This window comes from Pelophylax lessonae, assembly GCF_965119305.1.
Source record: "Pelophylax lessonae genome assembly, chromosome: 4".
NCBI lineage: Eukaryota > Metazoa > Chordata > Amphibia > Anura > Ranidae > Pelophylax > Pelophylax lessonae.
The window spans coordinates 447,376,979-447,665,336 of NC_138771.1; the positions used below are offsets into that span (position 1 = coordinate 447,376,979).

A 288,358-nucleotide genomic window follows, 5' to 3' on the forward strand; every position below is an offset into this window, starting at 1 on the left:
CACTAATTCTAGGCCTAACTTTTCCTCTAAAACTAACATTAGCCTTAACCCTGGCCCCAACACTCTCCCATACCGGTAATCCTAGCCAACACCAATATTTGAGCTAATCTGAGGTCTAACTGAGCATAAACCATATTCCTAACACAAACCATTGCACTAACTTTAGCCCTATCCCTAATTGTAGGCCTACTTTTTCCTCTAACACTAACAGTAGCCCTAGCCCCAACACTAACCCATACTGGTAATCCTAGCCAACACGTACCTTTGAGCTAACCTGAGCTCTAACCTAACATAAACCATAGCACTAACTTTAGCCCTATCACTAATTGTAGGCCTATTTTTTCCTTTAACACTTAACAGTAGTCTTAGCCCTAGCCCCAACACTAACCCATTCCAGTTATCCTAGCCAACACGTACCTTTGAGCTAACCTGAACTCTAAACTAACATAAACCATATTCCTAACACAAACCATAGCACTAACTTTAGACCTAACCCTAAAGATGGGCATACACTGTTAGAACTTCTAGCACCACCAGACTGAACAAACTTCAATTAAAAAATCTGAGAAATCGGCCACCTTTTTCTGCCCAATCAGTGATTGCGGCCAATTGGATGCAGTCATTGTGCAGGTAATCTGACAGAGATGGGTGCCAGCTGTAAAAATACAATAGCCAGGATCAATCCATGCTGTTTAGTGTGGATGTGGGAATTGTGTGATTGGCCTTAACTCCAGTTTTCTACACTGGCAATAGCATAGACTCTTGCTTATTAATGGTCCCATCCTGGTGGGGGGGGGGGGGGGAGTAAAACTGCTGCAGAACATGGATCTCAACACAAAGAAAGGTAGAATATCTATAGTCTTTTGAAGGATGGTACACAAAAAAGTCCATAGATCTACTGCCTGTTGTCATTAACAGATCAATTTGCTCTTCCGTTATTGAGATAGAAACAAATAGTTGGCATTATCTTTAAAATTAACTGTGCAGAGCCTCATATCCTAGGTTCTGGTTCTCTACTATGACAGATGGATGGTATCCTGAGCCAACTGCAAGCCTATTTTGTCACAAACAACCTTTCTTTTATGTTCCTCTGTCAACAACATAACTTCTGAAGAAAGTGTTAAAATGTAAAAGAGTTAAATGTGAAAAGTCAACTGCAGGTAATAATTTGAAATTATTTTGAAAATTTCCCCTACATCACAAGCAATGTGGGAAAAATAATACTGTAGAAAAATATATAACAGTATAAACTAGTTATACAATCCATCCATTCATTGAATAGTCTGATGATACATAACTGTAATCAAAGCTCCATTTTAATGATATCCACCCCCCCCCCCCCCAGAGTACATTATTTTCGCTAGGTCAATTAATTTCATTTGCTGCATGCTATCCAGGTACTAATGGTAGTTGCCACAATTGTTTACGACTGTTGGTGGTAAATGAGACCTGTGTAGCAAATTATATTAAATGATGGGTGCTACAAAGCCTGTGATGAATCATAAGCTAATGGTGGTGATTTTCAGTCGGAGAGTGCCAAAGCTATTTATTTTTTTAAATAGAAAGGATATGGAATGGAAGACATAAATATGCATGTACAGTATATGTGCCATTTTTGAGTAAGAGAACACTGTGGCCAGATCCTTTATAAGAAGGAATTTTTCTAAAATGTTGATGCCTAGGTAAGCTGCCAAACACGGTCCACCCAACCATTAAAAAGTTATAGAAGGCCATGTGTGCCTTTTCTAATTTCAAGGCCACTTGATGTTTGTGAGGAGAACACCTCAAGTGCCAGACGCCATTGAATGTGAGCATTTGCCCACTCATGTCAGTTACGACGACAAACTGCATTCAGGTCGAGACCCCGATGAGGATGACGAGCATGCAGATGAGCTTCCCTGAGATGGTTTTTGATAGTTTGTGCAGAAATTCTTTGGTTATGCAAACCGATTTTTGCTGCAACTGTCTAGGTGGCTGGTCCCAGACAATCTTGGAGGTGAAGATGCTATATGTGGAGGTTCTGGGCTAGTGTGGTTACACGTGGTCTCTGCAGTTGTGAGGCCGTTTGGATGTACTGCCAAATTCTCTGAAACACCTTTGGAGATGGCTTATAATAGAGAAATGAACATTCAATTCACAGGCAACAGCTCTGGTGGATATTCCTGCAGTCAGCATGACAATTGCACGCTCCCTCAAAACTTGCGACATCTGTGGCATTGTGCTGTGTGATAAAACTGCACATTTTAGAGTGGCCTTTTATTGTGGCCAGCCTAAGGCAAACCTGGGCAATAATCATGCTGTCTAATCAGCATCTTGATATGCCACACCTGTGAGGTGGATGGTTTATCTCGGCAAAGAAGAAGTGCTCACTAACACAGATTTAGGCAGATTTGTGAACAATATTTGAGAGAAATAGGCCTTTTGTGTACATAGAAAGTCTTAGATCTTTGAGTTCAGCTCATGAAAAGTGGGGGCAAAAACAAAAGTGTTGCATTTATAATTTTGTTCAGTGTATGTTTAAGTCGTGGTATTGGATTGTTTCATTGAATATCTCTTCTGGGTTGGTTGTCCTAGCGATATTTGTTAGCTGCAGAAAAAAACGCCTGAAGCTAAACGGCAGCTGTAAAATTGTCCAGTGTGCATGAGGCCTAAGTCAAAATTAACATCCATCTTTAATCTAAAATAAGCCATACTTTAGCCTCACCCATTTTATATCATTGGACCGATCAGGTCCACCTGTCTGTTTTTCAGGCGGACCTGATCAGGCCACCCATTCTCCTCTATGGGGAGACAAATGTCAGCAGACATGTGCTGGCATCTGATCTGACAAGATCTGCTGAAAAAAGACGGATGGCAATACATCGGTACTGTGACAGGTTCCTGTCTGTACAGTGAGCGGAGATGGACCTATCATCCGCCTGCTCAGCGGGGATCAACCGAGCAATCTCCGCTGAGCTAGTGGAGTCCGTCCAAACGGATCGGCCCCATGTTTGGGGCTTGGTGTAAAACTGTTGCTTTTTTTCTCCCCTTCCAATTGTGTGCATCTGAAAACATTGCACTGGCACAATTCCGGTCTGTGTGACACCCAATTTAACACAAGATCCGCTAAACATATCAGTCATAGCTGCTCTGTCCTATGTGGTGCATATAACTTCCACAGAGCCAGTCACATCTGGTTGAGAAAGAGTTAGCTGCAAAGCCTACTCCCTCCCTAGGTACAATGAATCCTGGGACTCCGGAATTCCTCTGAAGCATTTTATACATTCTGTGCTGTCTAGTCATGACTCTAGGCACATTTACCAGCATGTTTCATCCGATTGAGAAAAGGTTTTCTGCAGTGTACCCAACCCCCCTCTTACCCTCTGCTCACACTAAGATGTTGGATTCACAAACTCTTTTGCAGCTGACAGTATGTTGTAAGCTGTTGTTTCTCTCTATATGCATGAATGCATTATTTCTCACTGAGTAAAACTGATTCACTGTATTCAATATTGTATTAAATGATAATGTGTTGTGTATGATCCCCTTTTACAGTAGCAGTAAAGAAACTAGTCATTAGTATAGCCTGTGGTCACCTTGCAGTTGATCTTTCTGTCATTGCTGATTTGTCAGGGTTGTCTCATTGAGGAGGTAGCCATCTTGGTAGAGGCAGGATTTTACTTCCTCATGAAGCCTTCAGCAAAGAGAATAGCGGTAGTAGTGTGGCATCTTCAAATTTCAGACCAAATCTCCTGAGATTAGCAGTCAGAGGCAGCAGTGTCTGAGCACTCACACTGCAGATATACTGCTATAAGGCCGTGGCCACAGGAGTGCGTAGGCACACACGTACCTGAAAAGTGCACTGTTATTTTTCAGGAAGAATTCAAAAGGTCAGTTTCAACTTCACGTTACTGCTTAGGCACGGTATAAAAGAGAAGTATGGACATTCGTTTTTTTGCACATTTTTACTTACCTAGGTGGATGCAGCATCGGTCGGATGCTGCATCTGTCCCCCCGCCTGCTCTAACATTGAGGACCGAGCAATCAAACACCGCATATTGCTCTGTTCTTAGCGCTCCCTGAGCAGAGAGCTGGTGACTATCAATCTCTGGCTCTCTGCCCCCCCCCCCCCCCCCCCGTGCTCACTGGAGTCCTAGGCTGTGAAGGGGGCAGAAAGCGGCTGGCTCAGACTTTCAGCCACTCATTGAGAGGCTGAGCCGGGTGCCGATCCAGGCATGTGGGGTGATCCCAACTTCATTGTTGGTATCTTGCCCAAGCCTGGACCAGCTCTGTGATATCAGCGACAGCAGGCTTCAGCCCGCTGTCTGCTGAAAACGGGTCACAGGAGTGCAGAACAAACTGCACTCCTGTGATCCACAGGAAGTACAGCCAAACAAGCTTTGGCTTTACTTATCCTTTAATGTTTCTAGGTGTTGCCTAAAACATAGAAAATGTTAATTTAAAGTCCAGGTCCACTTTAGGGGTTTTAACTACTTCCTACTCTATTCAAAATAAATAAATTTTGAGCTTTAGATATACTTTAAGTAACTTACCATAAACCCCCAACTGTTACGCCAGCAAAAGCTGTTTAAACTGTTCATTATAAAAATGTCTTGCCAGTTATTTGCAGTGAAAAAGAAAGTTCAAGTTCCCCTTTACCCAGTAAGCTGGTGCTCTATAGCGACAAGCTCTTTACAGGTTCACTAAAAGCTAATTAAATGTGGGCAGAACAGCTGCATGGTGGCACGCTCATCCCTAATAACCATATCACAGCAGCAGGAGATTAGCTGTTATCCTTATCAGGCACATAGCGGCAGCTTCTGCTGCTAATTGGAATACCTTTGTTATTGCATGCAAAAACTCCATCTTTATCTTCAAGCAGATAATGCTGGTCTCATCTCATTTTCTATGTTTAGATTTCATCGATGCATATCTTCAGAGACGCGATTTAGCTACAAAAAGGACAAAATTCCAGTAACTTGATGAAAACTGGAGATTCGTATCTGAGATATGCATTTTCTTACTGTTACTAACAATAATTTATGGCAGCAGGGAATTTCAAGTGTATGTACAGCTTAACTACAAAATGTTTTATTTGCTCCCTTTTGATATGCTATTAGTACAAACAAGTATCCTTTGATCCTGCCAGAAATCTTGTGAGCATATAAACTCCTGTGTTCTTTGCCTGTTCTGCACCCCTATCAGATTGTTTGCTGTGCATTAAGGCAGTTAGCTTTCTGATTTCAGGGAGAATACAGTATCCTTCACTAAAAGGCTGAGTTGCCAAATATTGAGAGTTTGTAAATATTCCTCATTCAAGCTTCATTGGGACTCGTGAAGAAAGACGACTGTAGTGATAACTATGTAGAAAATAAAACATAAAACATGGTTATATAATGCATGTATGCAAACATGCCATGACTTGGGTGAAATACATGTACAATATTTACAAAAGTTTTGGGACACCTTCCACACACACAAACTTTAATGGCATGCCAGTCTTAAGCCCCGTACACACGTACCGATCGTCGGCATACAAATGTTCCTCTTTTCTCCCCGGGATGTCGGTGTCTGTTGAAAAGTGCAAAGACAGCACAAGGACAGCACAAGAATTTTGTCTGCAGACTTCAGCTGACTGCAGAAGTGATGTCATGTAATGGTTAACTTTCCCTGTGTTTTTAATTTTCTGAGCATGCCCAGTCTTGCAAATCTGCGGTCTGTCGGCCGAATTCTGTACTGACAGGCGAACAATCGTCCGTTCTGGTGTCCGCAGACAAAAATTTTCATGTTTGCACGAAAGACTTTTGTCCACGGATTGTGCGCAGACATCTGTCGGAGGCACCATACTAACACGCCTACAATCGGCAGATCTTTCGTCCGCCGACGTTTGTATGCCGACGATCGGTACGTGTGTACGGGCCTTAAGTCCGTAGTGTTCAATATTGAGTTGGCCCACCCTTTACAGCTATAACAGCTTCAACTCTTCTGGGAAAGCTGTCCACAAGGTTTAGGAGTGTGTCTATGGGAATGTTTGACCATTCTTCCAGAATCGCATTTGTGAGGTCAGGCACTGATGTAGACTAGAAGGCCTGGCTTGCAGTCTCCACCATAATTCATCCCAACGTTGTTCTATTGGGTTGAGGTCAGGATTCTGTGCAGGCCCAGTCAAGTTCCTCCAACCCAAACTCGCTCATTCATGTCCTTTATGGACCTTGCTTTGTGCAATGGTGCACAGTCATGTTGGAACGGGAAGGGGCCATTCCCAAACTGTTCCCACAAAATGGGGAGCATGAAATTGTCTTGGTATGCTGACGCTTTAAGAGTTCCCTTCACTTCAACTAAGGGGCCAAGGCCAACTAAGGGGCCAAGCCCAACCCCTGAAAAACAACCCCACACCATAATCCCCACTATACCAAATGATTTGGACCAGTGCACAAAGCAAGGTCCATAAAGACATGGGTGAGCAAGTTTGGGGTGGAGGAACTTGACTGGCCTGCACAGAGTCCTGACCTCAACCCAACAGAACACATTTGAGATGAGATAGAGCGGAGACTGCGAGCCAGGCCTTTTCTCCAACATCAGCGCCTGACCTAAAAAATGTGCTTTTGGAAGAATGGTCAAACATTCCCATAGACACACTCCTAAATCTCGTGGACAGCCTTCCCAGAGGAGTTGAAGCTGGTATAGCTGCAAAGGGTGGGCAAATTCAATATTGAACCCTACGGACAAAGACTGGGATGCCTTTAAAGTTCATGTGCATGAAAAGGCAGGGGTCCCAATACTTTTGGTAATATAAAGAATATGGGCTGCACCTTCATGCCTATAAACAGCTGACGCCTCATAAAATTCCCTGGGAGGGCACTGGAACATCAAGAGGGACCAATCACATAAGGCAGCATAAGAAGACAATTCTTAATGCAAAAATGCATAGATATAATATACCAGCATAACTATCTTTAAATGCATAACCTATAGCCACATTTACTTACATATTTGTTTAAGGTGAAAGGTCCAGGGGATGTGGTTTTTGTGTTTTATTTAGAACTGGGATAGGAGAAGGGATGAGTGGGATACTCCAATATTAACTATGCACAAATCCTGAGGACAACTGACTGTAGAGTGTGGCAAGGCCGCTGCTTAACCTTGCCACTGAAGTGAAAATAGATTTTTTTTTCCCATCAAAATAGTTTATTCAAATTCAAGAAAAAATGGGTTTACAAACTTTGCTCTAATGAGTGTATGAAAATATAACATAAAACATTTTGAATAGTATCTTTAACATGTAATACAATGACAAGCGAGTAAAGGTGTCCAGAGCATGGGACACATATTGTAACCATGTGATCAGTCCCCATCACTTCCGCGTACATCAGTGAAGATTTAAAAGCAGACCAGCAGGGGGGGGCGTGGTCTTGGCATGGCGGCGTGAGGACGCACTGAAGGAGAGCTCCCGCCACTTCGCCCATAAACAACGCTCATACTGACTCTGGGGACCCCACTTTGCTCCTAACGGGATGCCCCCGAAGCGGAGACAGTCCCAGCAACCACAGCGGACACTTTGGGCTCGCTCCCACTCCATCGGAGACTTCTTCTCCGGCAGCCGCTGGTCCGGGCCTACTCCTCCCAAGATGGCGACCGACCTCCAGGTGCCCGCGGTGAGTGCGCTCTCCCCTATCCTCTCCCCGCGCCTAGGCCACAGGGTGGAATCAGTAGAGACCAAAGTGGAGGACATCCTTCCTGTGATTCAGGCTCTTTCTGATCGCTGCAAGCTACGGGACAGGCGCATTTACACTTTACTGGACCAACTTGATGACATGGAGAATCGGACCCGCAGGGGGAACATTCGCATCAAAGGCCTGCCTGAAGCCACCGCTGCGAGGGACATAGTCCCCACTCTTCAGGGAGGTTTCAAGCAGATACTGGGGAGGGATGCCCCGGATCACATTGAAATAGACAGAGCTCACAGGGCGCTGCGCCCCCCTTCTGATGACCCTGATAAACCTCGGGTCATAATCTGCAAGCTCCACAAGTATACAGTGAAGGACCGCATCATGTACCACATGCGTGGGGTCTCTGCCATTGACTTTGATGGGGCGCAGCTGTCCTTGTACCCGGACGTTTCCCGCTGCACACTGATGCAACGTAGGGGCCTGAAACCCCTGCTGGAAACTATTCGGGAAGCCGACCTGACTTATCGCTGGGGCTTTCCGTTCAGCTTATCAGTCACCTCCCGCTCGGATCCCTGAGGACCTGGCGACCTGGAGATCCCGTGTTCTTCTAGCCATTCCTAGAGTTTTGCAAGTTGCCCTATTGTCAGGACCCCTGCGTTGATCCTACCACTGTTGGAGTAGTGTTCCCTGTGGGGCCGTGAAGTGGGGCTCATGCTCTCACCACCTGCGGTCTGCTGTCTACTGCTGAATTATTTCAACCCTTTTCCAGTCTTTTTTGCTGGGCTCCTGTTGGGACTAGTGGACTGGGACCCGTTCTGTGTGTAAGAACATGGCGGAGTACCTTCGCTCCTCCTGCCCTACCATTTCCCCCCCTTTTTTGTTATGCACATGTTTTTAATGTGCTTCTGCACTCAAGGAAGTGCACGTGTGGCCCCACTTTTTCGGGGTCCCAGCCGTTGGCGGACGGGGGCGGGGCCCCCCCCCTCCCCACCCCTCACGGGTGGGGTGGTTGGGGCTCGCCGGGTCGGCCACGGCACCTCTCTGGGGTGGTGGGGGGCCCCCGGCTTAACGGGGACCCTCCTCTTCCAACACTTTGTTCATTTTGTTGTCTTGTTCATGTTCCCTCTCCCCCCCCTCCCCTGCTTTGTTTTTTGAGTTTCTGGGTCACGTGCTGTTGATTTTTGCTTTGCATGGTCTGCTGTCGGGCGGTCGACGGTGCTGCTGGGTCTCTCTCTCACTCCTGTCCCGGGCACGCGGGTCCTTGTTTCTGACATCTTCTGAATGGCTCCTTTGAAGATCCTGACCTATAACGTTCGAGGCCTGGGCTCCCAATTTAAACGAGGTAAGTTGTGGCTTGAGTTGCGTAGTCTGGGTGCACAGGTGGTTTTCTTGCAGGAGAAGCATTTCGCCCCCCAATCCATGCCCAGGTTGCCCACTCACTTATACAGTCAGTGGTTTCATAGTCACTCCCCACAACCGAAGTCTGGGGGAGTCGCTATTGCCCTTCACAGGGATTTCCCCTTTGTTCTGACTGACACCCTCTCTGACGCTCAGGGCAGATATGTCTTCCTGAAGGGGACGCTGCATGGCCGACCATTGACCTTGGCTTCCATTTATGCCCCGAATTCAGGCCAGCTGACCTTCCTTGAGTCTGCCCTGGCTACGTTCCGAGCAGGCCAGCTGATCCTTGGCGGGGATTTAAATTTTTGTATGGACCCTCGTACTGACACGTCCTCAGACGCTCGGCACACTCGTTCGCAGCGCACCGCCGACTCCTCAGGCTGTTGCAGACACACGGCCTGGTGGATTGCTGGCGCCTCCTCCATCCCTCTCGGCAGGACTACAGCTACTGCTCGGCGACTCATGACTCATACTCGCGCATTGACATGCTTCTCATTGACCAGTCCCGACTGGACTCTCTGACGGGTGTGGACATCTCAGTCCGCACTCTCTCGGACCATGCCTCGGTGACAGTACAGGTGGACTTCCAGAGAATGGACGTGGCGACTGAATGAGAACCTCCTTGATGATGCAGTGGTAACTAAAACTGTGACTGACATGATTTCTAACTATTTCCGCAAGAACGATAGCGAGGACATTGCCCCGTCTGCGATTTGAGAGGGACATAAGGCGGTTGTACGCAGTGAACTGATTTCGCAGGGGGCACGCTTGAGGAAGGACCGCCTGGCGGACCTTAATCGGCTTCTTGCGCAAATTCGTGAGACTGAGTTATCACACAAGCGTTCCCGGGTGCCGGGGGCCCTACAGAAACTGCAGGGCCTGCGGGAGGAGCTGTCCGCTCTCCTGGAGGCTCAGATACATGGTCGGCTCCGGTATATCTCCCACAAATTCTACGAGTACGGCAACAAGTGCGGACGCTTGCTGGCCAGAGCTGGCAGCGAGCCTCGACTCGCATCCCCAAGTTACAGACCCCCCAGGGCCCGATCACCCAGATTCCCTCCCAGATAGCGGACGCTTTCTGGGAGTATTACTCTCGGCTCTATAACCTTTCGCCCTCCCTTTCGGACTCTGCCGCGGCAGCCAAAAGCGACCGGATTAAGCAATACCTGGAAGAGGCTGATGTCCCCCACTTGACCACCCGCTCGGTTTCGACCCTCTTCGGAACAAGAGTTGGAACTGGCCCTCAAGGCTCTGCCGAAAGGCAAGAGCCCAGGTCCCGATGGTTACACCAACGCGTACTATCTTAAGTTCCGCTCCTCACTAATTTCCCCGATGTGTAAGTACTTCAACGCATTGGCGTTAGGCTCCCTGACCACCAGAGATGCCCTTCTCGCTCATATCACTGTTCTCCATAAAGACGGCAGGGACCCCACGTTGCCCAGTAGCTACCGGCCGATATCGTTACTCAATACGGACGTCAAGATCCTGGCCAGGATTCTAGCCGACCGTCTTAAGCCTCTGCTGCTCTCGGTTATCCACCCCAACCAGACTGGGTTTATTGCGGGACGGGAAGCTCAGGACAATGCCAGCAGAGTGCTCCAAATAATTCATTGGGTCGGGTCCCACCCTCACCATCCACCCTGTCTCTTGCTGTCCACGAACGCTGAAAAGGCGTTTGATAGGGTGTATTGGCTTTACATGCGCCTTGTCTTGGAACACCTGGGTCTGGGTCCCCAAATGACTGGCTGGGTGGCGGCGCTTTACACCTCGCCCGAAGCCAGTGTGAAGGCAGGGGGATACCTTTCCTTGCCCTTCCCGATCCGCAGTGGTACGTGCCAGGGCTCCCCCCTTTCGCCGTTACTTTTCGCCTTGACCCTGGAGCCCTTTTTGGCGAGAGTCAGGGCGAACCCAGACATTGGGGGGGGGTCACGGTGGGTCCCACGGAACACAAATTATCGGCCTATGCGGACGATGTCCTTTTTTACGTAACCAGACCTCAGACGTCTCTTCCTGTTCTCATGTCCGAGCTCAGGTCCTTTCATACACTTTCTAACTTCAAGATTAACTTTGACAAGTCAGAGATCTTGCCCCCTCTCAGTTCCTCAAGACATGGCCATGACTTTGCAGTCCTCCCTGCCGTTCACATGGTGCCACTCCAAACTCAAGTATGTGGGGGTTTACCTCCCTGACTGCTCCACGGACGTGTTCGGACTTAACTACATACCCCTACTGAACGTGATCCGCAGATCTGACAGATTGGACCAAATTAACCCTGACCTGGATTGAACATCATGCCATGGATTCTATTCTACTTACAGATGCTACCTGTGCACCTACCCAGATCTTGCTTCTCGAGCCTCAACAGTCTGTTCATCCGTTTTGTGTGGAGTGGTAAACCTTCCCGCCTGGCTTTTCCCCTCATGCAACGTTCCAAGCGGGCGGGTGGCCTGGGGATCCCTGTGATCCGGAGATACTATGCCGCTATCGCTTTACAGCGAATCCTGGACTGGCACCACCATGCCCGGGACAAGCTTTGGGTTCCTATGGAAAAATACATGGCGGGCAGGAACCTAGCCCATGCTCCTTGGCTTCCCAAGGACCACAGAGGCCTCTCCACACGGATTTCTCCAGCCACGACCCACACCCTGCAGGTCTGGGACGAAGTTAATGTTAAATTGCAGCTGTCGGTGGCGATCTCCCCACTGGCGCCGCTCGGGGGTTTCCCGTGGTTCCTTCCAGGGGAGGATGTTTCCTTCTTTGGAACGTGGGCGTACGGTGGGGAGACGCGCTGTGGACGCTTTGTGCAGGAGGGGAGGATGTTGCCACTCTCGGAGCTCAGGGATTGTTACGGGAGATACCCGATAGACTTGTGGCGTTATCGCCAGTTGTCTCACTTCCTTCTTCCTAAGATGGAGGTGATCCGCTCCCCAACGCTGATGTCCCCTTATGAGAAGCTATGCATCTCCAAGGACCCAATCCAACATTCCATTATGCTGCTGTACCAACTTCTTTGCCCTTCGGAACTGGAATCTAAGCCCTTATTTGTGCAGGAGAGGGAGAGAGAGCTGCAATGCACCTTTTCTGAGCAACAGCTGACCCATATGTACCAACTGACCCACTGTAGTACGGTGGATACTAAGATGCAGGAAAACAGCTATAAATTGCTGACAAGGTGGTACAGGGTGCCCTCCCGGCTCGCACGGATCTTCCCGGGTGCCTCGGACCGCTGCTGGAGGGGCTGTGGGGACATCTTCCTCCACATTTGGTGGGGGTGCCCGCTCCTGCGGCCGTTCTAGGCGGACATCCGAGTACAGATCCTGGCGATCCTAGACGTGGATATCCCTGATGATCCACGACATTTCCTCCTGCACATGCCGCCCATCCCTCTTAGTAGATATAGGAAAAGTGTTCTGCCGCACTTGTTAAATGCCGCTCGCCGCCTGGTCCCGGTATTCTGGAAGCAGACGAGGGTGCCTGATAGGGCGGCATGGATCACGTTGCTAAACAATATTATGGCGGCCGAGGAGTGGATGGCCCGGTGTAAGGACCGTTATGACAAATTCTACATGAAATGGGCAGTGTGGATAGACTATACGGCCTCGGACGCGGGCGGTTCTACGTCCGTGTCGGCGCCTGACCCTGTGGCATGATGGACTTTTGCAGCGGTCCCGTACTGACCCTGACAGCATTGAGATACTGCTTTGTTGTTGTTATATCCCTCATATTATGATATTGCATTATGACCTCTGGACTCACCTCCTATCCCTCCCCCTTACTTCCCCTCTGTACTTCTTCCCAGCTCCCCCCCAGCCCTCTCTTCCTCCTTTCCCTCCTTCCCCGATCTTCACCCCCTTCTCTCACCTATGACCTTTGCTTCCTGTCATTGCCTGACCTGCCTTGGTGTGCAGAGAGCTTACAATGATGATAGATGTGTTCAATTGTTATTTGCAAGGGTCACCACCTTTATTCAGGTTCACTAGCTGCTTTGCACACGGTTCTTTTGACTCTAGATTCCCAAGGCTTCCTCACTTTACTGTTGTAGTGTTCAGTGCCTTAGAAGGGTTTCCTCCCTTGTGTATGTTGTTGTACCTGATATTTTTTCTTTTCTGTATGTGTTTATGTTTGCATTTTGAAACTTAAAATAAAGATTATATAATAAAAAAAGCAGACCAGCATAACCAAGTAGCATTAAATTTGTGTATTCTATCCTGGGATGTAAGAATCAGTTCTTCCATTTCTTCCGTTTTGGTAATTCTGGAGAACCATTCCGCCGGAGTTGGAACATGCGTGGATCTCCAATGTATGGGAATGCACATCCTGGCAGCGTTAACCTTATGCATAGCTAAGGATTTGAGGTAGTGGCATTTGGGCAGGGAAGTATGGTGAAGCAGGTATTGGGCAGGCGTAAAGTCCAAAGTGTAGGAGGTGACTCAGCAAATGATCTCGTGGACTATTTTCCAGAGAGGCTGGAGGAGACAACAGCCCCACCATATGTGCAGTAGAAACCCGTCTCCTTGGTTGCACCGCCAACAGAGTTTAGAGCAGCTGGGATAAAATCTGTGGAGGAGGGTAGGGGTTCTATACCATCTGCTTCGCAACTTGTATGCGTTTTCTTGTACAGAAGTGTTAAGGGAGCACTTGTGGATGCACTCATTGACGGTTTCCCATTCCTCATCAGTGAGGGAAATCTGTAGGTCGGATTCCCAGGCCTTGCGGGCCGTATCCTCGGGGTGCTGTGACTCCACCAAGAGGATCGCGTATATATACGAGATAGTATGAGATTGTGGAGGACGTCTGGTGCATAAGGCCTCAAAGGGGGGAAGGTCTCTAGACCATTGGCCTGACATAGGTGAGGAGGTAAGGAAGTGTTGTATCTGTCTATAGGTCCAGGATGGGAAAGAGCGCGTGAGAGATCTGGCCGCTAGTTGCGGCAAGGAGAGAAGCCTCCCCCTCTGTAGGAAGGAGCGTACTTCTAGATTTTCAGTCAAAAATTCTTCCCGTAGGAAAGAGTTAGACAAACCTGGAGCAAAGGCAGGATTGTTGCGGACAGGGGTCCATATAGTGAAGATAGAGAGGCTTTCCGGCAGGCCACCCGGAAACAGGTCAAGGTGGCGTTAACGAGAGGGTGAGTCCAGGTCTGGGGGGGGGGGGGGGCGATGCTGCGGCATAAGCCAGGGCAGGGCACCAAGGAAGGTGTTAGACATATGTGCTTCCAGCATCACACACGCCTTAGAGCCAGAATGCAGCCTCCAGTCCACTATCCTTGCCATATGGCAAGCCAAGTAGTATCCGTATAAATCTGGTAGTCCGGTCCCCCCTTTAAGCTGCAGGAGAGTGAGTTTTGAAAACCCTAGGCGGGGTTGGGACTGCTTCCAGACGAAGCCCGAGCAGGCCTTCTTATATTCAGAGAAAAAGGAGCCCGGTAGGGAGATCGGGATCGTTTGCAGGAGGTACAATACCCTCGGTAGCACGTTCATCTTCATGAGCACGATGCGGTCGAACCAGGACAAGGAAAGTCCCATCCACTTCTGCAGGTCAGCTTGGATGGCAGTCAGGAGTGGCTTGAAGTTAAGGTCGAACAGTCTATGTAAATGTCGGGGAATTTGGATACCTAGGTAGGTAAGGGCTTCAGTCTTCCAGTTAAAAGGAAAGTTCGTTTTACAGGCTGCCTGGACCTCGGGAGGTAGTGTGATGTTAAGTGCCTGGGACTTCGTATAGTTAATCTTTAAATTGGATAACAAATTAAAGCGTTCAAGGTCACTAAACAGGTTTGGCAGGGTAATGTGTGGGTGGGATAGGAACAACAGGAGTTCGTCGGCGAAGGCCACCACCTTATATTCTCTCCCACGTATGGTGATGCCCCTAATGTTTGTATTTGATCGGAGTCTGTTAAGTAGCGGTTCGAGGGTCAGGATGTAGATAAGGGGCGAAAGGGGGCAGCCCTGTCGTGTCCCATTCCCAATGCCGAAGGCGTCCGACAGATGGCCATTCACCCTCACACGGGCAGAAGGATTAGAATATAACGCTAGAATGCTGGTGAGCTTGCGAGGGGGCAGACCCAAAGCCTGCAATACCTCGGTCATGTAGCGCCAGTCCACCCTGTCGAAAGCCTTCTCGGCATCTAGAGAAGGGAAGAAACCCTGCCTCCCCGTAACAGTTAGAGCATGGTGGATGTTAAGGGCCTTAATCATGTTGTCCCGGGCCTCTCTCCCAGGGACAAAGCCTACTTGGTCCAGGCACACCAGGGAGGGGATAAGGGGGAGGAGTCTGTTCGCTATAATTTTCGCGTACAGTTTGACGTCGACGTTGAGCAGAAATATCAGCCTATAATTTTCGGCTCACATAATGTCTTTGCCCTCTTTTGGGATTACCGTGACATGGGCCTCTAAGAAGCTAGCGGGTAGGGATGGGGAAGACGGGATAGCGTTCATCACCCCGAGCAGCCTCGGCGACAGTAGGGTTTGAAAGCATTTGTAGTATTGGAGCGTCAGCCCATCCGGGCCGTTACATTTACCTGGTTTTGAGTGCTTAATCGCCTGGGCTATTTCCTCCTCAGTGAAGGGCATGTCCAGGTCTCTAGCTTGTGAAGCCGAGACGGCCGAGGGGCTAAAACGCCCTAAGAATTGTCGTATTCGAGTGGTGTGGTCTAGCTTGTGGCTTGCGTCAGGTCCGGTGGGGCGGATGTTATACAATTCACGATAGTATGTTTCGAAGCGGCGTGCGATCTCATCGTTTCTGGAGAGCAATGTGTCGTCGTGGTTCCGCAGTCGATGTATTTGGTTTGGAGTTCGGGCGACCACTTTTGTTCCCCTGCTCATAGAACAGTTTTTGACCGAGTAGGAGTCTCCGCCTGGTGAGCTTGCCCAGTTCTTCTAGGAGTGTGGAGCGTACCTGAACAAGGTCCGAAAGGGTCGCTGCTGCTAAGGAACGCTTATGGGATGGTTCGAGATGTCTAAGTTGGGCCATAAGGGCGTCAACTCGTTGCTGTCGTTCCCGTTTCACCCGTGTGGCCATTTCGATGAGGGATCCCCGGATAACACATTTATGTGCTTCCCATATAGTGATGGGGTTCATGCCCGGCGTGGCATTTTCCCGGAAAAAGTTGGAGAGGACAACCCCAAGCTTCTTCACGTCCATTGGGTCTTTTAAAAGGGAGGAATTCAACCTCCAGGTTTTAGGCGAGTGAAAATAGATTAATTGTTCCTGCTTTAATATACTATTCAGGATTAATAACTTGGCACCCCCTTTACTTTTACTGCCTGTGTGCTGACTCCCGTCCACTGTCTCTAGCCACTGGAGTGGTCCCCTTCCTGGGCAGACCCTTTGGCAAGCTCCCCCGTACTCATGGACACTGTTTTTCCAGAGTTGCTCTGCCTTCACCTCCTCAGTCAACTTCCACTGGACCTCTGAGTTCAGCCACACTTTGTTGGTCCACTAGGCCGACTGCCTGTGACCACCTTCCACACCTTCAGAAGAGGAGACAGCCGTCACCCTCCTTCTGGGACTTGGTTTCCCGCCCAAAGACCCCTTGTCACATGTGCTCCTGGCTTTTATACCCTATCCCAGGATGCACCTCTCTCTGTGCAAACCCACTGAGACAAAAGCCTGTGCGTCATTAGCAGATTTCCTCCACTGTCCAACGATCCTCCTTATTGGATACAGTGGGGACACTCCCTCAGCCCACATGAATCGCACATCGAGCACACCCAGCAGGCCTAACTACTGATCAGGCTCCCCTTATAAGCAGCAACTACGTTTTACCTGCCTAGCACCTACCTAGGAGGGTGCTACACAAGAAGAAGAGGTGAAGTCCAGAATCAGCATGGTATAAACTGCCGCACAGTTAGGGAAGAGTGAGAGACAGCACTGGGAGTCAACCAGGGTCTGCTGCATGTATGTGTGCTAACTCCTTAAGGGTCCAATCAGCAGACTCTGACTTTCACAGTTAATTTCTCTACCTATAACTTAGAAAGTGGTGAGCATTGGAGGAGAGAGCAGGGTGACCAGGGAGATGAGTGTTGCTGCACCCTCAGTGTCCATTGAAAATTGAGGAGATTGGTTCCCCTGTATGTTGCCCCCGCCACTCCTATCCAGTTCACTTGTGTTCTGCTGTCTCTGGGCCCCTGTGTGCTCCCCTGCCCCCCCCCCTCACTGTGCTCCCTTCCCTCTCCTGCCGGCTGCTGCAGGGGATGTCTCACAATAGAGAACCAGGAAGGGGGTCGGTAAATATGTAATTTACCAGCTCCTTCCTTTTCTGAATGGTCAGAGTCCTAGTCAGTGACATTGTAAAAAAATAAAATAAAATGGTAAAAAATAATACAATTATAGTTCCAAAAAATAAAAACTACTGACACCAGTGGGTGAACTTCCAGGATCGCAAAGGTCACACTTGCGATCGGGCCCTAGCATTCCACCACCATGGGGAGGCCCCAAGATGGCAGGAAGGGGGCCCACTGCAGAATTTGTGAAAGGGTCCCGCTGCAGGACCATAATAAAGGGCCCCGCAACTAGAGAAAAGGGCCCCAGGATCAGTGGGAAGAGCCCTAAGCTTGAAGAAGGGCCCCCAGCCAGGGGTCTGGGGGGTCCTTCGTGGTTTCTTGCACTGGAGCCCTGAAGGTTCTAGTTATGCCTCTTCTGAAGGGTGGTTAAAAGAAAAAAGAACATTTGCCCCAAGCCCACTACAAAAACATAGACAGAGCTCCAGTAAATTTTGGAGTTGTTGATAATTTTGTACTAGGATCACAAGTTTGACCCAACAGAATTACAAATCCTTAGGCATGAAAGGTGTAGCAAATAAATCCTAAAATATCAGTGATATCACCACATCAGTGCTCAAACTCATTTCCGCATATGTTTGTATTTTGTATCTGTAAAGGCCAATGTAAGTGATAATGTAGGAGTTTATTACCTTAATAAAATCTAATTTATATTCCCTGTACAGCTTTGTTTTTCTGCTTGAAAAATATTCAGGCGTCATTTTAACCTATAGACAGTGTATGTAGCATGCTGATTAATAACCCTGCTTTCTATGCATAGATTATCAGCATTTTCCACACCTGATGGAGCCCGTTTGGGTGCATGTGACATTTTCACACTGAGCCCAGATAAACATCAGCTGTACTAGTAAAGGGAGCTGAATACATTGCGGATCTGTACATCTGTAAGCAACAGGCATCATTCATCAAAGTGTAAAAAGTGTAACATAGACCCAGTTCATCCTTATTCTTATTCTGTTGAATATCGTTGCCTTTGTTATGTGTGAAAATGAATTACACAATGGTCTTTAGAAAATATTGCAAGAATTGTTTTACACAGGAGAGGGGTAATCAGTAAATTGTAATCACTTTATCTTTTCATCTTTGTAATCATCCTATCCGAAGCTTCATTCAAATGGATGTAGCGGACCCCCAGAACCCCCTAGGGCCTAGTGATGACCTTCAGAGGCAGAGAGGGGCTACATACCTTCTGTGGGTGTGGATTGTCAGGCATGGTGGGTAGTGATGCAGGTAAAATAAATGCTGGGCGCCAGTCACTTTTATGCTGAAGTAAAAGAATAGTTTATTTCTTCTCAACAGGACAAGAATAAACAGGGGGAGAGAGGGGTAGGGTCCAGGACACCCTTCAAGAACAGTCTATTAGGCAGACTCCCATTGCAAAAGACAGGTATTCAGACAGCAGTACAGGATAGCAGACCTTAAGAATTATTAGGTATCCATGAGCTTCAGATTGATCTGGGAGACATCTTCTCTCCACTAGACACAATCCCTTTTTGGTGGTCTGTACTGCCTGGACAGCTATCCTCCATAAGATACAAGCAGGTTACTCACACAGGTTACTGGATGTCTGTGGATGATCTTTCCCTTGTGGGTCGCTGGCTCTCCTCAGCAGAATCCCAGGTATCTGACCAGGCCTCAGGCTTCAGGCCTAGTCAGCAGCAACAGCAGCACACACCCTCCCCCAAGGGGGGTCCGGGCGGGAAGAGACCGAACATTGGACCTCCCATCCTTTAAATAAGATCCCCCACAATGCCGTAGTGACAGTGTGATTGGCTGAGGGACACATGGACATTAACAGTTTGTTTAACTGTAATTCTCACTCTAGTGCCAGAGGCTACAGTGCCACCTACTGACGGAAGGGAGAAACACAGTCAAACAGATTAAGAAGGGAAATCCAATTAACCACAGAATAATTACAGCCAAGCTAGTTAAGGCTCAGCAAACTAAATTTAACAGCAACCTTGCATATAGACAAGGGTGCTACACACTCCCCCTGCCAAGGAGACTACGTCCTTGGAGTCTGCCGAGACAGAGACTCTCAAGCCTGAGAGTGGATGTCCTGGGAAAAATGGATGGGTAAGGGTAAAAAAGGAAAAGGATAAACTTTGGTGTACAAATACGTGTGGCATTCCACACGAAGCAAAAATATGAAACAATATGCACATTACAATACTTCCTAACTGACTAACTGACTGTCAGTACATCCTACAGTGTTATAAGGCAAAACCCATACTCACCAAAGGCACTGTCTCACCTCAGCCGAGAGAGAACGCTGTGGGTATGAAAAATTAGCAACATACTTATAATATCAATTACTATACTATAGACATATATACATCTAAAATGTTGTTTAACCTCAGCCGAGGGAAACAAGATTTTAATAAGCAAACACATATTATCACATCCTAATACTCTACTCAATTTACCATGAATATATATACAAATATTTGCATGTCAGAGAGAAGGTGCCTATCTCCAGGGGTAAGAGAAGAGATAAGAAAACCCCCCAAATAAGGGCACATCCCCTGAAACATACCAATACATCAGAGAAAATATTTTATCACTTTAAACTATTTTACTAACAGTATAGAATTTTACTGCTCACTAGGATAGACACTCTCACGCCATCTAGTGGAGAAAAACAGAAAACACTTTGCATCATCAAGAAAAAAACTTTTCAGTCCATGAGTTCCAAATATGCAGGTGAAAAAGACTTGCCGGTTTCCTATAGCACAGCCTACCTGACTAACTAACTTATATTACAAGGTCTCTGTGACCCCAGAGTCCCAATAGTCTGCACAGTCACCTTGCTAGCGAAGATCAGTTCTTGCTGGTTCTGTTACACCAAAGTCTAGCTGGCACTTTACTTATTGCTTCCTTTTCAAAAATAGAAAAACACACTCCTTTCTAGGAAAGTTCGAGTTCAGTAGTTGTACCAAACTGATGATAGTGTTGCAAACAGGCAACACCAATAACTGAAAGATAGCATCAGCCATTTTCTCCAGGAGGCTGAGGCTATTTTTCTTCACACCTGGATGTAAAGCATGCTGGCCATTCAAAAGCATAAGCCAGCAGGTATTTAACTTGAGCTTGTTTGCATGGCTACTTCCAGGAGCAACACAGCCACACAAAAATTTGCAGAGGGCTATCATCATCATGAACTTTGCTGATTCACTTTTCCAGAGCAAACAAAGTCCCACTGCGCATGTAATTTCATCTCACCTCTTTCATAGCAAGACACACTGACAATAAAGAGCGACAGGTCAGCATGTCACTTTTCAGGGCACCTCCTGTAGCTGCTGGCAATTCAGAGCACAGCCCAGCAGTAACATAGCACAGACAGGAGTGTCCCCAAAACAACTTTCAAAAGAGGAACAGCTTCTGGTGAGACAGATACAGCTTCAAACTTGACGTCACATAGCTGTATTCCATAGGATTTCGACACAGAAATTCAAGCTTTATACATCACCAGTAGTATCGTGGATCAGGCAGTTGAATAGGCTTCCCAGAAGATCCAATGGTGGTGATGTAATGCCTTGCATCAGCTTGATTGGGCCTCCTTATAATGACACAATCCGGGTATATATGACGACCATAGTCCCAGGTTTTCAGAACTTTAGTGTACTGTTCTGCTTGTCTGGGTGATAACTCAGAGATTTTTCGGTATACAGGAATTCTCAGGTAATCTCTGATTGCACTGTCAATCCATTGAGCCCGCTTGTCTTGAATTTCAGCTACAAGAGACTCTGGCACATAAGGATACAAATAGCCATATTCCTCAGCTATTTTCTTCATCACAATTCGCTGAAACTTAGACAACTTTGACAAGATTCTAGGGTCTCCATAGCCAAGCAACACAGGCGTATCCGGAGCACACTTGACAGGATACCCTGCAACTGTATCTGGTCTTGGAGGGACACTTGCAGGACCAGATTCATGACTTGCAGGCAAAGGCAAGGTAGGCCTAATACTGGAGGTAATATTGGGTGAATGGACATCCTCCATTGTAGGCTCAACTTGCGGTTCAGTCTCACTATCAGACCAATTTTCACAAAATGACACAGTGTCAGAAACCAGTTCTGAGATTCGGTCAGACATTATATCAGAGTCTGACTCTGCGGAGAACTCTTCAGCTGGGAGCAGGTTAGGCCGGGAAATTATAGCAACAGATTCTCCTGACTCTGCTCCCAAGGAAGACACTGGCCTCACAGTCCCAACAGGTACGCCACCCTCACCCACATCAGGCTTACCAGGATCAGGCGATTTCTTTTCCGGTGATCCCATCATTAAAGCAAGTAGGCGACCTCGACCGCGGCCACGGCGGGAGGTCACTGGGATGTCCGGCATTGCAGCGGTCACTGTAGCTGAAGAAGTAGAAGGAACAGGAGCTTCAGCAGGTAGAGCAACAGTAGTAGTGATCACTGGAGCCGGTCCGGAATCAGCAGTTGCAACACATTTGAGCCAGTCCACTTGCAGCACCCCGGGTGATAAGGCCGGTGAGACTACTTCCAGGAGCGATTCCCCGCAACTTCCGCAGGTGATCCAGGGCTGAATACTAGTAGCCAGTCCAGAACATTTCACACATGTCAGCCCGATCGCTTCGTAGCCTCCAGCCGCGTACAGCACCAGGTTCCCTTTAGGTGTGTACCGCACCCCGGTGTCAGTGATGACTTCCTTCAGCCCAGCGGGGCTAGAACCGATGCCTGGCACAAACACTCTCAGGCCAGAAGAAGGAATTCCAAAGTGCGCCATCTTCACACTCTTCCAACACGTGCAGCCAGGTAACTGCGCACACAAACGCGGTTTAATCTCCTCCGCGTGGGAACAGCGACCCCTCCCCCTGCCAAGGGATTGGTCCAGCCGTTCAGCAATATCTTCAGCGCCCGCCTCTTTTCCTTTGCGGCGCCAAAAATCTTCTGGAGTCTGCCTTAACCCCTTCAGCCCTGGCGTAAAGTGACAAAAGACCAGGCTGACACTCTCCCCAGAGCAAAGAGACAGTTAGGTTCTTCCCACGTTGTTAAAAGGACAAAACACAGTCTTTGAAGTACAAAAGATATTACTTGCCACTCTCCCACGGAGCCAAACGGTGATTCCTGCGCGGTTGCTATAGGCGACCACCACAAAAATACCGCTTCGCCCCACGTTGGGCGCCAGATGTAGCGGACCCCCAGAACCCCCTAGGGCCTAGTGATGACCTTCAGAGGCAGAGAGGGGCTACATACCTCCTGTGGGTGTGGATTGTCAGGCATGGTGGGTAGTGATGCAGGTAAAATAAATGCTGGGCGCCAGTCACTTTTATGCTGAAGTAAAAGAATAGTTTATTTCTTCTCAACAGGACAAGAATAAACAGGGGGAGAGAGGGGTAGGGTCCAGGACACCCTTCAAGAACAGTCTATTAGGCAGACTCCCATTGCAAAAGACAGGTATTCAGACAGCAGTACAGGATAGCAGACCTTAAGAATTATTAGGTATCCATGAGCTTCAGATTGATCTGGGAGACATCTTCTCTCCACTAAACACAATCCCTTTTTGGTGGTCTGTACTGTCTGGACAGCTATCCTCCATAAGATACAAGCAGGTTACTCACACAGGTTACTGGATGTCTGTGGATGATCTTTCCCTTGTGGGTCGCTGGCTCTCCTCAGCAGAATCCCAGGTATCTGACCAGGCCTCAGGCTTCAGGCCTAGTCAGCAGCAACAGCAGCACACACCCTCCCCCAAGGGGGGTCCGGGCGGGAAGAGACCGATCATTGGACCTCCCATCCTTTAAATAAGATCCCCCACAATGCCGTAGTGACAGTGTGATTGGCTGAGGGACACATGGACATTAACAGTTTGTTTAACTGTAATTCTCACTCTAGTGCCAGAGGCTACAGTGCCACCTACTGACGGAAGGGAGAAACACAGTCAAACAGATTAAGAAGGGAAATCCAATTAACCACAGAATAATTACAGCCAAGCTAGTTAAGGCTCAGCAAACTAAATTTAACAGCAACCTTGCATATAGACAAGGGTGCTACATGGACATATGTGTATTTTTTGCATGGATGCAGGTTCTTGCTGGCAGAGCTAATGTGCCTACACGTGATTACTTAGATGAATACAGCATTTAGGCATGTACAATTATTCGAATAACTTTATGTATGTGCTTGCATACCCCTTTACACGCCTTTACTCACATAAAATCAGCAGATATGGAAGTCCCCGGACACAGCTGTGTCCTACTTTTTTTTGTGCGCTGCTAAACATAGGGTTAATTTTTGATTGTAGATGCAACTATGTGTATGACCCTATTGATTCCTATAGTTCTGCATTCAGATGGATACAAATCTACATACATCTAAATACTGTTTTAGATGTCGTTGGGAATAAGCCCCAACTGTAGTTTTGTTTTAAATCTAAAATTGGAGGGTTGTAAAATCAGAAGTTTTTTATAATCTTAATGCAATCTTTCCATTGAGATCATTGTGCAACAGCCCCCCAGCACCCCCTAATATTTACCTGAGCCCCATCTATATGCAGAGATCTTGCAGGTGTGTCTTGGCGGCCCAGGACTCCCCTCCTCATTGGCTGAGACAGCAGTGTGGCACCATTGGCTCCCACTGCCGTCAACCAAAGTCAGTCAGCCAATCAAGAGGAAAGGGGGCGGGGCGGGCCACAGCTCTGTGTATAAATAGACACAGGGAGCTGTGACTCAGCTTGAGTGCCCCCATAGCAAGCTGCTTGCTGTGGGGACACTTGACGGAAGGAAGGGGCCAGGAGCAGGGAAGAGGGACCTGAGAAGAGGCGAATCGGGGCTGCTCTGTGCAAAACCACTGCACAGGGCAGTTAAGTATTATATTTTTATTATTTTTAACTAAAAAACGAGACTTTGCAATCACTTTAAAGTGATGCTAAAGGTTTGTTTTGTTTCTAATAAAAATAACAAACATGTCATACTTACCTCTGTGAAGTGGTTTTGCACAGAGCAGCCCTGATCCTCATTTCTCAAGTCCCTCTTTGCTGCTTCTAGCCCCTCCTTCCTGTGGAGTGCCCCCACAGCAAGCAGCTTGCTATGGGGACACCTGAGCTGAGCTGCAGCTCCCTGTGTCCATTCAGACACGAAGTCATGGTTCGGCCCCGCCCCTTCTCTCTCCTGATTGGCTAACTGACTGATTGACAGCAGCAGGAGCCAGAGGCATGGCTGCTGTGTCTCAGCCAATCAGGAGGGAGAGTCCCGGACAGCCAAGGCATTCGCGTACATCACTGGATAGAGATGGGGTCATGTAAGTATTGGGGGGGGGGGGTGGGGCTGCTTCACACAGAAGGCTTTTTATCTTGATGCATATAATGTATTAAGATAAAAAACCTTCTGCCTTTACAACCCCTTTAAGTAGCTATGTGATCTAGAACCTTACAATGCCTCAGCACATATTTTTGGAAAGATAAGAGAGTGGAGTAAAAATAAGGCCACATTCTCTCAGGTACAATGGGCCATAAACCATGTATTTGTGCACTTGGGAGTTACAGTAGTTGCAGGTGTTGCTGGTGCAGGATTTCAAATTCGGCAAAGTAGGCACCGGCCTATGGGCCCCCTGCCATTTAAGGGCCCTGCGACAACAGGTCAAAATAATACCTAAATTGTTTAAAAAAGATAGAAAAAAAATAAATAAACTTAAAAAAAGAAACTTTACAATAAAGACAAATAGGCCATTCCTGCTGTCTCTTCTATCCAGGTTACTCTTATTTCTGCTGCCTGGGCCCCATGAGTTCTCCCCTGTGTTTACTATGATTCAGTTTGTGAATGAACAGGAAGCTGCGCAGCACAGAACACTTCCCATTCTCTCAATGTCCAGTGCTGCTGAGGCTGCAGAGAACTGGACTGGGGAATCCCTGTCCTCAGCCCCTTTCTCCATCTCAAGAGATACATCAGTAGTCTGCTTAGACACCTAATATTTCACCAAAGGCCACCAAAAGGGCTGCTAAAAAAATTGTTAAAAAATAATAAAAAATAATATTAAATAATAAAATGGTAGAAAATTAATTAAATAAATAAAAATAAAAAAACTACTCACAGCAAGCACTGCTCTACTGTCCCAGTCCTCTGCCCTACTGCCAATGCCCTACTGCCAATGTCAACTGCTCTACTGACACCAACCTCTGCGCTACTGATACATCCACTGCTTTGCTGACACCCTCCACCACCCTACTAAAACTGTCCCCACACTGTCCACTGCTCTACTGACTCACATTGTCTACTTTTAAGGTAGGCTAAGTTTATATTTTTACAGTGATATTTGTTTTATTTAATCTTTCAAAGTTTTCCACACTATTTAGTTAGGCCTTTTCTAGTTATTTAAAAAAAATCCTCAGTGATCTTTGATCTCTTTCATCTTGTTCAGGTAGATCACCTCTTAAAGGTTGCTTACCCCTGCTGCAAGGTATTCAGAAGAATTGGAGGGGTATGTCAAAATGTGGACAGTTTGTCCAAAATCTTTTGAATTACCCTCTTAATATGTAAATAATATATAGATCTGAAATAACTCTTTACCCACTTGGAGTATCTTGGTGCATGTCACGTACCTGATCCGAGGCCCAGATGCAGAGAGGGCTCCCCTTGCGGCTGAGTGCGGCACACCCCTGGGGTTGAGACAGAGGGTGTAACGCCCACAGAAGCACTGGTTGCCGGCAGGGTCCTGATGGTAGACAGGCGGTCTCTAGCAGAGTGCTGGGCAGGAATACACCGGACATTCCAAGGAGGAACCAGGAACAACCAGGCAGTAGGTGTAAGACCGGCCGGGGGTCAAACACAGGGCTCAGCAGGAAGCTGCAACAGGTGCAAGCCAAAGGTATAGCAGGAAGGCCAGGAGCAGACAAGTCCGTGGAAAAGCCAAGATCAGGTACTGGAGGGCAGGTAGACAGGAAGCAAGTCCGTGAGCCAAGCCAAGATCAGATAACGGTAAAGCCAAACTGGAGCAGGGATGGTCAGACGAAGCCGAGGGTCAAAGCCAGGAGAGAGAGCAGACAGGTCAGGAAAAAGCCGGGTCAAACTGGAATCCAGGAAGTAGCAATGCTCAGGAAACAGGAAGAGCTGAAGACAATCCAGCAATCTTATTGGCTTAGCAGAGTCCTTTTATAGGTCAGTGCATTAGTCTATGGCCTGAGTCCATTGCGGCCATGGGAAATCCTGTCAAAGTTGCCAGTTGCAGCACAGCCATTTCACTGACAATGAGTCTATGGCCTGAGTCCATTGCGGCCATTGGAAGTACTGGCGGGGTTGCCAGTTGCAGCATGGCCGTTTCTCTGACAGTGCATGGTGGGAATATCTTGGTGCATGGTGGAAGCAGCAGGAGGTAGTGGGAGGGCCCCAGGTCAACTTTTGCATTGGAGCTATTTTATCACAATTACGTGATAGTTTACATTTCTGTTTTTTTTTTTAGGATGTGTAAAGAGAGATCACACAAACATTTGAAGGTATAACATTTAATTACAAAAGATACATATAACACATGTAATGATGTAATCATAGAGATGCCTTGTTAACCACGGGATCCCTGGTCCCATACGGTGTGGCACAGATGATCAGATCAGATGCTTTCATAATAAGCAGCTCTGAGACAAGACTCCCCAGACAAGTTTTGGCTGTGGTATATACAGACTAATTAGTAAAATTTGCCCGATTATAAACTCTGAACAGCAGCATTGTCTTAGAAGGTGATATCCCATGCCTCGGCCATCCAAACTAGTTTACAATGACCTTCCCATAGTTGCCAACAGTTGCAGATTGTCTGGGACATTCCTGGAAATCAGACATGTCCCGCACAGAGCCTGTCCTCGGCAGAATCCAGAAAATTAGGCTCTGTCACGGACATCGGGAGTTTGTCCATCTGAATAGGCATGCTGCACATTTCTGCCAAATCTCCTCCCCCAGTAGCTTCAGGCATGCATAGAGACTGTGGGAACATCCACTAGGCAGAGCAATTTAAGTGGGCATAGCTGGCGTTAGAGATTGCTCTGGGCATGGAAGCATGCCATTGCCTCAAAGAAGGAGATGTAAGCTGAGTTGATGGCTGGGAACTTGGTAAGCTGCTGGCAGTGATTCATGTCAGGAGGGTTTACGGTTCAGGGAGGTGAGGAAAGGTGTCTAGGAATGTCAGGAAAAGGGAGAGTGTGGGGGGGAGGGGCGGGGAGAGCTGTCTGAGACTGCAGGCAGGCAGTAGGCACTGTGTGCCCTGTGTGCTGCTGCAGCTAGCTTTACCTTCTAATGTTTGTGCATTCCACTGCTGCTGCAGTGCTGGAACTCAGAGCAGGGATCATTGAATAAGGCTACATTCCCGCAGGCAACTAGTGCTGGTATGATGACCTGTGATCAGCTATCCATGGCTTTCTGCTCAGGCAGCAATGATGGGAAGATCCATGCATCGCAGGGATTTAAACAGACTCTTTAGCCACACCCCATTTAAGCCACTCCAAATGTATAGGGTAATTTAAACCATGGCCATTTTTCGCTGCAGCGTGCTTAGCGCCACGCATATTTTTATGGATAAGCCACACCCACAAAATGAATGCCCCCCCCACAGTAATTTGCATATTACTCTGCCTACACTGGCCTTCTGAAAAAAGTTTCCCTATAATTTTTTTTGTTGAGACCAATGCAATACTATAGCATTAGGTCACCTAACATTCCTATAGCATTAGGTGTCAGGGAAATGCCATAGGAGAACTGGCAACATTGCCAGTAATAGCAATGGACACTCCTGACTCAACTGACACACCCCTCTGCTGGCCTGTCAGGGAAATGGCCTATAAAAGGTCGCCATAGGATCAGACTCATTGCTGGATTATCTCTCAGCTTCCTGTGTTCCTTTGCTTCCTGTTTCCTGTTTGGATTTCCTGTTGTGACTTGGCTTGTTCCTGATTCCGTTTGATCTCCTGCTCCTGGTTTGACCCTTGGCTTCTCCCACTGACCTTGCTTCCGTTACCTACCGTGTATGACCCCAGCTTGCTTCAAGACCTCGGCTATTCTGGTTGACTCCTGTGCATGACCTCGGCTTGTACCACGGTTCCCACTGCCTGCTCCAGTCCCCGACCTCGGCCCATTCCTGTCTCCGCTACTAGAGACTATTCCTCGGCACAAGGTAGCCAGGCTGCTTCAGAGCCTTTGAAGACTCATACCCTGCTGTGATTCCAGCCTGTTCCAGTTCGCCCTCGGATTGCTCCTGGTTCTGCCTACCTGCCTGCAGCTGGTAACCCATGCCACTTGGGGCGCCACACCCTCTGTACCATCTCCAGGGGTGTGCCGCACTGAGCCGCAAGGGGAGCCCTCTCAGCACCTCGGTCTCGGATCAGGTAACCCTGACAGTATAATCCAGGCATGTCAGAGGCCGACAGAGATGCTTCCCCACTCGAGGCTCTGTGCCAGCAGGCCACTGCCCTTACCCAGGCAGTACAGCATCTGCAGGAGGGATACTTCCAACTGGAAGGTCGACTGCAACATCTGACAACTTCTCCTGCTCCTGCGGATCCCAGTCCTCCATCCACCAGCACAGTTTCTGCTTCATCCCTCCCAGGACAGCCAGTTTCCTCCCACACTATGATGGTTCCTCCTCCTGAGCCACGGGTGCCAATACCTGAACTCTTCTCCGGTGAACAGAAGAAATTCAGGGCCTTCAGAAACACATAGAATAAAAATGTAGTAGCGCCAAAACACTATAAAAATGTAAAACATTCACATAAAGTCCCAAAAGTCCATAAAGAGTGGAGGAGATAGTGTAGACCAGTTCACAAACTCCAACTGTGCAGAAATGGAAAGCCGACACCCAGACGTGGAATAACACCAGCTGCTTACCAGATAATAGGTAATCATGAGCGATGGATAGGACACAAATACGGCATCAATCAAAGGATCAATCTCGCCTTATGGTCACATCAGCCCCATTCAAATAAACAGCCACAATGTTGGGGTAACGATATGGGTAAGGGTCAAACCACCAGATGGAGTATATGGTCACATCAACTCCAATTTACCTCGATAAAAAAGGCAGGACGATAGTGCAGACCGTATGGATAGTTTATTCATTCATAAAATAAAATAATACTCACATTGAAGTGGATAAGTAAAAGCATTTAAATGAACCGCGGTATAGGATGGCGTGCTGCTCGTGTGTCGGGTCGCCTGACGCGTGTCGTCAAAACCATGACATCATCAGAGGCGGACCCGACTCCAGACGGCAGCACGCTTAAAAGTACCTCAGCCGGAAATGGCGTAGGCGGAAACTAGCCGCCGTTTGCGTTCCACTCGATCACAAAGCGGAACCGGAAGTGACGCGGGCGGAACAATCCGTCCCTGCGTCCTATCAGGCCCCATGTTAAAACCGGAAGAAGCACAGAGGAGACTTAATAGGTCGTAACTATCCGAAAGGAAGTTAGTTGGTCTCCCCCGGCAAAAGCAACTGATTGACTCAGATCGCTATTCAACCGATAATAATAAGATAACATACCAAGAACGAGTGGAATGCAAATAAAACATAATATTCATGCTAAAAAACATAATATCGATGTGATGTTAACTAAGGCTACAAATTTAACCACTTAAGGTCAAAGAGGAGCCCATACACAATTAGACAATTAAAAACAAAAAAACAAAAACAAGACAAGTGTTAATGATGCCACAATTGACGGAAAAATTGTGTACACATCATACACACAAGTCCTCTTGATGATACACTCTAAAACCATTATAGAAACATATTCCATATGACATAAAACATGGAATATGTTTCTATAATGGTTTTAGAGTGTATCATCAAGAGGACTTGTGTGTATGATGTGTACACAATTTTTCCGTCAATTGTGGCATCATTAACACTTGTCTTGTTTTTGTTTTTTTGTTTTTTTGTTTTTAATTGTCTAATTGTGTATGGGCTCCTCTTTGACCTTAAGTGGTTAAATTTGTAGCCTTAGTTAACATCACATCGATATTATGTTTTTTAGCATGAATATTATGTTTTATTTGCATTCCACTCGTTCTTGGTATGTTATCTTATTATTATCGGTTGAATAGCGATCTGAGTCAATCAGTTGCTTTTGCCGGGGGAGACCAACTAACTTCCTTTCGGATAGTTACGACCTATTAAGTCTCCTCTGTGCTTCTTCCGGTTTTAACATGGGGCCTGATAGGACGCAGGGACGGATTGTTCCGCCCGCGTCACTTCCGGTTCCGCTTTGTGATCGAGTGGAACGCAAACGGCGGCTAGTTTCCGCCTACGCCATTTCCGGCTGAGGTACTTTTAAGCGTGCTGCCGTCTGGAGTCGGGTCCGCCTCTGATGATGTCATGGTTTTGACGACACGCGTCAGGCGACCCGACACACGAGCAGCACGCCATCCTATACCGCGGTTCATTTAAATGCTTTTACTTATCCACTTCAATGTGAGTATTATTTTATTTTATGAATGAATAAACTATCCATACGGTCTGCACTATCGTCCTGCCTTTTTTATCGAGGTAAATTGGAGTTGATGTGACCATATACTCCATCTGGTGGTTTGACCCTTACCCATATCGTTACCCCAACATTGTGGCTGTTTATTTGAATGGGGCTGATGTGACCATAAGGCGAGATTGATCCTTTGATTGATGCCGTATTTGTGTCCTATCCATCGCTCATGATTACCTATTATCTGGTAAGCAGCTGGTGTTATTCCACGTCTGGGTGTCGGCTTTCCATTTCTGCACAGTTGGAGTTTGTGAACTGGTCTACACTATCTCCTCCACTCTTTATGGACTTTTCGGACTTCATGTGAATGTTTTACATTTTTATAGTGTTTTGGCGCTACTACATTTTTATTCTATGCCTATTTTAGCCTGTAATCTGCTATTTAGTTGGCTGCCTACACTTATTGCTTTGTTTGGACTTCAATGTTCTTGATCTAGCAGTCTGAGCGCAGATTCTTCTACATTTTTTTCTTCAGAAACACATGCCAACTATACCTGGCCCTCCAGCCTAGGACTTTCACTTCAGAGACTGTAAAGGTTGGGTTTGTGATTTCATTACTGTTGGAGGAGCCCCAAGCCTGAGCCCATGGCCTGCTGGAGCAAAAGGACCCTGCTCTCAATTCTATGGACACCTTCTTTGATCTAATGGCCCAACTTTATGATGATCCTCAGTCTGTGGCTACGGCTGAGGCTACCTTGCATTCCCTCCAGCAGGGAAAACGTCCCGCCGAAGATTACACAGTAGAGTTCCGCAGGTGGCCCACTGATACGTGCTGGAATGAGGCGGCCCTCAGGTACAAATACTATCTGGGATTATCCAAATCTCTTAAGGATGAGCTGGCCAGGGTAGAGACTCCCACTACTCTGGAGGGACTGATTCAACTTACTATCCAGCTCGATAGGCGCATCCGGGAGCGTCGGTCTGAGCGCTCAGACTTCTCTCCCAACTTGGATGTTGCCTAGGGCCCCTTACCACTTCACTCCAACTCCAGCACAAGCACCTTTCCCCGCTACCCATGTGGAGGATGAACCAATGAGCCAATCTTTGTCTCTACTGCGGAGGGTCCGGACACTTCCTACGAAACTGCCCTGTGAGACCCCGTAAGTTCCTCCCACAAAGTTCTTACTTCCAAGTTTCCAGATCTTCTCCATCTCATCTTGTTCTTCCTGTCTCACTACAGGTGGCGAAAGCTCAGGCAGCATTTGACAAACTCAAAGGACTGTTTACCTCTGCACGAGTCTTACAGCACCCAGATCCAGCTTTACCCTTTGTATTAGAGGTAGACGCCTCAGAAATAGCCACAGGAGCCATCTTGTCTCAGCGCCAAGGACCTAAGGCCCTACTCCACCCTATTGCATTTTTCTCTCAAAAGATGAGCCCCTCGGAGAGAAATTACGACAGGGGTGACTGAGAACTGTTGGGCATTAAAACCGCCTTGGAGGAGTGGAGATATTTATTGGAAGGTGCCGCCTTCCAGTTATGAATTATGATCTTCGTGGATCATAAAAATTTTAAATTCCTGAGGGCCACTAAACGTCTGAGACCACGACAGGCCCGGTGGGCTTTATTTTTCTAGAGATTTAATTTCCACATAACTTACCAACCAGGCTCCAAGAAATGGAAAGCAGGCGCCCTCTCCCGAATGTTCCCTTAGTTCGATGTTATTCCCCTCGTGCATGAGAAAACTCCAGAAACCTGCGAGGGGAGCCCCAAAATTTCAACTGCCTTGGGACCTCCACAGAGTTTTATTCCAGCTCTGGGGGTTGCACACAGCCACCTGTAGAAATCAATGACAGGCTGCTGCTGTACACCGGTAATTGCACATCTGAGTGTTTTCATGCTTACAGGGACATGTGTACAGGAACAGATGTACTCCCCTGGGTGCAGACTGTTTGTGGCTAGGGCTGTTCATCACAAAAATGTTATGAAGCAATGGTGTAAGACCTCACTGCTTTGGCCAGCAGAGGAATGACACGCACAGAGCAGATCAGTACAATTTGCCAGCCACAGGCATACCTCCCAACTTTTTGAGATGGGAATGAGGGTCACCCATTAGCAAAAGTATCTAGGAATAGGATACACCCCCCTGCAACGCCCCCCTAACGGAAAATTATTCAAAAATAAATGATTAGTTTGTAGCACCCTCCTAGGTAGGTGTTAGGAAAAAGCATATAGGTGGCCCTGTCTGCATATCAGGGGGGCCTGATAATTTAGTTAGGCTGTCACCTGTTTCCATGTGTGACCTGTTGAGCCTAGAGATTCTCCCCTGTCACGGACCCTACTCTTTCTTTTGTCTTCCCTGCACCCCCAGGACTTTGCCATTTAACCAGCATGGGCTTTTCCTCCCCCCTGACCACTCACTCCATTGCCTGCGCCCCCCCCCCCCCCGTGCTGTCCTTCTCCCCTCCCCAGCCAGGTGCCTGGAAGTCTGCTTCTCCGCCTTCATGCTCACTGTGGACAATGAACACATTCCTTGTGTGGGCTCGAATAGAGGGGGGCAGGGCTGGTTACTGGGGCAACTGGACGCCAGGCTGGGAGTTGCCTGGCCCACCTGCTGGGACACAAGTCCTAAGATATTTAGCTGAGTGAGAGTCTCTCCTGTGGGTTGTTCATCTTTGCTGTTTGGAAGACTGTGTGTCCCTGGGCTGCGGCCGGACAACATAGACTCCCCTATTGGTTCCTGCGGGCCTCTTCAAACCTGCCTGACAACCTGGATTTTGGATTTATCCTGTACCTGCCTGCTGGTGAGTGGATTAACACTGGGCCTACCAGAACTCTGCCTGGACTTTGTCACCTCATTGTTTGCCCTGCTTTGTGTGTGGCCCAATCCCTCGCTGGCCAGGACTTTGCCCATTCTATCGGGAGCCCCCTGTTATGGACTAACCCTGTTATCTGGAACTCTGTCCTACCCACGTTGGGTCTGACCCTGGGCACCTTTGTTTGGCCCCTTTCTTTGTGAGCCTACCCGCTACCTATCAATAAAAGGCTTTGTTGGCACTCCTGCTCTCCGTGTGCGTTCTGTCCCACCTACAATTCCGTCACATCCCCATTGTTTCCAATGAGGGCTTTTATTGGATAGTGGAGGAAACCTGGCCAATAGCACACCAGAGCTTATGGCTATCTCAGTGGGGGAATTTTGCCGCAATGCACCCTGGGATGGGTTATAAGTCTGAGGGGAGCATGTGACAGGGCGTCTTTGGCGGGAAGCAGAGTCCCAGCAGGAGGGTGACGGCTTTCTCTCCTCCTGTCAGCGCTAGTGAGAGTGTCCTGGGCAGTCAGCCTAGATAACAAAGGTTGAGCTTAGCTGCAGAGAGGGATCCAGTGTGCTGTGGACCGAGGGGAGCTGCTGGGCATAAGTTCACAGGAAAAACAGTATTGTGAGTACTCCAAACTGCCCAGGGGCCTGCCTAGGAGAGGGGACCACTCTAGAAGGTCAGAGGAATCTGGGGGCCAGCTAACCAGTAGAGAAGGCTTAGAAAGTGGGGTGTCAGTGTGGGCCCTGAAGTGTTCAGCAGCGCAGCAGTCATACAAGTAGCTACCTCAGCAAGGAGTGCTTAAGGGAGCTCAAAGAGGACTTCTTTATACAGGAAAGCAGTCCAAAGTCGGTTTGGATTCAAGGGGCAGCAAGCCAGCGATACTGGACTGGTAATTGTCTCGGGGCTCACACTTAGAGAACATGCTTAAATGTGCTGTTGTTGCTAGCGGTAACCCAGGCGGACCCATATCCAGCGAAACGGTTGGGAATCCTGCTACAAGTTAAACCCACAAGTGCTTTTTTTTAATTCCTTTATACTGGCTTTTGAAATTTACAACTGCAGCAAATTAGAAATTGGATAAAAGGTTTAGCACTGGGAAACACTTTTTGAAAGATAAAGAGTGCATTTTATATACAACTATATACTGTAGATCAGACCAAAATGAGGGACAAATGCGGAGGGACAGAGGGACTTTGGTCCAAATCAAGGAAAGTCCTTTGAAATCAGGGACATTTGGGAGCTATTCACAAGATTGGTAAATGTACCATATGCTATGTGGCTAATGAAATAAATTTTTTGGTGAGAGTGTGTTTCTTTTTTAGCTGGCTAGTGTCACTTCTTGTGGTTCTTATTGCTGTGGTTACCTTTCAGTAATTTTATGTGCCGTTCACATTTTTAAATCCTCTTCCTAATGTAAAGTAACATAAAATTCAGCATTCTGTCAGGCTATAACATTTTGCCATACATCTGTCAGAGAAGTAAAGCGCATTTGTGTCCAATTACAAACTTACAATGTTGTTGTGTTCACCCAATTCTCCACCTTGTAGCTTCCAAGATGGAATCCAGAGGTCTTTGCCCCAGGGTTTAATAAGCTGAGACCTCCATGAGCTCAGACACAGCACTGTGTATATAAATAGCACTGCCGTGTACAACACTTATTTAAAGATCCCACATTGTCCAGAAAATAACACATTTATTGTTTGTAAATGATGGTTTGCTGAAACCTATTATGTGTTCCATATAAACACCTCCAGGATATATGTTCTTCATTTTATAACAACAGTAAAGTGCATTTCTCTAGCGCTCATCGACAGACGTAGTCCTCGGTGATACACCACCTTCGGGTTATGTTACCTCCGCAGGAGCAGGACTAGACAGGAAATTAAAAAGCTCTGGCCACACCCTAGGGGCAGTCCCAGAGGGTATATCCTCTCTCTCTCTGCCTCAGCAAATCAGTTATTTTCTGTCTAGTTAGGAGTAAGGACCTAGACACCTTGCTGGGATCTTAGGTCCTGGCAAGAATTTTTTCTTAAAGGATTTTTTTAGACAGCTTTTTCTCCAGTGTTCCTGTGAGATCTTCAAGCAAGAAAGCTGAACTGGGCGATGGGCTGGATGTTGAGATCCGGTGGTCAACCCCAGTTCAGCCTACGAGCGCGTGCAGGCCATAGCTCCGCGCTGGGTCGGCCGCGACAAAGTCCCATTAAAAGGACTGAACCCGCGAGTTAAACGTCTCGCTGAAACGCCAAAGACCATGAGTCACGGCGTTCGTATCGGTCGACAGCCCTCCCGCCCCGGTGGAGAGGGGTACTGTCAGGAGTTGGTGCCCGCCTGGTTCCGGTATGGTGAGTAGTATGTTCCCCCTTTCCCTCTGACGGGTTTTGTGGTGAACGCGGGCCCCTCTCGGTATGGTAAGAAAGAGTCCTTTCTATCCTATAACATGTCACAGATCCTCCTACTTTGAGTGTGATTTTTTGTGTACAAAAAGCCAGGAGGCTTGGTTTGGGAGCTAACAATCTATTGTATACATGTTTAAAAGATGTAATCTGTGGCATTCTGGGAATCTTATGGGTTAAGTATAAGCTACCTACCAGTCAGAAGCCACGGACATGTAGACTGCCTTCCAAATCAGATCTCCAGCTATTAGCAGGCCTCCCGAACGGCCATGCGGTCCGCCAGGGGCCGATACCGCCAACCACGCCATATCCCCAGGCAGAGACAGTGGTTGTGTGCAGCACACCGACATTCAGCAGGCCGCCGCCATTTTTTCTTGCAGGATCGCACGAGCCGCCATTTTGGCGTAGCCTCGTGTCTCCAGCATGGGGGCGGCCATGTTTGAGGTGATCCTACACCTCGTGGAGCTTGGGGGAGGCGCCGGAAGGCGTGCAGAGGGGCGGAGCCGCCTCCTTTCTTCCTGGGCAGCCAGCCAAAAGACTTCCTGTTTGTCAAGACAGCGCTGTAAGCTGTTGCAGTTTAACTCTGAGCATCAAGTGGTGAGCCTGGGGGTCTATCTCTCTCTCTCTCGTTCGATAGGGATCCCTAAGCAGGTAACACTAAGGGGCTTTTTTGTGGCGCTGGGGGTCAGAAAAAAAAAAAAAAAAAAGTTTTTTTCTTTACTTTTGAATTATATTATCCAGGAAGTAACTGGAGTTATTATGGACCCTGCCACACATATTCCCCCACCTGTTTCCCTCGAGGGGGCCTTGGGACCCGCCGGTGCACAGAGTATAGAGTCATTTACAGCAATTTTGGAGTCTATGGTGGCTCGGGTGGAGGCGGCCTGTCAGGGACGGGGGTCAAGGAAGCGACCCCCGCCTACCCCTATACCATCTGACACCTCTGACTCAGATTCAGAGATGGTCACGGCAGTTGCAGGTTCCTCTGCAAGGGCTGTTATCCCAGGTAAAGCCCCCTCAGACAGTGAGGAGGACGCTTCTTCTCTTGCTATAATTCAGGAAGAAGCATTGGTGGACGCACTAGTTGTGGCAGTGCAAGAAACCTTAAAACTTGAGGCTTTACCGGCAGAGGCAACTGAAACAGAGAGGCCTTTTGGGACTAATAAGCCCATCAAGACGGCGAAGGCTTTTCCTGTACCTAAATGTTTTGGTAATCAGATTAAAGGAGAATGGGAGCATTCTAAACGTACCTTTACTATTTCCAAGCGTATTGCTAGACGCTATCCGTTTGAGGAATCCATCATTAAGAAATGGACGGTACCACCAGTCGTGGATCCGCCTATTTCCAGGCTGAATAAAGCCACGGTTATTCCAGTGGAGGACACTTCGTCCTTTAAGGATCCGGTGGATCGAAAGATAGAAGCAGAGTCCCGCACTATCTTTTCTCTGATAGGGTCAGCATTTAGACCAGTAATCGTTATTGGTCTAGTTTCCCAGACACTTACGGAATGGGCGAAGATGGTACGCCAAGATCTTAGGGGAAAAGATATTCCCCAGGAGACATCTGATTTGATGGAACAGATCATACAAGGGCTACGGTTTATCTGTGACGCAGCCTTGGACACTACTCCCCTATTAGGGCCACTGGGGGCAAGAGCACTTTTTTGCCACAGGCTGCAAAAGCTAAGGGACCTCGCAACAAGCGAGGACCTTTCTTTACCGCCCATAAAGGGCGCCCGGCTGGTACTAGCGGGAAAGGCAAGACTCCTCCAGGAGGGTTCAAGAAGGGGACCAACCCAGCCAAACCCGAAGCAAAGGAGTACACAGCCTGAAGGTGCGCCCCCACCCGGTTTCAGGGTGGGGGGACGTTTTCACCGGTATTCAGGACATTAGATCGAGCATCAACCACTACTACCGGTGCGATTCTTCCCTTCCAACATTTAAGTACCACAGGAAGCGGTAGTTACCGTTCCCTGAAAAGATCTTTTCCTTTACCTTTTCCTAAGATTAGTCCCGATACCTCACAGGAATCGGATCTGGTTGACCAGATAGGCCAAGTAGCCTCTAGTCGGGTGACTTCGGTCCCTGAGGTTCAACCAGAAAAGATCACTTTTCCTGATAACTATCAGGTATCTGATAAATGTGTGGGAACAGAAAACGACCAGACTTTCTCGGATGGTCGGGGCCAGATAGCTCTAGGGACGCCTGGTTCAGATCCAATCAGCGCCAGTGGTCCTAGAAATTCTAGGCTGGCCTCCTCAAGCCGGCCTGGCCGACTTGGACATGTTAGTCGCAGACGTTCCGTGGGAACTTCGTCTCAGGGAGTGTCTGTGGTCTCAAGGACCAATTTACCTTCATGCTTTACAGTCGCTGGTTTTAATGGCCTGGCCATTGAGACCCAAGTACTGAAGGACAGAGGTTTGTCTACTTCAGTCATTCCTACCCTTATTAAAGCAAGGAAAGCGACTTCCAGCAAAGTCTATTATCACACATGGAAGACTTATATTGCGTGGTGCGAATCTTTAGGATTTCCTCCACGTACCTATTCGGTGACTCGAATATTGGCTTTTTGCAACAAGGGGTTGAGCAGAAGCTAGCCTTGAGCACCATCAAGGGTCAAGTTTCAGCATTAGCAATCTTCTTTCAGAAGCCTTTAGCTACCAAATCCTTGGTGCGGAATTTCATCCAGGGGGTGCGGCACCTGGCTCCTCCAGTCCGCGCGCCCTTACCGCCCTGGGATCTTAATTTGGTTTTGTCGGTTCTACAGAAACCTCCTTTTGAAAACATCAGGGAGATTCCCTTGCTTACTCTATCCCAGAAGGTGGCCTTCTTGGTGGCTATTACTTCTGCTCGCAGGGTGTCAGAACTGGCTGCATTATCATGCCAGTCACCATACCTAGTGATTCATAGGGATAAGGTAGTACTTCATCCTAAGCCATCTTTTCTTCCCAAGGTGGTTTCAGATTTTCATCTGAATGAAGATATTGTACTACCTTCCTTGTGTCCTCAGCCCAAGCATCATCGGGAACATGCGTTGCATTCCTTAGATGTGGTTCGGGCAATCAGGGTATACCTGAAAGCTACGGAATCATTCCGTAAGACGGATTCACTTTTTGTGATCACGGATGGCCCCAGAAAGGGTTTGCCTGCATCTGCCGCGACCATTGCCAAATGGATTAGACAAACGGTGGTACAGGCTTATTCTATTAAGGGTCAGAGTCCTCCGTTCCCTGTTAGGGCGCACTCCACTCGAGCGCTCAGTACTTCCTGGGCCTTTCGCCATCAGGCGTCAGTGGTCCAGGTATGTAAGGCGGCCACCTGGTCGTCGGTACATACCTTTACAAAATTCTATAAAATTGATGTGACGGCATCGGCGGATGCCTCATTTGGCCGCAAGGTTTTGCAGGCCGCAATTTGAGGAGACCGGTGGTCTACCTCGAGGGTTTTTTTCTGTTTGAAAAAAAAAAAAAAAAAATTTTGTTTTCTCTTTTTTTTGGTTGAGTCTCATCATTAAGGATGAGCATTGTAAACTTCTAGTTGGCACCGGTTGGGCCTTCTAGATTGGGATTTGATTTCCATTTTCCCACCCCTCAGTTGTGATACTGCTCTGGGACGTCCCGAAGGTGGTGTATCACCGAGGACTACGTCTGTCGATGAGCGCTAGAGAAAAATGGATTTTTGTAAAATCTTACCGTAAAATCCTTTTCTCTTAGCTCATCGACAGACGTAGTCCCCGCCCCTCTGTTTTGGAGTTGGGTTGGGTTAAATTCTCTAAGCACTGCTTTTTCACATAACTGATTTGCTGAGGCAGAGAGAGAGAGGATATACCCTCTGGGACTGCCCCTAGGGTGTGGCCAGAGCTTTTTAATTTCCTGTCTAGTCCTGCTCCTGCGGAGGTAACATAACCCGAAGGTGGTGTATCACCGAGGACTACGTCTGTCGATGAGCTAAGAGAAAAGGATTTTACGGTAAGATTTTACAAAAATCCATTTTTTTGTTATAATTGATTTTTTTTTCAATTTATTTAAGAAACCAGTAACTTATTATGATATGTATTATCTTGACTTGATTCTTTTTTTTCTGGCGGGAGGGGGGGGATTGTATACTGTAACATCAATGAATGAGGTACTGACACATAGCTAGACCTCAGTGCTCTTCATTAGGGATGATCAAACTTTTCAGAAGTTCGACCAGAACACCCGAAGTTCCCGAAAGTTCGGCCCGGATTTCAGAACCTCATTGAAATCAATGGGACCCGAACTTCGGTAATCAAAAAACACAATTTTGAAGCCCTAACACCCAATAAATGCCCCTAAAAAGTGCCTAGGGTTCTGGGTCATGCCCCAGTGACTATTAATCACACAAAAAAAAGTTCTTAAAAATTGTCATTTTTGATAGAGAGCCAATTATTGAAAAAATTATTGAAAAAAAAAAAGAGATTTCTTTGGATTTAGTGTCGGGGGGGGGGGGGGTCTAAAAAGTGTACCTGTGAAGTTTCAGCTCTGTAGCATGTCCAGAACCAGAAAAAAAAGTTTGTTTGTATTAGAATTAATATAGAACAGGTTAGTAGCTTCGCTACTTTTACACCCAACTTTTTGTTGCAGGCGTTTTATTGGGCTTTTTTGAGGACATGTTTGGAGTCAGGCATGACATCAGAACTTCTGTGTAGGGGTATATATACACACACACATGTATGTATATATACACATACACATAAATATGTGTGAAAGTAGCAGAAACCTATGCTTGCGCTAATGAAATAATTAACAGGCATATGTCTCCGCTCCTATCACACCTATATGTGTGTATGTGTATAAATATATACCCCTATACAGAAGTTCAGATGTTATGCCTGCCTCCAAAGACGCCCAAAAAATGCCCAAAAAAACGCCTGCGCCAAAAAAAAAAAAATGGCAAAACATCTGAAATTCTGTATAGGGGTATATATACACACACACTTATATGTATTTATACACATACACACATATAGGTGTTATAGGAGCGGAGACATATGCCTGTTAATTATTTCATTAGCGCAAGCATAGGTTTCTGCTACTTTCACACCTATATATGTGTATGTGTATATATACATACATGTGTGTGTGTATATATACCCCTACACAGAAGTTCAGATGTCATGCCTGACTCCAAACATGTCCTCAAAAAAGCCCTATAAACACCTGCAACAAAAAACCGGGTGACAGGGGAGAAGCCACCATCCTGTTCTATAAGTGTTCTAAGAGAAACAATCTTTTCTCTATAGCGGTCACCCTAACATGGAAGGGTTTTGTCACCCTGCCATAGCAGTCAGAGTCAGTTAACCCTACACTACACTACGGTCCCCTTACACTTAACACTTTCCCTACAGAAACTAAATTATTAAATCTAACTATAGTGGAAAATGGTACCCTAACTACACTAGATATCCCTTTCCTCACACTAATAATTGCTAAATGACACTTTGAGAGCAGAAGTAACAGAACTGCTTCCACTCTCTTCCACATCCCTGTGTTAAAATGGTAGAGATTTGGCGGAGCTAGCTTATATACTGGGGGGCGTATTCACTAATGATTGGCCTCTGGACCCCCTAGTCACTCCAATCACATTCCTAGCATTCTCCTGCCCCCTCAATTGGCTTTTACTGATGGTTCTGGTCCAATCACGGGCTTTTAAAGCCCAGTTCCTGTCCCATTGCATTTTGGTCGGTTCTGGTTGCCGAATTCCGAACTTTTTCAGCAAAAAGTTCGGAATTCGGCCGAATTTCGAACAGTCAATGTTCGGGTCGAACCGATGGTCAACCCGAACCATTCGATCATCCCTACTCTTCATATTGAAATATAAAGCCTGTACACAACAGCATATAGTCTGCTTGTGTGACAGCCCCCACCTGGGATTGTGAATCGCCAGGGGAAAACATTGAAAATGTAACATAAAAAATATTTAATTAGGACCACCCCCTCATCTACAAAACCATTACTAATATGTAAAGGAAGGAAATACTGTAAATCTATACTTACCTATGTCCACATGACATGACTGCTGAGACGCATAGGTTCTTTTATGACCAACTAATAAACCAATACCTTGCCCCCAAAAAAGACACAGAAGCTGATTATGTTGGAAATAGGGCAAGGCCACAGATTTATTAAACTTTCCAAAAATAACAACTTTCCAAATTTTTACCAAACAACAATGCCAGTCACAGTTATACTGTGAGCACCCATAAAACATAAACTCACATAGACTAAGAGGGCTGTTCTTACCATCAGTGCCAGACAGACATTAGAGTGACCCCAGAACTTAACTTGAGGGCATAGCCCATAAAGCAACATCAATGGCTGGCAAGGTCAAAACAGCCAATAAAGCCGTGACAAAACATCAGAACGGGCGGGAGGGTGTTCTGCTGAATCTCCTGAGAGGAGTCGGATGTGCCCCAGCGTAGCCTTTTCTTAGAGTTCAGGCTCCACCCAGTCACCTTAGGCCTTTGTAGCCAATCCTAAGGGAGCTACTTAATTTCCCTTTTTAGGTTCACACCCACAGTGATGCCATGCTTCCAGCAGTCAAGGCTCTCTTTCCCTAAAGATGGTTCAAGGGGCCTTCATTTTCTTAATTTTTAACATTTTTCATTCCGCTTTTGTGCTGCTTCAGCCCCTGCACTACTACTTTGAAAATTTACACCATTTTATCTTCTAAAATACTGTGCATATACAAGATGAAGCACATGGCATTTGCCCCATCTTGCACATGCACCATACAACTGTTGGGGAAAAAAACGATCGCTCTGGGATCTTGTGAGAGAAAATGAGTGTAATTTAGAACGGTGCATGTGAGAGATGAGGTGCATCACGTCATTTCCTTCATCTCATGCATTCCCAGTATGACAATTTGGTTACAACAATTTCATTAAGGCAATGGTGACCTTGTCTTCCCAGGTGGCAACTGGGTGGCTGGGCTACATCATCACTGCCTTCAGGGAAACCTAAAAAGGTAAGTAAAGTATTTTTTAATGGCAAGAAAGAACACTAAAAAGGCGCTCCAGTGTAAAAAAAAAAAAAACCCCAGAAAACTGTTGTATGTATGGGAAATATAATAGTTGGAGTCTCAAATCTGCTCCTTTGGCTGCTAGCAGACAGCATAGTGGGAGAGAGGCACAGTGACAGCCATCTTGGGACATCAGAGAGGACCACGAATGTTGATGGAATTTGCTGCCTGATTAAAGGGGAAGGACGCTGCAGACAGACTTTTTCACCTAGAGTGTTTCACCCAGTATACAGAGGCAGATTATCTCCCAACACAAGATGTTGGTGAAAGGCCACTGGCCAAAGCCACATTACACTTTGATCAAAAAAGGAAAATGTTGTCTGTGAGTACCACAGAGGCAATGACATTATAGGTGTGTAAAAGTATCAGAGTCAGTGTCATCATCAGTGCTTAAAGGAACATCATCCTAACCCCTCCAATGTAACAGTTGGGCCCCAATGAACTGGCCAGAAGAGGAGAATATATTACAGACTACTTAGAGTTAGAGTGGCATAATTCTCTTTAGTTAGGATTGATAGGAGAAGTTGCACTCTACACCCATTGCTTGCTTTTACAGTATTTTTCTTTCTACTGTTCACCTTTTTGCAATATATAACTTGCTATATTTGAACTGTTGCTGTATCATTACTTTTTCATATCTATTTTACTACTAGGGTACTGCATATACATCTGCAATAAATACAGTATACCCCACCCAGCATGGTGTGTCGGAGTGCATAGTGCTGTTTGCAGAGTCGTGGGCACAGGAACAATACAATACATCCTTCAGTAGTTAGGGCTACATAAAAAGACTAAAAAAAAATGTCTGATAAATGCCAGCAAAAAAAACGCCCAGGTGGAGAGGAGCCACTACCCTGATCTATTAATAATTATAAGAAAAATTATCTTTTTTTTCTGGTTCTGGACATGCTACAGAGATGAAACTTCACAGGTACTTTTTAGACCCCCCAAACACTAAATCCAAAAAATGTCACGCCTGCCTCCAAAAATGCCTGATAAATGCCTTCAACAAAAACGCCCAGGTGGAGAGAAGCCATATGCCTGTGCTACTAAAAATGATAAGAAAATTTATCCTTTTTTTCTGATTCTGGACATGCTACAGAGATGAAACTTCACAGGTACATTTTTTAGACCCCCCAGACACTAAATCCAAAAAATGTCATGCCTGCCTCCAAAAATGCCTGATAAATGCCAGCAAGAAAAACGCCCAGGTGGAGAGAAGCCATATGCCTGTGCTACTAAAAATTATAAGAAAAATTATCTTTTTTTTTCTGGTTCTGGACATGCTCCAAAGATGAAACTTCACAGGTACACTTTTTAGACCCCCCAGACACTAAATCCAAAAAAAGTCATGCCTGCCTCCAAAAATGCCCGATAAATGCCTGCAAGAAAAACGCCCAGGTGGAGAGAAGCCATATGCCTGTGCTACTAAAAATTATAAGAAAAAGTATCTTTTTTTCTGGTTCTGGACATGCTACAGAGCTGAAACTTCACAGGTACACTTTTTAGACCCCCCAGACACTAAATCCAAAAAAAGTCATGCCTGCCTCCAAAAATGCCCGATAAATGCCCGCAAGAAAAATGCCCAGGTGGAGAGAAGCCATATGCCTGTGCTACTAAAAATTATAAGAAAAATTATCTTTTTTTTCTGGTTCTGGACATGCTACAGAGATGAAACTTCACAGGTAAACTTTTTAGACCCCCCAGACACTAAATCCAAAACAAGTCATGCCTGCCTCCAAAAATGCCTGCAAGAAAAACGCCCAGGTGGAGAGAAAATTATATTTTTTTTCTGGTTCTGGACATGCTACAGAGCTGAAACTTCACAGGTACACTTTTTAGACCCACCAGACACTAAATCCAAAGAAATCTCATTTTTTTTTCAATAATTTTTTCAATAATTGTCTCTCTATCAAAAACGACAATTTTTAAGAACTTTTTTTGTGTGATTGAGCATGACCCAGAACCATCATATTCTGATTGGCCAAATACAAAGTCGAACAAAGTCGTCTATCATACAAGTCACGCTGAATACGGGCAAAGTCGCGCTGAAGTCACGCTAAAAGTCGCGCTAACAACTCGCCCCTAAGGCGACTTAGAGGTCGCGGCAGTGTGAACCAGCTCTAAAAGCTTTCCTAGTTTACAGAATTTTTCCTAAAACCTTTTGCACAATAGTGTATGCTACTGCAGGTCCTCAGATCTCGTGCACAACATTATTGAATGTTGTGGCTAACCTACCTCCTAGAGTGCTCTCTTTCAGTGGGCACCGTGGGTCATACCGAATACATTTACCTACACTAGTTGGATGCTAGAGGGTGCTACATTAGCATAATACAGCAAAGGAAGCATACCTGGGCACCAAGTTTGTGACAGTTTCAGAACACTAAAAAAAAAGTTGTTTTTTTCTAATGAAAGAAAAGTAAGAAATACTTGGATGCACTTGGCGTTCTCCCCTTCTTATCCTGAAATAATGTTTTTCTCCTCTGTTGGTCCAAATTTGTTTTGCAGGCAGTTTTTTGTTGGTAAGATTTCCTATAACATACTGTACTGGTGGCCAAAGTTACATATGGCACAACAGCCCCAGATTTGCGGCACTGACCCGCACTTTCAAACTACTCGTGTGTATCCGTGCACACTGTGTGATAACCACTCTTGCTCTACCATCACAGGAGACACTAGTAGTTTGGTCTTATTTCCCCCCTCAGGGCCCACACAGCCAGACATACAGCATTTTCTGCATTCTTCCTCTGGCTCAAAAGATCAGTCTAGGGATTTCTTTTTAGAGTTTCATGGGAATCATGGGATTTCCTGGGACTGTAGAAAGGTACAACTTAAGGACTGCTCAGTTTCTGGCTGCTATGTACAACTTTACTCCCTCAGCCACAGGATGGTTGGACGTCTTCTCACCAACTTCCTTCTAGCTCAGCTCAGTCTCTAGACAAAGTTTCTTTGGTAGGCCCCCCCAGCTAAGCCTAGCCCAGACCTCAATGTCTGTACAAGGGCTCCTGTAGTTTGCGTTGCCCCAGGGGCAAAACCACTGCAAAGTGGTCCTCTCCTGCTGGACTGGTCCCAGGAACTCCCCCCTCTGCTTCCTGGGCTCTCCCTCCACCTTCTGGGCACACCTCCTCAAAAATTGGGTACACTATGCCTCCAGAATATTTTAGAAGACAGGAGGGAGTAGCAGATTAGTAGCCTGAGAAACAGCGAGCAGTCCTAAACAATCAACCCCTGCTCTACTGTTTACAGAGGAGCTAAACTAAATTTACCTAGCAGCCTGCTCTGAACTGAAAAGTGCTACACACTCTTGACCCATTATGTGTGCATTATGTACTTCTTAAGGCAGCGCTTTACCATGCAGGCTAGTGAAGTGCTGGCACCAGCAGAGAGCAATGAAATGCAACTTTCAGAACATTGCACTGCTTGTCGTTAACTTCTTTTGCATGGTAAAACACTTTATTTTACCATGCAGGCTAGTGTGAGCATAGCTTAAAAGTTGTGTCATCACTGAACAAAATTATCAATGCAACACTTTTGTTTTTGCCCCCAGTTTTTATGAGCTGAACTCAAAGATCTAGGACTATTTCTATGTACACAAAAGGCCTATTTATCTTAAATATTGTTCACAAACCTGTCTAAATCTGTGTTAGTGAGCACTTCTCCTTTGCCGAGATAATCCATCCACCTCACAGGTGTGGCATATTAAGATGCTGATTAGACAGCATGATTATTGCACAGGTGTGTCCTAGGCTGGTCACAATAAAAGGCCACTCTAAAATGTGCAGTTTTATCACCCAGCACAATGCTACATAATTACATAGTTACATAGTAGGTGAGGTTGAATAAAGACAATAGTCCATCCAGTTCAACCTGTGTAGGTGCGTGGGGCTGTAATCATCTCACATAGCCCTGAATGTTCTGATCCTTGAGATATACGTCTAAGAGTCTTTTGAAAGCCACCATACTTCCCGCAGAAACCACCTCTTGTGGTAGAGAATTCCACAATCTTGTAGCCCTAACAGTAAAGAACCCCCCACGTTGCCTGAGGTTAAAACGCTTCTCCTCCAATCGCATTGTATGCCCTCTAGTCCTCATGCAATCCCTTCGACTGAACAGCTTTTTTTCTATGCTGAGATCCCCATTGAGATATTTATAAATTGCCATCATGTCCCCCCTCAGGCGTCTCTTCTCCAGGGAGAATAAATCAAGCAATTGCAGACGCTCTTCATAATTAAGGTCCTCCAATCCCCTAATTAATTTAGTTGCCCTTCTCTGGACTCTCTCCAGCTCCAGCACATCCCTCCTGACGACTGGCGACCAGAACTGGACAGAATACTCCAGAAGCGGTCGGACCAGAATTTTATAAAGTGGAAGGATTATAGTCTTATCTCTGGAATACATCCCTTTCTTTATGCGTGCTAATATTCTGCTGGCTTTGGCAGCTGCCGCTTGACATTGCATGCTATTACCTAATCTATCATCAACCAAGACTCCCAGATCCTTCTCCATTTTTGATTCCCCCACATGTATTGTGCTTTTAGGTTTTTAGTCCCCAAGTGCAAAACCTTACACTACACATTAAACCTCATTTGCCATGTCGTTGCCCACTCCGTTATTTTGTCAAGGTCATTATGTAGGATATCTGCTTCATGCTGTGCAGTTATTGCCCTGGCCAATTTTGTGTCATCTGCAAAAACTGATAACGAACTACTGATCCCAACCTCAATGCTGTTTATGAATAAATTGAACAAGGTTGGTCCCAGGACTGAGCCCTGGGGGACCCCGCTTACTACCTCAGACCAGTCTGAGTATGCGCTGTTTATTACCACCCTTTGGACACGCCCTTTTAGCCAGTTCCGTATCCAAGAGCAAACCCTGCTGTCGATACCTGCAGACCTTATTTTATAAATTAAGCGCTTGTGGGGAACTGTATCAAACGCCTTAGCGAAATCCAAGTCGCAAGTTTTGAGAGAGCGTGCAATTGGCAATGTCCACCAGAGCTGTTGCCCATGAATTGAATGTTCGTTTCTCTACCATAAGCCCTCTCCAAAGGCGTTTCAGAGAAATTGGCAGTACATCCAACCGACCTCACAGCCACAGACCATGTGTAACCACACCAGCCCAGGACCTACACATCCAGCATCTTCACCTCCAAGATCGTCTGAGACCAGCCACCCGGACAGCTGCTCCAACAATTGGTTTGCATAACCAAAGAATTTCTGCACAAACTGTCAGAAACCGTCTCAAGGAAGCTCATCTACATGCTCGTTGTCCTCATCGGGGTCTCGACCTGACTGCAGTTCGTTGTCATAACCGACTTGAGTGGGCAAATGCTCACATTCAATGGCGTCTGGCACTTTGGAGAAGTGTTCTCTTCATGGATGAATCCCGGTTTTCTTAGATCTTTGAATTCAGCTCATGAAAAATGGGGGCAAAATCAAGTGTTGCATTTATAATTTTGTTCAGTATAGCTGAAGAAATACACAAACTTTTTTTAAATGAGCAATACCTTCTTGTGGCCAGGTTCACACTGATGCAAATGTGATGTGATCCAAAATTCATAGATTCGCATATCATCTAAAAACACATTGTTTTCTATGAAGGCAGTTTACATCGATGCAGTGCGATTTTGATTTGGCTGAAAAAAGGGTCCTGTGTATTTTTAGTGCGGGTGCAGTGTGAACTTAATCTCCAGCTATACCCAGTCCCCTCAGAAATTGCATTAAATTCACACCTGTCAAAACACAAAATCGCACCGTTAAATCGAGAAATTACATCAATTTGTACCGCATCGGTGTGAACAAGCCTTCGTGTGTTTCTGTCCTTATTGGGATAGATCTTCTAGTGCCTGGTGCGATTCTTATCAAAGCAGCTTTAGGTATATTTTTAAACCATACCCATGTGGTCACACCTACTTTTTGCTGACCACTTTTCGCAGTGGTGCACTACGTGTGTCACATTCTGTTACTTTAAAATTGTCCCTCTTTGTCAAGTTTACATGTTGGAAGGTATGCAGTAACTGGAATAGGAACTGAAAGAGAATCTCCCAAATGGGGCACACAGACCCTTCTTCATCCCTTAACATTACAGTTGAGTCCTGGCTGCCCCCCTGCCGGTCATAAACTTGCCGGTATAGCCTTTTTTGACACTGCTCTCTAATAGTGAAAATTAAAAATCTACAGTGCAGCTACGTAAAAATAATCATATCAATTAAATTAGAAAAAACAGTGTTACATTTTTGTTTTATTTGACAAACTTGCCAGCGTAATTTTTGTTGTGTACAGGGGCGTAACTACAGGGGTTGCAATTGCAACCGGGTCCCAAGCTCCAGAGGACCTGTGCGGCTCCCCTGTACACCTGGATAAGAGAGGCAGCGGGGGCAGCATGTAGAGAAATCCCTTTCCTCCTTTTTCCTCCTGTAGCTGCAGGAGGAAAATGGAGGAGATTGGTTCCTCTGTATGCTCTCACTCAACCCCCCCCCCCCCACTCCTTCTATGCAATTCACATGTGTTCTGCTGTCTCTGGGCCCCTGTGTGCTCCCCTGCCCCCCCCCCCCCTACACTGTACCTCTGGCTTCGTCCCTCCCCTCTCCTGCCGGCAGCTGCAGGGGATGTGTTACAATATTACAATAGAGAACCAGGAAGGGGTCAGAAAATATGTAATTTACCAGCTCCTTCCTTTTCTGAATGGACAGAGTCATAGTCAGTGACATTATAAAAAATTAAATAAAATGATAAAAAAATAATACAGTTAAAATACCAAAAAATAAAAAATACTGACACCAGTGGGTGAACTTCCAGGATCCCAAAGGTCACACTTGCGACCGAGCGCTGGCATTCCCCTAACGAGAATAAAGGGCCCAAGGGTCAGTGGGAAGAGTCCCAGGATTGAAGGTAAGCCCCAGCCTTCATGGTTTCTTGCACCGGGGCCCTGAAGGTTCCAGTTACGCCTCTGGCTGTGTAGCTTGTACACAGATGGTTGGCAAAACATTCCCAGCTAAGCCTGCACATGCGCTTGGCACCCTCCATTCAATCCTATTGAGAGTTGATACTCTGTGTTCGAGGGAGGGGCAAACTCTCCATAGAATTGAATGGAAAGTGCAAAGCACATGTGAGCATGGGCATCCGCAAGGGAGGGCCAGTGCCCCCCCCCCTGGAATGTCAGCTTCCTTCCCCATTATAACTGTTTTGATGCACACTGTCACACACAGTGTTTCTGCCTGTGCGGCGGCCGGTGCGCTGATCACGCCAAGTGATCCGCCGGCTCCCTCCTCTCTCTCTCCCCCAGGGGTGGACTGACCATTCAGGGCCAGTAGGGGGCTCCATGACAGCTTTCACTTCACCCGATCTACCCGTCGTCTAGCTGTGATTGACGGGTATATCGGGTCCGTGCTCCCTGCTAGACTGTAGTGTAACCTCTCGTGATGCGCTCCTCCCCGCCGGCCCATCCTTTCCTCCTGTTCACCCCAGATGCTTGTATTTGTCATCACCTCGGAGGAATAAGAAGAGAGGAGGGTGCAGTGGGGAGGAGCGCAGCATGAGAGGTTTAATGAAAGCCGCTTCCTGCGCTACTCTGCATGGATGAAAGTGCAGCCTGCCTGTATGCTGCTGTGTCCTGTGTCCCTCTATCTGCCCAGCGACCTATGTGCCCAGCTGTGTACTCCCTCTTGCCCTGCTGTGTGTCCCCCATTGCCCAGCTGTGTGCCCCCATTGCCATGCTGTTTGTCCCCATTGCCCTGTGTGCCCCCATTGCCATGCTGTTTGTCCCCATTGCCCTGTGTGCCCCCATTGCCAGCTGTGTACCCCCCATTGCCAGCTGTGTGCCCCTATGCCCTGCTGTTTGCCCCTATGCCCTGCTGTCTGCCCCATGCCCTGCTGTCTGCCCCCATGCCCTGATATTGCCCCATTGCTCTGATGTGTGCCCCCATGCCTTGCTGTGTGACCCCATTGCCTTGATGTAAGCCCCTATGCCGTGATGTGTGCCCCTATGCCATGATGTGTGCCCCCATCCAGTGATGTGTGCCCCAATGCCATGATGTGTACCTCCATGCCGTGATGCGTACCTCCATGCTGTGTGTGCCCCCATTGCCCTGCTGTGTGCCCCCATCACCCTGTGTGCCCCCATACTGTGATGTGTGCCCCTATGCCCTGCTGTGTGACCCCATGCCCTGCTGTCTGCCACAAGCTCTAATGTGTGCCCTCATGCTCTGATGTGTTCCCCATTGCCCTGCTGTGTGCCCCCATTACCCTGCTGTGTTCCCACATGCCTTGCTGTGTGTCCCCCATACCCTGCTGTGTGTCCCCCATACCCTGCTGTTTGCCCCCATGCCCTGCTGTCTGCCCCCATGCCCTGCTGTTTGCCCCCATGCTCTAATGTGTGCCTTCATTCCCTGCTGTGTGCCCCCATGCTCTGATGTGTTCCCCATTGCCCTGCTGTGTGCCACCATGCCCTGCTGTGAGCCCCCATTACCCTGCTATGTTCCTAGATGCCTTGTTATGTGCCCCATTGCTCTGCTCTGTGCCCCCATACCCTTTTGCGTGCCCCGATACCCTGTTGTGTGCTCCCATGCCCTGCTGTGTGCTCCCATGCCCTGCTGTGTGCCCCCATTGCCCTGCTGCATGCCCGATTGCCCTGCTGCGTGCCCCATTGCCCTGCTGTGTGCCCCCATGCCCTGCTGCATGCCCCCATGCCCCGCTGTGTGTACCCATTGCCCCGCTGTGTGTCCCCCATTGCCCCACTGTGTGTCCCCATTGCCCCGCTGTGTGCCTCCATGCCATGCTATGTACTCCCATTGCCCTGGTGTGTGTCCCATTGCCCTGCTGTGTGCTCCCATGCCCTGCTGTGTGCCCCATGATGTGACATATGGTGTGCCCTGCTGTGTGCTCTGTGATGTGTCCCATGACCTACTGTGTGCCCTGTGATATGCCCTACTGTGTGCTCCATGATATGCCCCACGCCGGCTTGAGGATTCCCTGCTGACATCAATCAGGAGGGGCAGAGCTGCAGCCCACGGAAGAGAGGAGCCTGGAGGAGAGAGGCAGCGGGAGTCGGGACACACGTGAGCGGCGGCAGTGAAGAGTAAGTCTGATTGTCAGAAGATGTAGATGTGACATTGGTGGGTTATGCACCAGACCAGAGGCAGCAGGAGAAGTATATTTCCTGCGCTTTATTTGATAATGACTAAGCCCCTCCCCTTCATGCCCCCCCTGAAAAAAGTTTTGCAGATGCCCATGCATGTGAGGGCTTCAAATATCAAAAAATAAAATAAAACCGTGTAAAGTCAGCAGCATGCAAAAAGTGTAAATATACCAACACTAAAATAAATGATGTAAAAAATCTTGCAGCGCTATAAATGGCACGCCCCCTGATGACGTATTCTACTACCAAACCGGTAGGGAGGAGCTGACTTTGCGTCTGGCGTCACATCAGGAAGGTCTGCCGAGGCTAAGGATATATCAGATATCCGCTCTGTTTTGAACTACAGAACACTGCCACGTTATGTTATATATCTGGTGAGTGATTTTATCTTGCGAAATAAACATTATTTTTACAATATACTGCACCATGAGCTTTTTCAATCCATCCAAGTGAGAAGCAAAAAAAAATGTGCTCAGTAGCCAAGTGCATAAAATAAATCTCAGGTGTCACCTGTGCGATGTTCACCTTCACCGAATGGCAGAAATGCGAACTCACCAGAATTAATTGCTGTCTAGATTATAGGACAGCAATTATTCCCTCAGCTGGTGAGATATTTCCTCCCGGATAGTCGATGTCAGATGGATGTGATGGATCTCCCACAATGATAAGATGAGGCCCTCGGGGATGTCTCAGCCAACCAACCAAAGTAAATCATCAAGCACAAAAGAAAATACTCATAGTGTAGTATTTATTAAATCAAAAATATAAACAGTAAAAATAAAATAAGATAAAAAAATGTGACTCATATCAACAAGTAGGCAGATCATCAAACTGTATCAAAGGAAACAATGGAAACTCAGATAATTCTTTCCACAACCATTTAATCATAAGTCTTTCAGTTTACACTCTCTATACAAAGATTATAGCAATGTGATAGGTTGTGTAACCCTAAAATGTCCATTCGCAAATGGCAGCCTCCACAAAGGAATTAGAAGCAAAATCCAGCAGGAGCTACAGAGTATAAAAGAGAAGAGAGATGCCTCTCAGTGTAGCAATATGGTTACATTCAATGAAGGTACAACATTTAGCAACTCAAATGGTTGATGATTAAAAGAGGCACACCTAAGTATGCAGGCATCCGTAGTAAAGCTATCCACACCACCGCCTCTCACCGCTGTCAGTCTGCAATCGTGACCGGGAAGACTACCCTGCAGTAGAGCGATCTGAAAGCGAGGCTTGAAGCTCTCGTGGAGCGCAGCGTGGTAAGGATGACAATGGTGGTGGTGTGGAGGATGGTCTATGTGGACAGCTTTACCCCGGATGCTTGCATACTTCGATGTGCTTGTTTTAATCATCAATCATGTGAGTTGCTAAATATTGTACCTTCATTAAATGTAACCATATTGCTACACTTAGAGGTGCCTCTCTTCTCTTTTATACTCAGTTGTGACATGATGCTTCTTGTATATCATGACCTCGCTTCTTTATCAAGTCAAAATTTATTAAAACATTTTTCTTGTCTTGCAAAACGCCCACAACCAAGTTACTCTCAATCCAATGTTTTACTGTACATTCAGCTTTGAGCCAGGGAATCTCCAAGCCAAAAGTTGAATGGAACTGGAAAAAAAGCCCTATGCTGGAAGTTGTCGCATTCATAACAGCTTCTCCACAAAAAATGCACCTCTCCGAGCACTGACATCTCTATTTATGTCAGTTCAGAACTAGTCTGAATTACCTCCCGTTTCTCAATCTGCAAACTGGCGGCAATTCTTTAAGAACCTGTCGCTGCCATAGTGACAGGTTCTTCAAGTAGGGGAATTTTTTTTATCTGAATTTGTTGCAAGCGTTGGTATTTGTACTGAAACCGGGGCAAATGCCTGATTTAGGCACAGATAGTTTTAAAGAGACCTACTGCCAGAAAATTGTTGTAAATGCTTTATTGAACTTCAAAAAACTCCCTAGATCCCGTCTCAATGTGCCCCATCATTGAAACAGGAAATTTCCCTAGTGGGTACAAATAAAACCTGGAAGAGCTTCTAACCTTTCCACAGTCCAATCAATAAAAAGGTTTGCTTGAAGTTGCACTTATCTCATGCGGACTCTCATCCCCCCGGCAGGTGTTCAAAGCCAAGAGAGTAGGCATGGCAATCCAGATGACTTTTATGCATTAATGTAAAATAGTTTGATTTGATCTGAAAATGAATGAGATGAAAATACCCAGAGCACAAAGCTAGACATTTACATACAAATTATTTATTGTAATTAATATTCAGCCAGCCGATGAGGTGAACCAGGAGACTAGCACTGTTAACAGTAATATTTATTCTCTCATCTATTCAGGTGGCAGATGCATCAAGGAACATTTTAAATACAATTAGGATGACTGTAAGGAGACCAAAGTTAATGTTGTTTTAAAAAAAATATGCAAATTCTGTAATGCAAGCTAGAGAACAGTAAGCCCATTACATTTTTACTTGATCGGTAATAATTTAACAGTAATGAATAGGAATATTTATCTATGCTTCATCTGGTTTTTTTTTTTTTTTTTTTTAGTTAAAGAAGATTTTCAGCTTCTATTATCTGATTTTTAAACCATTCAGGGGTGTCAAAATTTCCTCTGTGTAATGTGCCTGTTCTTTAGCAAATCCTTGTTCCTAAGTAAATAATGTATCAATATCATGTATCGAGAGTAATTCATTAAATTGAAATAGTTTTTTTATATCTTTGTAGTGCCTTCGCTATAAAAAGCTATACATGTGGACTATATTAATGGTAATATATATACAGGCTTAGGTCGTGGAATATGTAAAAAAAACATGCAAGGCCCTCTTTAATTTGTGAACTGAAACTTGCAGACTCTAGCTAAAGCATGGAAGTCCTCAATACCAACCATAGCTTAAGTCAAAATGTCTTCATATTTATTAAATGAAAAAAATTATGGCTATACTGGGGGGCACCATGGATATATTACACAATGTTTGACACCCTGGATAAAATCCCATCTCCAAATTATTTTGATCATTTGCTATTGACTTTATTACCTTCCCATATTACTTATCTATTCTTTTCTCCTCTCCATTTCCAAAGCTTAAAATGACGCATGATACCCATGAGTGACCTGGCCCTGTGTGGTTATACCAGCCCATCCCATGTTTGTATCTGATCAGGCTATCATATTTCCTTTTTTTGCTCACTTTGTTTTTGATCTTTTTCTATAATTTTCACAATTTGATTCTGGGTAGTAATATCCGTGATCTGTAACTGTCAAGTTCTCTAATACCATAGAACTCAGTCTTTTTTTTTTTTTTTGCAACTTGCAAATCTTTAATAAAGATTTATTGAAACAGAAAAAGATGTACAGTTTGCCATAAATATGGCAATATGATAGAATGAGTAACGTTTGGTTTATTTTTTATTGAAATATTTTTTATTAAAAACCTAAAGCAATCAAATACATAAGTGGTGGTTTTGCATGACCACAAGGAGATGAAATGAAAATTGCCCAGAGATAGAATACATTTTTTTTTCTCCAGGACCTGCAGGAAATGCATAGTTTTTTTTTGTTTTGTTTTTTTTTTTAATTATTTCAATAAACTGTATTGAAGTTGTCAATTTATTGGCCAGTTTCAACTTCACAATTGGCTCAACTGGTGGTTGATGGAACTCATGTGTGACAGGTTGCTTAGTTTCTGGTGATTACTTGCATTCATAAATGTGATTGCTGGAAGATGAAAAGTGGTTAAAATTTACTGAAAATGTCTATGTACATGGCCAGCCTAATCTCTTCAGGCTGGACAACAGGGTCAGGGCTTTTATGTTAAAATTATCTTGGTGGCTATATAGTCATCCAAACACGTTTACAGGACTCACCTCTGAAGAGTGTGTGAACCCATGAGATCTCAACTCTGAGCATTTCCACTGCACAGCTGTCAAAATCGTGACTGTGGGTAAACAGATGAAGCACAGTCCTTTGCTTGTTTTGATTGAGCAGAAGGAGAGGGTAGGAGAGACAATAGAGGTTTAATAGACCCCTAATGTCTTCATAAAGAGTACCTGTCACCTGCCCATTACTATAACATAGGCCCCTTGTGATCGCAGAAAAGTAAGCGAAGAAACATGATCTAAGTGGTAAAAATGAAAAATATAATAAAATAATAAAAATTAATCAAAATTCTGAAAAAAAAATCAAAAGCATGTCTATTGCCCTGCATAGAAATCAGAGGGGCCTGCTTGTTAGAGCTTATAATCTAAAAGGGAGAGTCAAGTGGTTCAAAAGGTAATAACTGTGGGGGTTGAGCTGATAGAGAAGTTAGAAATACAGGCATTAGGTGGAGGTGGGATAGGCTTCTCTGAAGAGAGAGGTTTTCAGGGATTGCCTAAAAGTGGGCAGAGTAGGAGATAGCTGGACATATTAGGGTAGGGAGTTCCATAGGAGAGGAGAGGTTCGGGAAAAGTCCTGGAGGCAAGCATGGAAGGAGGGGACAAGGGAGCTAGAAAGCAGGAGGTCTTGGGAGGAACGCAGAGAATGATTTTGTTGGTATTTTGAGACTAGGTTAGTGATGTAGCTGGGGGCAGAGATGTGAATGGCTTTGTACGTTGTTAGTATTTTGAATTTATTTTGTTGGGTGAGTGGCAGCCAATGAAGGTATTGACAGAGAGAGGTAGCAGATACTGAACGGTTGGTAAGGTGGACGAGTCTGGCAGCAGCATTCACGATGGACTGAATAGGGAATATCCTATGTAAAGGTAATTCAAGGAGGAGGGAGTTGCAATAGTCAAGAGAGATGACCAGAGAGTGAATTAAAAGCTTTGTGGTGTCATTGGTTAGGAAAGGGCATTTTTGGAGATGTTGTGGAGGTTGAGGCGGCAAGTTTTAGACAGTGATTGTATGTGGAACCGAAAGGAGAGTTTAGAGTCCAGGATTACACCTAGCACCCTGGCATGGGGGTTTTTTAAGTGAATGGTGATCTCCTGGGCAGGGAGTGAGTTAGTAGGTGGAGGCAATGGAGTACGAAAAGAGAGTTGAAGATAGAGAAGAGTTGACGGGGACTGGATGATAAGTAGTTAATGAGAGCAATAAAATAGGTCTTCCGGGTTATTGGTAGGCAGCTGGAAGGAGAGGTGGTGGAAGACAGGGAGAGAGTGAAGCTAATAAGAAGGTGATCAGAGAGAGGAAAAGGATTGTTGGTGAGGTTTCATGGAGTACATAGGTAGGAGAATTGAAAGTCAAGCGTGTTGACATCAGAGTGAGTAGAAGTATCCATTGCTTCAGGTCAAAAGAGAAGGTTAGACTGAGAATTTAGAAGTAGCAGAAGTGTTAGTGTTAACAGGGATGTTGTCACCGAGAATGATTGTGGGAATTTCAGAAGAGAGAAAGTAGGGTAGCCGGGCAGAGAAGTCATAAAGGAAAGTTGATATCTGTCCAGGGGGCTGGTAGATCACAGTAGGAGAGTGAAGAACCTGAAAGGTGCTATGTGTCTGTAGATTGGGCCTAGGGGAGTGAGTCCAGAGAAGGTTACCATGGGAGAGGGCAGCAGGATAAGCAATGTCAGACTCATGAAGCCAGCTTTCAGTAATAGCAAGTGGGTTAACCTCCCTAGCAGTATTCCCAAGTGTGGCTCGGGGTTAATATAGAGTACCAAAAGTGGTAACCCAGAGCCACACTCGGGATTACCCCACAATAAAACTCACCTTCCCTTGCGATCCCCCGCAGTCCTCTCCAGCCATCCTCCCACTGTCCTTTCCGCTGTGTGCTCAGCAGATGCCGGCACCTGTCTTCCGGTTCCCTTCTCTTCGAGCGTTGCGACGCAGGGAGGTGTAACCGGCGGCAATTTCAAAAAAGTAAATTAAATAAATGACATGATACAAAGTTGTTATCCTAACGGATTACACTGTATCAAGCCATTTCACCTCAGGAATTCACCTGATGACTTTTCCAGTGCCCTGTTTGAACATAAACCAATAATCATATATGATAAACCGCTTGCTCCCATACCCCCGCCATCCTCTGGTAAGAGTCAGTGTGTGGTGGCTGGGAATTCACTTCTATTCGTTTGATACACATGGTGGTGATAGTATGCTGACCCTTCTACCGGCACTCCTTGTGAATTTTAAATGGACTATATTTTATCCTATATGATTATTGGTTTATGTTCAAACAAGCGCTGCTCTATGTATTTTCATCTGTTTTAAACATTCCAGTGTTTTGAGTCAAGCTGCTGTTGTTTTCTCTAAAGGGCATGGGGTGTTTTACGTTTGCGGTTTATTTTACATATATCTCTTTTCCAGTGCCCTGCCTCTGCTTTTCCAGTTCTTTGTGCCTGGAAAATTGAGAACGACCATGGTGTCCATAAGGGTTCTTTTTGCGCAAAAGCGCTTTTAGACAAACTTGAAAACATCGACAGTGAAACTGAGTTACTTGAAGAACTGAGCGATAGCGATTTTGGGGAAAATTTGCCATCAGGTACGGAAAGTGATGATAGCGACGATTCTGCGACTGAGCTCAGCAATGTGCGAACTTGGTGCTCTATTGACTGCGGTACGGATCAGGCAGCACCCCCAAGATTCCCATTTACAGGAGTACCTGGCATGAAAGCTGATGTTAATCATGACAACCCCTTGATATACCTACAATTATTTTTGACCGATGAGGTTATTGAAACATTTGTTACCGAGACCAACCGGTACAAAAACCAACAATGTGCTACACATCTGAGGTTTGCAAGATGCAGAAAGTGGGAACCAGTGACCAAAGATGACCTTTGGAAATTTCTGGACCTAATAATTCTTCAGGGAGTGGTGGGGAAACCCCTGTAGAAGTGGTATTGGACAACCAATACATTACTTGCCATTCCATTCTTTGACACGGTCACGTCAGAATACAGATTTTCCCTCATAATGAAATATCTCCACTTTGAAGAATTTGATGAAACTACTCATCCTGCACCAAAACTAAAAAAAAATTGGGAAGTATATCAAATGTGCCAGAAAGAGACATCCGCATAGATGAAAGTCTACAAGGCCTACAAGGGAAGGCTCAGCTTGGTGCAATACATTGCATCAAAGAGGGCACAATTTGGCGTAAAATCCTACATGCTGTGTGAATCGTCAGCTGGCCACATTTGGAATTCAGTGATATACACTCGAAAAGGAACAAAATTTTATGAAAAATACAGTAATTATGGAATGACAACATCTTCTGTTCTTTCACTAATTGAGCCATTGCTAAATCAGGGCTATTGTGTAACAATGGATAACTTTTATACATCCCCTGAATTCTATGAGGTTCTACTGCACAACAAAACTGATGCCTATGGAACCGTAAGGGCTAACCAACATGCCGCCAATGTTTGGCAAAAAGAAGCTCAAGACAGGAGAAATGGTTGCCTGGCAGAAAGGCAAAATGATGGCACTGCGATGGAAGGACAAGAAAGATGTTTGCCTAATTAGTACAGTGCATAACACCTTCACTGTTATGGTACGCACGAAAGGTGGGAAAGAAGTCATGAAGCCACAACTAGTGATAGACTACAACAACACCATGGTAGGTGTCGACCGAGCCGACCAAGCAATGACATTCTACCCCAGCTATGAGGAAGCAGCAAAAAATACTATAAGAAGGTCTTCAGTCATCTTCTTGAGCAATGCTTGCGGAATGCCTACATTCTGTTAAAAAAAAAAAAGTGACAAGCCTTTGATTCATGCAGACTTTATTTGGAAAGTTGCCGAACAAATCTTTTAGAGTCGCCAAACACAATCAATGGCTGTGAACAGATTTCGACGTTGCGATGTTGGCGTTGTCAACCCTGAACGCCTGACTGGTCGTCACTTCCTGGACTACATCCCACCAACTGAGAAAAAGTCAGCACCTACAAAGGATGTGCGTGGTTTGTAGCTTGAAGAGAAATGACAGTGGAAGGAAATTAAGAAACCAGATTCTATTGTCCCGATTGTGACGTCGGACTTTGTGAAGTCCCATGTTTCAAAATATTTCAGACCCGAGATGTTTACTAAACCTTTATTACAGGGACTAGTAATACTGCACCCCTTGTTTGTTCATATTTCAGTGTTTTTGGTTTGATTATATTATTGAATAAAATGTATTATTATTATATTATAATTTATGATTTCGTGTTTCAAACTTTATCATACCCGGGATGTCTACTAGACTCTTGTTTGGACAGATTTAAATGGGTTATTCCTAAGAATGACAGGCCTAAAATATAAAACAACATATTTCCATGCAAAACAATGTACCGCTTTTAGCAGTAATAAGCAGAGGACAGAAGTGAGGGGGATTTATACAGATTGTGGGTTGGAGAAGAGAGGTGAATGAAACAGAGTTTAAGGAGAAAGGACATAACTGCGAAACTGAGAAGTAGAGAGTACATGTTAGGGCTCTTTCACACGGGCGTTCCTTTTTTTTTTGCCCGATCAGGTCCTTTTTTTTTTTTTTGTAACGGACATGGATGACACTTGTGTCATCCGGTCCGTATGTCCGTTTTTCATCCCATCCGTTTGCGGATGAAAAACTGACATAATGCATGTCTATGTAAATACGGATGTCTGCGGATGACACCACTGACATCCGTTTTTGCTTCAGTTCCGTTTTTTGAAAGGAAGAAAAAATAGGGTTCTCCTCCGTTCAAAAAAACTGAACTGAACTGAACTGAACTGACAAAAAACGGATGTCAGAGGATGATCATCCGATGACATCCGTATTTACATAGAGATACATTATGTCCGTTTTTCATCCGCAAACGGATGGGATGAAAAACGGACATACGGAACGCCCGTGTGAAAGAGCCCTTACAGAGGGGAAGGAAAACTGAATGGGGAAACAAGTTCATCTGCAATCTGTTTGGTGTTTTGCAAAGTAGAGGGCTGTATATATTCACTTCGTGCAATCACTGAAGAGCAAGAGTGGAAGTGCCACTTAGTTAAAGAACACCACTTTATTGAAAGAACCCTAACATGTACCACCCTAGTATGTGTCCCCCATAAAGGTGGTCTATCTTTATTCTGTGATGGTGGGTGTGGGATTTTCCAATTAATAAATCAGGAGTTAATAGGCACATAACTAGCTGAGAAATCTTTTCATACCTCAATCAAACTGCAAGAGGACCAAGGGGGAAAGGCTTTAAAAATTTGTATCAGTCCATAATTCAGGTAAGACACTTAAGTACAAAAGAAACATCACAATAATGTGAACAGGGCTACAGATGAGGAAGACAGCAGCAGAGTTGCATAGTTCACCATAAAGATATTAACCTCCCTGGCGGTATGATTCTTTTGGATTTTAGGTGCTGAAAGCGGTACCATTATTTTGCATGTAATTCTTGTGAATGAGCAGCCCAAACCAACTGTATACATTATATATATATATATATATATATATATATATTTATTATATATATATATATATATATATATATATATATATATATATAATGTATACAGTTGGTTTGGGCTGCTCATTCACAAGAATTACGTATATATATATATATATATATACACATATATATATATATATATATATATATATATATATATATATATATATATATATATGTGTATATATATATATATGTATATATATATATATGTATATTTACATAAAAAGTACAGTAAAACTGCAGGAAAGGGCACTGGGGGGCAATGTAATGTGAAATTTTTTTATTTTGAATGGTATCAGTGTGTTTGGTGTGTTTTTACATTTGAATTTGCCGCCGGTTTCCACCCCCCTGCGAATGTCACGTCGCCGGAGACGGAAGCCGGGGCTCGCAGACGATCGGGAGGAAGCTCCGCCGCCGCATACCGCCCGCATACTTCGCTGGATCCCGGAGAAAAGGTAAGTAAAACCTCTACCAGGATCCAGCGATCTTCCTAGCGCTACCCCGAGTGTGGCTCGGGGTTACCGCTTTTGGCTCTAAAATCTAACCCCGAGTCAGGCTCGGGAATACCGCTAGGAAGGTTAAAAGCAGTCAGTCGGTATTCAGTTGTAGGTGGATTTGAAGCAGCAGAGATGCATTGTTTACCTGTGAAGGGACAGAGAAGAGATGTTCAGATGCACAAGAGCAGAAGCACCACCTAATTAAAGAACGCCACTTTATTTAGAGAACTCCAACGCCCAACATGTCACCCTAGCATGTGTCCCTCTTTGTCAAGTTCAGAAGTTGGGAGGTATGTACACACATTAACCACTTGCCAACCGCCCGCCGCAGATATACTGCAGATATACTGTGGCGGGCTGGCTCGGCTGCATTAATCGCCGTACCTGTACACCGTTCCGCACGCGTGTCCCCATTAGCCAGCCGGGAAACTGATTCCAGGGGTCGGTGGTTGAGATTGCCACTGGGCACCCGCGATCAGGGCCGCCATCAGGGGGGTACAGCCAGTACTCCTGTATGGGGCCCCAGCACATAGGGGGGCCCGGACAGCAGGAAGATCGGTAGGATGACAGCATACCTACCAACCTGGGCAGGACTGTCCCGCTGTACAGAGGCTTTGTCCGGCATAATTCTGGTGATAAATGTTACCTTCTAGCTCAGAAGGACCTGCAGCAGTGGGAACATTTAGAACAGCCAGGGATTGGCTAACAAACCAGCTGGGTGTGCACTATTCAGCCACAATGAGAGACTGCACCTGTCAAATTCATGCTGTGATGTTGGTAATGGGCGGGGCTGCTACTCAGACCCGCCCCCTATGTCAAGCAACACGTGCATAGGGAAGAAGGAGAAGGAAGATATGGCAGCCAGCAACAGAAAGGTAATCATGTGGAAGATGGGGGACCTTTGGGGAAGATAAGGGCAGAGGAGAGGTGTGTGCGTTGCAGAGGTTGTAGCAGCTGGGAAGAGGTGCAGTACAGAGGCATTTATGTACAATCGCTACTATGGACAGCTTGGTATGGCACTGCTCCCGATTTTTAACATTGTCCTCAATGGGAAATCTTGGTCACCTTGGTATAGCACTACTCCCGATTTTTAACATTGGCCTCAATGGAGAATCTTGGTCAACTTGGTATGGCACTGCTCCCTGTCTAACATTTGCATCTATGGGAAATCTTGTTCAGCTTAGTAAGGCACTACTCCCTATCTAGCACTGTCCTGAAGCCTGTGCATAATGCACTCCAGAACCCTGTATTCTGTATCTAGCATTCTCCTGAACGTATTCCTGACCCCTGCACTCTGTACGGGGATGGGGTTGTGAATTTGTGGAGGGATTTGGGGGGTTGCGCTGTGAGGGGTGATTGGGAGGGATTTCTGCTAGGAAGAGGGATTGGGGGAGGGGGTGATAATATAATTTTGATATTTTCAGTGGAGGTGGGGGGCCCTGTCAGGTAGGCTGTATGGGGCCCCAGGATTTCTAGCGGCAGCCCTGCCCGCGATTACTCCCCGTAGAGAGAGAACAGCGGTCTGCTATTGTAGGAATCATTACATAGCGCCTGTGATCCTCCTATTTAGGATCACAGGTCTCTGTGTTGATTCCACAAGCCCATCCCCCTTACAGTTAGAAAACACTCCCTAGGCATACACTTAACAGTAATAACACATAAAATTGATGTGGCATATATATTCTCAAAGTTTAAATGAAGGAAAATATATATTTGCATTTTTTTAGGAGTACACTCCTACATGTACTGCCGCTTTAAATCCATGAATATAGAATCAGGTGTTCAAGATTAGATGCCAATGATTTGAACAACCTTATGGAGTATAGAGGTGAAATTTGTCTTATTTAAACTTCAAATATCGAGGGTCTAGTATTCTCTTTGCTATTACTTGCTTCTGGACCGGAAGGTTTTAACCCCTTAATGACCAGGCCATTTTTTTTATTCGGCACTGCGTTATTTTAACGAAAACTTGCGCGGTCCTGTGACGCTGTACCCAAATACAATTGATGTCTTTTTTCCCCCACAAATAGAGCTTTCTTTTGGTGGTATTTGATCACCTCAGTGGTTTTTAGATTTTGCGCTATAAACAAAAAAAAGAACGTCAATTTTGAAAGAAATGCCATATTTTTTACTTTCTACTATAAAACATTCCCAATAAAAAAAAATTAAAAAATCGATTTTTTTATCAGTTTATGGCGATTTGCATTCTGCTACATATTTTTGGTAAAAAAAAAAATCCCAAAAAACATATTTTAATTGGTTTGCGCAAAACTTATAGTGTTTACAAACTATGGGAAAGATTTTTGGAATTTTTATTTATTTTTTTGTTTTTATTAGTAATGGTGGCGATCAGCGTTTTTTAGCGGGACTGCGACATTGCGGTGGACAGATCGGGCCCCTAACTGATATTTTTGTCATTTTTTGGGGACCAGTGACATTAATACAGTAATCAGTGCTAAATATTATGCACTGTTACTGTATAAATGACACTGGCCGGGAAGGGGTTAACACTAGGGATGATCAAAGGGGTTCATGTGTACCTAAATGTGATTACGAACTGTGTATGGGAAGGGTTCTGTGACAGGCACAGAGAGATCGAAGTTTCAGCTTGGCTGAAACTCCTGATCTCTCCCTGACTGTCTGACAGAAGACTCGCCTGCTTTGTTTACATAAGCAGGTGGGTCTTTTGTCAGTTTATCTGACGATCGCGGGAGGAAGACGGCGATCGCCTGTGTTTAGACACAGTGGGAGTGCAGCTACGGCGGCACGCGCGCCGCCAAAACCTCGTGCGCAAAATCACGTAGTACTATGTGATTTTGCGCAGCCGAGCCTCTCTGCTGCAGTAATACTATGGTGGGCGGTCAGCAAGAGGTTAAAAACGACTTCTCCTTTTCAATCTGCAGCTGTTGTAATTTTCTGAAAATGCAATGCAATATGGCTACCTGGAGCTGTTCTGTACACAGAATGTGTACTGACCACACCCCAGAAAAATAATTTCCTGCTTGTGTGATTGGCTCACCAATTTTCCCAGAAGTCTGCTTTCTGGCATCCCCTGTAACAAAAATGTCATTTTTGGTGAGATACTTCCAATAGGAACACGTCTAAAGGGATGCAGACCCAGCAGCTTTCCTCATTAGAGCCCTCCAGCTGCCACAGCCTATAGATAATTATGAAACCACTCCCATTTGACCCACTCAGCACAGAGGAACAAACAATGATTTCTTCAGAATTACAAATTACAAAAGGTAGGAATCTGCAACAAAGTTTGTTAAAATCCTTGTAATGTACATAAATCACCCAGTGGGGAATGTTTATTTCTCAACAAAAGTGGAGTTACGCTTTAAGTTCTGCCAACAAAACCTAAAGGCTGTTTGTTACTATGGACAACTGCACTAGATTCTGTGTGCACAAGTTTTAGTAAATCTCTCGCAGAGTCTTTCATATAATTAATTTGTTTTCCGAATATAAGTGTATGTAATACCCCCCCCCCCCCTCAAAAAAAAAAAAAAAAAAACTTTCAACTATGTGTGCGTTGTCCATGAATATTCTTGATATTGTAGTCTGCATTCCTTTTCATTGCCTTCTTTAATGTCAGATACCTGGTTGATCCTCTCAGTCCCCCTTTTCCTTTGTTTAAACTGACCACGACAAGCACGGAAAGAGATCGGCATGTCTGTATCTCCCTTAGTCAGTGTGATGGGAGTCACTTTGGTTGGGGGGCCCGTGGAACACAGCTTACCTTAGAGAGGTTGAGACATCCCTCTCTCAGCCCCCTAGGCCCCTATTATGTTTAAGTCACCCTGTGCCTATTAGGGACACAGGGCGACCAAGGAAATAATGAACAGGTACTTATTGGACACTGAGACTATGGTCTGGATTACTTCAAATGGGACAGTAATATTTATCAACCATATTTTTGAAGAAATATATGAAGACTATTCCTTGTCTGTTTGATTCTGAACATGTTCATTGAAAGAGCTAATCGCATTGGCCTCTGTTCCATGCTACAGGCCTAGCTGCCTATTGCCAATAAGAGACTACTTCACAAAGTCAGACTCATAGCAGATGCTAATATCATCAGCTCAACCTCCTCTCTTCCACACATTGTTGAATATGCTGATTTACTCACCTGTTATCTACTGTGGGGATGTGTTTTCACTTATAATAATGTGTATTGTACTTCAGGAGCTAGATGACAGAGGTCTTCTAGTTAATTGGCTCAGGTTGATTGAATCACTGTCATCTACTAGTTACTGGTGGGAAAATAGAATTCTGTTTGTGTTGGTGGCACCTTAGATAATTAGTTCAGGGTTATTATATTTCTGTGTACAATTTCATCTGCATATGACAATGTAATCAGGCACCTGACCTGGTGGGGTAATCTGATCAGGAGGGGGATGTCCATCCTGTATATATTCAGTGTCAATTTGTTCAATAAAGGTCCTAGTTCTAAACAAGCTAAGTTCTATCTAGTTTTGTATAGGGGGGGGGGGGGGGAGGGTGGCTAGAATATCTCATATCTATGTTCAGACTTCAGGAAGGGGTTTTCTGACGGAAGCCCACAAACACTGTGTGGGTTGAGGTTCCTTACAGTCAGGTATTGGTCATGTCCTCTGCCCAGCCCTGCCTTCTTGATTGACAGGGGCTCCAGGCGGAGCTCCGCTGTCAAACCGCATATACAAGGAAAAGGCATATCCTTGGAGAACGTGGTGTACACAGATACATTCACGGTTTGTGTGTGATATAATGTGCCCATCCCCAGCTTAAAAAAGCTTTTAAAAAATGTAAAAAGGATTTTTTTTTTTTTAAAATAAATGCTAAAATGCTCCCTACATATGTATGTAATTTATGCGTCTTCACTTGTACTTTAATGTTAGTTTAATGCTATTTTATAAATAAAACACAACTCTACCTCCCCTCTTTTCTACTCTGTCTTTCCTGTATAGTGTGTACCCTGAACCATGTCTCTGCAGTTGCAATAACGTTTAAATTTCTCGGGTCATAAGAGCTGTCAGCTCACAAAACTTGTTAACTAAGTTACAAGCCTTGGTGCGAATTCATGTCTTCCATACATGGCCTGGTGCGCAGTAATCTTATTCCATGTTCTTTTATGGTCTGTCTATGTTAATTTATTCATTTTTTTTTAATTTCTGTCCTGTTTTACCAATATAATATCCTCAGGTGCATGTGTTGCATTGAAAAAAGTAAGCCACAATACTAATGGCACAGCTGTATGGTCCTGTATTATTGAAGGGTCAATTAAACATTTTAATTAATATGGCTGAACAGTTTAAAACATTTGTTGTTCTAAGGTTTTGTTTCCTTTGCTTTCCTGTAATCAGAATAAAATTTCCTGCTGATTAATGTATTGTATGTCCGAGATTGGGTGGCTGGCTGAAGGACAGTATTGGGGGTTGTTGGAATATTTATTTCAGAGTTTCATCCACTGTTATGATGGGTTGCAGCTTTTTGATTATCATTATTTTATTTCCTAATGTTGGATTGTATGTCATTACTAGAGGTATAGAGCTATATTTTTTCTTTATTTAGATTTTCTTTTTAGGTTTTCAAGATAGTGTTTGTTTGTACTGATGGTTTTGTTCATGTAACCTTTTTATGAAAGGACTGTTAATATTCTGTTATGTTTATTTCTGTCTTCCGGGTTAGAGCATTTGAGATAATATTTTGCGACCGAAGTGTATATGGCTTGTTTGGTGAATGGTGGGGGAAAGCTGGGACTGTGGAGATAGTTGCATAGATCAATGACTTTCCTTGATATTGAGGTGTGCAATTTGTCATCCCCGATTCAAGTTAACGTGTGCTTACATTGTTCCTGTTTACTCTTATTGATGGATCAAATATATTAAGCATTGAGTGAACATTTCTTTGATTTTCTTCCCCATTTATAAGGTAAAGAGACACGCTATTAGGTGGGCAGTGTAGCCTACTGGACTAGATTCATACCAGGATGAAAAGCAAACCCAATCAACAGCCAGGCTTTGCAAACTGAGTCGCTTTAAATTTGAAACTTTCCTGTTAGCTTGGACTTTACCTATAAATATCTTCTGATATTGCAAGGATTTCTCAATCCCCTTATGGTTACCGTGGAAACAATTTGAAATTTAACATTTATACTTATTGGATTTCTTGTGCTTTTTCTTAACCTCTTCATCTTTTGCCTTCTGTGTCCTCCTAGCATCTATCGAACAGTTGAAAAACTCTATGTCTTATGCAGCAGATAGTTGGGTCGTGTACACAGCCATGTTTAATACTTTACAAAGCACTGAGGTGATCTTTAAAGTAACCTTGTAATGTTTGGTATATAGCAATAGCAGGCTTTTCCCGGTTTGTGCTGTTATTTCCTTTAGCAGGCCTGCTAGTCATTTTGTCTTGCATAATGAGAGAATAGACCGTGAATACTAGTTTCAGGCATTTCCCGAAACCTAGGTATTATTTTGAATGCACTGAATGTGGCAAGCACAAGACATTCACTGCAGGTGAATCAATCTCTATAATTTAAACACTTGCACCAGGAACATACACCTGCAGTAGATTTTCAGTGAATGTCACATTCACTACTTTATAAATACACTATATGACCAAAAGTATTGGGACGCCTGCCTTTACACGCACATTAAATTTAATGCCATCCCAGTCTTATATTGAGTTGGCCCACCCTTTGCAGCTATAACAGATTAAACTCTTCTAGGAAGGCTGTCCATAAGCAAGATCCATAAAGACAAGGATGAGCGAGTTTGGTTTGGAGGAACTTAAAAGGCCTGCACAGAGTCCTGACCTCAACCCAATAGACCTTTGGAATGAATTTGAGTGGAGACTGCGAGCCAGGTCTTCTCATCCACATTAGTGCCTGACCTCACAAATGTGCTTCTGGAAGAATGGTCAAACATTCCCATAGACACACTCCTAAACCTTGTGGACAGCCTTCCTAGAAGAGTTGAAGCTGTTATAGCTGCGAAGGGTGGGCCAACTCCATATTGTACTCTAGGGACTAAGACTGGATGCCATTAAAGTTCATATGCGTGTAAAGGCAGGTGTCCCAATATTTTTTTTTTAATATAGTGTATATCTGCAGTGTTCATAAAGCCATTATTTACAGCTCCCTTGGAAATGTATATGATACTCCATGACATTATTAAAAGTGGAATCATACCCTTAGAAAACTGTTGGGAAGTAGACTATTTCCCCTTCTGTACTGCTTGGACATGATTTCATGACTTAAAAAAATCAACCCCACCATTGTAGTGCTTGGTGCTTAGCTTTAATGATCAGATTGTGGAAAAGATCTTCAATTGCTTAGCAATGTTCATCTTGAAAGATAATTTGCAATCACCTCAGGGAAACTGAACATATACAGTATGTGATTCAAAAATCACTTGGTAGAGTACCAATAAATCATACACACACACACACTTAAGAGGATAGAATGAAAAAAAAAAACACATTTTATTAACTGATAACAGATGACAGAGTACAGAAAATAGCAGTCTCTGGTTTCATTATCTATTCCTTAACGAGTCCCTGACTTGCAATCCTCTCATCCTGCAAGCCACTGAATTTTGATGACCATGATGGCATTTCTCCAATAGAACCTCTTGGAAGCACCCGTGCACAAGCTGAATAAATAAACACGGAGTAAGGCCCCGTTCACACTGGGGCGACGCTACTTCCCGGGGCGACCTCCAAGGTCACGGCACGCTGCTCGCACCGCGACCTCGGAGCGGCCGGCACGGACTTCATAACATTGAAGTCTATTCAGGTCGCTCCAGGTCGCCCCAAAGAAGCTCCGGACCCTTTTTCTAAGTCGGAGCGACTGGTGTCGCTCCTATTAGAATGGGTCCATAGCTTCTCAATGCAAGGCGACCTGTCAGGCGACCAGGTCGCCTGACAGGTCGCCCCAGTGTGAACGGGGGCTTAGAGTCCATTCACACTGGCACAACTTGTCAGGCGACTTGGTCAGCCTGACAAGTCGTGCACCGTCGCTCCCACTGTGTAGTACAGGAGCCGTTCTAATAGGAGCGTCACAAGTCGCTCCGACTTAGAAAAAGGGTCCTGTACTACTTCGGGGCGACCTGGAGGCAACTTGCATAGACTTCCATTATGTGAAGTCCGTGCAAGTCGCGCTGCACGCGACTTCACAGGTTGCCCCCGAAGTCGGAGCGACCGAATGTGAACGGGGGCTACCTGCTTCTTGCAGTTTACTAAACAGGTTCAAAGTTAGATGCCGAACGAGTTACAGCTGATACTGTATGCTAACTAATGCATACCTTCAAACTTTCTGAGATGAAAAGAGGGACACACTTTTAAAAACAAATCATGTAAATAAAGGATATACCCCTTCCAGGCCCCCAGTTATGTGGACCACTTTTCATTTATATTGGCTTTTCAAAAATAACAAATGCAATAATTTTGAGGTTTAATTAAATGTTTAGTATAGTTTAGTTTAGTATAACACTTTTGGTAGTTAAACAGTACATTTCTTATAAAGGTTTGGTCATCAGGGTAAAAAAGGGGACGATTGAGGAAGAAAGTGTCACGTACCTGGTAGGTAGAGCCTGAATGTGCGGAGGAAGGCCTCACTTACACCTCTGACTCAGAGCCCCTGATAGAGTAAACAGGAAGCGCAGAGTGCAGAGTCGCATGAGTGCCGGTGGACGTGCAGGCTGCAGGACTGCTGGTAGCGTAGAGCTCCAGACGGAGGCAGGTGTCCTGGGAGTAGTTGGATCAATGCAGCAACTAGGGAGCCTCGAGGAATACTTGAAGGTAAGCAGAGTCAGACAAGCCGGGTCATACACATAGAGGTCAGATCAGGTACAAGTGGAGAGACTGGAGAATGGTCAAAGAACAAGCTGGGGTCGGTGCAGGCAGAGAACTGGAGTGGTCAAAGGCAAGCCGGGTCAAGATCTCAGGAACAACACAGGTAACAGGAAGCAGGACTGGCATGGAACACTGTAGACGAGACAGCAGTGATCCTGGGAGCAGATCTAGCTTAAATAGGCCTCTTGATGCTTAACTGTCATCAGATGCGCAGCACACTCAATTCACATGCTGGGGCTTTCACATTTGCCAATTAACCAATTAGCTTTGCGAAATTAAAGGGACAGGACCTTGCCTGCGGTTGCCAACTTGTCTCCTGGCAGGACCTTCCTGACAGAAAGAGACTGTGATATTTTGTTCCAAAACAGGAATAGTCCTTCAAAATGAGTAACAGTTGGAATTTCTGGTGACACAAGAGCGCTAGTTGATGTAAACCCTCACATATAGCGGTGGGTTTGGTTTTGCCGCTTGACCCTTTGCATTGCCTACTGGGCCTGCCATTCCCTAAGGTTTCTAAGATGGCAACCAAACTGATTTCTTTCCTCCTCTTGGCAGCTAAGAGGGCTATCCCAATGTGTTGGTTACAGCAACCCCACCCTGATAAATCCCTTTTCCTGAAGCTGGTTTCGGAGATTCGGGAGATGGAGTCCTTGATGGCAAAGGTACATGATGAACTTATTAAGTTTAATACTGTCTGGGATGACTGGGACTATGTTTTGAACTCTGCCTGATCTCATGGTTTCTTCTTGGATGTAAGCTTTTTACAATTGCTGCTTTGCTACCTACCCACAGTTGATGCAGTTCTGTACTGTTTGATTTATTATTTATGTAGATGTATTGTTTTTTGCCTCTTTGCTCTTTCATAGGGGGCACCTCTCCCTCTTCTGTTTGTTTTATGCCATTGCATTATTCCTGTTATGTGATTATCTTTTGTGCAAATAAAAAATATAATTTAAAAAAAAAAAAACCCTCACATATACCCATTAAAGTGAACAGCCTCAGATGATACACAGAGATTAAACAAATCTCCCTAAATAAGTGCACAAATTCGAACCTTTCTAACCCATTTAACAAAATCATCAAATCTTCTGTAATGTGCTCCACTTAGGTGTAGAATTTCACTTTGAACTCCACCTTATATCCATAGCTCTCTTTATGTATTATATGTGCAAAAAATAAGGTGAGAGTACATCTAATACCTACAGAAAATTATGGAAATAAGGTGGAGTTGAAAGTGAACCATGCCATTGCCTGGAGAGATTGACATTTAGGAGGTTAAAACAGGCAGTGAGGAAATGTGATATCCCCTCCTCACTGCCTGTCAAATGCCTGTGAAAAGTGACCTGAGCATGGATCACTTTTCAGTGGAGTTCTGCAAATGCATACAATCCTTTTGGTTCACACGGTGTTCTGTAGTTTGGCTGCAGTGCTGGTGTACTCAGTTTTTCTTAGTTGCAGTCCCATAGACTTATTTTTATTTTTTCCTGCTGTTTTTTTTTATAAAGTACATCAAAGTTGCAGCGCTTTTTTGATCATTTTAACCACTTAAGGACAGTTTTACCCCCTTAATGACAAGGCCATTTTTTTGCGAAACGGCACTACGTTAGTTTAACTGACAATCAGTTGTGCAACGCTATAACCAAATAAAATTGATGTCCTTTTTTCCCCACAAATAGAGCTTTCTTTTGGTGGTATTTGATCACCAATATTTTTTACTTTCTGCTGTAAAACATTCCCAATAAAAAAAAATAAAAATGAAAAATCTAATTTTTTCATCATTTTAGGCCAAACTGTATTCTGCTAATTTTTTTTGGTAAAAATGATCCCAATAAGTTTAAGTGTATATTGATTGGTTTGCACAACATTTATAGTGTCTACAGACTAGGGGAAAGATTTATGTCATTTTTATTTTTATTTTTTTACTAGTAATGGGGATGATCAGCGATTTTTAGCGGGACTACAACTTTGTTGGCGGACAGATTGGACACCTGAAACTTTCAGGGAACCTGTGACATTAATACAGTAATCAGTGCTAAAATATGCACTGTTATTGTACTAATGTAATGACACCGGCAGGGAAGGGGTTAACAGCAGGAGCGATCAAAGGGTTAAGTGTGTCCCTATGGGGTGCTTTCTAACTGTGTGGGGGATGGACTCACTAGATGAAAACAGAGATCTGTGTTCCTAAATAGCAGGAACACAAGATCCCTGTGCTCATCTGTGACAGAATGGCGGTCTGCCTTGTTTACTTAGTGAGCGATTGCGGGTTGCCGACGGACATCGCGTCCCCCGTACCTGCTGTTTGGCTTTCCTGCTGGCCAATTGGCACACGCCCCTGTTGTCTATTACATGAAACGACGTACAGGTACGTCGTTTTGCGTAATAGAGCCGATCTGCCGCAGTCAAACTGCGGTGGCTGGTAAGCAAGAGGTTAAATGTACAACCTAATAGAAGTCTATGGGACTGGGGGTAACATGCAGGAAGACTGCAAGTACACCAGCGCTGCAGCCAAACTGGAGCACACTTCATAGGACCAGGTACTGCACAGGCTGCTGAAATATAACTCAGATATGGAAATAGGGGAAGGGAGAGGAATTTGGGAGAGAGCAGTAAGGGAGGGGGAGGAGAGGCCGGTCACTGCTCACTTACTTGAAAAGGTCCCAGGAGGCTCTCTGACTCAGGTAATGCATGGCTTTATGTTTAGGATGTGACTGCCCGCTGTTCTATTCACACGTTCCCGCCCACACAATCCTCATTACAGAAAGAGACATGGGCTTCCTGGAGTGTGGGCGGGAACAGGGAGAGAGGGGCGGGAGGAGGCAGAACTTTTCCAGCCAGCCTCACCATTCATGTGGAGGGGGCTGTGCTATGTATGGAACGCAGACACTCAGCCCTGTGACAGGTGCAGCCAACTTCCCTGACACAGGACACATCGCTGACTTGCAGCACGAGCGTTCCTGCACCCCTCCGACACCGCCTAAACATTAGACTCGGCCAGCTCCGGATGTGCACATGTGCAGTTCCCAGCTGGCGGCACAGCAGCCTTTTTATGGGAATTAGAGCAGCCCAGGGGGAAAATGCATCCTTGCCCCCCAGCCCAGTCCGCTCCTGCTTTAGCCAAATAGAAATCATCCAGTTAGAATTTATATCTACTTGAAAGGGGTTGTAAAGTCAGAAGGTTTTTTTTTATCTTAAAGAGGAAGTAAACCCTCCTCTGACACTTTTACCTATAGGTAAGCCTATGATAATGCTTACCTATAGGTACTGTAAATATCTCCTAAACATGTACCGTTTAGGAGATATTTACCTTACATGCAGCCAGTGACGTCACTGGCGCATTGCGCTCTGAAGGAACGGCCGCTGGTGCCGTTTCTTCAGAGACCCGTGCCGTGACTGTTGGCTCCCGCGCACGTGCACGGGGGGTGACGTCACCGCGGCTCCGGTCAATCAGATGGCCGGATGCCGCGATCCCGGAAGACGGGCGACTGGACATGTTGCCATCATAGAGGTGAGCGGACGGCACGACGGGGGCTTGTTCTAAGGTAAGTATTTCATAATGAGCTAGTATGCGATGCATACTAGCTCATTATGTGTTTATCTTTCAGCTTGTAAAAAAAAAAAAAATTTTAACGGAGTTGACAACCTCTTTAATGCATTCTATGCATCAGGGTAAAAAGCCTTCTGTGTGCAGCAGCTCCCCTCAGCCCCCTTAATACTTATCTGAGCCCACTCTCTATCCAGCAATGTCTATGAGTGCCTCAGCCATCTGGGACTCTCCCACCTGATTGGCTGAGACACAGCAGTGGCACAATTTGCTCCCGCTGTCAAACTCAGCCAATCTAGAGAGAGAGGAGGCAGAGCTGAACGGCAGCTCTGTATCTGAATGGATAGACGGAGCTGCAGCTCGGCTCGGGTGCCCCCATAGCAAGCTGCTTGTTATGGGGTCACTCAACAGGAGGGAGGGGCCAGGAGCTCCAGCCAGGGATCCGAGAAGCACCCCGGCTGCTCTGTGCAAATCCAACTGCACAGAGGTGTTAGGTATATTTGTTATTTTAATAGAAAAATAAACAAGACTTTACAATAACTTTAGTATAAGCTTTTGTGTATTTTGTGTTCTATTTTATAGTGTTCTGCAATAGCAATTAATGTTAGAAATCTCTTCTCCGCAGCTGAGAACAATTCCCTATGAAAAGGAGTCGGGGATTAACTGGTGCTCCCTGCTGGATTTAACTGCATTTGTTTGTAACAGCTTTCTTGTTATTAAGATACCAAAGGAGATGATTGTATAAATCAGATTTCCCTCTACATCTTATAAATATTCCTGAATTATTTTTTTGTCCTGATAGAAAAAATACAAAAGAGTCCGGGTCTATAAAGATACAAAGATTATGAATGGATTTTGTTTTTTCCCTAAAGCTGCTGTCCTTTATCTCTATTCCATCCTAACACACTTCATTTCATTTTTTTTTTTTTTTTTCTCCAGACTCTTCTTCTGGCAGTCCTTCTCTTCCAATCCCTCTAAATAAATGTGACTGCAGGGAGCAGACAGAATTTTTAGCATGACTTTGGAGAGTGTGAAATGAGCTGTGCTGCTTGGGGGGCCCCCGTACAGCCCCTTACTGTGCTCAATCTATAATAACGCCTTCCCTCCAAGGCTTCATTGCTTATTCCATTATTTCCACACCTGTCAACCACTGCAAATCTAGAGGGTGACAATGGAGAGAAGTATTTAAATGTATTCCCTAGAGGATAAAAACCCATGGTGTGGTTGTACTGTGTGCTGGCAGCATCACCAGAAAGTCCACCTCCCTCTCAATTATGTTCTCCCTCTCTAAGCATCTATACATGCATTCGTCTGTTGGAGTGCACTTCTGTTGGACAGCTGGAGCCAAAGTATTCTTCACGGTGGTCAAGGGAGACAAGAATGTGAATTTCTACAGGTAACAGTCAGCATCCTTTTTTTTTTGTTCTCTCTCTATATACTTTTATATAGACAGATCTTTCCAGGAATCCTTAAACTGCAACCTCTTGACACAGCCACATGGAGCAGGGAATGGAGATGCTCTGTGATCAGAGAATACAGTAACCCTCTTAATGCCAATGATTTGTTTTTTGTTTTTTTTTCTTTTTTTCTTTTTATCATTTTCTTATTTCTTTTTGGAGCAAAAAGAGTCACAGATTTTTCTGATATGGGAAGTCTTTACATATGGGCTTACATTTTTGCAAAATGTATTTCCAAGTGTTTGATGGCTATGTGCCTGTGTGTTTCAAGAATCAGATCGCAGAAGGATAATGTGAAAATCTTTTTTTTTTTTTTAACAAGTTGTACATATTCATTCATACTTGTAGCAATGCTGCCCAGTTGTGGGAATGCACATGTCAGGGAACATGCATGTATTGAGGCAGTGGGTAAGTGATTTTTAATTTTTTTAGGCTTAATTAATAACACATTGAAAAGTAAAGAGGCTGTATAGAGATTGCAGTAACTAATAGCAAGCTTTAACACATTGTAAAGTAAAGAGTCTGTATAGAGATTGCAGTAACTAATAGCAAACTATCGGCATTCTTGTAGCTGATCTAAATACTGTAAACTGTAATATGTTTGTTGGGGGGTTATAGCACTTTGTACTGCTTTATTACATAAGACTACATTTATGTATCTGCGTCTGCTAAATTAATTAGGAAACATTTGATTTCAATTGTATGGGTGCATTACTAAAAAATAGATTTTTTCATGTTTTGTTAGTACATATGATAGCACACTATGATTTTTGTACTGCCTTCATTTTCTACCGTAGCAAACAGATGGAAGAGAACAGGTGAGATAGTAAAACTTACATTGGATGCATGTAAAAGAGGTTACCATGAATTAATAGCAGAGTTGTTGAGGTCACTGGTGAAATACATCAGATAAAGCAGGGCCACTCACCTTATTATGAACAGTTTAGTGGCTTTTGATGGCATATGTCATAATAGCATGTAATCCACAGTGCAGTTATTAACTCTTTGTAGACTAGAAAGTCTGTGGATAATTCACATTTGATTTCCATTGCTATAGCATTTCCAGGGTTCTTGCCTGTGGCCAAAGCGGTGTAGCTTCTCAGGCTAAAGAAAACCTGTCATTTTAGGAAGACGTGAAGATCAGGAAAAGTCAAAAGGGCATACTAATTCCAGGTCAGTGATCTAAAGCTAACCTCTAGTCAGCCAATTAAAAATATGTATTGTGCGTTCTCCCCCTCCCTTCCCCCCAGATAGTAAGGGTAAAAATCTTAAAGCAGAACTTTACCCAAAAGGGAAAGTTCCACTTATTTGCCCCCCCCCTCTCCTCTTTAAAATGTTGGTACCTTTTTGTTTTGGAGGTTGGGAGGGAGTGGGTACCTGGTTTTGACAGGTGCCCACTTCCACTTCTGCCTTGATCGCCTAGGGCATCCACGTGGAAGCCCCCCCCCCCCTTTCGCCTACAGTCTTCTGGAATACATCACAGATCCAAGAAGACTGTGGGACCATTAACAAAACGCAACGCCACTCTTGCATGGACAATGGGAAGCCAGCTGTGAAACCGCAAGGGTTCACAGCTTGTTTTTCCTTAGTTAGGATGCTGATGCTAAGGACCCAAAGAACTGGCTCGGGTGAGGACAGTGCTCGACCCCTGGACAGGTAAGTGTCCTTTTATTAATCATCAGCAGCTACAGTATTTGTAGCTGCTGACTTTTAATTTGTTGGGGGGAGACTGAAGCTCCTCTTTAAGATAGTCGAAGCTGGGGTGTAAAGAGTAAGAATACTTACCTTATTCTTCCCCAAGACTTGGCTATTCTACAAACCCGCTGATCTTCTCTGGCCATGCAGCTGTCCATTTGTCAAAGTCATCACATATAATGGAGGATCAGCTCTGTCTGTGAGGATTTTGAGGGCCCACCCAAATTCTGGGAGTAGAGAAGACTGAATGCCAGGTGAGCAAGGAATAAGGTAAGTATCCTTTACTATACCCTCCTTAAAGCCCCATTCACACATCTGCTTTGCGCTCATGCACATTTTTCGCAATTTTATTGTGTGTTTTTCACACGACAGTATAGGGTAGCTAATTAACTTTAATGGGCTACCCTACGTGTGATCAACACACCAAAGAAATGTCCACATTTTTTACTGCATGCTTTGGCACATTTTTCATGTGTTCTGTCACATGACAAAATGGGCGTATGTTAACTGCGTTTGGGGTGCCATTAAAAATAATGGCACAGCAAGTGTGATGCACATTTTTCACGAGTTCTTTGAACAAACATTTCTGCTTGCATTTATGGAACACTCAGGTGTGAAGGGGGCCTTCACTAAACAAGCATTTTAGCCTTACTATCTGGTGAAAGAGGGAGACATACAATACCTTTTTCTAAATGCTGACCAGAGTTCAGATTTGAAGTACTGAAGTCAGTTGCTCAACCTTAGAGCCAGGCAGCTAGCATTTTTAGAAGTTGAGGTCTACAATGGTAGCCATATGTTTCTATCCTGACAATTTATAGTCACAAAGGGGAGGTGGGACATGACCTTCTATTGACATGTCTATTGCGTGTCTGTCATATATGATTGTATGCTCAGCTCATTAGAACATAGGGGTTTATGTGAGTGAAGTAGAAAGGAGGAGGGAGCAGACAACAGCCTGATACTAGGTCATTTCCCGGAGAAACAATAGCGTTTGGAGATGTTTTCAAACCTGTCAAATTGATCTTCTCCCCCAGAGAATAGTCAGCCAGGGGGCATCCATTGTTATCTAATGTAGACAGAAATGTTCCGATTGAACAATGATTACCTTATGTCTATGGCCAGATTTAACATGGCAAATCCATTTATTTGATTAAATCTTAAGAGCTAAACTACTTGAACGCTTTTGATATCATGCTACTTAGCTACTTAACCTCTACTTGGCTGTGATTTCATTAGAAACACACTGAAATCAGTCACCGTGAGGTTTAAGTGGAACTAAAGGCAGGAATATTTGCCTCTGCTCCTCATGCCAATGTCCATGAGAACCGTCACAGGTGCTGGCATCTTCCCCCCAGATTTTTCCAGGTGTCAGTCTTCGCCCTTCTTGATTGGCTGGTGCAGGATGACATTAGTGCTGTATATGCATGGGATTCTGCCTGTTTGGCAATATTTATTTTTAATTTAGTTCTACTTTAAATCATTCTTTAGCATAAGATTAAAATTGCCCATGTAGTTTAACCTTGAGGTTACATTAAAACTTGCATTCTTGCATTTAGCTTTTCTAAACGCAGGAAAAGATATTTGAGAAGTGTAAACACTTTTTATGCTTCTCAGATTACTTTTTCCTGCATTTAGATGTTTCTACTTTAAATGCAGGTTTAGCCGCGCATAGAGTTTCTAATCAGTTCCTGGACACACCATATTCTATTCCCCCAAAACACATGTAAACTGATGGCACTTAAAAGCAGATTAGCACTCAATTTGAACGATATCATTAAAAAAATCATTACATGGGTACTGTATATATTGTATGCATTTCGACATGCCCTTCAAATGCATATAAATGAAGGCTTGACACTGCCAGTGTAAATGAAGCCTAACAAGGGACATAAATGGTGCAAACAATATATACTTTATGTGTCTGCAAAGCACATTTTTTCTGTTCAGCTGCTACAGAGGTAAAGTATGGAGAAGATAATGGATTGTATCCAGCAAGTAAAACATTCTTGCACATCAGCACATATCTAATTTTTCCTAATATTATTATTATTATCATATTTAGTCTTGGTGACAGTTAATTAATAATAGTTAGGTTAAACATATTAAAGCACAACTCAGTGTCCTTGATTCCCCACTTTTCCCCCCTTTCTTGCTGCACCCCAGCATGCTTAAAAAAAAAAAAAAAAAAAATATACAGAAAGTATACATACCTTTTTACAATGGGTCATTCATTTTATTGTGTGACATCACAGGTCCTCTTCTGTCCTCAATGGTGAGCAGGTCCTGGATGCTGCACAATAGAGGTAGCACTGATTGAGAAAATGGACTGAATGATGGTAGGTGTCATTCACCGCAGAACATGGTATGTATTGCAGAAATCTTCAGTACTGCAGGCATATTAACTAGTATTAATTATATATTATATTAACTGAATATTAACTAGTTTAACAAATGCAAAGTTTCAGGGAAAACTACACTTTAATGAATTGTAGTGCATACAAACACAATATAATAACCAAAAAATGTTGCACGTTGGTGGAATGGTGACACACTGCAAAATAATAAATTATCCGTAGAAAAGGCTTTAAAAGTCTTACCTGTTTTGGGTTAAACAGGAGGTCTGGTGCTAGAATTATTGCCCTGAGTGATTCTGATGTTCATGGCGATATGCATATGCCTGCAGGATCACATGTGTATACATTTGCATTTGCACCAGGGGACAGGGACACTCTAAATGTTTTATTATTTATTTATATATTTTTTTATTAAACTTTCTTTTACAGTTTTTTATTATAGAATTTTATTGCTATCACAAGGGATGAATAACATCCCCTGTAATAGCATCTGCCATGACAGGTCCTCTTTCTGGAGCAATCTGGGGTCTACCAACTGAACTTTGATTGACCGCCTTACAATCCAGTAACACCTTGAAAACAACAAAACCGAACCCAGAAGTGATTAAATCCTCCAAAACAACACAGAGGGAACAACGGAAGTTCCTTTCATCCTGTCTACGGCATCTAATGCAATAAAGCCCCGTACACACGTACGGATCGTCGTCATACAAACGTTCGTCTTTTCTCCCCGGGATGTCGGTGTCTGTTGAAAAGTGCAAAGACAGCACAAGGACAGCACAAGAATTTTGTCCGCAGACTTCAGCTGACTGCAGAAGTGATGTCATGTAATGGTTAGCTTTCCCTGTGTTTTTTATTTTCTGAGCATGCCCAGTCTTGCAAATCTGCGGTCTGTCGGCTGATTTCTGTACTGACAGGCGAACAATCGTCCGTTCTGGTGTCCGCAGACAAAAATTTTCATGTTTGCAAGAAAGACTCTTGTCCGCGGATTGTGCGCAGACAGCTGTCGGAGGCACCATACTAACACGCGTACAATCGGCAGATCTTTCGTCCGCCGACGTTTGTATGACGACGATCCGTACGTGTGTACGGGGCTTAAGTTGCATTAGTACCAGGCCTGTTAAAGGCTTCAGGTGGCAGGGGTAGAGGGACTTGTAAAAGTGATTTAGAGGCTGCATAGCCGCTCGGTCACTTTTATTTTGTAGGGAGCTGTTTGCTGAAGAAAATTATATCTGGATAATGGCTGCAGCTATGGTCATGGTCCAGATATCATGGCTCCTGTCTGAGGACGTACAGGTAGGTACATCTTAAAGACGGGAAGTAGATAAAGTGTCTCTATAAGCCAAAAACAGATGAAAGTAAAAATATTTTTTCAAGTTAAGTAGGAGGATGCTGCCCTCTGTCAGCTTTTTATTCCTGTATGTTTTTTTTTTGTTGCAGATATTCCCTCACTTCCTGTCTGATCAAAGGTTGACCACAGAAAGTGAGGAAACATCTCTCTAATAGAGCCCTGGATCACAGAAAAACTTAGCAGGGGTTCTAATCTTTCCGCATTCAATCCAGAATTTTTTTTAAAAAGTTTGGGGTATCAATACACTCCTTTTTTATGAAGTTGAAGTTGGACTTAATATAGGCAAGTAACCCCTGCAATTATAATGAGATCTAAAGGACCCCAAACTAGGGAAAATGGGGATTCATGCTGAGTTCATTGTCATCCCCATTTTTACAAAATTCGGAAGTCAGAGACAAACTGGTCAGATTTGAATCTCTTGACTACACTAGGCATTCCTGCTCACTGCACCTTTCACAGGATACAGACCTGGTGTCATTAAACCCCATTAGCAGGGTCCTTAAAGTGTAGATAAACTGTAACAAAACAATTCTCTTTCTTGCTCCATTTTGGTCTGTTAACCACTTAAGCCCCGGAAGATTTTACCCCCTTCCTGACCAGGGGGTATTTTGCGTTTCGGTACTGCGTGACTTTAACAGCCTATTGCGCGGTCGTGCAACGCTGTACCCATACGAATTTGACGTCCTTTTTTTCCCACAAACAGAGCTTTCTTTTGGTGGTATTTGATAACCTGTGCGATTTTTTGATCATGCGCTATAAACAAAAAAAGAGCGACAATTTTGCAAAAATAACAATATTTTTCACATTTTTTTATATGAAATTCCCCAAAAAAAATGTAAAAATCTAAATTTTTTTACATTTCCGGCCAATTTGTTTCCTGATACATATGTTTGGTAAAAAAAATAGCAAAAAGCGTATTTTGATTGGTTTGCGCAAAAGTTATCGCGTTTACTAACAAAGGGAAAGATTTTTGTCGTTTTTTTTTTTTAACGCGTAATGGCGGCGATCTGCGATTTTTTTTGCGGTACTGCGACATTGCGGCAGACAGATCGGACCCTTGACTGACATTTTTGACACTTTTGGGGTTACCAGTGACATTTCTACAGTAATCAGTGCTATATATATGCACTGTTACTGTAAAATTACACTGGCAGTGAAGGGGTTAACTTTTTTTTGAGAGGGAGGGGCTGTGTGTGTCCCTAGGGGCGTGCTTCTAACTGTGATTGGCTGTGGCTTGAGATGTATGAACAGTGATCAACGGTCCTACATGGTAGAACCGTATGATCATCATTCATACACCGGGGAGAATGACAGGCGGCTTGTTTACATTAGCCGCCTGACTTTCTCCCTCTGCAGCGGCGATTGCGAGTGACCGGCCTACGATCGGGTCCGCCGGTCACACGTGGGGGGGGGGTCCGTGACAACTCGGGAGCGGGAGCGCGCCTCCGGGGGCACGCGCTCGCTCCCTAGACCCTCACAGGCTAGCGACGTAGACCTACGTCACTCTGCCTGTGAGGGGCTGACCGCCGCAGTAAATAGTCGTACGGCGGTCGGCAAGTGGTTAAATATACCATTGAAAGTGCTTTATTATATCTGTTTGACAAGTACAAAAAAAAAGAGCTGTTAAGATTCTGTACTTTGTGCTTTTGGACTGTTATCAGTTTGCATTGCTATCTGCTATTTACATGGAATACAAAACACATCCCCTGTTATGGATGTAGCACCCTACAGGTAGGTGTTAGGTAAATGCATAGAAGGCCTTGTCTACCTAACAGCAGGGCCATGTTTCTTTTGTCAGATAGGTTGTCATGGCTCCCTAGTGTGTCTCCTGAGAAGGGGGAGTCTCCCCATTGACTCTATCGGAGGCTTCTGATAGGGCAGTGGCGGATTCTGCCGCAGAGTATTCTGGGGAAGGGTATAAGTCTGAAGGGAGCGAATGACTTCCAGTGTGCCGAGAACCAGCGGAGAGCGAGAGGGGTCCAGTCCCAGGAAAGCCTACACAGGTTGTGAGTACTGAGGATTGCCCCTGGGGGTCTGCCTGAAGTGTTAGAGGAGACCACTCCGGAAGAGGTTCTGGGATCCAGTGTCAGCTAGCTGTAAAGGGGGTACCTTGGTTGAGGACCCTGAAGTGACAGAGGGGGTGCATAGTCAGTGGACCATGAAGAGCTAAAAGTGTAAAGGGGGCACCTGCAGTTTGGGCCCTGAATTGTACAGAGTACCAGTTGAGAGTTGCAGCCATACAGGAATTCACAACAAGCTACCTCAAGCCAGTGCAAGGCTGGAGGGAGTAGTCAGTGACTTTGCAGTGCAGCAGTGTCAGTAGTTCAATACTCCACAGTCCTGAGTCTTCTGGACTTAAAGTCGAGGATTCAGCACTTCTTTCAAGTTACAGTGTGTTCTAAGCGTCAGTGAGCGTTGACTAGCGTCGGCTGGCGTCAAGGCAGCGTTAACAGACATTTTTCTGGATAAAGTCCCAAGTTGTTCTTAGTTGAGCCTAAATGAGTATCCCACTCATTCCCTTCTCCCGTCCCCTTAACTACAATAAAACAACAAAACAAAGATGCTGGAGTTGTTAATGTCTCAGTTCTCACACCCAGGATCGAAGCTTACATGGGCTGGAGAGGTAACCGGTAACAATAGCAGACCCACATTAGGCCCAATGCCTGGAAAACCTGCTACATGGAGAAGAGATGGCTGTGTTATATAGTCCTCATTAATAATAAATATTTACACGAATGTACAAGAGAATAGCAATCAGTTTGGAACAAAACATACCTAGGCTACATTAGTTCTTCTAAGGAGACAAGGCAGACAATCAATATCATGTTTGATGTCTATCAAATCCTAATTGAATTCTATTCATTAATACATTGGTTGTCTCACTGTAAAATGTGGTAATCTAGAGCAATTAACCAAAAGAACTTTGGGTGCTGCTCCAGGTCTCCATTGCAAGCTCCAGAGGTTCACACACAAGGCAAAGAAAATCCAAACCACTGCACTCCAAGAAAGCTCAAGTTTCAAAGCAGCCTCAGCCCATCCCCATCCAGGCCACACCCCTGATGTGTTTCTCCACGTCCACATAGTTTAGTCATGAAGGTGGGGATCTGCTGTAGCTATGTGAACTTATACATGATAAGCTGCTGCTACAACGAATAGTTAAGTTAACATCAGCTGAGTCTTAACCGCTTCCATACGGAGCCAATTCTGGCATTTCTCTCCTACATGTAAAAATCATAATTTTTTGCTAGAAAATTATTCAAAACCCCCAAACATTATATATTTTTTTAGCAATGACAATAGGGGAACAAAATGGCGGTGGTTTCAATTTTTTTATGTCACATGGTATGCGCACAGCAGTTTTTCAAACATTTTCATGAATTAAAAAAATAACTAAACACTAAAGTTAGCCCAATTTTTTGTATAATGTGAAAGATGATGTTACGCTGAGTCAATAGAGACCTAACATATGCACACTCGTGGAATGGCGCCAAACTTCGATACTTAAAAATCTCCATAGGCTACACATTTTTTACAGGTTACCAGTTGAGGATTACATAGGAGGTCTTGCATTAGAATTATTGCTCTTGCTCTAATGTTATATTGTAATTATAAGGCATTACATTATTGTAGGATATCATTACTAGGGATGCACAGATACCATTTTTTTAACACCGAGTACGAGTACCGATACCTATTGCCTAGGAAAACTGGGTAGAGGGGGTGGTAATAATAATAATACTTAAGTAAAAGTATAAATAAATTGATTGCTATTTATTGAATTAATAAATGCATAAAACCATATCTAACCACCAGTTCTTGAAGTGCAAAGCCCTTAAAGTACAGGCATCTTGAATTGAGATAACATACAGTCTCTGCATAAAATACCAAAATACTACTGTATATACTATGCCAAGCTTGTGTGTATCATACAAACATGGGAAACACTGGGCAAAGGAGAAAACTAAACAAAGTTCTAGCTGATAAAAGTAGTTCACCTTAGGCCCCTTTCACACGACTCGATGGAGCCGTTCTGCTCAGCGGGGGATTGATCCACCGATCCCCGCTGAGCAGACGGATGACAGCTCCGTCTCCGCTCTGTGTGTCGAGACGGAGGTGTCAGATCCCCGCTGTCCTCTATAGAGGAATCGGATGAGAACGGAACGCTTGTCCGTTATCATCCGATCCGCCAGACGGATGGAAAATAGGGTTTCCATCCGTCCGGATTTGACGTAACTGGATCAGATCGGATGTCAGCAGACATATCGCCGCTGACATCTGCTGCCCCATAGAGATGCATGTCAGTTTTTCAGGCAGATCTGAACAGTCCGCATGTGTGAAAGGGGCCTTATTGTCAAGTGGAATTAAGATTGTCTACTCACATGCTGCTTTGTGTGGATAGGATCTCATATGCATGGCTCAACAACAAGCTCCTGGCCAGGGAGAAAGGGAGCAGATGTAAGAGCTGGGTAAAAAACGGAGGAGCAGCTAGATGAGAGGCAGGAGAGAAAGGAGGAGGTGGGGAAGGCACCCAGCAAAGCTGGCATGAGGGAATGGAGGAGGCAAAGGGCAGAAGTGACAGAAGGTGGGAAGGATGAAGGAGGCGGGGACAGCTGAAACGTCATTGGTTGTTATGGACGCAGCGGCCCTGCTCCTTAACAACCGATAACTGCCGGAATTCTTTTGTTACATTCCCCAACATTCCCCTGTTGACAGCTGAAAAAAAACGAAACTGAAGGTATCAGTTTCTAGTATCGGAGCATTTACACGGGTACCGATACCCGTGCAAATACTTAGTATCAGCACTGATACCAGTATTGGTATTGGTGCAATCCTAATCATTACATCAATATACTTTACAATTTGAGCAAGGAAACATAGCTGCATTACCTGACAATGACACCAAACAAATAATTTCAAAACTTAATGTTCTTAGTACTAAGCTATGTCCTCGCATACAACCATGGCTAAAAAAATATCTAAGCCTGTGCAATCATTAAAATGAGAATAATTATTTTGGCATGAGATAGTTTGGATTTATTTACCTTTAATTATGATAGTATTAGTTTATGTTAGCACAGTAGAACACATGATTGCATGGCTGGACCATGTAAACAAGCTGTGGAGCTGCGGATATCAGACAAAGTAAGCAGTATTGTACACACTCATTTTCTTTGTGACAAGGGGAAATATTGATGTAGACGTAGACGTACTGACTAGAGTTCAAAGATCAGCACTGATAGTGCAGTTACCCACAGCATTCAGAAAGCTATTGCTATATAAAAATATTCTCAACTGAGTTTTGACAATATAAACACCACAATGGAAAAATAATGCCTCGAACATCTTGACTTTTTTGTCTTTTGGTACTAAATTTAAAATTTTCACTGATGTGTACTTTTAACCCCTAAAAACGAATCCTTTTTCTGACACTTGCTGCTTAGAAGTAAAAAAAGAAAACTTAGAACTTTCAAACATTATATATATATATATATATATATATATATATTTTTTTTTTTAGCAGAGACCCTAGAGAATAAAATGACGGTCGTTGTAATTTTTTGGGGGAAAAAATACACTTTTATGAATTAAAAAAACAAAACCAGATCAGTAAATTTACAATTTAAAATGGGTGTACCTATGCACACCCTCTAAATGTGTATTAATGTGCAAAATTATATTACAAAGTGGTGCCGTGCTCCAAAATGCTAATGTGCTAGTATTCCTTTAAATCTGTTTGCATAGCAATTTTTAGAATCAGCATATCATATCAAACCATATACTGTATAACATTACCAATACAAAACAAACAATGTATCAGTCCATAAAGTGTCCTTTTGTATGACTCTGCTTGCATATGCTCAATCTTTAAAAAAAAAAAGAAAAATGCTTGTGTTCACATATCCAAATGACTACTTTCTTAATTAGTATTCACCACTATGTGCTCCAATCATCCACATGCATTAGTGATAATCCCCTCATCCGATGTGTCCTCACCTGGGGGATAAGACCAACCAATGGTCTATATGCGCGTTTGTCCCTCTCTGGGGATCTGTTTTATGCTGTTTCACTCCTTTGGTGGCAATCTTGAGTTAAGAATCCTCCTTCTTGTACACTTATCTCCATACGCCCAAATCATAAAGAGAGAAAGCTGGACATAGTGCTTTATCTTTTAAAAACAACCAGTTTATTAAACACTAAATATAAAAACACTCACATTTTCCTAGTGCTTAGAGTGCACCAAACTGTAAAAAGCATTCAGTCCTTATAGTGTGGGTATAAGAAAATCATGGGGATCCCCCTGAGGAAGCGTGACCCTGTGGCGTAACACGTAGGGGAAGGGCCAATCTGTCATCACATTGAGGCACGCATTGTGAGCATACCGTAGATCTCTAGATCCCCCTGATTGGCTTATACCCGCACTGTGAGGACTGAATGCTTTCTACAGTTTGGTGCACTCTAAGTAGTGCAGGTACTTTTTCAAGGTCGCTGATTTTCAAAGTCACATAGATGGGAATGGGTGCCATTGAAATCAATGGGCATGCGACTTTGTGTGTCCAAAGTTGAATGACAGGTCACACTAGTGGAAACGAAGCTTTAGTCTACGTTCCACTACTGCTATTTAGAGTGCAACTCTGATGTGACTTTGATCCAACTTTACACTCTCTGGATCAAAGTCGCATCAAAAGTTGCATCAAAGTAGTACAGGTACCTTTTTAAAGTCAATGATTTTCAAAGTCGCATAAATGGGAATGGGTGCCATTGAAATCAATGGGCTGTGACTTGTCATGTGACTTTGTATGTCCAAAGTCGCATTACAAGTCACACAAGTGGAAACATAGTGTGGTTGCCTGTACTATGATCATTGTAGACTGTGAGCTGAGACCCCAGAGCACTTCCAGCTACACTGACAGTCCCCCCCCCGTGTCCAGCTTCTTTCTCCTATGATAGTCTTCAGTCAAAACCCAGCACAGCTACACTGTACATGTGCATACCCCCCCCCCCATGTCCTGCGTAAATTATTATCTCTTCATTAGGGATGATCGAACTTTTGAAAAGTTTGGTTCGGCCAGAACATCCGAACTTCCCGAAAGTTCGGCCCGGATTTCAGAACCCCATTGAAATCAATGGGACCCGAACTTCGGTAATCAAAAAACACAATTTTTAAGCCCTAAAACCCAATAAATGCCCCTAAAAAGTGCCAAGGGGTTCTGGGTCATGCCCCATTAACTATTAATCACACAAAAAAAAAGTTCTTAGAAAATTGTCATTTTTGATAAAAAAGCCAATTATTGAAAAAAAAAAAAAGAGAGATTTTTTTTGTGTGATTTTGTGTCTGGGGGGTCTAAAAGGTGTACCTGTGAAGTTTCAGCTCTGTAGCATGTCCAGAACCATAAAAAAAGATTGTTTGTATTAGAAAACTTTCAGCACAGGAGGTTGGCTTCGCTGCTGTAACACCTTGCCAGGCATTTTTTTGGGTTCTTTGCAGTCAGGAAAAACATCTGAACTTGTGTATAGTGGTACTGTGCACAAGTTCTGATGTTTTGCCTGCCTCCAAAAACCCCCAAAAAATGCCAGCAAAAACACACCTGGGCATTTTTTTTTTTGACGCTAGCGTTTTTTTTTTTGTCATTTTTTGGGGTTCTTTTGAGGCAGGCAAAACATCAGAACTTGTGTATAGTGGTGTATATACACACATACATATATTTATATACACACCTAGACATATATAGGTGTGATAGTAGCAGAAATATATGCTTGCGCTAATGAAATCATTTACAGTAATATATTTCTGCTACTATCACACCTATATATGGCTAGGTGTCTATATACATATAATTATGTGTGTATATATACCACTATACACAAGTTCAGATGTTTTGCCTGCCTCAAAAGAACCCCAAAAAATGCCAAAAAAAAATGCTAGCGTCAAAAAAAAATGCCCAGGTGTGTTTTTGCTGGCATTTTTTGGGAGTTTTTGGAGGCAGGCAAAACATCAGAACTTGTGCACAGTACCGCTATACACAAGTTCAGATGTTTTTCCTGACTGCAAAGAACCCAAAAAAATGCCTGCTTTGAAACCGGCAAGGTGTGAAAACCGAGGAGAGAAGCTAACCCCCTGAGCTGAAAGTTTTCTAATACAAACAATCCTTTTTTTTTCTGGTTCTGGAAATGCTACAGAGCTGAAACTTCACAAGTACACCTTTTAGACCCCCCAGACACAAAATCACACAAAAAAAAGTTCTTAAAAATTGTTTTTTGATAAAAAAGCCAATTATTGAAAAAAAAAAAAGAGATTTTTTTGATTTTTACTTTGGATTTCGTATCTGGGGGGTCTAAAAAGTGTACATGTGAAGTTTCAGCTCTGTAGCATGTCCAGAACCATAAAAAAAAGATTGTTTGTATTAGAAAACTTTCAGCTCAGGGGGTTGGCTTCGCTGCTGTAACACCTTGCCGGTTTAATAGAAGGCATTTTTTTGGGTTCTTTGCAGTCAGGAAAAACATCTGAACTTGTGTATAGTGGTACTGTGCACAAGTTCTGATGTTTTGCCTGCCTCCAAAAACCCCCAAAAAATGCCAGCAAAAACACACCTGGGCATTTTTTTTTTTGACGCTAGCGTTTTTTTTGGCATTTTTTGGGGTTCTTTTGAGGCAGGCAAAACATCTGAACTTGTGTATAGTGGTATATATACACACATAATTATATGTATATAGACACCTAGCCATATATAGGTGTGATAGTAGCAGAAATATATTACTGTAAATGATTTCATTAGCGCAAGCATATATTTCTGCTACTATCACACCTATATATGTCTAGGGGTATATATACAGACATATATGTGTATATATACCCCCTATACACATGTTCAGATGTCATGTCTGACATCAAACATGTCCTCAAAAAAGCACTGGCAGTGGCAGCCCCTGCAGCATGAAAAATGCTTCGCTGGTGAGAAGCCATATTCCTGTGCCGAAGCAATTCAGAGAAATGATCATTTCTCTATAGCGGTCACCTTGCTATGGAAGGGTTTTGTCACCCTGCCATAGCAGTCACTGCCAGTTAACCCTACACTACACTACGGTCCCCTTACACTTAACACTTTCCCTACAGAAACTAAATTTTTGAAGCTAACTAAAATGTAAAGGAGCACTCTAACTACACTAGATATCCCTTTCCTCACACTAATAAATGCTAAATTACACTTTTAAAGTAAAATTAACAGAACTGCTTCCACTCTCTTCCATGTCCAGTATACCAATGCTAGGAATATGGCAGGGGCGATCTTATATACTGGGGGGCGTATTCACTAATGATTGGTCTAGGGACCCCCTAGTCACTCCAATCACATTCCTAGCATTCTCCTGCCCCCTCAATTGGCTTTTGCTAATGGTTCTGGTCCAATAACAGGCTTTTAAAGCCCATTTCCTGAAGCATTGCATTTTGGTCGGTTCTGAGTGCCGAATTCCGAACTTTTTGGGCAAAAAGTTCTAAATTCGGCCAAACCTTGAACACCCAATGTTCAGGCCGAACCGATGGTGGACCCGAACCGTTCGATCATCCCTACTCATGAATTAGGATGTACATTGCATCCTTACTAATGAGAGAACACTGGGCGGGAACCTATGATCAGCTCCTCCTATTCTGTATACGTTCACTGGCTACACAGGAACAGTGCTCCTCCCTGGAAGTGATGTCACTAGCTTTCAGTAACCACACCCACTTGCTGCTCTTGGACTCGGCAGGAGGAGGGATTAAAGTCATGTGACAGCACTGAATACTGCAAAATAAAGGTAGAAAAACTGGGATTTTTTCATTTTGACACATAAGGCTGAACTCAGCTCGCATTAACCACTTCTGGACCGGAAGGTTTTACCCCGTTAATGACCAGGCCATTTTTTGTGATACTGCACTGTGTTACTTTAACTGACAATTGCATGGTCGCGCGACACTGTTCCCAAAAAAAAATTGATGTCCTTTTTTCCCACAAATAGAGCTTTCTTTTGGTGGTATTTGATCACCTGTTTTTTTTTTTTTGTTTTTTTTTTTTTACACTATAAACAAAAAAACAGAGACAATTCTGAAAAAAAAAAAAAAAAAAAAAAAAAAAACAGTATTTTTCACTTTCTGCTATATAACATTCCCAATTTAAAAAAAAAAAATGTAAAAATCAAATGTTTTCATCATTTTAGGTCAATTTGTATTCTGCTACATATTTTTGGTAAAAAAAATCCCAATAAGTGTATATTGATTGGTTTGCGCAAAAGGTATGGCATCTACAAACTAGGAGAAAGATTTATGTCATTTTTAGTTATTTATTTATTTTTTTTTACTAGTAATGGCGGCGATCAGCTATTTTTAGTGGGACTGCGACATTGCGGCGGACAGATCAGATACCTAACTGACATTTTTGACACTTTTGGGGGTACCAGTGACATTATTACAGTAATCAGTGCTACAAATATGCACTGTTACTGTACTATTGACACTGGCAGGGAAGGGGTTAACACCAGGGGCAATCACCAGGGGCAATCAGAGGGTTAAATGTGTCCCTAGGGGGTGCTTTCTAACTGGGGGGGTGGGCTATCTGCATGAACTCAGAGACCTGTGTTCCTAAATAAGAGGTAGGTGGTCTGAGAGAGTGGTCTGCTGTGTTTTCAACGGCAGACCGCCGTTCTGTCTCCATGAGGAGCGATCATGGGTGCCCAGCGGCAATCACGGCTGCCAGACCTGCTGATCAACTTCCCCTGTGGTGAAAGGGCGCGTGCGCGTCCCCCTCTAGTGGTCCCGTGAAGCGACGTACAGTTACATCGTTTCACGGGACAGAGCCAACCTGCCGCAGTAAAACTGCGGCGGGCGGGCGGTCGTTAAGTGGTTAATGATTGCAGGGGAGAATTTAAGGTATTAGGCTGTACTTCCGCTTTAAGTCTGACAGTAGTTTCAATTGCTTCACAACAAACTGTTAGAAACTGTTGGAGGTCGTTTATTTTGATCTTCTTGGTCATATTTGCTGAAAAGTGTTTACTTGCTTAAAAAATGTATGCAAGGTTAACAGGCTGCCTAGGACATTAGAGGTTAGTCAGATGTGCAAGCATGACCCAACCATCTTTAGGGCAGAAGATTGCTGAAAAGCCGCAGATTGCTACTTAAACTTTCAAGGTCAGTCAGCATAATTATGTCAATGCAGAGACATGGGGAAAGAGGTAAGTGGTTCTTATAAAAAGCATCAGTCCATCACCATAGACACGAGATCCTGTTTCATTTGCAACTCATGTCTATACGGGCTGCTTAACAAACCAGATGCAGAAAAGATGTTCTGGGATTTAATAGTCAGTTAAATTGCACAGAAAATCTTCAAGCATGATGGTCAAATAATGTTATCACTAAGCCTAAAGAAAGTGTTTGTGTAAGTGGCAATTAGCTGAATCTCCAAAATCATCATTTCAATGCACACTTGCGCAGGTGTTTGCAATTGAAAAGAGACCGCATAGTAAGTAAGATCAGTATATCCAGATGGAGTTTTCGTGATCATTTTTGAAGATTTTTTATTTTTTAACACTCTATATCTGTTTTTAATTCCATGAGGTTGTAGCACAATGTAGCAACAATGCTTGGAGGACTAGAACACATCTATCTAAATCTTAATTGAATTGCACCTAGCAAACTAATACAGTAGCAGCCATTACACTCACACAACACACAACATTTTCATTTGGATTTTACAGATTTTTAAAAGGAAAACACAAAATACTTGAAACCGATAATTTATATCAGTGTTTTAAAATGTTTCAATCAAATATTTACAGTATGCACCCACATTACTGGCAATTCTAAACAGAGGGCACAGCAATAGCTTTGAGGCTGCCTCTCTATAATTGAAATTCCACACACAGTCGCACATAGAGAGAGGGGATCACTCCTCTGATCATTCGGCTTGTTGAAATTTGGGCTTCTTATATTATTCTCTTCAAACAATAGGATTTTTTTTAGTAATGTAGTTAAGGTTAGCCTGTTACCCACCTCCCACCCGCTGTATAGTAAAATGACAGCAGGCGGGATCCCCTCTCGTTGTGAAATGACGTCATATGACATCACTCCAGTGTCACCGCTCCCACACTGTGCGGGGATTCCTAGGACGACCCCAATCTGAGAAAAGAGCCGATGACGCGGCTCTTTACCCATGTGTTTGGCTGTGTCCAATAACAGCCGGTCACATGTAAACACAGAAGTGCTGTTTATCGGCTATTCCTCACCTCACACCGACAGAGTGTGAGGCGGGGAGAGCTGTTCAGTGGCATCTCCTCGCAGGGGAGACCTGTATAGGTAATCAGGGCACTGATCATCAGTGCCCCGATGATCAGTTCAGCCCCAGCTGTACTCATCAGTGACACCGCTCAGTGCCCATCAGTGATGCCAGTCAGTGCTGCCTTTCAGTGCTCATCAGTGCCACCCATTAGTGCCTCCCACCAGTGCCTATCAGTGCTACCCATCAGTGCCGCCTATCTGTGCCAACTATCATTGCCCTTAAGTGCCACCTATCAGTGCCCATCAGTGCTGCCTATCAGTGCTCATCAGTGCCGCATATCAGAGCCCATCAGTGCGGCATATTAGTGCTTCCTCACCAGTGCCACCTAATCAGTGCCCTTCAGTGCTGCCTCATCAGTGCCCATAAGTGCCGCCTCATCAGTGCCCATCAGTGCAGGCTACCAGTGCCGTCTCATAAGCGTACATCAGTGAAGAAGAAAAATTACTTATTTCCGAAATTTACTGACAAAAACTAAGAATAACTGTTTTGTTTATCAAAATTTTCGGTCTTTTTTCGTTTTTTTTTTTAGCAATTTTTTTTAGTAAAATAAATTAAATGCCACCAAAAGAAATCACAATTTGTGTAAAAAAAAAAGAAAAAATTTATTTTTGATACAGCCTTCCATGACTGCACATTTGTCATTCAAAGAAGTGTGACAACACTAAAAGCTGAAAATTGGCCTGCACAGGAAGAGGGTGAAAGTGCCCTGTACCGAAGTGGTTCAACATGTGAAGTGAGCTTCACAACAATAGTAAATGTGCTATATTTATAAGCAATGTACAGACAAGAATATTTTAAGAATGAAAATCTTAATAGAAACATCTCCTGTTCTTCCTTTTACTTAAGGGATAATGTGCATGAAGCACTTAGTCCTGTTTTGCTGTGCTGTGGATTCTGATCTTGCAATCTTGCATGATGGTCCACAGCCCTTGCCCCCCCTTCGCCGCAGTTTATCCATGCTGCTCAGTGGGAGACAAATACATAATTAGTTGTAAGAAGTGAGTGACAGGCACACAGAGGAGAGAGAGACTTTCAGCCAATCACAGTGATCACATGACCAGGAAATCCATAGAATGCATCCTGCGTTACAGACTTTTGAAGGATGTCTCCCACCAGCTAGAGAGGGCTAAAGCTGAACTCCACAAATTATTTATATTGCATACTTACATGGGTCCAGCTTGGCACAATGTAAGTATGCACAACTCATAGCTGATAGGCTGCTGGGGAAGCTAGAAATTAATGTAGTAATCCCTACGATTATTATTATACAGGATTTATAGAGTGATAGAAATATTCTTCCAGGTCCTGCTCAGGTTTGATGCAAGTGGCTGCCCTACTACACGCTGACCACAGAGGGTTCCTCACTTGGCGCTCCCCACCATTTATTGAACGCCTTGTATATTTTTTAGTAAATACAATGAGTGACTGATTTAATTCATTCTCCGATTAAATGAGGTGTAGATCTTGACATTGCCAACCCTCCTCTAAACCTAAACCAGACAGAGAACATTTTGAATTCATTGAAAAAATATAACCGCACAGAAAGCAGCTGTTCTCTTCAGTAGTTAAAGCAGAACTTCACACAAAAGGGGCAGTTCTGCTTGTTTGCATCCTCCCCTCCTTCACTGCCACATTTAGCGCTTTTTTGGTGGGGAGTGGGTACCTGGTTTTGACAGGTACCCCCTTCGGGTCATCCAGCCGTGGCAATCTGTGCAGAAGTTCAGCTTCCCCCCCCCCACCCCCACCCTCCGCACAGCCTTCTGGGACACATCACAGGTCTTAGACCACAGGACCATTCAGAAAGGGCAGTTCAGCTCGTGCATGTACAGTAAGAAACTGGCTGTAAAGCCGGAAGGCTTCACTGCTGGTTTCCTTTACCTAAGATCCCAGCGCCTGCACCTGAAGAATCAGCTCGGGTGAGGTCATCGCTGGATCCTTGGTCAACTAAGTGTCCTGAAAGTGCAACATCTAAGTGCAGCTCCATTTATTACTAACAAAACATGTAGATAACAAAATCCAAACTATATTAAATCATCATTGTGATAGCAAAAATTGTCTCTATCAAAATCCTATTCATAGAATTCCATCGTAGTGCAAATATAGTGACAATAAATTATTGTAACCAATGTGTTTGGTGCCCATTACCTTCAGGTCTGACTGCTGAAGAAGCTCATGGAGTGGGCGTAACGCGTACGGGTGGGAGGAGCCGTTACCATTGACGTAATTTCACCATTTTGTATCAGTGTGGTGAGCTTCTGATATGCATTTTTTTAATTATACCTTTTGTGAGTGTTTTTTATCCCAGGTTCTTCTTAATAATTACATTTGTAGCAGAGAGCATCATGGTTTCTCCATTTCTGTTTCATGATATATCATATGAATATCGAGAGTAAGAGATTGAGGACTAAGATTCAGGGGTGCTACCAGAGGGAGTGTTCCAGTATGATCTTAAGTGGAGAACACGAAGGAAGAATTGACTCTGTGGTGGGGTCAGATATTGATCAGATATTGTAGATACAAAACAAAGAAAGGGCGCACCAGCCTAGCGCATTATCCTCAGCGGGTTTATTGATAATAAAAAGATAAAAATCAGCTACTCACAAAAATGCGTGAAAATCAAGCACATCAATTCCATAAAGCAGCCTCATTACAGGAGTCCGATATCTCATGAAAGCAGAGGGCTGATGCGTTTCGAGGCCGTGCCTCTTCCTCAGAGCCTGGAGGCCATGACCAAATCCATTGCTTAAATATGGTATTTTTTTATGTAAAATTCAAAATGAGTTGGGAAGGTGTTGTCGATTGGCTAGTATACCAGTTGAGCCAGTGGACGTATAGGGCTTACTAATTAAAATCTGTTTTGTTTTGGGCAATTATCTCCTCCCACATCTCTAAGGGTCATGTGGAGGCCTGGTTTACCATACCATATTTAAGCCATGGATTTGGTCATGGCCTCCAGGCTCTGAGGAAGAGGCACGGCCTCGAAACGCATCAGCCCTCTGCTTTCATGAGATATCGGACTCCTGTAATGAGGCTGCTTTATGGAATTGATGTGCTTGATTTTCACGCATGTTTGTGAGTAGCTGATTTTTATCTTTTTATTATCAATAAACCCGCTGAGGATAATGCGCTAGGCTGGTGCGCCCTTTCTTTGTTTTGTATCTACAGTGTCTGGTCGACCGCCCTGGTCGTAAGGGGCAGCAAAGCCTAGCCATAACGGATGCCAAGTATGAGTACGAGTTCCGGGATTGAGGCAGCCTGAGGACCAGGTTCTGAGCGCAGGAGTGGGGTGCTGAACAGCACTTATCTCTTATTTTGGATTATTGATCAGATATTGGAGGTGCGCAGAAATTTGGCCTGAAGGTGGTGGTATAGAACAGGTTGGATACAATCATTTATTGTCACAATATTTGCACTATGCTGGAATTCTATGAATGGGACTTTGATAGAGACAATCTCAATGAGGATTTAATATAATTTGGATTTCGTTATCTACATGTTTTGTTATTAATTGATTGCGCTGCACTTTATTATGTGTTTGTGAGTTGGGTAAACACACTCTAAGAGCCGGTTCACACTACCACGACCAGAAAGTCGCCCCGTGACTTGAAGAGACTTGTTTAGAGACTTGGAAGAGACTTGGAAGAGACTTGGAAGAGACTTGGAAGAGACAGGCGACTTTGTCTGTGGGGAATGCCTGGCTAATCTCTTTCTTCTTCCTGGAAAGTCTGATAACAAGTCGCTTCAATTAAGATAAGGAGGCGACTCCCATTGAAGTATATGGGACAGTCGAATCACAGGTACCTCAAAGTAGTACAGGACCCTTTTCTGAAGTCGGAGCGACTTCAGTAGTGCCAATTAAGACGGCACTGATTGATTAACATTGCTTTTGTTATGTCAAGCGACCTGGGGCTACACAAGTCGCCTCACAAGTCGTGCTAGTGTGAATGGGCTCTTAAAGAGTTAGCAGCAGTCAGCCTTGCTTGATTAGGCACAAAATACTATTTAGAACATTCACTAGTTTTTAGAAATTGTTTGTGCTGATTATTTTTTATATACATAGGTAAGTGTCCTTATATTAAAAGTCAGCAGCTACAGTATTTGTAGCTGCCAGCCTTTCATTTTTTTTGGGGGGTAGGACTGAAGCTCCTCTTTAAGTAATACAACAAGGTCCTAGAATGTAATTGAGAAAACAAGCCTGGGAGAGGACACGCATGGCCTACAGGTATGACATTTAAAAGAGTCTCCTTTTTAAAAATTGGCCCAGTGATTTTCAATCTCCTGGGGATGCTTGAACACATACGAACTTTTATTGAAAAGGTGAACTTAACCTTTAAGGTAGACCATGCAATAATAATTAAAAACGTGCTCAATGAAATTGTACTATTTCTTTTTATAGGTACAGTATAATGTGTGGTATAATAGGGGCAGTACAGGTGACTGCCCGGGGTTTCAGACTCCATGGGGACCCATTGGCATTCTGAAAAAATATTAGTCAGTCACTTTCAGCTTTGCAAGGTGGTTAGCGATGGATGCCTTTGTGTTCCTCACAATCTGTTTTCCTGACAGGTGGCCATACTTCCGAGGGTAGTACCTTACACTTTGCGATGCAAGGCAGTTTTTTTTTTTTTTTTTTTGCCTTACTTTTCCTAAATGTTGCAAAAGTTGCATACAAAGGCAACATTTCATTATTTTTAACCACTTGCCGACCGCCGTCAGTATATTTACTGCGGCAGTCAGCCGCTCCTGGGCAAACCGACGTAGTACTACGTCGCTCGCCCAGGAGCATAAAGGGGGCGAGCGCGCGCCGCCGGAGGCCTGCTCCTGCCCCCGCTTGTTCACGGGCATCCCCGCGCGTGTGACCTGCGGCTCCGATGACCGACGGCCACTCGCGATCCCGCTCAGGAGAGTAAGAAAGGCAGACGGCTGATGTAAACCCAGCCGTCTGTCATTCTACCTGATGTAACTGCAGAGACTATACGATCCTGCTATGTAGGATCGTATGTCTCTGTGGTTAGTTACATCACTAGCCACGCCCCCCACAGTTATAAACACGCCCATAGGGATACATTTAACCTACTGATCACCAATAAAGTTAACCCCTTCCCTGCCAGTGTCATTTTGACAGAAACAGTGCATATTTATAGCACTGATTACTGTAGTAATGTCACTGGTACCACCAAAAGTGTCAAAAAGTCAGTCAAGGGTCCGATCTGTCTGTCGCAATGTCGCAGTCCCCCAAAAAAAAACGCAGATCGCCGCCATTAGTAGTTAGAAAAAAAAAACACAATAAAAATGACATAAATCTTTCCTCGTAGTTAGTAAACACAATCATTTTTGCACAAACCAATCAAACTAATTTTTTTACCAAAAATATGTAGCAGAAAACAAATTGGCCTAAAATGTTAAAAAATTTAGATTTTTACATCTTTTTTTTTGGGGGGGGGAATTTCATATAAAAGAAATGTGAAAAATATTGTTATTTTTTCAAAATTGTTGCTCTTTTTTTGTTTATAGCGCAAAAAATAAAAATCGCACAGGTGATCAAATGCCACCAAAAGAAAGCTCTGTTTGTGGGAAAAAAAGACATCAATTTTGTTTAGGTACAGCGTCGCATGACCGCGCAATTGTCCATTAAAGTCACGCAGTGCCGAATTGCATAATAGGGCCTAATCTTTGAGCAGCCAAATCCTCCGGGGCTTAAGTGGTTAAAATGTTACTAAACCCAGGACCCTGCATTTACTATATTTGGTCTCCCACAGTACACAGTAGGCATGTGCAATTAGTTTAGTAACCAATCAAAATTCGGCCGAACTTTGCATCTTTTGGACATTTGGATGCAATTTCAGCTAATACAAAAGAAAATATAACCAAAATAACGAATACATTTGGAATGATTCATTACTTTTTTAAAGGTCTAATAAAACAACAGGTCGACTCAGAGTTAATCTTACAGTCCAATCAGCTAATTCATTTTGTGCTGGAGATCGGATTACTAGCAAAGTGCATTCTTGAGAACTGGGTGAGAAGGGTGTTGTATTGTATTGAGCAGAGGAGATGAGTTTAAGGCCCATTCTGTCGATGGAGCTGTTCTGCTCATCGGGGGATCGATCCGCCGATCTCCGCTGAGCAGACGGATGACAGCTCTGTCTCTGCTCTGTGTGCGGAGACGGAGCTGTCAGAAGATCCCCGCTGTCCTCTATGGGGGAATGAGATGAGAACGGACCGCCTGTCCATTCTCATCCGATCCCATCAGATCCGATCCACTGGACGGATGGAAAATTGTGTTTCCATCCATCCGGATTTTTTACGGACAGGATCAGATCGGATAGCAGCGGATGTCTCCGCTGACATCCGCTGACCCATAGGGATGCATGGAGGATCCGATCAGGTCCACCTAAAAAACTGACAGGCGGATCTGATCGGATCGCTCATGTGAAAGGGGCCTTAAAAGGCAGCAAAAGAGATATTGTCCTTGTGTGCATGTTAATGAATTCAATAAACAAACGACTTTCCGAATTACAAATCGTTATCATGAATAAAAAAATGAATTATCTGAAAATGAAACAAACAATAAAACAAATTGATTCGTTATAACGAATATCTATGCTCTACAGAAATAACAAATGATCCGAAAATGAATTAATGGAACATAATGAATTCAACAGAATAAAATGATGTGTTTTACTAATAGAAACAAAACAAAAATTTCCATCTTGCACAAGTCTAGTACACAAAACATGGAAATGCAATTAATTTAGTAAATCTAAACTGCTAAATACCTTTTCTCATCTGCAGTTAGAGAAGTCTGGTGACTTCTATCAGTGTCCAGCCAAGCATTGGTTAAAGCTTGTGGGAGGAGTTTGCTGACTGTTCTATGAAACTGCAGGACCCCTGGCCCTCTGTCTGGACAGTGCTGATTGGCCCTGTGCTGATCGCATGCACTCTCCCAAGGAAAAAAATTAAAAAAAAAACCTTTTAAGCAATTCACACCAAAATGAGCATGTGCAGCCTGACTCCATAGACTCTGTGTTATCAGGAAATTATCAGGGAACAGTGGAAAAAGGGGAGGATCAGAGAACACAGGATCAAACAGCCTTTTTACACAATGCAGAGGATTAATCCCTTAGGTTAGCTCGTTACATAGTTGGTGAGGTCGAAAAAGAAACCAGTCCATCCAGTTCAACCTATGATGTGTGTGTGTATGTGTGTGTGTGTCCATGTCAATAGTACGTTGTATACCTTTATATGTTGTGATTGCCAAAGTGCCCATCCAATAGTTTTTTGAAACTATTCACAATCTCTGCTGATACCACTACTTGTGGAAGAGAATTTCACATACTTACCGCTCTGACAGTAAAGAACTCTCTACGCAGTTTAAAGCGGAGTTCCGGGCACAGATGTCATTTTTCAATAAACATACCCCCGGGACAGTCAGGGCTAGCACATTCCACAATGGCTAGCCTCTGATCTGTCCCGGTTCGCACTTACCTTTTAGAAGAAATACTTACTTATAAAATTTCTTCCACAGCATTTCCATCTCTCTTGTGGGCAGCTGAAGCCAGCGCGGTCCTCTTCTGTGTCTTCTTCCGCGTCTTCTTGTCCCAGAATGCGCCGCACCGGCCCCTCTCGTCACTTCCGGGCGTCGCCCGGAAATGACGAGCGGGGCCGGTGCCTTCGCATTGATTCCTGGGAGCTGTGACGTTCAGCTCCCAGAAATCATAGCGAGGCAGGAAGTGACGGGGTGAGCCGCGGCTCCGAGGGAGGAAGTACTCTGAGGTGAGTATCTTCAATCTTCAATTGCAAGGTAAGTAAACAAAAAAAAAAAAAATAATTATCCAATTCCTTTTCAGGTGAGGCATACTTAGCGGAGGGGCACAAAAAAAAAATATCGTTTTTGTGCCCGGAACTCCGCTTTAAGGTTAAACGGCTTCCCACAGTGAGCATAACAAGCATGCTTTACTGCATAAACAGACTGATTTTACTGTTGTGGGTTTAGTAACACTTTAACCACCTCTGGACCGGAAGGTTTTCCCCCTTATTGACCAGACCATTTTTTGCTATTCGGGACTGCGTTACTTTAACTAACAATTGCGCAGTTGTGCGACACTGTACCCAAATAAAATTGATGTTATTTTTTTCCCAAAAATAGAGCTTTCTTTTGGTGGTATTTTATCACCTCTGCGATTTTATATTTTTTGCGCTATAAACAAAAAAAAGAGCGACATATCTAAAAAAAAAAAACAATATTTTTCACTTTCTGCTATATAACATTCCCAATAAAAAAAATGTAAACAAATTTTTTCATAATTTTAGGCCATTTCAGGTCTGTTACAAAGTTTTGGTAAAAAAAATCCCAATAAGAGTATATTGATTGGTTTGTGCAAGTTATCGCGTCTACAAACTAGGGGAAAGATGTATGTAATTTTTTTTTTCACTAGTAATGGCGGCGATCAGCGATTTTTAGCGGGACTGCAACATTGGGGCAGACAGATCGGACACCCAACTGACATTTTTTACACTTTTGGGGGAACCAGTGACATTACTACAGCAATCAGAGCTAAAAATATGCACTGCTACTGTACTAATGACACTGACAGGGAAGGGGTTAACACCGGGGGCGATCAAAGGGTTAAATGTGTCCCTAGAGGGTGCTTTCTAACTGTGGGGGGGTGGGCTTATGGAATAAACACAGGAACCTGTGTTCCTTAATAGGAGGAACACAGGAGCCCTGTGTTCATTGCTGACAGAACGGTGTTCTGTCTCCACGGGGAGCAATTGTGGGTGCCCGGTGGCAATCGAGGCCGCTGGCGCCGCAGATCAGCTTCCCCTCAGGAAAATGGGCGCACGTGCCTCCACGAACGCTCCTGCGAAGCAGTGTACGGCTACGTTGTTTCCCGGGAACCTGCCGACCTCCCACCGTATACTTACAGCAGCTGGTCAGCAAGTGGTTAAGTACTGCAGGTGTTGTGCATAAAAAAGCACCAGTGCAGTGCAAAAAAATGCAGACATGATGCAGATTTTTGAACCGTAATGCTCTGCATCTGCCCCCTGCCTTTTATTGTGAACAGAGCACATAGAAAACAGTTGTATTCCATGTGTCCTTGAGGACTCCTGTGTTGTTTTAGTATAGAAAAATTCAGGTCTCAACACAAATGTGGATGAGAACTAAAGGGTTCACACAAATCAAACATTTATTCATAATACATTTGCTCACTCCTTGTACTTGGATTAGGAAAATGCATTTGTCTGTTGACTTTTACGCATGATCCTGTTAAAGCCTATGGGTCCTTTCACATGGGCTTTCCACCTGGCGGACTCCGTTTTGCTCAGCGGGGATCGATCCGCCGATCCCTACTGAGTAGGCGGATGACAGGTCCGTCTTTGCTTACTTTGTAGAGACGGAGCTGTCAGATCCCTGCTCTCCTCTATGAGGGATTGGATGAAAATGGACCGCCTGTCCGTTTTTATCCGATCCGGTCCTCCAGACGGATGGAAAATAGGGTTTCCATCTGAATTTCACGGACAGGATCGGATCAGATAGCAGCGGGTGTTAGTGGACATGCCACCGCTGACATCCGCTGTCCCATAGGGGTGCATGGAGCATCCGATCAGGTCCCTCTGAAAAACTGACAGGCCTGATCAGAAAGCCCGTGTGAAAGGGGCCTATGAGCTGAAAACACCTCAAGGAACAATGAACCCACCGCTGGTGACAATATTGACAGAGCAACCCCATACTGACTGTCCATGAAACCAAACCACATCCTACCAATACCTACTACATCACTTGTATACATTCTCCTGTAAAACACTGCAACTGACAGCGTATGTATAATGTACATTCCAGACATTTAATGACATAAGTAGTCTGGTGTTATGCCCAGTGCCTCTGTAATATTGATTTCTATGAGGACAGGTCATAGAGGTTGCCGTCAAAGGTTTCCAGGTTGTATAATCGCTCCGCTTCTAATGTTGTGTACATCACTTAGCATGACTCAATAAATGGCTTTAATGCAATTGTTACAAAAAGAAACAGGTAAATTCAATTTGTTTGCCTAGTACAAGTCATCTTGCATGAGACGGGTCTTTTTTTTTCCTGTGGTAATCCAGTCAGTGGTTCGTCTAATAGGTTGGGGAAGAGAGATGGAGCAGAAAATGGTAATAGCACCCGGGGGCAGGAATAGATGAGGGTTGGATTAACACTCTCCGCTGGAGTGTATGAAATCGTACTCTGAGATTTGTTTGGCTTTGACAGGTGATGTACAGGAGGTGTCTGTCATACTGATGTTATTCCAGCAGACCGTGATAATGCCTGATAATAACTTAGAAAACCGCACAGGGGTTTTACTGAACAAACCGTAAACTGTTAACTTTCTTAAAGCTGTATTCCACACAAATATAAAAGATACAGATTAACCAACTTCAGTTCCGGAAGGTTTTACCCGTTTCCTGACCAGGCCATTTTTTGTGATATGGCACTGTGCTTTAACCACTTCTGAAATGGAAGGTTTTACCCCCTTTTACCCCCCTTAATTACCAGGCCATTTTTTGAGATACGGCATTGCGTTATTTTAACCTACAATTGCACGGTCGTGTGATGCTGTACCCAAATAAAATTGATGTCTTTTTTTCCCCACAAATAGAGCTTTCTTTTGGTGGTATTTGATCCCCTCTGCAAGTTTTATTTTTTTGCGCTCTAAACAAAGAAATAGCGACAATTCTGAAAAAAAAAAAAAAAAACAATATTTTTTACTTTTTGCTATAGAACATTCCCAATAATAATAAAGAAAAAATTAAAAATCGAATTTTTTCATCATTTTAGGCCAATTTGTATTCTGCCACATATTGTTGGTAAAACAAAATCCCAATAAGTGTGTATTGATTGGTTTGCACAAAAGTAATCGCGTCTGCAAACTATTTATTATTATTTATTATTTATTTATGTTATTTTTATTTATTTATTACTAGTGATCAGTGAGTTTTAGCGAGACTGCGACATTGTGGTGGACAGATTGGACACCTAACATTTTTGACACTTTTGGGGGGACCAGTGACATTACTACAGTAATCAGTGCTAAAAATATGCACTGGTACTCTGCTAATGACACTGGCAGGGAAGGGGATAACACCAGAGGCGATCAAAGGGTTAAATGTGTCCCTAGGGGGTGCTTTCTAACTGTGTGGGGGTTGTATTTACTGAATGAACAAAGGGAACAGTTCTGTCTCCACAGGAAGGGATCACGGATGCCTGGCGGCAATCGCAGCTCCTGGTGGCAATTGCAGCTCCTGGACCCACTAATTGGCTCCTCCTGTGGCCAATTGGCGCGCTAACGGTCGTACAGTTACGTCATTTCACGGGACAGAGCCGACCTGCCGCAGTATATGTACACATTTGTGACAATTGCGTGGTCGTGCAACACTGTACCCAAATAAAACTGATGTATTTTTTTTCCCACAAATAAACCTTTCTTCTGGTGGTATTTGAGCACCTACAGTTTTTATATTTTGCGCTATAAACAAAAAAAAAAATCCCACAATTTTGAAAGAAAAAAAAATCTTTTTTTACTTTTTGCTATAAAACATACCCAATAAAAAAAAATTTAAAAAATCGAATTTCTTCATCAATTTAGGCCAATATGTATTCAGCTACATATTTTTGGTAAAAAAATCCCAATAAGTGTATATTGATTAGTTTGCCCAAAAGTTATAGCATCTACAAACTATGGGATACATTTATGGACTTTTTTTTTTATTGTTTTTACTAGTAATGGCGACGATCAGGGATTTTTAGTGGGACTGCGATATTGCGGTGGAAAAATCTGACACTAAGTGACCTTTTTTGGGGACCAGTGACACCAATACAGTGGTCAGTGCTAAAAAAAAGCACTGGCAGGGAAGGGGTTAACACCAGGGACGATCAAGGGATTATGTGTGCTCCGAGGGAGTGCTTTCTAACTGTGGGGGGAGTGAATGCACTGGAGGAAAAGATAGATTTGTGTTTCTGCTTAGCTGAAGCACAAGATCTCTCTTTTACTCTCTGACAGAACAGCAGTCTGCCTTGTTTACATAGGCAGACCACCATTCTGCCTTTCCTCTGACCTGCTGATTGGCTCCCGCTGTGTCCAATCACAGCGGGAGCGCACCCCTAGATCGCATGCACAAAATCACCTAGATATACGTGATTTTACTTTCAATAATTTTCATTAAATGATTTTGCAACAAAAATAAAAAGTTTTACAAGAAGATGCGAATATTCATGACAACAATAGAAAAAGTAATATAATTTACAACAGAGCGCTTGATGCATTAATGAGAGACATTATAGAATTCACATCAAAACAGTTAGGGAGAAACTTCCGCATTGAAAAAGTGTCTCCTTCAGTATTGGAAGCGTTCATTCTATGATGTGGTTTAGACAAGAGTCCCCATCCATCCCCCACCGAGGACTGAGAAGACCCGTGCACCGTGCCCCCTGAACAGGTGGCGAAATTTACGGTCCCGAGAGATCCCATCCTCTCGAGGGCTGACGTGAGGACATAAAAAAAAAAAAATGGGTTGGAAAAAAAAGGAGGGAGAAGGTGGGGGGAGACGCAGGAATTGTGAGTAAGAAGTAAAGAATATATAATAAGAACCGTAAGGTGTAGAACAGATGAAGAGAAAGTGGAGGAGGGTTAAAAAGTGACGTTCATGTATTTAGCCCAAGGTTCCCAAATTATTTCAAATTTTTCCTTCTGTTTATTAAGTTCAGTATACGGCCATTTTTTCTTGGGTCATAATCCAAGACATCTTAAGCTTAGCTGCCCTGATGGAAACTCTGGGTTTCTTCCAGGCTCTGGCTATTGTAATCTTAGCGCTTAGGAGCAGAAAGTGTATAAGGGTCTGAATATGTTTCTGGGTACCCTCCTCCTTACCGTTAAGCAAGGCAATGTAAGGAGTCTGAGTTATTGGGCAATTTGTGATCTTATGAATGATCTGAAAGAGTTTGTTCCAATAGTTACGGATTTTGGGGCAAAACCACCAAGTGTGGATAAAGTTGCCTAAATTGTCGCATCCACGGAAACAGTGAGAAAGTGAACTAGGAAACATCTTAGCCAGACAGGCAGGTACCATATACTATTGTGTAATGATTTTAATATTTGCTTCAATGAGAGATACATTTATTACCCTTTTGAAGGAACCTTGGAATCCAGTTTACCAGGTGTCCAGGTCCCACTCCATCTCCAAGTCCTGTTCCCAGGCATAAGCGTAGGCTGGTTTGTCACTGCTGTCAGCCAGAGATGAATATATGATAGAGAAACCTCCTCTCTGTTCCTTGGCTTCTGAGCACCAGCGTCCATAATTTGTGATCCTAGGTGCATTCGGTTTATTGGTCCATACTGAGTGTAGGAAATGCGTGATTTGAGAATGGTGCTATCTTTCAGTTTCATAAGAGAACTTATGCAAGAGTGGTCCCATGGAATTAAAAAAAATGCCCTATACGAAATAGTCCCTTATTCAACCACCAATGAAATGCTTTTATGTTCGTACCTGGGGGAAAATTGGGATTGTGGAAAATATGGTCAAAGGTCAGAGACCAGAGCGTTTTTTTTGGAGTTGGTCACTAAGGGTGAGGGAGTGAGATAGAGTGGGAGAGAGTATCGGGGGTCTATGTTTTGATGGGCACCAGGCTAAATAATCAAGCGTGTGTGGGGGAGTTGCTTGTCTTTCTAAGTGAATACAGTCAGGTTAGGTTTAATTTGTGAAAAATTGGGCTAATTGGGCTGCTTGGTAGTACCACCATAAATTTGGAAGTGTTAGACCCCCCCTTATTTCTGCATCTAAAGAGTATTGTTTTAGAGCACCGGTGACCCTTAGAGCCCCAAATGAAGTGAATAATTTTACTTTGAAGCTCATTCATTTGGGCTTTTTTAATGGGGATTGGGAGAGACCTGAATAAGTATAGAATTTGGGGTAGAAGGGTCATCTTAATTGCATTGATCCTACCTAACAAAGACAGGAATTGATTGGCCCAGAGCTTTAGATCCTTCTTTTGTTTCTTGAAGATGGGGGGATAATTTGCCTCATTTAAATTTCAGATGTTTGAGGTTAGGTGAATCCCAAGGTAAGGGATGGACCTGGAATTCCAGCTAAATGTGAAGTGAGATTGCAGATTAGCCATTAGGGAGAGATCCACCGGGATATTCAGAGCACAGAATTTAGACATATTAACTTGCAAGCCCAAGGCTAAGCTAAATTCTTTTAATAAATTAAGGATATTAGGAATTGAGATGAGGGGGGTTGTAATAAATAAGAGCAGGTCATCTGCAAAAAGAGTGCATTTATGTTCTGAGTCCCCACAACGCACACCCATTATGTTGGGGTTTGTTCTGATTGCTATCACCAAGGATTCAATTGCTATAGCATATATTAAAGGTGAGAGAGGACAACCTTGGTGTGTGCCCTTCGAGATGCCAAAAATCAGTAGCACCCCTGCAGGCGTACTCGAGCGGATGGGGTAGAATAAAAGTACCCAGAAAGAGAGGGCTGAATCCCCATTTCTCCAGCACTGTGAAAAGATAGGGCCAGGCCACTGTGTCAAAGGCCTTCTGTAGATCCATCAAAGGTAGTATTCTGATTTGGGGGCTACCCCATCCCACTGAGAACCCAAGAGAGTAATGACGTCTATGTCCCTCAGTATTTGGTTTGTGCCCTGTCTCAGGGAATGAAACCAGCTTGGTACCTATGGACATAAAGTGCTATGAAGGCCGATAGTCTGTTGGCCAAAATTTTGGTAAGAATTTTGATGTCATTATTAATCAGGGATATGGGGCGCTAATTGCTAATATCGCTGTTATCTTTTCCTGGTTTAGGAATCACTGTTAGCAGGGCTGCATTAAGAGTGCCTTCAATTGGATTACCAGGTCTAAGAGAATTATAGAATCTAACCAGATATGGGGTCAGGTGGGTGAGAATGTTTTATAGTAGCAAACTGAAAAGCCGTCTGGGCCTGGGGCGGATCCTTTTCTGAGGATTCCAATTACCTCCTGAACCTTCTCCTCCGAAATTGGCGATTCCAAGCAAGCTCGATGTTGGGCAGATAAAATGAGAAGAGGAAGGCTCTGGAGGAAATCCGAAACTCGTGAACAGGAAATTGTGTCATCTGCTTTATAAAGTTTGGTGAAATAATCCTGGAAGGATTGCATGATGATTGTAGGGTTCTGCGTAAGATCCCCTGAGGGTGACCTTATTTTGGGGAATGTAAATATGTGTGGTTTGGGAGATAGTTTGGCAGCTAACTTGGGGCCTATCAGTTTTCCTCTGATTACCATCTTATGGGCTGTCCAGAGTACTTCTGGTGAGATATCATTGAGGTCGTAACGAGGAAATAATCCTTTAATTCTTTTTCTATGAGGGCACATTGCACTGGATCGCACAGTAGTGCTTTATTAAGACGCCAGTAAAAGGGGCCTGATTGGGTTGATGGGGTAGACAAGCTCAGGAGCATTAGGGTGTGGACCGATAGGGCTTTGTCTTTTATGTAAGATTTAGATGCCTGTGGAATGATTGTATTGGGAATGAGGATTTGGTCAATTCTTGCGTAAGTTTGGTGAGGGGCAGAAAAGTGAGTGTAGTCTTTAGCTTTTGGGTTAAGTTCCCTGCAGATATCAACTGATCCCAGGTAGGATAAAATTTTAGCGATTTGCAGGCTTTGTTTTGGAGGGCGTTTAAATGTGAACGTTTTTTTACTTGATTTATCAAGACTTCGGTCAAAGGCGATATTAGAATCGCCTCCCATGATCAGGGTGCCTTCTGAGTTGTCGGAGATTATAGGTGCAAGTTTGGAGAAGAAATTTGCCTGACCTTTGTTTGGGGCATAATATGAGAGAAAAGTGTAGGTGTGCCCGTCGATGTTGCCGATAAGAAGTATGTATCTACCCTTGGGATCTTTAATCGTCCGAATAAGGGAAAAATTCAGACGCTTGGAAAGAAGGATGTCTACTCCCTTTGTTTTGTCTTCTGCATTGGCCAGGTAGAACAAATTATTTTGGGTAGATGAAAGAGGGATTGTAATTGCTCGCAAAATGTGTTTCCTGCAATAGCAAAATGTCTAGGCGTTGCTAATGATAAGACTGAAACAACTTACGTCCTTTGATTTGCGAGTTGAGACCCTGGGCATTGTGAGAAGCTATTCCAAGAGGTGAGGTTTTTGAGTTAGTGACCGCCATGGTTTCGTATGAGAAGTGATTCCAGTTGATTGAGCCATTGATACTGCTGGCAAGAAGAACCTGGGATCTGGAGTGGGACCGAGGACCACCGGTGCTGAATTGTTTGGAGTCTGCTTCTATGTAGGAGTCCTAAGAGTTTAAGGAGAAGGGGAAGGAAAAGAGAGGGGAGAAATAAAGCCATGGAGAGAGAAAAAGAGAGCACATTATTTGTCATGATAAACATACAGAACAAGAACAATTGTGGTTCAGGGCCAAACCTCATCAGACTGTGGAGGGGCAAGCCCCCCGCAGCTAACCAAAACATTTATACCATGTCCTCGAGAGGGGAGGACGAGAGTTTCCTCGAAAGGACCAAAAATCTGTAGATTTTTAGAACCCACAGGAGCAAACGGAGGAGCAGGGAACCCGCTCTGGCAACAGCCCTGCTCTACATTTTGCATTACCTCAAGGGGGGGAGGACCCCCACCTATAATGGACTCGGTAACGGTAACCTAACCTATAAAAGTGAGGGACTGGCCACCCTTCACCCCAGGTCAGGGGACAGGGATGGTCAGGCCAATTTTCATGCTCAACTCATAATTTGAATAGAGAGATTCTCAAAGATTTGTATCTCCTTGGGATTCGGGAATGGCTTGATTGAATCCTGGAAAAGAAAACCCATGAAACGGAGACAATGGTAGCTGTAAATAACGGGGTATCGGACAGTAAGCAGAAAATTCAGAACTTAGTCCATGTGAACCCTTTCAACTGGAAAAGGGTATAACCTGCAATGGAAATGTAGTTAAAGCAAAATTCAAAAAGAAGTATCCTGTGGAGATAAAGGGAGACCTGAGAGGTCTTAGTAGGGAGAGTAAGTTTGAGCATTCAGGATCACTGTGTAGCCCATCAGGGAGGACGTGAGTCCTTCGATCTCCTTAATTGTTGTTTCTACCACAATGGGACCATGGGGCTTGGGGGTGGAGGCCTCTTGGAGTTTGGTTGATGTTGAGATGGAGTTGCTGGAGGTTCTTGTGAGATCAGTCCCAAATGAAGTAGAAGCCTTTCTCCATCAGTGAAGGAAGAGAACCCGTGGGTCTTCTGTTGATATAGGCAATATAGGAATGACCACCAATATTTATTTAATATTTTTTTGGGAAAGTACGCCAAGAAGTGGTTTAAGGGTACATCTTTTTTTAATGGCGGCGGGAGAAATATCTGCAAAGATTTGAACCCTGTGACCCATGATCATTAAATGCTCAGAATTCCTGGACAGTTTCATTATTTCTTCCTTGACTTCGTAATAATGTGGTTTGACCACAATATCCCTGGGTAGGTCATCTTCATTACTCCAGGCCCCCTAAGGGCATGCTTGACTCGACGTTCTGTTGTGTACCTGTATTAGATAATAGACAGATCCTGCCAAGCTGACTGTCTAACACCTCACCATTGATTCCTACTGAGAATCATATTTTTAGACTAATAATAGGCACAGTCCCTCTCAGTCACCAGGGCACTGACTTTCCCTCCTAATATAGTCAGACCCACAAGTTCAGAATGGAGAAATGCGGGGTCCACCCAACTGGTGTTCACAGTGTCCTCCCCTGTAAGACCGAGGCAACACATCTTCTTCTGCGACATGCTATCTTGCTGGAGCCTGAGCAAACTTGTCTAACTTGTGAGTTTTGCAAATCTCTTTAAGGGGGTCCTTCACTCTGACATCCCCTTCTCTGAAGAGACAATGAGCCTCTACCTCCTTGTCCCAAGGTAGCAACTCACACAAAGTTCTTTCAACCGGCCCACTGGCCTGACAGGATCTTCAGAAAGTGTCCTTTGAGCAAAGTATCTTTGTAAAGTGTCCTCTTCTTCTGTAATTCAACCATCCTGGCCCGTTGGCCCAAACTCTTGACTGAACTTCCAGTAAACATGGCTTCTTGTAGCAAACTGTGGCACAAAGCTAAGTGCCTACTAAAGTTCTTTGAACAGGGAATCTCTGTGGGTTAGAGGGTCGGTCCCTTCCCGCATAGAAAGCTGCATAGTAACAGTTGTTCTGCTGAATCCCAATCCTCCTTGCAAGGATAGAAGGAAAGGGGATTTGGAAATAGGGCTTCAAGCCCCAACAACAACTTTTTTTTTTTTTTTGCTAACTGGGCAAATTTCTTCGGGCTCTCTTGCCCCTTTTCTTTTTAGCGACATTACATCACTTGGTGAACATCCAGGCTAATTGGCCTCGTAACACTACAACTCCCAGTAGGGATGGAAACTCTGCATCCTCAACAGTAATAATCAGGATGATATATCCGAACAGTCTTCCCTGCAGAATCCTGAACTCGAACAGCCCACGCCTGGCCTGTTCCATTTGGGCGATGCACTTCCACACGGTCAATATGAATGGACCGCCCCAAGTTCCAATTAGCCTTCACAGATAAGAAGGTGTCCCACAACTCAGGCCTCTTCCGATTGCAATATGGCTTGGGGATATAAATGAAATCCCAAACTGCTTCATCGCACCATCCCTCTCTCCTGGCCTCGATCTCCTCCATAATCTCCCGAGAAGTGTAGGGGTAGTCATAACCATATTCCAGAGCCACCTTCTTTTGGATCAGGTGCTGGCATCGAGAGAACCTGGGAAGTCTTTCTTTGTCTCCTGTCCCAGGTGGGATGTATAGGGTCTCCTCTCTCTTGATTTGAGACTGGCAAAGGCCTCATTCTGATCCCGAGCCCGGGTGTAGGTGCGAGGTGGGCAAAAATCTGGGACCCTTGTGGCATAGGCCTCACAGAACCCCAAATTCCTGGCACACTGCATTCGAATGACAGCCCCCTGGGTCTCATCACTGAATGAACTAGAACTTGCAAAGCTGCTCCTCCTCTCTGTTCCCCAGTCCCATTCAGTCTCCTCTTCAGACTTCCACACATCGATGCCCTCTTCCAGGCTCTTAGTTCATCCTGCCACTATAGATGAATGAGTTTAAGTCTCTTGCTTTCTCTCAGGATGACTTGGTGGACAATATATTATCTTATCTTCAGAATACTCTCCCTAGCGTACTTTCTCCACTGACACCCATCCACTGATTATCCCATAAGCAGGTGTGGCCCCCCTCAGGTCAGGCCCCTTGAGTTCCTGTACTCACGATACTGCAGCCACAGGATATCCAATGTCTCCCCTCTCAGTTAGTCTCTCTGGACCTCTGGGTTCAGCTCCTCTCTATCGCTCCTCTGGACCTCCTGCGACCTCATGGCATCTTTACAGAGGAGGAGGCAGCCGCCCCCTCCCTCCGGGACTCCGCTCTCCAACAAAAGACCCCGAGCACATGTGCTCCTGGCTTTTATACAGTACCCCAGCATGCACCGATGTGACCTGCCCTCTGCCAAACACTAGGACTGTATCAAAGCCATTTGTCAGGTTTCCTCCCACTGTCCAACATGCCTCCATATTGGACCAGCGTGAAACACTCTCCAGACTGAATGAATCACATACTGAGTAGGGATCATCGAACTTTTGAAAAGTTCGGTTCGACCAGAACACCCGAACTTCCCGAATGTTCGACCCGGATTTCAGAACCCCATTGAAATCAATGGGACCCGAACTTCGGTAATCAAAAAACACAATTTTGAAGCCCTAAAACCCAAGAAATGCCCCTAAAAAGTACCTAGGGTTCTGGGTCATGCCCCAGGGACTATTAATCACACAAAAAAAGTTCTTAAAAATTTTCATTTTTGATAGAGAGCCAATTATTGAAAAAATTATTGAAAAAAAAAAAAAAGAGATTTCTTTGGATTTAGTGTCTGGGGGGTCTAAAAACTGTACCTGTGAAGTTTCAGCTCTGTAGCATGTCCAGAACCAGAAAAAAAAGTTTGTTTGTATTAGAATTGCAATAGAACAGGATAGTGGCTTTGCTATTTTCACACCCGGCTTTTTGTTGCAGGCGTTTATAGGGCTTTTTTGTGGATGTGTTTGGAGGCAGGCATAACATCTGAACGTCTGTATAGGGGTATATATACACACACACTTATATGTATTTATACACATACACACATATAGGTGTGATAGGAGCGTAGTCCTATGCCTGTTAATTATTTCATTAGCGCAGGCATAGGGTTCTGCTACTTTCACACCTATATATGTGTATGTGTATATATACATACATGTGTGTGTGTATATATACCCCTACACAGAAGTTCTGATGTCATGCCTGCCTCCAAACACGTCCACAAAAAAGCCCAATAAAACGCCAGCAACAAAAAGCCGGGTGTCACAGGGGCGAAGCCACTATCCTGCTCTATTGCAATTCTAATAGAAACAATCTTTTTTCTATGTCTTTCTATTGCGGTCACCCTGACATGGAAGGGTTGGTCACCCTGCCATAGCAGTCAGAGTCAGTTAACCCTGCACTACACTACAGTCCCCTGACACTTAACACTTTCCCTACAGAAACTAGATTATTAAATCTAACTATAGTGGAAAATAGTACCCTAACTACACTAGATATCCCTTTCCTCACACTAATAATTGCTAAATGACACTTTGAAGCAGGAGTAACAGAACTGCTTCCACTCTCTTCCACAGCCCCATTATTAAAGTGCTAGAGATTTGGCAGGGCTATCTTATATACTGGGGGGCGTATTCCCTACTGATTGGCCTCTGGACCCCCTAGTCACTCCAATCACATTCCTAGCATCCTCCTGCCCCCTCAATTGGCTTTTACTGATGGTTCTGGTCCAATCACTGGCTTTTAAAGCCCAGTTCCTGTCCCATTGCATTTTGGTCGGTTCTGGTTGCCGAATTCCGAACTTTTTCAGCAAAACATTCGAAATTCAGCCGAATTTCGAACAGTCAATGTTCGGGTCGAACCGATGGTCGACCCGAACCGTTCGATCATCCCTAATACTGAGCACAATGAGCATACCTCACTAACAGATCCTGCTCTCCGGCAGGCAGAGAACAATATACATTTACCCCCTCTGGTAAGCAGACAGAGCTCAAAACTATACTCTCTCACTAGCACATACCTAGGAGGGTGCTACATATATATATATATATATATATATACACACACACACACACACAAAAAATTAGTGGGGGTGGGGGCATCTATTAATCAAGCCATAGTTGCGATTTAGGCCGTAACTCCACTTTAAGCAGTGTAAGTAACTGAATTTGAGTCGGTAGTCACCTCATGTATTCCCTGTTACGGCAGAGCTCAGACTGGGAGAGGAAGAAGCCAACTAATTTTTTAATACATTTTTTTATTATTTACTGCACTTTATCTGTGTCAGAGCAGACATGGAAAGCTGTCCTATTTTTTGTGGTGAATGTTGATAACAGGTACTAAAAATCTGTCAGAAAAGCAAAAGCATTGTCAGAATTACTTAAAAGCAAAATAACAACTTTGTTAATTGACCCTGAATATACACTCACCAGCCACTTTATTAGGTACACCTTGCTAGTACCGGGTTGGACCCCATTTTGCCTTCAGAACTGCCTTAATTCTTCATGGCATAGATTCACAAAGGTGTTGGAGCATTCCTCAGAGATTTTGGTCCATATTGACATTGAGAATCTCCCATTCCACCACATTACAAAGGTGCTGTATTGGATTGGGATCTGGTGACTCTGGAGGCCTATGGAGTGCAGTGAACTCATTGTCATGTTCAAGAAAACAGTTGGAGATGATTTTAGCTTTGTGATATGGCTCATTATCTTGCTGGAAGTAGCCATCAGAAGAAGGGTACACTGTAGTCATAAAAGGATGGGCATGGTCAGCAACATAAGTCAGGTAGGTCGTGGCATTTCAACGATGCTCAGTTGGTACTAAGGAGCCCAAAGTGTGCCAAGAAAATATCCCCCACACGATTATACCACCCCCAGCCTGAACCATTGATACAAGGCAGTATGGGTCCATGCTTTCATGTTGTTTATGCCAAATTCTGACCCTACCATCTGAATGTGGCAGCTGAAATTGAGGCTCATCAGACCAGGCAATGTTTTTCCAATCTTCTATTGTCCAACTTTGGTGTGTCTGTGCGAAATGTAGACTCAGTTTTCTGTTCTTAACTGACAGGAGTGGAACCCGGTGTGGTCTTCTGCTGCTGAAACCCATATGCTTCAAAGTTCGATGTGTTGTGCATTCAGAGATGATATTCTGCATACCTTGGTTGTAACGAGTGGTTATTTGAGTTACTGTTGCCTTTTTATCATCTTGAACCAGTCTGCTCATTCTCCTTTGACCTTTGACATCAACAAGGCATTTTAATCCACACAACTGCTGCTCACTGGATATTTTCTTGTTTTTGGACCGTTCTCTGTAAACCCTAGAGATGGTTGTGCATGAAAATCCCAGTAGATCAGCATTTTTTTAAATACTCAGACGAGGAGAATTGGATTTAATCATTGATATGGGGACACCTCCGTAATTTCAACTCCTTCCGGCTACTTAGTTGAGGGCAGAATGAGGAGCGGAGCTTCCAATATATGAATCCGGATCTCACTGTGCTGTCCAAACTCTGAGGACGTCACCGGAAGTGACGAAACGCATCAGTTTGGACCGCACAGCATCATTACGTCACGATAGAGGTGGAAAGCAAGCCAGAAGTGAGGAGGAGGACGAGCAACTCGCACCGCTAGACCACCAGTGATGTTTTACAGCTTTTAACCTACTCTACCCGAGTTATTGGGAAATAAAGACCGCTTTTTAGCCTTATCACACTATTTGCAGCCTTCTTTCTCCCCGACATGCCACCATTGATCGAATACCCCGGAGCATAGAGGAATTTCAGCATTCCGGAGGACCACACAGAAGGGAAATCTATTAAGCCCAGCGGGCTTTGCAAGTGTCAATGGTTCTAGTGCCATACGGCATATAGAGCCCACCCTATTTGGTAAGTGATTCACTTCACCTATTCACAAGGGATTTGTTGTCACAGCCAGAGCACTTGCACTTTTGAACTGAAGATATATTTGCCATCAAGGACATTCTTATTAATTTGGAGCACTGAAGTCACTTTATAGGTTTTGGATGTTTTTCCAGTTATTTATGTACATATATATCTTTTAGTGATTTTTATTCCCCCCCATACAATTTGACTCTGTTTTTACACTTATATGCTTATTTATCTTGCACTAATTTGCACAATTACTCAATAGATGGGAGTCTACCTTGATGTTTTTTTGACATTTGTTATATTTTTCTACACTGGTAACTCACTTACCACATATAGAGCGATATAGATATTGGCATCCATTGTTCTTAGCAAGCGCTGTATTTGATCTTCTATAAGACCATACATATCAAACTACCCTTCATATATACAGCAGCTGCAAAGTTTATTGTTTTTAGGCTAGAGTTTTAAAACCCATAATTTAACTTATACTATTTATTAAACTACTCTTGTAACTCCATTGGCGCGAGGAATATACCTTCGTATATATTTTTCAGACAGAAGAAACTGAGCTGATGCTGTGGCGGCCTTTTCTGGGGGGATCAGATCGGCTCGGGGGGGGGGGAATTGCCATCCTGCCCCCCGGCCCAGTCCACCCCTGGCAGCGCTGATGTGATGATGTCAGCGCCTGCTCCCCGTGCCATCGTATGTGAGTGCAGGACACCATGGTGGTGCTCCCTCACACTGCCTATACTCACAGGGTATCCTCAGTCCTTGGGAATTATTCAATCTGAAAGAATGAAGACATGGAGTTGCAAAAAGGAATTGCTGCGTAAGACAGTGCTTGAGCCACATTACTTTTTTTACTTTAATCCCTTCTTAGGAACTATTAAAAATGCACAAAGTTGAGCTTTAGGCTCACTTATTCTAGCCCTAATGCTGTTGATCCAGAAAGATAAAATACAAAACCCAACAAGAGGTAGCTGTCATCCACACATTTACTGGATGAATACCTATATGATTCCTTCAGCGGAGGTTGGATTGATCACCTAGATCCTTTATATAGAAACTTTATCATAGGGTCCTCTTGTTGGATGGGACCCCTCCATTACCTGAAATGAATGAACAATCATGTAGCCATAGAAACAGAATCTATTGTGAACACATAAAAATGTATGAGGGAATGTTAAAACTATGAGCCAGTAATAGCTTTGTTTGAACAATTTTAAGAGATAGTACAGGGAAACGATAATCCCTAGACTGGATTGATAGCTCACAGACACTAGCAGAAAACTAATTATAAAGAAAAGAGATCAGCGAGGGTTATTTGTCAGAAGGGTCTTGTCTCTGCACTCTACAGGCCAATCATACATCACACACGTTACTGTTCATTTGTCATCACTTATGAAAGAAAATCAATGAAGTTTATATAGCAAGTCTTGTTCAGCATTCAATATATTTGCCTTTCATTATGGAACCAATTTCCATACTGACTGATAAGAAATAAATCTGGAGTGATTGCTTATTCTATCTTAATAGACAGACAAGAATATAGAAAGTGACAAGTGACAGTAAGATGATTACTTGTTTGCAGTTAACCATCCTGACCTCTTTGAAAAAATGAGATGTCTCTGTGTAAGATGTTGTGATTTCCAGAATAATCATTTCATACAGAAAAACACTTGTTATTGCAGTACACTGTCGCGTGTTCAAAAGCACAAAAAAATAGCTTTTTTCATTATTTAAAAAGAAAGTGAAACATTTTGTCAGTAAGCATACATTTTTCATTGCAGTGTTTATGTATTATAGGATTTCAACATTTTATTTTAGGATTTTACCAAACGCTTTCTTCTACATGGTTTTTTATTTTATTTAATTCAGAGATTAGCCACAGGAGGCTGCTCACTGTAGCTCAGTGCAGTTACAATGGCGCTTAAAAAGGGGCTTAGACTCTGGAAACCGTGCCCAAAAAAGTAAGTAGCGGACAAAGGACTACTCACCAGCATTGTGATCTCCCTGCAGCTGATCTTTTTCCCATTACTGACATACCATGCTTTGTTCTGTGTGCAAGTGGCCATCTTGGCAGAAGCCATCTTGGGCTTTGCTTCCTCGTGTTAGAACTGCTTTCCGGATTACGTTTGGTGGAATATTCAAGAAGCAGCAGGAGAGAAGCAGGAAGCATATATCCACAAAATGAATACAGCAGGGAGATATCTGTACTGTTGATATACAGCTATAAGGCTCTAGTCACAATTGTGCTTATAGACACAATAGTGCCTTGACAAATAGCTCACAAGTTCTGAATGTTATCCAAACCCAATTGAAGTCAACGGGAGATAAATCTTTAAAACCAATTCAGACCATTTTCCAGGATAATAGGCAATGGATTGTCAAATCGTCAATCTCAATGAACACATCCGACAAAATTGGAGACTCATGCTGAATGACAGATCTCAGGATGACAGCTTAATTGTAAAAAGACAAAAAAACCTAAATCATACAACTAAATAAGACTTTAATGGTACCACCCCAAAAAAATTACTATGTAAAAACGATTACATTTTATTACACCATTCAATAAAAAATCTCTGAAGAAGGACTAGATTACACATAATTAAAACTGTACAATTAAAAACCTTTTTTGGACAGTTACACAATGGATTACAGTATCCCTATATAGTAGATTCTTCCATAATATAACTCCAAAAAAGGAAGTCCCACTTATGACATCTTGATTGTTTCTTCAATGTGTTTTGCAGAACAGAGCCTCTTTTTTCAGTAAGATAACTTTTTAATATGTATAACTATCAAGGCTGTAAACAGCATATACAGACATATAAAAGATGGTGCAGGACAACAAGCCACATAGATGGGTGGACCAGAGACCCACCATCTTCAAAAAGGACAGACAACCAGTAGAGTCCTGTAATACAGTTAACAAACCTCCTGGGAGCAATTCCATAAAGTGAAACAGATACTCAGATATGCTCCAGCTGTCTCCATTCAAACTCAACCAATAGGTTAGGATGGTGACAACTGCAGTTTATCTGTACAGTTTTCACTTTATGTGTTATCTATGTGTATGATTTATTTATTTATTTTTTATGCAAATGTAATTGTAAAGGATGTGGTACCAGTAATACATCAAACACAGGAGGAGGCCTTGTTGCCTTTCTCCCCCAACTTTAATGGTTTGCCAAATTGTACAAAAAGGTTCTAGAACAGTGGCTAATGTCTTTGATCAAATTTGATCAAACACATAGGCCACCATCACTGCCCGTTTATTTACATTCAGCTGTCAGTTGAAAGGCCAGGCCGAATTCAACACTAGGAAGCTGGCAGCAACTAGCTTCATGACAACAAGCCTGAGCAGGAAACTATCATATTTAGTAGAGGATGTACCACTTAATTTCCTGCTGCAGCCAGAGTTTCAGCTTGGCAGGGGTGCAAACGCTACTGAATTTTTACGTACAACAAACAGGCAAAGTTCAACTTTGGTTTAAAACCATTTCTACCGATGACTGACTGCAGTAGTGCCGGAGCAGGACAAAATATGCTGAACAACTAGCAGACCAATTAGTACATACAGGGATTAATCATTGATTGAACTATTTTGGGAATTTTGATAGTGGATTCTCTGTGTACCCTTTTATACTCAGAAACATTGACTCCATTGTCCAGGGAGTCTCTCTGCTTTTCCCTCTTCACTAAGGCTAGCAAATGAGTGAGATCCAGTGGGGACGCTTATTTTATTAAGGCTGGGTTCGTGCCTGGTGTCCAGTGCGTCCTTATTCATTGGTTCAGGTGCAAATCAGGTTCGAGTTTTTGCCTGACTTCACACCTGAATTGGACAAAAAATGTATTTTTGAATGCAGGCTGCGGCCGCCCTGGACCTGTGTAAACCGGCTCCCTTGAGAGCCGGTCACACACCTCTGTCGTGCTAGTTGGATGTGGGGAAACTCCCATCCAATTTTTATATGTGTGAACCCAGCCTGAATCAAAGTTGGAACAGATGATTAGGGGTCGAGGTTCTCTACCCCATATGATTTAACTGAATTAATTCTTAGGTATCCAATTTCTTTACTAGAACAGGGTGACAAGGATATGGTACACCAGGGCGCGACAAACCCCAGGCGCCAGGTCACATTGGCGAATAGAATTAACAGCCTAGCGCCTAGGTTACACTGTAGCAGGTGTCTTGTCGCCAGACATCCCAAGTCTCCTACCAGGTGTGGGAGTCTCCTGCATGCGGGCTGTGGCTACCTGACACCCACAAGTGCAGCGTTCGCATGCGAGAGACTTCCGCACCTCGCAGGAGACTTGGGATGTCTGGTGACAGAACGGTGTCTTCAGCTGTGACAGAACAAAATCAATACTTCCTATATAGTTCCGGCTCTGTCCTGTCACAGGCGGAGTGATATCCAATGCACACCACCTGTGAGAGGAGAGATACAGGAAGCATCGGCTTTGCATGCTTCCTCCAACGCCGCTCCTCACACTCTCTGCCAGTATTTGCCACCAGCAGTACCAGCCAGCAGTACCCACAGTAGTACCAGCCAGCAGTACTCACAGCAGTACCAGTCAGCAGTACCCACAGCAGTACCCCCCAGCAGTACCAGCCAGCAGTATCCACAGCAGTACCAGCTAGCAGTACCCACCAGCAGTACCCGCCAGCAGTACCAGCCAGCAGTACCCACCAGCACTACCACCAGCAGTACCCACCAGCAGTACCCGCCTGCAATAAGTCACATGTGCTAAGGGTGCAACTATCCCAGCATGTGCAGTGTTTCTGACTCCTTCCACCATGCCCACTTTAAATCACTGAAGTGGTCATGGTGGTTGCAGTGTTCCTTTAATATCTATCAGAAGAAGTAAACAAAGTACACACAGGTCGAATGCCGGGCAACATCAGCCGGTTCGTTAAAAACTGGCCGCCATTGGGCCTGTGTGTATGGCAGCCGGTCCGACAGAAGCCGGGCATTCGGCATGCACAAAAACCCAGCCTGAATCAAAGATGGAACAGATGATTAGGGGTCAAGGTTCCCCACAGCAGTACCCCCCAGCAGTACCAGCCAGCAGTACCAGCCATCAGTACCCACAGCAGTACCCGACAGCAGTACCAACCAGCAGTACCAGCCAGCAGTACCCACAGCAGTACCCACGGCAGTACCACTAAGCAGTACCCACAGCAGTACCCACCAGCAGTACCCACAGCAGTACCAGCCAGCAGTACCCAGCAGTTCATTAAAAACTTGCCGCCATTGGGCCCCTGTGTATGGCAGCCGGTCCGACAAAAGCCGGTCATTCAGCATGCGCAACAAAAAAAATCTGGCTCCTAACTTTTTTAGCTGGCTTCTAGATTTCAAGCAAATTTGTCAAGCCCTGTGGTACACTATTAGGTATGGTGTTTCCATATTATGTCAACTACACCATGAGTATAGGGACGCTCACTTCATAATCACCTGTGCCCATTTGTTAATAAAAGACCATCTAGCTCACATGCTGACCATTGGTCCAAAAGTGGAGGATGGGGGCATTAAGATCCTTGTGGGAATTTTTCAGTCCACCAGGCAACGTGAGTTCACTCTTCACTAATGCTTAGCTTACCATGAATGGGAAAGTGCGCTGTCAGAAAAAAAAACGTAAATTTGCCTACATTTACATCCAGACATGAAAGCCTTTTGGTCAAAAGCCAAACTTACCAAGCTGCCATCCCAGGCCTAGGGGGTGACAAAAAAGGATGGATCATATTAGTAATTAAAACAAGCATTGCTGGGGGCCTGGTATATTTCAGGTAAAAACGATTCCATTTAAACAGCAGGAGATGTAGATATGCTTTTAAAAAAATACAAAGTGCGTCTGAAATGTTCTCTGAAATCGCTGTGCTCTGGTATTTGAGCTCAGGGCATCGGGAGGGGGTAAAATAAATTACACGATCGGTTAATATCTGAGCGTTGTTGACTGCTATGGCAAAATGTTGAGGATGATGGACAAGTGGAAAAAGACAAAGGGTGAAAGATCACAGAAATAGTGTCTATTTAAGCGGCAGCTCGCTCGCTGCCTTGTGTAATTGCACTGGCAGAAATGGCTTATTTAGTCAGAGGACAATGGGACTGATGAGGAGAAATTAGCGCTGTTTCTGTCATGTGCAGGTGAGGAGACGGGAACGCATGCACTGAAAGCAATACAACAGCGGGAGATTATTATGTTCTGTGCTGGGGGAGAGCCTATATAAGGGGAGCTGATTTTCAATTCCAGTTCTGACACCTCCTCATAATTTAAATATTTCCTCTGCTCTCTCCCCACCGTAAAACAATCAGGTATTTTTAGTTCACATTCTCAGATAGTATTGTATAAGCTACCTGAAATTAGGGTTTACCAGGGTTTTAACATATTTACTTAAAGCGACCCTGTTGCTGACAAAACAATTAGGCCTAAAATCACCTATAAGAGAAGAGAATAAATACTTCTCTGATTTGGCGCCCATTCATGGAATCCTCATTCTGCTATACCACCTGAAGAGTCTTTAGATCCAAAACCCTTCAGGGAGGGTTGGATGCCTGCATCTCCCACATTGTTCTGTGGTTTTCTCACTAGAAGACACTATATGATCATTGAAAGCTGACAGAGGTTCTAATCATTTCCCAATTTATCAAAGCAAGTGCTAAGCCCAATCTCTAGCTACAAAATGCCTACTACTCACATCCTCAATTTTCTTACCCCTCATTGCAGTCAAAAGCTTTTCATTAACGATGAAAACATCAGGCAACACCCTGCCCCAACCAGTGGTGTATTTTGGTTTTGTGCTGTCCTAGGCAAGAAAAAAAATGGACACCAGTCCCTTTCTCTGCAGCCTGAGCTGCACTATGGATTAATGAGATAGGAGTCTAAATTGAGAATCTTATTCATTCATAATATGAAATATAGTAAACAGTTTACTATATTTCATTTGCAAACTGACAAATAGTAAACACAGTTTACTATGTGTCAGTAATTAATGAATACAGAAGTGATCAGTACTGTGATCGCTGTCTGTATTCTTTCAGGAAAGGAAGGAGGCTGGCAAACACATGTTTATTAGCCCCCCGCTCTCTATCCATCCAGCGATCTCCCACACTAGCAGTGGCTGCAGCTTTAATAACTGATTAGAATGTAAAGGTTGTACAAATCTCACTGCTTGCCTAGAATGGCTCTGCAAGAATCCTAACATATTCACAAAAATATCTTAAAATATCTTCAAAAGTATACAGAATGCATTAACCACATCCCGTCATTCTGCTATAGGGGATTTATTATCCTGACTGGACGTCATATGACATCCAGCAGAACAAGCCACTCGTGCGTGCCCCTGGAGGTGCGCAGTGCTGTGATCACGGTAAAGTGCCTATGATGTAGGCTCTTTACCATGTGATCAGCTTTGTCCAATCACAGCGTAACCAGGAAGTGCTGGTTATCAGCATTTCTCTATTTGCGCTGACAGGGCACGAGTAGAGGAGATACGATCACCGGCTCTCCTGACGGAGGGTCTGCACTGATAATCAGTGCAGTGATTATCAGTGCATCCCCCTCAGCCATGCCCACCTGTGATGCCAACCAGTGCCCAAAAGTGCCTATCTGTGATACCAATCAGTGCCCATGAGGGATGCCAATCAGTGCCTCCTCATCAGTGCTGCCTATCAGTGCCATTTATCATCACCCATCATTGCCCATCAGTGCCGCATTTAAGTGCCCATCATTGCTAACTATTAGTGCCCATCATTGCCACCTATCAGTGCCTATTAGTGCCGCCTATCAGTGCCCATCAGTGCTGCATATCAGTGCCACTTATCAGTGCTGCATATTAGTGCCCATCAGTGCTGCATATTAGTGACTCCTCATCAGTGCCACCTCATCAGTGCTGCCTCATCAGTGCTGCCTCATCAGTGCCCATCAGTGCAGCCTCATCAGTGCCCCTCAGTGAAGGAGAAAAATTACTTATTTACAAAGTTTTATAACACAAACGAAGAAACATTGTTTGTTTGTTTTTTTTTCAAAATTTTCAGAATTGTTTAATTTGTTTAGCAAAAAATAAAAAACCCAGTGGCTGGTAATACAAATACCAAGTTTGGTTGAGGTGATGCAAACGTTAGGCTTATTTATATGTTAATGTACTTGTGCACTCAGCCTCAGAGTAACAGCTGGATAAAGTCTTGGTCCAGGCAGAAGCCAGATGTAAATTAAGGAAATTACAATGCCATTAACAAGTATGCAATTAATAATGCAGAATTTCATAAAGGTGGTGACAATTCATTCTACTAATTTACTTTATGAATACACTTACACATTATATATAATGAATTTGCCACAAAAAATATCTTTCATTGAAATATTTCCCACTACTTTAGGAACAAAATGCAATTTACTTGCATCTTTAATGAGCTACAGGAAATGGTGCAATATATTCTGGTGTCAGTATATTATGGTATTTCATGATAAGTAACATACATTTTCCAAAGAAAAAGACGTCTTATGCCTTAATGTAGTAATTAGTATTTTCCAGTAAAGTTAGCTGCTAGAGTGTAACTCCACATTTGCTAAGGAAAACAATCTTTTCTAGATAAGCACGACTGATGGATTTGTCAGTTTTGTGACTCTGTTTGTCTGAGCCCAAATAATGACTTTTATTGTGTGACATGGGTTTTAACTTGGCCACAGAAGCCATTTATTAACAATAATTAGCAAATCCATAAATTACTGTCAACAAAAAACCATATCAGATTAAAACATGTACACATTGTAACAACTGTTGGCAAGTGTTAGCAAAAGGGGGGTTTTGATGTTCCTTAGCCTAAAACTTGACTAGCATTGACCGTGTTGACTGTGTTGATGGACTTTGAAAGAGTGATTACTGGGGAAATTCTAGAGATCCACAGCCTTTTGCTGTATCTAAATCCAAAACAAAATAATATAATATATTTCAATTTACCATTTCATAGATGAGGTGTCTGCATTTGTTTTCTTTTTTCAGGCTTCCTTAAAGCATAAGTCCAGGCAAAACCTAACTAACGCTAAACCTGCTCTGTGCAGTGTTCCAAATCTACTCTATCTAACCCTGTAAAGCAAAAATCACTGTACTCACCTATTCTGCGGCCGATCCGGGTCGTCCCACGCTGAGCTGTCAGCGGCAGGTTCAGCGTGGAGGAGGGTGCAGAAGAGGTACTCAACAACGGAAGCCCCATAGTAAGTCTATGGGTGACGTCACTTCCCATTCATTTCCCAGCAGTTGTCGGTCCTCTCCTGCACACAGCTTATGTCGCTGGAGACCGGACCGCATCGGGTGCAGAAGAGGTAAGTACAGTGATTTTTGCTTTACGGGGTTAGATAGATTAGGTTTAGAATGTGGCACAGAGCAGGTTTAACATTAGTTAGGTTTTGCCTGGACTTATCCTTATCAGCGCTCTCACGATTTGAATGACAATGGCGCGGTCATGCTACACTGTACCCATATGAAATTTGTATCATTTTTTTCACACAAATAGAGCTTTCTTTTGGTGGTATTTAATCATCACTGGGTTTTTTATTTCTTACAAAAAAAAAAGAAAAAAGACAGAAAATTTTGAAAAAAAAAAAGTTTTTCTTATTTTCTGTGAGTAAATTTTGAAAATAAATAATTTTTTCTCCTTCACTGATGTGCGCTGATGAGGCGGCACTGATGGGCACTGATGGGCACTGATAGGCTGCACTGATGGGCACTGATGAGGTGGCACTTATGGGCACTGATGAGGTGGCACTTATGGGCACTGATGAGGAGGTACTAATATGCCGCACTGATGAGCACTGATAGGCGGCACTGATAGGCGGCACTGATGAGCACTGATAGGTGGCACTGCTGGGCACTGAGAGGTGGCACTGCTGGGCACTGAGAGGCGGCACTGCTGGGAACTGAGAGGCGGCACTGATGGGCACTGAGAGGCGGCACTGATGGGCACTGATGGGTGACACTGATGGGTGGCACTGATGGATACTGACGGGTGGCACTGATCAGCACTGATGGGTAGCACCATCAGTACCCACACTCAGTGCCCATAGTGCTGCTTGTCAGTGCCCATCAGTGCCTAGATGAGCAGGCACTGATGGGCACTGACTGGCAGCACTATGGGCACTGACTGTGGGCACTGATGGCGGGCACTGTGGGCAGTTGTGGCATTTAATTCCCCTCTTCTGTAATCAGGGCACTGGTGATCAGTGCCCTGATTACATTCCTTTGTGTCCCCTTACCGGTGTTCGGGATCTCCTTTTCATCACACTGCAGTCTCCGTGTGAGGAAGAGAGCTGGCGATGAGAGATGATCTCATATGTTTACATATGAGATCATCTCTCATTGCACGGTCCGATCACGTGGTAAATGGCCGCTGTGATTGGCCATTTACCACGTTCTGTGATTGGCTGTGTCCAAGGGACACGGCCAACACAGATTTTCCCCGATGCGCGCTCGCGGGAGCACGCGGGGAGCCTGTTACTGGGAGGCCGTTTAAAGACGGCCTCCCGAAAATTCGAGTCCGCGCTGTAGCCGTACTTTGGCTATAGCGCGGGCCGGAAGCGGTTAACCATGTCTGCCTTTGTCCGTCTCCAATGCATAGGGGCTGATGGAACAGCAAAGATAGGCTTGTTTGTGCTTTCTGCTCAGCTCACAGGAAGTGACACGGCCATTGCATTTCTTTCAAGATTAACAGGTATTTTCCATACTTGCTGAAAATGTTCTTTGCTTGAAAAAAGGTTATTAAAACAACCACCACTAAGGACTTTTAGGACTAGTATGCTGCAATATGTTACATTTTTGTTTTTGGGTTTAGCTACGCTTTAAAGACTTGTGCCGATACAGTGTACTTTTGACGTCAGTTTGAGACCCTTCTGAAATCATGCACAACGTATTAAAAGGTGCATCAGACATGCAGTTGACCTAATTCTAACCTGAATTTGACCTGAGCTGCTTTTACATCCTCATAGAGCTGTATGGAGAGAAAAGCCTACTGACTCTATAAGATGTAGATGGGACAACTTTTCTCTTCTTTGACCCTACAAGAATGGCCTTCCCAGCATATACCACAGTTCCCATCTCTGTGGCTCATCCCTACCATTTGATTGCCAGTTGCCATAAACTTTGAACACTATTACCACATGAACCCTTTATGCGCCTATCCCTACCCCCACCCCCAAATTTTTCCATTAATTTAGCTTCACCAGCTATTTTCTTTTCGGGTTTAGCTATCGATTTATTAGGCATACTGCTTTGAGGATTCAAACCTTTCTCTGTTCCGATTAAATTGTTGTGTTTTACCATATGCTTTCTCAAAATTATTTCTAAATTGAACAGTCAGCTTTCATTATAATTATTTGCAAAATATTAGTGTTGTAATGAGAAAAGACGCATCCCTTAAGAAGTAGAGAAGTCCTAACATATATATAACCATAAATAAAATCAGTTCAGACTTCTGAAAAAAAAGTGGGCCAATAAGACAAAGAATAAATTTGATTAATATTGACATTCTATAGACAACTGCTATGTGTTTATGGCCATGTGTCTATGGGCAAATGCAGCTTGCTTTCTGGTGTATTCTGCTTGCATTTTAGATCAGTTTAAGATGATTCTGAGATTATATATACATATACATGTATACTGTATATATTTACTACTGAGATTACTTCGTATTCATTAATATACATGCTTTTAGGCACTTTCTATGCCCATTGTGAATTTTATCATTGCTTTCCCAAACCCAGAGTGCTGTAGGTGCCAAATGCGTTTCATGTTTGGGAAATATTTTGTACACGCATATGTGGCTGCCATTCATTTGAATGGCAGGTTGTATTCAGCTCCCTGGGCATGGGAAAGCACTGTAAAATTCTTGCTAAGCATAGAAAATGCCTAAATTTGTCCATATGCATGAACCCTTACAGTTTATTAACAGGTGCAATTGACCTATTTGACTTCCTTCTGACCTGCATTTAGCCTCCTTCAAAGCTGCATCAGCCTACTTTAAGCTGATTTCATTTTACCATTAACTTGTATGTGTAGAATAGTAGTTCTGATGGAAACAAAAGCCCTTTGGCACAGGTTCTCACAGTTATGCCTAAATGAAAATCAGAAGCGCTGGGCAGTTAGTCTCCTTTATACATATCATGAGTTTTTTCATTTATAATGTAATGTACCTTTAACTATCTTCCCATTTTCTATTACTTTGAAAAATATGTTTGTACTTCTTTTCCTTGCACTGTATTAGTTATTACAGATAAGAGATCTCTGCATTTGTCAAGTAAAGGTGAGGATCCTTGCGACTGGTGAGTATCTAGTGACTGGTGAGGGTATTAGCGACTGGTGGGTACCCCAGGTTTTGTACCAGGGAAGTTAGAGGTAGTGTAGGTAAGGAAGAGCAGGTCGTTAATATTATCCCCATAGAGTAGAGGGTAATAATGTCCGACAGGATTGGGGATGCCACTCAGTGCACTTCTTGCGGCATGTATGCGTTCCTTGATGAAACAATCGAGGACGAATACTGCTGTGCAAGATGTGAGCGACTTGTTGCTCTGGAAGCCCACATCGTGGATCTAGAGAACACAGTGACAAGACTGCGTGGCATCTACAACCTGGAAAGGAGCTTGGACTTTACCCATCAGGCGCTGGCAGGGGTCAGCATAGAGGAGGAAGGAATAGAGGAGACGCAAGCAGCAGAGGTACGCAGCTGGGTGACTGTTAGGAATGTTAGGGGGAGGAGAGTCAGGGAGGCCAGTCCTGAGTTGGTACACCCTAACATGTTTGCCGAGTTGCAGGTTGAGGGGGATATCAACTCAGGGGTGGCAGAGCTGGAGCATGCGCCCTCCCCCAGCTGCCAGGGGAGGGACGGCTCCAGGAAGAAGGGGGGCCGTAACTCAGGAAAGGTTAGAAAGGTTGTGGTAGTTGGGGACTCAATTATCAAGAGGACAGAGAGGGAAATCTGTAAAAAAGATCTCGTGAACCGAACAGTTTGTTGTTTACCGGGCGCCCGAGTTCGGCACATCGCAGATCTGGCAGACAGATTGTTGGGCGGGGCTGGGGATGACCCAGCGGTCATGGTGCACGTGGGCACTAATGACAAAGTTAAAGGTAGGTGGAGGATCCTTAAGAACGATTTCAGGGACTTAGGTAATAGATTGAGGAAAAGGACCTCCAAGGTGGTTTTCTCTGAAATACTGCCTGTACCTCGAGCCACACAGGAGAGGCAGAAGGAGCTTAGGGAAGTTAACAAGTGGCTGAGGAATTGGTGTAGGAAGGAGGGGTTTGGGTTCCTGGAGAACTGGGCTGACTTCTCAGTCGGCTACCGGCTCTTTAGTAAGGATGGGCTGCACCTTAATGGGGACGGTACAGCTCTTTTGGGGAGAAAGATGGCCACCGAGTTGGAGGGGCTTTTAAACTAGGAGACGGGGGGGAGGGCTCAGAAATAGAATCAGTCAGGAGGGAGCAGAGGACTGAAGGCAGTTGTAGGGTCAATAGCGACAGTAGGTCAACAACATCAATTGGCGGGTCTGTGCGGGAGAACAGCAGACCAAACAGAAATAAACAAAACCGCCAATCACGTTTAACTTCCGTAAAACTAAGAGGGGTATATGCTAATGCCAGGAGCCTAGCTAATAAGATGGATGAGTTGGACATGTTAGTACATGAGGAGGACATAGACCTTGTGGGAATAACGGAGACTTGGTTCGACCCCTCACATGACTGGCTGGCCAATATCCAAGGGTATTCGGTGTACCGGAAGGACAGGGTTGGTAAAAGAGGGGGAGGGGTATGTCTCTATGTCAAGAACAATATAAAGGTGCTAGAAAGGAGTGACATTACGGATGGGATGAGCATGGATTTAGAATCTGTGTGGGTTGAACTCGATAGGGAAGAAGATAAGGGAAAAGTAGTTGTGGGGGTTTGCTATAGGCCACCTAACCAAGGGGAGGAGGTAGAGCTGGAATTTTTAGCACTAATAGGTAAAGCGGCAAAACTAGGATCAGTCATCATATTGGGGGACTTCAATTATCCCGACATTGACTGGGAAGAGGGGACTGCACACTCGCATAAGGCCCGGCTATTCACGGAAACCTTACAGGATAACTACATGTCGCAGTTGGTGGATTCCCCTACTAGAGAGAATGCTATCCTGGATCTATTGATCACTAATGACCCAGACATAATCTCGGAGGTAGGAGTCCAGGACAACCTGGGCTCTAGCGATCACAGGATGATCACATTTAGTATAAATAACAATATAAAAAGGCAAGTGGGGAACATAAGAACCCTAAACTTCAGAAGGGCAGACTTTCCAAAATTGTACTCATTGATGGAAAGGGTAAACTGGGACCAAACCCTGGGATCACTGACCACAGAGGAAAAATGGGAATGCTTTAGAACAATATTAAGCAAAGGCATCTTGCAGTGCATTCCTATGGGGAATAAATTTAGAAGAGACAAAGCCAAACCTGGCTGGCTAAACCGTAGCGTTAAAAAACTTATTAGGGGAAAAAAATTGGCCTTCAAGAAATATAAATCAGAGGGCACTGTATCGGCCTTCCAGCAATACAAGGAGGAAAATAAGAAGTGTAAACACGAAATCAAGATGGCTAAAATCAACTTTGAGAGACAAATAGCGGAGGATAGTAAAAAAAACCCAAAGAAATTCTTTAAATATATCAACAGCAAAAAAACTAGGGCAGAGCATATTGCACACATAATTAGCGATGATGGGAGGATGGTTACAGAGGACACTGAAAAAGCAATCGTGCTGAATTCTTTTTTCTCGTCAGTCTTTACGCAGGAAAAGGAAGGGTACACTGACCATGACTGTATGGTTAGTAGTAATACACAGGACTTGCCACTATGGCTAACAGAGGGGGAAATCAGGGAAAGACTGGATAAACTTAACACAAACAAATCACCAGGCCCGGATGGCGTACATCCGAGAGTGCTCAAGGAACTCAGTATGGTTATATCTAGACCACTGTTCCTGATCTTTGCTGACAGTATTAGGACAGGAGATGTACCAGGGGATTGGAGGAAGGCTAACGTGATTCCGATATTCAAAAAGGGCCAGAGACATATCCCGGGAAATTATAGGCCTGTCAGTCTGACATCAATAATATGTAAACTTTTGGAGGGGATGATAAGGGACTATATCGTAGAGTATGCTAAAGATAACAACATCATCAGTAGTAACCAGCACGGGTTTACAAATGGGCGATCTTGTCAAACCAATCTCTTAGCATTCTACGAGGAAGTGAGCTGTGAGCTAGATAGGGGGAGACCAGTGGATGTGGTGTACTTGGATTTCGCTAAGGCGTTTGATACAGTTCCCCACAAGCGCTTAATTTATAAAATAAGGTCTGCAGGTATCGACAGCAGGGTTTGCTCTTGGATACGGAATTGGCTAAAAGGCCGTGTCCAAAGGGTAGTAATAAACAGCGCATACTCAGACTGGTCTGAGGTAGTAAGCGGGGTGCCCCAGGGCTCAGTCCTGGGACCAACCTTGTTCAATTTATTCATAAACAGCATTGAGGACGGGATCAGTAGTTCGTTATCAGTTTTTGCAGATGACACAAAATTGGCCAGGGCAATAACTGCACAGCATGAAGCAGATATCCTACAGAATGACCTGGACAAAATTACGGAGTGGGCAACGACATGGCAAATGAGGTTTAATGTGGAGAAGTGTAAGGTTTTGCACTTGGGGACCAAAAACATAAAAACACAATACACGTTAGGAGGGGAACCCTTGGGGGAATCAAAAATGGAGAAGGATCTGGGAGTCTTAGTTGATGATAGATTAGGCAACAGCATGCAATGCCAAGCGGCAGCTTCCAAAGCCAACAGAATATTAGCATGCATAAAGAAAGGGATGTATTCCAGAGATAAGACTATAATCCTTCCACTTTATAAAACTCTGGTCCGACCGCATCTGGAGTATTCTGTCCAGTTCTGGTCGCCAGTCCTCAGGAGGGATGTGTTGGAGCTGGAGAAAGTCCAGAGAAGGGCAACTAAACTGATTAGGGGGTTGGAGGACCTTACCTATGAAGAGCGGCTGCAATCGCTCGATTTATTTTCCCTGGAGAAAAGACGTCTGAGAGGGGACATGATAGCAATTTATAAATATCTTAATGGGGATCTCAGCTTAGAAGAAAAGCTGTTCATTCGAAGGAATTGCATGAGGACTCGAGGACATACAATGCGATTAGAGGAGAAGCGTTTTAACCTCAGGCAACGTGGGGGGTTCTTTACTGTTAGGGCTACAAGATTGTGGAATTGTCTACCACAAGAGGTGGTTTCTGCGGGTAGTATGGTGACTTTCAAAAGACTCTTTGACTTACATCTCAAGGATCAGGAGATTGAGGGCTATGTTAGATGATTACAGTCACACACACCTACACAGGTTGAACTGGATGGACTATTATCTTTATTCAACCTCACCTACTATGTAACTATGTAACTATGTAATAAGCAGGAACAGCAAGAGGTGTCGAAAAAACACCTGCCTCTGGGTTTACTCCAAGCAGACAACATTACTGCTGGGAAATGTGTCTAGATACTTAATAGATACCCAAGACAATAAACCAGGCTCATATTTTGATATAGAAACTTTATTTGTTTTTTTTTTAATAATTCATTGACATACCACCAAATAAATTCCATAGTGCTTTACAATATCTAATATCTTTATGATCCTTTATTTTTTTTTTACAATGAAATTTATGGCATACAAACACATTCTGACCTGACTCATTTAGGTCAAAGCAAACAATTTTAAGAGCTTGGCCCATTCGTGGATGATTCTACCTATTTGTTCCCACTATTACCCTGTTTGCCTGTTGAAGCCCTGCAGAAGCTGGTGCTTCCGGGTATAAGGGAGCTTGCAATTCTTCCCTTCTCGCATGACGCAGAACTCATCAACAGGTCCATTTATAGGAAGCATCCTTCAAGAGAACTTAAATTATGAAAGCTGTACCCAAGCAAGATCTTTCCTCTATTACTGGCCATGCCCTATTTTGTACTTTGCCTCTGTAAAGAGGCAGCCGTTTTGATAGAGGCAGGGCTTTACATGCTTATGTCAGAGTTGTCCTCCTGATGACTGGTGAATTGAGGCCTGTGGGGAAATATTCAAATAGCAGCAGAAAAAGTGAAAGCACTGATCCACAGAATGGATGAAGCAGAAGCTCCTTGTATTGCAGGTTCTTGAGTACAGCTTCCTCTACAACACAGTAGTGGAAAACAGCACAGTAGTAAAATTACCAAATCTCATGAGAGTTGTAGTCAGAGGCACAGTGCCTTAGATGACCTCACACTGCAGATACATACCTATGAGGCTTAAGGTACAGGATGTGCACTGTTATTTTTCTTAAGAGTTCCAGATAAAAAGTTAAATCTTTAATCCTCACTTTAAGTTTAGGTCAGCTTTACCCTGTCTAAGCAACATTCCAAAATGTACACAGGAAGTAGCAGGTAGCTGAAGATCCCACACAAGGGAAGCAGTTAGTCCCAGATCTGCAGTGGTTTTATGAGGGCTAGTGAAAAGACTCTGCCGCTGTCCCTCACCTATCAAGTCAGCTTTCCACAGTGTTCAACAGTCTCCAGGACACATTCTTGACAGCAACAGGGATTGCCCACAGGGATTGCCCACATGGCCTTTCCAGATTTTCTAGCACATACCCCACAAACAGGACCACAAGTAACCACATGGATTTTCAAAATAATTATCTGTAGACCTGGTTCTCCTGGCAACAGCATGTGGCTCATCAACCAATCTTCAGCAGCCCCAAGCCCTCTACCCAGGCTCCCAGCTGCCAACGACAACAGAGTCACTTAACTCCTGAGCCACCTTCCCAGACTCACTGCTTCAACTATATAATCACCATCTTAGCTCAGCAAGAAAAGTTGCCATTGTAGCCCAGCACAGATACACATGGCTTAGTACTCAGAGCTCCTTGAAACAAGTAGTCCAGTAGTACTTGCTCCACTACAGCAATTTATGTTTCATGTGTCTACTTGCACACAGGCTCCTTGCTTTAGCTAGCACTGCACTAAAAAGGAGGGAGGGGAGGTGGATCACTCCCCATGTGAGTTCCTGCAGCCCCTGGGGACTCCAGGACACCATTTACTACTTGTGTGGTGCTGTGCAGTGACCTGCAGTGCCTTCCAGTGCACTGTAGTTTGGAGACTTGAATAGAGTCTTAACTTTGAACACTCTCAATAAAGTTAAAAAATGTAAACAGCTTGATGCACTGAAACGGCAAAACAGGCACCAACCTGCATGCTAAAACTGAACATTTTTTACATATCTACCCACTCCTCCCTTCTAGATTGTAAGCTTTAACGAGCAGGGCCCTCTAGTTCCTCCTATATTAAATTGTATTGTAACTGTACTGTCTTCCCTCACATTGTAAAGCGCTGCACAAACTGTTGGCGCTATATAAATCCTGTATAATAATAATAATAACTTTACTGAGAAATTAAATTGAAGTATAAGTGAAATAGCTTTGCAACAACAGATGAGGGAGGTTAAAATGAAAATAGGTATATAGGGGGGATGTTTTAAAGTGGACTGCCAAATCAGCTCTATGGAAGCTGCAAGACACCAATTAAAAATGAATAAAAAAAATAATAATAAACCTGTCTGCATTAAATATGCACTAAAAACCCTATTGCACCACCTACCTCCTCTGCCCTACCTCCTGTGTCAAACCCTGAGAAATACCTGGTACTTACATTTATGGGGCACAAATGTAAGGAACTTGCAGCCAATTGCAGGTATTTGTGCTGTACTTTATGTCTGCCAGAAACTTTTATTTATTTTTTTACATAAAGTCACCTTATGTCTTTGAGTGTGGCTGTTTTGTTAAAACAGAAACAGTAGGTAGCTGTGTATGAGCATAAGCATGCACGCACAAACACACCTACATATTCTTCCACTATAGTCTTTTTGAGACTAGAGTATGCCTTGTTAGTGATTGATGAAGCAATTGTTTTCCCCTGCCTGCTGTAATCAGTGAGCGGAAAAAGAGGCTGTCACGGGAAACGCAGAAATTTCTGTTTAGATTATTTAACCAGCCAGGCCAGCCTGCATGGCCCCATAATCCTTCAAGTAAATATTTACACGGTGACAATTATCAGTCGCATAATATGGTTGAAGGAGCTTAACTTCCTTCTCTGCCAGGAGCACAGAGTTTTAAAAACAAATTTTAATCCCTAAGCACTACTCTGATTATTAGTTGCGTGCAGAGCAAATTGATCACTTACATCATTTCCAGCACCGTTGAGCGCAGTGCTGTCCATAGTCATACAATCTTTGCAAGCCAGGCAACCAGGTTTACACGAGAACTCCAGCCAGAGGAAGGTAGCAAAGGCAGCTGGCCAGGGTACAGAAAAGATAAGAGGCATATTGGGATAAAAAAAAGGAAAAATATATCGAAGCATGCTCTAAAATCGCATGGATATAACTGAGGAATTAATATTGGAATTGTAAATAAATAGCAGGTAGAGTAAGACTGATGGAATATAGGTACACAATAAAATGTGGCAACTCACGTAAATATATATAAATGGTTTTACTGATCTAAAAAATTCTCAAACTTACACCTGTATACAATTAAATACAATGTACAGTTTCTGGTAAAAGGGTTCTGGGTCTTTCTTACACATACACGTGATGTTGTTCAACCATGTATAATGCTTACCTATACACAGCCCTTTGGGTCTCAATACAATAAAAACCCTTATAAAGTATGTAGGCCAAAGGGCAAAGTCCTCATATACATATTACAAAAATAAACAGCGCCATTTTCAGGACCTGCTTCATTATTTATTTCAATGAACTCCAACCATTAGGTGCCGGTTCACACTCTTGCGAGTGCGGCGATCGCATGTAATATCAGAGCGCACTGCTCCTTCATTACATGCGATCGGATGTGCGGTGCAAATTCAGCCATACACTTTGTATGGCTAAATTCGCACTGCACCCGCACAAAAGTCGCACATGACCCTTTTTTTCAGCCGCATCAGGATCGGATCGCACAGTGGTTCACACTTGTGCGATCCGATCCTGTGCAAACTGGGGGTGTCGTTAACATTTCATTGACACCCCCAGCGTATCACATATGGCAGTGTGAACTGCCAGGGGTGCGTTTGCGATGCGGGAACAGGCTGCAAATTCGCAGCCTTCCCGCATCGCATAAGTGTGACCCGGCACTAAAGGACACAAAGTAAAATCTCTTTAGATTGCACCATATGAACCATAAGAACACTTAAAGAAAGGACCTGAGAAGACCATTTAAGGTATTTCATTGTAGCTAACTCAGGGGGTGTGGTTGAAATTGGGAATGTAGGGGCCATATACAGTGCCTTGCAAAAGTATTCGGCCCCCTTGAACTTTTCGACCTTTTGCCACATTTCAGGCTTCCAGTCGACCAGCGGTGGGTAACCCTGTGTTTCTGATCCAAGATGGAGAGCCGTGCTGTCAGGACCAGCATGGAATCCAAGCAACCGGAAGTGACATCAGAGTGGGCAGGACATGTTTCAGAGCATGCCCAGTCGCTCTATCTTCAAACCATTGGTGAGAGGAACTGATACTCTTCTTCCCATTGTGTGATCTCAGAAACTGGAAGTGACAAGAATTTTCATCATTCCGTTGTCGGCTTGTGAAAGCATTTGATTTAACCTATCTCCGTTTGATCAGATGCTTTGGATGGGAGATCTGGGATCTAATAGACCCCAAATCTTTCCAAAAAAAAAAGGACCTGTCGTGGTCCATGCTGTCACAAGGGATGTTGTTCATCCCTTGTGATAGCAATAAAGTTGACCACAAAAAAAAAATTAAAGCTGCAGTGTAAATAAAATAAATAATATTCTTTTTTCCATCACCTCATGCTCAAGCGAACATATAAATATGGGTCCTGCACACATATTGAAACGGTGATTGCACCGCACAAGTAAGGTATCACCGTGAACGTCAGTGCAAGAGCAATAATTCTAGTGCCAGACCTCCTATGTAACTCTAAACTAGTATCCTGTAAAGGTTTTTAAAGCGTCGCCTTTGGAGACTTTTAGGTACCGTAGCTTGGCGCCATTCCACGGGCATTTGCTATTTTAAATATGACATGTTAGGTATCTAGTTACTTGGCTTAACATCATCTTTTATCTTTTACCAAAAAAATATTGGGTATTACATCGTGTTTGTGTTCACTAAAATTATCACTATTTATATTATCACTATTAATATTTTTCCTGGAAATTTGCATTTGATAAACCGCTGCACAAATATTGTGCAACATAAAAAATTGCAACAATAACCATTTTATTCTCAAGTGTAATGTTCGGGGGGGTTCTAATTAGTTTTATAGCAGGTAAAAAATGCTGATATGTATGACAGTAATGTTAGAATTGGTCCAGACTGGAACTGGTTAACAAAATGCTACAACTGTTGAAGCACCCCTGAAACTGTTTTATTTTGTTCTAACCCCATCATTTTTTTTCTCCTGAACAGATAGGTTTCTATGTAAAGGTGAAAAAGGTATAGAAACTTGAAACAGAAAATGAATTCATATACTATTATTAGTATTACTAAACCCATACAGTTATCAGAAATCACACATTTTTTAATAGCTGCTTCAGTTCAAGATTGAATATTCACAATGCTGAATAAGTCTTAACATGATGGTTTATAATACAGTAATCCCCCGCTACATCGCGGTTCAGTTTTTGCGGTCCCGGTAATTCGCGTTTTTTTTTGTAATGTTATTTTACTATATAAATCATTAAAAATGAAATATTTTTGTGTTTTTCATAGCTCTTGCTCTGTCTCTAAGTATCTTTTATGTGTTTAAATGAGTTTCTATTGTTTTAAAAGTGTGTTTAAAGACCTTAAAATGCTTTTACACGTACAGTGACAGTAAAAAAATCATGCCTACAATGCATTTTAATAGGGTTTTTCTATTTAGCGGAATTTCACTTTTCGCGGCTGGGTCCGGAACGTAACCCCCGCAATGGAGGGGGGTTTACTGTAGACCCACAACAATCTGTTTATCCTAGTACTGAGTGAAAATTTTGAATTGATGTATTTTGGCCAGCTGTAAATCCATCCAAACATACACTATATTGTCAAAAGTATTGGGACGCCTGCCTTTACTTTAATTTAATGGCATACCAGTCCATAGGGTGCAATATTGTGTTGGCCCACCCTTTGCAGATATAACAGCTTCAACTATTCTGGGAAGGCTGTCCACAAGGTTTAGGAGTGTGTCTATGGGAATGATTGACCATTCCTCCAGAAGCACATTTGTGAAGTCAGGCACTGATGTTGAAAGAGAAGGCCTGACTCACCATCTCCGCTCTAATTCCCCCCAAAGGTGTTCTATTGGATTGAGATCAGGACTCTGTGGAGGCCAGTCAAGTTCCTTCACCCCAAACTCGCAGTGTCTGCTCTGTGTCTTTATCCCAAAGGTGTTATATCAGGGTGAGGTCAGTACTCTGTGCAGGCCAATCAAGTTCCTCCACCCCAAATTCGCTCATCCATGCCTTTTTGGACCTTGCTTTGTGCACCGGTCCAAATCATTTGGTGGAGGGGAGATTATGGTGTGGGGTTGTTTTTCAGGGGTTGGGCTTGGCCCAACATACACCATCACAGAGAACTGCACTGTCTCAGTAAATATATATATATATATATATATATATATATATATATATATATATATATTCACACAGTACCTCACAAAAATGAATACCCTCACATTTTTACATCACTGAAGAAATTACACTTTCCTACAATGTAAAGTCGTGAGTGCACAGCTTGTATACCCATCAAAATAACTCAACACACAGCCATTAATGTCTAAACCACTGGCAACAAAAGTGAGTACACCCCTAAGTGAAAATGTCCAAATTGAGCCCAATTAGCCATTTTCCCTCACCAGTGTCATGTGACCCTGAACCTGAGCTGCAGTACGGTGGCCAAGACCATACAGCGGTTAAACCGGACAGGTTCCACTCAGAATATTCCTCGGTCAACCAAAGAAGTTGAGTGCATGTCTTCATCGTCATATCCAGAGGTTGTCTTTGGGAAATAGACGTATGAGTGGTGCCAGCATCGCTGCAGAGGTTGAAGGGGTGGGGGATCAGCCTGTCAGTGCTCAGACCATACGCCGCACACTGCATCAAGTTGGTCTGCATTGCTGTCGTCCCAGAAGGAAGCGCCTTATAAATATGATGCACAAGAAAGCCCGCAAACAGTTTTCTGAAGACAAGCAGACTAAGGACATGGATTACTGGAACCGTGTCCTGTAGTCTGATGAGACCAAGATAAACGTATTTGGTTCAGATGGTGTCAAGCGTGTGTGGTGGCAACCAAGTGAGGAGTACAAAGACAAGTGTGTCTTGCCTACAGTCAAGCACGGTGGTGGGGGTGTCATGGTCTGGGACTGCATGAGTGCTGCCAGCACTGGGGAGCTACAGTTCATTGAGCGAACCATGAATGCCAACATGTACTGTGACATACTGATAAAGAGCATGATCTCCTCCCTTCGGAGACTGTGCCGCAGGGCCAAAATGATAACGACCCAAAAACACACCTCCAAGACGACCACTGCCTTGCTAAAGAAGCTGAGGGTAAAGTTGATGGACTCGCCAAGCATGTCTCCAGACCTAAACCCTATTGAGCATCTCTGAGGCATCCTCAAACAGAAAGTGGAGAAGGGCAGGGTCTCTAACATCCATCAACTCCATGATGTCATCATGGAGGAGTGGAAGAGGACTCCAGTGGCAACCTGTGAAACTCTGGTGAACTCCATGCCCAAGAGGGTTAAGGCAGTGCTGGAAAATAATGGTGGCCACACAAAATATTGACACTTTGGGCTCAATTTGGACATTTCCACTTAGGGGTGTACTCACTTTTGTTGTCAGCGATTTAGACATTATTGACTGTATGTCATGTTATTTTGAGGGGACAGCAAATATACACTGTTATACAAGCTGTACACTCACTACTTTACATTGTAGCAAAGTTTCATTTCCTCAGTGTTGTCATATGAAAGGATATAATAAAATATTTACAAAAATGTGAGGGGTGTACTCACTTTTGTGAGCAACTGTGTGTGTATATATATATTGTGACAGGAAGTCAGGTAAATCTGTGGATGTAGTCACAGACAGGAGATACATTCCCACCTGGTTTGGAAAGTTCACCAATTACTATAGGGTGTCGGCTGCAGAGATAGCCAGCAGGAAGTTGAAAACCATTCAGCTGTTCAGAATGAGGAAATGAAGGCCTCTATAATTTGTCCAAAGGAAGTCTAAGGACTGCTGTCTCCTGTCGCTGTGTGAGCTGGGAAGAGGAGGACAGTCAGACGTGTGCCTCACGACGCCGTGTGGGCATGGGAGAAGTACTGCTGCCTCCTGTCGCCGTGTGGGCTGGGAGAGGAGGACAGTCAGATGTGTGCCCCCCTGAAAGCTGTGTGAGCATGGGGGAGACCTCCTGAAGCGATGTGAAGCTGAGGAGGGTAACAAGTGTGAAGACTACTCGAAGTGAGGTCTTGGATCATTTCTAGGTGAAAAGAAACCAATGGACATTTCCTGTGTGAAGGGGAAATTAACAAGTGTGAAGACTACTCAAGGTGAGGTCTTGAACTATTTCTATGTGGAAGAAATAAATGAACTGTTTGTCATGTGAAGAGAAAAGACAAGGGACAGCTTCAATATGAAGAGGAAAAGGGACATGGTCAATGGACATTTGTTGTGTGAAGATAAAACATGGACTGTTGAGAGTCTGCTGTATGATCAGCCAAGTCTGCCCAACAGTAGGTTGGGGACAGACTTCATAAGATAGGTTCTGGTATGTGGGAAGGTAGCCGCCCACAGTGGCAAGGATTTATTTTGTGTTTTATTTTATTTTGGATGTTTTTGCTGCATGCAGTCTGGTGAGGAAAATTGCATGAATAAACCAAACTGTTGTTTGCAACCACTTCTCGGCTATCTTAATGTGTAAACGCACCCCCCAAAGGGGTAATCCACGCCTACCACCGAGCAAATCCCCACAATATATGCAGTACAGAACAAAAGTTTGGACACCTTCTCATTCAAAGAGTTTTCTTTATTTTCATGACTATGAAAATAGTAGAGTCACACTTCAAGAGGTAGTCACCTGAAATGGTCTTCCAACAGTCTTGAAGGAGTTCCCAGAGATGCTTAGCACTTGTTGGCCCTTTTGCCTTCACTCTGCGGTCCAGCTCACCCCAAACCATCTTGATTGGGTTCAGGTCCGGTGACTGTGGAGGCCAGGTCATCTGACGCAGCACCCCATCACTCTCCTTCTTGGTCAAATAGCCCTTACACAGCCTGGAGGTGTGTTTGGGGTCATTGTCCTGTTGAAAAATAAATGATGATCCAACTAAACGCAAACCGGATGGAATAGCATGCCGCTGCAAGATGCTGTGGTAGCCATGCTGGTTCAGTATGCCTTCAATTTTGAATAAATCCCCAACAGTGTCACCAGCAAAGCACCCCAACACCATCACACCTCCTCCTCCATGCTTCACGGTGGGAACCAGGCATGTAGAGTCCATCTGTTCACCTTTTCTGCGTCGCACAAAGACACGGTAGTTGGAACCAAAGATCTCAAATTTGGACTCATCAGACCAAAGCACAGATTTCCACCGGTCTAATGTCCATTCCTTGTGTTCTTTAGCCCAAACAAGTCTCTTCTGCTTGTTGCCTTTCTTTAGCAGTGGTTTCCTAGCAGATATTCTACCACGAAGGCCTGATTCACACAGTCTCCTCTTAACAATTGTTCTAGAGATGTGTCTGCTGCTAGAACTCCGTGTGCCATTGACCTGGTCTCTAATCTGAGCTGCTGTTAACCTGCGATTTCTGAGGCTGGTGACTCGGATAAACTTATCCTCCGCAGCAGAGGTGACTCTTGGTCTTCCTTTCCTGGGGCGGTCCGCATGTGAGCCAGTTTCTTTGTAGCGCTTGATGGTTTTTGTGACTGCACTTGGGGACACTTTCAAAGTTTTCCCAATTTTTCGGACTGACTGACCTTCATTTCTTAAAGTAATGATGGCCACTCGTTTTCCTGTACTTAGCTGCTTTTTTTTGCCATAATACCAATTCTAACAGTCTATTCAGTAGGACTATCAGCTGTGTATCCACCTGACTTCTGCACAACACAACTGATGGTCCCAACCCCATTTATAAGGCAAAAAATCACACTTATTAAACCTGACAGGGCACACCTGTGAAGTGAAAGCCATTTCAGGTGACTTCCTCTTGAAGTGTGACTCTGCAATTTTCATAGTCATGAAAATAAAGAAAACCCTTTGAATGAGAAGGTGTATCCAAACTTTTGGTCTGTACTGTGTGTATATATATATATATATATATATATATATATATATATATATATATATATATATATGTGTAATATATATATATTTGGGATCGACCGATATTTTTTTTTTGTTACCGATACCGATATTTTGCCGATCGCTTATCGATATTCGCCGATATTTTCACACATGTGAAAGTTTGGAAAAAAACCCACTCATTTCTACACGAATATCTTAATAAACATGTTAATCTTTATTTATTAACATTTTTAACATTCTTCACACCTTAACTGCATGAAAACTGATAGGAAAAGTGTACTTGCATTTGCATTTCACATCATCTGCTTGAGTATTAATGCATAATAAAGCGCTGCAGTAGTGGACTCACTCGCTGGAATATTTTTAATTCACTACTGCAGTGCAGGCAGTGCAAAACTGCTAGAAAAAAGCTAGGCAACAGCTACACACGCACAGTGGATTGGACTGGAGTCAGTGGACTACCTCTGCAGTATGGCACTCACTGCAACTGCAGCAGTCAGTGCAAAACTGCTAGAAAAAGAGCTAGGCAACAACAACAGCTACACAATACACATACATACACAGTGGATTGGACTGGAGTCAGTGGAGGACTACCTCTGCAGTAAGGCACTCACTGCAACTACTGCAGTATAGTCAGTGCAAAACTGCTAGAATAAAGAGCAAGGCAACAGCTACACGTCACAGTGGATTGGACTGGAGTCAGTGGAGGACTACCTCTGCAGTAAGGCATCACTGCAACTACAGCAGTCAGTGGCAAAACTGCTAGAAAAAAAACTAGGCAACAGCTAGACAGTGGATTGGATTGGAGTAACTCAGTGGACTATCTCTGCAGTAGGGCACTCGCTGCAACTACAGCAGTCAGTGCAAAACTGCTAGAAAAAAGCTAGGCAAGAGCAAGACAGTGGATTGGAGTTGGACTGGAGTCAGGAGAGTACTGCTGCAGTAGTGTACTCACTGCAATAATTTACTGCAGTCAGTGCAAAACTGCTAGAAAAAAAGCTAGGCAACAGCTACACAGTGGATTTGAGTGGACACTACTCTTGTCAATATTCCCAGTTAAGTAGAACAATATTATAATGCAGAAAGCAGAACATTTCAGCAGGTCCATGGTCACCTGTTAAAGGTCTTCTGTTTTGTTCATACAATGCTGCCACTTCATAAACATGCTCAGGAGGAGTGGAGGACAGAGGTGCACAAAGAGAGAGGTATCTTCTAGCATGGGAAGCAAGTCTTTTGTAGCGTGCCTCATTTTCTCTCCACCACTGAAGAGGATGACTTCTTCTGTCAAATACTGCTTCTTTCAAATAGAGATGAAGTTCATCATCCAGGCTCATAGTTGCAGATTCAGAAGAAATTGAATCCTGCATGAGGCCCCAATAAAACACTGAAAATGTCCTGATAATTTCGACCACGATGAAGAAGATTCTCTTTTGTTCGTTGACATATTTTTGGACATTTGTCTGTTTTTGCAGCATGCTGCTGTTCATTAGGGATGATCGAACGGTTCGGGTCGACCATCGGTTCAACCCGAACATTGGCTGTTCGAGGTTCGGCCGAATTTAGAACTTTTTGCTGAAAAAGTTCGGAATTCGGCAACCAGAACCGACCAAAATGCAATGGGTCAGGAAGTGGGCTTTAAAAGCCTGTGATTGGACCAGAACCATTAGTAAAAGCCAATTGAGGGGGCAGGAGAATGCTAGGAATGTGATTGGAGTGACTAGGGGGTCCCTAGGCCAATCATTAGTGAATACGCCCCCCAGTAAATAAAAAAACCCCCGGCAAATTCCTAGCATTGTAATACAGGGACATGGAAGAGAGTGGAAGCAGTTCTGTTAAATTTGCTTCAAAAGTGTCATTTAGCATTTATTAGTGTGAGGAAAGGGATATCTAGTGTAGTTAGAGTGCTCTTTTACACTTTAGTTAGATGCAAAAAATTTGTTTCTGTAGGGAAAGTGTTAAGTGCCAGGGTGACCGTAGTGTAGTGTAGGGTGAACTGACTCTGACTGCTATGGCAGGGTGACCAAACCCTTCCATATCAAGGTGACCGCTATAGAGAAAAGATCGTTTCTCTTATGTCACATTCAGAGCACTGATATGGCTTCTCACCGGTCAGCTTTCTTTTTGGCTGCGGGCGTTTATAGGGATTTTTTGAGGACATGTTTGGAGTCAGGAATGACATCTGAACATGTGTATAGGGGGTATATATACACACCCATGTATGTATATATACACCTGCACATATATAGGTGTGAAAGGAGCAGAAATCTATACTTGCGCTAATTAAATAATTAACACCAATATGGCTCCGCTCCTATCACACCTATATATGTGTAAGTGTAAAATACATATAAGTGTGTGTGTACATAGATACCCCTATACAAAAGTTCAGATGTTTTGCCTGCCTCCAAAGAACCCAAAAAAATGCCCAAAAAAACGCTAGCGCCAAAAAAAAAAACGCCCAGGTGTGTTGTTGCAGGCATTTTTTGGGGGTTTATGGAGGCAGGCAAAACATCTGAACTTGTGTATAGTGGTATATATACACACACACACTTATACTAACACTAATACACAATATGTATTTTACACTTACACATATATAGGTGTGAAAATAGCGAAGCCATATCCCTGTTCTATAAGTGACATAATACAAACAATCTTTTTTTTCTGGTTTTGGACATGCTACAGAGCTGAACCTTCACAGGTACACTTTTTAGACCCCCCAGATACTAAATCCAAATTAATTTTTTTTTTTTTTTTTTTAATTTTTTCAATAATTGTCTCTCTATCAAAAATGACAATTTTTAAGACCTTTTTTTTGTTTGATTAATAGTCCCTGGGGCATGACCCAGAACCCTAGGCACTTTTTAGGGGCATTTATTGGGTTTTAGGGCTTCAAAATGGTGTTTTTTGATTACCGAAGTTCGGGTCACATTGATTTCAATGGGGTTCTGAAATTCGGGCCGAACTTTCGGGAAGTTCGGATGTTCTGGCCGAACCGAACTTTTGAAAAGTTCGATCATCCCTACTCTTCATAAAAATAGTATTCTGGACTTGTCTTTTCGGCAGGAACCTCCTGCACCTTCTGTTGAATATCTTCTGTCAGCTCTTGCTTCGTCTTAGCCAATACATCATCAGAAGAAAAAGCATGGTTCTTGTATCGAGGATTCAAAAGACTTGCAAGCACAATATTTTTAATCTCTTCATGCTTCTCAAAACATACAGTATATCAGTCAAAGCTCTTTGGCTTGACAGACCATCATTTGAAAGTTGGAGGGTGTTGTGTGCCATGACACAGAGGTCTGAAATATCAGCAAGCCTAATTCTTTTCTGCATGTTTGATCCACTGTCTCAAAGTTGCGCAAGCATCACTCAGTCTTTGTTGATTCTCCATTCTTCAAGCATGCCTAGAAACATTTCTCTACTGTACTCAGTGTGGGATCCTTGCATCACTTTTGTATTCAACACCAATTGCCTTTTTGTCCATCCGCTGTCAATGAAGTGGAATGTAAGAATGATTAGTGACTCTGACTTTGTTTGGGACCAGTGGTCCATCGTGAATGAGAGTGAGTTGCCAGCATTATCTGGTTGCAGCATAGCCTTTACTTTGTCAATGACCTTTTGGTGAAGCTTTGCCAGCATTTCGGTTCAATAATACTTCTCACTCTTCAGTGTATAGCTTGGCTCAAGTATGGACATCAACCGCTGAAATCCTGAGTCAGACACCATTGTAAATGGCTGGTTATCAGTGACAATCATCTCTGTGATTACTCTGTCCAGCAGTTGGACACTGCTGCTTTTCCTGGAGAAGGTCGAGACGAGAAATAGTCCCAGACCACACTTTTACTTTTTCTCTCCTCATCCATCTCCATTCCAATTTGAAAGACACAAAAAAGATTAAAAAAATGGCTTGCTGAAGTTGCTGCTGCTGCTGGCACTGGCACTGGCACCCTGTTGTGGGTTGGTGGCTGATGCCTGGCAATGTGGGTTGCTTGCTGGCACCCTGTTGTGGGTTGGTGGCTGACGCCTGGCAGTGTGGGTGGTTGTTTGCTGGCGCCCTGTTGTGGGTTGATGGCTGACGCCTGGCAGTGTGGGTGGTTGCTTGCTGGCACCCTGTTGTGGGTTGGTGGCTGACGCCTGGCAGTGTGGGTTGCTTGCTGACACCTTGTTGTGGGTTGGTGGCTGATGCCTGGCAGTGTGGGTTGCTTGCTGGCACCCTGTTGTGGGTCGGTGGCTGACGCCTGTCAGTGTGGGTTGCTTGCTGGCACCCTGTTGTGGGTTGGTGTCTGATGCCTGGCAGTGTGGGTGGTTGCTTGCTGGCACCCTGTTGTGGGGTTGCGGGTTGGTGGCTGACGCCTTGCAGTGTGGGTTGCTTGCTTGCACCCTGTTGTGGGTTGATGGCTGACACCTGGCAGTGTGGGTTGGTGGCTGACGCCTGGCAGTGTGGGTGGCTTGGTGTCACCCTGTTGTGGGTGGCTTGCTTGCCGGAACACTGTGGTGGCTGGCTTGGTGTCATCCTGTTCTGGGTGGGTGGCTTGCAGGAACACTGTGGTGGCACTGGCTGGCTGGCTGGCTGGCTGGCTTGGTGTCATCCTGTTCTGGGTGGCTGGCTTGCAGGAACAGTCTGCGGTGGCTGGCTGGCTGGCTTGGTGTCACCCTTTTATGGGTGGCTGGCTTTCATTAACACTGTGGTGGGTTTCTGGCTTGGTGTCACCCTGTTATGGGTGGCTGGCTTGCAGGAATACTGTGGTGGCTGGCTGGCTTGGTGTCACCCTGTTCTGGGTGGCTGGCATGCAGAAACACTGTGGTGGCTGGCTGGCTGGCTTGGTGTCACCCTGTTCTGGGTGGCTGGCTTGCAGGAACTCTGTGGTGGCTGGCTGGCTTGGTGTCACCCTGTTATGGGTGGTTGGCTTGCAGGAACACTGTGGTGGCTGGCTGGCTTGGTTTCACCCTGTTATGGGTGGCTGGCTTGCAGGAACAGTCTGTGGTGGGTGGCTGGCCGGCTTGGTGTCACCCTGTTATGGGTGGTTGGCTTGCAGGAACACTGTGGTGGCTGGTTGGCTGGCTTGGTGTCACCCTGTTATGGGTGGTTGGCTTGCAGGAACACTGTGGTGGCTGACTGGGTGGCTTGGTGTCACCTTGTTATGGGTGGCTGGCTTGCAGGAACAGTCTGTCGTGGGTGGCTGGCTGGTTTGGTGTCACCATTATGGGTGGCTGGCTTTCAGGAACACTGTGGTGACTGGCTGGCTTGGTGTCACCCTGTTATGGGTGGCTGGCTTGCAGGAACACAGTTGTGGCTGGCTGGCTGGCTTGATGTCACCCTGTTATGGGTGGCTAGCTTGCAGGAACAATGTGGTGGCTGGCTGGCTGGCTGGCTTTGTGTCACCCTGTTATGGGTGGCAGACTTGCAGGAACAGTCTGTCGTGGGTGGCTGGCTGGCTGGCTGGCTTAGTGTCACCCTGTTATGGGTGACTGGCTTGCAGGAACACTGTGGTGGCTGGCTGGCTTGGTGTCACCCTGTTATGGGTGGCTGGCTTGCAGGAACACTGTGGTGGCTGGCTGGCTTGGTGTCACCCTGTTATGGGTGGCTGGCTTGCAGGAACACTGTGGTGGCTGGCTGGCTTGGTGTCACCCTGTTGTGGGTGGCTTGCTTGCTGGAACACTGTGGTGGGTGGCTGGCTGGAACACTGTGGTGGGTGGAAGGCTTGGGGGTCACCATGTTGTGTGGGTGGCTGGCTTGGTGTCACTCACTCACCCTGGCCTGTTGTGGGTATCTGGCTTGCTGGAACACTGTATGGTCACTGGTCACAGTGGCGGGTGGCTGGCTTGGTGTCATCTGGGTGGCTGCTTTGCTCGCTGGAACCCTGTTGTGAAGTGGGTGGCTGTATGCTGGCCTGCTGGCACCCTTTTCTGTTGTAAATCAGATGGCTGGCGGCTGGCAACCTGTGGTGGGTGGCTGAGGCCAGGGCCTGTGGGTGAATGGATGGCTGACACCGTGACTAGACCGGACTGCAGCTGGCTGTAACACGAGGCTGTGTGAGGCATGGGAGGCGGTCTTAAGCCAGAGAACATGTGCAGCGCGTGGTGTAATGGCGTCATGTATGGGCCACGCAGGCGTGGGAGGCGGTGTTAGAAGGCAGAACGTGTGTGCGCAACATACGCAATGACGTCACGAAAATATCGTCAATATCGGTAAATCCAAAGGCCGATACAGATATATCAAGGAAAGTGCATATCGGCCCCCGATATATCGGTGTTGCCAATAATCGGTCGATCTCTAATATATATATATATATATATATATATATATATATATATATATATGTACAGTATATATGCACACATATATGACAGGCACTGGTATTGCAGGGTGGCCGGCCCTGCATTTTATTCAGCAAGCAAACAAACACACAGTTCCAATAAAGGTGACTTTGTACCGTAGATCCATAGCATAAAACAAACAAAACACCTACTTGTCTGAGCTAATAACTAAACACTAAAGCCCCGTACACACGTACCGATGGTCGGCTTACAAATGTTCCTCTTTTCTCCCCGGGATGTCGGTGTCTGCTGAAAAGTGCAAAGACAGCACAAGGACAGCACAAGAATTTTGTCCGCCGACTGCAGAAGTGATGTCATGTAATGGTTAACTTTCCCTGTGTTTTCTATTTTCTGAGCATGCCCAGTCTTGCAAATCTGCGGTCTGTCGGCCGAATTGTGTACTGACAGGCGAACAATCGTCCGTTCTGGTGTCGGCATACAAATATTTTCATGTTTGCACGAAAGACTTTTGTCCGCGGATTGTGCGCAGACATCTGTCGGAGGCACCATACTAACACGCGTACAATCGGCAGATCCTTCGTCCACCGACGTTTGTATGCCGACGATCGGTACGTGTGTACGGGGCTTAACTTAACACAGGTCAGTTCCTAACAGTTACCTAAAACAAACAGGCAGCACACCTTTTTAGAATTCTGTCTGCACTCAGCCTTTTCAGCCAGCTGTAAGCTCTTATAGCAGAGAGAGAGAGAGATAGCCCTAATCAGTCAGTTCGCCTATATAAAGAACTACACAGTCCTTATAAACAGACAGTCCATATAAAAAATGTCTGTGTATAAAAATCTTCCAGGAAAGATAAATTCAGGTGCTTCTAAGGACACTCCAAACACCGATAACCCCGTGCAGGAAGTACCACCACCAAGGTAAAGGTTGGCCTCTTACAGCAATGATTTGACCCCCATGACAGAGATCAAAGACAGCATGTTATAACCTCCACTTGCAAGTCCCGCACCGGCTCACTCCCTGATCACGTCCACTTCCTCACAGATAGTAATCACATGTAAAGAGGGAAGCAACTACCATAGTGTAATACTATTTAAACAACTTTATTGGACGCAATACTTCAAGTGGCAACTCACATTTAGCTGTAGTTTGTAAGGCGTGTATAACCCGGAGTGTCCTCGAGGCTTGATTCCTGCCTAGAAAATGGCCGCCGCGTCTCCTCCGTGGTCTCAGTGTGACGCACCGCAGGCTCCTCCTACGCGTTTCGTCAGAGACTGACGTCGTCAGGGGGTGTGGCCTGCGGTGAACGTCTGTAATTTATACGTTGGCAGAGACGGATAGGCGGGGCAATAGACAGGTCCCGGATCCCGGAAGAAAGACACTTGCGTGTCAGCGACCGGAACCGGCATTTCACACAAGGGATATCCGGACTTAGAATGCGGTCCACGTGCGTGCCATCGCCCGGAACCAAACATTAGCCGGATGTCACTTTAAACATCAATCAAGACAAGTATTAGCACTTATACAATATTCAGTGCAAAATATATCCTATGCCAATGGATACAACATATGTAAGCCCGATGGAGCTAAATACACAAGTAACCATTAGCTTTACTTGATTGGATGGTCACAATGGACCACAGTAGAAACCGGCGCCATCTCTCAGCAGAAATCAAAAAATCGTTGGAAATGTTCATTTTGATGCTTAACAACAATGATAGAGGTATCAGGCTCGCGCACGAAAGTAGTAAGACCGAGATTCACTTCCTGGATTTGAAAATTAAGGTGGTGGGTAGTACTTTGGAGACCTCCACATTTTTCAAGGAGACTGACAGGAACGGATTTATAGACACATCCAGTTGCCACCATGTGTCGTGGCTTAAATCCGTTCCTGTCAGTCAATTCCTCAGATTGAAGAGGAATTGTACCAATAGGTCTGACTTTTTGCGTGAATCCGCCGTGCTGAAGTCTAAGTTTTTGGAGAAAGGGTACAGGGAAGAGGAGCTTGAGAAAGCCCTCGTAAAGGCGGACAATCGCAATAGAGAAGATCTTTTACAACCGCGTGTACGTACAAGGAATGATGATTTCCAACATGCGTTTTTTTCCTCTTACTCAATCCAACATTTCTCAGTGAGGAAAATTATTCAGAAACATTGGCATATTTTGAAAAATGACAGTGTTCTGGGACCAACTCTACCTGAGACACCAAAAGTCATCTTTAGGGGTGTACCTCCACTTAGACTTCAAATTGCTCCGAAAATTGTTGATCCCCCAAGGACTGTCTCCTTTTTTCAACAAAGAGGAGGCTTTTACCCATGCAGGAAATGTGCAATATGTAAGATTAATACTTGTAAATCCAGAAGAGTTGAATCTTTCTTCTCTAACAGGACGCAGCAGGAGTACAAGATTAAATCATTCATTACATGCTCTACACGCTATGTTGTGTATCTTTTGCGTTGCCCATGTGGTTTGGAATACGTGGGCCGCACGATACGCAAGCTGCATGTACGGTTAAACGAGCATGTGGCCAATATTATAAAAGCTTTCCCCAAACATAGCGTGTCGAGGCACTATGCCCTCTGCCATAATAAAGATCCTAGTGGTACTATTTTTATGGGGATTGACAAATTCCCGGGGAACTGGAGGGGTAGCAATCTGACGAGAGGGGTCTCCCAGTTGGAGACCAGTTGGATTTACCGCCTCAAATCCTATGCCCCTTACGGGCTTAATATTGATTGGGACATCAATTCCTTCATCAATAATTCATAATTTACAGTTGGAAGGTAGATTGCCTGTATACTGGTTACCATTTAGCACTTTAAAATGAGGTCATGTGCTTATATTTATTTCCTTTTTGAGAGGCCTTTTTAACATGTTTTATTTAAGATTATGTTTTACCCAAGATTATGTGTATTTTTAAGATTTATGATTGGTAATATTGCTTATATATTTTTTATTTTTACATATTGTTGTATTTGGCGGTGTAGTCGGAGTCTCCCGATTTTTTGATTTCTGCTGAGAGATGGCGCCGGTTTCTACTGTGGTCCATTGTGACCATCCAATTAAGTAAAGCTAATGGTTACTTGTGTATTTAGCTCCATTGGGCTTACATATGTTGTATCCATTGGCATAGGATATATTTTGCACTGAATATTGTATAAGTGCTAATACTTGTCTTGATTGATGTTTAATGTGACATCCGGCTAATGTTTGGTTCCGGGCGATGGCACGCACGTGGACCGCATTCTAAGTCCGGATATCCCTTGTGTGAAATGCCGGTTCCGGTCGCTGACACGCAAGTGTCTTTCTTCCGGGATCCGAGACCTGTCTATTGCCCCGCCTATCCGTTTCTGCCAGCGTATAAACTACGGACGTTCACCACAGGCCACATCCCCTGACGACGTCAGTCTCTGACGAAATGCGTAGGAGGAGCCTGCGGTGCGTCACGCTAAGACCACGGAGGAGATGCGACGGCCATTTTCTAGGCAGGAATCAAGCCTCGAGGACACTCCGGTTTATACACGCCTTACAAACTACAGCTAAATGTGAGTTGCCACTTGGAGTATTGCGTCCAATAAAGTTGTTTAAATAGTATTACACTATGGTAGTTATTTCCCTCTTTACATGTGATTACTATCTGTGAGGAAGTGGACGTGATCAGGGAGTGAGCCGGTGCGGGACTTGCAAGTGGAGGTTATAACATGCTGTCTTTGATCTCTGTCATGGGGGTCAAATCATTGCGGTAAGAGCCCAACCTTTACCTTGGTGGTGGTATTTCCTGCACGGGGTTATCGGTGTTTGGAGTGTCCTTAGGAGCACCTGAATTTATCTTTCCTGGAAGATTTTTATACACAGACATTTTTTATATGGACTGTCTGTTTATAAGGACTGTGTAGTTCTTCCACATTTCATTTCAAGCGCTACACCTATTTGTTTTTATTGTTTAAGCGGATCTGTTTTATCTAATTCGTGGATCAAGTGTTGGCAGCTCATTCATTTATCATAGTCATTTACTGAATTGTATTGTACCAATTGTGCTCAATTTTCATACATGCGCAGCATATCCTATATTTTTTTTGCCTATATAAAGACCTAAATGGCTGGGATGCATTACAAGTACTGGTCACCAGGTAAAGATGGACCTAGGAATAAAGGCCTATTTCCACCCAAAACCTCCAGGCTCCAGGACCCAGGACATTACTTACTAGAATTCTAAAAAAACATGTTGTGTAAGTCAAAAACCCTGGAGTCCCCCACCTTGTGTAGGTGAGAAACCGAAGTGACGTAAGCACCATCCACAACCCTGCCAGCCAGTGCCTCATAATATGTATGAGGATATTTTCCCACTGATGTACATTATCAAAATACATCAATATATCATAGAAAGATGTATTCATCAATCACTTAGAAATACACATGTAATACAATAATTTTACTAAACCTCCTAGCATGGACCCATGTATGTTTACAATAATATTTCCATTATGTTATTCCCATATGTTTTATATAAATCTCATTCTTTACATTATAATATACATTGGAAATCCCTCATATATATTAGGATCTCTTCTAAATAATATTGTTACACTGACTACCACAAAGAGGAATATTGTTAATGACAACTTCAACACTATTTGCACAATTCCAATGCCTATTTTCACACTGAGCATTTCAAGCCAGTAGTCTGGTCATATTTCATCCAATAAATAGAATTATACTCCCAAAAACACTCATGCTCACTGGTACAGTTGTTGTTTATCCTTGTACAGAGTGTTATATAGTCTTCAAAGAAGCACTAGGAGTCTATTTCATACACAATCAGATGGAATGCTGGGTATACAAGCAAGCACTTGTAAATCTAATAATTCCACAGTAAGTGGGGTATAGAAATTATGTGCATCCAAGATAGCCAGTTCCAATATACACACAACATTCAAGTGGTCCATTGTTATTATTACCAAACCATCATACACAGGCCACTTCCCTGGAGTGGAGGTATAGGTATTGTGTGCATCCAAGATAAACACTTCAAGCAAGCATAAAATAACTTCTGCATGGGATAAATAATCAAGTAGTTCCTTGTTATTACTACCACATCATAATACACAGGCCATTTCCCTGGGGTGTGACACCTAACTCCAACATTCACAGTCTCCAAGTGCAGGCAATGTAATTCAGACCAGACCAAGTGCTATCAGCGTGTAAGGGGAACTATGACTGCCTGTGCATTGGCACCAAACACTAGAGCTACCCACCTGCTGGTAGTTGTAGCCCTTTGCCATAATGTGTCAAATTTCTGGCCACAGGCCCGCTCATGATCTATTTGGCTGTAGGCCTTGATATTTAGGGATAAAGGAATGTCCACACAAGAAATATATCTACCACACTTTACTGTGGATTTTTAAAGGTGTTTGTGACTTGTAAGTTCATATTGATATACTGGAAGAACTTTTCAGCGTAGAACATCATACACAGGAGAAAAAATTCTGTAGCTTTCATTTGAGCACAGAATGCCAGCATATAATATGTACGTAACCTGCCTTCCCTTTGCACCTTCTCTCTTATTGTGAACACCACAGATTTGGGATCAGTTTCCCTCAAATACTAAGTTCATAGCATTCAGCTTCTATCACCAAGTAGGAATCAAGGTGCCCTCATTAGCATACTATTCTCTCCCAATATCCCATTCTATAGCTTCGCCCAGCTTGGCATGCTCCCAGGTGACACTCTCACTCCTGAGTGTACTAGTACTCACTTCAAAGGACTCTAAGCCTAGCCTAAAAGGCCTTTTGCATCACGCTCACAGCCCGCAGCAGACTTTAAATTACTACAGCTGGTTGTTCAGGGTGTTGCACTACCTCACCCAGCATTGCAGCCCTGTTCAGGGCCCTCGACAATAGCTAAATACATCCAAATAGCTCTGGGGTGTTTGGCTCCCATGTCCCAATTTACATAAATCCTTCCTTTCTGCCCTTTATATGGACCCTACCTTCATTACATCACTAGGGGATCTCTAAAATAGGCCTAACACCCAAATACCTAATTTCCTTAGGTATTAGTGGCAGACCAGCTAACAGCACCTGCCAACAAGCATTCTATGATTAATGTATAATTAATGTATGTAGCAAATAGCCATGCTGATGGATAACAAACATGAAATTGCACCCGAACGTTTCTACCAGTCCAGTGAGACCAATCTCACTTTTACAGTTTCAGCTCATCTTATTTAAATTACCAACCATTGTGTTTGCATCCACTGATTGCCAATTGCATAAGTCCAACTCCACTATCTTGATACTAGGAGCCCACAAAGCCTTAGAAACAATATGTTCATGCTGCAGGGGAGCTTCAAATGCCTTGTGTTACCCTTAATGTGCTCCTTCCTTTTTACGGGACTTCCTCAGAGATGGCTGTCCTGAAAAAAGGATGAAACACATTGGGATAACACAAGGCACTTTAGGCTCTCTTTGCATGAACATATTGCCAATGAGGTGCCACACCCCAGGGAAATGGCTTGTGTATGTATGGTGCATTTAGGAACTATTTTGTGTATATTGGAGCTGGCTATCTTGGGTGAACAATATTCCTTTAACACATTCCACATGAAATTAAAGTTGAACTCTAGACAGCTATAAAATGCATTAATTAATGCATATAATATTCATATAATATTAATTTAGAATATATATCATTCAAGGCATGTGCCTGGCTTCCGCTTACAAGCCATGTGACATAAGGATATACAGTACAGCGATGCTATTGACATTTGTTAGACAGGCTAAAAATTGAGGCATTATAAAACCAACATATCAACAAAAGTACAGAATATTTTTGCAGGTGTTTTCTATAGTGCAGCAAACCATGCACCTACTGTATAATCTTTAAACTCAATAGTCGGAAATAAGATGTAGTGATTTGATACTGAAATATAAGCAAACAATCTATCCTTTTGCTTCCCTAACATTTCTATTATGCAAAATAAAGCAACATATAAAACATAAAATAATCTAACCATTGATTAGCATACTAAAAAAGAGTAAAATACTTACATTTATGCAATACAGAAAATAAGGATAATTTATTTATAATTATGATTTAAAAAAAACATCTGTCTATATATCTATTTATCTTCAGTATTTATCCTTTTAATTTAGCTATCTTTAAAATGAATAATAGTCAGCAATTGGGCATACTTTGGATACAAGCTGACAGATTCAGTTTAACCACTTTACCACCGGAGGATTTTGCTGTCTTACGTCCAGGCCACTTTTTGTGATTCAGCACTGTGCAACTTTAACTGACAATTGCGCGGTCGAGCGACGCCATACCCAAATAAAACTTACGTCCTTTTTTCCCCACAAACAGAGCTTTCTTTTGGTGGTATTTGATCACCTTTGCGATTTTTACTTTTTGCGCTATAAACAAAAAAAGAGCATAAATTTTGAAAAAATAACAATATTTTTCGCATTTTTTTATATGAAATTCCCCCCCAAAAAATGTAAAAATCTAATTTTTTTAAAATTTTTGGCCAATTTGTTTTCTGCTACCTATGTTTGGTTAAAAAAAAATCACAATAAGCGTATTTTGATTGGTTTGCGCAAAAGTTATTGCGTTTACTAACTAAGGGAAAGATTTCTGTAATTTTTGGTGTTTTTTTTTTTAACGAGTAATGGTGGCGATCTGCGATTTTTTTTTCGTTTGCGGGACTGCGACATTGCGGCGGACAGATCGGACCCTTGACTGACATTTTTGACACTTTTGGGGGTACCAGTGACATTACTACAGAAATCAGTACTATACATATGCACTGTTACTGTAAAAATGACACTGGCAGGGAAGGGGTTAATTTTATTGGAGAGGGAGGGGTTAATGTATGCCTGGTGCTTACATGGGGTTAATGTATGCCTGGGGTTAATGAATGCCTGGTGCCTGGTGGGGGGAGGTGACTGAGTGACACAGGGACAGATCGCCGGTTAAGCTATGCTGAACCCTGCAATCTGACCCTGTCTGTCACTTAGGAGATCCGCCCGCTTTGTTTACACAAGCGGGCGGATCTCCAGACTCGATCCCCCGACGATCGGGGAAGAGTGGCGGTGATCACCGCCGCTCCTCCCCTGGCCTGACTCCCGCTGTGACTGAAAACAGCGGGCGCGCGCCGCCCACAAGGGGAGGAGTCCAGCGTAGGTCTACGTCGCTGGACGGAAACAAGCCACTGTGCCGCAGTAGAGGCACAGTGAGCGGGGGTAAAGTGGTTAAGGATATGCATATGTAAACTCAATATCTATCTTATCTATCTATCTATCTATCTATCTATCTATCTATCTATCTATCTATCTATCTATCTATCTATCTATCTATCTATCTATCTATCTATCTATCTATCTATCTATCCTGGGCCGTCTTTAACCACTTCAGCTCTGGAAGGTTTTACCCCCTTAATGACAAGGCCATTTTTTTTGCGAAACGGTACTGCGTTGCATTACCTGACAATTGGCGGTCATGCGACGCTGTACCCAAAAACAAAAAAATGTATGTATTTTTTTCCCACAAATAGAGCTTTATTTTGGAAGTATTTGATCACCTCTGCAATTTTTCGTTTTTGCGCTAAAAAAATAAAAAATAGCGGCAATTTTGAAAAAAAAAACAGTTTTTTTTTTTTTTTGTACTTCCTGCTATAAAACATTGCCAATAAAATAATCATTTGAATTCTGCTACATATTTTTGGTAAAAAATGAATCCCAAAAAGGGTATAATAATTGATTTGCGCAAAAGTTATAGCGTTTACAAACTATGGGATAGATTTATGGACTTTTTATTTATTTATTTTTTTATTAGTAATGGTCGGCGATCAGCGATTTTCATCAGGACTGTGACAGCGGACAAATCTGACACTACCCGTGACACTTTTTGGGGACCAGTGACCTTAATACAATTATAAGTGCTAAATAATATGCACTGTTCCTGTATAAATAACACTGGCAGGGAAGGGGTTGATCAAGGATTTAAATGTGTTCCCTATATGTGCTTTCTATCTGTGTGGGGGATGGATTGAACAGAGGCAGAGAGAGATCAGTGATTGAGCTCAGCGGAATCACACGATCTTTCCCTGCCTCTCTGACAGGAGAGCCGTCTTGCATTGTTTACATTCCAGACGACTCTCCTGTCAGTCTAGCAGAAGATCGCAGGAGGCTGGTGGTGATCGCGCCCGCACCTCCAGCAGTCTGCCTCCCGCTGTGTCTAATTACAGTGGAAGCGCGGCTTTGGCGGTGCGCGGGCGCCGTCCGAGACCTTGTGCATACAAACATGTAGATCTACGCAATCGCAAGTATGCGCAGCCCAGCTGACCTGCCGCAGTATATCTGCGTTAGGCGTTTGGCAAATGGTTAATATTGTTTGGAACCTGGGCAAGCATTTTCTTGGGCCCCCCCACGCAATTTCACTCTCCACCTTAACATCCCAAAAAACAAACACACACTCTGTAACCCCCTGTCCACAGCCTCCTCTGTATAACCCCCTCCTCCAGTCCACAGCCACCTCTGTACCCCCTCCCCCGTCCACAGTCACCCATCCCCCCCATCCACGGCCACCTCTGTATCCTTCATCTACAGCCACCTTTGTAACCCCCCTTGTCCACAGCCACCTCTGTATCCCCCCCCCATCCACAGCCACCTCTGAAACCCCCACTGTCCGCAGCCACCTCTGTCCACAGTCACCTCTGAATTCCCCCCTGTTCACAGCCACCTCTTCTGTACCACAGCCACTTTTGCCCCCTCCGCTGTCCACAGCCTCCTCTGTGTCCTCCCCCTTGTGTCCACAGCCACCTCTGTACCACAGCCACCTCTGTACCCCCAACCTGTCCACAGCCACCTATGTACCCACTGTCCCCTGCAACCTTTGTTCCCCTCTACCCCCCCTCCACAGCCACCTCTGTACTCCCAACCTGTTCACAGCCACCTCTGTACTCCCCCTGTCCACAACCACCTCTATATCCCCCAGTCCACAGCCACCTATTTCCCCCCTCCTGTCCACAGCCACCTCTGTACCCCCCTGTCCACAGCCACCTCTGTATCCCCCACCATCCGCAGCCACCACTGTCTACAGCCACCTCTGTACCCCCCCTGTGCACAGCCACATCTGTATCCCCCACTGTCTGCAGCCACTGCTGTCCACAGCCACCTCTGTACCCCCCCAGCCACAGCTGCCTCTGTACCATCCTGCCAACCTCCACAGCCACTTCTGTACCCCCTACCACCTCTGTATCCTCTGTTCAGTCACCTCTGTACCCCCCCCGTCCATATCCACCTCTGTACCCCCCACCATCAACAGCCACCTCTGTCCACAGCCACCACTGTACCCCCCCCCAGCCACCTCTGTACCCCCATGTCCACAGCCACCTCTGTACCCCCCATTGTCCACAGCCATCTCCGTCTACAGCCACCTTTGTACCCCCCTGTCCACAGCCACCTCTTCTATACCACAGCCATCTCTGTATCCTCCCCCCTGTCCACAGCCACCTCTGTACCTCCCACCGTCCGCAGCCACTTCTGTCCACAGCCACCTCTGAACCCCATACCATCCGCAGCCACCTCTGTCCACAGCCACCTCTGAACTCCCCCCTGTTCACAGCCACCTCTTCTGTACCGCAGCCACTTTTGACCCCCTCCCCCCTGTCCACAGCCTCCTCTGTGTCCTCCCCCCTGTCCTCCAGGCACCTCTGTACCCCTGACCTGTCCAAATCTACCTCTGTTCCAAGCCACCTCTGTACTCCCCCTGTCCACAACCACCTCTGTACCCCCCTGTCCACAGCCACCTCTTCCCCCCCTCCTGTCCACAGCCACCTCTGAACCCTCCACCATCAACAGCCACCTCTGTTCACAGCCACCTCTTCTGTACCACAGCCACTTTTGACCCCCCCCCCCGTCCACAGCCTTCTCTGTGTCCCCCCCCTGTCCCCAGCCACCTCTGTACCACAGCCACCTCTGTACCCCCCCCATCCCCTGCTACCTCTGTACCCCCCTGCCCCCCTCCACAGCCACCTCTGTACTCCCAACCTGTTCACAGCCACTTCTGTACTCCCCCTGTCCACAACCACCTCTGTACCCCACATCCAAAGCCACCTCTTCCCCCCCTCCTGTCCACAGCCACCTCTGTACCCCCCACCATCTGCAGCCACCGACGTCCACAGCCACCTTTGTACCCCCCTGCCCCCCTCCACAGCCACCTCTGTAATCCTAACCTGTTCACAGCCACCTCTGTACTCCCCCTGTCCACAACCACCTCTGTACACCCCTCCCCTCATCCACAGCCACCTCTTTCCCCCCCCCCCTCCTGTCCACAGACACCTCTGTACCCCCCCCCCCCGTGCACAGCCACTTCTGTATCCCCCACCATCCGCAGCTACCTCTGTCCACAGCCACCTCTGTACCCCCCTGCCAACCTCCACAGCCACCTCTGCTGTACCCCCCCTCCAGCCACAGCCACCTCTGTACCCCCCTGCCAACCTCCACAGTCACCTCTGTACCCACTACCACCTCTGTATCCTCTGTTCAGTCATCTCTGTACCCCCCCTTCTACATCCACCTCTGCATCCCCCACCAGCCACAGCCACCTCTGTCCACAGACACCACTGTACCCCCCCAGCCACCTCTGTACCCCCCGTCTACAGCCACATCTGTACCCCTCCCCCATTGTCCGCAGCCATCTCTGTCCACAGCCACCTTTGCCCCCCCGTCCACAGCCACCTCTGTACCCCCCCCGTGTCCACATGCACCTCTTAATCCCCCCCTCTCCCCAGCCACCTCTGTACCCCCCTGTCCACAGCCACCTCTGTATTCCCCTTGTTAACAGCCACCTCTGTACAACCCTATCCACAGCCAGCTATGTAAATCCACCGTCCATAGCCACCTCTGTAAACCCCCCCCCCCGCCACAGCCACCTCTGTACCCCCCCCCTCCCTTGTCCCCATCCCTCTTCACAGCCATCTCTGTATTCCACCCTTTACAGTTCTCACCTATTTTCACAAATTCACCCCCCTCCTTCTCACAGTTCTTGTCCTAACAGCGATGCTTCTGTTATATGTGTGCATGCTCTTTTTTCAACACACACAGTGCAGTCTGTAGCATACAGCCAGAACACTTCACTCTGTTCTGTGCTGTGCTATAGAAGTCTGAGAGGCGGGATGGGGGCGGTTGAGCATGAAGAGCCGCTCTGCCTCACTCCCTGTCAGGACGAGCCGGGTCTTACACATACAGCCTGCAGCTGTGCTTCTCCCCTGTCAGTCTGGCTGCTTGTGTTAACCCGCCTGGGAAAGCAAACGGGGGGGGGGGGGGGTGGGCAGCTGTATTTGTGACCGCTACACCGGGAGAGCTATTTGAGGGCAGTGCGGGCTCCAGGGGCAGCTGTTTAGGCCCCCAACAATAACAAGGCCCTGGGCAGCTTCCCCTTTTGCCCTGCGTTAAAGACGGCCCTGTATCTATCTATCTATCTATCTATCTATCTATCTATCTATCTATCTATCTATCTATCTATCTATCTATCTATCTATCTATCTATCTTCCTATTAAAATAGGAAGCTGCCCTCCGATCACCCTTTTTAAGCTGCTAGGGTAGCCAGATTAGGATTTACACAGTGGCGGCTGGTGAAGTTTTAAGATGGGGGGGCGCAAGACCCCGCCCTTCTATTTTGGCCCCTCCCATTTCTCAGAAGCCACACCCCTTATAGACCCCACCCATTTTGTCCCCTGTATTTTGCTTGCGTGAACCAATTCTCCCAATATATCACATATTAAGGGCTCCATCAGTACTAGTATATCCCATAATAGGGAGCAGGGGCCCTATTATGGGATACACTGACAGAGTGGCACAAACCCCACAGTACAGGCCCCTTGTACAAACCCCACAGTACAGACCCCCTAGCACAGACCACACAGTACATGCCCCCTTTCAATGCAGTGACCAGCGTACATGCCCCCTTTCAATGCAGTGACCAGCGTACATGCCCCCTTTCAATGCAGTGACCAGCGTACATGCCCCCTTTCAATGTAGTGACCAGCGTACATGCCCCCTTTCAATGCAGTGACCAGCGTACATGCCCCCTTTCAATGCAGTGACCAGCGTACATGCCCCCTTTCAATGTAGTGACCAGTATACAGGCCCCCTTTCAATGTAGTGACCAGTATACATGCCCCCTTTCAATGCAGTGACCAGCGTACATGCCCCCTTTCAATGCAGTGACCAGCGTACATGCCCCCTTTCAATGTAGTGACCAGTATACAGGCCCCCTTTCAATGTAGTGACCAGCGTACATGCCCCCTTTCAATGCAGTGACCAGTGTACATGCCCCCTTTCAATGTAGTGACCAGCGTACATGCCCCCTTTCAATGTAGTGACCAGTATACAGGCCCCCTTTCAATGCAGTGACCAGCGTACATGCCCCCTTTCAATGTAGTGACCAGTATACAGGCCCCCTTTCAATGCAGTGACCAGCGTACATGCCCCCTTTCAATGTAGTGACCAGCGTACATGCCCCCTTTCAATGCAGTGACCAGCGTACATGCCCCCTTTCAATGTAGTGACCAGCGTACATGCCCCCTTTCAATGTAGTGACCAGCGTACATGCCCCCTTTCAATGCAGTGACCAGCGTACATGCCCCCTTTCAATGCAGTGACCAGCGTACATGCCCCCTTTCAATGTAGTGACCAGTATACATGCCCCCTTTCAATGCAGTGACCAGCGTACATGCCCCCTTTCAATGTAGTGACCAGTATACAGGCCCCCTTTCAATGTAGTGACCAGTATACATGCCCCCTTTCAATGCAGTGACCAGCGTACATGCCCCCTTTCAATGCAGTGACCAGCGTACATGCCCCCTTTCAATGTAGTGACCAGTATACAGGCCCCCTTTCAATGTAGTGACCAGCGTACATGCCCCCTTTCAATGCAGTGACCAGTGTACATGCCCCCTTTCAATGCAGTGACCAGCGTACATGCCCCCTTTCAATGTAGTGACCAGTATACATGCCCCCTTTCAATGCAGTGACCAGCGTACATGCCCCCTTTCAATGCAGTGACCAGCGTACATGCCCCCTTTCAATGTAGTGACCAGTATACAGGCCCCCTTTCAATGTAGTGACCAGCGTACATGCCCCCTTTCAATGTAGTGACCAGTATACAGGCCCCCTTTCAATGCAGTGACCAGCGTACATGCCCCCTTTCAATGTAGTGACCAGTATACAGGCCCCCTTTCAATGTAGTGACCAGCGTACATGCCCCCTTTCAATGCAGTGACCAGTGTACATGCCCCCTTTCAATGCAGTGACCAGCGTACATGCCCCCTTTCAATGTAGTGACCAGTATACAGGCCCCCTTTCAATGCAGTGACCAGCGTACATGCCCCCTTTCAATGTAGTGACCAGTATACAGGCCCCCTTTCAATGTAGTGACCAGCGTACATGCCCCCTTTCAATGCAGTGACCAGCGTACATGCCCCCTTTCAATGCAGTGACCAGTATACAGGCCCCCTTTCAATGTAGTGACCAGTATACATGCCCCATTTCAATGCAGTGACCAGCGTACATGCCCCCTTTCAATGCAGTGACCAGCGTACATGCCCCCTTTCAATGTAGTGACCAGTATACAGGCCCCCTTTCAATGTAGTGACCAGCGTACATGCCCCCTTTCAATGCAGTGACCAGTGTACATGCCCCCTTTCAATGCAGTGACCAGCGTACATGCCCCCTTTCAATGTAGTGACCAGTATACATGCCCCCTTTCAATGCAGTGACCAGCGTACATGCCCCCTTTCAATGCAGTGACCAGCGTACATGCCCCCTTTCAATGTAGTGACCAGTATACAGGCCCCCTTTCAATGTAGTGACCAGCGTACATGCCCCCTTTCAATGTAGTGACCAGTATACAGGCCCCCTTTCAATGCAGTGACCAGCGTACATGCCCCCTTTCAATGTAGTGACCAGTATACAGGCCCCCTTTCAATGTAGTGACCAGCGTACATGCCCCCTTTCAATGCAGTGACCAGTGTACATGCCCCCTTTCAATGCAGTGACCAGCGTACATGCCCCCTTTCAATGTAGTGACCAGTATACAGGCCCCCTTTCAATGCAGTGACCAGCGTACATGCCCCCTTTCAATGTAGTGACCAGTATACAGGCCCCCTTTCAATGTAGTGACCAGCGTACATGCCCCCTTTCAATGCAGTGACCAGCGTACATGCCCCCTTTCAATGCAGTGACCAGCGTACATGCCCCCTTTCAATGTAGTGACCAGTATACAGGCCCCCTTTCAATGTAGTGACCAGCGTACATGCCCCCTTTCAATGTAGTGACCAGCGTACATGCCCCCTTTCAATGTAGTGACCAGTATACAGGCCCCCTTTCAATGCAGTGACCAGCGTACATGCCCCCTTTCAATGCAGTGACCAGCGTACATGCCCCCTTTCAATGTAGTGACCAGTATACAGGCCCCCTTTCAATGTAGTGACCAGCGTACATGCCCCCTTTCAATGTAGTGACCAGTATACAGGCCCCCTTTCAATGCAGTGACCAGCGTACATGCCCCCTTTCAATGTAGTGACCAGCGTACATGCCCCCTTTCAATGTAGTGACCAGCGTACATGCCCCCTTTCAATACAGTGACCAGCGTACATGCCCCCTTTCAATGTAGTGACCAGCGTACATGCCCCCTGCAGAGGTATGGCAGTGGGAGAGATGGGATCAGGCAGAGGGATGGTGGTGGGAGAGATGGGATCAGGCAAAGGGATGGCGGTGGGAGGGATGGTCATGGGATGAGGCAGAGCAGAGGGGGATGGCGGTGGAAAGGCTGGATGGATGGATGGATGGATGGATGGTCATGGCCCATGATGACCATCCATCCAGCCTTTCCACCGCCATCCCCCTCTGCTCTGCCTCATCCCATGACCATCCATCCATCCAGCCTTTCCACCGCCATCCCCCTCTGCTCTGCCTCATCCCATGACTCATGGGATGAGGCAGAGCATAGGGGGATGGCGGTGGAAAAGCTGGATGGATGGTCATGGAGGACTGACAGGACAGGAGGACCACGAGGACTCACCGGTGGTGATGTCTTCTTCCAGCAGATGACCTCCGGTGGTCTGGTCTCCTCTCCGGTGCCGCCGTCACTCCCGTCCGGTGTCCACCCGACTCCATCGCCCGCGGTCCGGTCCACTGCTGCGAGTGACGTCAGCGGGGTCAGCGTTGGATGTCCTGGATGCTGTGATTGGTCCAGGCTGGAGGCTGGACCAATCACAGCCAGGAATCCACGAAGTGGGGGTTTCCAAGGAATCTGCCTTGCGCCCAGGTTACGCCCCCCACGCCCCCCAGAAGGCAGCCAATCGGCGCCTCTTCTGGGTGGTAACCCCACCCCCCCCCCACCCCCTCCACATCGGCTGGCGGCGGCGGCGGCGAACGCAATTTTTTTTTTTTTTCAAACTTTATTGCTCGTTTTGCAATCTTTTTTTTTTTTTTTATCTTTTTTTTTTTTCTTCCTTTTTTCAGGGGGGGCGGCGCCCTGGCGCCCCCTATGCACCGGCCGCCACTGGATTTACATATGCCATGACACAAATTTATTCCATTTTACATTTGGTGAGCAGTACAGCCGCTGAACATGACCCATTTAAGTGAATGGGGTCACGTAATTGCACTACAACTAAACACCCTCTGAAAAGAAATCCAATATGGACTGCTCTTAGGAGGGTGACATGAAAGTAAAGAACCCTAAAATTTCATATACGCTTTAATATGGCAATGTTGAATGTTCAAACACAATTATGTTCTGCGTGGTCAGCATGTCACATGGGCCTTCAATGGAGGCTAATACTAGCGGCTATTTTAAAACACACAGGCATGGTCAACTGTTGTTACCAGTCCTTAAAGTGTTTGTTAACCTAAAAAAAAAAAAAAAAAAAAAAAAAAAAAAAAAATGGATCCTGTTCCCTTAAAGCATGTTATAAAGCACAGTGCTTGTGCTGTGTAATTTGGCCCCCTGTATCACCTGCAAAACCTGGCTGATCCTGCCTGGTTCTGCCCTCCCCCCTGTAAACTGACCACGGTATATCATGGCTGCCAAGCCCTGACACAGTGGTCAGTTTACAAGCCTCTGTCATCCACTGCTTTCTGCAGTTCTCCTCTATCTCCCTCTGTCCTCTTCCCCCCTCCCTGTCTTTCAGCTCTCACTAGCGCCGCTCTGCTCCCCTCCCCGCTGCTACAAAACTATCTGATAGTTATACCATCCCCTCTGTTAGATAACAACCTGTGTCCTAGGTAACTGTGCTTTTTTAAAAAAAGCAGATTTCTACCTGTTTTCACAGTGACTCTCAGAGCTCTGGTGACTCCCGGCTCTCTCCTCCTCTCCTCCATGCCTCCCTGGCTGACATCAGTGGGAGTTCTCGGCCCTGCCCACTGGAGATGACAGATGGGGAGAGGAGAGAAGGCGGGAGTCACTCGAGCGCCAGGAGGCGCTGTGAAAAGAGGTAGAAATTGGCTTTTTTTTTAAATAAAGCACAGACCCCTAGGACACAGGTTGTTATCTAAAAGAGGGGATGGTATTAAGATATGATAGTGGCTTAACAACCACTTTAAAATCGCCAAGCAACCATGGAATGTATGTAGCCAGGAAGTGACTGCGGGAGATCAGTTTCACTGGGATACAACATAAGATTAAAAAGACATAAAAAGTAATTTATTAAAAAGCAAATGTTTGATACATAGTGCCTTAGTAAACTAGATTTTGCACAAACATTTAAAAATGTTTCTACTTCAAAGACATTATTACCCACTGTGTAAAAATATGAAGACATGAAAAGTTACTTTAAGTGAAAGGGTCCTTTAACACGGGCTTTCCACCCGAGGGACTCAGTTTAGCTCGGCGGAAGATTTATCTGCTGATCCCCGCTGAGCAGGTGGATGACAGGTCCGTCTCCACTCACTGCGCTGAATTCCGCTCTCCTCTATGGGGGGATCAGATGAAAAGAGACTGTCTGTCCGTTTTCATCCGATTCCATCCGATCCCCAGGATGTTTGGAAAATAGGGTTACCATCCGTCTGGATTTCACGGACAGGATCGAATCGATTAGCAGCAGGTGTCAGCGGACATGTCCCCACTGACATCCGCTGCCCCATAGGGGTGCATGGAGCATCCGATCAGGTCCGCCGGAAAAACAGACAGGAAAGCCTGATCAGAAAGCCTGTATGAAAGGGGCCAAACAAGGAAAAAGTAACTGGAAGTGCACTGAGGATACACTCTGAATTTTCTTTTCAGCTGTTAGCCATTTACTGCAATCAAATCAGTAAAATATCATTTCTAAATGGTTTTACAGGTTGACTGTGCTTTGCAAATTATTCATTGCTTCATTTAGTAAAGACCTTTTAGGATACTCTACAATTACAGCCCCAGCATCAAATAATGATGTTTTCTCAAGTGGATAAGCAATACTGTTGTAACTTGTCAGTCAGATGGTTTGGATATTTCCATTAGGAGATGTCAAAATGAGAAATGCTGAGGTGCTCAGTGTCAATTACTGTATTGCTGACCTCCGAAAGATCAGTTATATGACAACTCGGTTCTATAAATTTCTGCAAAGAAAAGGTATTGACAACCACCAGGTGGGGGGGCTATATGTGATCATGGAGCTCTACATCAATATGCCACGAGCTCCCTGGCTCTTTGTCTTCCAGAATTGTCAGCATACTAGACACAGCTAACAGCATCACATCATAGCCAGCATGGAGGACAACACTCACAGCAGTATTAATTCTACCCTGCACACTGGACATAGCACACGGCAACACCCAAGCACAACAAAAGAGTAGACACAGCACACAACAGCATGCGCTACACCTAGTACACTGCACACAGCAGTATACATTTTATCCATCGTGGGGGGGAATCGAGATCACATTTATTTTAAGGATTAATCATGTTGCTCTAGTAGACAGCAGTATGCACTATATCCACAACACACTAGACACAGTACACAGCGGTATATACTATACCCAACCCACTGTACATAGCACACAGCAGCATGCATTATACCCAACACACTGGACACAGTACACAGCAGGCTGCATTATACCCAGCACACTGTGCACAGCACACAGCAGAATGTACTATACCCAACACACTGGACACGGCAGCATGCACTGTGCCCAACACACTGGACACAGCAGCATGCACTATACCCAGCACACTGGACACAGTACACAGCAGACTACATTATACCCAACAAACTGGGCACAACCCACAGCAGCATGCACTATACCCAGCACACTGGACACAGTACACAGCAGGCTGCATTATACCCAACAGACTGGGCACAACACACAGCAGCATGCACTATAGCCATCACACTGGACACAGCAGCATGCACTGTGCCCAACACACTGGACACAGCAGCATGCACTATACCCAGCACACTGGACACAGTACACAGCAGGCTACATTATACCCAACAAACTGGGCACAACACACAGCAGCATGCACTATACCCAGCACACTGGACACAGTACACACAGGCTGCATTATACCCAACAAACTGGGCACAACACACAGCAGCATGCACTATACCCAACACACTGGACATGGCACACAGCAGCAGCATGCGCTATACCCAACACACTGGGCACAGCACACAGCAGCATGCCCTATACCCAACACACTGGACACAGCACACAGCAGCATGCGCTATACCAAACACACTGGACACAGCACACCGCAGCATGCACTATACCCATCACACTTGACACAGCACACAGCAGCATGCGCTATACCCAACACACTGGACACAGCAGCATGCACTATACCCAGCACACTGGACACAGCACACAGCAGCATGCGCTATACCAAACACACTGGACACTGGACACAGCACACAGCAGCATGCACTATACCCATCACACTTGACACAGCACACAGCAGCATGCGCTATACCCAACACACTGGACACAGCAGCATGCACTATACCCAGCGCAGCATGCACTATACCCAGCGCACTGGACACAGCACAAAGAAGTGTGCTCTATACCCAGCACATTTGACACAGCACACAGCAGCATGCATTATACCCAGCACACTGGACACAGCACACACCAGCATGCATTATACCCAGCACACTGGACACAGCACACAGCAGCATGCATTTTACCCAGCGCACTGGACACAGCACAAAGAAGTATGCACTATATCCAGCACACTGGACACAGCACACAGCAGCATGCATTATACCCAGCACACTGGACACAGCACACAGCAGCATGCATTATACCCAGCACACTGGACACAGCACAAAGAAGTATGCACTATACCCAGCACACTGGACACAGCAGCATGCATTATACCCAGCACACTGGACACAGCACAAAGAAGTATGCACTGTACCCAGCACACTGGACACAGCACACAGCAGCATGCATTATACCCAGCGAACTGGACACAGCACAAAGCAGTATGCACTATACCCAGCACACTGGACACAGCACACAGCAGCATGCATTATACCCAGCACACTGGACACAGCATACAGCAGTATGCACTATACCCAGCACACTACAGCATGCACTACAGCCAGCACACTAGACTCAGCACACAACAGTTTGCACTATACACAGCACACTAACATACCTCCCAAAGGTGGGAACGAGGGAAACCTATTAGCAAAAGTATGTAAGCGTAAGACACACCCTCTACCACGCCCCCTTAAAGGAGAATTATACGAAAAAAACAATTAGTTAAACCCAGTGTTTTTTTAACCACTATTATTCCTTTATATTGACTTTTAAAATTTCCAAATTTCCAAACACAGTAATTTAGAGCTTGGATGAAAGGTTTAGCACTAGGAAATACTTTTTGAAAGATAAATAGTGCATTCTATATACAACTATATACAGTGAGGGAAAAAACTATTTGATCCTCTCCTGATTTTGTATGTTTGCCCACTGACAAAGAAATAATCAAAATCTTTAATTTAATAATAAAGTTAGGTTTATTTTACCAGTGAGAGACAGAATAACAAAAATATCCAGAAAAACACATTTCAAAAAAGCATAAATTGATTTGCATTTTTATGAGTGAAATAAGTATTTGACCCCTTCGCAAAACATGACTTAGAACTTGGTGGCAAAACCCTTGTTGGCAATCACGGAGGTCAGACGTTTCTTGTAGTTGGCCACCAGGTTTGCTCACTTCTCAGGAGGGATTTTGTTCCTCTTTGCAGATACTCTCCAAGTCATTAAGGTTTTGAGGCTGATGTTTGGTAACTTGAACCTTCAGGTCCCTCCTCATATTTTCTTTCTTTAGGATTTAGCTCTGGAGACTGGCTGGGCCACCCCAGGACCTTAATTTGCTTCTTCTTGAGACACTTTTTTGTTGCCTTGGCCGTGTGTTTTGGGTCATTGTCATGCTGGAATACCAAACCACGACCCATTTTCAATGCCCTGGCTGAGGGAAAGAAGTTCTCACCCAAGATTTGACGGTACATGGCCTCGTCCATCCTCCCTTTGATGCAGTGAAGTTACCCCCTTAGCAGAAACACACCCCCAAAGCATAATGTTTCCAACTTCATGTTTGACGGTGGGGATGGGGTTCTTGGGGTCATAGGCAGCATTCCTCCTCCTCTTATTACGGCGAGTTGATGCCAAAGAGCTTGATTTTGGTCTCATCTGACCACAACATTTTCACCAAAGTTCTCCTCTGAACCATTCTGATGTTCATTACAAAACTTCAGATGGGCCTGTACATGTGCTTTCTTGAGCAGGGGGACCTTGCGGGGGCACTGCAGGATTTCAGTCCTTCCCGGGAAAGTGTGTTACTGGGTGACTATGGTCCAAGCAGCCTTGAGATCATTGACAAGATTCTCTGTGTAGTTCTGGGCTGATTCCTCGCTGTTCTCATGATCATTGAAACTCAACGAGGTGAGATCGTGCATGAAGCCCCAGACCGAGGGAGATTGACAGTTATTTTGTGTTTCTTCCATTTGCGAACAATCTCACCAACCATTGTGACCCTCACACCAAGCTGCTTGGCAAAGGTCTTGTAGGCCATTTCAGCCTTGTGTAGGTCTACAATCTTGTCTCTGACATCCTTGAACAGCTTTTTGAACTTGGCCACTGTGGAGAGAATGGAATCTGATTGATTGATTGCTTCTGTGGACAAATGTCTTTTACACAGGGGAGAAGCTGAGATTAGGAGCACTCCCTTTAAGGGAGTGCTCCTAATCTCAGCTTGTTACTTGTATAGAAGACACCTGGGAGCCAGAAGTCTTGCTGATTGATAGGGAATCAAATACTTATTTCACTCATTAAAATGCAAATCGATTTATACATTTTTTTAAATGCATTTTTTTCCTGGATATTTTTGTTATTTTGTCTCTCATTGTTAAAATAAACCTACCATTAAAATTATAGACTGATCATTTCTTTGTCAGTGGGCAAACTTACAAAATCAGCAGGGGATATAATACTTTTTTCCCTCTCTGTAGATCAGACCAAAATTAGGGAGGAAGCCTCCGAGGGACAGAGGGACTTTGTTCCAAATCAGCCAAAATTAGGGACAGTTGGAAGCTATGATTACATAGTTACATAGTTAGTCTGGTTGAAAAAAGACACAAAGTTCATCTAGTTCAACCAATAAAAAGGAGAAATAAAAACAAAACAATGCAATCCAAACCAGGAAATAACTAAAAAAATGTAAAAAAAAAAGTTTACCTATTCAGCTCTGGAAGATTTCACGACCAAGCCATTTTTTGCGATACATCACTGGGTTACTTTAACTGACAATTGCGCAGTCATGCAACACTGTACCAAAATAAAATTGTTATCCTTCCCCACCCCCCCCCCCCCCCCACAAACAGAGCTTTCTTTTGGTGGTATTTGATCACCTCTGCGTTTTTTTTTTTTTTTTTGTGCTATAAATAAAAATGACCAACAATTTTGAAAAAAAAAAAACAATATTTATTACTTTTTGCTATAAAGCATATCCATTAACAAAATGTAAAAAAAAAAAAAACACATTTCCTAATCAATTTAGGCTAAAAAAAAAAATCCCAATAAGCGTATATTGATTGGTTTGCGCAAAAGCTATATAAGGTTATAGCATCTACAAACTATGGGATATATTTATGGAATTGTTATTATTTTTTGTTTTCTTCTAGTAATGGTGGCAATCAGCGACTTATAGTGAGACTGCAATATTGCGGCAGACAAATAAGTGACACTTTTGGCACTTTTTGGGGACCAGTGTCATTGCTAAAAATATGCACTGTCACTGTACTAATGACACTGGCTGGGAAGGGGTTAACATCAGGGGCAATTAAAGGGTTACCTGTGTGCTTGGCTGGTGTTTTACTACTGTGGGGGAGGTGCTTTGACTAGAGGAAGGCATAGATCTGTGTCCCTGCTTTGCAGGAACACAAGATCCAAGCCTTCCTTACTGCCAGAACAGTGATCTGCCTTGTTTACATAGGCTAACCACCCTTCTGCCTGTGTAAAGTATGATCAGTGAGTGCCGGTGGACATCTGGTCCACCAGATATGCTGATCAGTTCTCACCGTGTGGAATCACAGTTAAATTTGTTTAATTTGTTTTCAGAATTTGTTTTGTTTATTCAAATTTGAATTGAATTACATTTTCTGAATTCGGTCTAATTGAACTCAATTTGACCGAATTCAGAAAATTTGAATGGATTTGAATCCCATTCGAATTGCATTCGAATTGTAATTGAATTCCATTCGAATCAAATGTATTCTATTCTAAATTTAAATTTTTGGAAGATGGTTATATTCTTTCAATTCCTTTTTATTCTATTGTTTTTTCTATTCTATTCCAATTGGAATTTATTCTGTTGCAAGTAGTTTACCAGGATTATAGCTGAAGCTAACAGCATTAACCCCAATATTGTTTCTTTTCAGCCAGAGGATGGTTTTGCCTTGAAAGCATTCTGAGTGCCTCAAAAGCCGCTGGAACGCTTTCATAAGCAGCAGAAGGTGACTTCCCTCCTCTCCTGTCTCTCCCTAATGTTTTTTTTCGGGCTTACTGTTTCCGCCGGCTCGTCCTAGAAACGATCCAATGGTGCCACTGGCTGGTCCCACAGGCGATCAAAGAGTAGATCCGCTTTGACGCCTGTATGGCCATGGAGGACCGGAGAGATGTCATAACACCACGTCTGTTTTTTTTTAAAGCAAAGCATAATATATTAAAAAAAAAATAGTATATATATATATATATATATATATATATGTTTTGATTTTAAAGGTAAAGGAGAGATTTGGAGTCTTTTTGACCCCAGATCTCTCCATAAAGATGAGCTGTCATTCTTATTTATATGCCAAGGGATGCTTACATTCTTTGGAATAGGAATTAAAGTGATCAAAAAAGAAAAAAAAAAAAAAAAGAAAATTAAGTGGACAGTATGAAAAAAATAAATAAATAGAAAGAAAAAATGTAAATCGCCCCCATCCGTCTGTGCTTGCACGCAGAAGCGAACGCATACGTAAGTCATGCATGCATATGTAAACGGGGTTCATTCCACACTTGTGATGTGTCACCGGGAAGCAATTATTTTTAGCACAAGACTAGGGATGATCGAACGGTCCACCATCGGTTCGGCCCGAACATTGGGTGTTCGAGGTTCGGCCGAATTTAGAACTTTTTGCCCAAAAAAGTTCGGAATTCGGCAACCAGAACCGACCAAAATGCAATGCTTCAGGAAATGGGCTTTAAAAGCCCGTGATTGGACCAGAACCATTAGCAAAAGTCAATTGAGGGGGCAGGAGAATGCTAGGAATGTGATTGGAGTGACTAGGGGGTCCCTAGACCAATCATTAGTGAATTCGCCCCCCAGTATATAAGATCGCCCCCGCCATATTCCTAGCATTGTTATACTGGACATGGAAGAGAGTGGAAGCAGTTCTGTTAATTTTACTTTAAAAGTGTCATTTAGCATTTATTAGTGTGAGGAAAGGGATATCTAGTGTAGTTAGAGTGCTCCTTTACACTTAAGTTAGCTTCAAAAATTTAGTTTCTGTAGGGAAAGTGTTAAGTGTAAAGGGACCGTAGTGTAGTGTAGTGTAGGGTTAACTGGCAGTGACTGCTATGGAAGGGTGACAAAACCCTTCCAAAGCAGGGTGACCGCTATAGAGAAATGATCATTTCTCTGAATTGCTTCGGCACAGGAATATGGCTTCTCACCAGCCAAGCATTTTTCATGCTGCAGGGGCTGCCACTGCCAGTGCTTTTTTGAGGACATGTTTGATGTCAGACATGACATCTGAACATGTGTATAGGGGGTATATATACACATATATGTCTGTATATATACCCCTAGACATATATAGGTGTGATAGTAGCAGAAATATATGCTTGCGCTAATGAAATCATTTACAGTAATATATTTCTGCTACTATCACACCTATATATGTCTAGGTGTCTATAAACATAAAAGTATGTGTGTATATATACCACTATAGACAAGTTCAGATGTTTTGCCTACCTCAAAAGAACCCCAAAAAATGCCAAAAAAAACGCTAGCGTCAAAAAAAAAAATGCCCAGGTGTGTTTTTGCTGGCATTTTTGGGGGGTTTTTGGAGGCAGGCTTAACATCTGAACTTGTGCACAGTACCACTATACACAAGTTCAGATGTTTTTCCTGACTGCAAAGAACCCAAAAAAATGCCTTCTATTAAACCGGCAAGGTGTTACAGCAGAGAAGCCATACTCCTGTGCTGAAAGTTTTCTAATACAAATTACCGTAGTTTGTCACCATTTACTCAAAATGGAGCTGCATAGGCCTGAAGAAGGATCGCATGCCCTGCAAACGCGTCGCCCACAGCATCCCTTCACATTTGGGAAGTGACATCAGGAGGAGTCGCCCGTTTGTTCCACGGCCCCAGGAAGTGCCGGCATCCACCGGCAGCATCCCCATGAGCCACAGCCACAAGAAGCCATCCTAAACAGTTGCTCCACAGACAGGGATGATTTGTTGCAGTGCCAACTACACATACTACATGCCTTTGATGCTTACACCTTTGTGAGTAACTTTCTTGTGTTTTCTAATAAAGCCCACATATGCTGCACTTACTGTAGTATGGCACTTTTTTTCTTAGGTGCACTATACCCAGAGCCAGAGGCGTAACTAGAACCTTCAGGGCCCCGGTGCAAGAAACCATGAAGGGCCCCCCCAGACCCCTGGCCGGGGCACTTCCCTTCAAGCCTGGAGGGAGCACAGTGGGGGGGGGGTGAGCACAGTGGGGGGGGGCAGCACAGTGGGGGGGGGGGACCAGGGGAGCACATAGGGGCCCAGAGACAGCAGAACACAAGTGAACTGGATAGGAGGGGTGGCAGGGGCAGCATACAGAGGAACCAATCTCCTCCATTTTCTCCTGCAGCTACAGGAGGAAAAAGGAGTACAGTGATTACTCTACATGCTGCCCCTGCCGCCCCTCCTATCCAGGTGTGCAGGGGAGCCACACAGGCCCCCTTGACCATGGGGCCCGGTAGCAATCGCAACCCCTGCAACCCCTGTAGTTACGCCCCTGCCCAGAACACTGAATATGTTCTTTCCTCCATTAAATTTCCCTACACAAGTCGCACTAAATTGGGTCTGCATGGACAGTCTTATGCAGTCTTAATGTTTTTTAATTGCAGGCACACTGAACAGCCCATTTCATGTCACAGAAAATGTTCACTGGACTTTTGTGAATGGTAAAATATGTCAGCTAGAATCACAAATTGGTCATTAGCTCTGAACAGTTTGTCAGGTGCACTCTGTATCATTGCGCACAGACAAGAACTGGAAGAGAACATTACAAGCAATCTTTAGAAAGGTTTGTGTTAGATTGTAAGCATAAGGATAATTTCAGTCTTTAGTATGTAACATTTAAAATTATTAATATTTTTAATATTATACAGTATATTAAATCCCAACTGAACTTTTTCTTTAAATCAAATAAATATATTGCAGGTGCATCAAAGCAAAAAGTGTGCAAAGTCTTTTAGTTCTTTCTTCTCAGAAAGCAGCCACATCCTGAGTAGAAAAGCCTGTTTCCTGTCGGCATGCTGTAGAGAAGGACCATTGTCGCTTCAGTGTGGAGGCAGTGGCCTACAGCCCTGCGCGGGACTGTTTTATTAAACCCGCACCCGCTGAATATATGACCAGGACTGCCCGCACCCGCAATGTTTGTGTCCACACCCGCCCGCATCCACAATGTTTGTGTTCACTGCTGTTTTGCCCTATACTCGCCGTATAAGACTACCCCCTCTTCTGAGGCAACACCATTTCATAACATCAGTGGAGCATCACGTCCCTAACCTATTAAATATTTTAGCCCGCTGGATGTGCCCTAATATGTACTGTAGCTTCTGCTACATACAGAACCTCTCTATTATTAATAGTTTAGCCCGCTAGATGTGTATACAGTAAGCTTCGGCTACTTACAGAATGTAATATATAAATAAAATAACTGCGCTAAACAACAAAAACAAAGCTGCAGCTAAAAGTGGGATGTCACCTAAACGAAAATAAAAAGAAAATAAAGCTGCGCTAAATAAGTACAGTGTGTAAAAGTGTTGACCAAAAAACACTGAAAAAGATAAATATAATAACGAAAATAGTATGTGCAAATGATATTGCAACACACAATAGATGAAAGTCCCAAATCACTGAGTGTTGGATAGTGAGAAAATGACTGAATGTCCTCCACCACAAGTATAAGGAATATTTTTCCACGGTGCTCCGGTCACAAAAACACACTCATGCGCTTACCAGAAGGCAATATTGAAAAGGCCTGATATCAAACAGTCCTGATAGAGAGTCAATTCGGATGGGGAAGACCTCGAACAGTGGCTGAATAAGTCTGTAACAAATGGACCCAGTTTAGCATATGCCTATGCTATGGGGCAGTGGTGTATATACACCTAGTATGGAAGGGGAGAAGGTAGTTGCAATATTTCACACCGCTTTCCACTTTGCTATCCACACCCCTGAAGGTTCTACTTCCACAAACAATGGAGACAGCTCAGTAGGGGACCGCCAAGTCACAATGAGGCATGGATAAAGTATCAATGGGATACTTGAGCCAGGGACGATTCACACAACTGCTCTATTCTTGCAGGAATGGATGAGAGACAAACAAAGAGCTCCTGGTCCACAGCCCTGAGTCTCTGTTCTCCTTCCAAATGCTGATCACTTCTTTTTCTCTATGCTTCTCCTCCCCTGGTTTCATCCACCTTTCTCCTCTCTGCTTCTTATCTGTCCTTCTTATATACTGTGCAGGATGGTAATGGGACAAAAAAGCAGGATAGCAGGGCCACCTATCCCGGAGTGCTGACCGAGTGTCCTTCTACACAGTCAGCCACCAAGTTCTGTCCGCACACCGCTCTCTCTCTTCGGTGTCTTTCCACTAGGCTGCTGGCCTACTCTCTCTGCGCTCCGCAGCAGTTCTTTCCCTCCTCCCAGCACGCTGTCCTCGAGGCAAGAGAGGGTATGTTGATCCTGCCCCTCTTTATATAGATTATGTCATTACTTTGCAGAAGCTTTAATAATAAAGAGGCAGAACAACCCTGAACAGATTTAGATGAATCCGATAACCAGGCTACAGACAGAAAGTAAACTTTTTTTCAAAATTTTTGGCCTTTTTTTCTTTTTGTATAGTAGAACATTAAATAAACCCAGCGGGTTTTAGATTCCAAAAGAAAGCTCAATATATTTGGTATAAAATGTATTTGGCTACAGTGTTGCACAATATAGTAATTATCAGTCACACTATTACAGCACTTAAAACTAAAAAATGGCCTGATAATGAAGGGGTATATACAGCCTAGCACTCAAGTGGTTATAGTTCACAGCAGAAGCACTTAAAAGTGTTAAAAACCTTCAGTGTTCCTGCAGGGTTTCAATCTACCAGCAGTTCTGCTCCCCTAGAGCCCATGCTCTATTTACATTAGAGGATAGAAGGCTGCTGAGTCACTGCTGGGAGGGACGGAGCAGGGGAAGCAGAGAGAATGACTCAATTGCTCAACAGTGCCTACAGCTACAGAAGCTAGTGTGGGATTGTTCTAAATCGTGTTTTACAGTATTTACAATATGTTAACAAGCTTAGTGTTAGGATTCAGCACAAGGATAACCAGATAAATGTAGCTGCACAAGGAAACTGGGACCAGACAATGTATGTATGGGTGCATCTCATGAATTTAGAATATCATCAAAAAGGTCATTTTTTTTAGTAATTCAATTTAAAAAAGTAAAACTCATATACAGTGCTCAAAAAAATTAAAAGAACACTTTTTATTCAGAGTACAGCATCAAGTCAGTTATACTCCTGGGATAATGGTCTGGTCAGTTAAGTAGCAGAGGGGGTTGTTAATCAGTTTCAGCTGCTTTTGTGTTAATGAAATTACCAACAGGGGCACTAGATGGGCAACAATGAGACAACCACCAAAACAGGAACATTTTTACAGGTGGAGGCACTGAAATTTTTTCCCCTACTCATCTTTTCTTACTGTTTTTCACTAGCATTGCATTTGGCTAGGGTCAGTGTCACTACTGGTAGCATGAGGCGATACCTGGACCCTTTAGAAGTTGCACAGGCAGTCCAACTACTCCATTGCCAAAAGGTTTGCTGTGTCTCCCAGCACAGTCTCAGGAGCATAAAGGAGATTCCAGGGCACAGGCAGTTACTCTAAGAGAGCTGAACGGGGCCGTAGAAGGCCCTTAACCCATCAGCAAAACCGGGATCTGCTCTTGTGCAAGGAGGAACAGAACAAGCACTTCCACTACAAAATGACCTCCAGTAGGCCACTGGTTTGAATGTCTCTGACCAAACAATCAGAAACAGACTTCATGAAGGTGGCCTGAGGGCCAAAAGTCCTCTAGTGGGCCCTGTGCTCACAGGTCGGCACCATGGAGCTTGATTGGTATTTGCCATTGAACACAAGGATTGGCAGGTCCACCACTGGCGCCCTGTGCTTTTCACAGATAACAGCAGGTTTACCCTGAGCACACATGACAGACGTGAAAGGGTCTGGAGAAGCCGTGGAGAATGTTATGCTGCCTGTATTATCATTCAGCATGACCAGTTTGGTGGTGGGTCAGTGATGGTTTGGGGAGGCATATCCATGGAGGGACCCACAGACCTGTACAGGCTAGAAAATGGCACCCTGACTGCCATTAAGTCCCGGGATGAAATCCTTGGACCCATTGTCAGACTCTATGCTGGTGCAGTGGGTCCTGGGTTCCTCCTGGTGCACGACAATACCCAGCCTCATGTGTTGAGAGTATGCAGCTAGTTCCTGAAGGAAGAAGGCATTGATACCATTGAAATGAGCGCACTATCCTGACCTAAATCCAATAGAACTCCTCTGGGACATTATGTTTCGGTCAATTTGATGCCACCAGGTTGAGCCGCTTACCAGATATCAATGTGGTTGAGCATGGGAATACAATCTCATCTCTTCAGAATCGAGGCTGTCTGTTGGTGTGGCGATCCCAATACAAAGTATAGTGTCTCTTAGGCTCCGTCTGTGTGGGGACAAAGACACTGTGAGACTGTCCGGAAATTCCTAGAATCAGCCGCATTACCTTCTACCTAAGAGACACTATACTTTGTATTGGGATCGCCACACCAACAGACAGCCTCGATTCTGAAGAGATGAGATTGTATTCCCATGCTCAACCACATTGATATCTGGTAAGCGGCTTACACACACACCTTGGGTGAAGCTGCATGGGGAGTGAGTAGCTGTATTAGTAATCAACTCACGTATATATCTGTCTATCTGGTAAGAAGAACAGCTTGTCGGTGGTGGGGATCGTTTCACGTGGTGGTCATACACAATTTAATCGAGTTACAGGAATCACAATTCGTTTCAAGTCACTTCAAAGTTTATTCATTTGCACGTTGTCACAAGAGAATGGACTTTTGATTTTTTCACCATATTTACATTTGTATGCATTGTTTATATATTTGTGGAATTTAAGTTTAGCGCACCAACTTTTCTTTACATTCATATCACATATATATCTTGGTAGCAGCTTTACGCACGTTTATCAGCGCACCTTTATTTTTTCACTAGGTCATATTAGCAACCTAGGACAGGTTATAGCTGGCCAGCTTCAGTATGCACTCAATACTTGGTCAGGGCTCCTTTTGCATGAATTTTTGCATCAATGCAGCGTGGCATGGAGGCGATCAGCCTGTGGCACTGCTGAGGTGTTATGGAATCTCAGGTTGCTTTTATAGCACCCTTCAGCTCGTCTGCAATGTTAGATCTGGTGTCTCTCATCTTCCTCTTGATAATTCACCACAGATTCTCTATGAGGTTTAGGTCAGGCAAGTTTTTGCTGGCCAATCAAACACAGTGATACCATAATCATTAAACTAGGTATTGGTACTTTTGGCAGTGTGGGCAGGTGCCAAGTCCTGCTGGAAAAGGAAATCAGCATCTCCATAAGGCTGGTCAGCAGAGGGAAGCATGAAGTGCTCTAGAATTTCCTGGTAGAGGGATGCGCTGACTTAGGACTTGATAAAACCCATTGAACCAACACCAGCAGATGACTCGGCTCCCCAAATCATCACTGGCTGTGGAAACTTCACACTGGACCTCATGCAATTTGGATTCTGTGCCTCTCCACTCTTCTCTGGAACCTTGATTTCCAAATGAAATACAACATTTTCCACAGTCGCCTATGCTTTGGGTAGCCATGGTAAGAGGCCATCTAATCTGAGAGCTCTGCTCTTTGTCTTTGTGAGGTATGATCATTTCCCCCAAATATACATATTAGGCAGGCCACACATTAAGCAATTTTAATTTCTTCAGCCATGGGTTAAATGGAAGAAAGTCACTTGATTCTCTCCTCAACACATGACTAGGGTATTCAATATGACTTGTCTATATTCTGCTTAGACCATCACCCCAACATATTTTCAATAAAATTAACGACACCACAACAAGTTGGAGTTAAATAGCCATAGCAGCCTTTTATTAACCAAAATATAAATAACATTTTAATAACTTAAAAAACACTTAATACCACAGGGTAACATGGAGCCCCAAGGTCCTCTTAGGCATCACGAGAAAGGAAAGTAACTGCGTATCTCCTAATCAGGCCTTCAGTCGTAAGACTACCAACTCGAGTTTCTGATAAGGACCGGAAGCTGTACCTCGGAGGGCCTAACCTAAAAGGACCTTGTACCCCACCTGCTGAATGACAGAGAAAAACACGACAAACCAAAATTACCTACGCATGAAAACCAGAAACTACAGGGAGGGCGGGAAGTTTTTCCCAACTCTTGAGACCTCCAACTGAATATCTTCCCAGACTAAATACTAGACAACCTCCTGCAACTCCTCCCAACCCTGACCTTGACCCATTAATCTAAGTTCTGCCGCCTATTTTCTTTTAAAACAGAAATCCCCACTTAGACACAAGCCCCTTTAGCCCCTGTGATGCTGTCCCTCCATCTATTTTTCTTATTGCATTTTCACTCTTGCTTTCAGTGTTGATGGGGGAATGTCTCCTGCTGTACTATTGTATTCTGACAGCGGGAGGTATCCAAACCATTAGAATTCAATGATCACTGCTGGCAGCTGCTGCCATCAGCAGTGATCGAACAAAACAAAAAAACCCTTAGATCGACTTCAGCACAACCAGTCTTGCTGAACCAACAGAATTTCGATCCATCTATGGCTGGCTTTACCCTAGAAAAATAAGGTATGTCTATCAGTGAAGGTGAGACATTTTATTATTTTGTGCACGTCCAAACCAACTTAGAACCCAAAAAGAGAGCAGCATGAAAGAAGAAAATCACAGGCTCCTCAATTTGTATACAGTATACTGTAAATGTGTTAATGTAAATGTGTTAGCCTGGTGTTTTTGGGTTGCTGTAGCTTTAACACCAGAAAATGCTTTAATGACAGTAGCAAAGTTGATGCGCCACTGATAATGATTCAATCAGTAGAGCAAACAGGAACATGAGCTTGTGTTTGCGTATCATTTGCATATGCTTCAATAAAAGGTAGAAGCTGAAGAAGCAATGACTGCTCATTCTTTTGGACTATCTGATGTTTGCCGCAATGTTAAATCTGGCACAGCTCAGAAACAGCATCCTAGTAAATGATAAAGCAATAACATGAGAAAAAAACAAAAGCTAAAACATGACAAAATGTGGAGAAAAATGTTTCCATCAGCATTAAAGTATAATCGTAAAAATATTTAGATATTTCTGTTTTGTGGCAGGAAAGTCATAGATGGTTTGAAGCCTTGGTTGCATGAAGACCCTTTTTCCATTTCCCCTCCATAATTAAAGATCTTGGCGATAACACTGGTTAAACAAAAGTCTATTGGTGGCAGATAATAACCTAGTTATTTCTGCCATTGAAAGTGACCTGCAGTTCAGCATGTTGTATAGAGACTGCTTAGTACAGAGCAAAATCATTAATCCCAAGCAGCTGAAATGTGGATTTCTTTTAGAATAGGGGAGGATAAAAGATTCTTGAGGAATGTACAATGTGATTTATGAGTTGTGCTATTTTTACAATGTGATACAGTGTATAGAATTCCAAAATACATTGTTAAGAGATTAATAGAAAAATAAAGTGTCAGCCCACTCAAAACCAATATTTAAATTACTGGCGGATAGTGATAAACTCAATCACTGAATAGTTCACTATGTTGGCTTATGACTATAGCTGCCAGAGAACCATCAATAGTTCCATATATCAGCTAGGAATTACAAAGATTGGCTGTAAGGAGGCTGCAAGACATCAGCAGCTCTGTTAAAGAATGTAAGTCTGTAAGAAAAACAACATTTAGAGATAGCGGGTAGGAAAATGTATGGGTCTGAACCAGTGTTTGGCTCACAGCACAGGTCAGGTGTGTTTCTATTTTTTCTCAGAGACGTTGGCATATCACTCCTGACCATTGTACAGTGAGTCTCCCAAGTAGCTCCCCCCTGGGGCTCAATGGGATCTGAACCTGGATAACTCTACAGTTCAGAAACCGCCTCAATAAACTAGTTACAGACATTCCTTTCTCTAATCTTACCAACAAGTCGGTGTCACATTTTTTTATTTCTTTTGCTGCAAGGCTTCCATTGAAATAAAAAAGGCCTGTTAAGGGGTGATATTTATTGTTATTTTGGTGGGTATACACTATATATATATATATATATATATATATATATATATATATATACAGTGCCTTGCGAAAGTATTCGGCCCCCTTGAACTTTGCGACCTTTTGTCACATTTCAGGCTTCAAACATAGGGTAGGAAGGCACTAAGCGCTTTAGGAACTGAGCTTAACCGCGAGGTCGCATGCATTAAGGTGGGGACCCAACCACAAGGGGGTGCACATTTGGGGTGCAATTTTCACTCAGGCACCTGTTGAAGCACATCGTCACTTTGGATCACCTATTTGCGGCTTTATTTCTGCATGTTTACAGCACTATTGGATACCTTTGAAGGGTTTATTTTAGCAGCACCTTATACTTATTTGGATTTTCTTTACTGCACATTATGGACTTTTCAGCATGGTTATATATACAGTATATATATATATATATATATATATATATATATATATATATATATAAAGCTTGTCATTAAAAAATGTGGGCTGTTGTTGCAGGGTTGATATTGATGGGTTTTCATTTATTTTTTTTTATTTTTTTTGTTTTGTTTTTTTATTTCCTTGTAGTACCATTTTAGATGGGTGCTAGGATCAGTTAGATTTAGTGGTTAGGTACATTTAGCTTGTCTCATTTTATCCAGTGTAGCAGCAATTGATTAGTTAGGTCTGTTCAGTATTCTCAGCTGCTGCCAGTCTAATAGCTCCTTCTGCTTTCCAGAAATAAGTAGAACTTTTGGGATTATAGGTGTGGAGCTGTAGATGGCAGCATAAATAATTATGCAGCCCTGGGCAATCCTATGAATGCTGCTGGGAGAATGTATATATTCTCAAAGCACACTGGGATTAGGTTTTTTTTTTCCCAGAGAGGATTAGTCCAGTCTGGGAGGTTTGCTGCCCTCCAGGGCAACGGTGCCATATGATTGCTGTTTGTGAAGCCTCAGGTGGGCAACCTGGGGGCCTGGATGCTGAAGCTAGACAGAGCTGACTGAGGAGCTGTCTGCCAAAGATCTAGTCTGGTATTACTGAAGAAAGGTGTCGCTTGGAAGTTGGAAGGGAGCAACCAGCTTTCCTTGCATAGACTGCTAAGAGATCTTAGAGACATTTGGGCTGCTGTCACTCCCTTTGTGGTAGAGAGTCAGCTGTGTGTTTGACTAAAGGGGACATCGACTGGTGTCCTGAAGAGCTTAATTTATCTAGTTCCTTGTGAAGGAACTAACTGCTTCTACTACAAGTCAACTCCTCAGTTTGCTATATGCAAGGGCTTCTGCTTCTTCTTCAGCTTAACAGAAAGAAGTTCTCAACCATTTCTGTTTTTGGAGTATCCCAATCAACTCCCTCAACTCTATCAAAGTTCTCCAAAATATAAAAACAACACCCTTAGTTTGGTTATTGAGGAACAGTGTGGTTGATATCCTGTGCCTGGCTCCAGGGACAATCCACTGGGGAAGAACCTGGGCAAATTTCCAACAGCTTCTACAGGAGTAAGCACTACATCATGTTCATAGTGCATTTTTTTTCTTATTATGCAAGAAATATTTTTTTATTTTTGCATAGAGATAAGGTGGGGATGAAGCCATGGACTTCCTTTATGCCTAGGAGTACAGAAAACCTTACGTGGAAAAGATAAATATAAATACAACATTTTAAAACAAAAAAAATGTTAAATAATGTTTAAACAGAAAGCAAAAAATATTAGGGCAAATCTGATCAGAGCTATTTTCCTCTCAGGCCTTTCCCCTAGGGAGGGGGAGCATGTGTGTATGTTCCAGAGATGTTATTGTTGCTTGGCCTTAGCAGTTGTTATGGCTGAGGGCCTGAAGAAAGCTGGATTAAAGGAAACTTGCCTGTGGAAACTTGGTTAAAGAGGTGGCCTGAAGCTCCAGGCACAGAACTGCTCACTGAAGATAAGATGTCAGAGCTTGCTGCTAAAGGACTGTGACTTCCCTCAAAGGGGCTCAGACATTCTGACTGTCTCTCTTTCTTCAGCATTATTTTGGAGCTGCTACTAAAGGGCCAAACCCTCCTGGTACAGGATTTTTTTAGGGACGCTGTCCCCAAAGATTTTGAGGCTTGAAAATCCTGCAACCCAGAACTCTCCTCCCCCTCACTACCCTCAACCCTCCTTCACCCCCATCACCAGGGTTGTTAACCATCAGTAAACTCATTGACAGTTTGTAAATTCCGTGATTTTTACTGCCTTGGAATGTCCATTACAGACCTGCTGTCTGCCTGTCTATAATGGACATTCATGGACAGATGTAAAAATCACCGCCAATACACCAACCCTCCTCCCACTTACAAGTATCCCAACCCTCCTCCCCCTCACCACCAGAGTTGCCAACTATCAGTAAATTAATGGGCTGTTTGTAAAATCCATGATTTTTACATCTGTTTGTGAATGTCTATTACAGTCATGCAGTCTGCAATTCCATAACAGACATTCACGGACAGATGTAAAAAATCATATGATATGTATAAAAATATATATACAGTATATATTTAATTTAACCATAATTATTGTAAAGGGATATACAAATGTAGAAATATAATATAAATACAAAATACAATTTATAAATTGACTCAATGATAAAAATAAATAAATAAACATATCCAACTCCCATTCCACCATAAAAACTTAATAAACAGTGCGGATTTTAAGGAAATACATATTGGGTATAGAAATCAGGATATAAAAGCTGGGCAATAAGGCCATTTTAGAGAATATGAATCCTTCTTAGCCAGGTTTATTGGGTCCTGTTCCAATCCTCCACATCCACAGCTTTTTGAACCCTTCCATCTTAGCTGTTAAAGAAATAGCCAAATAGGTGATAGACTGCCATTGAAAGGAAATTCCTTCTATCAGCCTCAGGAATTACAGTACTTATTGTTCATTTATTTATTACAGGTACTTATATAGTGCCGCCAAATTACGCAGCACTTTTTCATATATATTATACATTCACATCAGTATCTGCCCTCAAGGAGCTTACAATTTAGGGTCCTTAACTCACATTCATACATTCATAGACTAGGGACAATTTAGACAGGAGCCAAATAACCTACCAGCATGTCATTGAGTGTGGGAGGAAACTGGAGTACCCTGAGGAAACTCACACAGGCACAGGGAGAACAATCCCTGGTTTGCCTCAGTTTATCTTGAAATTACAAAGTTCCTGGAATTTACTCAGCTCTACCAAGATGTTGAGAAAAGGGGCTAAGTGATATAGAAAAAAGCATTATCCATAAAGGCAGCTAATTTGTGTTATATTGATCCCACCTTGATACCCCCAATGTCTGGGTTGAGTCTAATTTTACAAAAAAGCAGCACCTCCAATACTAAAACAGACAACATAGGAGATAGGCAACACCCCAGTTTAGTGCCATTAGTAAACTCAATTACCACTAAGAGACAATTGACTTTATCCCTGATAGATGGGTTCCTATACAACTCTGATGTCTAGACAAGCATTTCTTCACCTAAGCCCAGGTTTCTAGGGACTTAATCCCTAAAGATCCAATCTGGATGATCTAATGCCTTCCTGGCATAGATTTCACAGGATAAGGCAGAACAAATTGAGTTTTTCCCAATAAATCATAGAGATAGCCCTCAGTGAATGATCATGTCCCTTTCAACCAGGATAAATCTCACCTGCTCCTGATCAATAATTTTGCCCAATTAGGGTTTTGCCAGAAGATAGGAAGTTTTGACAGTAACACTGGTCTTTACCTTCATTTGGTAATAGCATAATAAACAGTAAGCCATCTGAGCAGCCTTGGGGATAGTCCCTCCTGTGGTCAGAAAATTAAAATATGTGACCATGTATGGGATAAGGAGGTAAAATTATTTTAAGTAATAATCTCAAGCCAGCCAATAAGGCCTTGGACTCTTCCCCAACTCTATACTTTACAAAGTAGCTGATGTGAATGTACACTAAACATGTAAAGGGCTATGAAAATTAATGGCGCTATATAAGTACCAATAATAAATAAAATAAAATAGATACAATTTCAGCAGGGGCCATTTTCACTTCCAAGGCCTGTTGGTTTTGGGATATAAATTAGGATGTTCAACCTTTGCCAAATATTTTTGAATATTGCTATGACTGGCACCCTGTGGGTTGGGTATTGTGTCCAAAATAATATATTCTAATTTTTATATTTCAAGATAAACCCTGCCTTATCTCTTCTTCTTAAATGTCAGCATAATTAAATTGAATCAATCATGGTTCTCATTGTAGCTCTGCCTGTACAGTTTTTTTTTCTTATTTCATTGGTGGAATAGTGTATTGCAGTTAGGGTTGCCACCTCTTCCTTTTAAACCAGGACACACATTATTTACACAGGTTCTGTGGCTGATTAAGGTGGTAAATACACTCACTTAGTGCCTTATGTGCATTATATTAGCCTCAGAACCTGTCTAATTATTATGTGTCTTGGTTTAAAGGGATGAGGTGGCAACCCTAATTGCAGTGGTCCTCAACTCCGGTCCTCAGGGCCCACTAACAGGCCAGATTTTAAGTATTACCTTGGGGAGATGCAGACTAGAGTAATGCAATCACTGAGCAGCAAATTATATCACCTGGGATGTATTTCAGTTATCTTGCAAACCTGGCCTGTTAGTGGGCCCTGGGGACCAGGGTTGGGGACCAGGGGTGTATTGTATGCTTTAATTTAAATTCCCACTCTGGGTCTACACATGTTAAACCTAAGTGCTAGAAGAGTAAGGCATCAGGTTGTGATACTCTTCTAAAATTATGTCCTGACAGAAAAATGAACAGCCTGTCTCTTTCAGGTTCCCTGCCCACAGCAACATTGTGTAACTGTGACATTTGATGTTTTCCTTGTGCTGGTAGAATAAGGAATGAGGGGCACTAGACAATTGAACCCTAGTAGGAAGTGTAAATGTGGCCCTGATGAAATGTAGTTCAGCTATACAGGCTTAGCTGATGCACCTTTTTTTCTTCTTGTGACTCTTCTTTCCTTTGTGCATGACCCTCCTCCAACAAGACTGCACACTATTATCACCTTTGCAGATATCCTGTGTATACGGTTGCCACCTCATCCCTTTAAACCAAGACACATATTAATTACACAGGTTCTGAGGCTAATATAATGCACATAAGGCACTAAGTGAGTTTATTTACCACCTTAATCAGCCACAGAACCTGTGTAAATAATGTGTGTCCTGGTTTAAAAGGAAGAGGTGGCAACCCTACCTGAGTACCTAAAAAAACATGACAAATCCGTCAATACAACACCAGCATCCATGGCTAAATTCCTGTGTTATTCCTTCTGATAGAGTGGCTTCCAAGAACAATTCAAAAAATTATGAGAGGAAGATTCACAACTTTAGGTGTCATTTTTTAAAAATAACTATTTACTTTATAAGCAACTTTTAATTTTGTGTGCTACATGAAAGGTGCATGATATGTTTCTTCTAAACTGGATCTTATTTTATATTTAGCTAATCTTTTATTCACATGTAAACATTTTAATATTGTTAAACTGCTATATATCTCTTTGAAGAATTACATTTTTTTGCAAACTAAGTCAAAAGGCTGAAGTTTCAATTTTCCCATGAAATACTTGGGTGAATCAACTACAACTGATCTCTCCTAATTGCTCAAAGTAGGTGTTATTTGCAAAAATAGCACATAGTTAACATTTCTATTGAAAGTGAAAATGAGATTAACTGCAGGAAAGCCTATAACAGCTCCAGAAATGTATCTCACACCTACTAATATTAATTTGGATCTGAAAAAGTGAAGATTTGCTATATTATTGGGAACATCTAGAAATGTTAATTGAGTCTAAAGTTGGCCACACATAGTTCGTTCTTTTTTTTTTTTTTTCAGCCAGCAAGCTGAACGGAAAAAGACAAACAGTTTCTTCCATTTACCGAAGCAAGGTAGATGGAGGATATTCCCCCTGCCAGGACATTGTACAGTATGCTGACAGCAGCACCCGCTGTCAGAATTCACTGCTCAGCAGCTGCAACTGATTGAGTTGTAGCCACTGATTGAGGAACATTTTCCAACATATCCCTTTAAGAGAAGTCAATCAAATGAGTGGAAAAGCCCACACACTGATCAAAATTTAGCGGATCTCTGCTGAATCGACTGAATTTTGATTTGTGTGTGGCCAGCTTAACCACTTGCCTACTGGGCACTTTTACCCCCCCATATTTCAACTTTCAGCCCTGTCACACTTTGAATGACAATTGCACAGTCATGCAACACGGTACCCATATGACATTTTTTATCCTTTTTTACACAAATAGAGCTTTCTTTTGGTGTTTTTTTTTTTTTTTCCAAAATGTTTATTGAAGAAAATAAATTGGTTAACAAACAATTGCCAATTATACCATGAGTATGATGTCATAGATACCAAAAGGTAAAAGCAAAAACAATAAGTATATTTTATCAAACAAGTAAGATATAGTGCAGATAAAGGCAAAACAATCAGTTCAGCAAATAATAGTGAGTATATCAATAATAGTGGGGGGTAGCTTTATTCAGTCTATGAATGTGTTATATAGTACTAGCATCCATTCATATACCCAATATTATCATGTACAGATGATTCATTGATGATTTAGTAATTATATCTAATGGAAATATTTATTTTATTTTTTTATTTATTTCAGGTACTTATATAGCGCTGTCAATTTACGCAGCGCTTTACATATACATTACACATTCACATCAGTCCCTGCCCTCAAGGAGCGTATAATCTAAGGTCCCTAACTCACATTTATACATACATAGTAGGGCCAATTTTATACAGGAACCAATTAACCTACCAGCATGTCTTTGGAGTGTGGGAGGAAACCGGAGTACCCGGAGGAAACCCACGCAGGCCCAGGGAGAACATGCAAACTCCAGGCAGGTAGTGTCTTGGTTGGGATTCGAACCAGCGACCCTCTTGCTTCTAGGTAAAAGTGCTAACCACTACACCACTGAGATATATCTGATATGGAAAATTTACCAACAAAAATAAATATTAATGATCAAAACATCAATTTTTTTAGTGAATGGGTAGAGGTACTATGTACCCGATACTCGTTCACATGGGGGGGCAGGATCTGGGGGCCCCCTTGTTAAAGGGGGCTTCCAGATTCCAATAAATCACCCTCCCGCAGACCCCCACAACCCGCAGACCCCCGACTGACCGACGGTGCTCTGCGGCTGACCGACGGTGCTCTGCGACTGACTGACGGTGCTCTGCGACTGACCGACGGTGCTCTGCGACTGACCGACCGTGAGTATCTTAGCGACTGGTGAGCATCTTGCAACTGGTTAGCATCTTGCGACTGGTGAGTATATTTGCAACTGGTGAGTATCTGGTGAGTATCTGCGACAGGTGAGTATCTTGCGACTGGAGAGATTCTTTGCGATTGGTGAGTATCTTGCAACTGGTGAAATTCTTTGCGACTGGTAAGTATCTTTGCGACTGGTGAGTATCTTTGCGACTGGTGAATATCTTGCGACTGGAGAGATTCTTTGCGATTGGTGAGTATCTTGCGACTGGTGAGATTCTATGCGACTGGTAAGTATCTTTGCGACTGGTGTGTATCTTGCGACTGGTGAGTATCTTTGCATCTGTTGCTATCTTTGCGACTGGTAAGTATCTTAGCGACTGGTTAGTATATTAGCGACTGGAGAGTACCCCAGGTTTAGTACCAGGGGAGATAGAGGTAGTGTAGGTAAGGAAGAGCAGGTCGTTAACATTATCCCCATAGAGTAGGGGGTAATAATGTCCGACAGGATTGGGGATGCCACTCAGTGCACTTCTTGCGGCATGTATGAGTTTCTTGATGAACCAATCGAGGACGAATACTGCTGTGCAGGATGTGAGCGACTTGTTGCTCTGGAAGCCCACATCGTGGATCTAGAGAACACAGTGACAAGACTGCGTGGCATCTACAACCTGGAAAGGAGCTTGGACATTACCCATCAGGCGCTGGCAGGGGCCAGCATAGAGGAGGGAGGAATGGAGGAGACGCAAGCAGCAGAGGCACGCAGCTGGGTGACTGTTAGGAATGTTAGTGGGAGGAGTGTCAGGGAGGCTGGTCCTGAGTTGGTACACCCTAACATATTTGCCGAATTGCAGGTTGAGGGGGATATCAACTCAGGGGTGGCAGTGCTGGAGCATGCACCCTCCCCCAGCTGCCAAGGGAGGGACGGCTTCAGGAAGAAGGGGGGGCCGTAACTCAGGAAAAGTTAGAAAGGTTGTGGTAGTTGGGGACTCAATTATCAAGAGGACAGAGAGGGCAATCTGTAAAAAAGATCTCGTTAACCGAACAGTTTGTTGTTTACCGGGCGCCCGCGTTCGGCATATCGCAGATCTGGCAGACAGATTGTTGTGCGGGGCTGGGGATGACCCAGCGGTCATGGTGCATGTGGGCACTAGTGACAAATTTAAAGGTAGTTGGAGGATCCTTAAGAACGATTTCAGGGACTTAGGTAATAGATTGAGGAAAAGGATCTCCAAGGTGGTTTTCTCTGAAATACTGCCTGTACCTCGAGCCACACAGGGAGGCAGAAGGAGATTAGGGAACTTAACAAGTGGCTGAGGAATTGGTGTAGGAAGGAGGGGTTTGGGTTCCTGGAGAACTGGGCCGACTTCTCACTCGGCTACCGGCTCTTTAGTAAGGATGGGCTGCACCTTAATGGGGGCGGTACAGCTCTTTTGTGGAGAAAGATGGCCACCAAGTTGGAGGAGCTTTTAAACTAGGAGACGGGGGGGGAGGGATCAGAAGTAGAGTCAGTTAGGAGGGAACAAAGGACTGAAGACAGTTGTAGGGTCAGCAGCGACAGTAGGTCCACAGCGTCAGTCGGTAGGTCTGTGCGGGAGAACCGCAGACCAAACAGGAATAAACATAACCACCAATCACGTTTAACTTACGTAAAACTAAGAGGGGTATATGCTAATGCCAGGAGCCTAGCTAATAAAATGGATGAGTTGGAAATGTTAGTACATGAGGAGGACATAGACCTAGTGGGAATAGCGGAGACTCGGTTCGACCCCTCCACTGACTGGCTGGCAAATATCCAAGGGTATTCAGTGTACCGGAAGGACAGGGTAGGAAAAAGAGGGGGAGGAGTATGTCTCTACGTCAAGAATAATGTAAAGGTGATTGAGAGGAGTGACATTACGGAAGGGACGAGTATGGAGTTAGAATCCGTATGGGTAGAACTCCATAGGGAAGGAGAAAAGGGAAAAGTAATTGTGGGGGTTTGCTATAGGCCACCTAAACAAGGGGAGGAGGTAGAGCAGGAATTTTTAGCACTTTTGAGTAAAGTGGCAAAGCTAGGATCAGTCATCATATTGGGGGACTTCAATTATCCCGACATTGACTGGGGAGAGGGGACTACACACTCACAGAAGGCCCGTCTATTCACGGAAACCTTACAGGACAACTACATGTCACAGTTGGTGGATTCTCCTACTAGAGAAAACGCAATCCTGGATCTATTGATCACTAATGACCCAGACCTAATCTCGGAGGTAGGAGTCCAGGACAACCTGGGCTCTAGCCAGGGGCGTTGCTAGGTGAGAAAAAGACCAGGGGCTTCAGCCCGAAGGTAAATTTGATAACCCCTCCCACATTTCAAAGTAAGCCCCGCCCAAGCTCCACCCAATGCCGCTCCCCACTCAACCCTGCCCAATGCCCCACCATTAAATGTTATAAAATGTGACCACACGCATGTTAATCTGTCAACTTTCTAATCTCCACTTTTACTTGTAACTCTTCCCATAAAGCAATTAAGAACACCAATTATGGCAATCAGGGTGCCCCATGTAGAAGCCTTTCTGGAGGCTCCTATGGAACTTCTTCAGCCATTTTGGAAATAGCAGAGGTCCCAGAACATCCACAACACACAAGAGAAATGATTTCCCAGTAGTCTAGATGAAGCACTAACACCAAATCTTTCCAAAGTAGCTGTAACCATAAAATGGTGAGTCAGCTCCTCTATGACTTCCTGGGAAAGTTGAACATCAAGGGCTTGTTCAAGAAACCGTGCACAAAGCAAAATTTTAAGTGCAAAATGCGGCAACCCAGAGTAACCGATCAGCATTTACTTATCTGACATCACACTAGCAAAAGATGAATTCTAATTGGTTGCCACAGGGTTTAGGGTGCCTTTGTACAGTTTCAGTAAATTAAGTTAAAAGGCTAATATGGGCTAAGGTTTCAAAAATCAGCCCTCCGTCACTCACCCACAGCCATCTGTGCAGTGGTGTACCTAGAGCATTTGGCACCCGGGGCGGATCCTAAATCTGGCACCCCCCAAACTTAAAAATGTACAAACACCCAAAAAAATTTGTAATGTTTTCAAGAATATTTATTGTACACATTTCACAGCCCCCCCCCCCCCCCCCCATCTCTCTAATCACAGTGCCTCCTTTTGCACTCTCTGCCTTCCCTGCACAGTCCTACCTTTGGCATAAACAGATCGCTGATACTATTAGCAATGTGTTTAAATTTGAGTAAGAGATTGGAGACATCCTACAGGAGATGGTCAGAGACTGCGGACATGATACAGGAGAGGGTCAGAGACTGCGGACATGATACAAGAGATGTTCAGAGACTGCAGACATGATACAGGAGATGGTCAGAGACTGCGGACATGATACAGGAGATGTTCAGAGACTGCAGACATGATACAGGAGATGGTCAGAGACTGCAGACATGATACAGGAGATGGTCATAGACTGCAGACATGATACAGGAGATGGTCAGAGACTGCAGACATGATACAGGAGATGGTCAGAGACTGCAGAAATGATACTGGAGATGGTCAGACTGCAGACATGATACAGGAGATGGTCAGAGACTGCAGACATGATACAAGAGATGGTCAGAGACTGCAGACATGATACTGGAGATGGTCAGACTGCAGACATGATACAAGAAATGGTCAGACTGCAGACATGATACAAGAGATGGTCAGAGACTGCAGACATAGTACAGGAGATGGTCAGAGACTGCAGACATGATACAAGAGATGGTCAGAGACTGCAGACATGATACAGGAGATGGTCAGACTGCAGACATGATACAAGAGATGGTCAGAGACTGCAGACATGATACAAGAGATGGTCAGAGACTGTGGACATGATACAGGAGATGGTCAGACTGCGGACATGATACAAGAGATGGTCAGAGACTGTGGACATGATACAGGAGATGGTCAGAGACTGCAGACATGATACAAGAGATGGTCAGAGACTACAGACATGATACAGGAGATGGTCAGAGACTGCAGACATGATACAGGAGATGGTCAGACACTGCGGACGTGATACAAGAAATGGTCAGAGACTGCGGACGTGATACAAGAGATGGTCAGAGACTGCGGACATGATACAAGAGATGGTCAGTGACTGCAGACATGATACAGGAGATGGTCAGAGACTGCAGACATGATGCAAGAGATGGTCAGAGACCGCATACATGATGCAAGAGATGGTCAGAGACTGCAGACATGATACAAGAGATGGTCAGACTGCAGACACGATACAGTAGATGGTCAGAGACTGCGGACATGATACAAGAAATGGTCAGAGACTGTGGACATGATACAAGAAATGGTCAGACTGCAGACATGATACAAGAGATGATCAGAGACTGCAGACATAGTACAGGAGATGGTCAGAGACTGCAGACATGATACAAGAAATGGTCAGAGACTGCAGACATGATACAGGAGATGGTCAGAGACTGCGGACATGATACAAGAGATGGTCAGTGACTGCAGACATGATACAGGAGATGGTCAGAGACTGCAGACATGATGCAAGAGATGGTCAGAGACCGCATACATGATGCAAGAGATGGTCAGAGACTGCAGACATGATACAAGAGATGGTCAGACTGCAGACACGATACAGTAGATGGTCAGAGACTGCGGACATGATACAAGAAATGGTCAGAGACTGTGGACATGATACAAGAAATGGTCAGACTGCAGACATGATACAAGAGATGATCAGAGACTGCAGACATAGTACAGGAGATGGTCAGAGACTGCAGACATGATACAAGAAATGGTCAGAGACTGCAGACATGATACAGGAGATGGTCAGAGACTGCGGACATAGTACAGGGGATGGTAAGAGACTGCAGACATGATAGAAGATAGAAGAGCACTAGGGAGGCTGGAGAGCACAGGAGGAGCTGAAGGGCATGGGGGGCACTGGAAAGAAATGGGGGGGGGGGTTGGAAAGCATTGCATTACGGGGGAGGGGGGGAACTGAAGAGCACTGGGGTGGGGGCTGTAGATCACTGAGGGGGGAGCCAGGCAGCACAGGGGGGTGGAGAGCACTGGGGGAGTCAGAGAGCATGGGGGGGAGCTGTAAAGCACTGTGGGGAGCTGAAGAGCCCTGGGGGAGGGGGGCTAAAGAGCACTGGTGGAGGGGGGCCTGAAGAGCTCTGGGGGGTACTGGAAAGGGGGGTGTAAAGTATGCATTTATTAGATACAGAGCAGAAAAATACATCAACATCAGCAGTTCTATGGCACATCATTCTTCTTCAGTTAAACACTCTGACCTATACATATCTGTGAACACTTGCAGATTAATATGTGCACATTATTCTAGGTATATTTGGGACAGTGGCAGCTGGTGCTCAAAATTTTTTTTTTTTGGGGGGGGCGCAAACAGAAAAATGTAATAGGTATTGCTTTGCGGCAAAAAACGCTGTAAAAAATTGCGTGACTTTGAGGTTGCAAAAGTGTGAAAGGGGCCTTCAGTAATTAAGGTATAGTGTGCCCCCTTTCAATGCAGAGTGGCCAGAGTGCCCCCTTTCAATGCAGAGTGGCCAGCGTACATACCCCCTTCATTGCACAGTGAGCCAGCGTACATGCCCCCTTCATTGCACAGTGAGCCAGCGTACATGCCCCCTTCAATGCAGAGATCAGCGTACATGCCCCCAATGCAGTGACCAGCCTACATGCTCCAATGCAGAGATCAGCGTGCGTGCCTCCAATGTAGTGACCAGCGTACATGCCCCCTTCAATGCAGAGACCAGCATACCATTCCCCCAATGCAGAGATCAGCATACATGCCCCCAATGCAGTGACCAGCATACATGCCCCAATGCAGAGATCAGTGTGTGCCTCCAATGTAGTGACCAGCATACATGCCCCCTTCAATGCAGTGACCAGCATACCATTCCCCCAATGCAGAGATCAGCATACCATTCCCCCAATGCAGAGATCAGCATACCATTCCCCCAATGCAGTGACCAGCATACATGCCCCCAATGCAGAGATCAGCGTGTGTGCCCCCTTAACTACCTGGAGCAGCAGCGGTGGCGGGCGGCTTCTTCTCGGTCCCGGTGACCGGCGGCGCGTCTCCACGAGTCCTCCCAGCAGCAGCGGCGGCGGCGGGCGGCTTCTTCCGAGTCCCGGTGACCGGCGGCGCGTCTCCACGAGTCCTTTCGCTTCTGCCTCCTCCTCCTCGGCTAATGGCAAGGGGTTTGCCTTGCGGCCAATCAAGAAGCGCGTATTGGACGCGCTTCCTGATTGGCCAGGAGGAGGATCGGTGTGACAATAGCGAATTTTCATTCGCTATTGTCACACAATGGGTGGGATCGGGACGCACTGCTCTGCGCCCCGGGTCCACCCTTTGCATCGCCCTATTAGAGCCTCTGGCTCTAATCAGGTGATGCCAAAAAAAATCCCATTGAACTCCATGCGCCCTCTGTACACCGGCCACCACTGATTGGGGGTCTTTTACAACCTTATGGCACTAACCTTCTTCCTCCTCCCTCCCCCCCCCCTTGGGCATTCACCTTCTTCCTCCTCCCTCCCCCCCTCAGGCACTAACCTCCCTCCCCCCTCAGGCACTAACCTTCTTCCCCCTCCCCCCCTCAGGCACTAACCTTCTTCCTCCTCCCCCCCCCCCTCAGGCATTAACTTTCTTCCTCCTCCCCCCCTCAGGCACTCACCTTCTTCCTCCCCCCCAGGCACTAACCTTCTTCCTCCTCCTCCCCCCCCAGGCACTCACCTTCTTCCTCCTCCCTCCCCCCTCAGGCACTCACCTTCTTCCTCCCCCCCAGGCACTAACCTTCTTCCCCCCCCTCAGGCACTAACCTTCTTCCTCCTCCCCCCCCTCAGACACTAACCTTCTTCCTCCCCCCCAGGCACTTACCTTCTTCCCCCCCCCCCCTCAGGCACTAACCTTCTTCCTCCTTCCCCCCCCTCAGGCACTAACCTTCTTCCCCCCCCCTCAGGCACTAACCTTCTTCCCCCTCCCCCCTCAGGCACTAACCTTCTTCCCCCTCCCCCCTCAGGCACTAACCTTCTTCCTCCTCCCTCCCCCCCTCAGGCATTAACTTTCTTCCTCCTCCCCCCCTCAGGCACTCACCTTCTTCCTCCCCCCCAGGCACTAACCTTCTTCCTCCTCCTCCCCCCCCCCAGGCACTCACCTTCTTCCTCCTCCCTCCCCCCTCAGGCACTCACCTTCTTCCTCCCCCCCAGGCACTAACCTTCTTCCCCCCCCCTCAGGCACTAACCTTCTTCCTCCTCCCCCCCCCTCAGACACTAACCTTCTTCCTCCCCCCCAGGCACTTATCTTCTTCCCCCCCCTCAGGCACTAACCTTCTTCCTCCTCCCCCCCCTCAGGCACTAACCTTCTTCCCCCCCTCAGGCACTAACCTTCTTCCCCCCCCTCAGGCACTAACCTTCTTCCTCCTCCCCCCCCCCCCCTCAGACACTAACCTTCTCCCCCCCCCTCAGACACTAACCTTCTTCCCCCCCTCAGGCACTAACCTTCTTCCCCCCCCTCAGGCACTAACCTTCTTCCTCCCCCCCCCCTCAGACACTAACCTTCTCCCCCCCCCTCAGGCACTAACCTTCTTCCCCCCCCCTCAGGCACTAACCTTCTTCCTCCTCCCCCCCCCTCAGACACTAACCTTCTCCCCCCCCCCCTCAGGCACTAACCTTCTCCCCCCCCCTCAGGCACTAACCTTCTTCCCCCCCCTCAGGCACTAACCTTCTTCCTCCTCCCCCCCCTCAGACACTAACCTTCTCCCCCCCCCCCTCAGGCACTAACCTTCTTCCCCCCCCCCTCAGGCACTAACCTTCTTCCCCCCCCCTCAGGCACTAACCTTCTTCCCCCTCCCCCCCCCTCAGGCACTAACCTTCTTCCCCCCCCTCAGGCACTAACCTTCTTCCCCCCCCCCCCTCAGGCACTAACCTTCTTCCCCCCCGGCACTCACATTCTCCTTCTCCCCCCCCTCCCCGACACTCACATTCTTCTTTTTCTCCCCCCCCCCCCCGGCACTCACATTCTTCTTTTTCTCCCCCCCCCCGGCACTCACATACTTCTTTTTCTCCCCCCCCCCGGCACTCACATTCTTCTTTTTCTCCCCCCCCCCCGGCACTCACATTCTTCTTTTTCTCCCCCCCCCCCCCCCCCCGGCACTCACATTTTTCTTTTTCTCCCCCCCCCGGCACTCACATTCTTCTTTTTCTCCCCCCCGCACTCACATTCTTCTTTTTCTCAACCCCCCCCCCCCCCGGCACTCACATTCTTCTTCTTCGCCCCCCCTGCTTTACTTCCTTCGGCTCTCAGCTCACCTCAGCGCTGCAGCCAGAAGACGAAGGGGGTGGAGGCGGAGCCAATGCTAGGCGGCAAGGAGAGGAATTTGAAATCCTCCTCCGCTCCGAGAACCTCTTCTGCTGTCACATGAGGAGAGGAGGAGGATTGCATTGGCTCCGCCTCCACCCCCCTCCGTCTTCTTCTGACTGCAGCGCTGAGGTGAGCTGAGAGCCGAAGGAAGGAGGAGCATGTTTGACACTCGGGGCTATTAATTAAAAACGATCCACACGAGATCCGGGGCTTTTTGGGGGCACACTCGGGGCTGAAGCCCCGGTCAGCCCCCCCCTGCCGACGCCACTGGCTCTAGCGATCACAGGATGATCACATTTAGCGTAAATAAAAATATAGCAGGGCAAGTGGGGAACATAAGAACCCTTAACTTCAGAAGGGCAGACTTTCCAAAATTGTACTCGTTGATAGAAAGGGTAAACTGGGACCGAACCCTGGGATCCCTGACCACAGAGGAAAAATGGGAATGCTTTAGGAACATATTAAGCAAAGGCATCTTGCAGTGCATTCCTATGGGAAATAAATTTAGAAGGGACAAAGCCAAACCTGGCTGGCTAAACCGGAGAGTTAAAAAACTTATTAGGGGAAAAAAATTGGCCTTCAGGAAATATAAATCAGAGGGCACAGTATTGGCTTTCGACCAATACAAGGAGGCAAATAGGAAGTGTAAACACGAAATCAAGATGGCTAAAATAGACTTTGAGAGACAAATAGCGGAGGATAGTAAAAAAAACCCAAAGAAATTCTTTAAGTATATCAACAGCAAAAAAACTAGGGCAGAGCATATTGCACACATAATTAACGATGATGGGAGGATGGTTACAGAGGACACTGAAAAAGCAACCGTGCTGAATGCTTTTTTCTCGTCAGTCTTTACACAGGAAATGGAGGGGTACACTGACCATGACTGTATGGTTAGTAGTAATACAGAGGACTTGCCACTATGGCTAACAGAGGGTGAAATCAGGGAAAGGCTGGATAAACTTAACACAAACAAATCACCAGGCCCGGATGGCGTTCACCCGAGAGTACTCAAGGAACTCAGTAAGGTTATATCCAGACCACTGTTCCTGATCTTTGCGGACAGTATTAGGACAGGAGATGTACCAGGGGAGTGGAGGAAAGCAAACGTGATTCCGATATTCAAAAAGGGTCAGAGGCATATACCGGGAAATTATAGGCCTGTCAGTCTGACATCAATAGTATGTAAACTTCTGGAGGGGATGATAAGGGACTATATCGTAGAGTTTGCTAAGGACAACAGCATCATCAGTACTATGTAACTATATGTAACTATGTAACCAGCCATGGTTGTGGGGATGAGGCCCTAGTCCCCATCAATATGGGGACAAGGTGCTTTGGGGTGGGGGGGGCATAGCCCACAAAGCACCCACCCCCTATGTTGAAGGCATGCAGCCTGGTATGGTTATGGGTTCAAGATTTTATGGGCCATTTTTTTTACATTTTGGGTTCCCCCTAAAATCCTTTATTCTTTCAATAACCGGGTGCCAACAAATGTAACCGAGTCATTTTAAATGGGATTTTATTTGTTTTATTGCTTTAGTAATGTCATTTTTGCTGCAGCATGTTTTATGAATGCTACAGATGAGCCACTTTACAAGCACATTAAGGAGACCCCCCAGGCACTATATTTAAAGGAATTTTTAATTTGTATTGTTACACTTTAAGCATAATTAAAATCACTGCTGCTGAAAAAACAATCATTTTTAAAAATGTTTTTTTTTATTGATACATGTCCCCCAGGGCAGTGCCCGAATCCCCATACCCCTTTTATGGCCAATTGCATTTAAGCCTTTAATATGAGCACTTTTGATTTTTCCTGTTTGGCTTTCATAGACTTCAATGTGGTTTGCCGTTCGGGTTAGAACTTTACCCTATTCGTGAGTTCTGCTGCGAACCGAACAGGGGGGGTGCTCAGACCATGTCTACTTATGATGTTTTTACTGTGTGTTTTGCTGAGTTTGTCACTCATTTTTTCATGTGGCAAAATATGTTTGCTGTGACATTAACAATTAATGGCACTGAAAGTGCAAATAGTTAATTTTAGGTGTATAAAGGTGGACATACACTATACAATCTGATTGCACAGCCATGGGCAAAATATGTGAGAATGACACATTTTTTTTTAAGTCTGCTGCCTCCGTTTTTATTACGGCAATTTGCATACATTCCAGACTGTTATGAAGAGTGATCAGATGAATTGCAATTAATTGCAAAGTCCCTCTTTGCTATGAAAATTAACTTAATCCCATAAAAAAACATTTCCACTGCATTTGTGAAGAAGGCTTCAGGGCGCCCAAGAAAATCCAGCAAGCGCCAGGATCTCCTACAGTTGATTCAGCTCCGGGATCAGGGCACCACCAGTGCAGAGCTTGCTCAGGAATGGACGCAGGCAGGTGTGAGTGCATCTGCCCTCCCAGTGAGGCGAAGACTTTTTTGAAGGATGGCCTGGTGTGAAGAAGGGCAGCAAAGAAGCCACTTTTCTCTAAGAAAAACATCAAGGACAGACTGATATTCTGCAAAAGGTACAGGGATTGGACTGCTGAGGATTGGGGTAAAGTCATTTTTTTCTGATGAAGCCCGTTTTGGATTGTTTGTGGCATCCGGAACAAACCTTGTCTGGAGAAGAAAAGGTGAGTGCTACCATCAATCCTGAGTAATGCCAACAGTAAAGCATCCTGAGACCATTCATGTGTGGATTGCTTCTCAGCCAAGGGTGTGGGCTCACTCACAATTTTGCCTAAGAACACAACCATGAATAAAGAATGGTGCAAAAGCATCCTCTGAGAGCAAATTCTCAAAACATTAAAATTTTGGGTCCATGGCCAGGAAACTCCGTAGACCTTAATCCCATTGAGAACTTGTGGTCAATCCTCAAGAGGCGGGTGAACAAAAAAACCCCACAAATTCTGACAAACTCCAAGCATTGAGTATGCAAGAATGGGCTGCCATCAGTGAGGATGTGGCCCAGAAGTTGATTGACAGCATGCCAGGTCGAATTGCAGAGGTCCTGAAAAAGAAGTGTCAACCTTGCAAATATTTACTCTTTGCATAACAGCCTTTTACACTTATGAAATACTTGTGATTAGGGTTGAGCGAACACGGACTGTATTATTCGGGATCATACCAGACATTTGGGTGTTCGATACCCGGACATGGACCCGAACATTTTACTGTACATTCGGGATCCAGTCTGTTGTTCGGTAATTTTATTTCATGTTTTGGCGCGGTTTTAATGTTTTGGCATGGTTTCAACAGCTGCAGGGCAGCCAATCAACAAGTGTTTAACTAGTGTGCCCTTAGAAGCCATCACAGCCATGCCTACTAATGGCATGGCTGTGATTGGCCAGTGCAGCATGTGACCCACCCTCTATATAAGCTGGAGTCACGTAGCGCCGCACATCACTCTACTCTAACTACTGTAGGGAGAGGTTCCTGATGCTGCTGAGGGAGAGATAGGAGATTAATGTAGGGGCAGGCTGGAGATTGCTTTCAGGGAAAGAATAGGAAGAATCTTCTTTAATCAGACAGCGATCTACATCAATTTTATTGTGTGGGGGTGCAGTGCACAATCTCTTTGCCCTGACCTGAGCCCAGTGAGGAGAAGGGAGAAAAAAAAAACTTTTATCAGTATGTTAGGTGGGCGGCGTGCGGTGTGTAGCGGCCATGTCATGCAAGCTCAGTGCATATGTGTCTGCTTAATCTGGATTTAAAAAAAAAAAATTTTTTCCTTCATATTTTACAGTGACATACAGTGTTTAGACACTGCTGTTCTAATCTGCTATTCAAAAATCAACAATTTAAGGGGGAAAAAAATATTTTTCAGGTTTTCATTCATATGGGTTTTTTTTACTCAATAGTGGAATAGAACAACAACAGTATCCAACCTGTTAGGCGTGCAGTGTGTAGCAGCCTTGTAATGCAAGCTCAGTGCATATGTGTCTGCTTAATATGGATTTAAAAAAAAAAAACTTTTTTCCTTCATATTTTACAGTGACATACAGTGTTTAGACACTGCCGTTCTAATCTGCTATTCAAAAATCAACAATTTAAGGGGAAAAAATTATTTTTCAGGTTTTCATTCAAATGGGTTTTTTTTACTCAATAGCGGAATAGAACAAAAACAGTATCCAACCTGTTAGGCGTGCGGCGTGTAGCAGCCATGTAATGCAAGCTCAGTGCATATGTGTCTGCTTAATATGGATTTTTAAAAAAAAACTTTTTTCCTTCATATTTTACCGTGACATACAGTGTTTAGACACTGCTGTTCTAATCTGCTATTCAAAAATCAACAATTTAGGGGAAAAATAAAAAATTTTCATTCATACGTTACTGTGAGATACACCCTTTGGATACTGTTGTTCTATTCCGTTATTCAATAAACACCCATTTAGGGAAAACAAATTGCGGCCTAGTCTGCATACTTTACTGTGAGATCCACCCGTTGCATACTGTTCTATTCTGCTTTTCAACTTTTCAATAAAAATCCATTTAGAGGAAAAAAAAAAATGCGGCCTAGTCTGCATATTTTACTGTGAGATACACCCGTTGGATACTGTTCTTCTATTCCACTTTTCAATACAAACCCATTTAGGGAAAAAAAAATTGCGGCCTAGTCTGCATATTTTACTGTGAGATACACCCGTTGGATACTGTTGTACTATTCCACTTTTCAATAAAAACCCATTTAGGGGAAAAAAAATTGCGGCCTAGTCTGCATATTTTACTGTGAGATACACCTGTTGGATACTGTTGTTCTATTCCGCTTTTCAATAAAAACCCATTTAGGGAAAAAAAAATTGCGGCCTAGTCTGCATATTTTACTGTGAGATACACCGGTTGGATACTGTTGTTCTATTCCGCTTTTCAATAAAAACCCATTTAGGGAAAAAAAATTGCGGCCTAGTCTGCATATTTTACTGTGAGATACACCCGTTGGATACTGTTGTTCTATTTCGCTTTTCAATAAAAACCCATTTAGGGAAAACAAATTGCGGCCTAGTCTGCATATTTCACTGTGAGATCCACCCGTTGCATACTGTTCTATTCCGCTTTTCAATAAAAATCCATTTAGGGAAAAAAAAATGCGGCCTAGCCTGCAGATTTTACTGTGAGATACACCCATTGGATACTGTTCTTCTATTCTGCTTTTCAATAAAAACCCATTTAGGGAAAAAAAAAATTGCGGCCTAGTCTGCATATTTTACTGTGAGATACACCCGTTGGATACTGTTGTTCTATTCCGCTTTTCAATAAAAACCCATTTAGGAAAAAAAAATTGCGGCCTAGTCTGCATATTTTACTGTGAGATACACCCGTTGGATACTGTTGTTCTATTCCGCTTTTCAATAAAAACCCATTTAGGGAAGAAAAAAAATTGCAGCCTAGTCTGCATATTTTACTGTGAGATACACCGGTTGGATACTGTTGTTCTATTCCACTTTTCAATAAAAACCCATTTAGGGGGAAAAAAATTGCGGCCTAGTCTGCATATTTTACTGTGAGATACACCCGTTGGATACTGTTGTTCTATTCCGCTTTTCAATAAAAACCTATTCAGGGAAAAAATATTAAATTGCGGCCTAGTCTGTATCTGTACGTGTGAGATACACCCTTTGGATACTGTTGTTCTATTCTGCTATTCAATAAACATGCATTTAGGGGAAAATTTATAATTTTGCAGTGTTTGCTGATTATAAACCTATTCAGGGAAAAAATATTAAATTGCGGCCTAGTCTGTATCTGTACGTGTGAGATACACCCTTTGGATACTGTTGTTCTATTCTGCTATTCAATAAACATGCATTTAGGGGAAAATTTATAATTTTGCAGTGTTTGCTGATTATGTTACTGTGAGATACACCCTTTAAATTTGTTTGGCACATCTCCTTCCACCACCGAGGATTGCAGGGCGCTTGAGTTTGACTCCTGTTACTAACCTGTTTGACTCCTAACTCCTCCTACTCCACTGCCTCATCCTCATCCACTACCGCCTCCGCATCCGGAGCAGTGATCATTTCCAAGGCTTTCAGGGCAGTCATTCACAAGTGGCTCAGAGGGTGGGTCCCACAAACGCCAGGTACACAATTGTCCAGCAAGGGCACAGTTCTGGAGGATGACGAGGTGGAGGATGAGGAGGAGGAACCATGTTCACAGCAGGGTGGCACCCAGATAACTGATAACAACAGATACTACACTTGATCTTAGCCGAAAGGTCGAGAAGCGATGCTGGTGACATTCCCACCTGACAGCGGGGGCACAGTGGAAGCACAAGGTGAAGGCAGAGGAGGAGGAGGAGATCGCCAACGCAGCCAGGGCACCACCAGCACCTCAGAAGGCAGGGTTAGCATGTACTGTATGAAATGTGGAAAAGCTTTGTCGGCACGCCACAACAACCAGGACCACCAGCTGTTTTTTGTTTTTTTTTAAGCCCGTGGTGTGTGAACACACTCAGACTATCACCCGGTGGGTGCATAAAATGAACCAGGCATGGATCCCACAGGACTTGTCCGTACCTTGTGCAGAATAGACATGTATTCCGGCCTTACCCAGCCATTGTTGTATTTTTGATCTTCCTCACTCTTTTGGGGTGTACCCTAATTTAAAAAGAAATTTAAAATGAAAAACAAAAACCAGTGTTGGCTACCTCGTCCTCCTCCACTGTCGCTTCCACCTACACCGCCACATCCACCGCCACCTCAACCTCCTACTCCATATGGGCTTCGTTCTCCTAGATCAAGATGATTCTTTTTATTTTTATGTTTTTTATGTTATTTTAAGTTATTTCCCTATCCACATTTGTTTGCAGAGCACTTGCCATGCTCTTAAGAAGATTTTTCTGCCATTTGCAGCCCTCTAGCCCTTTCCATGTTTTTTTAGAGCCATTTTAGTGCTCAAAAGTTCAGGTCACCATTGACTTCAATGGGATTCGGGATCAGGTTAAAGTTCGGGTTAAGTTCGGGTCCCGAACCCGGACTTTTTTTAAGTTCAGCCGAACCCGTCGCTCAACTCTACTTGTAATTATACTTCGGTATACCACAGTAACATCTGTCTAAAGGATCTAAAAAGACTGAAGCAGCAGACTTTGTGAAAATGAATATTTGTGTCATTCTCAAAACTTGGTCACAGCTTCACAATCTCTGTACAATCTCCTTTAGATTTACCAAAACTATGGAATAGGAGGAGACATTATCTATCCAATCACTCTGTATCCAAACGGGCAGGCCCTTGCACTACATCAGGGGTGTCCCACCCGCGGCTCCAGAGAGTTAAGCATGCAGACATACAATGCCTTGCGAAAGTATTCGGCCCCCTTAAACTTTGTGATCTTTTGCCACATTTCAGGCTTCAAACATAAAGATATAAAACTGTAATTTTTTGTGAAGAATCAAAAACAAGTGGGACACAATCATGAAGTGGAACGAAATTTATTGGATATTTCAAATTTGTTAACAAATAAAAAACTGAAAAATTGGGCGTACAAAATTATTCAGCCCCTTTACTTTCAGTGCAGCAAACTCTCTCCAGAAGTTCAGTGAGGATCTCTGAATGATCCAATGTTGACCTAAATGACTAATAATGATATATAGAATCCACCTGTGTGTAATCAAGTCTCCGTATAAATGCACCTGCACTGTGATAGTCTCAGAGGTCCGTTTAAATCACAGAAAGCATCGTGAAGATCAAGGAACACACCAGGCAGGTCCGAGATACTGTTGTGGAGAAGTTTAAAGCCGGATTTGGATACACTCGGGGTACCGCTAGGAAGATCGCTGGATCCTGGTAGAGGGGTTACTTACCTTGTCACCGGGATCCAGCGATGTATCCCGGCGGTGTGTGGTGGCGAATCTTCCTCCGGATCCTCTGTGTGCCCCGGCTTCCGTCTCCTGCAACGTGAAGTTCACAGGGGGGTGGAACCAGCGGCAAATTCAAATGTAAAACACACCAAACACACTGATACAATGCAAAATAAAATAAATTCACATTAGTTTGCCCTCCAGTGCGCTTTCCTGCAGTTTTACTGTACTTTTTATGTATATACTGTATATATATATATACACATATATATATATATATATATATATATATATACGTATATATATATATATATATATATATTATGTATACGTAAATATATATATATATATATATACAGTATATATATATATATATGTATACATACATACATACTTTAACTTATTTATAGTTTTTTATTATATTATAATTTATGATTTTGTGTTTCAAACGTTATCATACCCAAGATGTTATAAAGAAGAACGCACAGTAAAAGAAAAAATCATATGTAAATAGTTGGTTTGGGCTGCTCATTCTTAAGAATTACATGCAAAATAATGGTACCGCTTTCAGCACCGAAAGAATCATACCGCCAGGGAGGTTAAGGTCAGCTGGTAATTTCCTTCCTGTGTCTTACTGGTTTCTCCATCGCAAATCTATATACCAGGAAGTCTGAAGCTTTCTAAGGGCTCTTTCACACGGTCCGCCTCCGTAGGCGGATCCGTGGTGCTCAGCAGGGGATCGTAAACACAGATCCCTGCTGAACAGGAAGGTGACAGCTCCCTCTCCGCTCTGTGTGCGGAGAGAGAGATGTCAGAGCCCCATGCATCTCTATGGGGGAATCAGATGAGAGGGGACCGCCTGTCCGCTCTCATCCGATCCCATCCGATCTGATCCCCTGGACGGATGGAAAATAGGGTTTCCATCCGTCTGGATTCACAGACAGGATTGGATGCGGATGGCAGCGGGTGTCAGCGGACATGTCTCTGCTGACATCCGCTGCCCCAGGAAAGCATGGGGGATCCAATCAGATCCACCTAAAAAGCTGACAGGAGGATCTGATCGGTTCGCTCGTGTGAAAGGGGCCTAAGAAATATAGCAAGGGCTGAGGTAAGGCCTTGTTCTATTGTGTGCTTTTACTAGGGGAAGTAATCGATTTTATTCCCTGCTATGGGGGGAAAGAAAATCTATTACATCCCTGCTGACAGTACAGGGCTCTGCCTTGTTTACAGAGGCAGAGCCTTGTCCTGTGCAAATTCATGATGATCGCTGGGGGCTGGTAGTAATCCATTGGTCAGCGCCTGGTAATCGACATCTGCTGTGTTTAAACACAGCACAGGCAGGTCGCCAGCAGCACGCGCGCCCCCTACCCGCAAGTGTCAGATCATGTACTAGGTATGTGATCTGGCGCAGCCAGGACACCTTTCCGCCGTTAGGTTATACGGTCACAAGCGTTTAATTCAAGGTGTCTCACTCCTGGGCCAATAACTTACATGGTTACAAAAATCACATCTTTCAAAACAGAAATGTATATTGTGAAAGACCTAGGGTACTGTATAAACATTTCTGCAGGAGTATATATACATATACTGTATAGAGTATATGCATATATTGTGACAAGTTGGGGGTTTTGTAGCTCATTGGTAGTGCAAAACAGTGAGTTTATTCCATGCCAGAAGTATGTTTTAGGGCTTTTTCTTGTTTAAAGGAAAGCAAAAGTTCACAAATGAAAAGCATCCTATGCAGGGGGTTATTGCCATCAATACGACAAAAAAAAGTATTCAGCCTCTTGGTTCCCTTTGCAGCTTTACTGCTCAGTCCTCATATTTGGTCCTCCAGACCATCCAACACACAGTTCAGCGCTCACACACAAAATGCATTTGTCAGCTTGACTGCTACATCTCTCACAGGCTATTGTCAGAGATGTATAGTAACGAAGTAGAACTACTTAAGTACTGTACTTAAGTACCGAAATGCGGTATCTGTACTTTCCTAGAGTATAATTTTTTTCTCCTACTTCTACTTTTACTTCACTACATTTTTTCGATGATTTCGATACTTCTACTCTGATATTTTTTTTTTGTGCTGCATAGTTACTCGTTACTTTTAAAAAAATTACCACTGCCAGAACAGTAGATGGCAGATTGCATAAAGCTCAAAAAAATGTGTATAATGTCATTTATAAATCAGCGCATACAAAAATAAAGGCTGTATATAATAAAAGCTGCTATACCAAATCTTTCCAATAAAAAGAAAATATGAAACAAACAAATAAATGGTGCTACAGCGCTTAAAGTGCATCAAGAAACTACTAACAAACACAGGTTAATCATTTGAAATAATAAAAAACAATATGATGTTCAAACTTTTGACTTCTTTCTTTAATAACTACATAACACAGTACTTGTACTTCTACTTTCAGTACTTGAGTAGAATTTTTTTTTCAAAACTACTGGTACTTTTTACTTTTAGTACTTAAGTAGCAAATTTTTTTAAAAAACTACTTGCAATACTTAAGTAAAAAAATGTTGAATACTTTAGTACTTCTACTTAACTACTTGCCATCCGCGCTACAGCCTATATACGGCTGCAGCACGGACTCGAATTTTCGGGAGGCCGTTTTTAAACGGCCTCCCAGTGACACGCCCCCCGCGCGCTCCCGCGAGCACGCAGCGGGGAGAATCTGTGTCGGCCGTGTCCCTTGGACACGGCCGATCACAGATCGTGGTGAATGGCCAATCACAGCGGCCATTCACCACGTGATCGGATCATCCAATGAGAGATGATCTCATATGTAAACATATGAGATCATCTCTCATCGCCGGCGCTCCTTCCTCACACGGAGCCTGCAGTGTGAGGAAGGAGGGAGAGCTGCACAGCGCCAGGGACAAAGAGACATGTAATCAGGGCACTGATCACCAGTGCCCTGATTACTACAAGGTAAAAAACATACACAGTGCCCCCCCATCAGTGCCCACAGTGCCCGCCATCAGTGTCCCCATCAATGCCCACAATCAGTACCCATAGTGCTGCCAGTCAGTGCCCATCAGTGCCTGCTCATCTAGGCACTGATAAGCACTGACTGGCAGCACTATGGGCACTGAGTGTGGGCACTGATGGTGCTGCCCATCAGTGCTCATCAGTGCTGCCCATCAGTGCCACCCGTCAGTGTCCATCAGTGCCATCCGCCAGTGCCCATCAGTGCCGCCTCTCAGTGCCCAGCAGTGCCGCCCGCCAGTGCCGCCTCTCAGTGCCCAGCAGTGCCACCTCAGTGCCCAGCAGTGCCACCTCTCAGTGCCCAGCAGTGCCACCTATCAGTGCTCATCAGTGCCGCCTATCAGTGCTCATCAGTGCCGCCTATCAGTGCCCCCTATCAGTGCCACCTATCAGTGCCACCTATCAGTGCCGCCTATCAGTGCTCATCATTGCGGCATATTAGTACCTCCTCATCAGTGCCCATAAGTGCCACCTCATCAGTGCCCATAAGTGCCGCCTCATCAGTGCCCATCAGTGCAGCCTATCAGTGCCCATCAGTGCCGCCTCATCAGCGCCCTTCAGTGAAGGAGAGAAATTTATTTTCAAAATTTACTCACAGAAAATAAGAAAAACTTTTTTTTTTTTTCAAAATTTTCTGTCTTTATTCTTTTTTTTTTGTAAAAAATAAAAAACCCAGAGATGATTAAATACCACCAAAAGAAAGCTCTATTTGTGTGAAAAAAATGATAAAAATTTCAAATGGGTACAGTGTAGCATGACCGCGCAATTGTCAGTCAAAGTGTGACAGCGCTGAAAGCTGAAAATTGGCCTGGATGGGAAGGGTGTTTAAGTGCACAGTAGGCAAGTGGTTAAGTAACTTTTTCTGCGAGCACTTCCACTTCTACTCAAGTCACTTTTTGATCGAGCACTTGTACTTTTACTCAAGTAGAAATTTCGAGTACTTTATACAAGTCTGGCTATTGTCTTGTCTGTCCTGACCTGGACAGTATGGTTTAAATGTGCACCTCTCCCTGCCCCTCTCCCACGCTGACCCCCTCAGGCTGCCATATTAAACAGTGGCGCCCTGCCTATATATACGTATATATATATATATATATATATATATACATTCTCTTTAAATTGCTAGTCTTAAGAAGTCATTATGAAGAAAGCAGTAAGAGTATTAAGACATAAAATAAAAAGCTCCACAAAGATGTCACACTCAGCAAGACAGCTCATCCCTGCCTAGACTTTCCCTCTCTACAAGCACCCTCCCCTTCCTCAGTGACCAATGATGTCGCCTGGCCCTATTCATTTACTGGCCAGGAGTCACCGGTCATTTAAATAAAAGGGCAGGAATAGTGTGATATCTGCCTGGCAGAAATAAATCCCCTATTCAAACTGACACTGAATTAAATCTCTGCAGGAAATCGTCATATGGTAGGACCTTCTATTTATCTATGGGAGTGTTTTGAGACTAATATGATTATGTATTGCACTTGATCCCTGTAGATTGCAGCCTATCTAGGGGGACATCTTTTATCTTGATGCCACAACAAATGCATTAGAACGTGTATTCTAGTATGTGTATACTAGCAACAATAATATATTTGATTTACTGACATTGTATGATAACAGATATAGGTTTTATATGTATTATTCCATATACTGTAGCGCCTCTGAGTTCCTGATGAAGAATCCTGCTTAACGCGTTCAACAATGCGATATTTACCTGGATATGGAATAAAATATACCAATTGTATATTTAATGAATAATCTGATGGAAAGAATAGTATAATCATAGGCAAAAGATATGTGTGGGTAAGTCCTAAGCAGGAGATAAGCAGGTTTAGGTTATCAGTGGTCCTCATATAATATATATTGTTATACATATGTACATGATATTCTGTGACATCTTTTATGGTGTTTTTTTTTTTTTTTTTTTTTTTTTATGAAATGTTAAATAATAATAAACTTGTTAAACTGTTTTTAACAACATATTGGTGTTCTGTATTGCTAGTTGAAAGTGGCACCAAGTCCCAAAGTAATTTTTCTGTTGGTTTTCAAAGGAGTTCAGCTTTAATATCCCTATTTCTTTAGTGATAATTGTGAATAGTATTTGCATATATTTGAAGACATTTATACTTCTAATTTAGAAGTAATTTATGATTTTTATACAAGCTGTGAAGTGAATTAAGATATTTCTATTAAACATCTGAGCATGTTCCCTGCAGATTTCATCAATTTTCATAAATCTCAGTTCTCACATTATAATAAAATATTTGTATGTTTTGCCACTACAGCTAAAAAAATAATACTTAATAAGTTAATATGTCTACTCTTGTAGCCATTTTGTGTTCCGGATTAAAGGTAATGTCCATCCAAGCTGAGTTTTGAAGCAAGAGCTCGAAGTAAGACCTACAATTAAGTTTGGACTTAGGAGTGTGGTTTTAAATAGAGACATTTTAACACATACAATCATTTGAGCCACAAATTATTTCCTCATCCATTCTTAAAAAATGTAGCAAACAAAATAAAATGTTTTTATTCAAATAAGATTGAATTATATTTTTTATAATTGGTAAAATTAATTACCGTGTCACTTTATATCTTTCTGCAGCTTTTGTGTTTTTAAAGTCTACACACCAAATGCCGGGCCATTCTGATCAGGCAGCTTGTCTGCTATCTCCCAACTTCATTGATTTATTTTGACCAATCACCATGATTGGCTGCCTCAATGCCTGGAAAGTAAGAGTAGGTGGGCAAGTACTGAAGCCAATTTGAATGGCCCAGCATTTGGGCAGAAAAAGGTGGTAAGTAGAAGTCTAACTATAACAACCCTTTTACTGTGGGGATGGATTTACGCTTCTGTCACAATTTTATCAGAACTTTTGCTTTTAGCTTCTGGAACCAGCTTATTGTCTTTAGATTTTAAATGTTATAATAACCTTCACTTATTCATTCCTGAAACCATCCAGAATTTCCATGAGCACTTTTAAGCTCTGATTCCTGTTAGAACCTGTGAAACACATTGGGCTATCCTTTTGATGTTTTACAATGAGATAACCTCCTTAACAACCAGTCTCCTGAACCAATGGGTTTCTAGATAAAGTCTCCTCCTTATATTTTTCAATACAGTTTATTCCCATGCTGTGGGATTAATCTACCTTTGGATCCAGTGCCTCCTATCTTCATTTTTCAAGTGTTTGCAACTGTCTATGTTCCCACTGAGAAGATTTCCCCTCACTTCCAATAGATTCTCAAGCTTCTAAAATATTAGAAATAGAAAAAAAAAGTTTTAACCCTACATGATACCATTATGGTTGTCATTTTAGATGTAATCTGATAATAATTGTCAGAACGAATCTACTGTCAAATTGGGGTCCAGGTAAATAAAGTCAAACAGTGACCAAATACACTATACTGTCAAAAGTATTGGGACACCTGCCTTTACACGCACATGAACTTTAATGGCATCCTAGTCTTAGTCTGTAGGGTTCCATATTGAGTTGGCCCACCTTTTGCAGCTATACCAACTTCAACTCTTCTGGGAAGGCTGTCTACAAGGTTTAGAAATTTACCTATGGGAATGTTTGACCATTCTTCGAGAAACGCATTTGTAAGGTCAGGCACTGATAAGGATGAGAAGGCCTGGCTCGCAGTCTCTGCTCTAATTTATCCCAAAGGGGCTCTATCAGGTTGAGGTCAGGATTCAGTGTAGGCCAGTCAAGTTCCTCCATCCCAAACTTGCTCATCCATGTTTTTATGGACCTTGCTTTGTGCACTTGTCCAAATCATTTGGTGGAGGGGGATTATGGTGTGGGTTTTTTTTTTTCAGGGGGTAGGGTTTGGCCCCTTAGTTTCAGTGAAGGGAACTCTTAAGGCATCAACATACAAAGACATTTTGGACAATTTTATGCTCCCAATTTTGTGGGAGCAGTTTGGGGATAGCCCCTTCCTTTTCCAACATGACTGCGTACTAGCGCACAAAGCAAGATGCATAAAGACATGGATGAGTGAGTTTGGAGTGGAGGAACTTGACTGGCCTGCAGAGTCCTGACCTCAACCAGATAGAACACCTTTGGGATGAATTAGAGCAGAAACTGTGAGCCAGGCCTTCTCGTCCAACATCAGTACCGGACCTCACAAATGCGCTTCTGGAAGAATGGTCAAACATTCCCACAGACACACTGCTAAACCTTGTGGACAGCCTTCCCAGAAGAGTTGAAGCTGGTATAGCTGTAAAGGGTGAGCCAATGTTGAACCCTACGGGCAAAGACTTGGATGCCATTAAAGTTCATGTAGGTGTAAAGGCAGCCGTTCCAAAACTTGTACTAATATAATGTATGTCATCATATGTGGTCATAGTGCAACCAGTTCTACACCATGCTCCTCCATCATAATAAGGCCGTTAGCCTTGGTGTCAAACATTGCATGTTACATTTATAACCATACTTCTGTGCCATATTCAGTAAAGATTTTCTTGTCATAGTAGTGTGAAAAGACATAGAGACAAGTGTCATTTCAATGTTTGCTTTCCATATTCTGTTTAATGGTTATAATTTTTTTTTCATTCAGTTCTAGGTAAAACCAAGGGATGTTTTTGGCAAAAATGGGAACAATAAAGCAAACCAACATGACACAGGCACTTGGCTCAAAGAGGGGACATTCAAAGAGTACACTTAACCCCATACAGTCTTTCCATGGGACCAGCATCATGATGGACAGCACCAATATTCTGGGAGTTCAGGTGATTCTTATTACAGCATATTCCTTAATTATTCTCTTGGGCCTTGTTGGCAATTCCTTGGTCATTTACATGATTGTAAAATTTAAAAACATGAGGACAGTAACAAACTATTTCATAGCCAATTTGGCAGTGGCAGATCTCATGGTGGACAGTCTGTGCCTGCCTTTTACCTTGGTCTACACGCTGATGGATGAGTGGAAATTTGGCTTAGTACTCTGTCACCTGTTTCCTTATGCCCAGGCTATGAGTGTCAACGTCTCCACTCTCACCTTGGTTGTCATAGCTTTAGATAGATACTGGTGCATTGTTTTCCACCTCAATAGCCGAATCTCCAAGAAGTTTAGCTTCCTAATTATCACCATCACATGGGTGGCAGCTTCCGTCTTTGCTATTCCCCTTGCTATCTTCCGAGAGTATAGATACGAGGATTTACCAACCATAAATCTCACAATAACTGTATGTACGGAAAAGTGGCCCTCAAATAACAGTAGGGATGCAGCCATCTACAGTCTGTCAATGCTTCTTCTGCAATACATCCTGCCTCTGGTTGTAATATGTTACTGCTATATCAGGATCTGGCTGAAGCTAAAGAATCATATAAGCCCAACACCCAGAAGTGAAACACACCAACGAAGAAAAAACACAACTAAGATGTTGGTGATGATGGTGGTTTTATTTGCAGTCTGCTGGCTTCCCTTCCATGTTTTTCAGGTGGCTATAGACTTGGACTATGGCCTTGTTTTTCAAGAATACAAGCTTCTCTATTCTATCTTTCATGTAATTGCTATGTGCTCCACCTTTGCCAACCCACTCCTTTATGGATGGATGAATAAGAACTACAGAAATGGATTTCTTTTGTTTTTTGGCTGTAAAGACAAACTTCAAACCAGCCAACAAGATGGGTCGCTGCGAGGCCACTCCTATACCTTCCGCGCCACCACATATCATGGAAGTTTCCGTCATGCTGGAGAAAATGGGCAGCCGCCAACACATGTCTAAATGGTCCTTGTTGGAATGTGCTGTGTCCAAAAGGCACTCCCTACATTAAAATATTACAAAGTATTTGTATATATCACATTTTATGGAAAAGAAAGAAAGACAAAAAGGTTAAGTTATTTTAAATGAAATATTGTCAAATTGGGACACAGTATTTGAAATGTAAATATGATGATTTCCTTATAATTTAGGTATACATGATATAAAAATGTCACTAGAACATATTTTTCAAATGTAAAAAATTAAATAAATCTTTATTATTAGCCTCAGCAAAAAATTGTAAATGACAGATTTATAAGAAAATGAATGTGGCATTCACTGAACATTCATTGGTAAATCAGGTACTATATTAAAACCCATTTAAAAGGAAGAGTCCCTTGCACATCCACATTTTTTCTCATTTTAAAGTAGATCAATTTGTGCTTTTTTAAGTGAAATAGAGGCCTTGTAAAAAAAAAAAGGCCCTCACATTACATCTGATCTGGTGAGTGATCAGGTGAATCTTCCTGGTGAATGTGTTTTATAAATGCGGCAAAGGATACACCAGTCACATTTACAGTTTTATACTGTTTCAGGATGGATTTCCATCACTGGAGCTGGTAGGTTCTCAAAGCAACACCCCTCTACTAAGGTCACTTCTTCCATTTAGAGTATTTTCTTGTTTTACTGGTTTTAACTTGGTGTATAACATTGTAACAATACGTAAATGAGATTATATAAAATTAATGTATTTGTGCTGATAATGGGACAATAATTCTCGGCCAGTTACTAAACAGGAAAAAGCTGCCTCTTTCTCTCTGTTGCCTATATGCACGTGTACTGTGCCCAATGGTAAATCTGGTCCTGCTTTTACTACAAATCTATTTAAATTATTTGGACAAATGTATTGCTGTTCTTTATATTAGGTCAAAGATCAATACCCACAAAACAGTATGTGGTTAACTGCAGTAGACTTTGCGTTTGCATTGTATATTTACATCTATGCAGGTATTTAGTCTTAAAGTGATTGTAAGCGTTATTTTTTTTTTTTAAATAAATATGTTATATACACCTGCTCTGTGTACAGGGTCCCATTAGGTAATAATGGCATTGCAAATGCATCCCACATTTTGCCCGATTCCCGAAATCACGGGCAGAATCGTGGCAATGCTGCCCACAATTCAAATCGCCTGTGTGTGAATAGAGCATAAGTATTTGGGGGATCCTGTTCAGAGAATGTTTTATACCCTAGTGCAGTGATGGGGAACCTTGGCACCCCAGATGTTTTGGAACTACATTTCCCATGATGCTCAACTACACTGCAGAGTGCATGAGCATCATGGGTAATGTAGTTCCAAAACATCTGGGGTGCCAAGGTTCGCTATCACTGCCCTAGTGCATTCTCTGCTAAAAAAAATTACCTTTACAACCGCTTTAGGCAGGGAATTGACAATTAGCTTGCTTAAACATATAAGAAAGGATAGAATTATTTAAAGGTAAACTCGGCCTTTGAAAGTATAATTAAACTTGTGCTTTTAACAAGCAGGTCAATACAAAAGGTCACCTTTCCAGCTGCTTCAACGTATGGCTCTGCTCTATTTGCCTACAGGAACCTGTTTAAAACACTTAAACTAGAAGTCTGGGCTAGAACAAACTATGCTCAAAACAGGTCCCACCCCCTTTTAACTCCTATACTAACTACCCTGTAGAAGGAAGATGCTTATACTTTCCTATTTTCAGAGCACTCTGGTCCGGTCACGTGATCTCCCCTGTGGCCACCTTCAATGGAGAAGAGATAGCGCCAACAACAGATCGAATAGAATGCCTAGGCTTACTATGGGGTATTAGTTGTCAGATGTCCTTGAAGTTGGCCACTGGGAGACTGAATTGGAGCACCCTGAGAAAAGGTATAAGCATCTTCCTTCTACAGGGTAGTTAGTTTAGGAGCTGGAAGTGGGGTGGGAGCAATTTTATGCTTAGTTAGTTCTAGCCTGGACTTCTACTTTAATGGCCCGCACTGTTTTGACAAAAAATATCTATCTATCTATCTATCTATCTATCTATCTATCTATCTATCTATCTATCTATCTATCTATCTATCTATCTATCTATCTATCTATCTATCTATCTATCTATCTATCTATCTATCTATCTATCTATCTATCTATCTATCTATCTATCTAGAAATTCCTCATTAACTATTTAATTAGGGGCACACCAACAACAGTTCAGCAATACTAAGAAATATGAATAGAAAAGTGAGCATACAATGGGCTTAGGACTGGTGCATAATGTTTGCAATAGAAAGAAAAAAGTGTATAAATTGTATTCAGAACATAATAATACTTACAAAAAGAACTCCATTAAAAACAAATTACTTTAAGCAGGACTCTATATTATTCATAAGTAGACCAAGCTGTCACAAAGATCTGAGACCAATGTATCAAAAAACCATCATGTATCAAACAAACACAGATGTATACATAGTATCCATAAATTCATGGATAACTTAAAAGTGCTCGGCAAATGTGATTGTATACTGTTATGTAATCATCCAAAAGTATACTGTTATGTAATCATCCAAAACTATATAACTTAAGCTGGCCATACATTATACAATTTTCATATTCAATTACCTTTAGATTTACCTTCAACTATGTAGTGGAAGGGAATGCCGGATTGCATACAAATTGAAAGTGTTTAGGTTTGACCTCATATTATATGGTTTTGGTAAATCTAAAGGAAAATTGTTTAAGAAAATGGTATTGTGTATGACAGTCTTAGGCTGGGTTTACATCTATGTGGGTGTGGGATTGCGTGTAAATTGCATGCTTTCCTGCACCCACAGCAAAAACACACAGCTTTTAGCAGACACGCAGGTGTGCCATTAATTTAATGGCATGCCACGCACTGGAAACTGCAATTCATTTTCCTGTGCTTGGAAACGCATAGCATTTGCGATTTCCCTGTGACTGGGGTTTTAGAAAAGGCCCAGGAACCTTTTTCCTACAATTCTTAAATTGGCTGTTGTGCCTTATAAAGATTTAACAAAAAGGATGTAGTTTGTCCATTTGATGTACAAGTATGGAACATTTAGCCAAGCAGGCAGTTATATGAAGCATGATTGAGCCAAATCTTGCAACAACATATCCATGTAGCCCAAGCAAAAATACAAATGTGCAAGAAGCATGATCAAAGCTGATCAAAGAAAATCCTATGATGTCAGATAGTGTAATATACCCAAATGTTCAATTTATGTCAATATTAGAAGAATAGTATATATCTTAACAATCCATAACATGAGTGAATGGAGCTGGCTCAATACCATATATACTTGCTTCTAGTCTTGTCTAGACTAGATCCTTCTTGTGCATTAAGTAATATCCAAACCCCATAGAATGTGGGCATGTGTCCTTGTGAGTAAAGGCAACAACTGACAATTTCTGACATGCAACAAAAGGTGTCCAATAAAGCAATAGCAGGCCTTCCCACTACCTTCACTATGACCTGTATGTTAATCTGTTCGTTGTGGCACAGATTAGCATTAGAAATGGGTACACTGCACTTTGAACTGCATGCAGCTTCATTTCATATGTATCCATATGTCTCAGATCCATAGGCAAAGGGTGCACTGCTGAAGCATGTATCTCTTTAAAGTGGATGTAAACCCCATTCATTAAATCTGATCTGGGCACATATATCTGTAGTGTTTACCTATCTCCCTACAAAGGCTTAAGTCCCGTGTCTTTCTGCTGCTCTGTTCCTCTGTTATGAGCATGAAAATTTGTGTCAGGGAAGGGACTTAGAGACAGATAAGCAGAGAGCTTGTCTATGCACAGCACAGCTCTGCAAGTTTCTTTGTTCCTCTGCCTGTGTGGATGGGTAGGTGTGCCTTTCCTCCAATCAGCTGTCACACAGTGTATGCCTAGACTCCCCTCCCACTGCTAAAACAGGAAGAAAAATTTGTAACACGATCCGCACTTTCTAAAGTATATAGGAAGCTGAAGATATCAGATATACATAAAAACTTATGTCTCATCTCTATTTGTCATCTCAGGCTTTACTTCACCGGGTATATGTGAGGGTTTACATCCACTTTAACGTGTTTCACAACACACAGTGGCTTCCCTTGAGGGTTGTGTCTAACTCCATACTTGCTTGGAGAAAAAGGCTCACTCTGGTTGTAGCTTACACAGGGGCTATAGGATCTCCCTATTCAACACGATAGGACAGCCAGTTAAAAGCACCAGCTCTGTCATAAGGGAGGATGAGAATGAAGTAACTTATTTCCATAGCTAAAGGTACTGGATATTTCTGTTCACTCCCAAAGGTCAAATATAGCCGCATGGAAGACAAGGGAAGATAAGTATGTGCTGCTGGGAGAGATGAGCAATTTAGTGAACCTGACGCTTTGCACTGCACAGGCACTATAAATTAAACCTGTCAAAATTTAGAGAGGCTACCAACTCTAACCTTTCTTAAAGTGTATGTAATAGCACTTGGGAAGAGTGAAAAAGGTTAGACAAAACCAAAGAAATTCCCAGCTCAACCAGCCAAATTATCCTCTCTAACAGTATGCGTTAAAAACAGGGGTTTAATTTGCACACATTTGCAAATTTATGCGTACGCTAAGGAGACCCGTCAAGGCACCCCATTATTTTCTGTAGTCCTAACTCTATTGAGGGCCTCCACAGTGGAAGCACATGCATTATAATAGATAGCCAGAGGGCAGGTGAGTCTGGAAGGATACCTTATGGCAGAATGGAAAAGGTTAGACCCTTTGTTTTTATTGCTCTGTCCCTGCTGAAGATATTCACTCTCTCTGACTCTCCTCAAGGCCATTGTCACTGAAACAAAATATCCAAATGTTTACAGCTGTCAACAGAGGTATAATAAAATCCCCCCATGGGGACAACTGGTCCTGTGACAACTCTCCAACATGGGAATTCCATTGATTTTGAAGAGATCTCCTCTCACTTCCTTTTGCTCCTTCAGTCCAGAAATCGAAGAGAAATCTTCCTTACAGGACACAGACAGCAAAAAATAACCCAGAAAGAATTTTAACCTTTCCCTACACTTTCTAAAACAACATAAACATTGTGGCTTTGCTAGCAATTTATTATACATTTTCTTCCAGTGCCTTTGTAATCTAAACCAAAATCTCAATCAATTTTATCAGCCTTCATCATGTAATGGAGTTGAGGTGGTGTTTGGAGCCTAAATAAGGAGATCAGTCTAGGGTGACAAGGGGTCCCCCCCCCCCATAGAGGTTTGTTACTGGCAGGATCGTGGGGGAAAAATTAAGAAAAAAATGAAGTCTAAAAAAAGAAATGGACTAGTAAGCTGAAATACATAAACTTTTTTTGGATTTAGATACAGTTTAATATTTAAATAGTGAATAATGTCAAAATATTTATGAAATCACTTTTGGGAAATGCTTGAGGCCAATTCATTTTTCAATAAAACAGATTATATTAGTTGCGTCTGATTCAAAGTGGATTCTTTTTTTTAATACCAATAAAGATTTTCCCAATACTTTTTGCGTAATTAGGGTGCATAAAACAGGGCATGATAGAAGCAATGGCATTACAAGGAACATTTGGTGGCCTTTTGCCAGCTTGGGTTTTTAGGCTTGGGATACGGTCAGACAACTTATAGCATGACAGTGCACCAGGGATGGTAAAAAAGAAAGGAAGACAGAAAAGAAGCTAGCAAAGCATGCCCTAGGTTTTTTAAGAACCAGGCAAAGCTCTTGCTAAGCACAATCAAATATTGCAGATCCACATTACAGTTTTCAATTAAGTGTTTATTCAACAAAATTCCAGTAAAATGAAATAGCTTCTTTCCCTTGTTTGCCTTGCTCAACCACGAGATTTATTGTGATGATGTACAGATATGCACAGATAAACATCAAAGAAAAAACCTTGATGCTTTTTGCACAAAGTGTTTAATCATAAAGATAAGAATAAATCAGGGTCCAGCAAGATAAACAAGGAAATTAAGTGGTTCATTTTACTAGAATTTTGTTGACTACACCAGGACCGGGCAAGGTCTAAAAGCTGTGATTCTTAACGTGTGGGGTATGTAAAACTGACTCCCTTGTGGCAGAAAAGTTTCTGTCTAATTGTGTATTTTTCAAAACTGAAGACTGTAGGCTCCATTCACAAAGCTCAAACACAAATATAAAACGTATTTTTACAAAAGTGTTAATTTAAAATTACACTAATATGTTTATATAAAGCTTTGTGAATTGAGTCTCGTGTATAAACCCAGCAGTGACAATGGAAACTCTGTTATGCAATTACATTAAAGAGGAAGTAAACCCTCCTCTGCAACTTTTACCTATAGGTAAGCCTATGATAAGGCTTACCTATAGGTACTGTACATGCAGCCAGTGACATCACTGGCGCATGCGCTCTGAAGGAACGGCCGCTGGTGCCGTTCCTTCAGAGCCCCGTGCCGTGACTGGCGGCTCCTGCACGCGTGTGCGGGAGTGATGTCACCGTGGCTCCAGCCAATCAGATGGCCGGATGCCGCGATCCCGGAAGATGGGCGAATGAACATGTAGAGGTAAGCGGGCGGCACGGCAGGGGCTCGTTCTAATGTAAGTATTTCATAATGAGCTAGTATGCGATGCATACTAGCTCATTATGTGTTTCTCTTTCAGGTTGAAAAAAAAAATACATTTTTGGGTTTACAACCCAAAGAAAAATGGAACTCTGGAGGCTGTGCCTGCAAAACAGGCAGAGGGCAAAGGACTACTCACTATTGTTGCATGTGATCTCCTTTCAGCTGAGATGTTCCCATTACTGACTTATATTGCCTTGTTCTGCATTGTGTCACAGTTTAGACCTAGCCATCTTGTTAGAAGCGGGACATTGCTTCCTCATGTCAGAGTCTACAGCAAGAAGCACAGTAGTGGTATCACCAACTTTTACTATGATTCTAGACCAGTGATGGTGAACCTTAGCACCGCAGATTTTTTTGGAACTATATTTCCCATGACGCTCATGCACTCTGCAGTGTAGTTGAGCATCATGGGAAATGTAGTTCCAAAACATCTGGGTTGCCGAGGTTCGCTGTCACTGTTCTAGACTATCGTTCGAGACTAGTAAACAGAGGCAGCAGTGCCTTAGGTTACTGGTTCCCAACCTCACTCTCTAAATATCCCCAGTGGGTCATGTTTTGGGAATTTCCCTTAGACAAAATAGCTGTCTAAAATTCCAAGCCATTGCCATTGATTTAAACATCTGCAACTTGAAGGATATCATAAAAAATTTACTGTTGGGGGTACTTGAGGACTTGGGAAGCACTGCCTTAGGTCATTTCACACTGCACATATACAACTGTAGGCACACTCACAAAGAAATTCACAGCTAGTTTCCAGGAGGAATTCCACACAAAAGATTTGTTTCTGGGATACTGCCAAGGCACAATTAGCATTGTTATGCTATAAAATAGCAAATCTTCTTTTTTTATGTTCTGTTTCACTAGTTTTTTCCTACCTGTGTACTATTGTGGAGAATCCCTTCACATCCTATCCTGTGAAGCAATAGGAAGTAAGTAAAAATATCTGCAACTCTCTATAAAGTAATTGAAATTCCATTCTTAGACAGTTGTCATCAAAATATGCTCCCCTTTTGGAAGATTTTCCTCTACCTCCTGTTCTTTGACAATAAAAAAATGTTGGATTTTCCATCACTTTCTGTACCAATGAGAATGATCACCAGGAGCAATAGAGACCAATAATGATGTAGTGACAATGCTGATAGTCACACCCCCTACAACATTTTTGCCACTGTAGTGCAAGCAGACACAGCCTACCTGAGAGCCGCAACTCTGTTCTGAATTCAGGAACATCAAAACATTAATGTCACACCATTACTCAAAGCTGTATAAGGTAGAATTCACTGTTAGGATCAATTGTTATTTGTGGGACTTTACAGGGGGGTTTATGAATAAAATGTACAGTAGGTACAAACACCCTATGCAATATCCTAACAATTTTTTGGGTAAAACATGAGTTTGTGCAGAGTAAATAGTTACCCAACATGTCAAGCTTAGAATTTGAATGCACCAGCAAAACAGCAAACGTTGGCGCAGATCGCACTCCATTAGCTTCTTCCCTGGATGCATGGGCGAGGGAAAGTGAAAACAGAAACTGACAATGACATTTTAAATGCCGGAAGTGGGCATGTGGAGTGTGTGTAGAACCCCCTTGCTGCCTCTGCTATAAGACTTAATGAGGTGACATTAAAGAGGTTAAACTGTTGAGGGGTAGTAGGATACCATGATGATCACTTTGGATCTAATTTGAGACAAATATAATCTTTTTTCACTTTGGATCCAATTTGAGACTAATATAATCTTTTTTTAATTTAGGAAAAATGAATTGGTCTAAAAGCAGCAATGTCATATTATGATGACAAATGAAATACTAGAAGGATTAAAAAATAAATCAAATATTCAACAAAATATTCCAAAACTGTAAAATGCATAGAATGTATCTTCTCCATATCTCAAAGGGGAGCTGAAGCACTCCCAAGAAAACCTGGGGAAGGGTCTAGGAATGCATCTGCCCAGATATCATGCTGATTTGCTTGCTTCCATTCTTTAAAGCAGTAGTAAAGCCTAACTCTAATTATCCTTAAAAACACTATTTTCCCCCTCCTCCTGCTTATCCTACGTATCCTACATATCTTGTATAAAAAAAAGATTTGCATACCTATCTATTTTTGGTCCAGTTTTCTTCCAGGTTTCTTCCAATAGTATAGGTGACCTGATTCCAGGTTTCTTCCTAATCTATATGCATATATTCAAGAAAATTTAAAAACGTATGATTTGAGAAAAAAGAAATTGCAGAATTTGCAAATTTGCATTTTGGCATTTGGTTACATTTGATGTATAAAATAATTATTTAGAAATATTCAATTATGTATTTTACAGAAATATACAGTATATTATGTCATCATTTTCATTGGCAACAAAGCCCTGGACCATATGTACATTTTAATAAAGCTGAGTTTTAATGACCATTTTTAAGTCTGTGTCACCAAATCAAAAAAGCATATGTCTAATAAACTATCAGTGGCACCGAGTGAGATATTATGACAGGAATCTTATGTGCGAAATTGTTGTAAAAAAGTTGCAACTAGTGACAAAGTATCTATTATGTCATAGTGAGAAAAATGAATAGCTTCAGGCAATGGTTAATGCGTTAGTTTAAATTTAGAGGTACCTACATCCCAAATGTTGAACAAGAAAAAACAAGAAAACTAGGGGCAGAAAAAGGGGATTTTCATGGTATCGTCCCTGGACAGGTAAACAAACCAAAAACATATGTAAAAATGTATCAAAACTTTATTACATACAAAATCAACAAATTACACAAAGAAAAAAGAAAGCACATATAAAATTAAGAACAGTGAAACCCATAATGAATCATTTACAGCCCAGAGGGGAGGTAATGTTCTGCTGTTAACTCCTCCAGGTGTAGGAAGACAGCTAGAAATTCCCAAGGATTCCAGACATGTTTTGCGGTGAACCGCTTCCTCAGGGGAATGGGGAAAAAAAACTAAAGAAAAAAAAGGCAACATGATTGTATTATAAAGAATGTGCACAAATATTAACAAAAGAGCAAATTATGAAAGCTTGTCCCAAAGGGACCACAGAATAATTATACATAACTAGTTGTAAACATTAGGGATAGACCGATATGATTTTTCAGGGCCGATACAGATATTTTGGTCACAGCGTATCAGTATCGGCCGGTATGGGCCAATATTTTGTACATTTAAAGTTTCGAAAAATAAAGACACTTTTTGACACAAATCTGGCACTGAACATCTTAATTTTTGTTTAATGCTTAATGGCTGGCTTGCTGGCATCCTTTGGCGGGTGGCTGGCTGTCTGGCACCCTGTGGTGGGTGGCTGGCTGGCTGGTACCCTATGGTGGGTGGCTGGCTGGCACCCTGTGGTGGGTGGGTGGCTGGCTGGCACCCTGTGGTAGGTGGGTGGCTGGCACAGGAGCTGTGGGTGGCTGGCTGGTACAGGGCCTGTGGGTGGCTGGCTGGTACAGTGCCTGTGACTGGCTGGTACAGGGTCTGTGGCTGGCTGGTACAGGGCCTGTGGGTGGCTGGCTGTCTGGCAACCTGTGGTGGGTGGCTGGCTGGCTAGCACCCTGTGGTGGGTGTGTGGGTGGGTGGCTGGCACAGGGGCTGTGGGTGGCTGGTTGGTACAGGGCCTGTGGGTGGCTGGCTGGCTGGTACAAGGCCTGTGGGTGGCTGGCTGGCTGGTACAGGGCCTGTGGGGGGCTGGCTGGCTGGTACAGGGCCTGTGGATGTGGGTGGCTGGCTGGCTCTGGGCTGCTGTGGATGTGTGTATGGCTATGATGCACTCCTGCCAGACTAGTCCCAACTCCAGACGAGGCTGTCTAAGGTGAGGGAGGCGGCCTAAGAAGGCAGAATGATGTCACAAAAATATCGGCAATATCCGCCAGTTCCGGGGCCGATACCGATATATCAGGGAAAGTGCATATCGGCCTTGCCGATAATCGGTCTATCCCTAGTAAACAGCAGTGTTACCTTGTCGAGGAGTAAAGCTCATCGGGCCAGAACAGAAGGGCATCAAGGCAACGCCTCCCGGGCAGGCATGGAGGCAACCGTAAAAGGGAACAGCTCCACTGTAGCTACACGGGTAGCATATTGTAATGATAATAAAAGGAGTAGAGATGGCTATATTCAGGGGAAGAAGGGGGGGAGGGAAGGGGGGAGGCGGAGGGAAAGGAGGGAGAAGGAGGGGGGATACTGGAAAAAGGGGGGGGGGAGAGGGGGGGAAGAAAGGGAAGGGGAAACCAAGAAGAGGGAGATAGGAAATAAGAAAAATTAGTATTATTGAGATCAGAATAAAACTCGATAAACCTGCTCCTAGTTTTCTTGTTTTTTCTATTATATCATAGTGGATAGCTTGTAAGAAGTCCTGCCCCAACTACTGTTGGAACAGCTTAGTACTGCAAATACTACCCAGCCAAGTCTTCTCCTACTCTGATCGGTGTCTTAATGGTGTAGTATGTCCACTCTGGGTCATCGACCTCATTAGAACAGCAAGTTCCCCCCAGCCCAGTCTTCTCCCCACTCAGATTTGTGTCTGATTGGTGAAGTATCTCCACTCAGGGTCATTGGCCCAACATATCTCAACAGAATGGCAAATGCCCCCCAGCCCAGTCATCTCCCAACCCAAAAAGTATCTGAATGGTTAAGTATCTCTACTTAGGGTCACGGGACCAACGTATCTTATTAGAATTACAAATGCCCCACAGTCCAGTCTTCTCCCACTGTGATTACAGTCTTATACATGAAGTATCTCCAATCAAGGAAAGCGGACAAACATATCTTGTTAGAACTACAAATGCCCCCCCCCCCCCCAGCCTAGTCTTATCCCACTGTGATCAGTGTATCAATTGTGAAATATTCTACTCAGGGCCATCAGACAAACATATCTTGATAGAACTGTAAATTCCCTCCAGCCCAGTATTCTTCCACTCTAATCAGCATCTCGATGGTGAAGTATCTCTGCTTAGGGCGATCGGCCCAACATACTTTATTTGAATTGCAAATGCTACCCAGCACAGTCTTCTCCCACTCTGATAAATGTCCGAATGGTGAAGTATCTTAACTCAGGGTCATCACCCCCAACATACATCATTAGAATGGCTCCCTCCTGGAGCTGAATATGTCATTAGCACTCACAAGTATGCACAAGGACTGTGTGGAGCCTGTTTTGTCCTTCAATTTCCAGTGACAGGTTCACTTTACCAGTGTTTCTACATGATAAGTCTGTGTTGTGTATATATATATATATATTACATATAAACATTCTGAAAGGGCTTATTTCAGAAATGAATACATACACCACACCTATGCCCCAGACAGATGAGGTGCAAAGGCACTATTTACAGACAACACCTTTCCTCATCATGCTGAGCAGCGTCTGTATAGTGAAGCATGTCTACTCGAGGTCAATGATGCAACATACTGTATCTCATTAGAATCATCCCACTCTAATCAGTGTCTGAAAAGTTGAAATATCTTCACTCAGGGCCATCGGATAAATGTATCCTGCTATAACTGCAAATGCCCTCCAGCCCAGTCTTCTTCCACTCTAATCATGGTCTCAATGGTAAAGTATTTTCGCTTAGGGCCTTTGGCCCAACATATCTAATTTGAACTGCAAATACCCCCCAGCCCTGTCTTCTCCCACTCTGATCAGTGTCTGAATAGTGAAGTATCTTCACTCAACGCAATCACCCGAACATGACTTATTAGAACTATAACTTTATGAATGGCAAAACAGACAATATGCTCCAGAAAATATCAAAAAATACAAAACTTTATTAGACAACAGTAAAAATATTAAAACATTGTGGCTAGGAATAATGTACAATGGTTACAGCATAGAAATGAGAGCATAACCTCAGCCAACCAAGAAAACTACAGGAGCAACTGACGCATTTCGAGTATTGCAATATTGCGTATCTTCTTCAGGGATGCTTTTATGTTGGATAGAGGTATATGTTCACGCTATATATGCTGGTGTACAGAGCTGCAAAAAGTACACTAAAAACAAGTAAGAGACCAAACTGTCTTTCAGTAAATACCACAGAAAGCACTTTGGGCTTTGCCGGACCCACTGGATAGGCTAGCTGTTGGCACCCAAACGACCAGGCTTTGTCCAAATGTCTTACAGAGGAGAAGGAAAAATACAGATATAGATAGTTGATTGATGTAGTCAACAACGGGTGCTGGACCAATGTGAGCATAGGGCTGAAATAGCTGCTAAATGGTAGTGTGTTGTAGCCAGAAATCCAAAGATCAGATCAGTAGTAGAGCAGCACAGCCTATAGAGCAGATTCAATCAATGTGATGACAATTGTCACAACAGTGATTCAATCTGCTGTATGGGCTGTGCTGCTCTACTAAGTGATCCGGGGCTATCAGGCTACATCACATTACTGTCATTACTGCGTTCTGTTAGTTTGTCCTTCAATTTTCAGGTTCACTTTACCAATGTTGCTACATGGTAAGCCTGCCTTGTACTGTATATATACCACATATAAATATACGGAAGGGTCTGATTCCTGGAAATGAACCCACACACTACACCTACGCCCCGGACAGATAAGAGGTGCAAGTGCACTATCTACAGACAGCACCTTTCCCCATCACGCTGAGCTTAATTATCCACATAGCTGCTGCATGTGGCGAAGGCGCATAGATTGGCCATGGGTTTTAATACATTGGATAAACAGCTTTGCTGCTCTATCGCACTGCTGTAATCAAAATTTGTCAGCAAAGAAATAAAATATAAACATATTTAAATTACATTAATTGCACCACAGGCCATACTTTTGAGAATTATTTTTCTAATGCACAGATGAAATAATATTTAAACCCGATCACTAATTTCTCATGCAAGCTTTATTATGTTTAAAAATCTTGAAAATTACTTTGAAATTATTTTAACTGCAGGGTTTATTTAAATAATACCTGGTGACTTTGCCTTGGAAGGCACTGTCCCTATCTCCAGTCTGTGCTTCTGCTTTATCACATTGTCCTAAAGGCTTTTGATAGAGATTGCAAGTGGTTATTTCAGCACACATTACACAGGTATGGTGCACTGTTGTCGCCATCAAAAAACATCCAATAAATTACATATAGCCATCAATTGAATGCACATCACTGAGCCCCCTTTTCCCGCTGTGAATGGACACAGTGGGAGCCAATCAGCGGGTTCGGCAGTCGCCATGGCCGCCAGGACCTGCCGACCGTTCCGAGGAGAGGCAGAACTGCGGTCTGCCTATGTAAACAAGTGCTAAGCAGAAACACGGATCTCTCTTAGTGCATCCATTCCCCCCACAGTTAGCACTCCCTAGGATCACACTTAACACTTTGATCGGCCTGATGTTAACCGCTTCCCTGCGAGTGTCATTTATACAGTGACAGTGCTTTTTTTTTTTTGGCACTGATTACTGTATTAGAGTCACTGGTCCCCAAAGTCACGGTAGTGTCAGATTTGTCCACCGCAATGTCGCAGTCCCGATAAAAATCGCTGATCACCAACATTAATAGTAAATACAAAAAAAAAGTCCATAAATCTATTCCATAGTTTGTAGATGCGATAACATTTGCGCAAACCAATCAGTATGTGCTTATTGATTTTTTGGACCAAAAACATGTAGCAGAATACAAATTGGCCTAAATTGATGAAGACATTTGATTTTTTACATTTTTTATAGGATGTGTTTTATAGCAGAAATTAAAAAATATTGTTTTTTGTTTTTCAAAATTGTCAGTCATTTTTTGTTTATAGCACAAAAAATAAAAACTGCAGAGGTGATCAAATACCACCAAAAGAAAGCTCTATTTGTGGGGAAAAAAATATATATTTATTTGGTTACAGCATTGTATGACCACGCAATTATCAGTTAAAGCAACGCAGTGCCGTATTGCAAAAATTGTCCGATCAGGAAGAGGGTAAAACCTTCATGAATTTAAGTGGTTAATTAAAATAAAAAAGTTTATACACAGTATTTTTGCTTAATGAATCGTATGCAGTCAGGGTTTACATCTACTTAGCTAACACAATTAGTTATGTATTATGATACTTCATTACCCTTTCCACAAATAATTGTTTTCTCAGAGAAATGTCTTTCTTTATTGCTACATACTTTATAGTATAAGAAGATTTATTTTTAACTTTTGTATACCCCCTTATAAACTTGAGTCATTTTTACTTTCCTGTTTTGACAAATTTAATTTTAAAACAAGTAATTTCATTATTGATTAAAGGTATACAGTTTTTCTGTGATTTGTCCTTATAATGATGCTAAAATTATGTTTCTGGTACACATCAGGGCAAAGTTATTTAATAGATTTAGGAAACCAATTTACTGATTGAACTATATGGACGTTTTTTTCAACCAGACTAATTAAGTAACTATGTAAATAATTGAAGTAGAACCAAAGACAAAACTTTTTTTTTTAATATTTTTAAACTGAGTAAGGGAGTGTTATAGCCCCTGTAAGTTTTATTTTGCCATCTGTGTCCCATTGGGCAGATTTCCCTTTATTCCTGTCCCATAGCCAAAACTGTAAGGGACGGGAAATCCCTTCAAAATTTAGGAATCCCTTGTTGTCACCAGAACTAGCATCCCCATGGGAAAATAACCTCACTATTCCTATTCTGGCGACCCAACAGGTGTTTTATTCCCTCTCCACTTTATCCAAAACCAAATAAAAAAAATAAATAAATTGGCTTTAGTTATACTTTATATCAGGGGTATCTAAGCTTTTGATCTTCCGGGGCCACATTGGAAGAAAAGGATTTTGCTTGGGCCACACATAAAATATACTAAAGCCCCGTATACACGTAGCGATTGTCGGCCGAACGATCGGCCGTCTTTTGTCCGGTGCTGTCCTGTCGGTTGAAAAGTGCTAAAGACTGCACACGAATTTTGTCGGCCAACAACAACCGACTGCAGAAGTGATGTCATGTGATGGTTAACTTTCCGTGTGTTTTTTCTTCTCTGAGCATGCCCAGTCTTGCTCATCTGCTGTTTGTCGGCCAAATTCTGTACTGACTGAGGAACAATCGGCCGTTCTGGTGTTGGCCAACAAAAATTTTAAAGGCTGCACACCAGATTCTGTTCGGCCGAAAAGTCGCAGTCGGTTGTCGGAAGCATCATACTAACAAGCCGACGATCGGACGTTGGCCGAATATTTACGGCCGACAATCGCTATGTGTGTACGGGCCTTAACAATAAGGATAGCTGACTAGCAGAAAACTTCGGGCAGATCACTGATAAGGTAAATGTACCCATCAAAGTAAAAATACGTATTTTTCTTTGTAATATTTTTTCATTATAAAAGTAAAAAGGGCAACATAAAACAAGTGCAATATGTGACACTGTTTTTGATAAACGAACGCATCAATTTCTGGTTTGTTGGATGCAGTAGCAATTCTCAATGAATTCTCAAGGTGCTCACCAGATATTTTGGTTCTAATTTTACCCTTCGTGTGCTTTATCCTAGAAAATGGTTGCTTACAAATATAGGCGCTGCCAAAAAAACTCATGACATGAATAAAGCGTGATTGTGAAAAGTGGGATATTTTGCTTCGGGAAGATAACACCTATAAAAGTCCAGTAAAGAGACACTGTCACATTTGTCTTCAGCCATGTGTTCCATTTTTACAAAAAATTCCAAAAAGAGTCAACATTTTTAAGTAGGTTTATGATTTTGTGTTGGGCCACATTCACAGCCGTCTTGGGCTGCAGTTTGGACATACGTGCTTTAAATGTATTTATTTCTTTACCTTTTTTTAAAGGTAATGCTGAAAAACAAATAAAAAAAAATAAAAAATCTGAAAAAAAGGGAATATTCTATACGCCCAAAGGTTTGGTGACAACTGACCATCACACACCTGTTCATTAACATCCCAATTCAAAACCACAGGTAATTAAATGGAATTGTACAAGGAGAATCATCCTGTTGCAAGAAAGCAAAGAAAGGTTATTGTCTGTTTTAGACAAATCTTTGAATATAGGGGGCAGACATTTTAATCAACCATCTGTCTTTCATTTATAGATCACAATTTGATCATAGAAGCTTTTAGTTACAGCTGAAACTGTAGTGTCTGTCCCTTATACTTATTTTGTATGCTTTTTTTAGGCTTTAAAATGTTAAAAGGATCAGCAGCAGCAGATTCATAGTGAGGGGTTATAATTAATCACTTCTGGACCGGAAGGATTTACCCCCTTAATGACCAGGCCATTTTTTTGCAAATCTGCACTGCGTTATTTTAATGGACAATTGCACGGTCGTCAAACACTGTACTCAAATAAAATTGATGTCCTTTTTTTCCACCACAAAAAGAGCTTTCTTTTGGTGGTATTTGATCACCCGTGCAAATTATATTTTTTGCGCTATAAACAAAAGAAGAGCAACAATTCTAAAAAAAAAAAAAAAAAAACAGTATTTTTCACTTCCTGCTATACAACATTCCCCAAAAAAAAAAAAAAAAATTGTATTCTGATACATATTTTTGGATAAAAAATCCAAATAAGCATACTTTGATTGGTTTGCACAAAAGTTATTGTGTCTACAAACTAAGGGAAAATTTTATGTCATTTTTTTTTTTACTAGTAATGGCGACGATCATCAATTTTTAGCAGGACGGTGATATTGCGGCAGAAAGATCAGACCCCTAACTGACATTTTTGGGAGGACCAGTGACATTACCACAGTAATCAGTGCTAAAAATATGCACTGTTACTGTAATAATGACACTGGCAGGGAAGGGGGTTAACCCAGGGGTGATCAAAGGGTTAAATGTATGCCTAGGGGATGTTTTCTAACTGTGAGGGGGATGGGCTTGTGAAATCAACACAGAGACCTGTGATCCTAAATAGGAGGAACACAGGCGCTCTGTATTGATACCAGAGGGAACAATGGTTAGCATTAGTGTCAGACCTCACAAATGGGCTTCTGGAAGAACGGTCAAACATTCCAATAAGCACACTCCTAAACCTTGTGGACAATCTCCCCAGAAGAGTTGAAGCTGTTTTAGTTTCAAACGGTGGATGAGTTAAAGCAGTTATAGCTTCAAAGGGTGGGCTAACTCAATATTAAACCCTACAGACTAAGACTGGGATGCCATTAAAGTTCATGTGCGTGTAAAGGCAGACGCAGTACTTAACTAAGTAAAGTGCAGAGAAGGGGTTGAAAACGGCGCTACCTTTGTGCAATAAATAATGATAAAGTGCAATCACTTGCAATCAAATGATAAATAAGGGGGTGTATCCCATAAAAACCATAAAAGAGGTAAAATGGATATATACTGTGTATTGGGTGGGTTCAAATAAAGTAGATAAAATATCCTGATGTGTGATAGGTACAACCCAGAAAATGCTAAAGTGCAATAAATAAATTTATGACATAGACAGTGTATTTATTGTGATAAACGAATAAATAAATCAATACAGTGCAGAAGTAAATTAAATCATGTGTTGGGTAATGTTCCCGGCACTGTTACTATTGTGAGCGTAACATGCCAATAAAAAAACAAATAGGTGAATAAAGGTGATGACTGGACCAGGGAAAAAATCCCTTAAGGTAAAATGGCAGCTGCAATCACCTGTGTAACCACTAGGTGTCGCGCTGTGTATACAACCTGCCGTGTATAGAAGTCAGGCCAATGTAAATCTCCTAGGGTCCCCCTCCACGGTCAACAAGGCACCAGTTGGCATGTTTCCATATGGAAAAGGAGAGAGGGGAGCCCCGTGAAGTATTAATCACAAATGATAAGGGAAAAACGTAGCATCCACTCACTGTGAGAGCTGCCTCGGATCAGTAGCAATCGCCGGGAAGCTTCCGCGTTCCACGGCGATAGAGTTTCGAAACCGGAAGTGACGCTATGACGCAATGGACCCGCCCTACGCGTTTCGTCATCGACGTCTGCTGGAGCGGCCAGCAGTACTTAACTAACGTTTACCACAAGGCTAAGAATTTGGTAATCTAGAGTAACAGAATTTCTTGGCACGTCAGACTCAAGTCCAAGGACCGGCCGCATTTATCTGCGAGTCACATTTTGACAGTTATTCTGTTGTTACAGCTACGGAAAAGTCTGTGCTCGTCTTTGATCTTCTTTTTGAATTGTGTGCTCAAGGGCAGTTTAATCTGCTAAGGCTGTCCACCAACTTCCACAAGGTTAAAAACCCCTGTCAGTTGTTGTTTTTTTCCTTTACATTTTCTTTTATATAAATTTTTTTATTATTGTCTGTTCTCCTTGGGAACCCCCCCCCCCCCCTCTAAAATAACAGGCCAAGAAATAAAAGGAAATCTCTCCAAAGTGATGGAAAATCTGTTCTCAGTTGTCACCAAAAAAAGGTGTCCCTATCAAACAGTTTAGGCTTTACATAAACGTTCGATGTTTTCCACATTTCAATGACAGTATGGCATATATTATGAAACCATAAAAATGATTTAGACCTATGTGTTATCTGTTCTTGTAGTTTGTAGCTACCATATTTGTACAAAACTCTGGCTGAGCTATTCTCTAATTTCTTTCCCTGTAATTGAGTATTTTACAACTGACCATTTAAAGTAAAAGAAAATGATTTTAATGCTCAGGTGTCATATTTTAACCAAGTATGCATTTCTATAAAATCGTGTTATTATGATGTACAGAGGTCAAGGTTTTGTTAGAGGTTTTGTTAGAGGTGTAGCATTATATGTGTGTTCAGAGTGCGATAAAGTTGTTTAATGGCAATGTTCAGCTATCAGGTCATGGTGATAAGGATGGTATTTCATGACTGGGCAAAGTGTATTAAAATTGTATTGCCCATTATAATCATATCCTGCAGGCATACATTTTATCTCAGCTTTTATTCTTGTAATAAAAATATAATATTTATGGTAAGTTTTCCTCGTTAATGACAACATGGTATCACTGTGATATAATTAGGGGTTGGTTGGTTTGGGGGACATGTTGATTGGTGGAATAAAGGATTATATAGTAATCAGTAAAATTAGTATTGATAGCTACAGGGTCAGACACAACATAATGCATGTACATTAAACAAAAAAATGTTCTTCACTAACTATGACAGCAATTTCCCTGTCTGGGCTTCCTGCTCATGAATATATTATGTTTTATGTGGGAGAGACTTTGAAATCACTGCAACTTGTTTGAGGTGGATATGTGCTTTGCCCATGGAATAGCTCTACTTGACTACTTGGCACTGCAGTTGCCTATATTTACCTCTCCTTTACTTCCCATCTGCCCCTATTGGTCACTGGGAGCAAAGAAAGGAAGCCCTGTGTAAGCTTCAGGTTATGACTTAGAGCTTACACAGGATGGAGGATTATGTTCCCTCCTCCATGTAACAGAACTCAGTGACTGAGTGGCCAATAGCCAAATCTCAGACCTGGCAAGGTGGAAAGGAGTGAGGCACATGTTGCCTATTATTGCCTATTAATAATGGGTATGTTTCTGCAGCTAAATAGAATGGTTGGTGAGTGAAGGAATGTTTAGAGAAAGCTTCTGCAGGGGCCAACATTAAAATAAACTTGTTGCTTTCTTAATACAGCCCGACACATATTACAGACTTCCATTGCCTTTCAGTATATCCTTTCATTCTTTAACCTTCACCAGTTCTTCCACTTCCAATAAAAAGGCTCATGAGTTGTGCGCTATCGGACGGACACGATGATTGCATTGACCCAGTGTCCCAGACAATGTGAGGTGCTGTCTAGTCCCCACTGTTTTCCCAGAAAGGTGAAATTATCTCAGATACACTGGATGAAGCTGACCAGCTAGAAGCACAACAGACAACATAGTTTATTTGAATTGCTGACTTTATGTAGTAAGAATGAACAATGAGTCAGGTTAGGAATCAATTATCAAGTCTCGCCAGCAAATCATACGCCCAGATTTGAGAAATGTATTGATTGCAGTCAAAAAAAAGAATGTTTCAGAGAGCATAGCCCTTCATTAGGCAAATGGTGGTCACCTAATAAATTAATTGGTTCCTACAGCACAACTAAAGAAAACAATTTGTAGAAGCCAAACTGAAGTGGATAGATTCCCAATTATCCAACTATGTAATAAGCACATAAATCGCAAATGTTACCATTTGCCTGATGAAGGGGCTTTTTTCCCCAATATGTCTCTTTCATAATGTGATCAATAAATATCTCTACTCTGAGGTACAGTGTGCTGGTGAGACTTCTGACAACAGCACTATCCATTTTGCACCACAACAGCACTCAATGTCCTTGTGCTGGGAAAGATGTGTTTGTTAAGAGCTGACAGCTAACATCCTAACACCAAAAATAGCTAGTTCCAATACTTATGAAAATTATATAATACTGCCTCCTGCAGACTCACTTGTAGGTGGGGGTGCAGTGTGGTGCTGCAACGATAATTTACACAGTCAGGTGCAATAATAAACTTGAATTAAAGCCATGCAGCAACAGTTCACAACAATCCCGGTGTGGGAAGACTGCCCAACCGGGTGCATTCACGGTTGCAGCAATGCGTCCAGAGTGGGTTCCAGGCAGAATGAGAGCATCTGTAGAGAGGGGCAAAATTTTGTTATGTCCAGAAGAGATGTAAACCTACACTTTCCTTCCTCATCAGGAACCTTTGCCTACTGCTAATACTGCCCTAACAGACAGGATACCTTCCCTGCACTACCCATCCCCATAAAGTGCACCAATCCCCAGAGCCAGGGACCTAAATAGGCTCTGCCCAACCCCAGGTGGCTGCCACAGTCACATGAGGCAACGGCATGCAACTGGATTGCTTCCCCAGTGACCCGGGAAACCGTTGTGCGACTGACCGGGCTGTGCGACTGAGTGTTGGGCAACTGAGAGTGTTGTGCGACTGACCAGGCTGTGCGACTGAGTGTGGTGCGACTGAATTGGGCTGTGAGACTGTGAGTGTGGTGCGACTGAACCGGGCTGTGAGACTGTGAGTGTGGTGCGACTGACCGGGCTGTGAGATTGTGAGTGTTGTGCAAGTGAGTGAAGCGGAGTACCAGAGGGTGAGAAGGTAGAGTTAGGAAGCCAGGAAATAGCCACATAGGATAGACTTAAATTACTGAATCCCCATTAGATTAGATTAGTAGGTACAATGCCCGGCGGGTGTGGAGATGCGACTCGGTGTACATCTTGTAATATGTATGCGTTCCTCAGACATGTGATCGAGGGCGAATACAAATGCGCAAAATGTAAGCACGTTGCTTCCCTGGAAGCTCAGGTCCTGAATCTAGGGAAGCAGCTGGCAACACTGAGACGAATGTCCATACCGGAGGAGAGCCGGGATCGTACCAGTCAGGTGCAGACAGGGGCCTGCACAGAGGTGGGCGGAGTATTGGAGGTGCAGGCATCAGAGCAGAGTAGAGGGGTGACAGTTAGGAGGGGTAGAAGGGGACAAGGCAAGGAGGCTGATCCTGGGCTGGAGCACCCCAATAAATTCGCCCCGTTGCGTGATGTTGGGGCAACCAGTCAGGGACCAGCATTGCTGGAGCAGAGCGACGCCCCTAGCTGCCAGGGGAAGAACTCCTCCAGTGAGGCGGGGAGAAAGGGAAAGGAAAGACAGGTTCTGGTGGTAGGGGACTCAATTATTAGAAGGACAGACAGTGTAATCTGTGACAAAGACCGTGTGTGCCGAACAGTCTGTTGTTTGCCGGGCGCTCGGGTTCGGCACATTGCGGATCGGGTGGACAGATTATTGGGTGGGGCTGGGGAAGACCCAGCTGTCATGGTACACGTGGGTACCAATGACATAGGCAGAGGAAGATGGAGAGTCCTAAACGATTTCAGGGACTTAGGCGCTAAGTTGAGGAGAAGGACCTCCAAGGTAGTATTTTCCGAAATACTACCTGTACCTCGAGCCACACCAGAGAGGCAGCGGGAGATTAGGGAAGTTAACGAGTGGCTGAGGAGCTGGTGTAGTAAGGAGGGTTTCGGGTTCCTGGAGAACTGGGCCGACTTCTCAGTCGGCCACCGGCTCTTTGGTAGGGACGGATTGCACCTAAATGGGGTGGGTGCAGCCGTACTGGGTGAGAGGATGGCCACAAAGTTAGAGGGGCTTTTAAACTAGGGAATGGGGGGGAGGGTACAGATGTAGAATTAGCCAGTGGAAAGCAAGATTCAGAGGGCAGAAATGGGGGCATTAGCGGTAGGGTGTTTGGAGCTCCTATACCCAGGGTGGGTATGGGGAAAAACCACAAGAGCAGCCTAAAAACATCAAATGAGGATATTTGTAACCGGTCTAAATTACGAGGTTTGTATACCAATGCCAGAAGCCTGGCCAACAAGATGGGAGAGCTGGAGCTGCTGATGTTTGAGGAGGACTTAGATTTTGTGGGGATAACTGAGACTTGGTTTGACAGCTCTCATGACTGGATGGCGACCATTCAGGGGTATTCCCTTTATCGCAGAGATAGAGAAGGTAAAAAAGGGGGAGGGGTATGTTTGTATATTAAGAACAGTATACAGGTAAATATGAGGGATGATATTAATAATGGAGCTAAGGACGAGGCAGAATCCCTATGGGTAGAGCTTCAAAGGGAAGGCACGGTGGGGAAGGTAATATTGGGCGTATGCTATAGGCCCCCCCACCAGAGGGAGGAGGGGGAGGTGGACCTCATTTTACAGATAGGATTGGCAGCAAGGATGGGAAATGTCATTATAATGGGGGACTTTAATTATCCTGATATTGACTGGGCAGAAGGAATCGCACACTCAGCCAAGGCTCGGCAGTTCCTAAATGTTTTGCAGGACAATTTCATGGGTCAGATGGTGAATGCACCGACAAGAAACAATGCGGTACTTGACCTACTGATTACTAACAATGCAGACCTGCTCAAGGATATAGAAATACAGGAGAACTTAGGAAACAGTGACCATAGGTCAATAAGTTTCAGTATTAATTACAGTAATAGGAAGCACAAGGGTAATATTAAGACGCTGAATTTCAAAAGAGCCAATTTCCCAAAACTGCGCTCACTGCTAGAAAATATCAATTGGGATAGAACTCTGGGAACAAAGAACACGGAGGAAAAATGGGAGTGCTTCAAGAGCATACTTAACAAAGGGATTGACCAGTGCATTCCAAAGGGAAATAAATTTAAAAGAGCAAAATTAAACCCTGGGTGGCTAAACTCCAACATAAAAATGTATATTAGTGCTAAAGAAAAGGCCTTCAAAAAATACAAGACTGAGGGGTCATTGGCAGCATTTAAGCATTACAAAGAGTGTAATAAGAAATGTAAAGATGAAATCAGGGTGGCTAAAATAGAACATGAGAGACATATAGCGGAGGAGAGTAAAAAGAACCCCAAGAAGTTTTTTAAGTATATAAACATTAAGAAAGCGAGGCCAGAACACATTGGCCCCATAAAAGATGACAAAGGAAATATGGCCACTGAGGACAGAGAAAAGGCGGAAGTGTTAAATAATTTCTTCTCTTCAGTCTTCACAAAAGAATCGGGGGGCTACACAAACCCAGCTTGTAAGGCCGAACTAAACAACACACCTCAGGAAATACCGCCATGGCTAACAGAAGATAGACTTAAAACTAAACTAGAGAAACTTAACATAAATAAATCACCGGGACCGGATAGCTTGCACCCGAGGGTTCTGAAAGAGCTCAGCCAGGTGATTGCCAGACCATTATTCTTGATCTTTAAGGATAGTTTACAGACGGGTATGGTGCCAGCTGATTGGAAAAAAGCCAACGTGGTACCAATATTTAAAAAGGGGCCGAGATGTATCCCGGGTAACTATAGGCCAGTCAGACTAACATCTGTAGTCTGCAAGATTTTGGAGGGGATGTTAAGGGACCACATACAAGACTTTAGTAATGAAAATGGTATTATTAGTAGTAATCAGCATGGATTCATGAAAAATCGTTCTTGCCAAATCAATCTATTAACCTTCTACGATGAAGTGAGCTGCCACCTAGATAAAGGTAAGCCGGTGGATGTGGTGTATCTGGACTTTGCAAAGGCCTTTGACACCGTTCCCCACAAACGCTTACTGTACAAACTAAGGAAGGTAGGTATGGACCATAGGGTGAGTACCTGGATAGAGAACTGGCTCCAGGGGAGAGTCCAGAGGGTGGTGATTAATGGGGAGTACTCGGATTGGGCGGGTGTGGAAAGTGGGGTCCCCCAGGGTTCTGTCCTGGGACCAATCCTGTTTAATTTATTCATAAATGATCTAGAGGAGGGGATATCTAGTACAATCTCAGTATTTGCGGATGATACTAAACTAAGCATGCCAATATCTTCTATGCAGGATGTGGAAACCTTACAAGGGGACCTGAACAAAATAACGGGGTGGGCAACTACATGGCAGATGAGGTTTAATGTTGAAAAATGTAAAGTAATGCACTTGGGGGCCAGAAACCAGAAAGCAAGCTACTCACTAGGGGGGGAACCCCTGGGTGAGTCTAAGATGGAAAGGGACCTGGGGGTACTGGTAGACAACAGGCTTGGCAGTGGCATGCAATGCCAAGCCGCTGCAAGCAAAGCCAACAGAATACTGGGATGTATAAAAAAGGGATTCACTCCAGAAATAAAGAGATTATTCTCCCACTCTACAAGACTCTGGTCCGGCCACATTTGGAGTATGCTGTCCAGTTCTGGGCACCGGTCCTCAGGAAGGATGTGCTGGAATTGGAAAGAGTCCAGAGAAGGGCAACAAAAATAATTAGGGGAATGGAGGACATCAGCTATGAGGAAAGACTACAAGCACTGAACTTATTCTCTCTGGAGAAGTGACGTTTGAGGGGGGATATGATATCAATGTACAAATACTGTACTGGTGACCCTAGCATAAGGAACAAACTATTCAGAGAGAGGAGATACAATAAGACACGTGGCCATTCACTAAAACTAGAGGAAAGGCGGTTTAACCTTAAAATGCGTAAGGGGTTCTTCACTGTAAGAGCGGTAAGCATGTGGAATTCTCTTCCACAAGCAGTCGTATCAGCTGGGAGCATTGATAGTTTCAAAAAACTATTAGATGGGCACCTTGGAGACCACAACATACAGGGGTACACAATGTACGGTTAAAAGCAAACACACACACATCATAGGTTGAACTGGATGGACTGATGTCTTTTTTCAACCTCACTAACTATGTAATTATGTAACTATGTAAAGAAACCAGATTCCGCATCCTGTGGTGGAGAAAACAAACTGCACCTGCCTACACACTGCTGTTTCATCCAGGGCCAATACTTTTCTGGGCTGAATGATGCCTGGTGCCATCTAAACTACTTCTTGTGAACCTAGATCATCATGGATACACCCCCTGGGGTGTGTTAGCTTTCAAGCCAGCTTGGGCTTAGAAGATTCCTGGCCAGAATGGAGCTTAAATGTCATTATGTGAGCACCACTCTGGCCAGGAGAAAAGACCACAGCTGATGCCAGAGGAGAAAGTGAAAGGGATCTGTGAGGTCATGTGACTGGCTGGAAGACTGTTAGACTTAAACAACATCTAAAATCTGTAGTTGGGCCTTAAAGTGAATCTAAAGTCATATCAAATATGCCTGCAGTATGTAATACTAGGCATCTAAAAGTGTCTGCACATCACTTTGGCTTTCCTACTGAGTACTCCAAGATCCCCTAATTCCAGGGAGCTCTGTCCTGCTGAATATGACTAGTTACCATGGTCAACAGCCTGACTCCGACTTCTGCCATACCCTGCACCACTATTGGCCCATTAATGTTGAGTAGTCTCCATGGTCAATTTGTGCGAGGTAGAAGGGCCAGTCTTATCATCGCTGAAAACTGGTTGATATTAGTCCAATCAATTGACCAAAATCAAACTGATGGTAAACTATTAGACAGATACCTAAAAGGGTATCTATTACTCACCACTGAAGATCTACCATGTTTAATATGACCTCAAGATCACATTAAACTGTAGTTTACTATATTATTTAGCGAGTCTCACTATTGCCACAGCAAGCATGCTAAGCGGGCAACCCCCCTGTTCACCTTATCAGTATTTTGGTCAGATAGGATTGCTTTAACACTTTGCAAATTTCTTTGAAATAAGGCTACCAGGTTTTTCTGCTGTGTGTGTGGGTGACAGGTTGACCAACAGCTCCATTGAAATTGACTGCCACTCATATAGTGAGCAGAAAAATAAAACAATCATTATGGAGTCTATCAAGGGCTTAACAGGCTTCGGTGAACAGTGATTGGAACAAGCCGCTGAAATGGACCTTTCACACCAGTGATTTCAGTATATGAGATGTCGCTTTAGGAATGTGATTTACCGTTATGTTTCACCGCAACAATGTCCGAGAATTCGAAGTGTCACAGCTGTCAACGTATATCACAATGATGAAGGCATCATTCATACAGCAGCATGATCAGTTGTCATGGCTTCAGAATATTAATCTGTCTAGTCTAAGGACAACCATTAAAGTTATAGATGAACACTGCTAGGATCTGTTTAATTATGTAGACCTTAAGCTTTAAAGTTTAGTGAAAGAGCCACTCTAAACAGAAAATACATTTTAATCCTACACAAAGTTGCACTTATAGTAAGATGATTTGACTCAATACACCAAACAAAAAGTGATTGAACAAAATCCAAAAATGGTGAAATAATTAATATTCATTTTCAGTATCAAAACCATCTGTTTAAGTACATTATCTGGTAAATACCACCACCAAAGACAAAGTGCTCACTTACCAGCTCCCACAGACCTCCTATTACGGAAGGTCAGTGACGCTTGTGACTATATACCCAGCCAGGCCCTTTAAGCACAATCCAAGGATCCTCTTACCACCATCCAGGAGGCGTTGTCAAATGTAATCCCCAAAATACAAAAGGTTCAATATAACATAAAAACCCTAAATCTTTATTACAATTGCTCAAATTATTGCACTTACATTGAGGAAATTTAATCAACGCCTTTAAAAATAATTGCTCCAGCCAGAAAGATAGCAGCATCCTGTCTCTCCGGGAGTTGAGAACGTCACTCCGCCCATATACATTTAGCCAGTGAAATGCTAGTGGAAACACTGTAATGGAAAAATAAGTTCGCTTGGTTTATCTTTAAGTATAGGGCAGGGATTCCCAAACTACGACCTTGCAGCTGTTGCAGAACTACACATCCCATGGGGCATTGTAAAACTCTGACATACACATACATGACTAGGCATGATGGGAATTGTAGTTCCTGAACAACTGGAGGGCCATAGTTTGGGAATTCCTGGTATAGGGCATTGTTTTTTTGTTTTTTTTTAGAGTAGGGGAGGATTTTTCCACCATTAGAGAGACTTCCTCCTACTATCTATGAGGAAATCCCCTCATAGATAAGTGTTCTGACTGGAAGATTTCCCTTCTTTTCCTGTTCTGGTGGCAACTAAGCCTTTTGCATTTTCACTTTTATTCTGGTGACATTAATGCTCAGGCCAATTAGTGGGAGCAAAAATCACTAATGGAGACACAAATACCAATAAAAACCTGATCGGTTCTAGCCCCTCACTGCTCAATCCAAATAAAAATGCCTTTATTTGTACTTAGTTATGAATTTATATGACTCATTGAAGCTAGATTTAGCAATCTGTACACAGTATATCTAGGTAAGCCTGAAGCCCCTTGTCACATGACTGAGCTTTCCAACCTTCCTTTTTAAAAACTGGGCAGTGGTTGGAACATGCATGGCTGTACAATGAAACCAGTCTCACAGCTGCACGCTGTATTAAAGTAGATATAAACACAGTCACTAAACTCTCATGTAATCTTTAACATGCTAATGTAAATGGACTAAATATGCAATTTTTCTATTCTAAACCTGTATGCAGCACCGTGTCCTAAACAGTTGTGCTATCTAAATTTAATCATGCTGAGTGGTAATCAGTGGTGGCTGGTGACGTTTTAAGATGGTGGGGCGCAAGACCCCCCCCTTTCATTTTGACCCCTTCCATTTCTAAGAAGCCCCACCCCTTATAGACTCCACCCATTTTGTCCCCTGTCTTTTGCTTGCGTGAAAAAATTCTCCCAATATATCACATATTAAGGGGTCCATCAGCACTAGTATATCCCATAATAGGGAGCAGGGGCCCTATTATGGGATATACTGTGAGAGACACCCTATTATGGGATACACTGACTGAGAGTGGCACAAACCCCACAGTACAGACCCCCCCCCCCAGCACAAACCCCTCAAGCACAAACCCCACAGTACAGACCCCCCCTAGCACAAACCCCACAGTACAGACCCCCTAGCACAAACCCCACAGTACAGGCCCCCTTTCAATGCAGTGACCAGAGTACATGCCCCCTTCAATGTATTGACCAACATACATGCCCCCTTCAATGTAGTGACCAGTATACATGCCCCCTTCAATGTAGTGACCAGTATACATGCCCCCTTCAATACAGTGACCAGAGTACATGCCCCCTTCAATGCAGTGACCAGTATACATGCCCCCTTCAATGCACAAGGACCAGTATACATGCCCTCTTCAATGCACAGTGACCAGTATATATGACCCCTTCAATGCAGTGACCAGTATACATGCCCCCTTCAATGCACAGTGACCAGTATACATGCCCCCTTCAATGCACAGTGACCAGTATATATGCCCCCTTTCAATGCAGTGACCAGTATACATGCCCCCTTCAATGCACAGTGACCAGTATACATGCCCCTCAGCATCAATTGAATCACTTCAAAGTTCACTTACCGGCTGGGCTGCTGCTGGTCTGATTCTGACTGTCTGTCACTGCCACTGGGACTGTGTCTGCGGCCTGCTGCAGAGTGCGGACTCCGTCCGGAGTACTCTCTCTCCCTGGCTGCGCCTGCGTCGACTCGTCTGAGCTCTGGGAGTGGGAGTCAGCCAGGCAACAAGCCTTTTCATTAGAATTATGCAACAGCCGCTTTTATGTGACTCTTCTGACAAGTTACTTTACACAATAGTCCTGGCTTGGAGTTGTGGTGCCTTATTAGTCCTGGCTGGGACTTGTGGTGCCTTATTAGTCCTGGCTGGGACTTGTGGTGCCTCATTAGGCCTGGTTGGAACTTGTGGTGCCTCATTAGGCCTGGTTGGGACTTTTGGTGCCTCATTAGTCCTGGCTGGGAGTTTTGGTGCCGCATTAGTCCTGTCTGGGACTTGTGGTGCCTCATTAGTCCTGGCTGGGACTTGCAGTCTTCCAGCCTGTGACCCAGAACAGACGTCCCCGCCCCCTCCAGCAGGCCACGGCGGATCCCTGGTATGTCGCACTCGGCGGGCCGACCGATGCTGCACATCCTGCGGCTGGGTTTGCTGTCCTACCCCGAGGCTGTGCGGGCCCAGGCTCGGAGCGCCCGCCTGTGGACAGCAGGGACAGGACTGTATACAGATAAGAGACAGCAGGGACAGGATTGTGTACAGATAAGAGACAGCAGGGACAGGACTGTATACAAATAAGAGACAGCAGGGACAGGACTGTATACAGATAAGAGACAGCCAAAATGAGTTCAGCAAACAGAAACCAAGTCAGAGCTCTGACACTGGGACACAAGGACAGTAGATTTCCCAGGTAAGAGACAGCTAGGAAAGCATTAGAGTGTATTGGAATTGGAATTGGAATTGACAAGTAGTGGGAATGAAGCTGGCTGCAACTAAAGAGACAGTTGGCAAAGGAAATTATACCAACTGCAAATGAGGAGACAGATAAGAGACAGTCGGTAGAGGAAATGTAAGTAAACAGCGCACGTTAGACAGAGCAAGCAGAGAACCTAGTATACAGGTAAGGGAGAGGAGAGGGTGTTATACAATGATATAGCAATGGAATAGAGCACAGCAGAAAAAGGCAGGTAAGAGACAGCCAGTACAGAAAGAGTAAGAGCAAGGCAGCACAGAGCAACTCACACAGCTAAGAGATTGCAAGGGTAAAGAAGAGGGGAACACAGGCAAAACACAGCCAGCGTAGAATTACAATGCAGAGCAGGTAACAAAAAGGGCATGCAGGTAACAAAAAGACACCAATGATAAAATACTGAGCATCATTCAGGTAAGAGACAGCAGGGATGGAGTAGAGAGCAGTGTTCAAGTACCAGGCAGCAGGGATGGAGTAGAGAGCAGTATTCGGGTATGGGACAGCAGGGGTGGTTTAGAAAATAGCATACTCCAGTAAGAGTCAGAAAAGATACAGTAGAGAGCAGGCAAGAGATAGAGTAAAGAACAGCATTCAGGGGAGATTAATAGCCACTGGATTTTGCAAGTAAGAGATGGCAGGGATAGGGTAGAGAAGACATACAGGTAGGGGACAGCAGAGATGGAGTAGAAAGAAGCATTCAGGTAACAGCAGGTATGGAGTAGATAAAGAAGAGAGCAGTATTCAGGTACAAGATGGCAGGGGTGGAGCAGAGAGTATCATTCAGGTATGGGACAGCAGAGACGGAGAAGAGCAGCATTCAGATATCAGACAGCAGGGGTGGATTAGAAAACAGCATACTCAGGTAAGAATCAGCAAAGATACAGTAGAGAGCAGGTAAGACAAGGAGTAAATAGCAGCATTCAGGTAACAGACAGCGGGCATGGAGTACAGAACACACATGGGTATGAGACGTCTGTGAAAGAGAGCCTCAAAGCCAACGGATTATGCAAGTAAGAGACGGTAGGGATGGGGCAGAGAAGACATACAGATAGGATATGATAGGGATGGAGTGGAGAGCACATATAGGCAAGATATACCAAGAATAAAGAAGACAGCAGGAAACAGCAGTTAAAGAAAGAATTATTATCAGATTATACAAGGAGGTGAGCTTACGGATGTGGTAGAGCTCGGGATGGGGTAGAGATCAGGGGTGGGGGTAGAGCTCAGAGATGGGGTAGAGTTTAGCGATGGGGTAAAACTTAGGGATGGGGCAGAGATCAGGGATGGGATAGAGCTTGGGGATGGCGTAGAGATCAGGGACAGCGTAGAGCTTAGGGAAGGGGTAGAGATCAGGGACAGCATAGAGCTTAGGGAAGGGGTAGAGATCAGGGACAGCGTAAAGTAGACAGCACATGCAGGGAAGAGACCTCAGAGATGGGGCAGAGATCAGGGATGGGATAGAGCTCTGTGACAGGATAGAGCTTAGGAAGGGGGTAGAGATCAGGGGCAGCGTAGAGATCAGTGCAGGAACAGAGCAGACAGCACATGCAGGGAAGAGACCTCAGAGATGGGGCAGAGCGGGGGGAGGACAGGCTGTTGCTGTTGGAGCACAGGCCTTTGTACACGGTGGGGATCCGGCAGAGCCGGTACTCGGCGGAGGAGGAGGTCAGGCTCCACGCCCTTGGGGTGGATTTCCAGCGGACCGACCACGGGGGCCACCTCACCTTCCACGGCCCCGGACAGCTGGTGTGTTACCGGTCCTCATCCTCCGCCACCTGCACCGGGGCCTCCGGAGATACGTGTGCGTGATCGTCGCTCCTCTCTCTCTGCGCCGGGAACGGAAGGTGATCGTGACGCTGGGGCGGTGCACCGCCCCCACGCATCACGTCACCAGGTCCGATGTCCTCCTGTGATTGGTCCAGGCTGGACTCTGGACCAATCACAGCCCAGACATCGTTAAAGTGGGGTGTGTCGGGCGCATTGACCTGCGCCCCGATGACCCCCAGAAGAGCGCCAATCGGCGCCTCAGTCAGGCGAAGGTGGGGTCAAAAACCCCGCCCCCCCCCATACCCAGCACTAAGTCCGGCGCCCCTAGTGGGTGAAAAATAGACATTTTTTTTTTATTTAATCTTTTTTTTTCTCTGCTTGTTTTGGGGGGGGATGGGCAGGCCGCCACTGGTGGTAATGGTAGTCAGATTAGGTGATTTGTAGTGGGTTTGCTCATTTTGGTTTTCCCCTAAATGTATTCTGGCTGTCAATTCTCCCTTCTGCCAGGAGATGTCACTGGCACCTCTGGAATTAGTGTGAGGATAAACAGTGGGCTTGGGTTATGAATATTCGTATCGTTTCCCAACCAGCCACTAAGAGTTTCTTTGCCAGTGGAGCATCATGGGAAAGGGTATAAACATTTGGGGAAGATCAGAAAATCTCTTTCTTCCCCCAGGTCACAGAAGGTGTGTGTGGGGAACAGCTGAGTGAAGAAAGCCTAAGCCTTAGAGGCCTGTGCATATGCTTGGAGCCTGGAGCCTGCCTGTCCAGGGTGTCCTGTTGCTTGTGGCTCTTGGCTCAGGGGGTCTTGCAGAGTACAGGAGAGGAAAAGATGGTGTCTGAGATGAAGTATCAGAGGTGACTTTTGGCAGTTCTGTGGAGGAGGAACTCATGGAGAGTCTGGGAAAAATACTAAGATTGGACCATCGAAGCTGCAGCTGCTACCGGGAAATATATGGTTGCTAACACAGGTGGGTACTACTAACAAGGTCAAGGTTGCTGTATTTAGACTAAAAGCCCTTTTTCTCTACAAGAATCTATTATTGTGATATAGAGTCTGTAGGCCAGTGATGGGTGAACTGAACTCCCTTCCGCTCTCTGCTTTGAGGTAAACACCTGGTTTACACTAAATGCGGTTTTGAAATTGCACAACTTAACTTGAAATCGCACAATTTTAAAGCTGCATGTCAGTGCGACTTCAGGTGCGATTTGGCTGACATCTGTGCGACATCGTGCACAGATGTCTATGTAAGTTGCCGCTGAAATAGTCAAAAGTATTGCAGGAACTACTTTTTAAAATTGGTGTGACACGCAAAGTTGGCATTGCACTGATTTGAACAGTTCCATTGCCGACAATAGGGTGCGACTTGTCATGCAATATGACCTATCAAACCGCATGACAAGTTGCACCAGTATGAACGAGGACTAAGTGTGAGTTAGTTACTCCTTTTGTTATGCATCGTAAAGTGACTGATGCCCATCTGCTCACCTTTTCCACTATTGCCTGAGAACTAAGCCCCGAAGATAAATGTCAGCCTACCCTGTTTTTGCGGGTTCCACTGTGAATCCAGGGGATGCTACATGTAGCTTCCAGTAAAATACTACATGGCAATCCTGCCATGAAGATCCTTTTCCAGGAAATTACTGTTGATGACAATGCTCTGAGTCTCACCTAGTGTCCTAGGTAAGACACCAGCCTTTTGGGGGTGCCTTCAGGTTTCTTCAGGGGTGCCTTGGCAAAATACCTAAGAACTGCCCAAAAATTGTACACAAGCAAAATATTGGAAGATAGAGAAATATTGGAATACTAGTCAGAATCAGTGTACAAAGATGTATTTGCTTTGGAAAAATAAATGACCTCTAAGGTTGGATGCCTTACCTGCGTGGATGTTGCTGCATTGTAAAACTATTAGTTTCGTTTTTACATTTGAGAATGGGGTGCCTAAAGATTTTGTAGAATTTTGAAGGATGCCTTGACTAAAAATATGGTTGATAAACACTGCTCTAACACATGCTTTCAGCGGAGGCTACAAGCAGCCATACCAGTGCTCATTCGGCAGGCATGTTCCATTGTTGTCACCATCATACAAAAAAGGATGAAAAAAAAAAGGTGGAAAAACATGGCAACTGTTTATGATACATAGGGATTTAGCAAACTAATGGTGTCCATACACTAAAAGATTTGTTTTCATTTACAGGGTGAACAAATAAAATATAAAAGATTCTCCATCCACGCGTGGATGAATGAATCTCTCACTGTGCCTACTGCATTCTGACAGCTGATGCCAGCGGCTGTCAAAACACCTACACAGTGGCTGCATTTGATTTGATTAAGGTGCCGACAATCTTATGCCCAGCTCCTTTGATTTTCCAATTAAAGGGTATTGGGCGGGATGATGCAGACAGGACAACTCACAAAGCAAATTTTGTTCAGTTTATCAAAATCTGGCCCTGGCAGGCTGGTATCTCCATAGCAAGTGAACTGTAAGCATGTAGCCACTATATTGATATCTGCCCACGTGTCCCTCAGCATTCAGGATGATTTGAAATGGGCTGCCCAAAAACATGGGAAACTCTGGGGATGGAGTTTCCTATGACCTCATCAAAAGTTCCGTGGGCACACAAAACCATGCCAAGGTCAGGAAATAGGTCAGAGAAGAAGGGGAAATGCAATGCTCCTTTCTTTCACCTACCAACACTGGGTGAATGCTGAAGGAGATCTTTGGACAGTGCTGAAAGACGGAAAGGTACATTATCAATAAATTGATTACTGAAATTATTTTTTACCATGTCATTGCCTTTTTACTATTTTTCCTTCACTTATAACGAGGGGATGCGTAAAGCCAGTTCCACAAAAATCTAGTTCTACTCAACTGATTCTGAACTGCACAACACTTATTGAGAACTTCAGAAGGTTGCAAAGTTTCACAGGTATTTTAAAATCTATTCAGAAAACCAGGTCTTTTTTTCAGCGGGAATATGGGGCAATGCAGTTCTGGCACCACCGGCACTGACTGTATGTAATAGCAAGGGGTGCTGCTGGGGTGTGATGCAGGGTCTATTGATTGGGGGATCATTTCTAGCTAAAGGGGATCTATTTTTGCAGGGGGGTCTATTGTTGTTGAGGAGGTCTATTGTTGCTGGTGGGGGACCTACTGTTGCTGGTGGAGGGTCTTATAATGCTGGGGGGGGGGGGTTAGCTGTTGCTGGGAGAGATCTACTGTTGAGGGAGGGGTTTATTGTTGGCTGAGAGAGAGTCTATTGATGCTGGCTGTGGAGAGTCCTGTTGTTGCTGCCGGGAGTCTATTGTTGTAAGGGGGGAAATTTTGTTGCGGGTAGACCATTGTTTTAAGGGGGTATCTATTGTTGCCGGCGGGGGGGGGGCTTTTGTTACTAGCTGCAGGGGATCTATTTTACTGCTTTTCTTGGTGTCATTACCAAATTCCATACAAATGACTTAGCACCACAAAATTATATGTGGTTCTGTTTTCTTTGAAAGGACAGTGCTGGGAGGTGGGTATGGGGTGGAACAAAGGAATTGTGCTCGGAGATGGGTGGGGGGCAGAAAAAAGGGGTGACTCAGAAAGGGGGAGTTCCTGCACCTATTCTCTGAGAAAAAAAAAGCCCTGCAGAAAATACAAATTAAGCAAACTAGATAACTAAAATGGATTTAGCAAACAGGCCAGGTGACTGTATGAAAAATTCCAGGTTAAATATTAGAGATACTCAGCAGCAGGCTATTTCCCCTGGGTAAGCTTAAACACAAAATGTTCGTGTTTTACTGAATTGTAAATTATTTTCAGCATTGGTTTTATCAAATATAGGCAATTAGCGATTACGGTAACCCACTTATGTTTCTACAATCCATGCAGGAAAGCAGTGAAGCATTTCAGACCACAAGTGAATGTGCCTAATGGTGCGTATATAGAGAAAATAGCCCCATAAAGAGAAATTAGTACTCTGCTATCATAACAATGGAAATTGGCTTGAACTGGTATAGACTCTCAAAGTAAAATAAAAAATAACAATTCCCTCGAGGAGTGAAAGAATTGTTTTGTTTCCCATGTAGATCCATTCTTTTCATTCGGAGCCAGGAGGTATAGAGAACATAGATTTATATCCACTGATTAATAATTTTCTTCAAATGTTATAATTATATTTAATTAGCTGTATCATCATCCGTTTTAAAGAGCAATTCCAAATAATAAGTGGAACTAGTCAGTGAGTCATACCTGATACAGTTCATGGCTGTAGTTTCATTTCTAACCCACAGTACCAGCTGTCTATGCTGTACTTTACCAGGTTTATAAGTTTTGCCCTTACTCATTGTGGAATTAAATGATGGTTCTGTTCTGTATATGCTGATGTCAGTTATAGGCTCAAACCTGATACCGTTTATGGCTGCAGTTTAATTTCTAGCCTACACTGCTAATTGTCAGTGATTTCAAAGCAGAGACTTTACCAGGGTTATACGTTTTGCCCTTACTCATTGTGTGAAAATGATGGTCCTGTTCTTCTCCTATATGTTGATGTCAGTTAAACCTGATACAGTTCATGGCTGCAGTTCCATGACCAGTGTAGAACAGATGTCCCCAAATCCAACTAATGGCTGCAAGGCCTTACTCAAGACTCACCCCACCCCCCTGTTACATTACCTATACAAATAAAGGAAAATAAAAGGAGGGGAAAGCGCCTATTGAGTGTGATAAAAGTTATTTTTAATACAGAAAAAATGTAGTAACTTACATATAGGTAAGAGAATTCGTGAGTCAGAACGTGACGCTCCGAGAGCGGCTGGTGGTTACTGCAGCATCCAGGTGTCCAGGCGGTCACTGGGTATCCGGAGTACTGGAGAGGCCCGCTCTTGCCTTCTGTATCTCAAAGGACAGCGGTGAGGAGGCTGGTGCCGCGGCCGGAGGTCGACGGCGGCGTATGACGTCACGGGAGTGTGGATGGGAAGTGTGGGCAGTCTGGGCTCACAACGCATTTCGGAGCATGCGCGGATGTCCGATCCTGGGCATGAGCACTCCTTTTTCAAGTATTATGCCGACTTGTATCCTGGTTATCCACCTAGGATACACGTCCTAACCCCGTATTGCAGCTGATACTTCCTAGCACTACCTATGAGTGCCATACTGCCCACCATTTTTTACTTATACAAATAAAGGAGACCACACAACGAATAGAGTAAAAATGGCCATAGCAACCTTTTTTTAAACAATAAATTTTTATTTGGTTTTGCATAAACAAACACAAAAAACATGACCATTTCAATATTGTGCAACATGCACAAATAAAACAAAAATACACAGGATATGGTTATCAAATGCAATACAGTAACTCCAGACAGTCAGAAAAAATATACCAAAATCTATTGTTAATATGAGGAATGTGGTAGAAGAGCCTCTTAGACACAAAAGAAGATAATATCTCGCTGAAGCGGGAGACGGTGCACCGGTCGTTTCTCCGTCATCCCCTCCCCTCCTGCACCCCCAGCGGATACTAACTGTACAAGAGGGGAGGGAACAGCGGCTTCCCGACCAGGCCCCATCTTAACAAAGCTCCAACCTCTAGTAGAAAGTGAAGTTATCAGTCAGTTTTGTTACCCTCTAAAGTCAGTCCACATCGTCCATCTGTTATCGAAGGCTACACATGAGCCCTGATTAATTGCTAGTAGGCGTTCAAACAGGTGATTGCGATTAACCGCTAATGTAACGTCTGATATCTTAAGTGAATTTTGAGTGCCCCAATTGACTAGTATGTTGTGGCGTGCCGCTAATAATACATGACATACAACTTGTCTCATAGATCATGGAAACTTATCGATCCCAAGATTGTGTAGGGCCAGACCCATGGAGGGTTTTTGTATAATCCCTGTTAAGGAGGAAATCATTTGAAAGATAAGCTTCCAGTTTCCTGTTAGACATGGACATTCCCACATAATATGGGTTAAATTTCCCACCTGTCCACATTGTCTCCAACATTGGTCAGAATGATAGGGTGAAAATTTGGAGAGTTTGTACGGTGTGTAATGCCATCTGTGAAGCAATTTAAGCATTGTTTCCCAATGTCCCAATCATTTAGAAAAGCGATAGATTGAATCGCCCTCTGCCAGTCTGACAATGAATATGATGAGTCCAGATCTTTATTCCATTTCTGAATAGCCACTGAAAGTTGGAATTCTGATTTGTATTGGAGAGCATTATAAATAAGAGAGATTCCACCTTTCCTGTGTGTTGGAGCCGTGAGGAAAGTCTAAACAGAAGGAAAGACATATAAAACAAGTAAGAGGTATTTTGACAAATATTGTGAAAAGCGAAAGCAAACAAAATATAGCCTGGGAGGGAAGGAAAAATTACCCTGCATATCTGACCAGACGACGTCTTTTGATGATGAAACGTTGGGGACTCCAGACGCAACGTCCACACGCCCCCTCTCTGAGCCAGCTATCGTTGTTATGCTGACTGGATACATGCGAGACGCCACGATTGGATCCCCAGCCACCATTTTCTATGTGCTTGCCTGTACTACACCATTTTGAGTAGTTTTTTTAAATAAACTTAATTTATGTTATTTATGGGATTACACTATGGTCTCCTGTACATTCTTTTTTATACATCCATCTGACCATCATGGAGCTACCCTGAGGAATTAACCATTCCACGGCGCTACCCATGGTTTCTTGGAGTTCCTGAGATCTATGTGATATGTTTTACTTGGCGAGGCTTTCTCATTTATTTGAGTAGCCATGGCGCTCTGGTAAGCTGCTTCCTACACTAGTGCACTGTGGTGTCCCCACTCTACACATTCCCTGGGTGTCACAGGAAGGAAGGATTGATATCACAACCATTCCCTTGGATTTAGCCTTTTTTGGACTTTCACTATTCTTTGGGACTTTAGTCACTTTTTACACATTTATCTTTCATGTTTTTTTCATTCTGTTGGATGGAATTTTTTGTCATTTCACCTATTATCATTCTTACATTTAGCGCTGCATTTTTTTAGTATTATAATATCTGACCACTTACGTGGATGGCCATCTGTGTAAAAATCTTGAACATATTTGATCCCATGGCGGAGTAGAGGTTTGGTATATAGAAAGGTTATTCTGGATTCCAAATTTTGTATTGGTATAGGTGGAATATCGATAGGGGGTTCTCTATTGGCACTGGTCATAACATGGCGCCATGCCATTACAGAAGCTTCCATGGGTGGATAAAGGGAGGAAGTATTTCCAGGGACTAAATGATCCATATATAGAACTGATGCCAGATCCGGGCGGTGCAGAATGACGTCTCCATGTCTACCCATCGAGGTCTATCGGATAACTTGAACCAGTAGCCAAATTGTTCTAAGATGGCCGCTAACCTGTAGTCATGTAGATCCGGGAGCCCCATACCTCCTGTTTTCTTAAGAACAATAAGATGTTTCCTTGCGCACCTTGGTTTTTTGTGTAGCCAAATGAACTGGGTTAACAATTTTGTGAGGGTCGTTATGTACTTTTTCGGAATGGGGATGGGAAGGACTCTAAAGAAGTACAGGATCTGTGGGAGGATAGACATTTTATATGCCACTATTCTACCAACCCATGATATAATAGAGCGTGTCATGTTATTCAATTGCGAGTGAATATTAGTGATCAAGGGTTCGTAGTTCGCGCGGACCATTAGGTGTATTTTGGGAGTTAATGTGATCCACAAATAGGGGATCCCGTCCTGCGCCCAAGTGAATGGGTAGGAAGACTGTAGCTTGAGTTTCACTTTGGGGGCCATTCCCAAGTCAAGAATAAGAGATTTAGAATAATTAATTTTATAATAGGATATGGAACTGAAAACATTGAGTAAATCGGTCACTGCTGGTAGGGACTTTTCTGGTTCGGTCAAAAGGAGGATCACGTCGTCAGCAAAAAGGCTGACCACATGATTCTCCTTTCCAATCTGGAAACCAGATATTGAGGGGTGCTGGCGAATGGACTTAGCCAGTGGCTCAATCATGAGATTGAAAATAATGGACAAGAGCGGACACCCTTGGCGAGTACCATTAGAAATTAGGAAGGATTTAGATAGGAGACCAGATATGTATACTCTGGCTGACGGGCAAGAATACAGGGCCATTATAGCAGACTTAATTTCCCCACAAAACCCTAATCGGGATAACACCATGTCCATGGAATTGTAAGGTTCTGGCACTCTCAGTGCCTCCTATCACATCATTTCCGGGTGCTTTCCATCTACCTAGATAGATGAAGCACATATAGGTGTGTTTCCCTTTAAGAGTGCTGACATCATCACTGAGCGCCGGACTGAACAGCTATTTAAATCACCAGCTCTCACTCACATGTGTTCGTTCAACCTGCTGTGTGCCTAGATGTGCCTTGATGCTAACCTGTCTTGAAGCTCTCATGCTTGCAAGCATACCTCGCTGTCGGAACCACGCTGCGCTGATCCCTGTATCCCGCTACCGGATCATCCGCTCTTGTCGAACCTCTCCTCTGCTACATTGCTACTAGTGATAAGTACCCCACAGGGGAAACCTCAATAACCTTCATACTAAAGCTTACACTGTCTAGCTCTGCATACTAAGGACTGTTACTACATCTGCACTATCTAGATTGCTAGCTCTTGAGCCTACTATCATCTGCTCTTGCACTGGGTTAGTCTCTCCTGTATGTCATCTGCTATCCTATCATCTACTACCATACATAATTGCTAACCTATCTGCATCCCACCTGTTACTATCTCATTCTCAAGAACATTCCTCTCAAGTGTCTGTCACCTATCGTCTCAACTCAACCTGTCTCTTCAGCCTATCACCTCTATACTACTATATACATAGATCACTCCAGGAACTTCTTATTGAGTGTGTGTATTTACTTGCTGAATTGAGATCATCCACACATGATGAGTCTTTGGGAGTTGGGATTGGTGTCTCAGCGTTTCTCTACATGACTACTGAAGTGGAATATTTCTGCAGCTGTAAATCCACATCATACATAAAACGCAGGAGCGTTACAGATTGAACGAACCAGATAAAATGGATTCAGCAGAAATGACCACTCAGGTGACACAGTTAACACAACAAGTAACTGCGTTAATACACGTACTTACTGAATTAAAAGAAGACAATCAGGCTCTGACGCAGCAGGTGGCCAGACTGACACAGCCTACTGCTGCTCAACCCCCAGAACCTCTTGTCCTTCTACCAGACAGGTTTGATGGTTCCCGTTCCTCTTTTCTTTTTTTTCGTATGGATTGTGAGCTCCTATTTATCCTTAAGCCTAGGACCTATCATAATGACTTTATTAAAGTGCATGCTGCCATTAATTTGCTTTCTGGCAAAATGAAAACGTGGGCATACGAGAAACTGCAAGAAAAAAGTCCGATCCTAGACAATTGGGAATCATTTGCAATTGCGATGCACTCCCAGTGTCTCCCCTCCCAAAAATCTACTCCTAAACCTGCTCCAGGTAACCGCAGACCCCGGCTACCTAGGGAAAAAAGGAAACCAAATGAATATGGTGATCCTGCCTGGTCATGGTCCAAGCCTGCCTTAAACAGTCAGCCTTGTCACTCTGACACATCTCATTTGAACCCTGATCCTACAGAGATGGATGAGGAGCCTATGGAGATTGGTGCCGTACATACTAAGTTGTCCTTACAAAAAAAAAAGATCACAGGAGAATCTGTGGCCTTTGTTTTTATTGTGGAGAAGGGGGACATTTCATTACATCCTGCCCAACCAGACCCCATAGGCCTAAGGCTCTCTCAATGGAGGCCAGGCGAATCCGAACTGTCTTCCCTGAAAAACAGCCTGGAAATTACCAAGGCTGTTGCCAGCCCTGTCCCCGTTCTATATCAGAAAAGGACACCCAGAAATTGACAAATATTGGAATAGATATTCCTTCAACTCCAGTGAACTCGATACCACGTTCTAAAAAACCTCCTGTACCACCTCCTGAGGATACTCTTATTTTTGCAAGCACATTTTTAGCTTCCAATGAAAACATTGAGATTCTTGCACCTGACTGCGTACGCGCTTCTAATGGCACTGTGGTATGTAGGAAGGATCTGAGGATGTTTGAAGAAGCATTGGTTGCTAGGACTACTAGGATTACTTCGGATGGTTATGCGTCCGATTCTAGTGAGGGGTTCATGTAGCAGATACCCTAACAACAAGTCCTATCCGATTCTCAGATCGGTTACCAACCTGATCCGATTCTCATATCGGCAACAAGTGATCCGATTCTCACATCGGTTACCAACCTGATCCGATTTTCATATTGGCAACAAGTGATCCGATTCTCACATCGGTTACCAACCTGATCCGATTTTCATATCGGCAACAAGTGATCCGATTCTCACATCGGTTACCAACCTGATCCGATTCTCGTATCGGCAACAAGTGATCCGATTCTCGCATCGGTTACCAACCTGATCCGATTCTCATATCGGCAACAAGTGATCCGATTCTCACATCGGTTACCAACCTGATCCGATTTTCATATCGGCAACAAGTGATCCGATTCTCACATCGGTTACCAACCTGATCCGATTCTCGTATCGGCAACAAGTGATCCGATTCTCACATCGGTTACCAACCTGATCCGATTCTCGTATCGGCAACAAGTGATCCGATTCTCACATCGGTTACCAACCTGATCCGATTCTCACATCGGTTACCAACTTGACCCGATTCTCGTATCGGCAACAAGTGATCCGATTCTCACATCGGTTACCAACCTGATCCGATTTTCATATCGGCAACAAGTGATCCGATTCTCACATCGGTTACCAACCTGATCCGATTCTCACATCGGTTACCAACCTGATCCGATTCTCACATCGGCAACAAGTTTTTTTTTTTTTTCCGATTTTCACATAGGCAACCAGTCTTATCCGATTCTCGTATCGGCAACCAGTCTTTTCCGATTCTCGTATCGGCAACCAGTCTTATCCGATTCTCGTTTCGGCAACCAGTATTATCCGATTCTCGTATCGGCAACTAGTCTTATCCGATTCTCGTATCGGCAACCAGTCTTATCCGATTCTCGTATCGGCAACCAGTCTTATCCGATTCTCGTATCGGCAACCAGCCTTATCCGATTCTCGTATCGGCAACCAGCCTTATCCGACTCTCGTATCGGTAACCAGTCTTATCCGATTCCCGTATCGGCAACCAGTGTTATCCGATTCTCGTATCGGCAACCAGTCTTTTCCGATTCTCACATCGGCAACCAGCTTTTTCCGATTCTTATATCGACAACCAGCCTTAGAGGCCTTCCGGAGCCGGCCTTATGGGGGGGGGGGTACTGTAAGGTTCTGGCACTCTCAGTGCCTCCTATCACATCATTTCCGGGTGCTTTCCATCTACCTAGATAGATGAAGCACATATAGGTGTGTTTCCCTTTAAGAGTGCTGACATCATCACTGAGCGCCGGACTGAACAGCTATTTAAATCACCAGCTCTCACTCACATGTGTTCGTTCAACCTGCTGTGTGCCTAGATGTGCCTTGATGCTAACCTGTCTTGAAGCTCTCATGCTTGCAAGCATACCTCGCTGTCGGAACCACGCTGCGCTGTTCCCTGTATCCCGCTATCGGCTCATCCGCTCTTGTCGAACCTCTCCTCTGCTACGTTGCTACTAGTGATAAGTACCCCACAGGGGAAACCTCAATAACCTTCATACTAAAGCTTACACTGTCTAGCTCTGCATACTAAGGACTGTTACTACATCTGCACTATCTAGATTTCTAGCTCTTGAGCCTACTATCATCTGCTCTTGCACTGGGTTAGTCTCTCCTGTATGTCATCTGCTATCCTATCATCTACTACCATACATAATTGCTAACCTATCTGCATCCCACCTGTTACTATCTCATTCTCAAGAACATTCCTCTCAAGTGTCTGTCACCTATCGTCTCAACTCAACCTGTCTCTTCAGCCTATCACCTCTATACTACTATATACATAGATCACTCCACATTGAGTGTGTGTATTTACTTTCTGAATTGAGATCATCCACACATGATGAGTCTTTGGGAGTTGGGATTGGTGTCTCAGCGTTTCTCTACATGACTACTGAAGTGGAATATTTCTGCAGCTGTAAATCCACATCATACATAAAACGCAGGAGCGTTACAGTAATGCCATTCCACCCTATCGAACGCCTTCTCTGCGTCAAGGGATAACAACAGAGAAGGCATTCAGGAGGTCTCTGCAAAATGTATCACATTCAAAATTCTTCGGGTTATTATCGTCTCTTAAGTTGTATAGGGTACTGTAATATTCGGCAAAGTGGTCTGCTATATCTTGGGGATTATGATTTTTTTTGTTTAGATAAAGGATGTATAAGAAACGCAATCCTGTTTTTAGTTCTAGCGGCTTTCAAGCGTTTAGCCGGGTATTTACCAGCTCTATTGGCATTAGCATGTGTTGTGAGTTTAAATCGTCTAAGGTGCACATCATACTTCTGCGCAAGATGGAGACGGAGTTCCTCACTTAGTCGCAGAATAGTTTGTGAACGCGCCTCTTACAATTTCAGTTTGTTCTGTTGTTCTTGGGTATGAATATCATCTAAAATCGAATCAAGGCGAGAGTTATAGCATCTCCGTAATTTGGCCCCTTGTTGTAGCAACATGCCCCTAATATATGCCTTATGGGAGTTCCATAAGGTAAAAGCATCAGAGGTGGAGGGGGCATTAAAACGGATATACTCAGTAAGGTTAGCAGATAATGTCTTAATACATTCAGGGTTTTGCAATAGTTTAGAATTAAATGGCCAAACTAAATTGGGATTACCGCCCTCCGGACCATCAGAAATGGAGATCAAAATGGGTGCATGGTCAGACCAAGTAATTTCAAAAATATGTGATCTTGCAATCTTTTGGAGCAGCCATTTGTCCGTTAGGAACAGGTCTATTCGGGAATACGAGTTGTGTCTGGGAGAAAATAAGGTGTAGTCTCTCTCGTTGGAATGGTTGCATCTCCAGACGTCAAATAGGTCTTCTCTGTTGAGCAGACTACCAATTTCCTGGCGGCCTTTAGAGGGGCCTTTGTAAGCATCCAGAACTGAATCAGGTACAGCATTGAAATCTCTGCAAACAATAATTCCACTGTATTTAAGACGTTGTATTTTTTTGAAAAGCTTATTGAGGAAACGGATTTGGTGGACATTAGGAGCGTAAAGGGATAAAATTGTGTAAGGTTTGGAGTTGATATCACATGTCAGTATGATGAATCTTCCATTTTCATCAATGGTGGAAACTGACTGTATCTCGCACTGCAATCAAGACTCCTTTTGTTTTATTGCTCACACAAGAGAGGAAGACATGGGGGAAATTGTGATTAGAGTACATATGACTTTTAGAGGCTTCAAAATGTGTTTCTTGAACACATAAAATGTCCACTTTATGTGTGAGGGCTTCTTGCCACATGGAGCGGCGTTTGGCGGGATGTTTTAATCCCTTAGCGTTAAGTGATAGGCATGTAATCGTCACAGAAAGATGGATTAAAAGTTTGTGCAGAAGAAAACGTGGTCTTACTTGGATCCAAGGCATGCAGTGGGAGATTTCTCATCACTGTTGTCCGGTAGATGTGTAGTTGAGTGTCAGGGCCTGGGTCACTTGGGATAGATGTTGACTGTAAGGAATCCCATGTAGACTGGGTAAGGTATCCTGTGTTAAGACAATGAACAACAACAGAAAGAGCAAAGAAAAAAGCAAAATCAAAAATAGGAACCAGGAACAGAACTGGGGATATACTAACTGATATCCTTAGGAACATGGGGTATGGTGGAAGAACCACTAAGAGCCGCTGAGATTAGGTGGAGTGTTGAGAAGTGGGAGAGGGCCCCACTTCATGTCTCATCCTGTGTGGAGGGTGTCCTCGAGTTACAACTTGCCAATCATATTGAGATGTACTTCTAGGTTGGATGGGAATGAAGTTTGGAGAGGAAGGCATTTCAAGTATTATGTCCCATTGCCGTAGGAAGGCGAGACCTTCATCCATTGTGGAAATAGGGACAGTAGTACCATTATGTGATATAAGCAGTATTGCGGGGTATTTACACTTGTGAGAAATTTGGTGATTTCTCAATGCCTTGGTTATACTAGCCAATTGTCTCCTACGTTGAAGAGTGTGGCGGGATAAGTCCGGCAAAATCTGGACAGATGTGTAGGCTGAGGCTCTCTGATCTATTTTATGAAACTGCTCCATAATGGCTTCTTTTGTTTTATAATAGTGTACCTGCAGGAGGATGTCTCCAGGGATGTCATCAGCCAGGAAAGAAGGTTTGGGAATTCTGTGTATTCTATCCACAATAAGATCTTGTTCAGAAAGCGAAGGGACAATCGCATGGAACATTTCCTGAAATTACTGAGGAAGTTAGGACTGTAGAACTGTTTCTGGGACTCCTCTGAGTTTTAAATTGTTCCTACGGGAACGGTCCTCCAGGTCCGCCAATTTATCTTTAATCCATAGTATGTCTTCTGTTTGAGCACTATGGGCATCAACCAGTGTATTGTATGAAGTGGAATATTCACCCATGGCCTGTTCCATTTGGTCAACTCTGTCACCTAATTGATATACCTCCTTGCGACATCTTGCGACTGAAGCTGTAAGGTCATTATGAATTGAATCCCTAAGGGACATTAACATGTCTTTCAGTACTATGTCTGAGACCGGCTGGCCCGTTGTAAGGAATCCAGCAATAGGGTCAGTGATGGCGGTTGCTTGTTGTTGCTGAGGTAAAACACTGCTAACTTCCATGTCAGGGTCCCAAGTGTCACCGGCTGTGGGGTCTATTCTCTGGCGGGACCTTGCAGGGCTCCTAGTAGATGGAGTATTGATCCCTGAATGAAAACTCCCCTCACTGTGTGGGGTGGGAGGTGTGTGAGCACCTAAATTAGCAGTAGAAATTTTAGTTACCTCAGGACCCTGTCTGTGCAGGCCGCCGCCATTTTAAGGCCTGTGGAGTGGTCCTGAGCCCAAGAATGGCCCAAGATATTTGTTATAAAAAAAACACATGTACATAATTATTCACAACCTTTGCTCAATACTTTGTTGAAGCACCTTTGGCACCAATTACAGCCTCAAGTATGTGACTACAAGCTTGGCACACAAGTTTTTGGGCAGTTTCTCCCATTCTTCTTTGCAGAACCCCTCAAGCTCCATCAGGTTGGATGGGGAGCATCAGTGCACAGCCATTTTCAGATCTCTCCACAGATGTTCATTAGGGTTCAAGTCTGGCCTCTGGCTGGGCCACTCAAGTACATTCACAGAGTTGTCCTGTAGCCACTTTTTTGTTATCTTGGCTGTGTGCTTAGGGTCGTTGTCCTGTTGGAAGATGAACCTTTGACCCAGTCTGAGGTCCTGAGTGCTCTGGAGCAGGTTTTCATCAAGGATGTCTCTGTACATTGCTGCATTCATCTATCCCTCAATCATGACTAGTCTCCTAGTTCCTGCCGCTGAAAACCATCTCCACAGTATGATTCTGCGGCCACCATGCTTCACTGTAGGGATGGTATTGGCCTGGTTTCCTCCAGACATGACGCTTGCCTTTCAGACCAAAGAGTTCAATCTTTGTTTCATCAGATCAGAGAATTTTGTTTCTCATAGTCTGAGAGTCCTTCAGGTGCCTTTTGGCAAACTCCAGGCGGGCTGTCATGTGCCTTTTACTGAGGGGTGGCTTCCATCTGGCCACTCTACCATACAGACCTGATTGGTGGAGTGCTACAGAGATTGTTGTTCTTCTAGAAGGTTCTCCTCTCTCCACAGAGAAACGTTGGAGCTCTGTCAGAGTGACCATTGGGTTCTTGGTCACCTCTCTTACTAAGGCCCTTCTCCCCGATCGCTCAGTTTGGCCAGGCGGCCCACTCTAGGAAGAGTCCCGGTGGTTTCATACTTCTTCCATTTATGGGTGATGGAGGCCACTGTGCTCATTGGGACCTTTAATGCTGCAGACATCTTTCTATACCCTTCCGCAGATCTGTGCCTCCATACAATCCTGTCTCTGAGGTCTACAGACAATTCCTTGGACTTCATGGCTTGGTTTGTGCTCTGACATTCACTGTTAACTGTGGGACCTTATATAGACAGGTGTGTGCCTTTCCAAATCATGTTCAATCAACTGAATTTACCACAGGTGGACTCCAATCAAGTTATAGAAACATCTCAAGGATGATCAGTGGAAACAGCGTGCACCTGAGCTCAATTTTGAGTGTCATGGCAAAGGCTGTGAATATTCATGTATATGTGATTTTTTATTTTTATTTTTAATAAATTTGCAAAGATTTCAAACAAACTTCTTTCACATTGTCATCATGGGGTGTTGTTTGTAGAATTTTGAGGAAAATAATGAATTTAATCCATTTTGGAATATAGTTGTAACATTACAAAATGTGGAAAAAGTGAAGCGCTGTGAATACTTTCCAGATGGACTGTATCTAAACCCTCACCTTGTAAAACAACCCATTCAGTTTGAAACCGAATTGAAAGATAAAACATTTGTGTATACATATAAAAAATATATACTGTATATGAATACCTTTCTTCCTAAAATAGGAAATCAGGGAGACTGACAGGATCATCAGTTGTTTCAAACAAAGGAAGCAATACAAAGAGAACAGGTTACTTTTTAACACAAATACTGTATGTGGTACAACATACACATATCAACAATATAAAATGTTGAGGTAACATATTTTTTAAACAGGTGCATAGAGTTGGAGCATATTTTCCCAGGGCTGTCTTTGCGCACGGGCACCCCTGAGCACTACCTTGGGGTCCAGGTGCATTGGGGCCCCCCACAGTTTCTCCCCTCTCCCCAGCAGGAGATATCACATGTGGATAGAGTGGGTGATCAGTGCATGGGTAAGAAAAATAACTGGAACCAATCTTTTGTGTCTCACCCTGCAGCAGCTGAAAACCACAAAGGATCAGTTCTAGTTATTTCCCCCACCCGCCACAATGATCACTATTCCTGCCTGGCCCCTCTGTCTGCCCCCTCCTCAGCGCTGCTGGCTTCTTTTCTCTGCTTACCCGCCGGCAGCAGCCACAGGCACACGGAAGGATGAAGAGTGAAGAAGAGGCTGGTATATATGTCATTTACTTTCCCCATCCTTTTCTAAAGGAACACATTGAGTAGAGATGGGCTCTGGCATGTTTGGAATCGTAGTCCCAACCCACCTGCCCGATCCCGCCAGGAAGCAGACACTGCACATTGCTAATCACAGGCAGTGAGACTTTTCCTGGTCTGTGCAGCTGCAGACCGGGAAATGTCTCACTGCCTTTAATTAGCGTTGTGCAGTGTTGGTTTCCTGGTGGGATCAGGCAGGTGGGTTGGGACTATGATCCCAAACATGGCAGAGCCCCTCTATAACAGTGAGTGATCGTTATTGATCCCTCACTGAATTCATTCATAACTGAAGTACTGTATACTAAACTGTGTTTATTATGCTTTAGATAATGAATGAACAGGAGCTGCTGTCTCCTGTTCATTCATCTGCAGTGCAACTTAGGCTTCAGAAAGGAACAGGGGAATGTGTTTCCTCAGTCCCTTTCTTTGTCTCAAAAGTAAGACTCCAGGGGTCTGTTTAGGCCTCTGATTTCCCACCAAAGCCCCCCAACAGCATTGTGAAATAAAATGTAAATATTACATTAAAATGAATTAAAAATGATAATACAAAAATTATAAAGTAATAATACAAAATTGTAAAAATAATTAGAGTAAAAAGCCACGCCCAATGTGTAGCATCATTTAGCCACACCCACTGTTTGCCATGATGCGCTACGGTGTGCCGCTGGTCACCATCTCCCTGGTAGGGGCCCAAGAGCATTACTTTGCCCAGGGGGCCCATGATGCTGTTAAGGTGGCACTGGGCAGAGCTAGGAACACATGGAAAAAAGGTCAGAAAAAAATGTATAGAGCATAAATTACATTTCTAGATTTAGTGGCTGACTGTAAAGCAATTACATGTAGGTTCCTAAAGTATGAAATGCAACTGCATGAAATTAATGTCCTCTTAAAGTGAACCAGTCAGACTTGAGCCTATAAGAATCTGGGTAATCAGCCTTTACTTTTTAAAACTATGCAAACTTCCACTGGCCATACATGGCTCAAATGTTGAAAGATTTCTTCTGAACTGGCCAAAATTCGAGATGTGGATGGCCCTGTCAGCACCACCCAGTTCAACAAGCTTTAACTGAAAATGTAAGTGCCAAAGCTAAGACCACAGCATGCACTCCCCAAAAGGCCTGACCATTCCTGCCTCTTCTACCACCTGAACTAAGGTTATCTTCTAGTTACTGTGTTCATAACTATATCTAAAGCAGTGGTGTATTTAGGTTTTGTGCTGCCCTAGGCCTGACTAAACTTGTGCACCCCCTAAATTAAATACCACTTCCTGTAAAGGCCACACCCCTTCCTGTTTATGACCCACCCTGTCAACCACAGTCTATCAGTGCCCATAAGCATAGCTTCATCAGTTCCCATAAGTTTAGCCTCATCAGTGCAGCCTTATCAGTGCCGCCTCTTTACTCATATCAGTGTGGCCTCATCAGTGGTCACCAGTGTAGCCCCATCAGTAGCCACCAGTGCAGCCTTATCAGTGCCCATTAGTACAACCTTATGTCACGGATTAGTAAGATTACTCTTTTAAGATATTTGGACTTGTGTTTGCTGCCACTTATTGTAATTATAGGATTATTTCACTTATTTGTATAATAAATAGGAAGTCCATAGTCATTATACAAATAATTAAATATTTTTTTGCTGCCCCTCTGCAGAGTGCCGCCCTAGGCCTGGGCCTTGTTGGCCTAGGCCAGGATACAGCACTGATCTAAAGACAGAACTCTATTGACCTATGATATTAGATGCTGCATGTTAAGGCTTCATTTACACCTATTCAGGTTTCATTTTTTTTTTTTTTAAATCGTGCTGTTCCAAAACGCATGCTATTGTGATATCACGTGCTGGTCAGCAACGTGCATTGGCCTTCCTTAAGTATTTTTTGAGTTACAGGAATGTGCATTATTTTACGTGCATTACTGCATCGCACAAATGTGAACCTAGACTTAAGGGCTGGGATGCAGTATTCTTTTAGCATGAGGTCAAGCAGTTGACAGGGAACCATCTAACAAACCAAATAGGTCCTCTTGATTCTGACTCTAAGCTCCAGAATAAACCTCAGACAAAGTAAGCAAAGCTAAACTGGGAGATAAATATAAATCCTTCATACGCAAGCCTTGCACAATAATATTAACATAGGGATTAATATGCAAACCTCTGCATACGCCTAGCTGTGACTATTCCTCTTTCAAACACGCATTTTGACACATGCCTATACTCTGTATGAATGTTGTTTGTTGCATAAGAACATCGTACCCTCCTTTTCTTGAAACATGCTGTCAATCCTGCTGTAAGCAAAACAATTGAGAGAAAATACAGATATAAAGTAAATGTGTTACTCAGATCAAGTAGAAACACATGGCAGCTCCACATTTCTTGAGAGGTGTCATCCTATAATCATTTGAATGCACTGCTGTGCCAAGTTATCTCCTACATGAATGAGATTCACAGCTTTGTTATTGATTCCAGCAGTGTGTGAAGGGTCTCATTTTATGCTGATCCGTCTGATAATTGCGTCTGTAGATAAGCTTTTCCCAAGGAGTGGCAGTAGATGTGAAGATCTTTTCTTGGCCAATACCTGACATGATTGACATATCTCAGCTCAGGAATATGTTTCTTCAAGTCTGTCTGTCAATTCACTGTAACACATTATTTTCTGTGAAGGATCAGCTAATGAATCTGTACTGGACTTAACTTGTATCTGAATGGACATTAGAGTTTCTTCTGGGCAAACAGCTTGGCAGGAAAATGGACTAATTCTTTAACTATTTCCTGTTCTAGAGCATAGACACTATGGAGTCAATTCACTAAGCTTTACCGCATGCGGTAAGAGTATCATGTTACTCATTTGCATAAATTATTGCATGCAGTAAATAACGTCCAATTCACTAAAAAAAAAAAAACAATGATTTTGCGGTAAACAACGGGAAAAAAAATTCTCGGTAAATATTGCACAAAATTGTGTGGTAATCTCTTAAATCTAATTCACGAACCCAACAGGAACTAAAAAAAGGTGCGATATTTAACACCACCCTTTTGGTGGCAGTAACCAGTGTGATACCAAAAAGAGGGACCTATTCAAACCCTCAGAAAAGGGTATTCCACTCAACAAGAGCCTAATTCATCCCACAGAAGACCCACAGAAAGGGACCAAATTCCACCAACAGAAAGGGGTACTATTCTACCCACAGTGGAGTATGTCAACCATGACAATTACTCCAGCTAGAAGTGACCTCTTGAAGTGGCCACTGTAATACTTTTGGTTATATACACACCATTACAACAAGTTAAACTTGGATAGGAACATGAAAAAAAAAAACTCCCAAAAAATTGACTATATTTGTTTTATCATTTTTTTGTTTTAGTTTCCACAATATAAACATAGACAGCAGCACAGAATTCAGCCAAAAACATAGAAAATAGCACTTTCAACAACTCTAGTAGGCCATACATTTACAAAAAACATATTTTTTAAATGTATGGCATGATGGATTTAGTAAGGGAGCTTGGATTACCAAGCATCAGGAGACCTATTTGAGAAGCTAGTTCTGCCTTCGAATACAGATTACTGTATTATTATTATGATTCTTTTTATACAGGTAAGAAATGTTAGATTAAAAAATAGTTTTTTTGCAAAATAAAAATAACAAATAAGTTAAAAAGTAAAATATTATAAGGAAATGACCTTAAACAACCATGAACCACTGACACGTGTGATAAACTACCGCATGAGAAAATGCAGGAGTTACCGAACAATCGGAAAAATACAGAATTCGTTATTTAACGCTAAACCCTTAGTGAATTGAAATTTCACAACTGATTTATCACATGCTTTATTTTACCGCATTTTATTTGCCATTATTTTACTCTAAGTGAATTGACGCCTATATAGCTGAGACTTGCACATCTTATTCGGCTTAAACACAGCAGTCATGGCACAATCTCAAAGCTTACGTTTTTGCTTTTGTAGCTTTACTGCACTAGCGCAACTATTTTGTCAGACATTGCTTGGCCTAGTAAAAATGAAGGCTAGGTGATCTTGACCTGACCGTTTTAGTCCAAGCAATAGTGGTTGTAAAGCATCTAGTTATGAGTTAAAAAATGCCAGTCCCACCCAAGGTAGAGTGTCGATTATGGTTTCCTGGTGTTAGGTCAGCCACTCTCAACTAGGGTTCCGCTAGAGTTTTCTGGGGGTTCCTTGAGCTCTAGCTAATAGCTAATTGATCTCCCCTCTGATGATGCCTGCATATTTCGAGGGCCAACTCCACTTGGAAGGGTCAGTTACATGACACCAATAATCTTTTTATCTATTGTAAAAGTGGCATTCTTATTACCACTGTAAGGTGGGCTTTTTTTTACTACTGACCATCAATGTAAGGGGATGTTTTCTCACTGACTCTTTATGAACTGGTTTTATCAGAAGTTCCCAAAGACCTAAAAATTATTTCAAGGGTTCCTCTGGGTTAAAAAGGATGAGAAAGCCTGCGTTCGGTATAGTTATACTAAGTTGAATTGAATACTCATAACAACTTTAGCACAATAGAAATACTGTATATATATATGTATATATATGTATATATATATATATATATATATATATATATATATATATATATATATATATATATTGTGAGGGATTAGCTCGGTGGCGGGTGTGGATGACCCCTTGGGGGGTGCGTTTTCCCAGAGAGGTAGCCGACAAGTGCTTGCAAACAAACAGTGTGGTTTATTAAATGGTGTTTTCTTCACCAGGCTGTATGCAGCAAAACATCCAAAATAAAATAAAACAGAAAATAAATCCTTGCCTCTGTGGGCGGCTACCTTCTCACAACTGGAACCTGCCTAAGTGTCTGTCTCCAACCTACCGTCGGGCAGACTTCCTTGTCCTACAGCGGACACTCAATAGTCCTTTTATAATAGCTTCACAGGGCAACACAGTCCTTTTGTTTCTTTCACATCAACAGTTCGTCTTCTCACCTTTGAGACGTATTCACCCTTGGTTACCGTCCCGGGCACACATCACTCCGGGGGGTCTTCTCCCAGGCCCACACATCCTGTCGGGAGGCACACGCTGACTGTCCTCCTGCTCCCAGCCCACATGGCTTCAGGATGCAGCTTCTGGAGGCAGCAAACAATAGGACTTTCTCTGAACAAATTATAGAGCCTTAACTCCCTCATTCTGAACAGGTGAAGGCCTTTCAACTTCCTGCTGGCTAGCTCTGTAGCCAACACCCTAAATTAATTAATGGACTTTCTAAATCAGGTGGAAATGTATCTCCTTCCTGTGACTACATTCCCAGATTTAGCTGACTTCCTGTTACATACCCCCCCCCTCTTGTTTCAACCCTAGGGTTGGGACACAGATTTCCAGGCACGCATGTGTCAAGCACTGCTGACTCACTGATAAGCCTCCTATTATCCTCAAGCTTCCGGATGAAACTGTTTTGTCATCTTCATTGACGGATTTCTCATAAATGCCACACAGTTTGTCTCTCATCTCATATACACATTCTTCAACTGCATTTTTGGCATCATTTCGCTCCTTCTCGTTTCTGTCATCTTCATTGACAGCTTTCTCATAAATGTCAGACAGCTTGTCCCTCATAACCGTCTGTCCAATCCACCATGGAGGACCGTGATCCATAGGCAACTCAATTGGGCTAGTCTTAATGTCTTCAACATTCTTAAGACGCCTCTCTCTGCAATCCATAAATGTTTTCCACAAAACTTTGAGAACCTTTGCTTCACTAAGCTTTGTTCCAAGTAGGGACTCTTGACATCCCTCTGTGACTTGAGTTGCCTCTCCATACAGCTGTACACAATCATTGACTTTTTGTTGTAAAAGGGAATGATCTTCCTTCTTGAGCTTTGCTTGCTCTAAGATGCTGTGCAGAGGATTTTCCAATTGAGACAACAGGCTGTCACACATTTCTTCAAAGTGACCCCTGTTCCTTTTCCCAGAGATATCAATATCATTCACCAAACATTTCATATTCATAGGCAGATCTGAAGCATTTGCACTCATCAACTTCTTAAACTTTTCGCCCTCCTGAGCGAGTCGCAGTAAAGGCCTACTATTTGATTTGATATTGAGTTTATATTTCTTGCCAAACTCTTCACAGAAGAAGCCAACCAGAACATCATCAACTTTCCTTCCACCAACATAGGGGTCAAAGGCAACAACACAGTTGAACCCAGCGATCTGGGTGGTATCCACTATAGACCTCCTCTCTGCATCAGTGAAGAAGCATGGAACTGCAACACATTCTTTTACAGGTTTCTTCAATGCACTTTCTGCTGAACTATTTGACCGCTCAAGGTCACCTAGTTCTTTTTCTCTATCTGAATTCCACATGGAATGCAGCTCAAGATCACGATCAAACTTCTGCCACCCGTCTTTCACCAGTTCCATTTTGGAAACACTCCCTGAAAGGCACTTATTCATTTGCTTCACGTTTTCACCAACAGCCTTAGTTTTCTCCACTAGGTTTTCAGCCTGAACTGAGAAATCACCACATTTCTTACTCAGCTCCTTTGTTTGCTGAAGTTCTAATGATACATTTTCCAATGCTTGAAGTTTTTGAAGGAACGGTTTATTCCAAAGGGGTGATTCAAGCCACATGTCGTCACATTTCTGAGGCTCACTCAGGACAGACCCCAAAACACTGATCCTTTTAAAAACTGCATCAGGCACACTATCCCCTCTTTGGGACAGATCCTCTGTTGCCTGGAATTCCTCTTCCAGTTCCTGCCACGGAATCTTCATCTCTTCTACTTGCTGTTCTAAGGCTCGCTTAGACTTTTCTAGCTCCTGAAAGCTTTTCACAACATCATCCTTGGAGCTGACCAATTCTTCCATTTCTGTACGCAGCTGTTTAACACTTTCTAGTTCAGCCTTACACTCTAGAGCTTCCTCCAAAGAGCGAGCCAAGAACAGGGCTTTGCTCTCGTTATCACGCACCTCCGTTTCTGCACGTGCGCGTTCTTCTGCATATTTTGCAGACACAGTCTTCTCTTCACCAAGCATCTGATCAAACTTCTTTTTCACATCTTCAACACACTGTAATGAACCAACGCTTTCTTCCATGCGTTTTTTCATATCCGCTATCTGAGCTTGCAATGTTGCGACTTGCTCTGATAGGTTTTTCTTTTCTTCCGCCTCCTCTTTTAATTGTTCCAGGAAGCCATTTTTCTCATCTTCCATTTGTTTGAGCTTTGTGCTAAAACTCAGCCTTTGACACCTCTCTTCCTGTAAGAGTTCCTGCGTGTCTTGCAGCTGCGATTCCAAGATAGAAAAATCTTCCGCAATTTCTCTAGATTTGCTGTCTGCTTGAGAAAGCTGATTTATAACATTGTCCAACTCAACCTGCAGTCGGTTTGCCTTCTCTGACAGCTTAGCACACAATCGGTCACCTTCTGACACCTTGACTTGCGATTCCAGAAGCTGTGCCTCTACTTTTTCCCTCTTATGTTCACAATCTCCTTTTCCCTGCATAAGAGCCTTCACCTCATTGGCTAGCATCTGGGAATAAGAATGTAATTCTGCCACACAGGCTTCTTTCTCCTTTAACTGCTGCTGGACACGTTGGGCTTCCCCTTTCCAACTTTCACAGTCCGCACGCCATTCATTTACCACATTGCTCAAAGTAGTGAGCTCATACACAGTACTCAGTAATTTAGCCTCTCTTTCACTTTTCTCGTTGTCGCTGAGAGACAATGTCGTTTTCAGAGCGACATTCTGTTCCTGCGACTCCTGCAGGTCTATTTTTGTAGCTCCCAAAGACTGAAGACTTTTTTCCAGCTGATTACGCAACTCCAACATATCAGCCATACTTTGCTTCTGCAAAGTCTGAATTTCACTTTCCTTTTCCATGAGGATGGTATCTTTCTCCATTATAGTCTCTCTGCGTTTTTGCAACTCGACCAAAAGAAGAGCAGTGGATTCTTCCCACTGTAACACATGAGACTTGAGTAGTTCATTCATTTCCTGCAAGTTTCTATGCTCCATTTTAAGCAATTCCAAGGCTTGTTCCTTTTCTTCCATTTTCCGTTGCAAGGCATCCAACTCAGCCCTGCACACATACTCGGTTTCCTCCAAACCGATGGCCTCCATTGGCTGCTGGCGTCTCTGTTTCCAGCCTGCCATGCTCTCTTGATGAGCCTTTTGTTGAGCTGCAAAGCTCTGCTGAAAATCCGCATTTGCCTGCTGTTGAGCTGCATTTGCTTGCTGTTGAGCTGCATTTGATATAATCAGATGTTTCAACATCTCCTCCATTTTGAGTTTACTTTTCATCTGAGCACACTGCGTCTCCATAGCGGTTTCATCAGTGTTGCTAGGGACAACAACCTTCCTCTTTAGTAGACTCTCTTTAGGCATGGATGGGGCTGGTTCAGACGGCAACATCCCCTCGATCCATAGAATCCGGTCTCTCATTTCATCTATCTTTGCATTCTTCAGGCGTTTTGAACGCCCCATCTTCAATAACTCCACAAACAAATTTTTCACAGTCCAGCAAAAATTTTTCAGACCACTGTCTCTTTAACACATGTAGTTTTTCTCTCTCTCTTGCAAGATCTCTTTTCCTGCACACACAGTTTGTGCAGTCACTTGCACCAGACACAACAAAGTTCATCAAATAATTTTGAGACCGCTGTCTCTTTAAAACACTTTTTTTTTTTTCTGTCAGGATCTTCTCTCCTGCACACATAGATTGTGCAATCTCATGCACCAGATAAAGTTCATCAAACATTTGCACTTCCTTGCAGGGATCTCTGCTTATGCCCGCATCCTCCACCATATGTGAGGGATTAGCTCGGTGGCGGGTGTGGATGACCCCTTGGGGGGTGCGTTTTCCCAGAGAGGTAGCCGACAAGTGCTTGCAAACAAACAGTGTGGTTTATTAAATGGTGTTTTCTTCACCAGGCTGTATGCAGCAAAACATCCAAAATAAAATAAAACAGAAAATAAATCCTTGCCTCTGTGGGCGGCTACCTTCTCACAACTGGAACCTGCCTAAGTGTCTGTCTCCAACCTACCGTCGGGCAGACTTCCTTGTCCTACAGCGGACACTCAATAGTCCTTTTATAATAGCTTCACAGGGCAACACAGTCCTTTTGTTTCTTTCACATCAACAGTTCGTCTTCTCACCTTTGAGACGTATTCACCCTTGGTTACCGTCCCGGGCACACATCACTCCGGGGGGTCTTCTCCCAGGCCCACACATCCTGTCGGGAGGCACACGCTGACTGTCCTCCTGCTCCCAGCCCACATGGCTTCAGGATGCAGCTTCTGGAGGCAGCAAACAATAGGACTTTCTCTGAACAAATTATAGAGCCTTAACTCCCTCATTCTGAACAGGTGAAGGCCTTTCAACTTCCTGCTGGCTAGCTCTGTAGCCAACACCCTAAATTAATTAATGGACTTTCTAAATCAGGTGGAAATGTATCTCCTTCCTGTGACTACATTCCCAGATTTAGCTGACTTCCTGTTACAATATATATATATTGTTTCTTTCTTTTTGTGTTGTGACAGTACGGTTCCCTGTCATGGTGTTTGCTGCCCAGGATTCTCAAAAAGGCTAGTTGAGGGGCTCTAGGAATGTGCAATGTTGTGTAATGATTGAGGAAACTGTGGGCTGGAGCAGCAAGGAAGCTGTAAATTAGAGTGAATGCAGAAGAACAGAGTGTGTACAGAACAGGGACTCTGTTACAGGGTAAAGAGGACCGAGGCAAAGCCTGAGCAGTGGTGCTGACCAGAGAGTCAAGTGGCTTGGTATTTTTCAGTTAACATTATTGTTGAAACCCTTATGTATGAATCCTGGATGAACTGTTCTGTTAATGGACTTGTTTTTTTCTTTTCCTTTGATAAAAGTGAGCCAACAAGCCCCCAAACGGCACAACTACTCACTGGTAGGCTCTACACTGCAGCTAAACAACCCCCAAATATCACAGTGTATATATAGCCAAACCTTTTATTTTGTTTTGGCTAGATTAGGAAAGGTTTAAAAAAAGTCAGTTTATTTTTTGCCATCTGTTTATTATGGAAGAATTTTTCTTTTAACCCAACAGGAAATGAGGTGAATCCCACTCTTAGAAACCTGTCCTCAGAACAGATGTCCCCATTGGAAGAGTTCCCCTAACTGCTTGTTTCTGGGGCAAATCAAAAATGTTGGCTTTTCTGTAAATTTTTGGTCACTGTTATTCATGTCATTACAAATAGACTAGTTAATCTATTCAACTTGAACACAGACAGCAACAGAAATACTTATTCACTCTATCCAAAACTAAAATGAAAAAAGGTTTTGGCTAGATATGCACACTAAATAGCAAAAAAAGCTCACTTATTGAGTGTCAAATATTGTCTCAAAAATCTCTGTAAAGCAAATCAAGCAGGCTTGGGTAGTGTTTACCAGTTGCCGACTGATTTTACAACTGCAACTTACTGATATATTTTAGAACCACCACATTTTCAATGGTTTTGGATTGGAGCGATGTTTTAAAGCGGTTGTAAACCCTATAAAAAAAAAAATAAAAAAAAAAAACCTGCAAGACAAAGGCATAATGAGCTAGTATGCATCGCATACTAGCCCATTATGTTTAACTTACCTTAAAACGAAGCCCCGACACGGACCCCCGGACATCGATGCGGGCGCTGCCATGATCCCTCGTCGTCTCTTCCGGGTTCGGCGGCTCCGGCGCGCTGATTGGCCGGAAGAGACGGCTCCAGCGCGCTGATTGGCCAGAGCCGCGATGACGTCACTCCCGCGCATGCGCGCGGGAGTGATTTTTCCGGCAAGCTCCCGGCAAGTTAATTGAAGGTCCCCCCGGACCTTCAGAGCGCATGCGCCGCTCGCGCGAGCGGCTGCATGCACTGTAAATATCTCCTAAACCGTGCCGGTTTAGGAGATATTATTTGTACCTACAGGTAAGCCTTATTATAGGCTTACCTGTAGGTAAAAGTGTGAAAAAGCGGGATACAACCGCTTTAAGTGTTTTTGGGTTCTAAGGAGGAAGTAGACCTACCTGATTAGTTCCAGGTTGGGGTTGAGTCTTGGGAATTCATGTTAAATGTATGAATTGGGCATTCTTTTCTGTTTCCTAAAATGTAGGAGAAATATGTATTTTCTTCCTGCTCTAGGGAAGGCATGAAGTCTTCACACCTTGTCTCATGACTCCTGGTTTTCTACAACCAGTATGTAAACTGAAAAATGGATTCTAAAGCTGCACCGCTGCCCACCTCCCTCCATGCCAAAAAAACAAATGCTAAGATCAGGAGGGGTAAAGGGTAAGGGCTATTGCCAACTTGCATTTTCTTTTTCTTTAATTTTAGAAGGAAATTTGATTGTGTTGAGGTATGTATAGAGCATATTCATTGTACCTACATCCCAATGGAATTGACGATGTCAAACAAGACTAATAAGTCCAAATAGCAAAGGAAAAGGAGAAAATAAGAAAAGATATGAGAAAAGACAAGAGAAGAAACCGAAGGAAATAGGGGGAGATAAGAGAAGAGCCGGAAAAAACAGAGAAAGGAGAAAAAGAGGGTTTTGGGGATTTTAATGGTACCATACCAAAATTGTACAAATAAAGGTAAAATATTGAACACTGAAAATAAAAATTGATTCAATGTTTTAACTCCATTTGTACAATTTTTGTACGGTACCATTAAAATCCCCATTGCGCTCTTTTTCTCTTGTTTTTTTTCCGGCTCTTCTCTTATCTCCCCTTTTTTCCTTCAGTTTCTTCTCTTGTCTTTTCTCATATCTTTTCTTATTTTCTCCTTTTCCTTTTCTTTAGTTTTGTTAAATTGAGTAGTTGGAAGATTTATACAGTGGACTAGTACTGAGAGGAAGATTGGGGTGTCATTGTTGAACTCGATCTGAAAATTGAAATTTGCCTGGCTGTTATGACGATACTCTGGGATCAGGTCCAAAAGTGTCCTAGGTCCACATAATTATCCCCCAGAGTGCACTGTGCTTAATTACATAAATAAACAAAAACCTATTTCTCCTATAGGTACAGAAGTCTCAACTCACAAAACATTAACATAGGCCTAAAGTTGGCTATACATGCATAGTTGTTGTTTATTCCTCCCTTGTGTACATTGCTAGCTATTGTATTTAGAGAGACAGCAGCGGGTGCTGCTGTTGAATTCCCGAACAGTAACTGCATCTGATTGGATACTGTTCCTGTTAAGCCAACAATTTTCCACCGTGTTCCTTCAAATTTTCAGTTGAAATTTGTTGAAGTGGGTGGTACTGACAAGATCAGCCATACCCGAATTTCAAGCTATGTATTGCCAGCTCAAGGATCTCTATTTTTAACCATGGGGTTCAAGTGTACACATTTTATTGGACTCAACTCACTTTTTTGACTATAGATATACTTATCATGGGTATGTTATGGCGCTTTTCCACTGCATGGTACGGATCGGTTTGGCTCGGTTTGGCGCTTTTCCACTGCATGGTACCGCATGGTATGGGTTAGAACGGTTCGGTACGGTTTGGTACAGCGGCGCTTTTCCACTACATGGTACGGCATCGGTACGGCTCGCTTAAACAGTACCACCTCGGTTGGGGTTCCAAGCAGGCCGTACCGATACCATATCCCATATCCCATAATCCTTTGCATGCAGCATTGATTGTTTGTCACTACTAGCCACTGATTGGTCAGAGAATCGTTGTAATCCCACCCACTTACTACTAAGTACCACAAGAGTGGAAAAGAAAACCGAGCCGAGTAGAGCCTATACAGTGCTGAAAGGTACCGGCTCATACCACGCAGTGGAAAAGCAAACTGAGCCAAGCTGGGCCAAGCAGTGCCGAGTGGAGATGAGCCAGTACTTGCAGTGGAAAAGTGCCATTCGTTTTTTTAATTGAGCCCATAGTCTCATAATAAAAACAAAATGACTCCTGAAATATTACAGTTTTTAACAATATTAGCTCCAAATAAACATAGTGCTTTCTTTTTTTTTTTTTTTTTTTTTATGAAAGGATTCATTTGCTGCAGCATAGACACGTATTTTATTTGCATGTTTATTTACTTATTCATAAGCATTTGTGTAACAGTTTAACTTCTCTATTTTTATTATGCACAATACTTCGCCAATTGTGTGCCTTGACGGTATGTACCTATAGATGACCGTGTATGTAATTGAACACAAGTGCATTGTGAAGAATAATACTATAATAATAACATAAGACAATTTGGATTTGACACTTCAAAGGTTAAATACTGAGAAGATGCGCAGCATTATACATTGAATATTAATTGACAAGAGGTGGCATGACAACCAGGCATTTAGCATTTGCAGAATGAAAAGTCAGCAGAGGCAGCCTCCACGTTTCTCTCCAGAACATTTTCCTTCCTTAACTTTAGAAGGATAGATACAATAAAATGTCATGGAGGTTTATTAAAAAAATGAGGTTTAAAGGTGTGATAAAATTGTGTTTTTGCTTAATGTATACAGTACCTGTTGTGTCCTAAAAACAAGCTAGTAATACTGCTGAATTGCTTCTGTATCCACATCCAGACTGTACACAAGGCCAAGATTTCTGACCAAACCTGCACTAAACCTTGTCCTTTCCCTGGCTTTGATCCCAACACCATCACCATCCATCATTAATTCAATGCCCGCTGTCTGAAGCTTTTAGATTAACTATCTGTAAAGGTAGGGTGATGGGGTAGTCGTCATGTCCTCCATGTTTCCCTTCTCGTTGCGTGCCAAGCAAGGGTCACATGAGAGGCCTACCCTGGGGTGGGTTCTTCTGGGCTACGCTAGGCACTTTGTACATGATTACTGCCTTACACATGGGGTACTTTTGCTGGAACAACCGACTGACCTCTAATAAACTCTCTTGATGTTATGTACATCACCACTGTTACTAGTGCATTTAAGAAGGGACACGCAGAGTCCTTGCCCTATCCACCTGTCCAGTGTATAACCGATACCTTACTCCCAGTAACGATATGGAGCCACGCCGTGCATCTATCACTGACTCAAGTGACTTAACACTCCCTCTTCTGTACCTGTGTACTGGTTTGGGACTTTTGCACTGCTGATCTGCTCCCATTACTATGGCAGACGGATCGCTGCAGAAGGAGTGCCAACAACTTCTCCCTTGCTGCAAGAAGCTATCCCACCTACCACATGTACACATGTAAACGCTTCTTATAGGCATAACCCTTGGTAACCACTTGTATCATCACACTATAATAGCGAGCTGTCGACTCTATGTCCCAGTTACTGGCATTACACCCCTTTAGTAACTTTAGACCCAGCAAAGGCAAAGTTTTACTAAAGAATAATTTAGCATGATAACATACACAGGTAACCTACAGCTCAGTGAACAATATTGGCAATGCCTAGATGAATAAACTCCCGCACATGTACAAGAGTGTTGTCACCTCGGCCTTATGAATGAAAATGGCCAAAGATCAGTACCCATAAGATGCCCAGCCGAAGATGTCAACAGCCTGGGAGGAGCTCCAGGACACTGCAGTGCTGGAGAGAAGGTGAGTATAGTTCCCCTTTAATACTGGTATAGTCTAGTGCAGTGATGGTGAACCTTGGCATCCCAGATGTTTTGGAACTACATTTCCTATGATGCTCAACTACACTGCAGAGTGGATAAGCATCATGGGAAATGTAGTTCCAAAATATAAGGTTCGCCATCACTGGTCTAGTGTTATATTATAAAGTGTTGTTTAATATTTAAATATACTTATTATATTATTTATGAATTTATTTCAGTGGTTGTTCTTGGGGTTCTTGAGGGTTATGATTTGTTTATAAGGCAAGGGGTCCCCAAACTATGGCGCAAAAGCCAAATGTGGCTTGGTACAAGATGTAATTCGGCCTGCAGCTAGAGTCCATAGAGTATCCTCAATGTGGGCCCACTGTGCTTACACATAGGTCTTACTGCAAGTAAGCAGAGAACCACCACTGCTTACTCCACTTTAACAGAAAGAAGGAACTTCTTCTGTACAGACCTGCTTGGTCTCCCAACTCTCAGCCTGCAGCTACAACCAAATTTTAACTAAATCCCAGTGTCCTATGAATACGGGCAGTCCCACAGCGAAGGCTGAGGCACACTCAGTGCACAGCCAGCACAGCCTGCCCACTCACCCGCCCATCGGCTCTACATCCAGTATGAGGAGGGAGGAGGAGGTAGGCTAGTTCTCCTCCCGGTGTCCCCCTCTGTCCCACCTCAACCCCCGGTGTGTAGCCAATGCTGTGCTGTAAAGGGGTTGTGTGAGCAGAAAATTTACAGCAGCCAGTCTACACAATAACTCTCTTTCTTCCATGTGCAGTAGTAGGCCATCCTTCCTATCTTCCACTAGCAGTATTATCCATCCTTCCTGTCTTCCATGTGCAGTAGTAATCCATTCTTCCTGCCTTCCATGTGCTGTGGTTATTCATCCGTCCTGCCTTTCACGTGCTGTGGTTATCCATCCTTCCTGTCTTCCATATGTCACAGTGATCCATCCTTCCTGCCTTCCATGTGCTGTAGTTAGCCATCCTTCCTGCCTTCAATGCCTCATAGTGTTCCTGCCTTCCATATGCCATAGTCATCTATCCTTCCTGCATTCCATGTGTCATAGTGTTCCTGACTTCCATGTGCCATAGTAATCTATTCTTCCTGCCTTACATGTGCCGTAGTGATTCTTCCTGCCTTCCATGTGCCATAGGGATATTCCCTGCCTTCCATATACAATAGTGAGACATCTTGCCTTCCATGTGCCATAGTGATCCTTTTTGCCTTTCATGTACCATAATGATTCTTCTTCCCCTCCATGTACCATAGCGATCCTTTCTTCCTTCCATGTACCATAATGATCTTTCCTTCCTTTCTTCCATGTACCATAGTGATCCTTGCTGCTTTCCATGTACCATAGTGATCCTTCCTGCCTTCCATGTACCATAATGATTCATTCTTCCTGCCTTTCATGTACCATAGTGATCCATTCTTCCTGCCTTCCGTAGCACACTATCTCACTGAAATGTCCCTCATTCTCAAGTTTAAAATTTGGGAGGTATGGCTACATTTACGCTCCCACTCCGCTGCTACAGCCACACTGAAATTATGTAGTGTAAGATCAGACTCACATGGAGACACTGATGTGGGGGGACTCTCATGGGGACTTTGAGGTTCATGGGGACTTTGATGTAAGGGTGACTTTGATGTGAGGGTGGACACTAGTGTAGAGTCTAATGTAAGGAGGAACTCTGATAGGGACCCTGATGTAAGAAGGGCTTTGATGTAGACTGCAATGTAAGAGGGGATTATAATGGGGGCTCTGATAAGGAAGGTGCAGAATAATTTATTTTTGTTCGATCTTTATTAGTGGCTCACGTTTTAAGGAATTTCTTTGCTTAGGTTTACTGCATTTCTTTCGCTGATGTTCGGAATTATATCATGCTGAAAAAAAAGCAATGTTGTATGTGAAGTGCTGTGCTCAATAGTCAGGTCATGGCTATATTTCCATTAACACGGCTTATAATAACAGCCTGTTATGTTGTCCAGTTCTTAAAAGGGATCAGGACAGCCAAGTCATTTCCTTGTATTGTAATTATTATTTCCTCTAATTAGTATTATCTCTCCGGCAGTCTAAACATGGTGCATGACTGTGAAAACGTTAATTGTGGATTAGCAAATGCTTAGCATTTTATAAATACTGTATATGTATGTTCATCCATAAAGGTCTTATAAATAGGAGGGAAAACATGAGTGTATGTTGGGTAGGAAATAATGTCCTTTCATGTGTCATGTTTTTATGTATTATTTGAAGGAAAAAAAAATAGGATTTCACTTGTTCAGCCTGATACAAAAAATGAAATGTCTCCAGCAGAATCCTGTGTATTTATAACAACCATGCTTTCACTGTCTTTCAGGGTATTTGTATGAGCAGTAAGAGTGACAGCAATTTAATAAAGTTTACTTTAGTATATCAGTCTAATAAATTTAGTTTACCTACTTACCGATCGCCTTCTGCAGATATACTGCAGCATCCTGGCTCACCTGCGCAAACCGACGTCAGTTCGCTAGAGCGCTCCTGGGGCACGCTCGCACCCCTATTAGGTAGCAGGGAATTCGGTCCACAGGGCGATTGCCGCCGGGAACCTGAGATTGCTCCCCATGAAGAGAGAACGACGGTCTGCTGTTGTAAACACAGCAGACCGTTGTTCTCTCTGAAATGAACACAGAGTGCCTGTGATCCTCCAATTTAGGATCACAGGTCTCTGGGTTGATTGAGTGGGCAAATGCTCACATTCAATGATGTCTGGCACTTTTGAGAGGTGTTCTCTTCATGGATGAATCCCGGTTTTCACTGTACAGAGCAGATGGCAGACAGAGTGTATGGCATTGTGTGGGTGAGCGGTTTGCTGATGTCAACATTGTGGATTGAGTGACCCATGGTGGAGGTGGGATTATGGTATGGGCAGGCATATGTTATGGACAACAAACACAGGTGAATTTTCTTGATGGCATGTTGAATGCACAGAGATACCGTGATAAGATCCTGAGGCCCATTGTTGTGGCATTCATCCACAACCATCACCTCATGTTGCAGCATGATAATGCACGGCCCACATGTTGCAAGGATCTGTATACAATTCCTGGAAGCTGAAAACATCCCAGTTCTTGCATGGCCAGCATACTCATCGGACATGTCAGCCTTTGAGCATGTTTGGGATGCTCTGGATCGGCGCATATGACAGCGTGTTCCAGGTCCTGCCAATATCCAGCAACTTCACACAGGCATTGAAGAGGAGTGAACCAACATTCCACAAGCCACAATCAACAATTTGATCAACTTGAACAACTTGATCAACTCAATGTGAAGGAGATATGTTGCACTGCGTGAGGCAATGGTGGTCACAACAGATACTAACTGGTTTTCAAATCCCCCCAATACAGGAAAACTGCATTTTAGAGTGGCCTTTATTGGGGCCAGCCTAAGGCACACCTGTGCAATAATCATGCTGTCTAATCAGCATCTTGATATACCATACTTGTGAGGTGGATGGATCATATCGGCAAAGAAGATGTGCTCACTAACACAGATTTGTGAACAGTATTTGAGAGAAATAGCCCTTTTGTGTACATAGAAAAAGTCTTAGATCTTTGAGTTCAGCTCATGAAAAATGGGGGGCAAAAACAAAAGTGCTGCATTTACGATTTTGTTCAGTGTATATAGCAGAATGTGAAAAACATTGTTTGTTTGTTTTTTTCAGAATTATTGTCGCTCTTTTTTTGTTTGTAGCGCAAAAAATAAAAATTGCACAGGTGATCAAATACCACCAAAAGAAAGCTCTATTTGTAAGGAAAAAAAGTACATAAATGTTTTTGGGGTACATCATCACACGACCAAATTGTCATTTCAATAACGCAGTGCCGAATCGCAAAAAAATGGCCTGGTCATTAAGGGAGTAAAACCTTCCGGTCCAGAAGTGGGTAAAGTGGAACTTTAGTCAGAAAATAAAGTCCTGCTAGATCACTTCAGGCAGACCATTTTGCAGGTATAGCTATGTAAAACATTAAAAATAAATGCGTATACTGTTTAAAATCCAGTAATACATTGTTTCACCCTGCTATGTACATGCTCAGTTGCTCTCTATTTTAGGCACTGCTGAGTAAGTAGAGGCTGATCTGCTGACAGCCTTAACCAGTTCCATACCGGTGCATTGTAAAATGACACCGGCAGGAACACTCTGTCGATCCGGGTAGGCGTCATATGACGTCCGCCCATTCCCGCTGCTCTCCCGCCACCCTGGGGGCGCGCAGCGTGGCGATCTGGGATGCTGCGTGTCCGTCGGGACACAGCCCATCCCCGATCGGTGTAAAGAGCCATTAAAAAAATGTCTCTTTACCATGTGACTGGCTGTGTCCAATCACAGCTGGCCACATGCACTTTCCTCATGCACGCTGCTCTTGCGCACCCCCAGGTTCGTGCAGAGCGGCGATCGGGGATGGAGAGTGTCACTCAGACACAGTCCATCCCTGATCAGGGAAATTGGCTCTTTACCACGTGACCGGCTGTGTCCAATCCCAGCCGGTCACAGAATGTCAACAGAGACCACGGTAACTAGCTGTTATCGTGTTCTCCTCTTCACACACTGATCCTGTGTGAGGAGAAGATTGCGGTAACAGCTAGTTAACGATTACAGTGCAACTTAAAACACACTGACTGCCCACACTGACCTGTCACTAGTCCATCAAAGTACCTGTCACTAGCCCATCAAAGTACTTGTCACCAGCCCATCAGAGTACCCAAGTACCTGTCACCAGCCCATCAGAGTACCCAAGTACATGTCACCAGCCCATTGAGTACTCTGATGGACTGGTGACAGGTACTCGGGTACTCTGATGACAGGTACTCGGGTACTCTGAGTACCTGTCATCGAAGTACCCGAGTACCTGTCATTGAAGTACCCGAGTACCTGTCATCGGAGTACCGGAGTACCTGTCATTGGAGTACCAGAGTACATGTCACCAGCCCATCAGAGTACCCCGAGTACCTGTCTCCAGCCCAGAGTACCGAGTACCTGTCTCCACCCCATCAGAGAACCCAAGTACCTCTCTGCAGCCCCTCAGAGTACCCGAGTACCTGTCAGAGTACCCAAGTACCTGTCTCCAGCCCTTTAAAGTATCTATCTGTAGCCCATCTGAATACCTGAGTACCTGTCTCCAGCCCATCAGGGTACCTGAGTACCTATCTGCAGCCCAAGAGAGTACCTGAGTACTTGTCTCCTGCCCATCAAAGTATCCGGGTACCTGTCTCCAGCCCATCAGAGTACCCGAATAGCTCTCTGTAGCCCATCAGAGTACTCGAGTACCTGTCTCCAGCCCAGAGTACCCAAGTACCTGTCTCCAGCCTAGAGTACCCGAGTACCTACAATACTTTATGTCACACCGTACTTGCGCAGCGGTCTTACAAACACAATTTTTTTGTGAAAAAATACACTTTTTTGAATTAGGAGATAAGAAAACAGTAAAGGTAGCCCAATTGTTTTCTTTAATGGGAAAGAGAATGTTACACCAAATAAACTGATACCTAACATCTCATGCTTCAAAATTGGGCACGCTTGTGGAATGGCGACAAACATTGGTACTTTAAAATCTTCATAGGCAATGCTTTAAAAATTTCTACAGGTTACCAGTTTAGAGAAATTCTAGGGCTAAAATTATTGCTCTCGCTCTAACTATCGCGGCAATACCTCACATGTGTGGTTTGAACACCGTTTACATATGTGGGCTCGACTTGCGTATGTGTTCGCTTCTGCGCGTGAGCTCAGAGGGACAAGCCGGCACCTGTGTTTAGCCCCTCCGCCCATCCCCCAAGAAGTGCAGTATCAGTGAACCTGTAGAGAGCAGCGGCATTCTGACAGATAGCTCTGATGACGAAGTAGTGGTCCCTGCTAGCGTCAGGCGTACCCGACCCAGTTCTTCTGTAGCTGAGGTGCAAAAACCCCATGGTTCTCTTATGCAGCAGAGTGTTGGTACTAGTACCGCTCTGGTGAACTGGCAAGCACCAGCAGCCTAGTACATCCTGGTCGCAGTCAAACCAGCACTGCAGTAACACTTGGTGATGTGGCGAGTCCCATAAGTGCAGTTCAAGCTGCTGCGGTGGCTAGCACAAGTAGTGTCTCGCAGCCACCAAGAATTTGAAGACAGGCCCATAGAGCCCATAGTGTCCTTCCTAATGCGCTTGCAAATCCTGATTGGGAGCCCACCACTTCTGCAGCGCCCGTACTTCCCCCATTCACTGACCCAGGATTCAGGTGGAAACAGACGATTTTATTCCCCTTGGTTTTTATGAGCTGTTTTTCACGTAAGATCTGTACAGATCTACAGATCCAAATTTGACCCTTGCCAGGGAACTTTCATGGAAACCTATCACTGTTTCCAAATTTAAAATCTTTCTGGGCCTATCCCGTTACTAAAAAGTGTGAGTTGCAGTCATATTGGTCCACTGACCCAATTCAACATATGTCTGTGTTCTATGCTGCCATGGCCAGGACTAGATATGAGCAAATCTTGCGGTTCATGCATTTCAATGACAATGAACTCTGTCGTCCTGGGGGTGACCCTGGATATGAGCGGCTCTACAAAATTAAGCCCCTCATAAATCACTTCAACCAAAAATTTGCAGCCTTGTATATGCCCCAACAAGCTGTCTGTGTTGATGAATCCCTGATTACATTTTCTAGCCATCTTGTTTTCGAACAGTTTCTCCTCAGCAAGCGTGCCAGATATAAAGTCAAGATGTATAAGCTCTGTGACAGGGCAACAGGCTATACATGTAGTTTCCAGATTTACGAGGGAAAACATAGCAATGTGGAGCCCCCCGACTGCCCAGACTACATGGGGAGCAGTGGCAAGATTGTTTGGGACTTGGTGTCACCCTTATTCGGAAAGGGGTACCATTTATATGTGGACAGTTATTACACAAGCCTGCCACTTTTTAGTCGCCTTTTTAATTCTAGAATTTGTGCATGTGGCACCGTGCCACCTAATTGCCAGGGGCTTCCCCAACGGCTTGTAGATTCCTGACTTACACAGGGGGGGGGGGGGGAGCCTGCTTAAAGTGTAATAAATTGCTTGCAGTGAAGTGGAGGGACACACGAAATGTTCTTTCTGTCTTCCATTCACGCAGATACAACTGTCCAAATTACAAGGGCGACTGGTGTTGTTGAGAATCCCCTCTGTGTTCATAATTACAACCTCAACATGGGAGGGGACGACTTTAACAACCAGATGATGGCGCCATGCTTAATTGCAGTAAGGCCAGACACTGGTACAAGAAAGTGCCTGTGTACTTCTAATTGGCTCTGCTGAGCGCTTACAGTATGTGCTATAAAAAGTGTCAGGAAGAAGTGGATCCTTCCTAAAATTCCAGGAAGAGATCATCACAGCCCTTCTGTATCCAGAAGGTGCTATGGCCAAAATTCACAATCTAGATGCAGAGAGCTGGCTGCATAAGAGGCATTTTCCGGATGTCCTCCCTGGTACCTCTACCCAAAGAGCACCCCAAAGAAGATGTGTCTGTAGAAAACATTAATATGGGCATGACACCCACTTTTTTTGTCCCTCCTGTCCTGGCCAAACTGGTCTCTGCATCGGGGACTGTTTCCGTTGTTACCACACGCTAGTGGAGTATTAGTGGAGTGTTAGTATAGGGTACAGCATGGCACAGTCTAGGACACAGAATCTCGAAAGATGTTAGATGGCTATCGCATTTTGAGAGACCCAACCTGGAACATTTAAAGTTTTTTTTTTTTTTTACAGTTACAAAAAAAGTGTAAAAAAAAGTTTAAAAAAAAAAACTAAAAATGTAAAAAAATGTAAAAAAAATTAACAAAACAAACAAAAATAGTTGTTGTTTTATTGAGTTAATTTTCTGTTCCTACTGTTTTACTATACTTTATAATATACTGCTATACTATAATGTTTTATTGTTACTGTTTTTCATTGTTAACCATAGTTTGCTTTGCAGATACCACCATTCTACTGTTTTACTGCACTGTAAAATATTATAATGTAATGTTTTATTGTTAATGTGTTTTATTGTTAACCAATTGTTTTCTTTGCAGGTACGCCCATCAACTGCAGCACTGATTTGTTTATCCTGACAGCAGCAGCGTTTGCTCTCAGCGTATATGTAAATCAATGATTGCAGTGCCGTAGGAGGGGATTTCACCACTGCAGCTAAAAGAAAGAGCATATATGGCGAAGCATAGGGGATGGGGTGGACACAGAGGGCGGATCTCCCATATGCTTCACCATATATATTTTTTAACACTTTTCCTGGCATTGATCAATGTGAATGGAGGAATCTGTTATGGTCTTTTTTTTTTTTTTTTTTTTTTTTTTTTTTTTTTTTAGCCTATGGGCTAAAGGAACATTGCATGTATGCCCATCATTAGATGTGGGTGGATGCTGGGAGGTCTAATGGTGGGCATACCACACACTTTCTGACAGAGATTTTTTCATCCACATTGATTGATGTGAATGGAGGAATCTGTCAGGTTTTCTTTTTTCATTTAGCCCCAGTGGCGGAGCCAGAGGGTTAGCTGGGGTGGCAATTGACACCCCAGAAGAAATCCTTGCCACCCCTGTTGCCACCCCAATCCTGGGTGGGTGGATGACAGCGCCGCAGCGGAGGAATCACAGGGGATGAGGATCACCGTACGGGAGGCGGGAGCTGCGGAGGGAGGCGAATCGGATTCGGATGGAGAGCTGGTAGGCAGTGGGAGGGAGGCGGAGCGGAGGAGTCACAGGGGAGCGCCCTGGGCGGTACCATTTACTAGAGGAGGGGGCGCAGGTGAAGTGCTCGCAGTCCGCAGAGTACACTGTGTGTGTGTGTATGACTACTACACACCATCCGCTCAATGCAGCTGCAGCCTGCAACGATGTGCCGAGTGCGCTCCTGCACTCGGCACAAGCCTAGAACAGAAGAGCCCTTCCCCTTCCCTGTCAGCAAAGACACTCCCCCCTGACGTGACGTCACTGAGATGCCGGCGCCGGCATGATGAGAGAGAGAGGAGGACTCACAGTCAGAGGAGAAGAGTGTGCTGCCAGGGCTGCCAGAGGAGGAACCAAGCTAGTAAGGCACAAGTAAGCAATACTTAGGATTGGGGGGGTGGGGGGGGGCTTGGGGAGAGAGAGACTAAGGCTGTGGGGAGGTTCATTGCCACTGATAT

The 288,358-nt window shown here is 43.8% G+C and overlaps 1 protein-coding gene across 2 annotated transcripts; it reads left to right on the forward strand.

Annotated features, from left to right (window-relative positions):
- Nucleotides 1-75,397: 75,397 nt before the first annotated feature.
- Nucleotides 75,398-216,062, forward strand: LOC309554281 (neuropeptide Y receptor type 2-like). Of its 2 annotated transcripts, none has more exons than XM_082255925.1 (2): nucleotides 75,398-75,794; nucleotides 214,434-216,062. In XM_082255925.1, exon 2 carries the CDS (start codon nucleotides 214,453-214,455, stop codon nucleotides 215,602-215,604), a length of 1,152 nt encoding a protein of 383 aa, XP_082112051.1. In that variant the 5' UTR covers nucleotides 75,398-75,794; nucleotides 214,434-214,452; the 3' UTR covers nucleotides 215,605-216,062. The 2 variants fall into 2 exon arrangements, with proteins under 2 accessions (XP_082112051.1, XP_082112052.1); XM_082255926.1 differs by lacking the exon at nucleotides 75,398-75,794 and adding an exon at nucleotides 211,237-211,295.
- The last annotated feature ends 72,296 nt before the right edge of the window (nucleotides 216,063-288,358 follow it).

What these genes read in the sequence shown, in the direction of transcription:
- LOC309554281 (XM_082255925.1), top strand. Translation starts at nt 214,453, where the DNA reads ATGTTTTTGGCAAAAATGGGAACAATAAAGCAAACCAACATGACACAG.